General features: G+C 49.4%; 7 protein-coding genes and 1 pseudogene across 22 annotated transcripts; 5 read left to right on the top strand and 3 right to left on the bottom strand.

Moving 5' to 3' along the window:
- Positions 1-56,602: 56,602 nt before the first annotated feature.
- Positions 56,603-58,064, bottom strand: LOC138383652 (splicing factor 3A subunit 2 pseudogene; annotated as a pseudogene).
- Positions 58,065-104,877: 46,813 nt separating this feature from the next.
- RPUSD4 (RNA pseudouridine synthase D4) lies at positions 104,878-114,798 on the bottom strand. The gene is made up of 7 exons (XM_069468653.1): positions 114,610-114,798; positions 114,113-114,278; positions 112,836-113,037; positions 108,431-108,524; positions 108,211-108,355; positions 106,608-106,705; positions 104,878-106,055 (listed from the first exon to the last, which is right to left on the bottom strand). Exons 1-7 carry the CDS (start codon positions 114,796-114,798, stop codon positions 105,816-105,818), a joined length of 1,134 nt encoding a protein of 377 aa, XP_069324754.1. The 3' UTR covers positions 104,878-105,815.
- Positions 114,799-114,959: 161 nt separating this feature from the next.
- On the top strand, positions 114,960-159,933 carry FAM118B (family with sequence similarity 118 member B). The gene is made up of 8 exons (XM_069468652.1): positions 114,960-114,982; positions 136,356-136,448; positions 139,809-140,061; positions 150,334-150,561; positions 152,933-153,061; positions 154,377-154,662; positions 159,092-159,151; positions 159,411-159,933. The coding sequence occupies exons 2-8, from the start codon at positions 136,363-136,365 to the stop codon at positions 159,422-159,424; spliced, it is 1,056 nt and encodes a 351-aa protein (XP_069324753.1). The 5' UTR covers positions 114,960-114,982; positions 136,356-136,362; the 3' UTR covers positions 159,425-159,933.
- Positions 159,934-160,477: 544 nt separating this feature from the next.
- On the bottom strand, positions 160,478-166,354 carry SRPRA (SRP receptor subunit alpha). Of its 2 annotated transcripts, XM_069470703.1 has the most exons (14): positions 166,109-166,354; positions 165,437-165,520; positions 164,982-165,145; positions 164,627-164,787; positions 164,225-164,384; positions 163,943-164,096; positions 163,625-163,716; positions 163,400-163,518; positions 163,174-163,260; positions 162,699-162,871; positions 162,382-162,595; positions 161,789-161,952; positions 161,612-161,710; positions 160,478-161,443 (listed from the first exon to the last, which is right to left on the bottom strand). In XM_069470703.1, the coding sequence occupies exons 1-14, from the start codon at positions 166,223-166,225 to the stop codon at positions 161,315-161,317; spliced, it is 1,917 nt and encodes a 638-aa protein (XP_069326804.1). In that variant the 5' UTR covers positions 166,226-166,354; the 3' UTR covers positions 160,478-161,314. The 2 variants fall into 2 exon arrangements, with proteins under 2 accessions (XP_069326804.1, XP_069326805.1); XM_069470704.1 differs by lacking the exon at positions 165,437-165,520.
- Positions 166,355-166,570: 216 nt separating this feature from the next.
- FOXRED1 (FAD dependent oxidoreductase domain containing 1) lies at positions 166,571-174,040 on the top strand. Of its 7 annotated transcripts, none has more exons than XM_069470701.1 (11): positions 166,571-166,669; positions 168,577-168,797; positions 169,605-169,715; positions 169,914-170,032; positions 171,171-171,265; positions 171,539-171,640; positions 172,020-172,096; positions 172,268-172,428; positions 172,574-172,703; positions 172,941-173,021; positions 173,301-174,040. In XM_069470701.1, exons 1-11 carry the CDS (start codon positions 166,585-166,587, stop codon positions 173,553-173,555), a joined length of 1,437 nt encoding a protein of 478 aa, XP_069326802.1. In that variant the 5' UTR covers positions 166,571-166,584; the 3' UTR covers positions 173,556-174,040. The 7 variants fall into 7 exon arrangements, with proteins under 7 accessions (XP_069326802.1, XP_069326797.1, XP_069326801.1 ...); XM_069470696.1 differs by having other exon boundaries at positions 169,605-169,719; positions 169,873-170,032; positions 172,941-173,045; XM_069470700.1 differs by having other exon boundaries at positions 169,917-170,032; positions 172,941-173,045; positions 173,301-174,038.
- Positions 174,041-177,736: 3,696 nt separating this feature from the next.
- Positions 177,737-191,697, top strand: TIRAP (TIR domain containing adaptor protein). Of its 3 annotated transcripts, XM_069470694.1 has the most exons (6): positions 177,737-177,777; positions 184,623-184,857; positions 185,185-185,235; positions 186,057-186,216; positions 187,349-187,927; positions 188,457-191,697. In XM_069470694.1, the coding sequence occupies exons 4-6, from the start codon at positions 186,150-186,152 to the stop codon at positions 188,474-188,476; spliced, it is 666 nt and encodes a 221-aa protein (XP_069326795.1). In that variant the 5' UTR covers positions 177,737-177,777; positions 184,623-184,857; positions 185,185-185,235; positions 186,057-186,149; the 3' UTR covers positions 188,477-191,697. The 3 variants fall into 3 exon arrangements, with proteins under 3 accessions (XP_069326795.1, XP_069326793.1, XP_069326794.1); XM_069470692.1 differs by having other exon boundaries at positions 187,349-191,697; XM_069470693.1 differs by lacking the exons at positions 184,623-184,857; positions 185,185-185,235 and adding an exon at positions 185,761-185,883 and having other exon boundaries at positions 177,743-177,777; positions 187,349-191,697.
- A 1,842-nt stretch (positions 191,698-193,539) lies between these two features.
- DCPS (decapping enzyme, scavenger) lies at positions 193,540-235,132 on the top strand. Of its 2 annotated transcripts, none has more exons than XM_069470706.1 (6): positions 193,540-193,746; positions 195,000-195,174; positions 221,634-221,779; positions 227,457-227,570; positions 232,401-232,511; positions 234,268-235,132. In XM_069470706.1, exons 1-6 carry the CDS (start codon positions 193,540-193,542, stop codon positions 234,532-234,534), a joined length of 1,020 nt encoding a protein of 339 aa, XP_069326807.1. In that variant the 3' UTR covers positions 234,535-235,132. The 2 variants fall into 2 exon arrangements, with proteins under 2 accessions (XP_069326807.1, XP_069326806.1); XM_069470705.1 differs by having other exon boundaries at positions 193,540-193,760; positions 194,993-195,174.
- An 8,343-nt stretch (positions 235,133-243,475) lies between these two features.
- ST3GAL4 (ST3 beta-galactoside alpha-2,3-sialyltransferase 4) lies at positions 243,476-274,968 on the top strand. Of its 6 annotated transcripts, none has more exons than XM_069468650.1 (11): positions 243,476-243,609; positions 267,485-267,560; positions 267,858-267,930; positions 268,321-268,401; positions 268,599-268,696; positions 268,897-268,957; positions 269,343-269,438; positions 269,540-269,729; positions 270,474-270,617; positions 273,856-273,999; positions 274,303-274,968. In XM_069468650.1, exons 2-11 carry the CDS (start codon positions 267,545-267,547, stop codon positions 274,387-274,389), a joined length of 990 nt encoding a protein of 329 aa, XP_069324751.1. In that variant the 5' UTR covers positions 243,476-243,609; positions 267,485-267,544; the 3' UTR covers positions 274,390-274,968. The 6 variants fall into 6 exon arrangements, with proteins under 6 accessions (XP_069324751.1, XP_069324749.1, XP_069324746.1 ...); XM_069468648.1 differs by having other exon boundaries at positions 267,858-267,942; XM_069468645.1 differs by having other exon boundaries at positions 267,858-267,942; positions 273,680-273,999.
- The last annotated feature ends 7,752 nt before the right edge of the window (positions 274,969-282,720 follow it).

The raw sequence follows: 282,720 nt of genomic DNA, 5'->3' as shown, positions 1-282,720 counted from the left end.
AATTAGGCTGTTTCGGGGCCAAGAGAAGACACTGCTCACGTGCAGAGTGGGCAGGACAACGGCCAACCTGGAGATCCAAAGGGAAGCTCAGGGATGGGTGGGAGCTCGGCCTGACTCAAGAATACGGAAACTAGGAAAATTCCCCTCTGCAAAATGACAGGAACAGTGATACCTACCTCATAGTTGTGATTAGAACATGTCTTGCATGTAGTAAGCTCAGTGTCGGTGTTGGCAATGCTGTTACTATTTTTGTTCTTAGATGAACTGTTTTACTTCAGGACTGGCTAGAGCTGGGGAGAGGGGAGCCTCGCTTGTGTTATGGTGTCTTAGCTTAGTGACCGAAACACACTGACAATCTTTGTTCCTGGCAAAGCAACACTATGCTCTCATTTCAATCCCACTTATAAATTCTGCAATGGAAAACATGGGCTGGCCCTTGGGAACTCGCTGTAAGGGCCTGAGACTCGGGCCACACTCTCACTAAACCCTCTGGCAGGAGACCTTCGGGCCGCCCAGCCCCACCTGGAGGGGAAGGCGATTAAATGGATGATCTCACCCAGTCCCTTTCCAGAGGGCCTGAGTCTGTAATCCTGTAAACAGACTCCCATGCGCTGCAAACTATGGGCGTTTTTGTGGATTGTTCTTTCTTCAGAAAAAGCCAGAGCAGTTCTGAGAAGTCTGCAGAATGTTAGAGCTGTCACTTCCAAAGTAATGTAACTCCGTCTGTTACCCCACCAATCAGCAAGGCAAAGCAAGGTGTATGTCTTCATGAGTCAGGGTTTATTTAATATCCACAACCCCAGCAGTTTTTTGACTGATGAAAATGTTTCGCGAACAGAACCCGGTCCTGTCTTTCTCCACACGCTTCCCCGCCAAACGCAGGGTGCGAGGCTGGCGGAGGCGGTGCTAAGCGAGCAGGGCTGAGGAGATGCGATCTCCATCTCCTCATAGCACAAAACATTCATTTTGCAGTGAGTGAGCAAAATATTGAAAAGGGTCCAAGATTTCTGGGAGCAAGAGGCATGGTTTCCCCTTAGTTGGACTGCCTGGTTTGTTGGCTTTTTGCCTTTGCCACCCCATGAGCAGTGCACCAGCCTCACCTGAGACATGTGCCATTATGAAGGCAGTTCTAGAAGAACCAACACTCCCCACCTCGGCTCCAGAAGTTAACAAAACTGCCAAGGCAGTGGGGAGGGTGAGCCAACACTCAGCAAATGGGATCAGCTCCGAATGGCAACACCAGACTTGGTGACTCCCTTTCTCACGTGCTGCCTTTGCCCTTTAGCTCTCTGTCCAGCGACCCAAAGCTAAGTGACAGGCGTCCAAAGTGCAGATGTGGCTCACGCAGCCGCTAGGCAGACACAGGGGCACTTTGCTGCGGGCCTGGCTCCCATGCTGCAAGACAACGTACATCAAGATGTGACCACGGAGAAAGTCACAGTTTCCCAAACTTCGTTCCCAGCTAGACCACGTGCAGATACTGCCTCGGTTGAAATCCTGGCTCTTACTACGTGCGTGGCCGTGGGCAAATTTTTTTAACTTTCCTATGCCTCAATTTCCTTATCTGCAAAATGGGGATAATAATAGCACCTTCCTCCTGGGCTGCTGGAACAATCAGAGGAGTGAGCTCAATGGACGTGTTAGCTATGCAGACACTGTCATTGTGGAAAGTAAGGCACAGTTTCCTCCTAGCCTGTCAGCTGTGCAGTCCTGGAGCCACCGAACCTGCTCTCGACTGCCTCGCTGTGTCCACAGGCTGGGCCCTGCTGCCTCGGCCGGGGCCCTCCTATGACGCCAGGGCTGGCTTTGTGCTGTCTCTGAAGCTCCCTGGGCTCACAACCAGTTTAGACCTTCCCAGCGTGTTCTCTGGTCCTACTTCTTGCAGGGGGCTCCCAGTACCCGCCTGAACCACTGTCTGTTCAGTTATTTAAAACACAGTTACTGTCCAAACTCTTTCTTTTGGGAAAAGAGAAGTACCTTAAAGAGCTGGTCCCAAAGGGGATTTAGAGCCACACCACTATGGTCCTGCAACAAAAAATGTACTATCTCTTTACGTATTTTTTCATCTAACTTGTTCGTCGTGCAATGTTTAGGTCAGAGTTTTCCACTCTGCAGTATTGGTATCTTGGGCCAGGTGATTCTGTGTTGGGAGGGGCTGCTGATGTTAGCAGCATCCCTGGCTCCACCCACCGGATGCCAGTAGCACCCACTCCCCTAGTTGTGACAAAATATCTCTAGAAATTGCTAATGTCCCCTGGAATAAGGCTGTGAGATTTAGCAAATATATTTTATCTGTCAGCCCTTCTTTTGGGGCAAAATCACCCCAGATTGAGAACCACTGCTTTAAGGGCCTGACACATTCACAGACATTACTCACATGGTGACTGTGCCAGGGAGCAGCAACCCATCCTAGTGATGAGGACACTGGGTCCGGCCCACGTCACCTAGGTGGATGACTAATTTCAGTGCTCTTTCCATGATATTACAGAGGCACATTGGAGCTCAGCCTCTTGCCATATTCTCCGTGTTTATGAACATTCAGGAGGCTCTGTTCCAACCTTTCTGTGCTGATGCTCTGATAATTGGGACATAGATTGTATGAAGGGCCAAACTAGACATTGTCCTACAAACCTCTCCACCCCACATGGCTCTGAAAGCGTCCCTTGGAGAGGAGGGGAAAGGAGCGGCAGGGGTGCAGGGTGCCTGCCTCCCCCAGCTCTGCAGCCAAAGCCCGGAGAGACAAAGGGCAGCCCTGTGCATGGTGATTATTTCCCTTGCTCTATCACCCAGCTCAATGGGGCATTCTGGATCCCTGCCCTCCAATGCTCAGGGGCCTTATTAACAGACCTCAGCTGTTGCCCAAAGCCCTTACCTCACCCAAGAGGGCTTTATTTGCATGATAATGCCCTCTTTGGGGGAATTATTGCTTAATTAAAGAACAGCAATCACTTTAATTAGCATGTCTCCTTGCTCCCTGGTACTTTGCATGGATTCAAATGAGCTCCTCATTAGGTATTGGCACTTGGACAAACCTGGGGCCTCTGGCTGGGAAGGGAGGCTCCCAGGGCAGGGGGCCCTGCCAAGAGCACAACCCAGGCTTTCTGAGGGGAATGTCGGACAGGGCCTGGGCCAGTGCTCTTTGGGGCCCATGACCTGGCCCACAGGGGGCGGGGGGGGGGGGGGGGGGCGGAGCAGGCCCTGCAGGGTGCGCCAGCAGGCACCAGCCAAGGACTTCCCCTTTGCTTCTGTCTAGCCACTTGAGCTAGCATTTAGACACCCGATGCCATCAGCTTCCTCCCCTAAAAACGTTCTGAGCTTCTTTCTATCATCCCAACTCCCGCCACCCCTGAGTCTGGTATAATCTCCGTGCACCTCGGACTCTTCACTCTCAGTTTGAGGGTACGATTTTCTAAGTGGTAGTGTGTGAGCATGGCACATAAAACTAGCAAAAACAAAACAAACAAACAAGAGAAAACACCTGTGTGACCCAGAGATGGTGTCTCTCTCTCCCACCTCTCTTTAGCTTCTCTTCCCTGAGACCTAGAAAGTGTCGAGGAACCACTCTGTGCCCACAGGCCTCTGAGTAGGATTTCCAGCAATACGGGCTGCTGTGGACTCGCACTCACCACTCACCCTCCCCTAACTGTTAATAAAACATCAGCTATTTCACTCTCTGTACACTGGGTGTAACGTCAGACTGATTATGCTTTGATGTTTCTCTTGATCTCTCCTAGAGTAGGGCCACAGCCTCCCCTCCAGAACAATCTTCTCTCTTCTGCCTGGATGGCCATGGCCCTAAAATTGCCCGACCCTCATCCTCCTTCCTGCATCACATTGACACACGCAGACAAACACATACACGTGCACATACAGCATACAACCCAGGCCTCTGTCTATAATTCTGTTACAGATAAAGGTAAAAGCACATATTTAAAAAGTGGCAAGGCAGAAATGGCCCTAGATTTGCACTCAAGAGATCTGGCTTCCAGTCTAAGTTTAGCATCTGGGGCAAAAATATCTCTTCGCCATTTTCTGGAGTTTTCTGGGAGAAAGTGTGACTAGCTCCAGGGCTCCCCCTTCCCTAAGAGACTCAGTAGCCCCACACTCCCCCAGTGCCCTGGCGGGTGCACGACCAGTCTTGAGGTGTCCGCAGCTCCCCCAGAGTGAGCCAGCACGGGGCTCCCCTATCCTTGGAGTCCCTGCTTCTGTCTGTGTGGGAGAAGAGTCCAGCCGGGGAGGCGGTAGCTGGGAGCTACTTTGGGGCTGGAGAGAGATGGAGGGGAGGGCAGGGGAGAGCGAGGCGGTGTCTGGGAGGAAGGGACCACTCCTCCCTTTGCACCGTCCTACAGAGCAAGTAACAACAAATCAGAGGTAAATCCACTTCCTGGCAGGAAGCTGAGCCTGAAACCAGATGAAGCCACAGCAGTTCAAAGGCAGAGTGACACCCAGACAAGAGAGCAGCTCTTAATCCTCCATAGAAAGATGAGAATGGGGCGCTTGGGCCCAGGAGGGAGACCGCTAGGCTTTGTTTGACCAGGGTTGAAAACACAGTCCTATTGAGAGGCTGGGACTTTGAGACACAGACCCGGAGGGACAGTTGCCAAGTTGAAGGCAGACCACGGCTGCCAGCTTTCGCTTCTTTAGTTCTGGGCTTGGCAGCAATGAGGCGAAGGGCCAGGACTTTTAACTACTCAGGTCGAAAAGGTTTCCTTGTTAGACAAACAGTGTGGGCTGGTGTGGGGGTGCATTTGTGTCTAAGCTTGGAGCTGGGGGCTTCCAGAAAAGAGGCAGAGCCGGAGGTCTGTGTCTCCTGACACACTCAGCCCCCACTGCCCAGCCCCGGAGCCCTTCTCCTCTGTCCCAACCTGCACCTGCCCATCCTTACGACAGCTTGGAGGGGGCTTGGGGAAGTGTCAAGTGGGCCAGAAGAGGCCCAGACAGATACTGAGTGACAAAGAGCCGGCTTCAAGGAGCCTGCCCCAGGCTGCTTCTTGACGTGCTGGCTGGCGCCTGGGACGGGCAAGCTCAGGGAAGGCTGGCGGGCTGCAGCGGTGAGGGGTCCTCCTTCCCGGTGCTGGCAGAATGGTCCCTGTGCAGCTGCTGTGGCCCGGCAGTGCCCTCGGGGCCAAGGCCCACCCTGCTGGCTGTCCCTAATGCTGTTGGTCAACCTGTGCTCCACAGAGACCTCAGGTTTAAAAGCTGGTTCCCGGGAGCCAGGGAGAGGGGAAGGGGATGCTCCAGTTGAGTGAAGGGGACCCTTGTTTTCCTTTTTCTGAATTTTTTAAAAAAGACTAGTCAAGTGCAGTGTGAGAATGGGGGACAGAGTGGAACAGGGAGTTCGAGCTGTAGCTGACCGTGAAGAATGGATTGAGACGACTCACACCTTCGCATCGGCCGGAGAAGGTGCCCGGTCCCCTCACCACACAGGGCAACCAGAGCAGCTCCTTTTCTATTTATCTGCCGTGTCTTCCACGGAAGATTTCGTGCAAGGAAGCAACTGCAGGACTCAGCTGGGAAGGCCCGGCCCTGCGGGACGAGAGGATGCTGTGAGGCAGACTGGCGCGGCTCCGGCTGCACAAGGTCACGGCCGCACGGCCGCGGCCGGGGAGCCGTGAAGTAGACGCTCGTTAAACCTTATTTATATGCCCACGGTTCCCACAGAAGACTTGAGACGGCTTACAGAGATGCACACAAGAAACAGGGATAAACAGGAAAACACACATGAAACGAAATTGTTGGGACCAAGGGAAAACTTCCTCCTCGCACTCTGAAGTTTAGCTGAAAATCACCTTCAACAGGCAGATTGTAGGAGAAAAGGCATAGAAATGGATCTGATCAAGTTTTACGTGGCACGGGGCCTTCGGAATGAAGACCCTGAGATACGGGGGAACCGTCCGTTTCCACGCCAGGCTCAGCAGCGCCGGCCGCCGTGTGGCAACGCGGAGGGACAGGAGGGCACCGTCCAGTGCTAATGGGCTGAGCGACACCCGGCGAGGCCTGTCTGTCTGGGCTCTCCGTGGCCTCTCTGAGCAGCATCCTTCCCTCTGGGTGGGACAGGACCCTTGCTAGAATAAGAATCTCATGACCTACAGTCAAACAAGGTAGGTCAGATAATTTCTTTATGGCCAATTTTTACAAAGAAAGGTGGACGGAAAGTTAGAGTAATATCTTTAGGTTTTATGGCTGGCTTTGAGGAAAAGGGGCTCTGCTTTCTATGACCCACCTTGGGGTAGAGGGAGTCCAGTTTCTATGGCCAGCCTCAGGGGAGGAAGGGACTGAGGCACAGGGGGACAGGAGAAGTTCAGAGAAAAACTTTGGCTTTTCAGGCTGCTTCTGAGGCCTCCATTTTGGGGTATTGTTTTCTGAGTCCCAACAAAATTAAGACTAGGGAAGAGAAGCACACATATGCAGAGGATAAAGTTCTCTATAGATTTACTGTTATTGGACTCCAAATTGGCTTCTGAGCTTCCCTGAAGGCAAATCTGGGAAGGAAAGAGAGAGAGAGAAAGAGAGAGACAGAGAGCCAGGCATCTAGTGTCTAATTCTCCTTACAGAATGGAGGAATTATACCAGCTTCTTGGGCTAAGCAAAATTTTTTCCAGCTGTAAATTTTAGAAAAAATTTCTCACAATGAACATCACGTAGGAAGTGCTGAGTAACAGGACGGACCACATCTTCAGCTGCCTCCCTACCGCAGTGAGACTCTGGTGGCTGATTCTAGGGTTGGTTAAAAAAACTAAAGGCGTTAACGCTAGAAACAGGTTGATGAGGGTACAAGGCACATGGCCCAAGAGTGGTCTGTGTTGCTTTAGTCTGATCCAAGCAAGCCCACCTAGCTCAGTTTGGGTCCCCCCAGAAGCAGACCTTGGGAAAGGGATTCAAATGCAAGCCATTTGATTCATTCCAGTAAACACTGGTAGGAGAGTGGGCAAGTGAGACAAAAAAGGAAGAGAAGCTTCCAAAAAAGTGCGTTATTAAGCTAGTTACTGCTAAGGGAAGTTAGAGCTCACCCCCACTGGGGAATTCTGGGAGTGAGAACACCCTCGCAGAGGCATCCCACCTGAGGCGGGAGGGAGCTGCGGTGTTCACACACAAACTCCTATCGGTCATTGGTTGAGGGCTGCTTCTGGGAAGCGTGAATTCCCGGGCACTTCTGGCCTGCCACTATGTGGGCAGAGCAGGCTCCAGCAGGCAGAGGTGGCCCTCAGGCAGCGAGACACAGGTGCTGGCAGTTGAGATGTCACTCAGCAAGCCCTGGAATGGTACAGGCAAGGGAGGTACGGGCAGGATGCTGACAGCATCTGCCAGGCCAGCCTGCCCTGGCCACATCAGCCTGGGGAACAGTCCACACTCTCCTGGCTCTTGCCCGGACCTGCTGAGGCAGGACTACTAGTTCTCTGCAAAGCCTCCCCACAATTACACCTAGGAGACTGCAGGGTAGCTGCGCTCACAAACCAGTCCACTCAGCTCTCTTGTGGCCTCCACGGGGCATTCCACTTCTGCTGGGAACAGCTCATGCCAACTCCAGGGCAGCTGCCTGTTCTGCTGGGCAGTGACAACATGCCAGGGCAGCGCCAGGTCTCTTCAGTGTCGCCGACGCCCTTTCCTTCAGTTCAGAAGCCCTCAGAACCTCACGCTGTGTTCTCAACTGAGAAAAAGAAAATGCCTTCCTCTCCGCTTACATTGTGTTCTATCAGAGGTTCACCAAAGCAAGACAGTCCTGATAGTGATCGAGATTTTAGTGGAAACAACTCTTTTGATTTCTACATGAAGCTCCACTCTTCCTTCTTTAGGCCCAACCAAGGCGGGGGACAGATTCAAAGGATGCTGTACACAGACTTTTCTTCCCTCCAGCAAGCTGCATTCAGAAACACTCTCTCCTCCCCTTCGACACCAGGCTTTCTTACTGGATCAAACTTGTCTCCGCCTCTTCTCTTGGGATTATTTCCCGGGAGGATACTTGGTCCTTCATGCAAATAGACATCTAGGGTGCTTGGCCCACCAGTGTGTCAAATTTTCTTTGACATGTCTCAGATTGCAATGGTAGATGCAGCTTGGACCAGAAGTGGGAGTCCTGCTGCAAAAAGATTGAAATTTTTAAATTTGGAGAAGTGGATAAATTCCACAATCTTCAGATAATTTTTCATAAATGTCATTTTTGATAGGTGCTGGGTGGCAGACAAATCAATATTACAGGTCTCTATGAAAAGACTCTGGAACACCGATGTTCTTTGTTGATAAAAGAGGATAGATCCTTATGTTTGGAAACCAGTTAAGCAGGTGGTATTGTTTTTAAGGTGTCTAACCAGGACTTCTCTCACTTGTGTGCAGGGTCATACCACCTCAGCACAGAGAAGGCTGGGTGGGTACCCACAGGTAAAGACAGAATTTTTCCTAAGAAATTGATTTTTTTTGTATATTCTAAAGTAAGAGTGTCCATCTATAGATAACTAGAACAGGTTATTAGGGTATGCTTTTTTTTAATTTAAAATTTAAAAGAGCAAGGGCAGAACACATGAGAAAAAAGAAGTTACCAGAATATCATTCTGGTTTAGAATGTCCAAAATTGTCATTTTTATAATACATTTATGATAAAAACATTTTTTAGTGTTTATAATGACACCCCTGTTAGGTGTTAGTCCCTGAGGACTTTGATTCTCCTGGATCTATACTGTTCTCATATGGTCCATTTCCTGTCCACTGAGTCAAGGACAATGAAAGGCCAGTAAAAACCTCCAACAGTCTGATAGTGCCTGGGCAGCTTCCTTCCCAGCCACAGAGAGGAAATCGGGAGTCAGTGGCAGAGTGGCTGTGATTAAAACCTCCAGTTGCTCTCCACGTGAAAACACTGGCCTAGGAAAACACAAGACTACAGTGTGTCAAAAGAAAGTGTGCACAATTTTACTAAATACAATTTACTTCATTTTATTTCTTTAATGGAAATGATATTCTATATCATCAAATGCTACCACCCCCCAAAAAGTTGATCAAGATGAAAGCTTAGAAGCCACAGGCTCTTTCTTCAGTTAAAGGAGAGTTTCCGAGCCCCAGGCACTCAAGTGGGAGCTGAACCTTGACCCACCCACCTGCTGTCCAGCTCCTCTCCAAAGCCTGGCTGGGACCGCTGGTATGGGAAGAAGATGGGCCAAGGGGCATGCTAGTCACTCACGTTGTAAGGCATGGACTCTAAGCTAGTCTAGTGTAATGGAAAGGGTCTGAGCTGTGTGGTGGTCCCACTCCCTTCTCGCTGCAGCAAAATCATTGAAACTTTCTGTCCTCTCTTTTGTAAAAAGAAGATAACAGCACCTACCTTGCAGGCCGTTGTGAGGGTCAGAGATAATGCATGCAGAAATGCTGGACCTGTTTCTGATACGTAGTAAAAGCACAGTAAAGAAACTACGACTTTCTTTTCCAAATGAGAAATTCTTTAAATGAAGATGGGCTACGTCTTCTGTTTGACGTGGCCCTACGGAAGTATACTCAGAGACCTTGGGTCCTGGTATCTAACCATGCTCAGAAAGACTTAAAGTTATTAATTAATCCAGCAATTTAAGAGTATATTTACAATTAATTTTCCTTGTAGAGTCATCAGAGCATTGCTCTAAGCTAGATATTCTAAGAGAGCATTTTTGAGATTTTTCTATGGCTGTGTACGGTAGTTGACTGGCAACATTCCCCTCTAGACACTGTCAGGGCCCACGTAATTTTCATCATCTTTATGGCCAAGATTTCCAAATGGAGTTCATATATCCTGAGGGAAACATGCAGCGTGCCACACGGGTATATAAAAAAGGCTCATTTTCTAAAAGGATCCTTTTTACTAAAAATGTTTAGGGAAAAGTGTGAGTAACTTAACAGATATATAACTTACCAGAGGTATTTTATAGAGTATATTCTCATGAAATTTTAAGATAAATGTGAGACTTTGAAGGAATTCCATGCTAATGGCAAGCTACATTAGGCACGAGTCTCAGACTCCTCGGGATACACAAAGGTTCTCGTTATTGGAGGATAATTGATCTTGGAGAATGGTCATTTAAAAGTGAATGCACTCAAAATGGAGACCAAGTATTTCATGGTAAATAGTTGGGGGGGAAGTGTGGATTAGAATTTCATATTGCAAGTTAAACCTCCAAAATAGGTAAAATAAGTTACTTAGTGCAAGAAACACTCTTCCCCAAATGATTTAAATAAGACTCACGAATGTCCTTGTTCACCTACGACAAGGCCAGTCGTACACCCTCCAAGGCCCCTTGCTTTGCCTTTCCATAATGCTTTGTCTCAGAAACGATCAGCTGAGCTTGCTGTCCCTGATCAACTGGGACAAAACACTTGCTAACCAGACTTTGGTTAAGAGTTTCTTTTCCAAGGCCCCTGAACCTGGCCACTGTCAGGCTGAGCCCTTCCTGAGACCGGGCCGGCCCCTGGGCAAGACGGTCTCTGACCTACTGTCTGAGGCCGCCACCCTTCCATCTAGTCTCTTCCCCACACCTGCTTCTTTTTGCCTTGTGTCTTCTCGATAAAGGAAAACCCTTTGTTGCCTAACTCTTGAAGTGCTCACAGATCTTATTGTCAGAGCCTTCTCCCTGTGGCAATAGTTCCTTTCCCTCTCCCAACCTTTCAACAATCCTCTTTGAATAAAGTCTGTCCTTACCAAGTCTGGAATTATTTTTTGACTATAGTAGTTCACCATACAAAGAGTAGTTTTATATATAAGATACATCTAAAACTACTCCTTTATATAGCAGTTATATATATTATATGTATATATATTTCAATATGTAAAGCTACTCTTTATTTGGTAAATTTTATGTGTGTTTGTATATAGTGAGTCAAGTTTCATTATAACAATATAATAAAGTCAATATTCTTTTTTCAGCTTCACTTACCAGTAAGGAAACAGAGTTTCAAGAAATTATTTGCCCAATAGGTGAAGAAGTGATCTGAAGCCAGATTTTCTGTCTCTAAATCCTGGGTTACTCTCGCTACGCCAACAGTATTCTTTTTTGAAAGTGGACGAGATATAAATAATAAATGCTTTGCATAGTGTAAGAGAGAAAGTGTTCCTCTGTCGTGGTCTTTTACACCCTGCCCAGACGTGATTACTCAGATGCATCGTGCTGGGCGGCTTTGCTTGTTTCTTTCCCCGGTACCAGGAGCTGTCCTGGTGGTAAGAACAGTGTGCCGGGTCTGACGGAAGACGACCCCGTGCATTTAGCACAGAGACCTGCATCGAGTGAACTCCCTGTACATATGAACAGCACCACCGGGCACTCTGTCGGGCATATTACTGAAGTCACATTCTGCCTAGTTCCACGTGGATTTGCGGTTTCACTTAGTTACTTCACTGAATCTCCCAACCGCTTCACGAGGCAGGTGGAAATGAGGAAAGTAGATCCTTCAATAGATTGGTCTATGGTTCAATAACCAATAGTGATACATGGTTACTGCGTATCAGAGACAAAAAGAACTCTGTGAGCTATACACCATTATCCCAATTTTTGCAGAAGTAAATCAGAGACATTAAGTAATTTAAATAATTTGCCCAACATACAGCAGAATCTACTGGATTCTTCTAAGTTCTTCCCCTTCTTTTTTTCCTCCCCCCACCCCCGCTTCTCCTTCTGTCCTTTATCACATTTTTTTAAACCAGAAACTTTTGTGCACACAGTTTAAAGACATCAAGAGTTCTGTAGGCTTGATAAGAAACACAGCAGCCTCCTACCCCTCCACCACACCCCTGCCAGTTCCTAATTTTCAGGTCCAACCTTCTCAATATTTTTTAACAGATTCTTTGCCTTCATTGCTAAATAGCAAGCTTACATTACTGCTCCCTAATTTTCCAATGCTAGCCATTTCTTAAATTTTCTTAATTTAGGCATATTTTCCATCATCGAAGAAAAGGATTTATTTCTCTCCCACCAGAACTCTGGCCCTTGCCACACACCTACACACATCTCCCACCCCAACTCCACCCACCGTTTCCCCAGTATAATTAGATTACAATTTCATTAGACCAACTTTCAATATTTACCTTATCATGAATATATAAACACTACTCACAGCCAAGTCATGAGTATAGGACGACTGTTTTCCTTTTTCTGCTAAATTTTCCCTCTAGAGTTAAAAACCATTTTGGTTTTATTTGTTTAGTTTTCTATGTATTTGTCACTAACTTACTCCCAAACTCTCCCCAAACTGAATAATCTCCTCAATCCTCTCTCGTGCTGAGATGCGACAGGCATGCCATCCATCTCATCTTCTTTCTGGATCTGCCTGCTGGGCCAGGCTGCGCCGGTTGTTCCCTGGGCCTGCTGCAAAGGGTTGGCTCCGATCTCCCTTTGCCGCCCGACTGGAGCTTCCCGTCCCTCCCGCAGTGGTCCTCCGCTTCCTGGGTGCATGTCCTTCAGGGTCGCTTGCTGAGACAGAGTGCATGGGAGACAAAATTTGGAGACTTTGCACATCTGAACATGGCTCCATTCCACCCTCACACTTGATTGCGAGTTTGGGTGAGTAGAAAATTCTACGTTGGAAGCAGTTGGCCTTTCTCACTGTCTTCCAGCTCCCAGCGTTGTTGGAAAGTCTACTATTCTGACTCCTTTGTATAGAACGTGCTTGTTTTCTCTAGAACCTTGTAGGATCTTCTCTGTTGCTAATATGCTGAAATGTCATGATGATTTACTTTCTTTGGGTTTGTTTTTCTTCATTGATTATTCTGGACATTCAGTGAGCTCTTTCAGTGTTGGAAACTCTTGTTTTTAAAACTGGGGAAATTTTCTTGAATTATACCTTTGATCTATTTTTTTAATCTTTGTTTTCTCTATTTTCTCTATTCTCTGTTTTTGGAATTCCTGTAATTTGAATGCTTTCTTGAATGCATCTTCTAATTTTCTTGTTCTGTTTTTCCTTCTCTCCTAACTCTTCCCTCTGCTTTCTGAGTAATTTCCTCAACTTATTTTTCAATCATCTATTGATTTTTACAAATTCATCCTGTCACATTTAATTGCTAAGAGCTCTTTTTTCCCCTGAGAATTCCTCTTTAATACTATCTCATTCTTGATTTTTAGATGCAATACCATATCTTTCTAAGTATGTAAGAGTTTTCTTCTCCATGCATAGTCTCTGTTTCCTCCAAGATTTTTTTTGTCTTCTGTTTGTTTGTTTGAACATGCTTTTTCTGTTAGAAGCTTTTTTCAAAGGCCTGGTGCTTCTTAGCTGACTGCGTATGAACAGGGCACCAAAGAGCTGTGTGTTGGTACTTGTCAGTCCATGGGCAGGGCTTGTCAAATACAGGTTTCACTGTAGGGTGAAAGCTATGTACACTGTTGGGGTCATTGTGAAAATCTGGCAGTCCCCTGTGCAGCCTTCTCCTGCCTCAGGGAAGCCAGAATGAGGACTTGTAGACCTGTTTGGTGGTGACAATACTGGGTGCTGGAGGGACCTGGGTTCAAATTTTGGCTTCACTCCCACAAGCTGTGTAACTAATTTTTCTCTGTCGCAGTGTCTGCATCTGTAAATGTAGTTAATAAATCATACCTGTCTGCCTTTCAGGGCTATTGTGCAGCTTATGTAATATAATGTGTGTAAAGCTCTCAGCACAGTGCTTAGCAAATAGTAAGCATTCAGAAAAACAAGAAAATGCACTAGGAGAGAGGGAACAGAAGGACCTTCCCCACAGGAAGTCATGTGTGTGTCCTGGGGTAAGCGTGACTTTGGCAACACTGTCCTGGAGACAGAGCTGGGATGAGGGGGAGCCCCAGAGATGACCGAGCCTGCACATGTATCCGCTTGCCCCAGGCCTTAACATTTCTCCGTGTTTCTCTCTGATCTGCCTTTCTTCCCGACTATACTTTTCTGGGTCCCAACCCCTCTGTTAATCTCTTAGGGTCTCTGTCTCTAGGTGCATTTGCTAATTTAACCCACATGGAGCCCAATAAGCACAGCATTTTTATCTCTCTTTGCAAATGAGGAAACTGAGGCATAGAGTGGGACCATCCAAAGTCACATGGTTGCAACCAGGACTCAAGTTAGATCTGACCCAGAGCCTGTGCTCTTTGCCCAGCTCTGCCTGGTTTTCCTCCAGCGTCTTGGTCATCTGTCTTTTGGGTCATTCTGTCTTTTGGGTCATTCTCTCTTCCACCTCCAAAGGACTATTTTGTTTTCATTCTCACTAGACGTTTTTTCTTCTCCTTGAGCGCCTCTCACGCACAAACGTCATGTCACATCACTTGGCCTTGTTCCTTGCTTCCAATGGGGTTTTCAAGCATATTTTGGGCTCAGAAGCCTAACACGTAGAAACGAAGCCCTGACTGGGTTTCAGGACGAGCTCCTCGGAGTCCAGTTCCAGACCGTTGCCCTGGAGCATGCGTCTCCTGCCACCTTCCAGAGCGGAAAACTGGACCGTTCTTGCTCCGGGCCGCACAGTGGCTGCTGGCAGAGCCCTGGCCGCCTGCTGCTCCCCCAGCCTGGGTCCACCGTGGGCAAAGCTTCACAACTTCACATTTCAGCTCTGTCCTAACCACAGAGCTCATGACTCAGTCACGTCAGCTACAATCAGGTTCAACGAACGCTCGCCTTGCTCGTATCTTAGGGAACTCACACGCGCCTGTTCTCCCTGTGACCTTGCGTCCCACCACCCAGCAGGCAGTGTAGATCACACACATCTGCAGGAGAGCACTTGCCCCAACCTGCCCCCTCCCTTCTGATAACCAGTCTGGGGGCATTGTAAGCGAAACTCCTGCCTTGTCTCTCTCTCTCTCTCTCTCTCTATTTCTCTGAAATGCAGCGGGCTCCTCTCCCCAGCCCCTCCCTTGCCCTTCAGCAGGTTCTGGATCCCAGGCGGGGAGGGGCCAGCTGGACGGGCAGAGCTTTGCCCACGCCTGTGTCAGCCACCCTCGCTCTAACCCCATCTTGTGAGAAACTGACGCCATACAGGATTATTAATGAATATATGCAATTGTTATTTATCAATTAAACATAAAATTAAAAAATAAACTTGCCATAAGTGCTATAAGGTCACAGAGCCAGAACATGCTGGGAGTGAAATTACCTCCACTTCAGATTTCAGAGCGAGGGGGACTGGACGGGGAGCTGGGAGCCCAGGGACTAATCAGGACGGAAGCTTATGACAAGGAGACCCAGAGCGTACCCAGAAAAAGTGGAATCGTGGAGAAAGTAGCAGAGTCAAAACCGCATGAGGCTGGATGGTCAATCTGAGTACCCGGAACCGTGGAAGCATGGCCGGGGTGAGGCATCTTAGGCACCGGGATTGGCGCTGGCGGCTTCTCCTACCATAATGACTGCCACCAGAGCTCCGCGCTCTGCCCGCCTCGCCCCAGGGTGCTGGCGGAGGCTGTGCAGCCAGGAGTTAGCATGGCCATCAGGCTGCTGAGGGGCCAGGCAAGTGGAACCCAAGAATGAGGAAGAGGCCTGGCTGAGCTGCCAGCACTGGCCGGGTGACGCAGGGCCCCCACAGAGCCAATGGCTGTGGCCTCCAAGGGGCAGAGCCCCAAAGGTGGAATCACTCTCCCTTTCTTCCTCTGAGACTCCAGGACCGGGATGAAGGGGAGGGGGCATTCGGTCAGGAACCTGCTTTACATTTCAGCTGGACTCGGACTGGTTCAGACCCGAGCCCCTTCACATCCTCATTACGCCAGGAGAGACCAGCCACTCCCTTTCCAGCAGGGGCTCTGGCTGAACCCAGCCCTGGCCTCGGACGTCACATGTCTGTGTCCTCTGGCCTGTCTTTGGTTTCCGAGAGGAGAGTGGCAGGAAGAGTACTTGGCATCAGCAAGAGACAGAAAGAATTAACTGAATCTTTTTGATTGAGCCGAATAGGATTCCCTAAGAGGTACCTTAACTTACTCACCTTTCTCCCTATTGATAAACGCCTGTGGTTTGCTTCTAAAATTTCTTTTTTTTTTTCTCTTTGAGACAAGGTCTTGCTCTGTTGCTTGGGCTAGAGTGCAGTGACCTCATCATAGCTCACTGCAACTTCCAATTCCTGGGCTCAAGTGATCCTCCTGCCTCAGCCTGTCCAGTAGCCGGAACTGCAGGTGCCACCACCACGCCCAGCTATTTAATAATTTTTCTATTTTTTATAGAGATGGGGCCTCACTATGTTGCTCAGGCTAGTGTCGAACTCCTGGACTCAAGCGATCCTTATGACTTGGCCTTCCAAAAGTGCTAGGATTACAGGCTAAAATTTCCTTATTACAAACAATGCAGAAATGAACTTGCAATGCCTGTGATATTCCCTTCTCTTGGGGAACTCTTTCCTCCTTCAGGATCCTTTAGCCTGTGGTTCAAATGTCCACTGGATCATCCTGTTTCCAGGGCTACCATGATTGGTCCTGGGGTGGTGGACACCCCTCAAGCTGGGCCAGTACAGAATCCTTTCCTAGGGACTGCCCTGCTGGATGCAGAGGAGAGAGGCCCTATTCTCCTTCTGGCTAAGAAGCAGGGGTAACAAAGACCCTGGAGCTGCCAGAGGGCCAGAGAGAATGAAGCACATACAAAAAGCTGCAGAGACAAAGGAGAATCTCTGTTTTGAATCAACGGTCTAGATCATGTCTAAGGTGCCTCTGCTGCTAATGTTCTAAGACTCTGAGAAAGGAGACCAGAGAGTGACCCCAGGGCTTTCTACGCAGCATGGTCCCCTCCCTGTGAATCCTGGCCAGGACCAGGGACCTCTCTGGGAAGCCCTTTCCTCTCCTGCTGACTTGGCTCTTCCAATGGTAGAGATTCTCCAGCATCTCCTCACTGGGATTGCATCTGTAACACAAGAACTGACTTCCTTGGGAGGCGTCATTTGAAAGCTGTTCCCGTTCGTTTATATTTCAGTATGGTTTTCAGGTCTTTTCTGGAGAGCAAACTTTCCTAAGGGTGAAGCATAAAGCAGGCAAACACAGGACACAGTCACGTCGTCAGCAAGCGTCTGTGAAATACCTCTGCTTTTCCAGGCACCACGTGTGCCCAGGAGTCTGAGGGTAGAAAATGAGCAAAGCATCCTCCAAGCTCCTGGCCCCCATGCCATGGACAGCTCCAGCCCCTGGATCACTGATGTTCTCCCCACCCCCACTCCTGCCAGCACCCGTGGGAGTGTGCCACCCACACCCCCCTGCCCTTCCTGCATGCAGCTCCTGCAAGGATCAAATGAGTTGTTGTATATGACTGTTCTCTGTAAACTGTAAAGCGCTGTCATTATTAACACCCAGGAGGAGAGGGAGTGCAGGGAGCACGAGGAGCAGCGCGGAGGGAGAGGCGGATAATCGGGAAGGCAGCCGAGGGCAGGCCTGAGGGCCCCACACTGAGTGAACCGGCCAGTGGGAAGAGAGGGATGGGGCTGGGCAGGGGAGTCAGGAGTTCTGGAATGCAGAAAGCATTCAGCTGTCCAAGCCAGGGTCAGAGCCCCCATCCCCAACATTATTCACCTCCCTGGAGGGGGTGGCCCCAAGACGTTTCTGTGACCTGCTCGGAGCAGTGGCCGCCTGCAGCCTGGCTGCCTCTCCCATGGCACAGCTGTCTGTCTGTCCATCTATCTCTCCCAGCCCCAAGAAGCAGGGGGAGCAGCAGCAGCCCTCCTCCTTCCTCCTGCCTGTTTCTCAGACTTCCCGAGATGCAGAGAGATGGCCAAGGAGACGCTGGCGCCTAGGAACCTTGGTGAGGTTAGGGGGGTACGGACTTGAGCTCTGCCCCCAACACCACCTCAAGGGCCACAGCAGGACCCTCTGGGTCAGACGGCTTGGGGATGCGCAGCTCCCCCAGGGTGGGGCCAGGATATCAAAGTTGGAAGTGCGGGGGCATGTCAGCATGGCTTTGTGAGCTCAGCGCCCATCAATGCATGAAAGCCTTGCTCTACAAACTGCATTCGCTGCGCCCCCAACCTGCATTCCCGATTGGTCACGGCCTGGCCCCCAGCTGCATTCCTGGGCTAGAGGAGGCAGAGGGGCCTGGCTGCTTTGTTCTTCCCAAATCAGGGCTCAGAACCATGACAGGCCGATCACATTACGCAGCTGAGGTCAGCTTGGCAGGAGCGGCCCCTCCTCTCCTCCCCATCTCACCAAGACAGAGCCACCACCCCACCCCTTGCTCTCCTTACCTGTGCTGGTCCTTCATAACAGGCTGCAGTGGGTCCTCGTCCAGGAAGGACAATCTCCCAACCGCAGCTCTGCAGCCTCCTTCCAAAGGCGGATGCTGGGAGCAGCGCCCAGCCTCTCATTCCAGAGCTTGTCCAATTCGGGCCGTATCCAAGGGCGTGTAGCTGCCCTGGAGCGGGCCCAGCCGCCCTGCTTGCTGCTGGACCCCTCAGAACGCACATAACATGTACCTACATGGCATCTCAGACCCGAGTTCAGTGTCAGAGCAAGGCTGGCTTTCAGCGTTACCAGACATAAGATGCTTTTCTGCCCCGAGTCCCATTTAAACCACTGCCCACTTGGCCTGGGAGTAACATCTTTCCACTCCCCTTCCTTTCCTATGCTTGGCGATGGCAATGCAAGCTGGACATCTGACCTGCCTGGGTGGACTCTTGGCTCTGCCACTGACTTGCTGTGTGACCTTGGATGACTCACTTTACTTCTCTGGGCCCCAGATGCCTCATTTGTAAAACTACAATAACTATGAAGATGAAATAGGATATCGTATCTTAGGTTTCTGGCCTGTTGTAGATACATGGCAAAGGTGACCTTTCCTGCCCCTCCCGTTCCCCCAGGAAGGAGGGCCCCAAGCAGATCTGCATTAGATTGTTGATGCCCTCTCCTCCATTCTCTGATTTCCTAAAGTTCCAAGAAGAGGCCCACGATACTCGGAGACAGCTACACACAAACCATCCTGTGTTGTTCTGAATAGTTCTGTGTGTCAGTCTTTGCCTCTCCAGTAAGCTTGTTGGCATTCCAGGAAAGACCTTTCACTTTGTTTTTCACTCAGCAAATACGCGTTGAAGGGAGCCGTGCGGGCCACCGGGGAGGGCGGTCAGGGGACCTGCGCTCACAAAGCTCCCAGCAGAGTGCACAGACGGCCCGATGTCATCGCACGCGTTGTGATGGGTTTTTCCCAGTTGCGATGAGTGCTGTGATAAAACACAAGACCATCGTGAGAACGCAGCAGGGGCTCTGGGAAGGCTCTTCTGAGTAAATGACATTTAAGCTGAGACCCTAAGTAGGGAAACAGGCGTGGCTGAGCCTCAGTGCCGCTGTGAGGGGTGGGGGCCGCGTACCCTGACAAGCAGCCAGGGCTGCGTTCTCTGTGAGGCTGTGAGCAGAAGCATGGTATGAACCAGTGTCACTGGGTGGGGACAAAAAGAGGGTGGAGGTGGTCAGGAACAGATGGTGGTGATTCTTGTCACGCTTCTCGGGCAGAGTCCGGTCTGGAGGTGCCAACCAGTGGCTTGGGCTTTGTGGGGCAGCAGAGACGGAGAGAGGCCGGCAGGCCCGCGGTGTTCCATGAATAGCTGGGGGCTCGGCTGGCCCAGGAAGGCCGTGCACTGGCCTGCTTGGAGCCATGCAGGAAACGTGGACACGCCCAGCATGGCCCACCCCGCACCCCCGAGAGGGTGTTTTCAGAGATTTCCAGCATGGAGGACTCGTTCTACTGTCCCCACTCTCACCCTGTGAGTTGTGTTGAAGGATTTTTATCCACTAAACAAACTGAATTCATTAAATTGCTAGTTAACTTTGTTGACTCGTGTTTTACTAGTCAGGCTACAGAACCGGCCACCAGAGCTGCTGACGGCAGACGGTGCCAGCTGTTCCCACGTGGAGATGGTTCAACTCCAGCCCAAGCAAACCAATATGACGTCGCAGTTAATCTGAGTGGCCTTGGTGCTCGTCTTGCCCAGGGGAGTCCACTGAGCAGGCATGAACAGACCACGGCCCCTGCCCGCGGGGAGACCTGCCTCTTGTAGGAGACACAGACCAGGAAGCAGCCGTCTGCCGTCCAGTGTGGCAGCGTCAGGCTCTAGGCAAGCACAGGGTCGGCCGGGCGCACCAGGAGGCCCCCAGCACAGCCTTGGGAGGGTGCTGGATGTTCTTCCTCCCTTCCAGACGCACCCCGCCCTGCACTGAAGGCCACAGGGCCCCGGGCAGGCCCTGCGCACCACGGTAGGGCTCGTGGGTTTCTGGTCATGCCCCGTTCCCTTGCCCCTCTAGGCGGAAGGTGGATACGGACTGAGCTATGGTTGCTGTTCCACTGATTCTGCCAATGGCGGTGTCAACAGTCCCTTCCCAAACCCTCCTCGGTGACCTTGCTTAAGGGACGGTCTGCTCCTGCTGGGAGCCCGACCTATGCGAGGGTCTAGCAGAGCTTCCCCCAGGGCCGGTGTGGAAGTTGCTATCTGAGGGACCAGTAGGAGTCAGCCCTATTGCAGAAAAGATATTTTCTATGATATTTTTTAATATACACTAAAATAGCTCCCTGACCTCATTGCCACCTCCAGGGACATTTAGGGGCTGAGAATCACTGGCCTAGAGCCTGAAGGGGCTACACGGACCCGAATGTGGGGGCCTAGGCTCTCTCCTCTCCGCCACACCCTAAGGGGAGAAGGGAGAAAGTCAGGGCCTGTCATTTCCCCTCAGTGGCTCTCCTGGGACAGGAGTGGAGGCCTTGCCCTTTCCACCCCCGTCCCCAGCCCCTCTGCTGTGCTCTCCCAGGGCCAGCCTGGCAGGAGGCTACTGAGAATGATGCCCTGGGAGGAATGTGCTGGGTCCTCGGGCTGAGGGGGACAGCTGCCTGGAAGATCCGGTTTCAGGGAAAACAGGCCGACCTCCTGGCACCGCTGTCCTGCGCTCCTGGGTGCCTGGATGCCTGCCGAGGCCTGAGCCGGGCTGTGGGTTGTGGGTCTGTCCCGCTCTTCCCACCCACAGTCCCTCCCGGCTCCCTGTCACCTCCAGTTAGACAATTCACATCCACGCTTTTCAGACTCTGGCCTTCCCAGCAGCCACGCCCTGCCCTGCCCCCGGCTCCTGGGGGCTTCTGTCTGAGATCCCACGCTGACCTCGTGTCTTTGCGGAGAGCACACTGCGCTTCCTCCTGCTCCCCTTCCCCGCTCCCTGAGCCTGCGGCCTCCTCCAGCTCCCAGCTCTGCTTAGCCTGTCCCCCTCCACCACCGCCGTGGCCGCCTGCACCCTACGAGCCGTTCCATGCCACGCACATGACGGTCTAAACCACAGCTCCAGCTACTGTTTCGGTTTTCTCGGTGCCTATCTGTGCCGGGCACTTTGGGCAGGGGCAGAGTGCACATGTGGTGGGCGCCCCGCCGGAACCCCCCAGGTGAGTGCTGCCATTACCGTGTGACTGTTGAGGTCACTGAGAACTTAAGGAACTTTCTAGGCTGGGAAGCAGTAGCGGGAAACTCGAGCCCAGGTTGGTCTGTCTTGAAAGCCCTGGCCCCTCACTGCCGCTCCACGCTGCCGTGTCTTTTCTCCGGACACGCTGCGAGTCCTTGCAGGGTGGGGACCTTCCGGCGCAGTTCTCTCATATTCCTCGTGCCCTGCCTGGCGGCAGCGGCACAAACCCTACCCCCGAAGTCTGTTCTCCTCTCCCAGCAGTTACAGTTATCCGTTTAGTGCTTAAATCAGAGCATATCGAGGCTCTGCTCAAATGACAAACCAGGATACAAGCCGGAGTCCTGCCAGGGGCCCACGAGGCCCCGTGTGACCTGCTCCACACTCTCTGCTCCAGCCATGCTGGCTCCTGGCTGTTCCTCACATGTGCCAAGCGTGGCCCAGAGTCCCGCCGTGAGTAACTGGCAAAGCCACCCGGGACTCCTGTGTCTGGCCAGAGCTCTGTCCACCTTGCGAGGCTGCCTTCCAACTGCCGGCCGCAGCCCTTTGTCCTCCCCAAGCTGAGGCAGTGGTGTCCTTGCCGTGGCGGCTCCGTCCCCACCTACACACCTGGTGGCCGGCGGAGTCTGCCACACTCCTGCTCATGGAGCTGCCAAGGCCTCCAAGCTGACCTCTGCCTCTCTCTCATGCCACGTGCCCCTTGTCCCTGTCTCGGCACAGCCCCAAGCCCCAGTGCCCTGCCCTCCAGCTGGGGTGAACCAGGACCCCTCCCCACAGGGCCTGGCTCCTGCTGTCCCCTGCACCCGGGAGGTCCTCCCGGTGTTTGCCTCTCCACGTCCTTGAGGTCCTGCCCTAGTAGCACCCGCTGTGCGCCCTCCTGTCTTCCTCTGCCCCTGCTCCCTGCAGCAGCCTGCCGAGTGCCTGTGCCCACTCCCGCCCCTCCTCTGCCATTTTGCCACCTTTCTTAGCATTTTACTTTTGTATATTTCAGCCTCCACCTTTAGACTACGAGACCCGACAGGCAGCAAGAGGGTCTTGTCCACGCTGTGCCCCAAGGTGGCCGTGCCCAGTTCACACACGTGGATTTTAAAGAATTAAACTGACTTCTCTCAGGCGGAAACTGAGGTCGAGAAGAGAAAGAGCTGGCCCTGGTCACGGCCATAGCCGGCCTCCCCCAGGAGGGCTGCCAGGTGGCATCAGGGACTCCCAGGCAATTTTCCTTTTGGAGAAACAACACATAGTTTTCCAGTCTGACGAGAGGCCCGTGTGCTTCACCAGACACGTCCCCGGCACAGGAGACGCGGAGCTAGGCCAGGGGCGATGTGGCATAACGCAGAAGTCACAAATGTCTTGGCGTGAATGCTTAACTGCTGTGAAGTGAGGTCATTCGTTTACCCTTTCTGAGCCTCAGTTTCCTTGTCTGTAATATAGAGTTATTGGGAAAATTAAAGAAATAATATATACAAACTACCTAGCACAGGCTGGTCCTCAATAAATGGATGCTAGTTACCATTAATAATAACCACAATTATTACCAACAATCACAACCACAATGTCATCGGTTCCTCCATTCCCTTTTCCTCAAGTCTTAGCATAGCTGCTCTTGGGCTCTAGCAGGGACAGTGGTGTCCTACAGCACCCAAGCGACTTTGCCCCTGATAGCCATACAGCCCTGCCCCAGGTCCCACAAGGCCCTGGCCAACTCTTCTGACCTCCTCTGGCCTGTCCCTGGCTCAGCCCACATGCCCCACACTGTCTGCCCACTGTCCCACCAAAATGCATGTCCACCCTGTGGTGGGGACGTCCCACAGTTTGCTAATGAGAAACAAGGACCTGCCATGCTCGGTGCAGAGGGAGGAGGACAGATCCGCACCACAGCCCAAACCTACACTCCGGAGGCGGCACAGGGCGACACGGCCAGGCGGGTGCAGAGGGTTCTGCCCCTAAACCACTCCTCGGACACAGAGGCCGCTCCACACCCCCACACCCCTTCCTGTTGTGGGCACTGGACAGGCCTGGGTGCGGGCAGGAGGCCAGCCAGAGCCTGAGTCACCGGGAGGGACAGTTGGGGCTTGGGTTGTGGTCTCCATGGGGAGGACTGAGCGGGTGGCAAGGCCCCTCCCTTCCAGAATCCCGTGTGGCCCTGCCGTGGGGGAGCAGGAGGCCCATCTCCACGGGAGCTGCAGAGGCAGCTGTCTGCAGCCACTGCCCGCCCGGTACAGCCCTCCCCTCTCTCGCCCCAGCCTCATTAGTCACACAGGCAAGCAGGGGCCCACGGAGGGCCGCCCATTCACCCCAGGGAGCAGAGCGGCATGAGGACTAAAGTCTGCTGCCTCTCTTTTGAGCTGAGCTGGTGACTCTGGCTGCACCCTTCGCACTGGAGAGAGGGGCTGTCCCTGGGGCTGGGACGATCTGGCCTGAGCCTGCCCGGCCTGGCCCCTGGGCTGCTCCACACCCAGATCTGGAGATGCAAGGAGGAAAAGCGAAACCCCCTCAGCAAGGCCTGCCTGGCACTGCCCAAAGCTCCTGCTGCCTCTCTCAGCTATCTGTCCCATGTGCAGGCCACGGTCACACCGCCCTGGCTTCACACCCGGCTCTCGCTGCCTGCCTCCTATGTCTGCCCCTCCACATGCTGGGCCCCGTGATCCTTCGGGACTCTCTTTCTCTGACACAACAGTCTCAGGTTGTCTCTTGCCTGGACTTCAGTATCTTCCAGAGCTTCAGCGGAGGGAGCTCCCTTTCTGCTGTCAGCCCAGGTGGGGCTTGTGCAGCCCCCGGGAAGGGCTGGTTTCCAGCGCAGGCAGGACCCCACCGAACCACTTCCGCTGACAGCTGCCCTCCTGTGTGGCCACGCGGGGCCAGCCCTCCCGCCACTGACTTCCAGGGCTCACAGTCCCCAGCACCAGCCCCTCCCACTGCAGTCCCACGGCAGGTGTGGACCAATCCTGAGCAAAACAAGAAGCAGAAGGTCTGGGTACCCTCCTTCCCCAGGAAAGGAGACCTGTGATCTTGGATACTGTTCTGGAAACTTCCCATAGAACATCTTATTTATTCCTTTCAAGAACTCTGCAAAATCAGGACTGTCTCCATTTTACAAGTAAGTACACAATGTTCAGAGAGTTTTCTAGCCTGTTCAAGGCTGAGCAGTGGAGCTGGAATTAGAGCCGTGTCTGTCTGGCTCTCATAGACCTGCCAACACGCTGTCTTCCCCGAGCCTCTGTCCTTGTGGTCCCGCCTGTTTCCCACTTGGCCTTTCAGTTCTGCACAGAAACTGGAGTCTTCCTGATCTCTTCTGTCTTAGTTCATTTGGGCTGTTGTAACAAAATGCCGTAACCTAGGTGGCTTATAAACAACAGAAATTTAATCTCACAGTTCTAGAGGCTGTGGACGTCCGCGATCAAGGGCTGGCAGACTCAGTGTCCCGTGAGGCCACTTCCCGGTCCCTAGACAGCACCTTCTTGCTGCCTCACAGGGTGAAGGGCAAGGTCGCTCTGAGGCCCGTTTCATAAGGGCACTGGTCCCATTCATGAGGGCTCCACCTTTACCTCCTAAGAACATCACATTGGGGATGAGGGTTTTAATATGTGAATTTAGGTGGACACAAACATTCAGACTATAGCACTTCCAATATGACTGGGCTGCCCCCAGCCCACCCAGAGCCCACAGGACCCCTGCACACACCAGACTGGCCTCAGAACCAGGCTGCTGCGGCCCTTTCTCGCTGCTTCCCAATGCCCTGTCCCATCCATGGGCTTGGACCTCCTGGGACTGACACTGGCCCCAAAGAAGGCTGATTTGCTGCATCCTTTGGGTGCTGCCATGGGGTCATAGAACATGGCTCCAGAACCCGCCCTGCCCATGGCAGCCTGGCCCTGGCCGCTCCCCCCTCACTCCAGACTCCATGGTGCCTTGGAGCCGAGCCTACAGGAGCTATGGAGAGGGCAGTTTCTGACTCCGTCCAGGCTCCTGGCCCTGTCCTGCTTCTCTAGCTCCTCCTCTCTCCTCCGTGGGTACCCGGCCTTCCTGGGGATCTGGGGCCATTACAATCTCTAGGCCTACCTTGCTCAGGGAGTGGGGGTCAGGCATGAAAAGAACAGCTGAAGGATGAGTGTGGAGGTTGGGAAGGGGGCCTGGAAAGGCCTTTCTGAAAGGGTGTGGATGCAGGAAACTTGGCTGAGAGCAGACGGCAAGAGCTGTCCTGTTTGGGGCTCCCCGGCATGAAGGGAAGCAGAGCTGGGGTACAGAGGGCCAGGAGACACCCTCCCCTGCCGTGGAGCTGCATTTACATTCCCCCGACCACGATGCCTTCTCCAGCATGCTGGCCCCTCTGCTCCCACACTGTAATTGTCAACACCCTCGCTGTTGCCTGCCGTCCCCAGGGAGGGACACTGCTGTCTGCCACGTCTTTGCCACATCTTTGAGAAAAGACTGGGAATGGTGTGGCTCTGGCAGGTACCTACAGACCTCACAGCACATTCGCTGCCAAGCCTCTCTCTCCCCAGCCCCTCTCCTGTGAGTCTGAGCCCCTCTCCGCCATTCTACCTCTGTCTTCTCCAAATCCAGGAAGCGAAGGCTCTGAGAGGTGGAGACCCCTCCTTCCCCCACACAGGGAAGGTCAGGATCTGAAGCCCACCCTTCCTGGGGGGCCTTTAGCCCTCAACCTAGCAGGTAGGTAGCACAGGCCTATTTCAAACAATGAGCCCAGAGCCAAGATGAGCCAAACTTCACCAAAGGCCAAACTCGTGCTTTTTCTTTTTCTTTTTTCTTTTTGAGACAGAGTCTCGCTTTGTTGCCCGGGCTAGAGTGCCGTGGCGTCAGTCTAGCTCACAGCAACCTCAAACTCCTTGGCTCAAGCGATCCTCCGGCCTCAGCCTCCCAAGTAGCTGGGACTACAGGCATGCGCCACCATGCCTGGCTAATTTTTTTTTTAATATATATATTTGTAGCTGTCCAGATCATTTCTTTCTATTTTTAGTAGAAATGGGGGTCTCGCTCTTGCTCAGGCTGGTTTCGAACTCCTGACTCTGAGTGATCAGCCTGCCTCGGCCTCCCAGAGTGCTAGGATTACAGGCGTGAGCCACCGCACCGCGCCAACTCTTGCATTTTCTTTGGCATGCAGCTCTCCCATCCATTGTGGAACACCTTTAGGGAGGGACACCAAAAGGGGCTGAGAGGAGCCTTGGGATGGGCCATGCAGGGCCCTGTCCATACCTATGTCACCCAGGGATGCAAGAGCCACTATATCCTGGAAGAAGAAAACAGAGGCCCAGAGAAACAGGCTGAGGAGAGATGGAGACCGAAAGCAGCATGCAGAGAGATGCAGGCTTGGGGAGACAGAGAGGCCCAAATTGACACCACATGGCTGCTATGCCGGACCCCAGGGCCCAGCAAATAGGCTGCGTGCTGAGTCAGTTGCCATGGTGACAAACATGCAGGAAATATCCAAGATAACTAGAATAGTGGCAATAACATGTGTTTTGGATAAAACATTCCCCCGCACCACCCCCCGAATGCATGACTTAGGATACACTTGGCTTCTGCACAGCTGCCTTCCCTGGGAGGCGGGGGCTGGGGTTCCAGTGTGTCAGCTCGGGTGAAAGACACAGCTGCCCTAGGGAGCTGGATGGACCTGGGGCAGATTTATGCTCAGAAGAAAAGGGTACATTTCATGCCTCTTACTTCCCTGCTGCCCCGACCCCATCCTGAGGCTGGATTCAGGTACTGTATCCTTCTGTTCCAGAACACAAGGGCTGGCAAGAGTCTGAGTTCCCATTCACGGCCACAGGGCAGGGCTGGGGGCAAGGGAGCGGGCCGGGAGGCTCTCTAGGAGCTCACAGAGTCTCCCAGGGCTGTTCAGGATCCGCAGTGAAGCCAAAGCTGAGAGACAGCACATGAGCCACGGGCCCCCGGAGCACTGGCATCCCTGCTAGGCGACCCCTGCCCCAGCTCCAAAGCAAAGGTAAGAGTATCCAGGGGCAGAGGTAGAGAAGGAAGAGAGGAACAGGGGCTCTTTGGGGCCAGTGACCCTAAGAGAAAGAAGCAAAGGGCAAGTTTTGGCCTGGCATTTGCCCAGGAAGGTGACTCCTACACCTGGGGAGAGGAAGGAAGGAAGGGGAGTCTCAGGAGGGAGCAGAGTCCCCCAGAAAGCCCCCATCAGCACTCTCAGCTCCTAAGGATCTGGGAGGACCAAGGCCACCACAAAAGCCCCAGCTGGAAACCAGTCAAATCAGTCCCTTCCTGCCAGCCAGGCTATGGGGATGCTTGGATTCCCCCCTGCACATCTCCGGGTTGCTGGCAGAAAAGATTCCGTGGAAAGAACACAAGATTCCAAGGCAGAGGTCCTGCCACCTACTGCTTGCGCAGCCTTGGTCAGCCCCCACGGCCTCGCAGGGCCTCTGTGTGGCCTCCGCTGGGTGGAGCTAACAGTAACTCCTCTCTCAGGGCTGCACGTGGGAGCGCTTGGCACGTTGTACAGCTCCGTGCAAGCTGCCGATCGCTGTTGTGACTCAGGCGGAGCGGGGGGCACAGGCCAAGGGGCAGGGAGAGGTTTCAGGCAAAGGTTCATGCGAGGAGACTCTGGTTTTTCTAATGACATTACACCCAGATTTTCTGATCTGCACAACCACCTTCAGTTGTGATTTCCATCTTGGAAGGTTTCTGGAAAATCATCCATGACAGAAATGGGTTTGGGAATGGTCCACTTGGACACAGAGGACCTTGTTGGTTTGTGGCCTGGGGGGGCCACGGGAGCCGTTCCACTTGCTGACCCTTGTACCTGACCCTCTTCAGTGGCTGTAACACCAGCCCTCCTGCATCAGGAGCATGAGCCAGGCCTGGAAGTGGCCCTTAAATGACTTTCTAGGCCAAGCGGGGCTCATGGTTCCAAGCTCCCTTGGGAATGCAGAGATCTCACAAACTGAGACCAGATTTGCTTCATCTTTTGCTGTTGGGAAGAGTGAAATTCATCCCACTCGTCCCAAGTTCAAAGCCACATTTTGGTACCATGCTGCGAGGGATATGGGTGGAGGTGAGGCAAGGACAAGTAGGGGAGCGTGAGAATGGCTCAGCCTGGGTGCCTAACTCACCTGTGCAGCCGAGCCTCGGGAGGGGCTGGCTTGGGGAGTCTGTTTCCTGACCGCGACTAGGGCAGGGCCGCTGGAGGAGCAGGGAGCTGTCGGCCCCTGGCAGGTGGCAGGCCAGCGGGGCATGCAGGGAAAGAGGCTGTGCTCAGGCCCCCAGCCAGCCCTGGTTCCAGGGGAGGACCACAGGAGGTCTCCGGGCAGAACACCACCCGCCACCTCCCCAGCTGGCTGCCTTCTCTACATCTGCGCTCACTCTCTCCCCCCGATTTTTCCACACTGACTCTTTTTGGCCCTGGGGTGATTTTTCCAATGCTTCATTCATCTGGCTCCATGGGGCAGCAACGGAACAGCAGCCTCGGTGGCAGAAGGCTGCCGTGTGTGAGTGTGTGTGTGTGAGAGAGTGTGTGTGTGAATGTGTGCGAGTGTGTGTATGAGTGTGTGAATGTGTCTGTGTGAGTGTGTATGTAAATGTGTGTGTGTGTGACTCTGTGAGAGTGTGTGTGTGTGAGAGTGTGAGTGTGTATGTCTGTGTATGAATGTGTGAATGTGTGTGTGAGTGTGTCTGTGTGTATGAGTGTGAATGTGCATGTATGTGACTGTGTGTGTGAGAGTGTGTATGAATGTGTGAGTGTGAGTGTGTGAGTGTGAGTGTGTGACTCTGTGAGAGTGTGTGTGTGAGTGAGTGTGTGTATGTCTGTGTATGAATGTGTGAATGTGTGTGTGAGTGTGTGAATGTGCATGTATGTGACTGTGTGTGTGTGAGAGTGTATGAATGTGTGAATGTGTGTCAGTGTGTGAGCATGTGTGTATGAATGTGTGTGTGTGAATGTGTGTGTAATGTGTGTGTGAATATGTCTGTGTGTGTGAGTGTGTGAATGTGTCTGTGTGTGTGTGAGAGTATGTGAATATGTGTGTGAGTGTGTGAATGTGTCTGTGTGTGTGTGAGAGTATGTGAATGTGTGTGTGAGTGTGTGAATGTGCATGTATGTGACTGTGTGTGTGTGAGAGTGTGTGTATGAATGTGTGAATGTGTGTCAGTGTGTGAGCATGTGTGTGTATGAATGTGTGTGTGTGTGAATGTGTGTGTAATGTGTGTGTGAATATGTCTGTGTGTGTGAGTGTGTGAATGTGTCTGTGTGTGTGTGAGTGTGTGAGAGTATGTGAATGTGTGTGTGAGTGTGTGAGTGTGTGCGTGTGTGGTGGGGGCAGAGGTGGGGGCAGGGCAGGCCCCAGGCCATCCTGGTTGCTTCTCCAAACACTGTCGGGAAAGCTCGAGAGCTCCTAAGAGCTAGAGGTCGCCGTGCAGAGAAGGGCGAAGCGCCTTCCGATTCCCTCTCTCCATAACCCCCCAGGGTTTTGAGCGAAGCAGGGGTAAACTACACCTCACGTAAGAGCCTTCACCTGAGAAGGAGGAACACAGTCCCCCTTCTCTGTCCCACAGGCCTGTCTGGGACTCCAGCCCAGGCACCCTGAGCAGTGTGGACAGAATACAAAGGTGCAAAATCTGCCGCCGGGACTTTGGGTCTGGTGTTCCGGGGCCCCAGGGCAGGGGCATAGCGCCGGCAGCCACTTTTTTCTATTTGCCAAGGAGCTTTCTCCCTGGGATGGACAGGGCCTTCCCGCCACCCCATCTAGCTGGCGCAGGAGCCAGAACGCCACCCCTGGCTGCCAGCCAGCCCGTGTCTCTGCTCTCTCAGAGACTCCCAGACGCGTTGCTGGGGCTCAGGGCAGGAGGAGGGAGGTGGAGGCCTCTGGGGAGTCCCTGGGCCACCCAGCCGGGAAGTCCTGACCCTGAAGTTCAGCCAGTCCCCAGCTCTGGCCTGTGGTTGAGGGTGGGTGGAATCGGGAGGGTCTCTCGTTGGTTTGTCTGCTCTCTGTCTCCTCAGAAGACAGGGAATATACAACCAATCTATGAGGGAAGACAGAGGACGGGGGTCCAGGAGGCAGTGGACTTCAGTGGGCAATGTGATTGCCCACTGGGAAGGCCGAGCCTGAGCTCAGGGGTGGACATGCTCTTTGGTAGGAGACCCACTGGGGTGGGAAGTCACACATCTCCAAGTCTTCTCCAAAGAAGGGTTTGTGCAGCTGCCAGTCAATCTCATTCTCCAGAGGAGGAATGTGAGGCCCAGTGAGGTTAAGTGACTTGTCAAAGGCCATGCCCTTATTGGTCAGTGGAACCCAGGCTGGAATCCACTTGTCCTCACGCCGCTGCCCTCCTTCTCCTCTACTTTCTCTCGGGGCCCAGAGACTCAGCACCCAGGAAGGCCCCCAGCATGAAGGGAAGATGGGCCAGCTGCCCTGGTGGGGATTAGCAATCACACCCTGCTTAGGAGGAGGGCCAGGGATGGAGCGGCTGGTGCATCAGACAACCAGAGCCTGTGTCCCCAACAGGAGCTCTCTAGAGCCAGCAGCGCCCATCGAACGGGGCATCCAAAATGGCCCCCGAGACGCCAAAGCCTGCACTTGTCTCTCCCCTCGTCCTTCCCTGCACTCTGCTAGGTAAACAAACACCGCACTCAGGCAGCTCTCTGCTGGCAAACGCCTCAGACTTAGCAACTGCTGCTAGAATAAACAAACACTTGCACACTGCACACTTACACACACACTCAAACACACTCGCCTGTGCTCCTTCCCAGAACCACGGACTGCGCCCTGCCCCCATGCAGCCCCCACCGGGCCCCAGCCTCAAACACACAAGCTGCATTCAAAGTCACGACTGAGACTGCCACCTTCCACCCGGGTGCCGGTGCACAGACCCGCACCCAGGCTGCAGGCAGGCTTGCTCTGGCAGCCCGCGAGCCCTGGGGCAGGTGCTCTTCTAAGAACACTCGCCCTGCGGGGGCCCCCTGGAACAAGACTCCACCTTGGGAACATTGCAGAAACAAGGGGACCTTCAAATGAAGGTCCACCAACAGAAGCCCTGGGAAAGAAGGGGACTTGCCCGAAATCTCCTGACCAGAACTCTACCACTCCCCCGCAGTGGCCTGTCCCCTGCCGGCCCTTTGGATTATTTTCCCTAGTTGTGTTCCTTTATGGTCAGGATAGTTCAAAGGGGACGGGTACCATCCACATGGCAGAGTCTCCAGAGCTGACGGCCAGGTAGTCAAGTCTCCTGCTTAGCTCCAGAACTGACAAGGCCCCGTTGGCCTTTGCCCCTACCTGGGAGCTCCCTGGGCGCCACCATGCGTGGTCTCTCCTTGGGAAGGGTGGCTTCCTGAGACTCCCAGTCCTGCCACTAAGCGAAAGGTACCATCCTATCCAGAAGTCGGATGAGAACATCAGCTACCCAGAGTCTGCATTAGAACTGGGGGAACAATAAGGGCAAAATCATCTCAGTCCAAAGAGGCCGAAGGTTAACACCAGGAAGTCGTGTTTAATATGTAGGAAAATGCAGAACCACCGAGGCAGGGGTGGTGGTGGCATTCATTCCTGCAACGAAGCCAGGCCACCGTGGGAGACAACTGGCGACAACCATAGACCAGGACAGGCCTGGCACCGGCAGCGCACAGCAGCGGCACCTGGGCCTTGGGTTCAGAGCTATCTGGTTTCAGATCTTAGCTCTTCTCTTATTAGCTGTGGGGCACTGGACAATTGACCTAATCTCCTCTGTCTCTAAATAGGGAAAATTCCCAAATTTTGTGGTTGTTGTAAAGATTAATACAATGCGACATATCGAGGCTCTAGCATGAGCACTATTGCCTTCAGCCCTGACTGATGGGGACGGCGTAATTTAAAATCCCAGCTCTGCCCTTCCCTTTGTTGTTGGGGAAAAACCCATATTAACTGAGTTGAAATGAGATGATATGTGTGAAGGTGCATTACAATAAAAATGACTGACCTACAAAATGGAGGCATTATTGTTTAAAATAGTTTCGCTTTTCAGACGAATCTGGCCTTTGTATATTTCTAACGTTAAAGTCTTATTCATCAATGACTGTGTATTGTTCATATAATAATTGTAGTCAGGTACAAGAGATCATTCACATAGCAATAAAAGCTGAATATAAAATATTCATCTAGTTAGTCAGAAACATATTCTTTTACTTGCATTATGACTTTGCCACAGTGAGAAACTCACGATGACCAAGAGGAAAGCAGGCAAAGCAGGCAAAGCAGGCCTGGGATTCCAGGGACTCGGGGGTGTGCTCGCAAATGCAGGTGTGGGGAGTGAGGACGTGAGGAGGGAGACCAGCCGATGCTCAGCTGCGGAACCTCCCTCCCGGACAGACCCTTTTCCACGTGTTCCCTGTCCTCTCTGGCTGCCTGGTCCCTGAGCGGCTGGCTGCCGGCAGGAGCAGACAGCAGGGTCTGAACTCAGGAGGCAGACTGGGCACAGCCAGGGAGGGCTGGGGCGGGGCCGCTGTGCAGAGAGTGCTGTGGGCTCAGAGCCGAAGGCGCGGACCAGGCCTGCTCCCCAGGGCTGTCGGCCCCAGACCAGCGACGGGCTGGACACGTCTGAGAAGGCGAGCACTGCGGAGTACAGCTGATTATAGGTCTGCATGGTCAGATGGGCAGGATGCAGAACTCACAGGCATCAGGTCTAGGCAGCAACTGTGGGTCCCTAGCAGCAAAAAAAAAAAAAAAAAAAAGGTTTTGAAATGGGATCTAAGACTGGGTGAATTGAGGATGCCTAAATTTTTGTTTGCCAAGTGCAGGCTTCGAGGCCTGAGTTAGTGGGTAGAGGCCCGTGGAAGCCCTGAATGGATTGGGAGGTGACAGTGTGTAAGGCAGTTCCCGGAAGCCACACCCAGCCCCCTGCACAGCCTCTTTACTGGCACCGTGCTGCGCACAGCGGCCGGCGGCACCCACCGTTAGGAGCACGGCTCAAGGCTCTTCTGTGCCACTTACTGGCTTGGAAGAGTTACCTAACCTCTGAGTCTCAGTTTCCTCGTCTTTAAAATAGGGATCATGGGCGGTGTCTCACGCCAGTAATCCCAGAACTTTGAGATGCTCAGGCGGGAGGATCGCTTGAGTTCAGGAGTTCAAGACCAGCCTGAGCAAGAGCGAGACCTGGTCTCTACTAAAAATAGAAAAATTAGCCGGCCACAGTGGCATGCAGCCTGTACTCCCAGCTACTGGGGAGGCTGAGGCAGGAGGCTCACTTGAATTTGAGGTTGCAGTGAGCTATGATGATGCCACTGCACTCCTGGAGCAATAGAGTGAGACTCTGTCTCAAAAAAAAAAAAATAGTGATCAGGACACCACACAGGGGAGCTGCAATTGTGTGAACTCAGTGACAGCAAGTGTAAAGTGCTTAGCACTTGGCCTGGCCTTATTGAAAATGCTCAATGAAAGCTAGGCTTTATTGCTAATTAAACATTCATTGAGCACCTACTACGCGCCAGGCCCTGTACTTTGTATAGCAGATACAAAGATGAAAAGATACAGACACTGCTCACAAATGGTTTAGATTTATGAAGAAACGCTTGGTTGCTTTAAAAAAAAAAGTTAGATTTCAAGGGGTGTGCGGAAGCTTCTACTTTAAATGAGCAATTATAGTGCTACCTGACCATTACCGCAGCAGAGAGGGGTGCGAAGTGCAGTGGAGGAAAAGCACACTCACGTTTGCTGTGAGGAATCAGGGGAGGCCTCCAGGAGGAGGCAGGACATGACTTGAGCTGGGAAAGGTGAGTAGGAGTGTTTCTGGTGGGCGTCAAGGAAGGGCAGCCTAGGCCGAGGGAGGGGCAAGCGAAAAGACACGAGGCCAGGAGCAAACCTGCCGTGCTCTGGGAGCTGGCACAGGGAACTGCCGTGCTGCCGTGGCACACAGAGGAGGAGCGGGGAGGAGAGAGACAGCCGGATTGACAGACAGGGGCCAGATCATAAAGGATTTTTTATGCCATGTTAAAGAATTTAGATTTTATCCTGAGAGTGATGAGAAGCCACTGAAGAATTTTAAGGAAGGGAGTGATGGGCAAAATTTGTTTCATAAAACCAGCACCCTTGCTGCTCCGTGCGGTGTGGCCTGGGATGGGCAGGAACGGCTGTAAGGCAGCCGCCGGCGGGGCCACCACAGCAGTGGCAGGAGGCGGACGTGGGGCTGGAGTGCAGCTTCAGGGCAGAGCTGGCAGGACACGGTGACTGATCGGATGTCGGGGACGGGGCAGAGGGCCTGGGGAAACGCCGACACCCTTCTGCAGATGGGGTCCTCGGAAACGTGAGCAAACCCGGAGGGCAGCAGGCGTCCTGCATGTGCGTCCAGCTTTGGCCGCAGAGAACTCAAGGCGGAGTCAGAACTAAGTCCTTGGCTGGAAACACAGCTCTGGGGCCGTGGGCACGCGGGTGCCGCTTAGCCAGAGTGGGGGGCGTTTGGCGTGAGAAGGGAAGACCGCGTTCGGCAGCCACGGCAGCCCCAGCTGTCCTGCGTGAGGCTAGTGGAGAAGGGAGGGCCCGGGAAAGAGACTGAAGGGCTCTTCCAAAGCAGCAGAAAGAGATCTCGGAAAGAGCAGGGTCACACGGACCCAAGGAGCAAAGCAAGTCACGACTGAGCGGCAGGCCAGTGTGGTCAAATACTGCTGACAAGTCAAGGAGGGAAAGGATGGCAGAGTGACTGCGGGTGGCCCCTGGTGACCTCGCAGAGCAGTATGTCCCTGTTGACGGTGCCTGCCAGACCACGGTGGGCTGAGGAATGAGTGTGAAATAAAGGGTCTGAGCAGCCGGGTAGTGGAGACCCCAGGTGGAAGGAAGGTTTAGTGTGTGTTTCAGCATGGGGAAGACTGGAGTAAGTACGTATGCTGAGGCGAGGTGGAGCTGGAAGACTGAGGAGAAATTTAGGGAAAAGGAGGGGTTAGGGCGTGAGGTCCCAGAGCTCACGGGAAGAAATGGCATCCTGGTGACTGTCCCTCTGCCCGAAGCGCTTTCCTATCCCAGGTCAGGTTCCCCAGGAAACAGACTGAGATTTCGACACAGGAGGACGACTGGGGGACGAACCGGCGAGCGCACACAGAAGGCTGAAGACGGTGCCCCCGATGGCAGGGGACAGACGGCGGGGGGTCTGCGGCTGGGCGGGCCCTTCCCAGACGGGGCACTGAGGAGGAGGGCTGCTGAGACAGACGGCTTTGTAGCCAGTGACAGGCACCTGAGGGGATTCTTTCCTGAGGGACTCCTTTTTCTCTTCACGTGGCTCTCGAGAAGAAAGGAGTGGTGGAGGCCTGGGGTGACCTTGGATGCCGGGGGACTTTGGCGAGGGGATCGCTGCGTGCCCTCGAGGGTGCGGCGAAGATCAGCAGCCGCCAGTCTGTGGTGTCACCATCTTCTGGCCCAGTGGTTTTCTTCAGGAGGGCTCCGCATGCCGCGGCAGGGGCGGAAGAGGAGCCTGCAGGTCAGGCCTCTACTTGAAGCTTCCTTCTGTCTCCCGGGGTTGCTGTTTATTGTGCCTTGGCCAACTTACCAATCCAAAAGTTGGGGAAAAAGCAGAGTGTGTATCAACCCATGCCCAGAATCAAACTTGAGGATGATTTGGAGATCAGTGAGTCAGACACATGTGGATTGAATTTTCCTCTAACTACATACTTGGTTAGAAAATCCTTGCCTGGGCCGTGGGAGTGAGGGTCCTGCTAGGGACACCCACGTTGACATGGAGGGGTAAAACGTGTGTTCACGTCCCAGTCCCTGGATCACTGGGCAAGGCCTGAAAGCCTCTGTTGTTCGAGACTCCACAAATTCCCAAGCTGACCGGACTGCTAGGAGGCAGGATTGTACATCCTGGTAATGACCCAAGCCAACCTCCTAACAGGGCAAGGCCGGGGCAAAACTGGCCCTGTGTGGCTGGGTTCCGCTGCCTCAGGCATCCTTTCTGTTTAAGGGTGGGCGGCCTTGCGGGCACAAGGCACAGGCCAAAATGGCCTCAGGGACAGTAAGCTCAAAGCAAGTCCAGATCACTTCTTTAGTGTGAAGAATCCCAAAAAGGAGGAACCTCAGGTTAGATGACGGGTGCTTTTCCGGAACAGATGAGTTTGGGGTGAATGTGGAGAAGCGGAGACCAACATTTCGCCAGAGACAAAATAAAGAGTCAAGAGACCCCATCACTCCGGCTCTGTGATCTTAAGGAAGTCAGTATGCCCTCAAGGTGCTGGCATCCTCCACTGAAAAATTAAAGGTTTGGATTAGATGATGACTAATCTTATATTTTTTCAGCCTTGCTTATAGAGTTCTCTGTCCTTTGTGCCTCAATTTAAACTCCTTCCATATTCATCTTTCTTCTTCCCAGGGGAATAAAGGGACTTGGTGAGCTAAAAGGTGTTGGCCTTCTCTTCCGGTTCTCTAAGCTGTCAGTCATCCATCCATCCGTCCATTCACTCTTTCAGTCCCCCCCAGCACTCTGGCTAGAGCTGGGCTTAGACACATGGCAACTTCCTGCAGAAAGAGACAAGGAGTCTACCAGGAGCCCCTGGAGGCAAAGAACTGGGCAAGGTGGTGGCCCACTCAGACCCCAAACTTCCTCCTAATCAGCCAGTGAAGGCAGAAGCTTCTTTTTGCAGCCCTGTCTTCCCCTGCCTTTGCCTTGGATAAAAGGAAGGAAAAACCCAGAGCGTGACCCCACGGGGAGGATGGAGAAGGGAGAGGGAGAGGCAGGGGTGATGAGGCTTGTGTCAGGTGGCAGTAGCTGGCAGCTGCCTTGATCTCAGGCCATATTCTCCGAAGGAATAATGGTGGGAGGGCAGCCAGCAAAGATCCCGGAGACGGAATGCTGGAGCGTGCGGATGGATGGGCGCCGCAGCAGCTGTCCTGCAGATGGGGAAGAGCATTTGAATCTTGAGTTTATATTTCTAGAAAAACTGCCCTTTCTCCTCTCCCTTGCTGTCTTATGGGGTTTTTGTGAGGTTTAGAAAAATAAACAGAATCTAACCATAACTGTCTGCAAGTGCTAACTTACCAAGAAAGACATAACAGATTAGTGGTGTAAACTGAGCCTAGGTGGGAGGTGGCCAGCACACTGGGGAGCCGAGAAGGACCCAGGAGGCGGTCCCAGTTCCCACTGCTCCTGCCGCGGAGCTGCCTTTGCCCGCTGCAGCCTCTCCGGGCCCTGAAGGCTGAGGGCATTGCCTAGAGAGACGAGGTTTAAGAATGGGGGGCTACATCCACTTTCCCATGAGCGACCCCCCCAGGCTTGAAAAGACCTGGCTCATGTCACACAGTCCCTCCCTGGCTTTCAGGGGGGATGGCCCCTGCTCACCCCGGCGGGAGGTGGCACTCCTCTGTTTCTAGAGACAGCCTTCCTGCGTGAACCCGGAGGACGGTATGTTGAGTGAAGCAGGCCGAGCACAGAAAGACGGACGCTGCACGATCTCACTCGAATGCGGAGTGTGAAAAAGTCCCCCCCAGAGAAACAGAATAAAATGGGGGTTACCAGAGGCTGAGGGGTTGACAGTTGGGGGAGATGTTGGTCAGAGGACACAAAATTTCAGTTGGATGGGAGGGTTAAGTTGAGGAGACCTGCTGTACCTGACGGTGTCTACAGTTCATAACAACATGTTGTATATTTGGAAGTTGCTCTGAGAGTAGATTCTAAATGTTCTCACCACCATAAAAGAAGCACATGAGCTAATGCATGTGTTAGATAGCTTGATTTAGCCATTCTACAACTCATACATATATTAAGACATCATGTTACATACCATGAATATGTACAATTTTTACTTATTCCTTAAAAACATATACTTTTTAAAAAGGGGATAACCTCTTTATTTCCCCTGCCCAGAACCTGTTAGGAAGGGGTGTCAGTGAACTCACAGAATGTTAGGAGTGAGCAGCATCTCAGAGTGTAGAGATCTCTCCTTCACAGATGAATGGACTGAGGCTCAGGGAGGAAGCCACTTGCTCAAGCTCCCTCAGCGGGTGAGGGACAGGGACAGGGACAGGACCGGCACAGCACCGCGGAGTCACAACTTCTGTGACGGTTCTCTCCAGCCCACCCGCCCAATTCCCCCTCCTCATTGTTCTTCACTGGGTTGTGCTCAAAAACTTTGTGTACTTTTGGCCAGTCTGAAACGGTAGCTTTTATAATTCTGAAGTTCCCGGATCTTAACCTTAAGGTCTCCTCGGGCCCAGTCAGCAGGTCCCATTCACGGAGCCCTCACGACGCTGTGTCCGACGGAGCCGAGCACCAGGAACTCAGAGGCGAATGGGGCACAGTGCCCGTCCCCGCAGACTGGCACACTGCCACAGGGGAACTTCTGGGGCTCTTCCCGACAAGCAGCCCGGACCGCCTGCTGACCGTGGCAACTGGCCCACGGAGCCTTCAGGATGTCTGCAGGTGGGTGAGGAGGCAGAAGCGCCAAAGCAAGCCACAGTCTGGAAGGTGCTGTTTTGGGTCTGAAAGAGACGCCACCCACTCCTCACACTTCGGGCACATGTGCAAGAGAGGGTTCTAGTTCACTGACAGCCTTGGGGTCAGCTGACCTGGAATCGAACTACAGTTCTACAGTCTACCAGCAATGAGACCAGAGGCAAATTATCTCATCTTTCTGAGCCTCAACTTCTGAAATACAGCGAAACCACCTTATAAGACTGTTATGAAAATCAGATAAAATAAGTGAACTCCCTAGTTCCATGCCGGCACACAGGAGACCTTGATAAATGCTACTTGTCTTCCTTTCTCTGGAGCTCTGGTCTGTGTGACCCTGTCGCCTACAGCATGACACATACCCCAGGGTTCCAATGCGCCTCTGTGGAGAGACTGTTTCACTGCTGATTCCTTCCAGGCACGGAGAAGGGGGCTGACTGGCCGCCGCCTCCCTGCTGGGCGTGACCCCCGCCTCCAGCCTGCTGAGTATAGACACTCAGACCTTGGCTCAACGCAACCCCCCCTCCCCCCGCCCCGTGGGCTAAAGGACCCTCTATTTGGGTCCACCCTTGAGGAAGTGTGGGCCGCCCTAATCTAAACCACACTATCTGTTTTGAAGAAAGAAAAGTGCAGGGAAGTCATGGGGTGACTTAATGTGCCATGAGAGATGCCCAGGATTATTTGTTGGACACCCAAGTCTTCACTCAGCATCTGTGTGACCCGAGCCCCACTGAGCCTGTTCCTTTGTCTGTGAGAAGGGAACACAAAAGCTGTTTCATGTAGCTGCTGTGAAGATGAAATTTGAAAAGACACATGAATTGATACTATAGTACTATTAATTTTTCTTCTCCTACCCCCTGACACATCCCAAGTAAGGGCAGGCCCGTGCGAGTCTGGGGAAGGACATGCTATCCTTGCTAAGCAGCAGTGCCCGTCTCGGTCTCTCCAATCCCTAAGAGCAGGGTCCTCCTCTCTCCACGTGAGCTGGGGGAGGCAGGAGGTGAAGGGCTGATCCAAGAGCGGGGAGCACAGTGCTGTCTCCCTCGAGATCTGTCCCTGGGGGAGTGCTCTTGGCAAGCAGCAGCTCCAAATGCAAATGCCGAGGGTGAAATCCATCACGGGGCCCTGGGCTGAGATAAGATAGAGGAAAGTAAATCAATGCTCCCAGAGATAAGAAGACACAGCCCGGGGCCTAAAAAATGCAACTCTCCTGCCAGCTGCCTACTTCTGCAGAGTTGCAAAGCAGAAGGCTGCCGCTGGGGGTGGGGGTGGGGGAAGGAACCCAGACCCCAGGCCCCCCTCTTTAAAAAGTGGGAGGGACTTCCACTCCAAGCTTCTCTCTCCCTCTTACCACAAGGCCCAGCCTGAGAGAAGCCAAAGGCGTTTTTAATGGATCCTCCCAGCAAAACAAGCAAATAGAAAGTATGAGGCCATCCACCGGCCAAAGAGCAGGGACAAAGGTTTTAGGGCAGGCAGTCTGGGTTCAAATCCTGACTCAATTCCGTGTGTTATCTTGAACAATCTACTTAATCTCTATGAACCTCAGTTTCCAACAGGGATACTATTAATGCTACTTTATAGAATTGTTTTGAAGATGAAATATGATAACTTTTTTAGAGAATTTAGTAAAGTGTCTGGCACATAGAAAGTGCTTAATCAATAGTGCTATAGTTATTCATAAGATCAGTAGAGATTGGGGAAGCCAACACCTCTCTAACTTCCTTTTTATTCCATTTGTATTGTCATTTCTTTATAATTCTGTGAATGATACTCCCTAGAAACAATCCTGGTCACATCAGTCCCATTTGTTGAACGTTATTGAATAATGGTCCTTTTCCTTGCTGTGGCTTCCCCAGTCCCTAACGTGGCTATGACCGCATGCCAAGAACTCCTCTCGCACCCCTACCCTCCCAAAATGTGTATGTTTAAGTGCATGTCGAATTGGCTGCGGGGAGTAATCTCAAAGAGAATTGTTTGCAGACACCTGGAGGCCAAAAGTGGGGTTCCAGAGAGGACGTGGCAGAGAGAAGGCAAGCGAATAATGAGTCAGGCAGGAGGTCTCTCAGCTGCAGGCAGGGCTCCTTTCTGCACCTGAAAGAGGACCTCCCCACCTTACTTTCATCTGTCCCCCTCATCATTGTCAATCAAGCCACACATATTTCCTGTGCGCCTGGGCTTGGGGTGTGATGGGAGAAGTTTACACCTTGGTCCCTCTTCTAAAGGTATCTGCAGTCTGGTTAGAGAGGGAACCAACAAACCTGGATGTCTCGGGGGTTCAGGGGGCCTGGCCTCATTTCCACAGACCCCATGAGAGCGCTGAGATGGGGCTGCGGCAGGGAGTGGGGAGCAGGCACCGAAGGGCCCTGGAAGGAGGCAGAAGCATGTGGACACACTGGCCCAGCCAGGGAAGGGAGCCCTGTGGCTTCTTGAGCAAGGAAATTGCACGATGATGAACATGGCGTGTGGGGTGGGTGGGCCAGACCAACACACATGACGCAAGAGAGTGACAGAGTGCTGGACCCAAGCTCAGTTCCTGGCTCAGCCACTTACTAGCTGTGTACGTGACACTGGGCAAGTTCTGAGCTTCTGGCTTGGGTTTCTCCAGGGAATAATAAAGCCCAGCTTGCAGGTGTCTCATGAAGCTATGCGGTAAGGCCACTTTGTGCACATGCGTGTGTTCTCGTGACTGGGACAGGCGTGCTAGGGAGACGGCCCTGCAGGCACGGGGCCACCTGGGGCTGAGGGGGCCGTTATGGCAAAGCAGGTGGGCAGGGATGGGGGCGAGCGGGCACTGGGGCCGTGTCACTTTGCTCCTGCGGCCCACTGGTGCTGGGGCTGCGCAGAAAGTCACAGACTTAAACCCTCTTTTGGCCTAGAACCCACAGTAAGAGGCAGACGGCTGGAAGCTCAGGGAGTGACAGAACATGAGTGGATATACAAATAGACAAGATTAACTATTCTCACTGTATACACAAGAGGTTTGCTAACACTCAGCCAATTAGAAAACTAATCTAAACAGCCACTGGCTCGCTCTCGGTCTCGGTGCTCTCTCCAGCAGCTGGTCAGTCTGCACTTGCCGCTGCTCCCAGCAAGTGCCCGAGACGCCTCCTCGGTCTGTCAGAGCTCAGGCCTGTGCCGCTGCCGTTCCCTGACGCCCTCGGGCCCCGCTGCTGTGACGTGCAGGGCGCTTCCCTGGCACCCCAAACAGAGGGACCACGACGGCACTTGCCGTGTTGTGCTGCCATTTATCTGGGAGGCAAGTACAGTAAGAGCAAAGGCTTCGAAGTCTGACAAATTAGAATTAAACACTCCTAGATCTTTTACTACTATGATCTACCCAAAACTGTTTCTTCATCTAAAAAGAGGATAATAATTGTACCTACTTAATAGGAAAAAAGCAAATATACATATTACATATGTAAAATATTTGTATGCATATGTAAAAGAAACCAGTCCAGTCCCTGGCACACTATGAGCACGCAACGCGGCGAGTTGGCCGTTGTTATCAGCATGTTACTACTTACAGCTGTGCTGCCGCTGCTGTTCCAACTGTCCTTATTTCTGACTCTGAGTTACCTGAGGGCAGGAAACAGCTTTGACTTCGGGGGCAGGTGGACTCCAGCTTGGTCCCTGGTAATCCCTGTCTCCTGGTATTCACACCCTTGAGTAACCCTGTCCCCTTGAGTGTGGGTGGAACCTGTGACTTGCTACTAATCAGCAGAATATGGCCAAGGCCATGGGATGTCACTTCCATCACCAGGGTACAGAAGACTGTGACTTCGTCTGCGGGCTGACCCTCTCTCTGGCCTTCTCAGCGTGCATGTCATGATGAAGCAAGTTGGGAGAGGCCCACGTGGTAAGGAATTGAGAGTCGCTCTGGCCACCAGCATGCTCGGAACTGCCACCCTCAGTCCAACGACCCTTGAGGGACTGAATTTTTCCCGCACCCACATGAACTTGGAAGTGATCCTCCTCCCCCAAGTGAGCCTTCAGATAAGACCCCAACCCTGGCCAAAACTTTGATTACAGCCTTGTGAGAGATTCTAAAAGCAGAGAACCTGGCTACGTTGTACCCAGACTCCTGGGCCACAGAAACTGTGAGATAATAAAAGTGTATTGTTTTAAGCCACTGCATGTTCTATAGCTTGTTACATAGATAGAGATGGCCAATGCGACTTCGGTGTTTTCTCAGTGCAGCACAGGGTGTGTGCAGTGGGTTAAGTGGATGAACGAAGGGATGATGGTGACAGGTAAACTCGTCAGGACCTACTAAGGGCCTGGTTGGGCTGGATCCCCAGAGACGTTCTTTCCCAGCACCCACTGCCTGAATCTTTTGTCCCTCTTTCCCTCACTTAAGACCCCAGGTCCCTCCTCCCTTCCCCAACCCCCAGGACCTTGCTTTGTTCCTGGTTCCTGCATTTAGTCTTTCTTCTGAATTTTTATTTTCCTCCTTAAAAAAAAAATCCAGCTCTCTCTAAAATATCTGACCCTGGTGAATTGGAATAATTTTTGATGGAAAGCAGTCTCGTCCAGAAAGGCTGTTACCCACCCTGCTCAGGAATGTGGTTGCTGCAGATATTAAAGCAGACCTGCAGGCGTCTGCAGCGAGTGGGGAGCTCGTGCCAGCAATGACCTCAGCCTGCACAGCAGGGCTCTTACCTAGGAAAGCTGCGAGGGGCTGGGCCACAACAGGGCTCTCCCTTCTCCAGACCATCCCCTTCCAGGTCCCTCATGCTGCACCCCCTGGTTTAATGCCTGAGTCACGCCTACCACCCAACCCTGGTACCAAAAGCCAAGGGGGCCATGCCAGCAGGCCTGTGAGAGGAGGCCATGCGTCCCTAATGTGGGCCTCATGGCCGGCAGGCTTCCTTTTCTCTTCTCTTGTCTGCTCCTGACTGCACCTCCATCCTGCAGATAGCTCTGAGGGATCCTGTTCAGGTTGACAGGCATCAGGCTTCATTTCTTCTGCAAGGGGCACCCCCATCCCCCAGGGGAGGCCAGGACTCTTGGGGCAGAACCAGACACTGGGAATCCTCTTTGTGAAGGCTCCACACTGTGCAGCTGAACTTCCATCTGGGCCTCGGACTTCACCCTACTTAATTCAGCTCCTGTTGTTGAATCTGAACATGTCTAAGATGAAGTAGAAACTCTTGGCAATTATTGGGTTTCCCTCTTCTGCGAAGCTCAGAGAACTAAGAGAATCCCAACTATAATCTATTCCAGCCTCCAACCTCAGCAACCTATTCTGATATTCCCAATAATTTTAACAACAGGTAACATTTGCCTAGCACCGCTTTGTATGCAAAATACTTTTACTCCTGCTATTTCTCACAAGACTCCTACGGTATTTTTAGGCCCACTTAACAGATGACTACACTGTGGCTAGGGGTATTAGGTCAAGTTTTCCCAGCTGCAGAGTGAGCAAGTGGTGGAACAGGAACCTAAACAAGGCCGATTGACTCATCCCCCATCCGCTTTCCACTGCTGCTCACTCCCCCAAGTCTGTAAGGCTCATCCGCCTCTAATTTTGCATTTCATTGTACGCTGATAATTTTATGCTGAAATGTACCACTGTATTGTCCAATCCCTGCTCCTTTTGCCTTAGCCTTCCCCCACGCCGGCGTCTGGAGAGCTGGCTGAGTGCCTGATGCAGATCAGCAATGGACTGACCACCGGACTTCGATATGGAGACCTGGGTGTTCAGCTCTGGCTCTGCCAATAATGAGGGATGTGACTTGAGTAGGTTACCTCCCTCTTGTAGGCACTACAACGTGAAGGTGATAAATTGGATGATCTTTGGAGTCACTTCTAACTCTAAATCTGTGATTATTTGATTCAGTTCCTAGTTGGGCTCCCTCTTGGGGGGACGATTCCCTAGTAAGTCAGTGGGAAATGATCAGGCTGCACTTTTAATGCCACCTGGAGCTTGGGCTGGAATGGGGAGCACTTAGCTAGCTGCTCCAAAGATGAAGAAGGACCCTGCCCTCCAACTCTGTTCTCCTGGCTCCTTTTACCCAGCCTTCTACAACATATTGTTGTGGCCTTGGTCCTTGATCTGCGTGGACCAGTGCTGACTGCCCAGCCTGAGACCACACCAGGCTGGCTGGCACTTCACTGATCTCATCAGGATGTCTGTGATCCTTGGCTGAAGGCTATTCACAGTCCCCAATGCCCAGGGAGACCCCGGGGCCCTGCAGCTGCTCCCAGCTGTCTGGCTGAACAATGCAGATTCTGTCAGGGCTCCAGCCAAGCCTTCTTCCCGGGGGTGTTCAGGTTGCAGTATTAACTGGAGGCATCTCAGCTGCTTCCTGTTCCTGGGGTCTCAGCACAGATTTCCAAGTAAAGAAAATCCGCCCGCTCTCATCTGACCAGAGGCCCCAGCAGTCGGAGAGTGGGGCACGGAAGGGTCTCACCATCGTCTCAGAGCCAGGAAGGGACCCCAAGCACCAAGTGCCCCACAGACAAGCCAACCAGGAACAGAGACAGAAGTGTGGCTCCGTTTTCAAGCTTTGGGAGGGTGATTTCATGGCTTCCTAGGTCATCTCTTTCAGTATTTAATGACTCCTACTGGAATCTTCTAAACTCTCCTCTCCACAGTCAAACCACTTATACTACTTGTACTAGTATGAACTCTACACTTCAGCAGGGCAGGCACATCCTGCTGTCTTCGGAGCTCAGCTGTCCCCTCCACTACCAAGCATGGCAAATGCTGTCATCCAAGCGCAGATGTCCTCCCTCATTTCCACGGCAACCCCAGTCCTTTTCTTGGCTTCAAATCTCTGCTATAAGATTTATTATCTCCCTAAGATTCCTGTGAGTGATACCATGAGACTCTAGCTAGTCTAGTCATTCTCATTTGTCTTTTCTCTCAGATTTCTGGTCGTGAATTTCTGGCCTCAAGTGATCCTCCTGCCTTGGCCTCCCAAACGGCTGGGATTATAATCATGAGCCACTGTACCCAGCCCCAGATTTCTAAATACTAAGTGCTTATTTGACAATTTTTGCTAATGTACTTTCCTTTGTAGACATTTTCTCTCACTTTTTTTTCCCGGCTCATATTAGAGTCTCTTTGCCCTATTTACTCCATAAACTAGGAGCTCCTCCAGTGTACAGACCAAGTCCCCTCCCTCCCTCTGAACTGCTGTTGGTGGCTGCATTCTGATTACTGACTGTCAGGAAGTCCCACCTGAGAACTAACCCTCTGGCTACAGTTGGAGCCCATTTCCTGTTGGGTTGGTGCCTGGAAATGTGATAAGGCTTTGGCCAGCTGCCACCATACTGGCTAGTCCCCAAGGCCAATTTGGGGATAATAAGGGGAAAATGACTCTTATTACATAAATCGTGTTTCAGAATGCCCCAGAGTGGGAACAATGGTCCTTGCTGTACCCAGATCCACCCTTGCCCTCTTCTCTGGCATCCAGCATCCTGGCCTGCCAAGCGTGCGGCACTAGTAAGACCCACCATGCAGTGAGGAACATTCCTCAAGGGCAGTGGCTGGGCAGGGGACACAGATGCTCAGCAGAGGTGAGACGGGAGCCAGGTGGCCAGCTCCGTCCTCTGCAGTCTCCATGAGCAGGCTGGTTTCTCTAAGGGCTTTCCTTGAGTCTTAATGGAAAACAAGGTGAGGCCACGATGGCAGGGCGGGGGTGGGGGCTGCTGAGCAGGGTTTATAGGCACTTGCGTTTTCTTAACGGCTCCCTCACACATTCCTCTGCATTTTTCCCTTTTATTAACGTGGCATCTTTCCCAGGCCACTTTATGGGACCGTGTGTTTTCACTTACGGCCTGATTGGGCTTCATGATGTCTCCCCCTGTGAAGAACCCTCAGATCTTGCTCAAGGCCTCCCCGTCCCCACCCCCTGCCAGGGGTGCCGGTGACTCAGTGGCGCAGGGACTCCCTGGCTCACCTTTCGGCCCATCTCCAAGGGCTGCGCTGCACCGCCCGCCACACCAAGCGCTTTTCTGCATTAAGGTCTCGCCTTGTTTGGACCCCAAATAAGTAAGACAACCCAGTTGGATTACTAACCCAAACCTGAACTGACTCCTGGCACTTGCCCAAAAATCAGATCTGCCCCAGAGGAGGAAGAGGAAGATTTGCCACAACTAAAGATTTTCAAAGGAATGTGCCGCAAGCCCGGAAGGCCGTTTGCCCGAGAGGAGCTCTGACATGCTCGGAGCGATGGCGGCTCTGATGGAACACAGCTTTTCCGGGGGGCCACTTTCAAAGCCAGGCGTGAGTTTTTGGAGAGTCAAGCTTTGGCGTGTTTATTGAAAAAGACACTTGGGTTGATTTCAGGACCTCTGTGCTCTCAGCTCTTCTTTCTCCTTTAGCTCAGTTCCAAGAGGGCCAGGACCGAGGTTGGAAGCTCACTTGCTCTCGGGGCCGGTTGCACAGATGTTTCTACCTACTTGTCTCCTGTTACCTGGGAGATTGCTCCGGTTCGCTCAGATGCGAAGTGGCAGGCTTGGTGGTGGCCCTGGGATCTTTGAAAACGTATCCTCTGGGAGCTGCATTTCTGCAAAATGAGGAAAGCAACACATATTCTGCAGGGCTGTGAGAATTAAATAAAGTAACATTTGTAAGAGACCTGATACTAAAGGCCTTCAGTAAACAGTAGGGATTATTGTTACTATTAATATTACTAATATTAAGCAGTTAGTCAATGTTTATTGACCTCTTTGAGAATCTACTTTTATTTTCTGGTCCCTCCCCTTGTTTGTCCTGGCCTTATCCCACAGCAACTCATCTTTCTGGGATGGCTGTGGCCAACATCAGACTCCCCACTCCCTGCTCGGGGCAAGGATCTCTGAGTCCTTGGGGAAGTGCAGTTCTGGGATCACTTTCCTGTTGTCGGCAGGCTCTGGAAGAGACATTAGCTCCACAAGGCTTGACGTGGGAAGTTTCTACAGGTACTGCTCATCTGGCAGGCAGATGTAGCTTTGCTGCGAGATGCAGCTCTGTCTTCCAGATGGGAGGGTGCCTGGGAGTCCCGAGGTGGGACTGGTTTCTCTTTGCTTGGAGGCAGTGTGGTCATACACGTGGGTCTATCTCCTCCTTCCAAAACCCTGGGATCCTTAAGCCACGTAGGTGGAGTGCCTTTGGCCCCCGGAACCCACATCCTGGCAATCAGCTGACGGTCCCTCTATCGTCTCCACTACCCTCCCATCCCCACTCTGCCATCCCCCAACACACACACACACACACACACACACACACACAGGTATCTCTGGGGAAGAGGAGAATAACACTGGCTAACAGCAGTGGACACTCGGGACGTTTCCCCACCAGGTAAGACTTTCATTCATTCCAACACTCTAGAGGTGGCAAAACAGGATACAGAGGGCTTTCAAGTTAGGATTACCCCAAAACATTTGAGCATCCCCTCTAAAGGAGGATGGAGGGAGATCAAAGAGGCCAATGGCTGAATTCTCCTCCCACAGCACATCACACTGGACAGCACCAGTCCCCAGTTCTCCACCCTAGAAGTCCTATCTCTGCCTTGACAGAGTGGGAATGTGCCTGGCTCACTAGCAGCTGTTGTCCAACCTTTTATGAGTTAGGCTTATTTGGGGACTAAAATGCTCCCCATCTCATCACTTTTCATCCGGGTGCTTTTGGTCGAACCCCATTCACATCAATCAGCACACACAAAAAGTGGACGCAGAGACAGCTATGGGAGGATAAAGAGATTTCCACTAAATGAAGTACCAGGCCTCTCAGTTCTTGCTCCTCTTGGGCTACAGAGTCTCTTGCTCAACTTTTCCCTGTGTATGCTTTTGGTTTGCCTATGGCTTCATAAAATGGCCCTGACTCCAATCCTCATTGGTCATGAAATTTTAGTTGAGCTCCCTACAAGTAAATGGCCAGAGTCTATGCATTTTTTTTTTTTTTTAGCATAACTCAAGAAGCATTTTATTGGACGTATTTACAAAGGTTTGTGCACAGAGTCTATGCTTTTTTATTTCAAACTCGTAAGAGAGAAAAACTGAATGGCTATTTCTAGCCAATACACTGGCTGGCCTTGGTTCCTATTCCCTGTCAAATTATCCATGGCTGGGGAGCAGAGCAAGTGACACAAAATACGTTTAAGGCAGCAGGGGCTGAAAGTGGGGAAACAAATTCTCTGAGAAGCAGCCCAAAGTGGCATGCCCCCGAAGTATGTCTAATTCTCCCCCATTGTGGTCTTGGGGTTCCTCTGAGGGACGGCTAACATTCACCCCCAGTGAATCATCCCTCGTGGCAGAGACGGGAGACGGCAGCTCCACTGAAGCAGCTGACACCTCCATGGCACTCTGGGGTCATGGTGACATTTCTCCAAAGAGTGCTTAAGAAGACAGTCCTGTGAAAACAGCACTGGACAGGAGTCAGGGCTCCTGCCTTCTGATCCAGCTCAGCCGCCAACCCACACAACCTCAGGAAAGCCATCTTTCTCCTCTGGGTCGCAGATTCTCCAGAAGTAAAAAAATAAATTAGAAAAATAAATAAATAATAAACATTGTTGAATTAAATAATCTCTAAGATCCTTTTCAACTCCTAAGATTTTCCTAAGCCTCTGCCCCTGCCTCCCCAGCCCCTGCTCAGCAATTTCCCAGAAATGCATTCAAACAGAGCCCTTTGACCTGTGATTTTGGTGGAGTCCCCGCCAGCTGCCTCTCTCCCGTGACAATCCACCAGCCCCGGTAGCCAGTCCCTGCCAGGAGCTTTCCAGCCTAGCTCTGTAGCCACCCAAGAAAGCCCAGGCAGGGTCTTCTTAGTGGGCAGGGGCAGAAATCCTGATTTCAAGGGACAAATTTATTTCTGAGCTTCTTAGAAGCTGAGGACAGGGTCTCCGCATTTGCTCTCTGGCCACCCCAGAGAGGGCAGGCTGGCCCGAGGATGCATCCAGCTGAGGGGTTTCCAGGTGGGCTATCAGGGCCTGTGAGGATAGGAGCTCTAGGACAGGAGCCAGCCAAACCTCAGAAAGGCAAGGACAACACGTCAAACAGATCTGGGGAGGAAGAGCAGAAAATGTTGTGGTTTCCCCGGGGAGGATGGCAAGGGCAGGGTAAACGGCTTGTGTCTTTTGGCAAGAAATGAATAACATTCAAAGAACATGCAAAATGCCATCCTAATCGCCACCTGTTCCCTTTGGAGCCAGCCACTTGGGGCCATGGCATCTGAGGTTGACCCTGACTGTGGATGTCCCCAGGGGAGGAAGTACAGCACACTGAAAGTCACTGAAGTGTTGAAAGAGGCACTGGTCCTAAGTCAGGTGGAGAGAGGGACGGTGACCTCAGCCTCCATTGCTCCTTCCTGGCCCCAAGTGCTCTGCCACACACCCCCAGCTTACCCCCAGGCAGATGGCTGCAAATTCTGCAAGGGCCTCTGAGCATTCCCTTGGCTAACAGCCACATTCCAGAACAGCATATGTTTCATCTCAAGCCTACAAGGTTTGCACTTTCGAAGTGGAGCCAAAAAGAAAACCTTGGCCCAGGCTGCAAATTTCTTAGGAGAGGTGGGGGTCAGGGGAGGCCCTCAGGGAGGCTGAAGCTGTCATGCGAAGAACATCTGAGCTCTGCAAAGCTAAGTCCAAACTGTGTGACACCCTCGGCCCTAATTCACAACTCCTCAAAGCACCCACCTGGAAGCCGAGTGAGCGGAGCAGCTTCCTCTTGCTCTCATCCCGATGCTTCTGATGCTGCCCACATGTTCCTCAGGCCCTGACGCCAGTTCTGCGCCTCCGCCTAAACTCTCAGCAGCTCCTGATCAATGGATCATAGCCCAGGGCTGCATGGGGTCCTTGCAGGGAAGAAAAGGGATCACTCCGGATCTCTCTGTGCCTCTCAAAGAACGCCTGAACCTTGCCTGCGCCTGCTCCCATCTCCCTGCTCTGAGGAGGGCTCCTCCGGCCTTCGGCTGCCGAAAGACACGGAGTCTGGAGAAGGATTTAGGAAGGACAGGGCAGAGTCAGATGGAAGGAGACGAGAAGTCAAGTGTGCAGGGGAGAAATGCGAGGGGCAGGAGCTGGAGGCCGGGCGGGGCAGGAGTGCAGAAAGGGCCGTGAGAGGGTGTGGGCTGGGACGAGGGAGAGCGGGGTCTCTCCCAGTGGGCTGGGGGGAGTCCTGGTCCTCCGTGGGGTTCTGCTCTATGGTAAGCTAAGGGATTTCTGACAGAAAAGTAAACTGTGGTGGACTGAGTTTACCCAGCTCCAATAAGCAATGTTTGGAGTGTTTAATGTTACCTTCCCACTGAACTGGCTGACAGGCGCTGAGCCGCAGCCAGCCCCTTGCTGTGTTTGGGGGGGGGGGTGGGGTGTGGGGAGGTAAGTAGAGGGCTGTCAGTTGCCGGCATCACTGACCCCAACCCAGGACATGGCGATTTGGAAGGGAATTGGAAAGTTCCCCTCACACAGGCCCAAAGTTCCTATCAACGAGGAAGCCCTGAAATCGAGTCCCCTCCGCGTCCCATCTGTCCCAGCCTGGCACTCCTGCCCTCGCAGAGCACAGCCGTTTATTCTTCTCATTGTGCTCAGCCCGCCGTGCTGCAGTCTCGAACAGCCGTGCTTATGCGGATGGATGCAAAGGACAGACACACAGACCACAAAACAAACCAGGAGGACACCAGAGCTCAGCGCCCAACTGCAAGATCCACTAAGGCCGGGAGGACGCCCATCACGACGTGCTGGCGGGTTTTGTGCCTACTGAGGATGAATGGGTGGACGGATGGGGAAAAGTAACTTTCCTTTCCTTCAATCCGGGAGACTCCTGGGAACAAACTGGTGTGTGCAAAGCTCTCAGATGGGAGGGGGAGAAAGTCTGGAGAGAAGGGCATCTCAGGGAGCGCAGTGGACACAGCACGGGGAGGGTAGAGAACCAGGTGGCGGTGCATCCAGACGTGAGTATGCGTACAAGGCAGGGAACAGCTCGAGAGGAGGAGGAGGCGGGGAAGGACTGAGTGGGCTTTGGGCATAGAGCCAGAGCCATCTGGGAACTGAGCAGAGAGCCCTGGGTGGCCATCGTGCCCTCCCCATCCCACTCTGGACCCACCGAGCAAGGAGAGGTGGCCAGGTGGTGGGGGAAGAGAGCCACAGTGACACCAAGGAGCGGCCCAGGCCGTGGGGTCCCCATTAAGCGGGACGCATGAAGGGGGCAGGGAGATGTGGCGGGATTACAGGGTGTTTCAGCAAGGTCTGGAGCAGCAGGATGAAGATAGCTTTCAAAATAGATAAATAAGCAGAGGTCATTTACTGCTTGGGAGTGAGGGAGCCAGAGAAAGAGCTTGGGATACTGCTCAGGGCAGTGGTGGGGTGTGTAGGCGTGTAAAGGTGGCATGCTGCTAAGAAATCTGTGCAACTAACTCAGCCATATTTTCCTAGGTCTCCAGTCCTTCATTCCTACAAAAGTATTTAAAAATAAGCCCCTTTTGGAAGTAGAATAGACCAGTAGCTTTCAAATGGACTCCAAGGAACACTAGGGGCCCTCCGAGGCCAGCACAGAGCAGGGGGAGGCAGCAAGTAGGGAGGTGGGAGGGAGAAAGCTCACAGCAGGTGGGACCCTTATGCCCAGGCCCGTGTCAACCAGAGCAGCTCAACTTGAGTAAGCTCAACCTGTACTTGTGTAAGGTTTCCTTGAAAGAAAGGCTTGCCATTGTGACTTTGAAAACCATTAAGGTATAATTTCTCTTGGAAGTCCCCACCAGCTTTGGGAACAACCATTCTAAAAAGGAACCTGCAGTGAACACATGGAAGAACTTTTGAGCACAGTTCCCAAATTCAAATAATCTGGTCTTGGTCGGATCATTTGTTTTCATTTTTTTGTTGTTGTCCAAAGAAAAAAATAGGATCAACATGAGTATCTGTAACTCTCCCCTCTTTTTCTTTGGTTCAGGAATGGGAGAAACATAGCACAGATTCCACCATTCCTCCAGCGTGTGCCCACAGCAGGCACGAGAGTCAATAACAGTCTCAAACAGTAACAAAAACACAGCCTTGGGGCTTCCCAGATCAGCCTCAGGCAGCTACGCCCCATCGGGAAGAATCGTACACGAGCTGGGACCTCTCGACCGCCCAGATGTGGTTGGCTGTCTGACTCCAAGAATGCCGGGCTAAAGGATCACCACCATCACTACCCATCCCAATGTCCTTCCCGGCTCCTGGCTCTGCAGGACAGGTGCTGGCCACGTTTTCAACAGGGGACTAGGCCTGGCCTAACTAGCGGGTGAGGCCTTCGAACTTCTCGTTAGCTGCCTGGGCCCCAGAGAAAGAGTCTTGCAACCTAGGGAAGGGGCCGTGTCTCACACCTTGCAGGCCAGTCAAGGTTCAGGGACTGTCACCTCATATGACTCTGAGCTCCCCCTTTACATCTTCAGACTGTCCCCATCTGTTTATTCTCTGCAGTTGCTGAGAAGAAGACTCTTAGGAAAAACTTGAAAGGACTTTGAACTTGTTTAAAGGATGAGTATAAAAAGAGGCTGAGACAGAACTGAGAGGCTGAGATGCCAAACCCAAAGCCAGATTGGGAAAGAGGAGTCTGCTTCTGGAGGCGCCCAGTGCGGGGTGCAGGGAGTGCGAGGCAGGCAGCCTGGAGCGGTGCGAGGTGGACACAGTGCGTGAGACAAGACCAGAAAGATTAAAAAGGGGGATGGGGTGAATTCAGTGGATGGTTTCCAACTTTTTAAGCAAGCAGAATTATCTTTTCAAAAGCAATCTTACCCAGATGCCCAGGACACAGACTGGCAAAAGGAGCTGCCCTGGCTAAACGTGGAGGACTGGACTCCCCACGCTCTGCTCCTTCCTCCTCGGGTCTTCGAAGAGGTGCAGTTACTGCCTGGCCCCCTGCTAGCAAGTGGCTCGTGGCCTTAGAACTCACACGCGTTGGCGACGGAGCAGTTGCTCCTAGGGTCCCGGCCCTGTCACTAACAAGGTGCATCCCCTGCGTGCTCGCGTGTGCCCAGTGTCTAGCGCGGCCACAGCGCTGAATGCGTGGAAGCCTGGGTCTCCCCAACCACCGGTCACGTGGACTCGGAGCCTCACGGCTCACGGAGCACTGGCGTGGAAGTGTGCTGTGCTGGACATCTCCTCCAGCAGGGTGTTGTCTCTGTGCAGACCCGTCCCTCTGGGATGCGCGTTGGGGCCTGGGGAGGGTGGGAGAGTGGAGTGGCAAATGGCAGCAGCAGGTGCGATCATCTACCTCTCCTGCTCTGAGGGACTTCCAGACCTCAAGGAACTTGAGGCCTCCTCTGAGCAGAGTCATCCCTGCCCTTACTCGGTCACGGGGTTGTTATCCAGCCCAGAGACCCTCTGGTTCTTCCCTCCTCCTGCTCTCCTCTCTGTGTACCCTGAGCACACACACTGGGAGAGACGGGTTCCCGCGGGAAGCAGAGGGTGCCCCGTGGGTCCCGGGAGAGAAGGCCCCTGTCATGTGTGGGGGTGGCAGGTCTCTACCTCCAGGCCCCCACACACAGTCTCCTCCATCCTCCAGAAGATGAGCATATCCACCCCAGGTCCTCAGGACCCCACTGCCCGGCCCCCCTGTCACTCTGCACAGGCCTGCCAAGTCTGGGACATGAGAACGGGCCAGGTCCCTCTGGGGAGCCCGGGGGGTGGAGCCAGGCCTGGCTGGGCCTCCAGGTTGGCCTGCCCTGGTCCCTGGGTTTAATAAACTCCGAGAGAGGTTTTCAAAGGCCACTTGATCTTCCCCATCAGGCAGCCCTTGTCTCCCTTTCAGAGCCAGGGGACTGGAAAGAAAAAACCGCTCAATGAACAAGGCAGCCAGAGAAAGCCAAGCTGCGGGGCACCTTCTATGAATTTCTGATGAGCACACGGCCCTGACTCCTGGGTCCCAGCCCAGTGCAGTCAGGGATGTTAGTTTAAGTCATTTCACACGGTTCACTGGCTCTCTGAGAGCAGCTTGTCTCCAGCCTAGGCCTCTCTAACAAGCTCTTTTCACTCCGGGCTTCTCTGAGCAGAGACCTCAAACAATAGCAGCTTTCAAGGGGCTCAGCCCTCCTCTGGCGGCTTCCCTCTGCCAAGCCAGCCTCTCTGCCCGCTCCCCACCTGAACGCCCAGCCTGCAGTGACCATAGAGGTGCTCGGGGAAGATCTGCTCGCTGCTCCGTCCCTTCCTTCCTTCCTCCTTCTCCACTCTCCTTGCCCTTTCTCCCCTAAGCAGGCAGAGTGAGTGACCCTGCTGTCAAGAGCAAGCCACTGTCACACACTCTAGCATACCGCATCGATGGCACCCCTGGGGTTGTGCAGTGAAGAGGCCCCGCCAAGAGCAGCTCAGCCTGACGCTCTAACCCTATTAGGCTCCCCAGCCCTCTTGAAACTTCGAGCAATTTCCTCCTCCCTTTAATCTGAGGGGACTGGCTTCCTCCACACAGGTGGCCGCTGGCCTGCCCCCAGGGCCCAGGCCTCCCGGGGGAGGGAGCAAGCCCCACATGGAGTATCCAGAAAGCAGTTGCCCAGACACAGGAGGTGGCCACCACGCCCACCAGGCAGGGGCACTGTCTTCCCCATTCCCACTTCTGCTCTCCATTGTCCCCTCTGTCCCTCAGGGCAGTAAGGGGACAACTTCCAGTCCTCCCTCCCTACCTCTGGCCTTCTCATGGCACCTGCGCTAACGGGTCGTAGGAAGAGACTCTGGGAAGAGGAGGTTAATTAATCAGCAGACGAGAGTCATTTACAGGTTTAGACTAGACCTTTAGCCAAAACAAACAAAGAAAGTTCATATTGAGACAAGTCAATATTTCGACTTAATGACTGTTGGATCCTGTAATGGTGACATTTGACCTAAGGCGTTCCAGAAGTCTGAGCTGTGGTTGCATGGACATTGCACTCCGGGAGAGGTTCCAGCCCCGCTCCTAAAGCACCTGCCGGCAATGAAGGCCTCTCCTCGCCTTTAGCCACCTGGGCCCTGCCTCTGTGGCCATGGGTGTTCCCACTTTCCAGGAGTGGAGCTGCTGCAAGAAAGCCCAGTTTTACACCCCTCATGGACCCCGTGTTAATAACCTGCCTTCTCTTGGTCAGAGACAGCACGGCCAGATGAAAGAGGAGGAAACTGGGGACAGGACACAGACCCCAACTCTGCCTCAAACGCCATTTGCTCTGTGCCCTTGGCAAAGCACTCCTGTTCTCCAGTGTCGCTTCCTTGTGACAGTGCCGGGCTGATCGGGGTTCCCTAAGGGTTTTGTCCCCAGCTGTCCAGTGTCAGAATCCTCTGGAAGATGCAGTGGAAATGCAGGTTCCAAGTGCCTTCTCCAGGCCCACCAAAGCAGAATTTCTGAGGGTATGGCTTTGCCATGTGCTCAGTCTGAGGTTGCTTCAGCCCTCTTCAGGGGTGGATTTTCCAGGAAGCTAATGGCCTTTGAACAGGCTTCTTGCAAGGCCCTGGGTAACTGTGTTCATATTTATGAATCCTTTTACCTAAAGAGAGTTCCCACCACCACCACATCGTAACAGCCCAGGTCCTGCAAAACCTGGCCTGGTCCCTGGTGAACAGTTGACTGGAAATTTTTTACTGGGTCTGAGGTGTTGTCACAAGCTGCCCCTCACCCCCCACCGCTTTAAACATAAGCTCATCTCCAGTTTCTCTTGCATTCCCCATCCCTTAGAGTTCAATATTCTCTGTACCGTGAGAGCGAAAATATCACCTCTAACAATCATGAGTAATCCCAGAGGTCGAGTTTCAATGAGCCATTGTGGCCAGAGGTAGAAATAATTCCAGAAACAGAGAGATGTGTCCCAGGCTGGCTGATGCTCCCAGACCCAGACTCTATTCTTCAAAAGACGTTCATTCCCAGGTGTTGGAACAGGTCAGACTGGGCCAGGATGAGATAGTTGGGCCCAGTTTTTAAGCTACTTGGCCATTCTTCATATAGAACCAGATCTGGGTTCAGATTTTTTTTTTTTTTTTTTTACAGGAGAGTCTGTTTAATGAGCTCGGGACAGTACAAAAGACGGAACTTCTGTCCTGGGAAAACGCAGGAACACAGAACACCAAGGGTGCTGGGCCAGGGGGCGGCTCTTCAGTTGGTTGGGGGAGGAGGAGGTATGTTCCCTGGGCCTTCGGAGGGGAGTGGGGGCCTCAGCATGGGAGGAAGGGAGTTGGGGGTGCACCCTGGAATTTGAGGGGTGGACCCTAGGAGCTGAGGGGTGGACCGCAGGAGCTGGAGGATGCACCCCAGGAGCTGAGGGGTAGACCCCAGGAGGCTGGGGGTGGATCCCTAGGGCTGGTGGGTGCACCCCCGGGGCCTGGGGGTGAACTGCAGTAGCTGAGGGGTGCACTTCAGGGGCCTGGGGGTGAACCCCAGATGATGGGAGAAGGTGGACCCCTGGAGCTGGTGGGTGGACCCCTGGAGCTGAGGGGTGGACCCCAGATGCTGGTGGGTGGACTGCTGGTGCTGGGGGGTGGACCCCAGAGGTGGGGGGATGGACCACTGGTGTTGGGGGGTGGACCCCAGGGGCTGGCGGGGGCAGGTGGGGCGGTCCTGGGGTCCCTGAGGGTGCAGGCCCCGTGGGAGGCATAGGTGGCAGAGGCAGGCCTCCTGGTGGGGGTGGTGGCAAGGACTCGGGCAGCGGTGGTCTCGGGGGCAACCTGTTCATCAGCGGGGGTGGGGGCCGCTTCATCTTGGGAGCCCCAGCCGGGAGGCTGGGCGGAGCCGGCGGCTTCTCCATTTTACAGTGGAACTGAAGGAAAAACTGCTTGGTTTCCCTGTTCCAGTGAGTCCAAAACTTGCCTTCGGCCTTGTCAATCTCTCTGCTGGGCACCTTGAAGGCGATGGTTTCATAGGGCTCCGCGGCCATCAGCAGGTACTGCCAGCTCTGGTCTAGGGGCTCGATCCTCTCTGCTCACAGGCGGACATGAAGCGGTGGCGCGGCATGATGCCCTCAGGGATCTTGGAGTAGTCAATCTGGAAGAGGAGACTTTGCTGGCCCATCTCCAAGTCCCTCTGCTTGGTCACTTTGTAGCCCGGGGGGCTGATCTTCAGAAACTTCTTCACCCCCACTTTGACCTTCTCGGGCGCGGGCTGGGCAGGGGCCTCCTTTGCCTCCTTGGCTGCTCACCGGGCCAAGTTGGTCTGGTGCTTCTTTCCTTGGGTGTGTGCGAGGTAGCTCCCCTCGTTGTGCAGCGTCAGGCAGAGTTTGCATTCGTACGAACTCAGGTGGTTTTTCATAAAACAGGGGTCCTTGCTGATGTCGATGGTCTCCAGGGCCAGCTGCCAGAGGCGCTCTGTCAGTCACAGTTGCTCTCGGAGGAGGCCACGCCCCCGCTCCCGGGCTTCCCCCGGGCGGATGCTGGAAGTCCATGGTGCCGGCCTTGGGGCTTCAGCAGACTGGGGTGAAGCCCGCGCCTGAGGCCTTGCTGTCCCGGCCTTATCCTGGGTTCAGATCTTTACTTGGCCTTTCATCAGCTCCTCGAGGCTGGAGCCTAGACTGCTCCGTCTCAAGGAGGCGGTAACTCTGCATCCTAGGGCTGTGGGGAAGGTGTCTGGATGGTGGACGTAAAGGCGCAGTTGTAAGATACTGCTGATCAGGCAATATGTGGGCATGGGGGCCTTGTTACAGGGGGCCAGAGAGTTCGGGATGCCTAACATCATGGCTGGTACCCAAACTCTTCCAGCACAGCTCTGCTGCAGAGAGAGGACCAAGGCCCCTGCTGACCAAGTTGCCAGGGGGAGGACTCCTGTCTAGCATCACCCACTGCCCCTCATGGTTGGCACTGAACAGAGCCCTGGCACATGCTCCTCTCTCTCCCCTCCAGGGTGTGGGCAGCAGAGCTGGGCAGGGAAGCAGAAAGAGGAGAACAGGATGTGGGTGGAGAGCCTCTCCTCTCCTGACCCCCCGCAGCCCTGGGCAACTCGGAAGGGGGAGGAGGAGGGGAGGAGGAGGGGAGGAGGAGAGGGAAGAGGAGGGGTGGAGATGAGGGAGGAGGAGGGGAGGAGGAAGCCACATCTGGTTTGAGTGAGGCGCCCAGCAGGGAGAGCAGGGGCCCAAGCTGGGGACGGAGGAAGAAGGACGGCTGGCCTGGGCCCTGGCCGGTCCAGGAGAGCAGAGGGAAAGTGGCCGGCGTTTGCGGAAGGCAAATAGACAGAGGGGTTGAGATGACAATAATAAAGAGGAGAGTCATTAAAGTGAAGAATGGAGAGTGTGTCACACCCAAGACAAACAGAAAATAAATGGCCAGTAGATCACTCTACAGATGTTTGGCACTGAGTGAGGACAGATTAAAGATGCATAGAAGATGCCGGAGTCAACCAAGCCTCCACCAGCAGCAGCTGGAGAGCAGGTGGACAGGAGCCCCAGCCAGAGGGGCCTTCGTAGCTGAAGGGGAGCCAACCCCAGAGACCACTGCCGCCTCCTGATGCCGGCAACTGCCTGGATGGAATGGGAGGAGCAGCAAGAGGGTGCGGCCCTCCCTCGACGAGGCTGGTCCCTCTGTCTGTACGGTCTCCTTGGTCTCTGCAAGAGGGACCTGGAGTCTCCCAGCACTCAGATGGAGTAAGTTCTCCCAGTAACGCACACATACTGCCTCCTTACTGGTCTCCACCATGCTCATTTCAGTGACTCTTTAAGGACTCCATCTTTTTCCTTCTTGGCATCTGGGCTCCTGTCCCAGTGGGGGGTGGGGGAGCTCAGTGTGCAGAGCGCTGCTCCCTCACAGGCTCCGCAGTCTATTCTGTGTTCCCAGCACACACCAGGCACCTTGGGTTACAAAGACTAGCAGGACACCATTCCTTCCCTAAAGGTATTACAATTCAGGATAAAGGAAACTCGTATTTTTTGAGTGTACATTGAATAATAAGTGCTCTGCCAGGTGCCTTCAAATGTATTTATTTACCATATGTATTCTTCACAGCAAGCCTGTTCAGTAGGAATTATTCCCTCCCCATTCTTATGGATGAGGCTGAGGACCAGAGAGGGTCCACGCTGTCTACATGCTAGGAAAGGGATGAGCTGGTGTTCAACCCCAGGTCCATGCGATCCCAAAGCCTGGTGCTCTTTCCCCAACACCATAAACAACCATAAGGTAAAGCAGAATTTGACGACTGCCAGAGAAAACCACGTGCCCTTAAAAGACACAAGAAAGGGCTCTCCTGTCTCACATCCACCCTGTTCTCTGCCCCCATAATTGGAACCAAACTTCATCTCTCTGTTCTGGGCCCCAGCAGGGAAGAGCCAGTGCATCCCACGTCCAGCCGGGCAGAGTGCCCACAGGTGTCTGAGGAGTGCTAGTGGCCACGAATTAGGGAGGGGTGCACAGGGTTTTCCATAGCATTTGCTTCTCATTAAGCCCTCTCCCCTTCCTTCCTAGACCCTCCCGCCCTGCAGCAACACGTAGCTTTCATGAGCCAATTACCACGCTCAGGTCTTTCTGTTCCTCCGAAGCCACTGACACTGCTAACAAGGCACAGATGTGGCAGGGCATGCCCCTGCTGTCCACCTCAGAGCAGGGGCTTTCTTTGCCCCGAAGGACCATAGGTAGAGGGAGGAAGGCTGGATGGTCCAATTTCAACTCAGCCCCCCAAAAGACGGGGAGGCCTCCAAGGGCAATCTGGTGATTCTGAGTGGATTTACGAGTGGTCTTGGTAAGGTCAGCTGGGCGGCTTGTACCTTGCCAGGGCTGGAGAGTCATGGACAGGGCAGGGGACCCAAAGAGGATGAACAAAGACTAGGTTTGAAGGGAAGGCACAGGCCAAGAGAGCTTCCCTCCAATTTTTTAGTTTACAGACAGATATCCAAAGTCTAGGTAACTTAATTTAAAACAAATTGCGTTAAAAACCTGTTCAGAAACTAATCAAATAGGCTGAAACCTCATATCTTCCTCCTACTTCTTAGATCTCCCCATCAGCCTTACCATATTTTCTCCTCAAAATTTTGGTTGACCTTCAAATCTCAGTTTTCCATGAACTTTTCCAGATATTCCTGGACAAAATTAATCTCTCCTTTCTCTTTAATCCCTCAACACACTGGTTGTATTTCATTGAATCCAGTTTCACTATAACATATTTCATTGTGGATTTATTCTTATTGTCTTCCTTAGAACTCTCAGTATTTAATCTGAGGATAAATGTCTTCCATCACTTCTGGAAAACTGAATATTACCATCCCCGATCCTCCATATTCTTCTCCTGCAACCCTCTACAGAGGCAATTTAGGACCCTTGTTTCATCCTCTATTCCTCTTGGCTACTACCTCTTGCCTCCTCTTTCTGTGCTGCGTTGGGGTAATTTCCTCTGGTCTATCTTTCAGTTCACTAATTTCCTGCTCAGCTTTGTTTAATCTGTTGTCTGAGACATTCATTGAGCTTTTATGTCAATGACTATCCTTTTCATTTCCAGAAAGTTCTATCTTGTTCTTTTTACTAATTTGCCTGTGTTCTTTCAAAATATCCTACATTTTCTTTATGGTTTTTATTCTTTTTTTCATCTTTTTAATTGTTTTAAACATAGAGACTCTAAAGTCTCTTTCAGATTGTTATATATGTTATATATTGCTTTATGTTATTGGAATGCCAAACTAGTTTGATATGTTTCCTGACTTTTCCTAATGGCATATCATTTCCTCATGTGGTTTGTAATTTTTTTATTGTTAGGGCAACATCAAAGGGGATTATATTTTGCTGTGAGAATGCTGTTCCTCCGGGGTGCATTCCTCCAGAATAGTTTTGCATTTCCTTCTCTTGATACTTCATGAGTTTTACTAGTCTGGGACCCATTTTTAATTTCTCTGCTTGGGAATTCCAACAGTGGAAATTCAGACACTATAGTCACATATGTTCAGGCCTGGAGCTTCTATTTCTCAGAGAAGAGTTTTTTTCCTATTCAGAGCCCTAGTAGGGACAAGCTTAACTGTCATTCCCCTAAGGCTATGAGTGATATTTTTCTAGTCCTGGTTTCTCTGAGAGTGTATTCCTTCCAGGGTCTTAGTTTTTGCAAAGGTCTCAATTTTAGCTGTCTGCCCCTTATGGACTAGAGATCATGTCACCTGCCCCCATGGAAGCATCAAAACCATAGTCCCTAGCACCTAGGGCTACATCCAATCGAGTATCCCCCCTGGAACCATCACCATGGCTTTAGCTGGAGGGGCTTACCACTCAGACTTTAAGTTACCTACTAAAAGTTACCTGGTAACTTTTCCACTGTGCTTTGCATTCTAGTTCATGAGTTTTTGCAAATAGATCAAGTACTTCTCGGAAAGCCTAATTCATCTGTTTCTCCTACAGTGCCTAGCATGGTGCTCTGTCATAAGCCTCCTTATTTCCCCAAACACTCAGCATCTTCAGATGCACACATGACTCCTTCACATATGTAGAACCCATCAGCCAGCGAGGCATGAAGGTGATGCGCGGGGTGCAGGGAGCGTGAGGGAAGAGGAGGAATGGCACAGGTGAGCGTGCTGGCGCAGGAGGCTTCCCTGCTCTCTTCCAAGTTACCTTTTCTTGGACGTGCAGGTCATAAGGAGAGATTTGGACCCAGAGCTGGACCTCCTTCTAGTCTGATCTCAGGCACATATGAGCTAGGTGAACCTAGAAGTCACTTCACCTTTCTTGGGCATCAAATTCTCCATCTGTAAAATGGATGGGGCTGGCCTAGATATCCAGGATCCCTTCCAGGTCTGACAGCCTTTGGAGCTGCAAGTTCAGAACCCAAACTGGACATAGCAGGTCAGGCTGTCACTCAGGTGTCCGCCATCTTTTCCCACCCAAGACACACGTGGGAGCTTCCAGCTCTCCCCTGCCCCTCCTTCCTCTGGCACCAAAGCCCTCCTTCCCACCCAGCTTGCTTTCACCATTCCTGCTGTTCTTCCACATCTGCCCCCTGCTGAGGCCTTGGTCCTGTGTTTGTCTTAGAAAAGGGGTTGGGGGCTGTGGTGGCAGTGGGGTGATGCAGTGGGGTGATGAGTCTCATGGGGGTCGGAAGGGAAAGCAGATGACACAGTGACCCAGCAGAAGCTGCGTGTGCAGAAGCCCATCTGCCTCTAGCTTTAAGGCTTTCCTGAGCCTTAGACTGGAGACCCTGCATCTTAGTGAGCCTCTTGAGCCAGTTCAGAAACAATGAATCAAAACCAGCTGGAAGCTGCCCTCCGACCCAGCTAATGACTTGTTTATTATCAGAGCAGCAGTGCATCATATAAGGGAATTTCTAAGTGTCACTAATTGGCAGAGGGCCAGTAAATAGCACCACATAAATCTGAAGGCACTTCCACTAGGGCTGAGGATTGTGGAAGAGATACCGATGAGGCAAAGGGAAGTGGGGATTGCCAGGGTGTGGCGGCGGGTACAGACAGCAGCACCCTTACCAGCTGCTGCCACCTCTGCCCTGGATCTCCTCTGGCCCATGGAGATTGGAGTATTTGTTCTGGAATTGGGGAAGGAAGGCAGAGCTCCATAAAGGCCCCAATCCCACCCCTGGTGACACTGGACTGCACACCTCCAACCCAAGATGCTCATGTCCTACTGTACTGTGGGAGAAGTGACCTATGGCACTGTATTATGGGAGAAGGTGTCCTCTTTCCAAGGAAAGAACTCGGGATCCCATTTGAGTAGGATTAATGGATTCTGTAGACATAAAGTCCCTTGCATGCATTACATGGAAATGTTCTGCTTACAGAAGAACTTTGGTGAGACCCTTACTGCAGTGGGCCACTTAGGGACAGAGCTGGAAGGACCAGGAAGGAATGGCATAGGATAAAAGGAGCCCCTTCTCTCCCAGCACGAGCTCCTACGGGAGCAGGACCACGAGGCAGGCCAGCAGTGCAGGACAGTGGAATAAATGGATGCTCCCTCCTTGCCCACGGCAACGCCTCTCACACAGACAGGCCTGCTGCCTGCCCTCACCCACCTGCAGTTTCAAACTAACAATTTGGAGAAGAGGAAAGCCAAGTATGAATGAGAAAGGAGCAAAAGCCTAAAGTGAGAGATGAAAGACAGCACAGTGGGAGGACGTGAGGTCAGCATTTCAAGTGGCATCAACTGGCTCAGAAGCGGGCACTCCCCAGAGGCCTCCAGACCATCCCTGCCGCGCCACACCTCCCAGCACCTCTCCCCAGGTGCCTGGCAGGTAGGGGCAGGCCCAGGAAGCTTTTGCCTTGAGGCCCTGCTGGAAGGGGCGTTTCCGCTCTGCAGGTCTGTGGAGAGCACAGTGATGGGGAAGACGGCCAAAGGCTCACAGCTTGGGGTGGACCACTCTGTGCCTAGGGAGTGGGGGTTCTCGGGTTAGGCCCAGCATACTGCAGGCTAAGCTTGAGACACACGACATCAAGGAGCCAGGTGGGGAACAGTAAGAAGGTAAGCTCTGTATGCAGTAGACCTGACAGGAAGTCCAGGCACACCTGGGGTCTCAAAAGGAGAGCAAGCACTGCCCAAATTTAGGGGGCACCATCAGGGCCAATGGTGCAGCAGAAAACTCCTAGCACAGCCTAGCCCATCTCTCACGAGTGGGTTCCATGACTGCAGTCCCTATTTTACAGATGGGAAACTGAGGTTCAAAGAATTAGGACATGTCAGGGCCTGTCTAGGCAGTTCTGAGGCCTAAAAGCTACACAAGCATTGCTAGAGACTTACTATGTTCTAGGCCCTGGGCTAGGTACTCCAGAACTTAACCAATGTGAGTGAGCTGTGGCCTGTGTCCTCAAGGGGCAGATGGCATCCATATAAAGCATGATGGTGGAAAGAATTAGAATAGAAGAATGAGCAAGAAGCATGTGAAAAGATGGTGGGGTGAATTTCGATCAGGTGGGAGCAGGGAGGACTTCATGGAGGGTGGGGTCTGAGTTTAGCCTCGAAGAAAGGAGACCTAACGAGCGAGGAAGGCCAGCGGGGAAAAGCGGAGCAGGCTCCCTGGAGGTGGCCTCCAGAGAGCCGTGCTGTCGGCGCGTGGATGTTGAGGGCCGAGTCCCGCTCACAGAAGAGTGGCTGAGGCAAGGCAGCTGGGGCAGAGTACCCAGCTGAGGAAATTCCTCCAGACAGAGACACATGACCTCCTCATGGCCTTGGGCCCACAGGCCCCCCAGACCTCCATGCCCTTTTCTCCCCCCAGGAATCCCCTCAGTTAGCGCCTTGCCTAATGCTGGTAGCCTAACACCTTGAGGTCTCAAGTATTAAGAAAGCCTGAGGAGTTTTCTCTCCCAATATGTCTACTTTTTTCTTTCTCTAACATTTAAATTTTTCATTTTATTAATTTTTAAAATTGGTTTTATATGATGTAGACATAGAGCAAAAGAGTCAAAAGGACACACAAGGAAAAGCATTCCTCCTACCCTTGCAACTGGCCCTCGGTTCCTCTTCCTGTTCCAGTATCTCAACGTTGCCCGGGCCTCGGGTACCTGTTCCAAGACTTTCAACCTGCATGTCTTCTTTAAAAAGAGAAATACCTTAATCTGCTGAAACAAATGTTCTGGACTGTTTCAGAACTTCCCTGGCTTGGGGGCAAAAGAGAAAGAACATAATTCCTGGCCTATGTATCCCCTGGTCCAAAATCCTCCTTACGATGCTCCCTATAAATGCAGAACGTTCGTCTTCAGGATAGTAATAGCTAATACCGTGTGTCACGGGAATCCTCCCTTGTTATGCTCACAGTAGCCTTACAGCAGCATTACTTGTGTCACTCCCCGCTTCCCAGGTATGGAGACTGAGGCTCAGAGAGGTTCAGAAACTTTGCCCTGTCACCCAGCTAGTGGGCAGCAGCACTGGGATTTGAACTGGGAAAGATGTGTCTGACTGCACATCTTTGACTCTTAACCACTATACAACTATTTCTAGAAGGAGAAGTGCTTTTCTGGAAAGTCCTTTGGATTTTGCAGACTGAAGTCTACACAGGAGGAGACCTACATAGAGCAGAGCCTACAGTCCAGTCTCCCACTCAGAAATCCACCTGTCAAGGGCATCCCAAGTGCCCTCATGAGATTCTTCTCACCCAGCTCTGGGTTTGCTCTGTGTGGCAGGGAACAACTGCTGCACACCGAGAAATACCTTTTGGGCAACCTGAGTCAACAGGTCTCCTGTGGGCAAATGCCACAAGGAAAGGTATCTCTTCACAAAGACCAGAGCTGGCTTTCAGGGCGGAGGTCCTGAGAGACCACCACTCCTGGATCTGAGCCATCAGCAGCTGCCTTGGAGTGGGCCCTGGACACACCTGCAGAACCTCCCACACCCACAGCCACTTTGCCATAACGACCTCAGGGGAGAAATGCCCTGGTCACTCTGAGGCCCCAGGGCTGTGTCTTCCAGCAGCCTCTGTGCAGACCCGCTTCTCGGAGGGGCTTGGCCATCATGCCAGACAGGGATGATTGCGCTAACAAGGACAGAGGTGGCCAGCCAGAGCCCTGCCTAGGCCCCAAGCCTCCAGTTAATGAGACTTCACAGGGAGAAAGGCCTCTTGAGTTGAGGGGGTGGGGCCGCAGAGCAGCTGGAGGCCGGCAATTGCTGAGGCTGTCTATTAGGAGACAAAGCAAGAACTTTGCTCCCTGCACTGAGGTCAAACTCTCGGTATTCCGGGAAATGGCAGGGGAATTTATGAAGTGAGGAGGCAGCTGGTTTGACAACCTATTGGCTGGCCCGTGCCCCAACAAAGTCCTGGAAAGTTTTCGCCTTGGTGGGGCAAGATTCTCGCCAGGAAGGGGTGCAAGTCCCTGGACTCCAGGCCACTCAAGGGGCTTCTGGGAGACACATGATGCACACATGCCCACAGGCAGCTCCCAGAACTGGTTGCAAAGGGAGAAGACGGTGGCAGCTTCTTCCTGGGCTCCCATGAAGTCCCAAACCACCTGCCTTGTACCTCCCAACTCCCCTCCAACTCAGACCCGTGCAGATCCCACCCAGGCTGGGACTCCCCAGGTGAGTGGACACCTCTCGCGGTGACGGTGGAAGTCTCTGCCTCTGAGGTCAGTTTGGTCCCAGTTCTGAATGAGCAGGACTGCCCCCAACACCATCCCCGCCCCCAAACTCCTAGATGTCTAAGAAGGGACAGATGTGGAGCCTGTATAAGATACAGTGAACTTTCTGGGACTCTGAGCAGGAGGGAACTCGAGCACTGCATGCTGGGACACAGTGGCAGGAGAGACAGGTGGCAGGAGAGACACTGTTTACATTCACAGGATTTACAGAATGTAAGTTCAGACATTTCAGTCACATACATGGCCAGGTTTCCATGGAAATTAGGTTCCTGTTTTTTGTAATAAGAGGAAGGTGTGTGTGGATGTGTGTGTCAGAGTGTGAGTGTGTGGTGCCTAGTGTGTGAGTGTGAGTGTGACTGTGTGGTGTCTAGTGTGTGTGAGAGTGTGAGTGTGTGACAGTGTAAGTGTGTGATGTCTAGAGTGAGTGTATGTGACAGTGTGCGTGCTATCTAGTGTGAGTTTGTGTGACAGTGCGTGGTGTCCAGTGTGTGACGGTGTGTGTAATGTCCAGTGTGAGTGTGCGTGACGGTGTGCGTGGTGTCTACCGTGAGGGTGTGTGACAGTGTGCGTGGTGTCTACTGTGAGGGTGCGTGACAGTGTGCGTGGTGTCTACTGTGAGTGTGCGTGACAGTGTGCGTGGTGTCTACTGTGAGGGTGCGTGACAGTGTGCGTGGTGTCTACTGTGAGGGTGCGTGACAGTGTGCGTGGTGTCTACTGTGAGGGTGCGTGACAGTGTGCGTGGTGTCTACTGTGAGGGTGCGTGACAGTGTGCGTGGTGTCTACTGTGAGTGTGCGTGACAGTGTGCGTGGTGTCTAGTGTGAGTGTGCGCGACAGTGTACCTGGTGTCTACCGCGAGTGTGCGCGACGGTGTGCGTGGTGTCTACCTCGGGGGTGCGCGACGGTGTGCGTGGTGTCTACCGCGAGGGTGCGCGACGGTGTGCGTGGTGTCTAGTGCGAGGGTGCGCGACGGTGTGCGTGGTGTCTAGTGTGTGACAGTGTGCGTGATGTCCAGTGTGAGTGTGTGTGACAGTGTGCGTGGTGTCTACTGTGAGGGTGCGTGACAGTGTGCGTGGTGTCTACTGTGAGTGTGTGTGACAGTGTGCGTGATGTCCAGTGTGAGTGTGTGTGACAGTGTGCGTGGTGTCTACTGTGAGGGTGTGTGACTGTGTGGGGGGGCAGAGGACAGAGGGTGGTGACAGGAACAGCAGTGCCTGCTTTGCCTGCACACCACATTCAGACTCCCTCCCTCTGGGACACCAGCACCCTTACACGCGCGCACACACACAGGATTGGTAGCTCTTCAGGACAAAGGCAGCTCAGGAGAGTGTCACTTCTCTTCCACTTGGGACCCCTTCCTTCTCCCTCCCCCCAGCTTCTGGCTGGGCAATGCCCTGAGACCTCCCAGCACCAGCCCCTCCTAAGCTACCAGGAGCTCCCTGCCCCGCCAGCAGACCTGTGCATGGCAGAGGCCCATGGGAGGGACCCCCAGGGTCTGTCTGCCACCATTCCCCCTCAAGATAGCTACTGGGCAGAGGAAAGTGAGGATCTCTCCTCCTCCTACCTGGTGACCTCCTGGGATCTGCTGAGAGCAAAGCTTGGGGTCAAAGATAATAAATGACTGGCTATTGACTAAGACACAATAAAGGGCCAATTTGCATGTTATTTACATAAGCAGTTGCTGCCAAAATGGAATAGGCCCCCATCCCACTGCAGCAGCCTCCTGGCCCTGAGCCCTAACCTTTCCCCCAGGCCCAGCTGCAGCACCTGCGGGCAGCCCAGAGAGCACCCCTGCCCCGAGTCCTGGGCTCCGCAGAACCCTGACAAAGGCCAAGTCGCAGCTGTGGATCCTCACCCCTGCCCGCCTCCCAGCCTGCTGTGTTTGTGCAGGAGTTTCCATGTTCCTGCAGCTGGGCTGTGTCTGGGCCCCGGCAGGGGTGAGGGGAGGGCTGCGGGACAGGTCTAGAGCATGGAAAGGGTGAAGCGGGCCCAGCAGTAACAGCTCACACATGATTTTTCTCCCCACAATGTGCTCTGCTCCAGGCCTGTGGGCCCCCAAGTTGGAAGCTTCTAGGACTATAACAAGCTTTAGTTTATACACAAACAGCTGCATTTTCCTACTACTGTTTACTGCAAAGGAAGCCAGCCCAGCATCCTCCCAGCTCCGCTTGGCTGGGCCGGCCTGGAAGAGCCAGGACCGCATAGCCCAGGGATGGGTCTCATCACGGGCCGGCCCTGAACTCCCGTATCCGTGTCTGTTATTCAGTCTCCTTGGTTCCCCCATCCCTCTAGACTTCAGGTCCTACACTCTCCAACTACCCTCATCTCTTCCAATTACAAACACACAGAGGGAGAAAGAGTTTAAGAACGGAAGCCAGGTGCTTTGGATTCAGGTGGGTCATTCGCCAGGCAAAGGACCCACACATGATGTGCTCTATGCCTCTGTGTGGCGCCCACCACCCCCGTGTGAGGGCACGTTCAGGAACTGCACCTATCCTGTCCTCCGCCACAGCCTGCCAAGGCCACCACCAAAGCCCTGCTCCCAGGGAGCCTCCCCCAGAGTGGCCAGGACAGATCCCTGCACAGAAGAGCAGCCCACGAGGGAGGGACATGTGGAGAGGAGGGGATCCCAGGACAGGAGCTGCGCCCTGACAACTGAAAGAAAGGGACCCGCACCAGACCACCCTGGCCACAGCACTCAGTCCGACCAAAATGCTAAATCCCAGCCCTGGGGCTGCTGCAGGATGGGCCAGACTCAGGCCCTGTGTGACGTGCAAAGGGGTCCCCAGCACCCAGTCACCCTGCTGCTACCAGGCCCAGATGGCAGCGTGGAGGAGGAAGGTGCCTCCTGGCCAAAGTGGGGTTAAGCTCGCCTTTTCTGGCCCGTGGACCAGAGTGGTGTCCCTACCCCTCCCTGGCCCCCCTCGAGGCAGTGGGCTGGGGGTCTAGAAGGGCTGGCGGCACTCCCTCAGGGCTGCACTCGGGGTGGTAAGCGCCGGCTGAGGAAGACGCCTGACTCTCTAAGGAGTCAACAAGTCACTCTACCTATCCCTGTTCCAGTTTCCTCGGTCAGAGCCAAGATAAAGAATCTTCCTACAGCTGTAGCAAGAATGAAATGTGTTAACCCACGTGAAGCACTTAGAATGGGCCCGGCACACATTAGGAGCTCAATAATGGCAGCTGTCGGATGTCAGCCAAGGCTGGATGGGGGCCATGAGAGGGTGGTTGGGGGAAGGGGACTCGCAGGGGGCTCTGCTGCTGCAGGCCACACCCGCCTGGTGACAGCCCAGTGCAAAAATAAGGCTGCGATCACCCCAGGCATCTCACGGCCCTCTTCTCAATCTTGCTTTAGAGAAAAAGCCAGAGGAATCAAATCTCCTCTCCTTGGGGTCCTCCAGCCCCTGCCCCTCACCACCTTGGTTCTGCTCCCCAGCTCCTAAGGAGAAAGCATGGGCTTTGGAGGCAAACAAACCTGGGTAGAAATCCCAGTTCTGCCCAGTTCTGTGTGGCTTTGAGCAAGTGACTCACATGACCAAATTATCCTGCACTGTAAAATCATGACCAGTAGCACCTACTGTGCCAGCAGGCCCTTGGGGCAATGGGAGTGCCCTCCCCCACACCGTGTGACCCAGGACCCAGGACAGGTCGGGCAGCCTCACACATGAACGTGATCACGTTCACCGGGCCTCGGGGCGTGGGGCGGCAGGACTGCTACAGCTTTCTCTCTGAGAGGTGGCCCCGCTCGCGGGCAGCTCTGCCAAGGGCGGGCCACGCTGAGAAACTGCAGGCCCTTGCCGCGAGGAGGGCGGTGGTGCAGAGTGGCTTCTGGGAATGGCATCTTATGGCTTCCAGGGACAGAGAGATTGATGGCACTTTTCAGGCCTCAGTAAATCACATACCCACGTGGGCAGCTTAGCCACCCAGCAGCAGGTGGGCTCAGCGATCACTGATGTGCTGACTGACAGCGCCTCTCTCACGTGTCCAGAGGCACGCTTTGGCCATGGCCCGCCACACGGGCACCCGCAGCCTGAGGTGCACGTCCACACACCTGCACCCCACGGCCACCGGCGGGCTGGCTGCAGGCCCTTCCCAGCTCCCAAGGCCCAGGGTGAGGAATGCCCAGTGCACTGCGGCTGGGACGGCCTCCGGCCCACCTACCCTAACCCCTTCCCTGTGGGGAGAGTGGGCAGAGGGAGGGGCAGTTTGAAGAAGAAAGCAAACTTCACACTCATAGCCCCAGCACAATTAAAGGTTTCTAATCTGGAATGAAAAGCAGACACAGCTCTCCTGTCCCCCTGCTTCTTCTCATCGGGGCCGTGGGCCCTGGCTCCTGTTTTCAACACTGGTATTCAATTAAACTCCCCTGAGGCTCCCACGGAGAGCTTGGTACCCGGGCACAGTGAGCCCCGTGTGTGAGGTGCAGACACACCTTGCCCGGGGAGCGGCGGGCAGGCAGGGAGACGGCACTTTCCTAGAGCGCTGTGCCCACAGACTCTGGCTCCCTCGGAGTCAGCCTGAGAAAGGAAATGAATCTCCAAAGACAGACCAGTCACAGCCACCCCAGCACAGTTCTCGTCCCATCAGCCAGTAGCCTCCCAGGGCCAACATACTTTCCCAGGATTTGCCGAGTTTATATCAAAACACTGCAGCGGCACCAAATCAGACCCCTCCACCCTCGATGTGAATCGCTACTAGTAATAATCACTCCTCTTCCTGCAGTGCTTATCCGGAATGGCCTCGAAAGCAGAAGTATTCTCCTATTCCAAGGTCACCCTGCAAGTTAGGGCCCAAGCATGACCAGGCGCCAGGGCTCCTGGCACCCTCCAGGTTATTTCTACCTGGTCACCTCCAATCGAGGCTGGAGAGGGGATGTCTGAGTTCCAGCCCAGCCTGATGGCTGACCCTGCACTGACACAAGGGAAAGAAACTCCCTTCCTCTAACAAGCTCCAGGGATCAGTTTGCTCCATCAGAAACTTTTTCTTGCAAATCTTGAGAATCTTTAAAGACCCAAACACAGGACTCAAGAAGAAAGAAGACTTGATGCAAGGCGATTTTTAGGATGCAGGGAGGAGATGGGAGTTAGTGGTTCACTCACACCCCTTCTTCTTTCTCTTGGTTCCATCTTAAGAAATCAAGTTATAAGCCAGGCTGCGGGGTGGAGTGGGGACTAAAGAAGCCACCCAGCTGGCCTTCCTAATTAAAAACCCTAAAGCTCTCTTGACAGATCTGCCTGACAGTGTGGTTTGACTTCTCTAGCCCAGAACAGGCTGCACCTGGAAGTCTCTGCTCAAGACCTCTAGACATAGGACAAGGTTGACTGGAAAAGGAAGACTTGAGAGGAGGGGCCGGGAGTCCCCTCCTCAGGGCAGGAGAGCGACACACTCCTGCACAGCTGGCGGGAGCTGGTGGGGTTCAGCACCCTGGGATGGGGCTGCAGGAGGGATGGATGGCCCGGGGGCCCCCAGTAAGGAAAGGTACTGTGGGTAGACTGGACAAGACTTTCCTGGTTTTCCTCTCTTGGGACCCTCACTGATTGGACTGATGGCTGTCTGGGACCTCTCCAAAACCTAGTCTATCAGACAGTCCCCAAAATGCGAGGTCAGCATCTCTGGACCCAGCAACCCCAAGTTTCAGAAAAAATTGAGGGCTGCAAGATGCTCGTTCATAGTGACCCAAGTAGGCCTCAGGCCTCAGGCCAAGCAGGGCACAGGCTGTCCCACTAGAGCCAAAAGTCAGCGTGTGAAGTCTGCTGGGAGACAGGGAGAGCAGTTTGGGAGACACTCCTCATGGCAGGGAGCCCAGGAGGAGAGAGCTGAGCCAGGAGCTTCCAAGGGAGTCTGGCTTGGGGATTTATGAGTCTCTTGTTCCCATTAAAAAAGACTCTAGTGCTCTGCAAAGGATTGTCCTATGGGGCCAAGACACAGGTGGGAGAGAAGCTGGCTTCCTCAAGAGGCACCATCCTCTCCTCTCCGAGGCCAGATTCAGGGCTCCCCGACTCCCTTGTTGCAGGCCAGAGCTTGGAACGCCTCTTTCTATGATTTCGGACAAAGGACATGCAGAAGATAGGGAAACGGCCATGAGCCCAAGAAGGAGCTTCAAGTCCTTGAAAAGTGGCCGTGAAGACCAGAGCACCGTGATTCTCATGCCGTGACTCGGGACTGGCAAAGTCACTAGTGCAACCTAATGTCTTTCCAAGATGGCTTTTCTCAGTTGTTCTAGAAGTATTTCCACTGTGATCCAAATCGTGTTGGCAATTCCCCTCCTTCTACAAGTCCTATGCTAGAATTTGAGTATCATGTAAGTTTTTGGTTTAGATCCCATATAAATCCCGCTTTTGGCACTGGATTGTCAGACAGAAGGGGGCACTGAACTGTGTGTGTGTCCGTCACAGGCTGTGTGTCTACGGACACTGGTGGCTGCTGCTGCTGCTTTTATCTTGCATTTATTGGAGAAATCGTTCATCTATGGATCCTGCATAGGGACAGTCCCAAGATGTCTGGGACCATAAAAGAAGAGGTGAGAGAAGCCCCAGTGATCCATTCCATCAGGAAGTGAGCTATGTTAGTGAAGGCAAAAGAGTATCCTAGGATGCTCTAGACTAACAGTAAGAACACTACTGGGGTCATTTATGGGAGCAGAGAAAGGAGCAAGGAAGAGGGAAATGGTGACAATGAGGGTCGGGGGTTAACAGGTTCCCAGCCATGGTCCTAAGGTACAAATCCACCAAGAGACCAGAACTGTAGCTGGAGATTGTTTTCAATGAAATACAAATGCCCTGGAGATGTTTGAAATCCACCTTCTAGTCAACAGGCATTACCAAGTGCAAGACATTTACAGGATTCTTTTCCCCCTGGACAGAGAAACACAACTGCAGACGGAAGTGTGCAACTCCACTTGCACACGGCGCTGCCACACCTTGGCGCACACCTCTCTGCCTGCCTAGAATGCCCTCCCTTCCCTGATGTGCCTGTTTTTTGCTTCTCCCCATTAAATTAGGTGGTTCTTCTCTATGCTTATGGGGTTAGTGTGAGAATTGAGTTAAGTCACATAAAGTCCTTAGAGCCTGGGACTTAAACATCAATAAAGACTCGTTGCTGTTGTTGCTGTCCTGCCACAGTGGCCTTCGCATACGTCCACGCAGATCACGTGTGCTTGTCTACCACACCCACCTGCCTGTAAGTTCTTGGCCAGCAGGAACCATTCATGAAATGCTTTTGTGTCCCTACAACCTGGAATATAGTAAGTGGGACATGAGATGGTTCAGAGCCTGGTATATGCTAAGTGACCGTTAAATGTTGAAGGAATGCATAAAAGAATGCCTATGCACTTTCGAGATGTGTTATGAGCAAGACGTGTGCCTGCCACCAGAGGTGGTCACACTCCCTTGGACATGTGTTCCTTTACCCCTCACCCACTGCTTCAGGCACTTGGCCAGCAGCCTGTGGTCCAATCTCTTAGGAGGGAGTTCATTTTGCTTTTCTCCAAGGCAGCCAACATCAACAGCAATGTGGAGATGGAAAACAGACCAGAACCAATGAAAGTTGTTCCTTCTCCAGCTGAGGTTCCAAACGTTTTAAATCTGCTAATGAGACCCAGCTAAGAGTAATCAGGAAGTGTCTAAAATTAGATGTTTTAATTTGAGCAAGAGAGAAAAGGATTGACTCAGGAGGGAGCTCAGCTTCTAGTGGAGACAGTAGGATCCCAGGAGCCTCCAGAAAGCCCACACCAATACCTGCTGCTCCTGCACCCAAGACCATGCCCAGGGTGGACCCAGGGTCCCTGTGGCTCAGCACCTGGTCACAAATTAAAGCAATTCATTGGCCATTTGTTCCAGAATCCATTGTGTTTCAAGTTAGAGAACAGAGGCCATGGGCTACCACCTGGAAAACATTAGCTGGAGTTTGATTATGAGAGGCCTTTCTCCTACCCAACTTCCCACTTTCTAACCTCATTATTTTGGTTCTCATTTCTCACCACTAAAAGTTAAGCATATAGTAGATGCTTCACTGCTTTTGTCAAACTTTTCCTGACCACGCTGGCCACAGGGATCCCTATATCCTCTGAACTTCTAAGAGAAACTTATTATCTTTACAATTCATTTATTAATCTACTGCACATTTATTGAGCACCTGTTACAGACTAGAAAATGAGGCAGAAATCAGAGCTTCACACAAAGGAAAAAGACACAGTGCTACTTTAAGGAGCTCCCACATGACACAGACAGCTGCACCACCAGGCAACGACTGCCCTCTGGGAGGCCAGGCAGCTACCGGCAACAACGGGAGCACAGCCAAAGAAAAATCAAGGCAGATTTTACTTGATACTTACTATAAATTCGAATATATTGTCTTGTGTTACCACTTTTCTTTCTTATCTCCTTATGCCCATATATAATCAACTTGCAGCCAAAGAATGGATCTTCTAATTCTTTATATGCCAACCCTCAGAGACCCTATCACACAGTAGGAGTCCAATAAATGTTTTTCTTTGGCGATTGCCTAAGAATGTGGGGATCTTTCATTATAACAAAGGAAGACTGTTTCCATCCCTTTGAGAATCTACAAAAATAAGCTGAAACTGCAGAAGAAAATAATTAGGATGAGGACTCCTGGACCAAGCAAGGTAGACCCAGTGAAGCTGTAGGATTTTCTTCCTTAATATGCTTCAAACACAGGAAAGTTTCTCTTATGACAAAAACAATGTAGACCAAGTACTCCCTAAGGACAAGGGAATGGATGAGATGAACTCCCAAGGGCCTGCTGGCTCCAAGGATTCTTTTATGTTCAGAGGTCCCCAACAAAAGGCAAGAGACCAAGTCCTGTGAGGAGGGAAGTTTGTAAGCTGGAGGGTGAAGTTACCAAGTCCTGCGCTTGGCTTCCACAGCTCTTCCCAGTGGGTCCCCGCGCTCTGGCCAGCCATGTCCCCACTGTCTTCCCTGACACGCCTAGTCGTGCCACTCTGAACCTCCCACTGTTTCCCAGACCCAACGGGCCCTTCACCACCCAACACCCTGGCACATGCTTGGGACACCCTTCTTTTTTCATCCAAGAACTTCTGCTTATCCTTTAAGTACCAACTCAAACAGCACCTCCTCAGTAGAGCGCTCCCTGACATTCCCCGGCAGAATTCGTCACTCAGTTCTCTCAGCAACTCTAACGTTGTATTCATATCTATACTGTGACACTTGCCATGTTGGGCTGTGAACACATTAATTAGGCCATTTTGGTTACCAGGACAAAAGTGATCTGGACTTCAAAGCCTGTAAAAGCTTCAGGGTACACCTGAGCTCACATACAGACAGAAGCTTGGGCGCTTAACAAGAGTGCCGGCTTAGCCGTTATCTCCTAAAAACAGAGGTCCCTGGATCCCTCCTCTGGGACTCTCCATTAACGTCACTTGCTATTCCCTCTCTCATTCTCAGTGCCTCGCCTTTCCCTCCCTACCACACAATCAATCACGCCAAATCCTATAAACTGAAGTCTGGGTGCTTCTCAAGTCCATCCACTTTCCTGCTCAGCTGCCCCCACCATTGTCCCACTGGTTCTCAACCTGGAATCCATATTAGAATCCCCTGGAGAGTTTTGAAGACCTTCCAGTAGCTTCCCTCCACTCAGGTTCAAGACCACATCCTTACCTTGGTGCCATGGTCCTCGCCAGCCTCCCCAGCCTCACCTTGGCCCATCTCCTGTCCTCCACCACACTGACTTTTCTATCCCTTACATGTACCATGCCCGTCCCTTCTTGGGACCTTCTCAGGAGTCATATCCTCTGCCTGGAAGGTTCTTCCTTTTCCTCCCAGGCCAGGGACCACCTCCACCTCCTCCTAGACGCAATAAAAGTTAAGAGCATGAAATCTAGAGCAAGACAGCCTAGATTCAAATCTCAGCTGCAGGACTGTACCTGCTGTATAGGTGACCTTGAGCACATTAACCTCTCTAAGCCAGAGTTTCTTAATCACGGTGTTGCTGCTTACGGTTACAGCTTCAGAAAGTGACTGCAGGCACTGAAGTCACCTACAGACGCATGGCCCAGTAATTTATTTAGATGTATGTCTCCTCCACCCTCTGATGCTACTCACAGAAGAGGATCATGAGTCCTCTACCTGGTATCTATTCTCTGCCTGTCACTTAGCACTCAATGTACATTTTGTTGAATGAGAACAAATGTCCCAGTATATGTTCCTAAAGCAGACCCCTGCCTGGAAACTTCCTCCAGTCTTCCAGTACTGGGGTACTCTATCTGTCTACAGCTTTCCTAAAACTGGGTAATTTACAGTTGGAGAATCGTGACTTCCTCTCTCTTTCCCCCGCATAAAAAAGCAGAAAGCAAGTTGGACATCAAAAGCCTCTTTAAAATCAACATTTTGATGACTTAAGAGTAAATGAATGAGAAACATACGGCTTCAATTTTCTTTATGACACACAAGGGCTCTTTCTGGACTCACTCCCCACTGCTGCCAAGCTAACGATGAGGGTGGAGGCTGCCCGATTCTCACACCATCAGCAGATGGCTCCCCACGTTGGAGAATTCTCACACGGCAGAGGAAGGAAACTGCCAGTTCCTCAAAAGAGCTATGTGCCCAGTGGCCCTTCTGCCTCCTTCCATAGCCCATCTGGGTCACAAAGGAAATCCACACCCAGGGGCCTGCGGCCTGGGGCAGCAGGCACTGCCTTCCTGGAGCTGGCAGCAGCGTGGCAGAAACAGCACAGACCAAAATCAGAAGCCAAGACACCAGTCCGGGATTTGCCACCAGCAAAGACACACACCCTCCCTGGGCTTAGTTTTCGCATTGTTAGGATGGGAACCGTGGTCCCGTCCTATCTCAGATGGAGCTGTAATGATAAATGAGATGCCATATGGAGCCATGTCTGGCACTGGCTCTAAGACCAATGCAAAGGTAAATCACCCCAGGAGCCCTGTGAGTGTATAAATCAGGAGCTGGCTTCTTGCTCCCTTCCGTAGGGGGACTTGAGGTGCTTCAACGGGACGAAGGAGAACCCAGGAGATGTGGCTCTTGGCTTGGCTGCTGTGACCTTATGGGAGGAGCTCCCATGGTGAGGCTAGTTCAGGTGGTCACTCCCAGCACCTTCGTGTCCCCAAAGCCCATTCTCGCTTTCAAAGTCTTTGGCAAATGGCCACGATTTGGGTGACACTTAAAAAAATCTTTCCAACACCAACTTGCTGTGACAGACAAAAAAGATCTCAGAGTCACGGCAGGACCAAGCTGGCAGGGCTTGAGGCACAAAGCACCCATTACCCCCAAGCAGAAGGAAGGCCCGGCGGCATTTCCAAGGGCAAGGCCACACCCAGGTGGGTGCTGACCTGAGCACTTCCACCTTCCCGTCGGCATCTGTAGAGGTGAAAACCAGTCCTTATGGACATCAGGCAAAGCCTGGGCAAGGGTGTGGGGTGGGGCGGGGGAGGGGAGGGCAGATGGCATAGAGAGGGTGGCTGGCAGCTCCTTGTCTTTCTTAGAAAAGATGTGGGAGTTTCCTCCCTCCTGCCTCCACCTTCTATTTTCAAAATCTATCCATTGATTATCTTTTAAGAGCCCACTCTGGGCCAGGCCAGGGGCTAGGTCAGGGTGGAGAACAGGACGGACGAGGTCCCTGCCCCCATGGAACTTACAGTCTAACAGATGCCAGACAAGAAACTGGGTCACTACAAGTGTGCTGAGCACTTAGAAGGAGGTGGGAAGGAACATACAGTGACTGGGCCTAACTGGTCTGGGTAACCAGAGAAGGCTTCCTGGAGAGAGTGATATTTAAGCTAAGACTGAAGGATCAATAGGCGTTTGCTAGGCAAAGTGATATGAGGGTAGGGGCTGGGAGGAGTGTTAAGAGCTGTCAGGTAAAGGGAAGCCCATTGCATGGGCCCTGGCTGAAACATTTTTGCTTTTAGCAATTTTTTTCAGATGTTCCATTCTGCCTTTCATCATCTACAGATTTACAGCTGGATACACACACATATGTAAATACATGAGTTCTTTTCCATGGGGATTCTGGGCCCCTTGCAAATTGGAGTTATGTGGCAAGATACAGTTGGGATAGATGATGTCACCTCACTTTACATGCTCGCATATTGGGATTTTCACTCTGACACATGCTTTTTCATGTTTACCTCCCCAACAGTATTGTCCCTGGGTCTCTCCTTTCCACCATTCTAGTAAGTGATTTGGACAAAATCATAGGGATTATATTATATACTGTAGTAGTTAGCACGTGCTAGGATCAGAAAGACGTGGATTCAAATCCCTGCCCCACAACTTACCTCTTGTAACCCTGGGAAAATTAATTAATCTGTCGAATCCTCAGGTTCTTCATCTGTAAAATGGGCCTAATAAGAATGCCTACCTCAGATTGTGGTGAGGATTAAAGGGGGAAAAATCCACGCGAAGTGATTAGATTAAGACCATTAAGACCCGCACGTGCTGAGCTCACAGTACACGTCGACTTTTCCAGTGAGAGAGAATCAGAGACGGCGTGAGGCTCAGAGTCCACAGCTCCTTGGTTAAGAAAATGCAGGTCTCAGTGGGTTGGACCTATGGGCCAGATCAGTCTAGATAAAACTGAATAAGAATAAATGTAAGGTCCTGCACTTAGCTATCACTTTTCCCCTCCTCTCTCTCTCTCTCTCTCTCTCTCTCTCACACACACTCACAGCTTCAGGAAAGTGGGATGGGGAAGCCAGAACACATCTACAGGAAAACCTCTGGACTTAAGCCAGAGGCACAGTAGGAGTCCAGGTTTTCTGCAGCTGCTGAAAATCTCAGGTTGCTTTATAGAAAAGCAGTATCTAGACTAAGGAATGATCCTGAGTGATAACACAGCTCTGTTCTGTGCATCAAACCACATAGGAGCATTATTACAATAAGTTCTGGTGTCACACTTTAAGGGGGATAAATGGTCATGCATCCCTTAATGATAGAGATATGTTCTGAGAAATGCACTGTGAGGCCGTTTCGTCATTGTGTGGACATCACAGAGTGTCCTTACACAAACCTAGATAGCACAGCCTGCTACACACCTGGGCTACACGGTATAGCCTATGGCTCCTGGGCTCCAAACCCGGACAGGACAGCATGTTACAGTGCTGAATACTGCAGGCAACTGTAACATAATGACAAGTATTTGTGTATCTAAACATAGAAAAGGCACAGTAAAAATACGGTATTAAAGGTACACTTGTGTAGGGCACTTACCACGAATGGAACTTGCAGTGTTAGGTAGATGGCAAGGGATTACAAGTCTTCCAGGGAAAAAGTGGAGGCTGTGGCTCCCATTTTGGTCCTGCTCCACCCTAACCTCCTGAGCCACTGGGGGAGGAGGGACTACTCTACGAATCTGCCAATCATCATTTAGTGCGCCAACTGCAAAAGAATGCAGAGGACTCTCTAGTCCATGGGCCAAGTGGCATAGTTACGATAGAGTCCGGAAACTGACCTAGAACAATCTGTCTGCGTAGTTAAGACTCAGGTCATGTGACTCCCAACTGTCCAATCAAAGTGGTTCTATGGTGACGTCTGAGCCACTAGAGAGGTCCCTATTTGGGCACTATAAAACAAGACGCAGACCACAACCAAGTCCCTTTTTTTGCGCCCTTCCTTTTGCTCTCCCTTTGCTGTGACAGTGGGCCCAGTTGTCTGTATCATGCTCTGTAAGCCTGTGTCTTGGTCTTGCCCTCTAATCCCACCTTTCTCTCCTCAATGAACCTCACTGTTGCGCTTGCCTAACTTTGACGTGTCTGGTCACTCTCAGCCATGAGCGCCCCAAGAACCGACATTTCAGACAAACCTGACAGCAGGCCCGGAAGCTGCTCTGTCAGTGAGTGAGAGGCGGGTGAGTGTGAAGGCCCAGGACACTACTGTGCACTACTGTAGACTTTACAATCCCTGTACACTTAGGCTACCCTAAACTTACTAAAAAATTTCTTTAATAATTATCTTAGCTTATTGTAACTTTTTACTTCAACAATTTTTAAATTTTTAAAACTCTTTGACTCTTTTGTAATAATACTTAAAACACAAACACCGTTGCACAGCTATGCAAAAATATTTTCTTCTTTTATGTCTTTATGCTATAAGTTTTTGTATTTTTAAAAATTTTTATTATTTTTTTACTTTTTAAACTTTTCTGCTAGAAGCTAAGATGCATACACAATAGCCTAGGCCTGCACAAGGTCGGGATCATCAGCACCACTGTCTTCCACCTCCACGTCTTGTCCCACTGGAAGGTCTTCAGGGGCAGTGACAAGCATGGAGCTGTCGTCTCCTGGGACAACAGTTCCTTCTTCTGGGTAACTACTGAAGCACCTGCCTGAGGCTATTTTACACTTAACTTTTTTTTAGTAAGTAGAAGGAGCACTCTAAAATAATGACAAAAAGCATAGTGTAATAAATACGTAAACCAACGTGATTATTTATTTTCATTATCAAGTGTTATGTACTGTACATAATCGAGTGTGCTGGACTTTCATACGACTGGCGCCAGGGCATGTTTGTCTGCACGGCACCACACAACACACGAGTACCGCTAACGCACGGCAGCACACCGTTACGACGGCTGCGACGTCACTGGGCAGTGGGAACTTTTCAGCTCTACGATCACTGTCTACATGAGGTCCATCGGTGGCCGCAACGTCATCATGTGGCAGGTGACTGTGCTCGAAGTAGACAGAGGCCAAGATGAGGCAAACACTGAAAATCATGTTCCCTTCAGAGTGACTGAAGAATCTGGCATTTTTAGCCCAGAGAAGAAAAGGCCCTCAAAATGCTCTCTTTCATTTACACATTCAAATATTTACGGGATACCTATGAAGTGTAAGGTAGTGTGCTCCGTGTTACCTCGGCAATCAAAATGTCTCTGTCTTCAAGGTGTTTGTGGCGGACGCTGCGGTCCTCTGCCCCGGTTCCCTGTTCGGGAGACAGACCCACCTCCCAGCTACCAGGACTGGACGTCAGCTGCTGGTGCTGGCACCCCCCTCACTGGGCACAGCCTCCCCGAGGTCCTGCTTTCTCCCAGGGTGTGGCCTGGCCTTGTTGGCACCATGTGGGACAGCTCCGAAAGGCCACCCCAGCTCCTGGGCACCTCATGGGACCAGACGAGGCCTCGGCTGCAACCACAGGGGTCGGCTTCTCCCTCTGCCCAGCCCCACCATTCTCCTTTCTCACAGGGGGGTCTCCTGCCAGAGTCTGGCTGGTGGGGGACGCACACGAGGCAGCAGGTACCCGCTGACAGGGTAGGGACAGGGCAGCACAGGGCGCTGCCGTGCTCTCAGGAGCGCGCTGGGTCCAGACTTGGGGCTCAAGACTTGGGGCTCAAAGGGGTGCCCAGGAGAGGCAGTGTGGGGCATGGGGACGGGGGAGCACAGACGTGATTTTTCACCTCCAGCTGGCCCTAAATGGAAGAAGACAGACCCGCGCTCTTTATTGTGTGCCCAGGGCTGTGCAGACGGGGCCTGTGAGGGGTGGTCCTGCTCTGTCCCCACTCTGCTGGCCTCCTGGCTCTCTACCCAGAGCCTGCATGGACAGGACCCCTCGCTCTCAACTGCTGGACACTGCTAGCCCTTTGGAGGGACCCAGGACAGAGAAAAGGGGATCTGTTTTTGGGGATTCAGTTTTCCTGCCCCCAACCTCCACCCCATCCAGAGGGAGGGTGAGCTCCGAGATTAAAAACTCATTCCCTTACAGGAAATGAAGAGCTGTTGCCAGGACCTCCCAGCCGAGAAAATGTGAACAAGATGCCTCGTGCTGCTGAACTCCCCACTCCTGGAGCCTGGAGGGAGGGCGGAAGGATGGGCCACTGCCCCAGGCACTCCCAGTCTGTTCTCAGCTGCACTTCACCCCGGTGTGGGAAGTCCCTGGCTGCTGTGGCACACAAGCCATAAGACGCCCTGGCTCCCAGGGTCATAAATCACCCATTCGAGTGGCAGAAAGGCGTGGGAGTGACATGGCGAGGGCACTGGGTTCTAGCCCCGCTGTGCAACCAACTGACCGTGTGACCTGGGGTGGGTCTTGGTTTCTTTATCTATGCAATGGAATTGCTGGGTTTGGGGGCTTCTGGAGTTTCTTCCATCTAATCCTAGTTTCTGAGAAAGGAAATGTAAAAGATTACCAGATTCGCATAGCCTAACAACTGAGATCTTTAATCCAATGACATCTCTTCCTCCAGGAGAGTGGGGGACCCAGAAAAATCAGCAAGATGTCTCCTCTTCAAAGCTGTTCTGGTGTTTCCCTCGGGCGCCGGGTCAAGGTGCAGGTTGATTAAAGGCTTAGACAGAGAAGGCAGGTTTCTTCCTCGCAAGTTCCGATGCCAAGTCTGGCCATGGCCCACCTGGGTTCTTGGGCCTCCCTTTACGTCCTCAGCGCCACAGCTCTCTTTAAATGTAAAATGTCACCTCCACACTTCACACCACACAAACTATCCTGAGATTTAGATAATTGATGACTCGATGGAGTCTGGAATGCCTTCATCAACCCCGATCTGAACTCCAGGAATGATTAAATCAAATGAATCAGCAAGCATTTATTAAGTGACTACTAACTGCCAATCTACCTGCCAGTGACTACAGGGCCAGCAAAGAATGAAACCGTCCCTGCTGTGCACAGGGGCACAGGGAACGAAGGGCTGCGGTTTTACTCTTGCCCTTTACCGTATCCCCACTGCCAAACTGTCAGCTCCTAAGTGTTGCCCCGCTCGAGGGCTGCCCAGGCTGCCACACTGTCCAGGATGGCTGGGTGGCCCAGCTAGGACAGACCCCTCAGAAAGATGCTTGCAGGCCACGCTGCATACATCTGCATATGGTGACCGACAGCCATCATTACTGCCATTGGCACGAGGGCACGTGCTCATCATCTGGGAAGGACATCCTTTCTGATAGAGTGAGCCAGCATCAGAAAGGAATAATGTTATCCACTGCTGTGTAACAAATTACTATTATTATCTCATGGTTTCTCTGGGCCAGGAATTTAGGCACACCCTCATTGGGTCCTCTGGTTCAGAGTTTCTCACAAGGCTCCAATCAAGTTGCTGGCCAAGGTCGAGGTCTCATCTGAGGCTCAAATGGGGAAGGATTTTCTTCCACAAAGGAATTATTGGCAGGAACAAGGAACCCCTGTTCCCTAAGGGCTGTCAGACTGAGGGGACCTCAGTTCCTTGCCACGTGGGCCTCCCTACATGGCCACTTGCTTTGTCAAAGTGTGCAAACCACGAAGGCAGCAGAGAGTCTGCTAGTATGAGGAAAGTCACAATCCTCCAGATGTAATGGAAGCAAAGAGTGACATCCTCATCACCTTTTCATATTCTATTTGTTAGGCCACAAGTTCCTGCTCACACTCGAGGGGGGATTACACTAGGCTGTGGATACCAGGAGGTGGGGGCTGGGGGAGTCATCTTAGAGGCTGTCTGCCACAAGAGAGGACCAGAAAGAGGCCACCCACTGAGCCTGGTGCAGAATCTGCCCTGGCAAGCAGTGTGGGGACAAGTAAGCCAGATGGAGCAGCCTGCACCAAAATGGGTGTGTGCCAGAGGTGAGAACCAGAGGGCGGCACCTCTGGATGAGCTGAACCCCTCTGTACACACTGACAGTCAGGGAGAATCAGTGTCAGAAGAGACACAACCAGCTGCTAGGTGTGTGACAGGTGACCGTGTGCTGATGGAGTGCTTTCTCAAAAGAAGTGGCAGGCTTCAGTCACCATTTGGAGCAAATTATGTAAGGAGCCTAGATACAAAAACTGAGGAAGGGACGATGCAGCCCACCCCTCACCAGGTCATTCAGTGTCCTTTTCAGGCAAGACCCACCCTGCCATTCCTGAGTCGGGACTCAGCCCCACTGACATCTGCTATAGTGCTGAGATATGAAACTCCCCTATGGGGCAGGGCGAGAAACTCTCGGCATAGCTGACCTGCAAGTTTTAAGGCTGGCATCCCACTGCCCACTAAGTAGGGCACCCACTGGTGCTGTGCAGGCTGTGCCCTGCACAGAGACCCTGCTTGAGGGGGGAATGCAGAGCAGGGCCACAGGGGACCAAGGAGGGTTGCACTTTGGGAACTCACAGGGAGACACCACATGGGCTACCTGTAGCTCTGCTCCCAAGTCTCATGATGACCTGGAGACCACCGCAGAGGCCAAGTTCAGCTACAACCACCACCATCACCAGCCTTTCATCTTGGGAAGGATCTTGAAGGGGTATCGTTTCCACTTTTGATAGATGACTAAGGGACAAAGCAAGCCAGGAGATAGGGTCAGCTCTCTACTTTGAAAGGAGATCCTTTCCAAAGAATGAGTCTTCCCTCCTCCTCCAAGTCCTCCAAGTTCTCCAAGGTGAACCGAGGGATCCTAGCCCAAGGAATCTCTGAGACTCACCTCCACACTACACAGAGTAGGTGTTTCTGCCTGTACTACTTACATCTCGCCTCCGAATAAAGTGTAATCCATTTACTCACAGAAGGTCTTCTAACTCATAGAAAAGATGTTTCAATCCACTGAATGTGTCCCTGAGCGTAGAACAGTTCAGACACACTGGAGATACTAAAGAAACAAAAGCAAAAAGCTGCCTGCCCTCATTCCTGAATGACTCAAGGCAAAGAAAGTTCTATTATGGAGGAAGGAAGGGTGCAAAGGAGTTGGAAGTGGAAGAGGCCATATTTCAAGGGTGTACACGCCAAATTCTAAGGAGCAGAAATGACAGAGAAAGCAGAGGTCCTGCAATTTCATCAAGCAAAAGGTGCTGTGCCTAACAAGAAGTGCTCACAAAATTCTGGCCACAGCCTCCTCTGTCATCTGGTGCACTCCTCACAGCCTATCTATTGGGACAGGAGTTGTGGAAACACTCATTTTACAGATTTTTAGAAATGAGAAGACTAGGACTCTGAGACCAGGGTGACTTGGCCAAGTCATATGGCTAATCAATAAATCCACATTTCATGCATTGAGGTGGTGATATGGGCAAGAGGAGAGAAGGAAGGAAGGTATAAAGACAAAAAGAACTTTTCAACAAATGGTGCCAGAAGAATTGGATATTCACAATGCAAACAAATAAAGTTGGATCCCTATCTCACACCATATACAGAAATTAACTCAAAATGGATCAAAGACCTAAATGTAACAACTAAAACTATAAAACTCTTAGAAGAAAACATAAACACAAATCTTTGTGATATTAGGTTAAACAACATTTTTTTAAGATATGACACTGAAAGCACAAGAAATGAAAGCAAAAACAGATAAACTGAATATCATCAAAATTAAAAATCTTTTGGGCTTCAAACAACACCATCAAGAAAGTGAAAATACAACCCACAGAATGGGGGGAAATTTTTGCAAATCACATATCTGATAAAGAACTTGCATCTAAAGATCTCACAACTCAATAATAAAAAGACAAATAATCAAATTTTAAAATGAGCAAAGGATCTGAATAGACATTTCTTCAAAGAGGACATACAAAAGACCAATAAACACATGAAAAGATTCTCAACATCATTGGCAATCATGAAAATTCCAATCAAAACCACAATGAGATACCACTTCACACCCACTAGGATGTCTACAAGCTTAAAAAGACAAATAATAACAGGTGTTGGCAAGGATGTGGAGAAATTGGAAAACCATGTGGCAATTTCTCAAAAGCAAAACAGAGTCACTGTATGACCCAGTAATTCTACTCCTAGACATATACCGGAGAGAATGACCCAGTAATTCTACTCCTAGACATATACCGGAGACATATACCGGACACATGAAAACATGTGTCCACACAAAAACTTGTACATGAATGTTCAAAGCAGCATTATTTGTAAAAGCCAAAAAGTAGAAACAACTCAAATGTCCACCAACTAATGAATGAACTAAATCTAGCATACCCATTCAATGGAATATTATTCAGCATTAAAGAGAAATGAGGTACTGATAATGCCACAACACGGATGAACCTTGAAAACATTACGCTAAGTGAAGGAAGCCAGTGGAAAAGGGCCACATACTGTGGGATCCCATCTAGATGAAATATCCAGAATAGGCTAATCTTTGGAGATAAAAAGTAGATTAGTGGTTTCCTAGGGCTGGAGAGAATGGGGAATTGGGGGTGATAGCTGAGGGCTGTAGGGTTTCTTTTGGGGATATTGAAAATGTTCTAAAATTGATTGTGGTAATGGTTGCAACATTCTGTGAATATACTAAAAACCACTGAACTGCACACTTTAAAAGGGTGAATTGAATGTTATTGTGAGTTCTCAATAAAGCTATTAAAAAGAGAGAGAAAGGGATAACTTCATTTCCCAGGCTAGAGATTCCCAACTTGGGGCCCATGAACCCCTGAAATTGCAAAATAGTATTGTAAGAGCATTTGTGCATTTTCTAAGAAGGCCTGTAGCTTTCCTAGGAGTCTCCAAAAGACCCAGGCCACAGGAAAGAATCCCTGCCCTCGGACTGACCTGGGGCTGGGACTGGAAGGTCGGGAGAGCATCCCCTGGGGTTCCATCTACCTCACCTTCAGGGCTAGATTCCATCTCCTCTGTATTTCTTTGTTTGTTTATTTATTTATCTTTAAGAGACAGGGTCTTGCTCTGTCCCCCGGGCTAGAGTGCAGCATCATCATAGCTAACTACAGCCAAGCCACTAACTCCTACCCTTAGGCTATCCTCCTGCCAAGGCCTAGTAAAGTGATGGGATTATAGGCGTGAGCCACTGCACCTGGCCCCCGTGTGTTTATTTAATATTCACTAAGCTGTGTGGAGTTGGGTTAGCTGCAGCTCACCCAGGCAGCAGCTCTGACCCCAGGCTGGAGCCTCCAGGCTCCAGCTCTTCCCAGCCCCTTCCCCTAATTTCCCCCTCCCAGACCAGTCCCTGCCAGGCTTCCCCAGAGGGCAGCTGCTCCACTTCTTGCTGTTGCTGCTTGCTCAAGGAGTTAACTGGGAGTGGAGACCCCTGGCTCCTATGGCCCTGAACTCCAATGTTAGAGGGACCAAAAAAATTAGGGGGCCACAGTTCTGGCTGCCTGAGGACAGCCTTGGTTTAAGACTGTTGTCTCGTGTGATTACTGAGTGCCGCCTTTCATTCTCAAAAGCATCCTGGTTTGTACCATACTGTACATTTAATAATTAACCCCTTTCCCAAAGAGGGAATGGCTACAGCCTGCTGGGGGTGAAGAGCACTCCAGTGGTCCCTGAGGCCATCGTCCTGCCTGTAGGAAGGCTTCGCATCCACCCCTCAGCCACAGGCTTCCTTCTGTCCTGCCGGTGTCTCAGCAGGAAGGGAGGCCGCAGCCCTCACAGCTCAGGCAGCCTCCCTGGAGGCGCCTGGCCTCATCTCCTATCCTATCCACCCTCAGCGGAGGGATGCCTGAGCCTCTCCCCCACACAGTATGACTGACTAAGGCAAAGGTGACATTCCTCTGTAGCCCCCGCCACCCTCAGCTTTCCCCTCCCAGGCTGAAAAGTCCTGACCTTTAGACAGTATACTCCTCCAGCCCTCCTTTACCGCCCAGGCCTCTTGTCCCTTAAGATCACACACTGTGTCTTTTCCACTTTATATTGCTGGTGCCTGCCAGAGCAGGTGCTTGATAAATCATTCTTTTCATAAGTAAGTTTTTGAATGAATGAAGCACTAGCATAGTTAAGCTAAAGTTGCTAACACATTGCCCAGGCCTCTGGGCATAGGCAGCTCCTGAGACCAGAAGAGTGGGCTCAAGGGGCAGAGCCCACTGAAACCCACTCCTGTGGATGCAACGGGAGGTTGGCAGGGCAGAGGGAAGGGTCCCAGAGCTGCACCTCTCACGGCTTGTGTGCCCAGAACCATACCCACTTGCAGCCAAACCCACTTCCTCTGCTCAAGAGAGAAAGGAAAAGCTCTTTTGTTGTATACAGACCTGTACAATGAAGATGGGGTCGCCTTAGACCTTGTATCTGGGGTCCTTTTTATTTTGTTCTTTCCAACAGTATTTACTACCCATTTGACAAGCATTTATTAAGCACTTCCTGTATGGTGCACCAGGCCTGTGCTGGGGAAGCAATCTTAAACCAGACAGACAGGTGTCTCTGGCCCGGGAGGGCTGTCTTTAATCATGATGCCCAAAGCTGGCCCCCAGACTAGAATGAAATGACACTTGATTTCTCGGTTCCTATACAATGGATACCTTTACATAAAGTTCATAAAGCCAGTGCCATAGTATCTGCTTGACAATAGAACTTTTGGAGTTAGATGGAACCACTGTCAAGTCTGAGTGGGAGTTACTGAACCTCGGCTCACTTGTGAAACGTAGATAAGGCATCCACCTTGCGGGATTGTGGGGAGGGCGGGGTGATGCCTCAGGGAGACGTCCAGCGCGCGGGTCGCTCAGTGACAGAGCGATGATACCTCTGAGAACCGGAGTTTGCGCCCCCAGCTAGCGATGACTGCTGCCAGCTGGCATCACCTTGTGCTCCAAGACAGCATTTCCTAAACTTGACCGATTTTAAGAATCACCTTGGGAGCTTTTTAAAATTACAAATATTCAAGCCCCAACCCAGACCTATTGAACCAGAAACACCAGGGATGGGCCTGGGAATGTGCCTCTCTAGAGCCTCCAAGCCTGCACTCCACAGCAGGAAGCAATGCCTCCAAGCCTGCACTCCAAGCAGGAAGCAATGCCTCCAAGCCTGCACTCCAAGCAGGAAGCAATGCCTCCAAGCCTGCACTCCACAGCAGGAAGCAATGCCTCTCAAATCCAGCGCCACCCATTTACTTTCCAAAACTCCTGTGAAGGACAACGGAGATGAGGGCTCTGAGGAACCCTGGCTGGCACCCCCTCTAGGCCTCCTCCTCCCCACTCTGGGCCCAAGCACCCAGGCCCAGCCTCCCCCTGGCTGCGGTGGGTCCCTTAGGAGCCGGGAGGCTGTTCATAAAGCTCCTGATGAAAGACAAGTTGGACAGCAGGGGTCAAAGGTCACACAGGCTGCTCCGCCTTCTGTTTCATTTACAAGTGGCCGTCACCTCATTAAACCCGGTCTCCCTCCACCCCACCCTACCCTCACCCACAGCCTGCCCTCAGCTCGGAGTCTGGGAGGGAGAACAAGTGGTCCCACGGCAGACAGGTGGGCTCCTGGACACACCCACCCACACTCCCCTTGTACTTGGAAATCAGTGCTGACCCCTTCAGACAGTCCTGGAGAGGAAGGCAGGCAGCGATTTGCTGTGTCCTGGGCTGGCTTTTCACCTCTCTGGTCCTGTTCCCTCCTCTGTGAAGGAGGGTTACCAAGATGCTCAAACGAAGTGGGCCACACGAAACAGGTGGTGGTGCAGACACCACAGTGGAGGCCTCGCCTGGGGAAGGAACCTGCCCCCCTGGAGGACAAGGGAGAAAGCAAAGTGGGGACGTGGGTGAGGGACAAGAGAGTGAAGGGACTCACCAGCCTTCCAGGGCAGGCTGCCAGGCCCTCGCAGGGGAGAGGAGCGCGGAGTGTTTATGCGGGTGACCCGTGTCTGCACTCACCCTTCCTTTTTTCAGTCTTTCTGTCAATCTAAAGGCGACCACAGGGTCCCAACCCTAAAGTCACACCTTAGTCATACCCCAGGGCACCCCACCCCTCCATCCCTCATCCCACTCCCCCACGACAGAAGGGCACTGTCTCGTTGCCTTGGGGCTCAGGAGAGGGCCCGTGCCAATGTGTGACGCCAACCCTTGAGCGCTGGGGCTAGAGTTTCTCTGTGGGAGGCAAAGCTGCTAGAAGGGAGGCTGGGGGACTGGCCGCAAACCATTTGCAGAGCTGGCTTGGCTTGTTTAAGTGGTGGGGGAGTGGGTGGAGACCATCAGTGGCTACAGCACAGTGTGCCCCCTCAGAGCCCCCGCCGTGGGATGCCTGAGGAAAGACCACCATCCCTGCCGCGGCTTCCGAGAAGGGTGTCCCCGGGCTGGGACTAGGTGAGCCAGGCAAGGCCCCTCACTTCCCTGGTGGCCCGGGCCACTCCTCACCTGCCATCTGTCCTCTCCTCCCACACAGGTCTTGTGGGGGCTCAGGGATTTGCTACTGCGCCTCACCTTAGATGGGCTCTCCCATGACAGGGAGGCTGGGGACGGGCCGGGGCGGAGCTGACACCCAGAGGGGAGAAGGGAGATGAACAGGAAGGAGACTGGAGATGGCTGCCCAGGGCCAGGGAAAAAGCAAGGAGGAGGGGAGAGGACGAGAACAACCTCAGAAGGGGGGACAAGAGTAAAATCTAAACAGAAAGCAAAGGCACTAACTAGGGAACAGTAGTGGGGTGACAGAAGGACGAACACCTAGGAATGCTGAGAGAGAGGCAGAGACCGAGGCAGGTGGAGAGGCCAGGGCAGAAACCACGACAGAGGCAGACAACAGGGATGCCGGGCAGCCTGTCGTACTTTGGAGCTGGGCTCCATTAGGAGAATTCTTGACCTCAGTCGATGCCGGGTCGGGACTGAGGAGTGTGCCTTCCCCTCTCATCTTTCCAGCTGGAACCCTGGAAGCAGCTCCCAGCCCTCCCATCCTCCCTTCCAGGCCAGAAGACCCTGGGCCTGGGAGCGGTCCATCCCGCACCGGCCTTGGGCAAGTGGGGAAGCTGTCTGTGGGTGCCAGGAACAAGGAGCCCCTGAGAACAAGAAGGACCCTGAGACCTACCAGCCAAACAGGCCCTCCCAGGCTCCTTCCAGGCCTGCATGGCACACAGCTGGGCTGAGTGGGGGCCTCGGAACCAAGAAGATAGAAAATGGGAATATCTGGGTGTTCTGACAGAGGTAATGCGCCTGCTGCTTGGAGACTGGGCCTTTAGCCACCAGCTGAGAGCATTATCAAGACGACTCAGGCCTCCAGCGTCCCACAGCTCTGACCCCCACAACCGTCTGCTCTGGTCCCTCCCCCTCCCTGACCTTTGCCCTCTTGTGCTCCCTCCCCTGCAGGTCAGAGTCCAAGCTCCCCAGCCTGGCCTGCCAGGCCCTTCCTGCCTGTCCAGCCGTGGCCCTGCCCGGACTCCACACTGCAGGAACACCAATCTCCTTGCAGACCCATCTGTAGGCCATGGTGCTCTTTCTTCTGGGGCGCCCTTCCCTTCTCTCCGCCCGGACACTGCTACACTTCCCTTAAGCAGCCCCCCCCCCACCCCCAGCCTGCACCTGCATTTCCTTAGTGGTCTCCTAACCCCCGAGCGTGCCTCTCCTATGATGTGATGCGGATGGAGCAAGGACTCGCTTGTCAGGTGCTGCAGGAAGGGCTGTGGCTCCATCTTGGCATCCACCCCGCCCGGCAGGGAGCCTGAGCCCACAGGGGTAGGCTGACAGGACAGCAGGTGACAAATGGGACGCAGCCAGCATTGTTGGCCACACCCCCCTGATCGGTTCTCACTTTTTTGTCTTTCCAACTAGTCTGCAGGCCCCTGGGTGCAGGAACTGTATTTTCTGCTCCGTTTGAGTTCCCCTAGTTTCAGACCATGTTGGGCACTGAGAGGAGGACGTGTCAGCGTCTTGCCGAATCCCAAGGGACACTCTGAGTTCTCCAAGGCACTCACAGGACCCGGAGCTCCAGGCGCCAGGTCCACACAGAGCTTCACCCTTTTCAAGAGATGCCCCTTCCACAGCATCCCAAGCCTGGCCTGGAGCCCAGTCGACTGATTTCAGGGCAGGCCAGAGAGAAGGGGCCGGAGTGGAGAGCTGGTGATGGGGGCTTTTCTTTAGAAAATAATGAGGCAATTAGAGGAAGTAGAGAACAGTTCCAGACGTGGTGTTTTACTGCTGAGATAGTGCCCATGTACTGCTCCTAAGTCAGCACGCCTGGGAGAGATGCAGCCTGCAGCTGCCACAGCTGTCACCGGGCCTAGAACCCTGGTCTCCAGGACTTCCTTGCCAGACAGAAACTCAACCCCAGTAAGGGCCCCTTGGTTAGGGTTTCCAGGCCATATGGCCCAGGAGGACTTGGGGGCCAGGGAAGGCCAGGTCCAAGGTGTTTTCTGCTCCTCTCCAGGGCCCAGTAGTGGAAGACAGGAGGGCAGGCAGGAGACCAATGCCAAGATATTTGTGTCACCTGCTTTACCTTGAAGCTCCACCCCCTCCAGGATGAGCTTTCTGGGTCACCTCAGCACCTGGCCCTGAGCAGGTGCTGGGGGCAACACACACTGCAGTCCAGTGTGGCCCTGGCCCCCGAGCTGCACCACATCTGGGCCAGGGAAGCAGCACAGGGACAGGGGCCCTCCGACAGGTGGCAGTGTGACCAGCACTACTCAGGTGCACACAAAGGTGTCTGTGTTCCCATCTGCCGCCCTCCCCACAGTGGCCCTGGACTCTGCTCTCTCGTCCAGTCTTTCCCAGGCATCTGGAGCTGCCTGGCCTTTTCAGAGGTTGCTGGGAGAGGATACCGGCACTGACAGCTCTTGTCACAGCTCCCTAGGCCTCATTCATGTTGGGGAGGTGAGGACAACTTAATCCCCTGCCTTGGACACAGGGCTGCCTGCCAGATAGGGTGTGGGGCCCCTGCTGCCTCTGCCCCTCCCTCCCCAGGAGGTGGGCACCGGGGAACAAAGCCCGTGGTGTCCCCTCCGCTCTCCTTCCTACTCTGACCTCCCCTTCCCCTCGCTCTGCACCAAACAGCAGGTGCCGATGGCAGCTAAATAGCCCAGGATGAGTGATGCTGGTGCTCAGGAGGGTGAGTAGAAAAGAACTTTGGACATGACAATCCCATCCTCCCCTACCCCAGACCCCCATTTTAGGGATCTAGGGGTTCCCTGAGCCCCAGGATCCTGGGCTTCTGGCCCCCAAACAAAGAACCAAAGAGCCCTGGCTTGATGCCAGCACCTTCAAACCACCCCACACTCCTCAAGAATTGAAGGCCCTTCAGGAGCTGTCGCTGGGCCCTGAGAAGCTGCTGACGATGCTGTGCCTTCCCGGGCACCTTCCAGGGCCTTGGCTGGGGGCGTCTGCCAGGCCCTTCACTCCCTGAATCCTGGTCTTCAGCTTCACCTTTGGTGGACAGCCCAGTTTGGGGAACACCTGCGTCCACCTTCCCCCATCCTCGGGGCAAGCTCCTAAGCCAGCCTGGGGAACGCCCACATTCACGCACTGGGCACCGGCAACTCCCAAGTCAAGGCCACTACATGTCTAGCTTGCAACGCAGTCTTTGCATGTAATGGGGACAATCGGACCCCGTTTCTTTGCTTTTCCTTTCCTATGTCCCCCCCAAACTGTAGTCCCAATAGCATAGCAAGGGCTGTTCCTCATGCCTGTCAGGACTCCGGAAAAACACACTAATGGCCCCAGAGAGCCTAACCTTGAGCCCTGCCTCCTCTCTACTTGGGCGGCACCACAGCGCGGTGGGTACGACTGTGCACATCTGCTCCTCGCTTGCCAGGCAATTGGCGCAGCTCGACTTCCTCATCCCTAAAAGGAACTAGCGCAGGGGCTTCCTGAGGTCGCACAGGTAGAGCACACGGCGCCGTGCCTGGCGCACTGAAGCGCTCGACAGAAGCTGCTCTTTGTGGTGGTAAGTATCCGCCTCAGCAATGGCTGCTGTGCTGCGTGCTGAGCCGGCTCCCCAAACTCATCTACAAGCCAAGCAGAGAGGCGTCGGGAGAAGCCACCCTGCCAACACCTTTACTGCACACTTCTACCACGCACAGGCGCTGGGCAGAAGGGTAAGGGCCCCACAGCCAGGTCTCTTCTAGAGGCTTCACCTCCAAGGGCAGTCAGGATTCCTAAGTTGAATCCAAATATTGAGTTATGACACTGCCCTTCTCTGCGATGCTGAATTTGTGGGTTCCAAGCAAGGGGCCAAATATGTTATTTCTCCCAAATAAGTAATCTCAGCATACTCAGATCCATGGTCGTGGAACTAGAAAGGGTCTCAGAGACGATCTCATCTAGAGACTGAGAACGTAGACTATCTCATCCACTCACGTCACAGGCAAGGACACAGAGGCCCAGAGAGATTGCAACACAGCTGACCAGCGGCACAATGAAAACAGAGCCCAGCTGACTCGTCCTTCCATGACGAGATGCTGCTTTCTGTTCCCAGCACACACCCCGCTTTACAGGCTGGGGTCCATCTACAGCTGGGACCTGGGAAGGACGGGGAGAGGAAAACCGGGACCTCTTTGTTGGCCTGTAAGACACCTGGATCACTGGGGAAACACAGGTTAAGAGCAAGGGCTCCAAAGTTAGACAAACTTGGGTCAAAACCTACTTCTGCTGTGTACAGATATGACCTCACCTGACCACTCCGGGCTATAAAATGAAAATGAAAATTAGAAAGAATGGTATGTTGCCCACAAGGCCGTCACTGGGAGCTTTACATAAGCTCATCCATTTAAGAGGCTCTGCATGGGCAATAAAGGTTGAATATTGAAATCACTGTTACTATTGGTTCCTGGGTCTCATGTGGGAAGGAAAGGCAGGAGCAAGTCTTGGCTGGGATCACAAGCCCTCTAAGCCATCTTGCTTTCTTACTCTCGTGGGCTTTTCTTCCCTAGGCTGGAGAAGTAGGGGGACATCGGAAATCTGGTTTATAACTCCAGAAAAAAAGCCCAGGGAAACTTCTGGAAAATTCTATAATTTTATACAGGAAAAGGCCAGACTCCCCGGCCAGGCCCGGATGAGCCGGCGCCTTTCAGGCCTGGCACTGGAGCGGCCCCTGTGTGTGCAGGTGAGAGACGTGGGGGACCGCAAGGAGCTCAGGAGAGCCGTGGCCCCTTCTGTCTTCCCTGTCTGCTCCTCTCATCTCTTCCCCACCAGTGAAGGCAGGAACTCTCAGTAGCTGGTCAGTTCTTTGCAGCTGCGAGTGTGTAAGACCAGGCTTGGCAGCTGCCTGTCAGAGCAGAGCTGAAGGACCCTGGCACCCAGGTGGGCGGCACTCCACCACTCCTCCACGACCTCTGGGGCCCCTCCCAGTACTGGGTTCCTCTGATCCCAAGAGGGAAATTTTTGTCTCAGACCCTCAGAATTGGATGTTTCATGCACGAAGTGATTACCACATGCCCGTTAAAACCAACTACAGGCTGGGTGCAGTGGCTCACGCCTGTAATCCCAGCACTTTGGGAGGCTGAGGTAGGATGATCACTTGAAACTAGTTTGAGACCAGCCCAAGCAACACAGCAAAACCCTGTCTCTACAAAAAGTCTTAAAATTAGCCAGACATGATGGTGCACACCTGTAGTCCCAGCTACTCGGGAGGCTGACGCAGGAGGATCACTTGAGCCCAGGAGCTCCGAGGCTGCAATGAGCTATGTTGTGCCACTATACTCCAGCCTCGGAGACAGAGCGACAACCCATCTCAAAAATAAAACAAAACAAACTCCAACTACAAATGAAGCGGGTGGAGGGCTCTGGTCACCGTGAACCACTAAGGACACAGGCTGGAGGTTCGGGACGAGGCACCCCAGGCCGTCCACCTGGCACAGCCCAGAGGCTGGGCCAGACAAGACCTGGCCCTGGAGAACAGAGATGAAAGGGGTGACGAAGACCAGCCTGCGATGGGAGGGGAGATTGTGTCCACAGCTTTCCCCCGGGCCTCACCTCCTGCTCCCTCCCTGACCTTCTTGTGCACATCAAAGCGGGGACCCCTCCCCCTGGCTGGCCCCGGGAAGCTGCTGATGGACAGATGGGAGCAGCCCCTGGTCAGAGCTGGCCCTTGCCTGGCTCTCTGCACAGGAAGGCTGCTGTCTTGGCTGCCCCCTTTCCCAGGTCACCCTAGCCTCCCGGCACAGCCTCTGGACAGCTTGCCTTGGGGAAGGGAGGGAGCAGGCAGCTCTGATGCAGGGGATCAGAGGCCCACAGGTATAGGGGCAGGGGAGGAGTCAGAGACCTGAGGGGTCTGTGGACCCCTCAGTCCATGTCGGACAGGCCATGGGAGCCACAGAGGATCCTGCAGGGAGACAGGGAATGAGGCCTGGAAGAGCTTCTCACCTAGAGCAACGGAGGAGGAAGGGAGCGGCCTCAGCAGACACGCCCGTGCTTTATGTAGTAAGACACCGCATTGCAGCAGCGGCGCCCAACCCACCACCCTTACTTTCCCTCCATTATTTAGCAAATAACAATTTTCTTTTTATTTAGTCAAAATCGCACATAACTATCAGTATGCCTGATTAACAAAAAGATGGCAAATTTTTACTACCTTAAGCCAAAATTAAATCAGCAAAGAGCAAAGAACGTTATGCAATCATGCACATTCCTTTTTGATAGTTGAGAACACCCTGTTATACTTTCCACATTTCTATAATGAACGTGTAGTACTTTTATAACTGAGTGTGTATAAATCAACTTCTATTTCAAATGTATTAGAGGAGCCCGAAACATGACTTCCCCCTCTACCAGCAACAGAAAATCCAGGCTCAAGCTAGCTAAAAAACTAGAGGACAGAGACTTACAACGCTGGAGTAACATGCGGGGTTATCGGGAGGTCAGAGAAAGACAGCAAAAGACTCTTGTGGAGGATACTTGACAGGTGATTAAAACCTGGTCCCGCTTCTAGAAACAGCTTAGCCTGAAGAGGGATAAAATCTGGGGTACTGCTGCCATCTGGTGGCAAAATCAGAAAATGCATCTTACTTCATTCACATTAATACTGTAATAAAACTAAATTGCACCTATGAAATTGTCTATATTTGACCCAGTGTGACCTTCAAAAATTGAAAATTTTACCAAAAAAATTCTATGGAGGAAGGAACAGTCTTTTGCACAAATGGCGCTCAGACAACTGGCTACACAGTCGAAGTTGGACACCTTCCTTACACCATACAAAGAAATTAACTCAAAATGGATTATGGATCTAAATTTAAGAGCTGAAACTGGAAAACTCTTAGAAGAAAATATAGGAGGAAATCTCCAGGACTTTGTATTAGTCAATAGTTTCTTAGATATGATACCAAAAGGACAAGAAATAAAGGAAAAAGAAATTGGACTACATCAAAATTAAAAATTTTGGGGAGTAAATGACATAACAAAGAAAGTGAAAATGCAACCCAAAGAAAGGGAGAAAATATTTTCAAATGATATATTTGATAAGAGACTGGTATCTAGAATGTATAAAGAATTCCTACAATAATAAAAGTATAAGTAACTCAAAAATGGGCAAAAGATTTGAATAGACACTTCTTAAAAATAAGAAATATAAGTGGTTAATAAAGACATGAAAATATGCTCAGTATCACTAGCCACTAGTGAAATGCAAATCAAAACCCCAGTGAGAAACCGCTTCCACCCACCAGGACGGCTGCGATCAGTAAGACAGGGAGTGACCGGTGTTGGTGAGAAACCGTAACCCTCACACACACACACACACACACACACACACACACACACGGCTGCTCGGGATGTGAAATGCTGCCACCGCTTTGGAGAACAGTCTGGCAGTTGCAGGAAGTGTTAAACAGAGTTGCCATGTGTCTTAGTCTGTGCTGCTATGCAGGAATATCTGAGACTGGGTAGTTTATAAAGAAAAGTGGTTTATTTGGCTCACAGTTCTGTAGGCTGTGTAAGAAGCATCACACCAGCATATGCTTCCAGTGAGGGGTGAGGAAGCCTGCACTCGTGGTAGAAAGGGAAGGGGAGAGGGCTTACGCAGAGCTCACATGGCATGAGGAAGCAACAGAAAGGGAAGGGAGGTGGCAGGCTCTTTTTAACAACCAGCTCTAGGGGAACCAGCAGAGTGAGAACTCAATCACTCCCTCCCTCCCAGGGAGGGCACTAATCTATTCATGAGGAATCAGTTCTCATTACCCAAACACCTCCCAATTTCACCATGAAGTTTGGAGAGGGTCAAACATTAAAACTACAGCACCATATCCAGCAATTCCACCCCTAGGTATGTACCCAAGAGAAATTAAACACACATCCATATAAAAGCTTATACATGAATGTTCATGGCAGTGTGACTTGTAATAGCCAAAAAGTAGAAACAGCCATCAGCTGATGAATGGATAAATAAAATTTGGCATATCAATATAATGGAATATTATTCAGCAATAAAATGAAATACTGATACATTAATATGTTACAACATGAAGGAACCTTGAAAACATTGTGTAAGCAAAACAAGCCAGTCACAAAAGACTACATAGTGTATCATTCTATTTATATGAAATATCCAAAATAGGCAAATCTATAGAGACAGAAAATAGATTAGTGGTTCTCTACAGCTGGGAGTGAAAGTGGGGAGTGACACCCTAGTGCAAGCCACTGTCACATGTCCACAGAGGACTGTGTCAGTCTCCTCACTGGTTTCCCCTCTCCCACGTTTACCCCCCGAAGTATTCTGCATGCCTCTACTGGAGAGTCCCACAGAGTGAGCTGTGAGCAGGCAAACAGCCCAACAGGTGTGGAGGGCGGAACGGGGGGTTCTTGTGTGTGCAGACACATCTAGGATGCAGGTGCATGTGTATGAACAGACTAATGTGGCCTAGAAGGAATAGACCAGCTGTGCACTTCTTCTTCTTTTTTTTTTTTTTTTTTGAGACAGAGTCTCACTTTGTTGCCCAGGCTAGAGTGAGTGCCGTGGCGTCAGCCTAGCTCACAGCAACCTCAAACTCCTGGGCTCAAGCGATCCTCCTGCCTCAGCCTCCCGAGTAGCTGGGACTACAGGCATGCGCCACTATGCCCGGCTAATTTTTATTTAGTCTATGTATATATTTTTAGTTGTCCATATAATTTCTTTCTATTTTTAGTAGAGACGGGGTCTCGCTCTTGCTCAGGCTGGTCTCGAACTCCTGACCTTGAGTGATCCGCCCGCCTCGGCCTCCCAGAGTGCTAGGATTACAGGCGTGAGCCACCGCGCCCGGCCTGCACTTCTTCTTTTTTCTCTCTTCTTTCTTTCTTTCTTTTTGAGACAAAGTCTCACTTTGTCTCCCAGGCTAGAGTGCAGCAGCAGCATCATCATTGCTCACTGCAGCCTCAAACTCCTGGGCTCAAGTGATCCTCCAGCCTCAGCCTCAACCTCCCGAGTGAGTGAGATTACAGGTGCCACCACACCTAGCTAATTTTTCTATACTTTGTAGAGATGGGGTCTTGCTGTTGCTCAGGCCTATGGTCCTATTCCTAACCCACGATGCTCCTCCACCTTCCAGATCTATCCCATCATGGTTGAAGGGTGGGGACAGTGATGTTGGTGCTCAGGAAAGGTTGCAAAATTAAAAAGGGAAATGCATTTTAAGAGAAGGGTTTAGAATGAACCGGCAAGGACTTAGTGACTAACTGGATTTGGGGACTCATGCAGGGGAAGAGTCAAGGGTGATTCCCAGGACTCTGCTGATACCATTTAACAGAGGCAGGTAACAGGAGAGGAGTAACAGCCTGGAGAGAGAAGGCAATGAGCAGCCTGGTATGATGCAAGGGAGCCAACAGCGAGAGCCCACGGGGAGACGACCCCATGCAGGTGGACATGAAGATCGAGAGCTCAAGGGAGACCAAGGTCAGACTTACATGTCTTCAGCACACAGGCAGAGGTTTCCAAGGTTGACCCGGGTCCCTCTGGGCAAGGGGCACAGTGCAAAGAGAGAGCTCTGGGGGGACTGTGCGGTAGCCACTCAAGGAGCCTGGAAGGAGATCAAATGAGAAGACGCAGGAGGAGTCCCTGGAATGAAAGCGAGTGAGGGGCCCAGAGCGGGAGAGATCTGTTATCCAATGTAAAGACAGGTGTGGCAGGAGGGTTGAGAATGTGTTTTGTGGGTTTGACTTGGGCGTACCCAGGCTGGAGGTGCTTCCTGGAGCACAAGAACCAGGCACTGCCACCGGAGGGGAGTGCTGGGTGAGCAGCCTCCAGCCTCCTGTGCCAACAAGCGCTTCCCAGAGGCACTGGCAGATGTTTCAGGGAGAGCTAAAAACAAAAGCCCCACATGGACAATGAACTAGTATTTTTCATCATAAACCTTTAGTTTTATTTTTTAATCACTTGCATGTAGAACTTTGATAAAAAGAATAAAAACCATTTGCTTATACTAACTGCTGTATATGACTTAATACTGAATCAAATCTTTTAACTGTCTCTAATCAACATTTCAAAACAGGTGAAGTTCACTTGAGGCATGTTCCGCACTGCTTTACTGTATAATCCCTGCTTCCCAGCCACACTAACGTGGGGTAAAATTCCTCCTGTTCTCAATGATTAAAGATAATCACTGTACCTAGCAAGACCCACTGCTCAGGTAGTCCAGAGCCCATCAAAGATCAGAGAAATGTTTAATTCTTTTTTTAGGCCTAAGAAAACACAGAAAAAGAAGAACTTCATCACGCCTCGGCCCTGCCTGCCCAACCCCGGCAGCAATGTGGAATGCGCTGAGGTTTCTAGGGCCGCGCCGCCTCCTCCCCAGACAACACCTGCCATGTCTCTTAACACGGTCCCTCTCAGCGCTCAGACAGCAACTAATTACAAGTAGACTATATCATCTAAAATTTTGTGTTCCTTACGGCGGTGCTCATTTTGCTAATTTTTAAAAGGACATTTTGTATTTATAAATAAAACTTATTTTAAACACACTTATTTTTAAAAATCATTATTTTTAGGCCTGGCAAAACAATACACCAGAATATTTCAGCTTATTCTGGCTAACTAAAATCACGTGGCCTGCCCTGTTTCCCCCACCCCAAAGTTGCAGATCTCCAACTAGGTTGCTTAGAGTTGCTGTCCCAGTCGTCAGGCACCCCCATGATTCAGTCAACACTGAAGAACGGGCCCTCTTAGGAGGCATGGAGATGCTGACATTGGCTTCAGAAAGGTCTGGAGAGGCTCAGCAGAGCAGACACCTGCCCCGTTCTCCAACGTGGAAACCCTGTATTCCAGGGCAGTTTAGGAATTCTCAAAAAGCGAACTGTCACTAGCTTGGTAGCTCCCAGCTTAGTAACCAACACGAAACCCAGCAGTGAAGATCTAGAAAGATTACAAAGAACAGCAGAGCAGCATTCGTGGTGAAGCCAAGACAGGGAGTTCTCAGTCCAGCCCCAGTGTGCTGGCCGAGGGAACAACAGTCCTGCCTCACACTTAGCTGATCAAATTTTCCCAGCTAATGAGAAGCTCCTTGACACAAACGAACGCCCCTAGATCATTTCAACCTAGTAAATATTCACTGTTTGCCCAATTAAAGACTGTAGATTCATATCAGAGGGGAGACCAAACAGGATACATGAGAATACAAATCATATTTTTAACTTTCAAATGTACCCTGACTAGCTTCCTCTTTTTACAATTTCCAATTCCAACTTTTATTTCCACCACTGGCTCTTCTAAGGCAGTTCTCCATTCTTTTGGGCATTCCTGTTCATCTGTCTCCCAGAATCAAAATCAAATTATCCGTATTTCCTAAGTGTTGTATTCTTGCTCCTTTATCTTGAGAAGCATAGTTTACTAGAAATAGAAACAACAGCCAAAATATTTAGGCCTGATATAAACAAATACAATCATCTCATCTGTGCTTTTACAGTTAAATTCATTATGCACGGTAATCAGTACCATGGAAACAGGGAAGGGGGTTTAGAAAGCTGCACCATCAACACAGAGGAAACATATAAAGGCTGTTCTGGGACTATCCCCAACTGTGAAACCATGGCCCAGAGGGTTAAAGAGACCAGTGAGTAACAGGACTTCTTGAACTTGTCTTATAGGATGGCAGATAAGGAAACAGCCTGTTGAAATTCCCTCCCCTTTATAAGACAACAAAACTGGCTAAAACCAGGCTGGAACCAACATGGCTGACTGGACTCTGTGCAGAATGAACTTGCTCATGTCATGGCCCAAATTTCCACCCCGTGTTTCATACTAACTTCCCCAAATTTGCACATGCGAGCCATGAAGAGACAATTGCACATGCCCAAGAACTTTTCAGACTTTCTCTTTTGTCACCCACCAACCCTGAAACCCTCCCTCCAAAATCTCTCCCTTAAATATGGTGCTTTAAGGCTGATGAGAGGAGACAAATTTGAGCCCATCTCCTTCCTCAACCACCTGCAATAAACCTTTTTTTCTACAAAAATCTGGTGCTTGAGTGTTTGCCCTTTTCACTGAGCGAGGGCAAAAAGGATAATATCGGCTTATATCCAGGAGGCTAGGAAAACACCAAGGAATATTGGTGGATAACCCAAACATACTAAAAGCAGTCTCCACCTTGAATCTCGCTATCTTGCTCCCGAGTAGCATGGAGGCATCTACATATGATTGTATTCAGATTATTGACCAAGTTTATTCTAGTCAGCCTGACTTGGTGATCAACCCCTGGAGGATCTGGACCCAAAGATGCTCACCAATGGATTAAGGTGTTTCATGGGCTAGACATGCTGCAGTAACTCATCTGGAGACCTCGGAAGCAGAAGCTGTCCCACCAGGTACCTCAGCTCAAAAGGCAAAATGAATCACTCTCACATGGGCCCTGCAACTTGTAAGCGCAAAAAGGTAATGATATATACTAACCCAAATATGCCTTCTCTGTAGTACATGCATATGGAGCTATTTGGAAGGAAAGAGGGCTCCTGACTACCAGGAAGAAAGAAATTAAACATGCTAAAGAAATTCTGAGCCTGCTAGAGGCAGTAATGGGACCCAAGGAATTGGCCACAGTACATTGCCCTGGACATTGGAGGACTGATGGGATAATAGCCAAAGGAAATAATAAAGCTGACCAAGCTGCTAAGCAGGCTGCTAGGAAAAAAACTCCGAAGGCCCAGGCCCAAGCCTTGCTACCAGGTATAGACTCATCAAAAAGCAAGCCCAACTTCTTTTTGTCTGGGAATGCATTTGAGAGTTCTTTGGAGACACCACCTCGATGAAGATGTCTAATTATGATTCCTTTAATGAGGCTGAAATTCTTTCTCTGGCTGTCACTTGAGTCAGCACTCAGCATCTGCACCAGGGGTACCCCTCTGCACCAGGGGTACTCCTTCTGCGGGCAGTGCGTGCTTCCAAATGGGGTCACCATGGCAACACCCCTCAAGCTGGCTGCTTCTCCATGGCTTACATCTGTTCTTCTAGGTCCCAGTGTAGCTATGGCCTTTCGCTAGGACTGCCTACGTAATTTGCAAGACCCAGTGCCAAATAAAAATGCAGAGACTCTTGTTCAAAAACTGTTAAAACTTTTTGAGATGGCAACAACGGAGCATTAAACTGAGTGTGGGTCCTTCTGAGTATGGAGCCCTGAGCGACCACACAGGTCTCGGGTCTCAGCTCCTGCTCTTCCCTCTGTGACTGGCAGCTGAGGCCTCTCACCATCTGGATCTCTCGGGTCCACAATGTTTCTTTTGAGATCCTGCTCAGTAGGCAGAAAGCCAAGGGAATCACCCGTGCCCCTCTGTTTAGAATAAAGGAGACAAATGACGAGTACTAATGTTCTCTAAGGAAAGTTTCTTGATCTCATCAGCATCATTCTTTACTCTTGTAAGGGAGAAAAAAGCAGTATTTTTTTCTCACCCATCTCAAGGTTCATGGCTGAGGCACCTTTAATAAAATACAGATTAATAAGAGAGAAGCACAAAAAATTTATTTAATATAAGTTTTACATGAAACGAGAGCCTTCAGAAATGAAGACGCCTAAAAAACAAGGAACTCTGTGTATGTTTCTGCTTAGGTTTGAGGAAGAGTGGAGAGTCGTGTAGAAACATAATTGGACAAAGACTGTACGATCTAATAGTAACAAACTGTGGGCAACTTAGCAAAGCCTCTTTGCTCATATTCTGCTTGGCATTTCCATGTCTTCATTCCTTACCCCCAGGTATAGGGAAGATCCCTCTGCAATGAGGGTCTTACGACCTACTCTAGAAGAAGATCAGAGAATCCTTTTATGGCTTGCTTCAGGAAAGATCGGCAAAGAGAAGGAGAGCTTCCTGCTTCTGCTGTTTCCTCAAATGCCAAGGCGCCATATTTCAGGACAGCTTGTCCTAAACCCTGTCACTACCCACAAGTTGACCCCTGAAGCAGAGGTTGTCAAAAATATTCTTTCTAAGTATAATACATACTAGAGTATGAACAACAGAGGTTCATACCAGAACTGTCAAAGTCTTCCAGTAACTGCACTCAGATTCTCTCCAGGAACCCATCCCCTCCACGGCCCTTGGATGTCCACCTGGGGCATGATTGGGCGTGTGCCCCAGCCCTCACCGGCCAGCCCGTTGCCTTCCTCTCAACAGGGCATTGACAGGCAACGTGAGTTTAGGGGGAGAGTACTGGGAAGGAGAATCTCATTCTTCCCCTTTGATAAGAAAAAGAAATTATTTAATCTGATTTAGAATCTGGTGGTCACCATTTTGTGACCACAGAAGTAAAATCAAGGGACGGAAGTAGAAAAAAGTCTGAAACCTGATGACTTCTTTTGAGACCCTGCATCCAGCCAATACAGCTGATAGTTAGATGGGCCAGTTTGAATTGGGTATTCTTTAATTTACAACCAAAGGAGTCTTAATTATTAAATTTACTAATACAAAAAAAAAAAAAAAAAAAAGCAAGCCCATATACTTCCTGAGGACTTAGAAAAAGCCAAGAATGCCAACCATTGGTCCAGAACTTTCAAGATGGCACCTTTCCCCAAATGTCTCTACCGTTCTTTAAACATAGATTGCAAACTGATAGCCTGCAGACCAAATTCAACCTGCAAATACTGTTTGCTTGGCTGCCTAAGTGTTTCTTTAAAATTTGATTTAGTTGGCAATACATTGAAGTGAGATTTCACATAAATATCTAGGTTTCCTGATCATCTGAAAAAAATTAGAAAATCTGTTCCCACATGACAACAACCAGCTAGGGCTCATGATTGTTGGACAGCGTATGTGCTCCCTGGTTTGTTGTCCCCACCACTGCCTTACGCCCTGCCAGCTTCACTCATTTATGGTATCTGCCCACCATTCACATCTGCTTTCTTTGCCTATCAGATACCCCACCTGAACCTCACCCTACACACCCCTCACAGGTACCATAATCAGAGTGCAGCAAGGCACCCATGTCATAGCTGAACAGCACCCCCAATTCCATGATGTGTGTTTAACCATCATGTCCTTTCCAACCATGGGAACCTTCCTGATAGCGCCAGGCCTTTAGTATTGGATAAAAACAGTTCCTGACCCTAGATTCTGTCCTTTAGTTCTCCTTTTTCACTCATTGCTCCAATCTGCCTGGCCCTGGGCTCTCTTCCACCGTGGCAAGGAGACTTCCAGCAGACTTTTCCACAGCATAGCCAAATTATCAGTAAATAGACTTTATCTCTCCATGAAAAGCCCCGAAGCAGCTGTGTTGCTTCAACTTATCCTACCTGGCTCTTATGGAGTGTGTTCCCAGTGAGAAGTTAGCAGAGTCCAGTAAACAAAGCAATAAGTTCAGTGGCCAACCTGTGCTCCTGGATGTCAGGGAGCTCCCAGAGTCTTTACTGTGCTCCCAGATGCCTGGCTTCATTGTCCCCATTTTCATCCTGATTTGGCATCTCTAAACCCAGACGGCGCAGCGAACGTACAAAGAAGCGAGGGAGCTTGCAGACTAAGTTGAGTTCCTCCTTCCTGGACCCCAGAGCAGGCAGGATCAGCTGCCGGGCATGCAGATGAAGCGGGATGTGGCGAGCCTTCGACTGCTCCAGCCCCAGCTTCTTCAGGGTGCCAACGGGTAGTTTCTACACAAAGAAAAGACAGACCTTTTAGAGCAAGGCCAACATGTGTGCAGGGTCAGAAGACTTCCACTTAAAGGGAACCAACACTAACCTCCCTGGAAGACACAGTAATGGAGAGTATTTCAGGGGCATGTCTAGGAAGGGCTCAGAACCCAGGTAAGAGAAAAATGAACACATCAAAAAAGTTCTTATTGTCCTATACTGTGGCCTACTAAGAGAATGGGCTGTAGCATCAAAGCTGAAAAGGATTCCCCCATGGTTCTTTAGCAGTAGCAAGAAAGTCTGCTTTTAGAAATACTCCTCCCTTGCCCACAACCTCCCAACAAAATCAGAGACTAAACAAATGAAAGAGTAAGGTTTTGCTAAAAGATCCTGTAACTCCATGATGACAGTAACTAACTGCTTCTAAATTTCTCTAAAAGCTAAATAATTAGTATGGTACCACGTTTAAATACAATCAGTACATCTTTGTTATGACTTATTTCAGGGTTTAACAAAGGCAAAGCCTAAGTTCTCTCCCTCATTCTGTTGCACATTGGGTCAAACCAATATTACCTGGGGGGCCAACTTATTCCAGTCTGAGTACTTGTGATCACCAAGGATTGGACAATCCAATCCAAAAGACAAGTGAACTCGAAGCTGATGTTTTATTCCTTAAGAAAGAGAGAGATAAAACTTATGAAGAGCTACAGAAATAATGCCAGTACTGGCATCTGCTTCAATTTATATTAAATCAGAGCATAGTAAACCGGCCAAGTCCCAATACAATAAGGTATAAAGAATAATATAACAAGACTGGGTACAGCGGCTCATGCCTATAATCCTAGCACTGTTGTAGGCCAAGGTGGGAGGATCACTTGAGCTTAGGAGTTTGAGACCAGCCTGAGCAAAAGTGAGACACCTCATCTCTACTAAAAAGAGAAAAATTAGCCAGGTGTGGTGATGAATGCCTGTAGTCCCAGCTATTCGGGAGGCTGAGGCAGGAGGATCGCTTGAGCCCAAGAGTTTGAGGTTGCTGTGAGCTAAGCTGATGCCACGGCACCCTAGCCCTGGCAACAGAGCAAGACTCTGTCTCAAAAAAAAAAAAAAAAAAAAAAAAAGAAAGAATAATAATAACAAACTATAAGCTATATACTACCAGCCAGCTTAGGAAATAAACATTGTAAATACTCTAAGTATTAATATAATACTTACCCCTTCTCATCACAGTTCTCTCTTTCCACCATAGAAAACCATTATCATGAACTTGGTGTATTCCATTACCCCAACTTTTAAAAAAATTTTACTACATAATTAGTATTGCTTTGCACATTATTTTAATTATAATAATTAAATTTAATTATGGTAAAATATACATAAAATTTCCCATTTTAACTATTTTTAAGTATATAATTCAGTGGCATTAAGTACATTCACATTGTCTTGCAATCATCACCACCATCCATCTCTAGAACTTTCTCATCTTCCCAAACTGAAACTCTGCCTCCATTAAACACTAACTCCCCATTCCTCCCCACTCTCTCACCCTCCCCCAAGCTCTTGGCAACCACTTCTACTGTCCGTCTGTATGAATCTGACTACTCTAGGTATCTCACATAAGTGGGATCACACAAGTATTTGCCCTTTTGTCTGGCTTATTTCACTTAACATAATGTCCTCAAGGTTCATCCCTATTGCAGCATGTGTCAAGATTTCCTTTCTTTTGATTCTTTTAAGGCTGAAAATAATATTCTATTGTATGTTTATTTCACATTTTGTTTCTTCATCCGTCCATCAATGGTCATTTGGATTGTCTTCACTTTGGGCTATTGTGAACAAGACTGCTATGAATATGGGTGTGCAGATATCTATTTGAGTCCCTCTTTCAATTCTCTTGGGTATATACCCAGAAGTAGAATTTCTGGATCTTATCGTAATTCTATGTTTAATTTTTTGAGGAGCCACTCTGCACATTTTAAAATAAACCCCCAATAATCCCAATGGGAGCTCCCTGCCTCAGATTAGCACCAGAAGCATACGCTCACACAAGTCTGCCACAACCTCAGCCCACCCTCAGTTACCAGCTGCTCAGAACAAAGGCAGGGCCCAGCACGAGGCCCTGCACAAAGTTTGGCAGTATAGGGTTTTGCAACCCCACTACAGAAGGTGACACCCTCACCAGTAATGGGCTGGAGCTCCATGAAGGCAGAGGAGAGAGTGCTGCTTAGCACCCGGTACTGAGTCACAGCAACATGTGCGATCCGGCTGCTCCGCACTTTCACCATCTTCCCCTTGTCCATGCGGTAGCTTGGAGACAGTGTCATCTGAAGCCAAAGAAATCAAGATATGATTTCCTAGAAAGAGCAGAAACCCATGCCTCAGGGAGGCAGCTCACCCACCTTGTGGTGTTGCTGCTGGCCTTGCACCTCCTTCTCTACGATGGGGATATCCACAACTCCTGCTGAGGGCACGGGGACACGTACAGTGATGGCCCTGGGGGTGACATACAGATCACTGCTTTAGCCACATTAACAAGGGAGGAGAGTCTTGAATTCATCCGCTTAAGAGGACTTCACACTGGACCTCCTGCACTAACATGGCCATTTCTAATGATGAGAGGGTCCCATGTGATTCTCTTGGTATAGTGCTTACTTAGGCTGAGAGGTGGATACTCCTTACAAGCACATCTTTTTTACTACTAAAGTCATATGTGCTAACTGTAGAATATTTGGGGGAAAAGAGGGGAAAAAATTACATTAATAACATGGTCTTTTATTCCAGCCTTTAAAAATGGGTATGTGTTTAGCAAAAGCAATTTTAGGCAATAAGAACAAAATGTGAGGTATTAATTTACCAGACTTCAAACTATACTACAAGACTGTGGCTATTAAATCAGCTTGGTACTGGCACAAGAACAGAGACACAGACCAGTGAAACAGGACTGAGAATCCAGATATAAAACCATCCTCATATAGCCATCTAATCTTTGACAAAGCAGACAAAAACATACACTGGGGAAAAGAATCCTTATTCAATAAATGGTGCTGGGAAAACTGGATAGCCACATGTAGAAGACTGAAACAAGACCCACACCTTTCACCTCTCGCAAAAATCAAATCACAGTGGATAACCGACTTAAATCTAGGTCTGAAACTATTAGAATTCTAGAAGAAGATGTGGGAAAAACTCTTACAGACATTGGCCTAGGCAAAGAATTTATGAAGAAGACCCCAAAAGCTATCACAGCAACAACAAAAATAAATAAACAGGACCTGATTAAATTAAAAAGCTTCTGCACAGCCAAAGAAACTGTCAGGAGAGCAAACAGACAACCTACACAATGGGAAAAAATTTTTGCATGCTACACATCCAATAAAGGACTGATAACTAAAATCTATTCAGAACTCAGGAAAATCAGCAAGAAAAAAAATCAAACAACCCTATCAAAAAGTGGGCAAAGGACAGGAATAGAAATTTTTCAAAAGAAGACAGAAGAATGGCCAAAAAACATATGAAAACATGCTCAACATCTCTAATCATCAGGGAAATGCAAATCAAAACCACAATGAGATATCACTTAACCCCAGTGAGAATGGCCTTTAGTTGGCGTGGATGTGGAGAGACAGGAACACTCATACACTGCTGGTGGGACTGCAAACTAGTGAAACCTCTGCGGAAAGCAATATGGAGATACCTTAAACAGACACAAGTAGACCTACCATTTGATCCAGCAATCCCATTATTGGGCATCTACCCAAAGAACAAAAGACATTCTATGAAAAAGACATCTGCACTTGAATGTTTATAGCAGCCAATTCACAATTGCAAAGATGTGGAAACAACCCAAGTGCCCATCAATACATGAATGGATTAATAAAATGTGGTATACCAATGTATACCATGGAGTTCTACTCAGCTATAAGAAACAATGGTGATATAGCACCTCTCGTATTTTCCTGGATAGAGCTGGAACCCATTCTACTAAGTGAAGTATCCCAAGAATGGAAAAATAAGCACCACATGTACTCAACATCAACTTGGTTTCACTGATCACCACTTAAGAGCACACTTAGGAATAACATTAATCGGGTGTTGGGCAGATGTGGGGGGGGAGGGGATGGGTGTATACATACATAATGAGTGCAATGCGTACAGTCTAGGGGATGGACACACTTAAAGCTCTGATTTGTTGGGTGGGGGGCATGGGCAATATACGTAACGTAAACTTTTGTACCCCCATAATATGCTCAAATAAAAAAATTAAAATAAAAAAATAAAAATGGGTATGTACAGTTAATATAAAATTAGGATAATATGGTTTTGATTCCTGTTTTTGTTTTTTAAATAATAAAAGATAGCAGGTTTTGACCACATCTAAATGAACAATCAAATGAATAAATGAATGAACCTACTGAAAAATTTCCAGGACTGCTCCTGCCCTATTTGCCAAGTAGGTACAACAGGAAGGAACTGTGCCCAAAGAAGTCATAGGAACCACAACCACAACTCAGTAACTCATTCTGAATCACTTTTTTTGGTGTTCTCCCTCTCATCACATCACAGACAGGTAGAAGACTGTGTTTAATGTGTCCTTAAATTTATGCCTCTTTCAAGTCAGTCATGGAAGGAGTCCTGGGAACCTGGTGGCCTACTGTAGAACCACTGACTAAGGGGCCAAAAGTCCACTCGGACATACTGCTTCACACCCTGGACACCCAGCTTCAGGTTGGTGGCAGTTTGGGCTGCTAGCTGATACATTTTATCATATTTAACCTGACTTGTTACTAGATTACCTGTCCTAATGATATAACACTACCACTCGAAAAAGTTTAATCAGTAAATTTTCATTGGATGGATAAGGCAATGATTTAGGTAGGCATTAGCTCCATAAAGATGAACAAGACAAAACTCCCTACTCAAGGAATTCAAAGTGTAGTAAGAAGATTCAAACAAATAACTTTAATAAAATAAGCCTGCTATCATAGTAAGGCAGCAAACGCTAATCAATCAGTTGCCTACTATGTTCTACTTCCAACTTCTACTTGCTACACCCACTTGCTAAAGACCCTCACTAACTGGGTTCTGCCCTACCTTTCCAGCATTATCTCCCACCATCCAAACTGGACTGCTAGTCCTACTCCTTTGAGCACATCACCCTCACAATGTAGAACACATTTCTCCATCTCCCCTATCAAATCCTATCCATTCATCGAGACTCAACTAACTGACTTTAACTCCTCCACAAAGCCTGATACTGAGAATCGTTACCAATTTTGAACCTTCATGGATAATTTTCACAAATAATATAACATGTATATTATAGTCTTACATTTTGATTACTTGTCTACATAATATCTTTTTGAGGTCTTAGCTCTCCCATTATCCACAATCTCTTATTACGGTGGTTCTTAAATTTGATTTTACACCAAATTTTAACATATAGGTGCCAATCCCCACAATCACCAGACTTTTATAAATGGGAACCTTTGTGGGTGGGTCTCAAGCATATAGATTTTTACAGGGCTTCCCAGATCACAAAGTATCTGCAAAATCTATAATACCAAAAAGACTAACATCCAAAATATAAAATGAATACTTACAAATCAAACAGAAATTAATAAACCCACTAGAAAAATAGGCAAAAGAAATAAAGTCTGTCCCTAGAAAGGGAAACTCAAACAGCCAATAAACACATTAAAAGATAGCCAATATCACTAGTGCACAAAAAAATAGAAGATACCATTTATTGTACCCACCAGAGTGCCAAACCCTTTAAAAGTGCTATGGCTGGCATAAGGGAAGGTAGGAACTCACCACTGCTGGTTGGAGTATAAACTGCCATAACCTTTGTGGAGAGCAATGTGGGTACTGTTAAAATTTTAAATATGCATACCCTTCAATGTAGCAATTCCATTTCTAGGAATTTATCCAAAAGATATATTCACATATTCTTTGCAATAAGCTCTGAAAAATGAGAAATTACCTAAAAGTCCATCTGTACAGTAAAATACCACAGAACCATTAAAATGGATCCAATTTTAAATGTACAGCACAAAATGCTCTCCAAGATATATGATCCAAGTGAAAACAGCAGCGTAAAAAGCAGTGTGTAAAATATACTGCCATATAACCTGCTTATATATGCCCAGTATAAATCTGGAAGTTTACACTGGTAACAGTGATTGCCTCTGGGGAAGGAAATTACACAGATGGGGAGGGTTTCTTTTTTGCTCATATATCCTTTTTCTACTAAAAAAAATGAGATAAATCTATATGTACTAACAAACATAGAAAGATCTCCAAGATAGAGAGTTAAGTGGGGGAAAAAAGTACAATGTAAATTGTACAATGTGATATACGTGCATAAGGGTGTGTAGGTACACAGACGTACTAAAAATCTAGACATGTATGTAAATGCATTCAGAAAGGACCAGAGGATTAAAAACCAAATTGATTACAGTGGTTGCTACCTCAAGGGAAGAGACTACAACAGCAGAGTGGGTGGATTCTCCAGGGGGTTTTAGCTTTATCTTTGTTGTTTGACTATTTTAGCAAAGGAATAAAATCGTATATTTTACTTGTATAATTAATTTTTGATAATTTTGATGTGTAGCCAGAATTAAGAACCATTATTCTATCAGGCTCTTAATATTCTAAGCACCAAAGCTGTTTCATATACTTTTTATATCACGGGTCCTATTACAGTGCTTTCTATTAATAGGAGTTCCTGCTCTATGATGGATAAATAGATGAAAGTGATGCCTCTACTTATACCACCTCTACTACCATCACTGGGCCTCATACCAGTACTTCTTTGTCACCTGACGGGTTCTAAACAACTCTTGAACTTGATGTGCCACTTCCTTCTCCCAAGCCAACACCATCACGCCTGTGGTTTCCTTGTCCAGCCGGTGGCACAGATGCAAGGGCTCTGCCTTGTGGCCACGAAGTATCTTTGCCAGGATAGGCAGTACATCACTGATGCAGAGCTGGACACCAGGGCCACCTAAGAAGGGAGAAGCCAGAGGTTTGAGTGGCCAGGAAAAGATTTCACCAAAGAACTCTTCTTGGGAGAAAATCCCTTATTGGATAAACTGTCAATGTTTTCTAGAGCCTAACTAATAAAGTGTGGTCCAGGGACTAGCAACACTGGTATGCCCAGACAGCTTATGAGAAATGAATCTGAGGCCCCCAATCCAGCCTACCAAATCAGAAACTGCATTTGTTAACAGGCTTCCCAAGTGCCTTTTCTCTCTGCAAAACTCTTTCACAATGCATTTTTTTTTTTTGAGACAGAGTCTCGCTTTGTTGTCCAGGCTAGAGTGAGTGCCGTGGCATCAGCCTAGCTCACAGCAACCTCAAATTCCTGGGCTTAAGCGATCCTACCGCCTCAGCCTCCCGAGTAGCTGGGACTACAGGCATGCACCACCATGCCCGGCTAATTTTTTCTATATATATTTTAGTTGGCCAGATAATTTCTTTCTATTTTTAGTAGAGACAGGGTCTCGCTCTTGCTCAGGCTGGTCTCAAACTCCTGACCTTGAGCTATCCACCCACCTCGGCCTCCCAGAGTGCTAGGATTACAGGCGTGAGCCACCGCGCCCGGCCCATGGTGCATTTTTTCTATCAATCTTTCCTGACACACCCCTCAGCTGTCTCTGACAACTACATTCCACTAAGTTCCAGGCACTCTGGAGTTTTATGTTAGGTATACTCCATAACACACACAGACACACACCCCCTTTTTTTTTTTTATGTATTTTTTCCCATTTTCAGTTTTGATTAAAAAAATAATAATCTGAAGACTAGAACCACACAGCCTTGTATTTCTCTATAGCAATCCCTGTGGGAGTGTGCACACAGCGCGTTCCATGAATCACTGCTGACTGGCAGATGTTTGGAAGGTAGGGATTGTCTCATCTACCTCTGTGTCCTCAGTAGTGCATTATTTAGGGTAACAGTCTACAAAGGTTTAATCAATTTGAATGCAAAGCTTCAGAATGCGCCAGCAGTAACGTGTCACGGTTTCCTCTAATTGTAGCAGAAAGCAGTAGCAGGGTTCTTTCCCACATGGTCCTTACCATGCACAGGTAGGCCATAGGGCTTATTGATGACCACAAGGTCTTTGTCCTGGTGGAGAATCCCTCGGCTCAGTGCCTTCGCAAGCACATTGGGGTGGACTCGCTGCAGCTGCTGTGTGAAGCGCACTAATTCTCGCACCCTCAGCTGAACAGGGTGTGTGGGCACCTAGAGAGAGAGAAAGAACAATGGGGAATGCCCGGTGAGGAAGGCCTTCTGTTGTAAGGTCTGGGTGACAATTTGGGTAGGGAATGACTGTATTTTGCTATCAGACTGGCGCACGCAGCGGTTAGGACTGAGCACGGCAGGAGCAAAGACGCACCCCACAGGAAGATACCGTACTCCTACTGACCGCTCTCCTCCGCTTTCTCTCGATTCTCCCTTATGTCCTAGACGTTTACTTACTTGCTGTCAGTCAGAGGACTCTCCCGCCTCACTCCCCGCCTGGGAAACCAGTGAGCGCATTGCGTCTTGGGAGTTGTGGTCCCTCTGGACTCACCGGTTCCTTTTTCGTCTTCTGTTCCTGTTTTTGGGCTCGAAGCCTTTCAGCTAATCGCTGGGCGTCCAGAGACTTAGAGGAAACGGCGGCGGAGCAAAATAGCTTTGAAACGAGAGTGACGAGACTCCCCAAAGACTGGCCAGCACCCCGGATCCGGAGGCTCAGCGCACCACAGCCGGGCGCCGCCATCTTGCCAGGAAGGGAGGGGCGCAAAGACCACGTGGAAAAGAGCGGCGAGAGGGAGGGAACTAACGCGCCCCGAGGGTCACGTGGGGAGGCCGTGGCCCGGGGCGAGTCACGTGGACGGGCGCCCTGAGTGCGGCTGCGCCGGCCGGTAGCTGCAGCTGGAGCGGTGGCGTTTGGAAGCGACGCGGTGAGTGTGCAGGGACGCCGGTCTGGGGCTGGGCTATGCCGGTGCCTCAACGCTCTCACGTTTTCCGCATCCCCGAGGTTTCCGTTCTCGGAGAGCATGCCCTGGGCAACGTTTTCCCCTCTGGCACGCGATCCCACTCAAAAGCTCCTCCCGCCCCCGCGCCCCTCGCTTGATGCCCGCGGACGCCCGCCCCGGAGCCCTCCTCGGCGCCTCGTACCCCCGGGCCACCGCGTCCGGCGCTCGGCCGGTGCTCTGAGGGCGCGCCGTGCCCTCGTTCCCTTGCCCCTCGGCCCTCGGCCCTCGCCTTCCGACGCCCAGCTTCTTTGTTTCGCGGCGCAGCTGGCCGTCTCCGCCTAGGGGCACACGGGTGTTTTCTGTCCTTCCTCAGAATTCGTTTCTTGGGGTCTCCTCCCCTCCCTTCTTTCCCTTCCCTTCCCAAAGAAAGGACTGAGAGTACGGAGCACAGACTTTTCCCTTTCCTTTCTCCTTCGTTTTTTTCTTCTCCGTGGTTTGCAGCTGCCCGAAGCCCTGTCTCCCTCTTACAAGGTGCGATGCTGGGACTCCCTCTGATTTCGCTAAGGGGTGGCTGGGAATATGAACATCTGTTCGGGATGGTAGTGTTAAAAATGCCTTGGGTTGTCCCGGCCATTTGTTGAGAAAGCTTATGCCGACTTCCTAAAGAATGTCCTGAAAACGAATGGTCTGTACTGACGGCAGAGGGAACAATTTTTTAAGACTGCTTAGAATGAAGACTGTCCGAGGAGTTAGCAGGAAGTTGAATTAGGGTTTGGGTCCTTCCCACTCCAAAAAGAATTGGCAGGAGGGAGCCATATTGATCACGAAACGAAGTTGAACAGGTGGAGCTAGCCTATGGAAACTTTAAAGTTGAAGAAGAGTTTGAACTAGATGTGGTTAAGTAGCAGGGAGTCTTTTGAAGTTTCTTGAGTAGAGCAGAGACTCCCTGAAAGTGAAATTCTAGAAATGAATCTGGCAGTTGAATGTAGGACAGATCGAAAAGGCTGCCAACCAGGGAAACCAGCTGGGATGCTGCAGTCTTCCGTGGTCAGTCATGAGGGCACACCCCATTCAGTTATCTTTTTTCTCCTGCCCTGTACTGTCCTTTGAGTTTGAGTTGATTGTGAGTTATGTACATCAGGGTGTACCATTGGCAGCTGCTATTGATCTGTGATACCCAGGAGGACTCTTTTTTTTTTTTTAAATCCAGGCAACTGGCGCATGGTAAACTCAGAAACATCTATTAGATGGCTGAAGTGTATCATGGATGTATGTCTGAACATTTTGAATTATCTTATTTCTGCTAGTTTGAAGGTACGGGCAAATATATTTATAAAGTGGGAAGAGACTTGTGTGTGTTTCCGTTATAAGGCAGATATTCCAGATATAAATGCAAAGAATTCCAAGGGAGATTGGGAAACAACCTCTGTATCTCTTTCTGCTTTTTTTTTTTCCCCTTGCACATTCACCAGTAGGGCATAGATCTATAAAAGGTGAGAAATTTAACCTTAGAAGAATTATTGCCTTTTATGCTCCAGACTTAGGTTCTAATTTTGCTGAACAGTTGCACATCATGTTACGTACATGGAGCCCCCTTTTCCACGGACCCTGAAATTTGGACATCAGGACTTAAATTCACATCATTACTTTAATTATAAACCTCTTTTGAGTACAGGACATTCATGGTTTTGTGTGGAGTCTGGGAGATCCTGTTTTTACCTTAACCTTTCCCTATGGCGTTGAAGAAACTACATCTGTTCTTGCAGAATTGGCATTCTGTGGCAGGAAACAAAATGAACAACTATCTCAGATGTCTTTGCTCTAGTGACACAGAGCTTGTGTTCTTGGGTTTCCGGTTAACCCAAGACACATGCTATGGTGCCTAAGAATAAAAACACTAATCACTTTTTTCTGGAAAAGGAACTTTTAGGTTTTTCCTGTTAACTTTGTAGAGAAATTTAAAGAATTCAAAGTGTTTGGTATGACAGTGCAGTTTAGCCAATATGGGTATTGAAGTTACAACTTCCATAATGTTTCTCCTGAGAATGGGCATTTGGTAATTTAAAGTAGAGTTGCTCTCTAAGTATAAAGAACTTACGCAAACATCATGTCTTTTGTTTTTTTAATCTCTATATTGTCATCTCTCTCTTCCTCATTCAACTGATTGGGTTTTTTTTAGGCAGTTCATTTTTCCACTAATATACCAATCTCACATTCTATTTTTGTTGGAAACTCCTCTTGCCTGAACTGTTTTTCCAGTACAAGGAAGGAAATCCTATTAGTGGTGTCTTCATTCTTACAGAGTACTGCTCTGTTCAAACATGGCTTATTTACATAGATTTTGATATATCTCAATACGTGCCCCCAAAATAACCATCTAAAGAAGAACTTGGTGGTGTTTTCTGAAAGATATTTCCTAATGTATGTAAGAAAAGGCTGCCTTAGTACTTCATAAATATAAACAAGAACTGACTAATAAACTTGTGTTTAAATATCACAAATTTAAGGTTAATTAGTGGCATAAAGTTAAATTGCTTCTCCTCAAGCTGTGATTTGCTAGCTGCAGATTAAACAGAGATTCCCTTTCCTTGTAGAGCAGGAAGTACTTGGGTATTGTTTTATGGATCTAGAGAGTTTAAAGGAAGCAATTAGCAGGAACTCAGGAGATCTGGGGCTAGTCCCTGTTCAGTCACTGTGAACTTGAACAAATAATTTGGGCTTCAGTTTTTTGTCATTTAAAAGAAGATCTTTATAGCTCTAAGCTTCTAGGAAGATTTTCCACTGATACTTAAGTACTTTTCTTTTAACCTTAATAAGTGGGATTATTTCAGATTTACCTTAATACATTTAGCATTGGCACAGATTATCCAGATTCTACTCTTGTTCCCCAGATTTACCTTTATGCCACTGAGCTAACATTTATACTTGGAGATTACTTCATTGAATGATGTTGGAATATATTTTAAGATTTCCTAAGTGGAGTTTGGGGAGCAGATTAAAAAAATTAGAAAACAATAGTGTAGACCTATAACATGATTCGGATTCTTTTTTCTATACCAGCATTTTAAAGAGATTCCCTTGTACTATTACTATACTTTTATTTAGTTTTTGAGTGATGATCAAGGCAGGTCTAGCTTAACACATTAACTGCCAGGAGAGTTGTATTTAACTCACTCTAGTTTTGACTGCAGGGCTGCGTGAAGCATATATAAAATCTTGTTGATGTTCTTTTTGTTACGGTTAATATTGACAATTCTAAAAATGTGGATTCAGTGAATAGAAGTCAGTAAATTTTGTTTTTCTATTTATGTTTACCTTTAAATTACACTTGAAGTTTTTATTATATTTTCGTAATAAAACACTGTAGCCCCAAGGAAAAGTTCCTGGTTTTTTTGTGTGGCAGTCAGTGTGTTAAACTCCCCAAACTTTTTTCGTATCATGGCACATGTGGAAATAATTGTTGTATCACTGGGGAGAACTGGAGGTAGTCACAGAACTCTTGGCGTAGGAGCTCGGGCAGCCTGCAACACCCCCACTCCCAGTACTGGCTGGCAGCATCAAAGCCTAAGGAGATAGGCCCATATATTGGGGCCTGTCTGACCATTGGCAAGGTCAGCTTTGCACATTTAAGGTCCTTGACTCAGACTCTGCCAACTACAAAGAGGAACTGTATCATTGGTTATTTTTGTTAAAGCAGTTTCGCACTTATGTGCCTTTATGCCCTTGGCTAGTTTATATTTAAAGACCATACTTGTTCTTACAAAGGGGCTTTTCTAAAAGTATGTGAACAGTAGAGAACTGATAAAAAAGACAGCAAATGCTTTTGTCATGATGTTTTGACCCCATTAGATTATGCGCCCATTAGATTATATGCAGTCTTGGTTTGCTTATTAAAGTTGAAAAATACCCAGAGTTCAGGAGCAATGTGCAAGGAGTATGTGCATTTCTTTAAATATTTATTTTATGTTTTATATGATAAAAGTAATACAGAAAATGTGAACAATACAAAAAGTAGAATGGGAAAAATAACTCAAAGTTCTGTTTCCCCAATATGTTAATATCATGGTTTTCCCCCATTTTTTATTGTACTTTTTTTTCATTGTGGAAAATTCGAAACATGTACAAAAGCAGAGAAAATGCTCTAATGAACCCCCGTGTACCCATCAGCTAGCTCCTCCAATTAACTAACACAGGGCCAATCTTGCTCTACATCCCACACCCCCCCCCCCTTTGCCTCCTGGATGGTTTTGAATCAAATCCTAGACCTACTGTTTCGTCTGTAAACACTTCAGTATCTATAAAAGATAAGGACTTGTTTTTAACATAACCACAATGCCGTTATCACACCTAAAAAAAAAGATTCCTTAATATAACCAAGCAACCAGTCAGTGCACAGATTTTCCTGTTTGGTGTTTTTTAAATTTTTTTAAGCAAGTCTATTAGTTTGAATTAGGGTACAAGAAGTATCCACACGTCATGCATACACTTTTAATTAGAAGAGTAATCCTGAAGAGACATGTGGACTGTGAACCTTGAAGATGATGGAGCACAGTGGCTAAGAGCTTTCACTTTGGAGTCAGACTGAGTTTCAGATACTGGCTTTGCCACTTGCTAGCTGTGTAACCTTGTGCAGGTTACTTAGCCTCTCTCACTGTAGTTTTTGTATCCTGTAAAATGTGGATGATACCTAGTTTAGGACTGCTTGAGGACTGAATGAGTTAATGCATGTTAAAGCACTCTTGTAGAGCCTAGCACATAGTTAATATTCAATAAACTATGTTCAATTAACTATTCCCAGCACATAGTATAGCCCATAAATATTTGTTGAATAAATTGTAATGGAGTAAGAGTCGAGAGATGGGGAATTCAATCTAATTCTGCCATTTAGGTAATTTACTTCAAAGTTTTGGTCCTTAAATTTCTCACCTAAAAAAAGGAGGTAGGGTAAGCAACTGGATGATCTCTGAAATTCCAGTGCTTGCTGGAAGTGATGCAGCTTGGTATTTAGAAAGAACTTGTGCTCTGAAAACACACTGAGGTTGCATTGGTGTTTTTGCAAGCATTTATGTTCCCCAGCCTCAGTTTCTGCATCTGTAAAATAGAATAAATAATACCTACCTAGTAAGATTGTTGTTGTGAGCAACAAGATAAACATATGGTACCTAGCATGTGGTAGGTACTCAGATTATTAGTAGCATGGCATGATTGCAGGTTAAAATATCATTACATTAGAGCATTTTTCAAAACTGTAAAGAGCTATATATTGATACTTTAAGGCAATATACAAATAAAGGTAACCAAGGTAACCATGTGGGAAAATGAATATACATTAGAAGAGTGCACATCGTTTCCAGAACACGAATGATGGAAAATTGAGGGAATGTTAAACCATCTGGTTGGATAAAAGCCAGAGGCTGTCAGGTCCCTAGAGAAATTTGAGAAGGTATTTTGTAACAGTCATGTAAGTAGAATAAAACTATTTTCTACATTATTTGAAAACTTAGACAAGAATAAGTTAAAGATGTGGATCGGGGGGTGTGTTAATTACTAATAATTGGCACATGCTGTTAAGTGTTTGTGCTAATGATATTGTTCAATGAAAATAACTTTTGCTAGGTTGTGCTAGGAGAGCTGAGCTGTTAAGCGTCTTATAAAACCGGATCCAGAGAGTTTCCTGATCTCAATGGGCAAGTCAACATCCGCCCCCCCCCCCCCCCCCCCCCGCCCCCGTGTGCTCCATGGATGTTTCGCCTGAAGTGCTTTTAAATACACAGATTAGCAGATCACTGCTCTAGAAATTTTGTAAATGCTGAGTTGGGGCCCAGGAATTAATTTCCTTCCCTTCCACCTGTCAAACAAGTACTCTAGGGGCCTGGACTAAAAGTTCTTTCGTTTATGGATATACAAGACAGTAAGGTTACTAAAAAATGTAGAGAGAAAAATGGCCAATTTTAAATGTTGGTACTTTTCCCCTTCTTATTTTTTATCAAAGTAATTTGTGTATATGGTTTAAAAGTCAAATAATGCTAAAAGACTTATAATGGGGGGAAAAAAACCAGTTCCTTTGCCCTCCGTACGTCATAGTCTTATTCTTTAGAGGCATCCACTTACTTTCCTCTTTCCTCCGGCATCACAGTAAATTCTCACTTAACATCATCAAGGGGTTTTTGGAAACTGCACCTTTAAGTGAAACGCCATATAACGAAGTCAGTAGGCTGAATTGACATGAACAAGAGTTCTTACAGCACCGTTCTGCTCACAGAAAACATCACCAAACTTCTAAATAAAGACCAAAATACTTCTAACATTAAACATTGGAACAAATGGGACTGTGCATACTTTTAAGAAAGATTAATAAAAAGAAGATAATTATTTACCCCCTTTTTGGTGAGTCAGTGAATGATAGCAGCCATAGCGGTGGTGGGTTAAGCCAAGGAGTAAATGTTTACAAAGTGAAAATTGTCAGGAGCACCTCCTACCACCAATGCCCAGTTCAAAAACAGTCATTTACACCAGTAGGGCTGCTCACTGAATGCGTTTGTACCCCAAGCATCATTTATTGTCGTTCATTTGGATGGTTATAGTACACTACAAATTTTTATTTGATAATCATTTGTATTCATTCATTTTCCCACCCGCCTTTTCCAGTTCAGAGGTCACAGTTGGCCTGTTCTGGCAATTCCCGGTGCAAGGCAGGAGCCAGCCCTGGACAGGATGCCATCTCATCGCAGGGCACACCAACACTCACACTGGGACCACATAGATACGCCCCTGCACCAAACGTGCACATCTTTGGGTTATGGGGGAAACCAGAGGACGCAGAGAAAACCCACATAGACGTAGGGGGAATGTGCCAGGTCCACACAGTACACAGGTAGGGGATTGATTTTTTTTTCTTTTTTCTTTTCAACTTTGTAACAAAAAGTCCTTACTCGAGGACCTACTATGTCTTCATATTAGTAAATCATTTGATAAATTATTCTTTCTTTTCTCCCCTCATGTTGAGCCTGTTGATTTCCTGCTGTGACAGGTTAGGATTTAACTTTTGCACCCCACCACTTCCCTACCTTTCCACGCCCCCTACTTTCTAGCATAGTTATACTGTAATTTTTGGCTAAGACACGTAGCTTTTATGTATTTACCCCTCTGCCAAATATTGTTCACTGTTGAGCTAGGTGATCTGTTACAGCTGTGAGCCTCCTGGTGTTTAGGTTGGCCTTCACCTGTGTTTTTTTTATATACCTCTGTTAATTTTTTCCCAAGTGCTCCAACATATTGGCCATGTTCTTATCAGTAACATTTTCTGCAGCTCCAATGTATCACTTCCATCTGTTTGTTGGAGCTCTGCTTCTTCCTCCTCGTGCCTTACTGTTCCTCTCAAGAACTGCTGCCCAGGTATTGTCCTGGAGTTCACTCATCTCCTTCTTGTGCTGGAACCATGCCTTCCTCTTTCTGGGAGTACATCTATTTTCTTGACTCACATACCGTAATCATTTCCTAAGAAGTATTTGAATGACTTTGTTTTGCCCACATACTAGTTTGGTAGTTTGGTAGTTATAAAATTCTAGGTTGGAAATAATTTTCCTTCAGAATTGTAAAGACATTGCTATACTATCTAGTGGTATCTGTAATTGCTATAGAGGCATAGTTCTCCAGATCCTTTTTATGAGACCTTACTTTGTTTTCTTTTCTCTCTCTCTGGAATCTTTGAGGATATTCTCTGATCTGGTGTTCTGTAGTTTCATGAGGGTGCGCCATGGTGTGGGTCTTGTCTCATCTTTTGTGCTGGGTTCCCATTGGGCCCTTTCAGTTCTGGAAATTCATGTCCTTCAGTTCTGAGACTTTTTTTTGTACTATTTCTCTGATTTTTCTTTTTCTTTGATTCTTTATTATATTCATTTTTCTTATACAGATACGATAGGCTCAAAGAGTCAATCTTTTTAGTTTTCTTCTGCTCTATGCATTGGTTCTGTTCCCTCCAGGTGATTTGGGCCTTTGCCCCTGTACTTACTTCTGCCTGGATATATTTTCCCTCAGGTATCCAATTACTTGCTCCCTCACCTCCTTTAAGTCATTGCTTAAATGTCACCTCAGTGAGGAAACCTCTTTATTTAAAAGTGCAGACCCCCATCTCACTTCTCTGCTTTGTTTTTCCTAAAAACATTTGTCACTATCTAGCATCCCACATATTTTATCGACTTGTCTGCCTTCCATGGGGGCAGGGATTTTTGCTTTGTTTTCTTCGCTTTTATAACTCCAGCCTTTAAAACTGTGCCTGGCACTTGATAGATTTCTTTAAGAAATGAGTGAACTCTTTATCTTGGGATTTTGTTAAATGTCTAATGGTCCTGGCAGGATTTTTTTTGCTTCTATTTTGTTATTTTAAGATTTCATTATGGATCTTGTTGGGTGATGGGCATTGCTATAGGGTGGTTGGTATGTATGGATTTTGTGTATATGTTTGAACAAATGTTTGTGTGTGCTTGCATTTCATCTGACAGTTGTTTGGGTTGCTGGGACCAGAATGGGAGCTTGCACACCTTTCAGTGTGCACCTTTTGACATAATCTCTGTTTCCAATTCTTCTTTGCCCCTGTTAATGTATTTGACTCTAGAGCCAATTCAGATGTCAGTTCATTGTTTTCTAAATCCCTGGCTTTGGAGGTGGAGAAAATAAATGAGATAGTTCTCTGGCTTAGCAGGGGCTCTGAGGAGGAGAATTTGTACAAGTAGTTAAATGGACTTTATGCCAGTCCACATTTTCAGGTCTACATCTAAAGCTTGCTTTCCATCGCCAAAAATTCATTGAAAAAATCCCTCATCTACTGAAGTCTTCTCTCCCATATCTCTCATTGTTGGTTTTGTACCTTTAAAAAAAAATTCCTCTATTGTCATTTTAGTAGAGTACTTGGAAAGAGAGTAAGAGGTAAACACTTAAGGACAAAAATTACCAAGTTTTATATTCTAGGTATCATGAATGCAGCACTATTAATACCTAGACATCAAACAAGGAAAACACAGATTACTCATAAATTTCCTCATTTACTTTCAGAAGCTTCAGCTCTTATTCATTTATCTTCAGAGCCTTCAGGGTCACCTTAAGAGACTGCCTAATCCACTTTTAACTCTGGCTAAGGAGCAGGTTTGAAGTCTGTTGCCAGAGCAGCGTTTCCCTGCAGTTGCACAGATTCCAAGGACTCGTGTCCATGGGGAAGGGATGAGGGGCAGCTAGCTCTGCCCTGACTCCCTCTCGGTTTCCACTCCTCCTGGGTCTCTCCCTGCTCTCAGCCACTGCAAATGGACTGCTGCTTTCTTCGTTCTACTGTAGAAACATGCACTACTGCACTTTTGATGAATTTCACTAAGACACTAAGGCAAAAGAAGGAAGAAGAATTTAAAAAAAAAAAGAAAGAAGACTGAGATGTAAGAAGGTTTATGGTGTAAAGCAGGAACAAATGCTAATGAATGGTGTTTTGGGAATTGGTATATAAACATGAACCCAGCATGCTCTCACTTATTCTGAGAGTTCCTCTCACAAACTACTTCTCTCCCCATGAACCAAAATGTCCACAATACTTATCTCCACGTAGGATGGATGACGGGGGTTTTCATTTTGTCCTTTCTACTTAACTGTACTTTACATATTTCCTGCCATGCCTAAATGTGATCGCTTACTCTTCACATCTGGGAGGAAAGGTGCATTCTTTTTCTGGATGAAGTGTCTACCCTTCCTTGGGCCCAGGCCACACACAGCCCTCTCTCTCTGTTTGCTCTGTGGGTGTCCTCCCTAAGTCTTCCACCAACCTCCTTTGCTGCTTATGAAAGTATGTTTTTAGTACCCCAGCTTGTTTTCTCTTATCTTTTTTTTTTCATCAATTATTTTCACTGGCCACTTTTTAAAGACTTTTAGAGCTATTTCTTCTAAGTTAGCCTAGTGTTTCTAGTTGTTCTGGTGGCTTCTGTGGCATGTAATGTCTTTTTTTTGGAGCTTTCAGATCTTTTTTCAGGTCTAAACAGTGCTTTCAGTGCTCAGCTTATTTACATATTAAAGAGAATATTAATTTTTCAGTTAATTTGTATTAGGAAAAAAAGGAATATCATCCTAGTTTAAGGTTACAAATTTAACCACTTTCCTAGGTATCCTTTGGTTCATCATTCTCTTGTTTGAAACATGTATGGCAGTCTTTTCAAAATCAGTAAATACTTACGCTGCTGCTTAAAACAGAAAGAAAGACATAATGGCCTGTTACCTTATCACTCATGGAGTGGGTCTCCCATTCAGAGATCTGTTTAACTTACCGTAAGGAGCAGGTCGTTGAACTATTTCTTGACCTTTAAGTTTGAAGTGAAGCCTTAAGGTACCTGTAACTGAAACTTCTAAGCAGGAATCTCGGAGGCCTGAGGCATAGCTGAGATCTGAGCTGCAGCAGTAGGAGCCAGTGGGGTGGGGCGGGGAGGAGGGAGGATGTACAGTGAAGACACAGGGCACCCCGAGAACCTCCAACTTCTAGGAAATGGACAGAGGAGAATCTTCTACCAGAGGGATGGGAGGGAAACCAAGAAAAGGACAGAATGGAATTAGGTGCTTTTAGGTGGTAAAGGAGGATAAATGCTAATGATTTCATTGAATTTTCCATAAGGGCGTTTATCTCCAGTAAAGCTTTCCTTGATCTTCCTCAAGCACAAGTGTTATTCTCCTTGGTACCTCATACATGCATATTCAACTTGGCACAAACCTTAGGTTTACCGTTACGTTTCTCCTAAAAGTATAGACTTTTTAAGGGTATGGCTCATGTTGTAATCCTCTTTGGGGAGACTGTATTGGGACGTGTCTTGACAACAGGAACACCGACTCTGTGTCTGTTGTTTAGTAGCCCTGTGCTTTTAGCAGCTGTTTAACATCTGTATGCTTCAGTTTCATTATCTAAGATATTTGTGTTACAGGATGATAATAGTATTTACCTCACAGAAGAATGAACGTTTGTGAAGCATAGAAAACAGTGCCTGGCTTACTGTAAATCCAATGTAGTGTTTGGTGGAGGTGAGTTGGATGTGGGAATATTAAATAGTAATATTCTTAACACAGTTTGCATTCAGCAAACATTTGAACATGAAAATTCAACAACTGTGACTAATGACACTTCCTATCATTTTAAACTCTACAAGCATATACAGAATATAATCATGGCCAGGCCACAGGAAAACAACAAAGTGGAAGTGGACTGAGAGTTAAGTACATGTAGCTTTGTTTTATAAAACAAATCCATAGACTTTCAACAAAAGTATTATGTAGCCTCAATTTCTTCTCATGTCATTGGGAAGGAGAAAACTGAAAGATAAAGAAGGCTCCTCCAACGCAGGTGAGAATTATGTGTAGAGATGAGCGTTAGCCTTAAACAGGTGAGTGACGGTTGTCGGCCACAGACAGGAGTGTTTGGCATAAAAGAAAATACCATTATACAGCTTTACCCACACGGCCTGGTTTTTCTAGCTCAGAAAATTGGAAGTATCAGTTGATCTCTTAGGCTTTAAATTAACTCATGGTAGGTAACACTCACTTGATCAACTATTTGAACATTTATTACACTGTATAAACACTTACTATAATATATAACAGGAACTGTGCTGGGTCTGGGGATGGGCTGATAAATAAGGCAGACACTGTACCTGTCATGGAGGAGCTTTCATTCTTGTGGGAGAGGCTAATGATTGCAAGTGTTAAGAGATGCAGATAAGCAGCTGAAGGGTAAATGAAGCACTTGGGGTGAGGGGGATGGAAAACCAGACTGCAAAGGGTCACGTTTAAGCTGAGACTTCAAAATGGGGAGGTATTGTACTTGCAGAATATCGCTCTGGGTGAAGGCAGCGAGCCAGGAATGTGTAGGGTGTGTTGAAGTAACTGAAAGAGCCCTGCATGGCCCTGGAGTCCAGCGAGTGAGGGAGAGGGCCAGGTGGGTGTTGTGTGGACAGCAGATGCCAGATCATGCCAGGTCTTGTAGCTACGATGAGGAGTTTGATTTTATTAAACACTGAGAAGCCATGGAATGGTTTTAAACCATGACTTAACCCAATTTGTGTTTTTAAATCTCTTTCACTGCTACATAAGCTTTTCTTTTTCTCTAATTGTAAAGTTCATTGGATAGATTTAATACATAAAATAAGAGAAACTGGCCGGGCACAGTGGCTCATGACTGTAATCCCAGCACATTGGGAGGCTAGGGCAGGAGGATCACTTGAGGCCAGGAGTTCAAGACCAGCCTGGGCAACATAGCGAGACCCTGTCTCTACAAAAAAATAGAAAGATTAGCCAGGCTTGGTGGTGCATGCCTATATTCCCATCTACTAAGGAGGCTAAGGTGGGAGGATTGCTTGAGCCCAGAAGTTTGAGGCTGCAGTGAGCTATGATCACACCACTGTGCTTCAGCCTGGGCAACAGAGTAAAGCCTTGTCTCTAAAATATATATTAATGATAACAATAAAAAATAAGAGAAACTGATTTCTTAACTCTAAATACTCATGTCCTTGAGTCATTTGCCAGAAAGAGTTCTTCCCTTAAGAATCTATGTTTAAAACTCTGTTTTCATCTTAGATATCAGAAACTTGAGTTATAATATAAAAATAAAGTGATTTATATATAAAATGTTCCAGTGTGAGACAATGGTGTTGAAACCTTAAGTCTGAAATCCTTCATTTGCTTGCTAGAATCAGATTACCTTCACTCACTGTTACGACCGTTGGCATATCTGAAAAAGGACAGTCTGAATCTTGATTTACTCGTGTACACAGTTTTCCTATTTGTCTCATTTAAAAACTAAAATGGCTTTTTGTGGTCCTTGCAGTATTAAAAGCAGTGACAGGGTGTTCTTTCATTTGATTTAGTTCATTAAATAAATATCTGAATACCTACCATGTGCTGGGCACTGTTCTGCAATCTTGGGATACATCTGTGAACTAAATAGACAGAAGATCCCTGTCTTTGAGGAGCTCACATTCTAGTGGAAGAGGTAGATGACAAACATAATTAATATAGTCATTATACTACTAATGAGTATAATTGGTATGTTAGAGGGTGATATGTACTATGAAATAAAAAGTAGAATAGTTGCATGAGGGAATGCAGTTTTAAATAGGATGATCAGGGTAGCATCATTAAGAAGGTATGATTTGAGCAAAGGCACAAAAACCTGTGCAGATACATGGGCAAAGAGTGTTCCAGGCAGAAGGAACAATCCCTACAAAGAAAGCCCGTAAGGCTACGAGTGTACCTGCCCTGTTTGAGGAAGAGTCTAGAGGCCAGTGTGGCTGAAAGGAGAGACAGAAGGAATGTCTAGGCTTTCTAGGAATTTCTCCTCAGTCAATTTCAAAAAGTTCATAAGCCAAAACAAATGAATACTTAGGCAGAGAACTTCCATCCCACAAATGTTCTGTAGATAGTAATCTGTAAACACCCAGAGCCAGGTCTTGTGTTAGGTAATTCCGAACTAATGCAAAAGCTTCTTAAAATCAGTTCATAGGGCAGCTGAACAAAGATCTTTTTCTGTGAATAAGAAAGTGAAGTTGTAGCACGTACTTATAGGCCTAGCATTTAGTAAAAACTGAGGTTTTAAAAAACTGCCATTCCAGTTCATAGATCTCCAGGTCAGAAGCCAAAAGATTCTGCTTTGCAGGAGAAGATGGTAAAGGTGCCAAGTGCACTTGTCTCTAAGAGAGGCAGTGGTGGGGTAAAGACAGGGGTTAGGTGGGGGAAACTGCTCTTTAAAGGAGGTTTTTATCAAGTCCCTTGTTTCTTTCAAGCTAAGCACCAAATCCTTTTAAATTTTTATTTGGCAGGCGAGCCACGTTTTCTGTTCCTTGACTCAGTGACATTTTCCATGTATTCCTTAAATTGGACACACTACTTTCATAAGGTCCTAATCAATGACCAATAAGTAGAATATTGCTGGAGTTGTGTGCCTATCAAATGTATTCTATGGATATAGATAGCTAGCATCTTTGTTTCACATGGCACAGTACTCTTTAAAGAGCCAAGCTCAGTTTGTCCTGTGAGTTTGCTAAAGCTGTTCCAGCCATACTGCCCACAGCTAGTCTTTTCTCTTTTCCCATATTGTTTCTGAATTTCATTTTATTTTTTATACGTAGAGTAACCTTCTTAAACTTCTGATTGATTCCCTTTCAATTTATCATGGTTGTTTTATATTTGAATCCTATTCTTTAAGTTGCTGTTCATCGTTTCAAGCTTAGTTTCCCGTAAGGTTGAAGCTGGAGTAAGATTACTAAAGAAAATGTCCGGAAGCACAGGTCTTTGACTTTCTGAGGCGTGATATTCTACTTTCTTCTCCCAGTAAAAAAAGGAAAATGGTGCGAGTTCATGTAAGTGCAAGTTAGAAAGTACCATGAGAAATTCAACAGGCGTTTTCTCTCCTTCCTTAAGGAGACTGCATATAAATCGCCCCCAAATCTAGTCGTCTACCCTCTTTTTTGTTAAAAGAAAATGGGACAACCCGTTTGGGCCTCCAGTTCTGTTGCCATTCTCAGTGGGAAGGTCAAGAGCCTAACATTTAGTGGACTTAAATTTAATAGCTGTTGAATGATAAAATTAAAAGAGAAGTTGAATGCACTCAAAACAGGCTTATTCTTAAATACCTCTTCATTGCGTAGTCTGATAACTGGGTTTTAAATATAACGAAGAACCTATGATAAGTGTTTGATTATTTTTTATCCGTTATATCTGTTTAAAATATTGTGTACTTGAACATGAACTCAAAAGTAATTTTGTAATGATGAATAAATTGGACTTGAGTAATTTTTTTCTTTATCTCAGTGTTGTAGAACATTTGACTAATTTTCCTTTTAATTAATTCTAAGACTAATTGTGAAACAGATCTACTTTGTATTTTTCTTACACTTATGTCCTTGATTTTACTATTAATAGGTTTTGGGTTCTATGCCCACAATGTGAGAATCTCCAAGATGTTTCACCTGGTGTAGCCAGTGAATTCACTTAATCATTGTGGACATTCAGCTACACTTGAGGGGTTTTAATCATAAACTTTTCTCAGCTTCATTTTGTCAAAATAGTATTTATTTTTTATTGCTTTTGATTTTTTTTTTAATTTTCAGTACTTTTTAAATGAGAAATCCTCAGGGAAGTGAAAAGGGGTGAAAATTAGGTGAGGTGTACACTTACTCAATTTTTTTTTTTTTATTGAGTCAGGGATTCACTCACTCTGCCACCCAGGCTGGAGTGCAGTGGTGTGATCATAGCTCACTGGAACCTCGAACTCGTGGGCTCAAGGGAGTTCCTACCTCTGCCTCCTGAGTAGCTAGGACTGCAGGTGAGCACCACCATGCCCTGCTAATTTTTCCTATTTTTAGTAGAGACAGGGTCTTGCTCTTGCTCAGGCTGGTCTTGAACTCCTGCCTCAGCCTCCCAGAGTGCTGAGATTACAGGCATGAGCTACCATGCCCAGCCATTATATTTTCATTTTTATTATGACAGAAAAATCTTCCCTTCATTAAGACTTGAGAAACTTTAACTCATAGAGATATCCTCTGTAATTAATCATGGCACCTTCTGGGATCCCCCAGACTCGGAGGAGTCTCGTTTGTACTTAGCATATCACGTGTACTTTGTTGGCATGAAAAGTAAGCAGTGAGAGTATCCCCATGTGTAACTCACATTATTTTAGTAGTAGGAATTTAATTTTTAAGGACTCACTAGAACATAAAATCTTGCCCTTAAAGATTTATTTAATTTCATTTTTAATGAAATGCCATTTGTAATAGAATTGTTTATATGAGCATAATACTTGGTACGTGAAAGATATTTTTATTAAATTTAATATTTTTAAAATGTCCTTCCTTAGCAACATTTTCATTGTTTTTAGGCTACACCTTCTCAGAAGCTTCACAGGAGGAAAAGCAGTGACAAAGAAGTTGTCATTCTTTGCATGGTAAAATCATCACTTCCAGTCACCAACTTCTAATTCAAATCAGATTTTGAGTGTTCCATTATTCCTTCTGGAAACAATTTTGTTCTCTATACATGGTGTGTTACTTTGACTTTATAGTTTAAAATAACTGATAAAAACATCTGAGCTCTTGAGCCTGTAATACCAGTATGTTTTATTTGGGGACTTAAGTTAAAGGTCATTCTAGAATTTGGGGTTATATCTCTCAATCCTTAAGGTCTTTCAGAAACCCTATCTCTGATGAGGTCATTCTCGAGTTGTTCAGGTATGGGTCATTGTTTGCTGGTAAAATGGCAAGGATAAATGGCATCAGTCTGGCATTTTATCAGTGACTATGTTAAAGCATATTTTCAGGAAATGAGTGATACAGATCTTATCTGACAGAAGGTAGAGGGTGTCAGGCACACTTAGGCATAAAAGTAGGAACCGACTAAGCCGTAGATAGAGGAAATACTTGGAGACTGGGGCACACAGAGAGCTCATGCAGGCACAGGTCGATGTAATTTCTCTGTGCATTGGAGGATGACAACTTTGCTTTACATACTGTTAGGAAAGGCTACAATCTACACTGTGGAACTGAATTCATCAGCTACCCAAGCAGGGTATTTAATTTGTTCATTGGTGACAAGCTTGTTGAGTGCTCTTTTGTATACCTTATTCTGGGTGTCCTTTCCTTCCTCCCTCCTCCCACAGTTGCTGAGAGCCAGATGTGTTGGAATTAGTCCAAAAGCCACAATTAGAGGGATTTGGTTTCTTCTCAAGTCTGATGATGACTATCTTTTTCCCTTAAAAAATGACATGAAGTTAACGATTTTCTATGTTTATGCTAGAGAAATAAGCCATTACTTTATTCTAGTCACTGCTTTATTTTTTTAAAATGGGGGGGGGGGAAGCCTAGCTATAAATAAAACTGATCCTTTCAAAGTAAGAAATATACTACTTTCTCAAGTGGTCAATTGGTAGATCTTTTATTTCTAGGCAAAAATGCGTTAAAAAATTGGAATTTTTCTTTTGTTTGGTTTATTCCATCTGCTAATATACCCCCCAAGTGTATTATTCTGAGTTCAATCTGTCTTGCCCCTTGTTTTGAGCTGCAGATTATGTACTGGAAGCACAGGAGAGACGCAGCTCAGAATGAGGAAAGCCAGGGGGAGACCTCACTCAGATTCTTGAATGGAGAGAAGGGCCAGAGTTGGCTGTCTTTGCTAGCACCAAGATACTGTTAGAGCAAGAGCTGCTGGGGTTCTTTGATGTTTTCAAATGCACAGGTCCTTTGCTATGTACAAACTTAATTTCATTCAGATAACCAGTCCATTTTCTCTTGCCCTTTTCCATGTTTCTTACTGTTCTTTTTTCCTTGAACACTTGCTTTGATTTTGCCCTTTTTCACCCACCAGATATAAGCATTCTGTTTCCTGCAAAGCTGACAAATTTCAAAGTATAAGTGTTCTATCTCATGTGAAGACACCAGCCTTAAAAATTTTGTTAATGAGGTTGCTGTTACTTTTCTCAGCTTTTACCAAGTATCTGAATTTATTTTGCTGTACTCTCTTGGCCTTGAAGGATTTCTCAGAGGCTTAGCGGTAATTGGAGTAATGAAGACACTGCCACAGGTAATTGCCTTTGTTTTCTTGTGGCAGAAAAACAATTTCCACTTTTGCTATACATGACAAGTCCTGCTAAAATGAAAACTCAAATAGTGATCATGTGAAGAAATCAGTGTGTGAACGAGTTGACGCATGTTGATGCATGTTAGGAATTCTGTTTTAGATTTTCATGGTTAGCTTTGAAGCTCTTTGGTAATAACTGCACATTGTTTTGAGTAAGTACTAAAATGAATTTTTTTTCTGAAGACAGTACTCTAGAAGAAATAAAATATGGTTATGCTTATGTGCCATTGGGGAGTCCATGTGGGATTTTATCATGTGAGGCATCCTTTAGACTGAAGAAAAGATGTTATTCTGTTAGAAAACAAGATGAGTATGTGATCAAATGTAATATGGGCATAAAGTACTTCTCATTCAGTTCTTAAATAAGAGGATCCTAAACATTCTAGTCAGAAGCTACTGGCTACATTTAATTTTTTAAAATTATAGTAGATGGGCTGGGCGCGGTGGCTCACGCCTGTCATCCCAGCACTCTGGGAGGCCGAGGCGGAGGATCGCTTGAGGTCAGGAGTTTGAAACCAGCCTGAACAAGAGCGAGATACCGTCTCTACTAAAAATAGAAAGAAATTAGCTGGACAACTAAAAATATATAGAAAAAAATTAGCTGGGCATGGTGGCGCATGCCTGTAGTCCCAGCTACTGGGGAGACTGAGGCAGGAGGATTGCTTGAGCCCAGGAGTTTGAGGTTGCCGTGAGCTAGGCTGACGCCACGGCACCCTAAGCCAGGGTTACAGAGCGGGACTCTGCCTCAAAAAAAAAAAAAAAATTATAGTAGATGGAAGGGACCTTCAGAACTGTTGACTCTGTAAAGAAACAGAAGCCAGAAAGCTTAGTATTCAGGTGTAGACAACAAGAATTGACCGTCTGTCAGAAATACAATCTAGCAAAAATGATCTTACATATTTTCCAGGAAAACATGATAGGACTAAGCCAGGGTTCTGGTAGATTAGTGGTGATGAGAAGTATACAACAAACAGTGCTTGTCATCAGAGAAAGTAGTTTTATCCAGCTTCTGAATTTAGTTGACTGCCAAGATTGCATCTGTGGAGCACTTGGTTACGAAGAAGCTATTAAGGGTTACACAGAATTATTTCAGGTAAATCTGCTTTCTATTAAACAGAATGTAGGCTCTTCCTTTGTTGATAGTTTAGACTTCACGTTAAAAAAAAATACTGAAAAGCTAAAAAAGTTTGAAAATTCCTTATCTAAAATGATTTGGATTTCAGGTTTTTTTTTTTTATTTTGGAATATTTGCATTATATTTACCATTTGAACATCCCTAATCCAGAAATCCAAAATCTGAGATATTCCAATGAGCATTTCCCTTGAGTGTCATGTCTGTGCTCAAAAAGTTTCAGATTTTGGATTTGGGTTGTTCAACCTGTGCTTGGAGAATATTTTTACTTAGTAATAGCATAGTTAAGAGAATGGACTTGGGAGGCAGAATTGCCATGGTGTGAGTTCTGGTACTACCAGATACCCAGTATTTTTGTGCCTTCAGTTTTTTCACCTATAAAATAGGGCAATAATAGTGCCTCTTAAGGTTATAGGGATTAAATGAGTTAATATTTATAAATAGTGCATGGTATTTAAGAACCGTAAGAGAATTTATTAAATAAAACTGGTTTAGTAGCCAAATTCAGCATTGAATTCTGAAGATGTCTGTCTTCAAAACATTAACTTCCCTCTACATTTTACTTTCATCTCTCTCAGTACACAGTGTTTATACTTGAGAGTTATTTGCTTAGATGATGGGTTTATAGAACCATATTTAAGGAAAGAGCATAAACATGTAAGCTTTTCTTTGTGTACTTTTAAAAAATATCCCCAAACTGATGGGTTGTCCTGTATGTGGTAGAAGTTACCACTCTTCTATTGATAGCACTAGTTCTACAGTGCAGAGCATAGACTTGAGAATAGGAAATGACTTCACATAAATTAAAACTTCATGAAAATATTTTAAGGATGGTTAAAACCTGGCTATTGGTATTAGTAAACTGGGAAGCTATTAGACTATAATGCATACATTTAAAGGAGAGGAGGATGGCATAATGGTGTGCCTCGTGTGCATCCTACATTTTAACAAAATAGTTTTATTTTTCTGGAAAAATAAAGCTTGCGTTTTATTTAGGTGTTCCCTATTTGACATATTGTAACAATCCCCTGGGAATTCTGGTTTTGTAATTTTGGATTAGAGCCTGGAAACATACTTTTTAAAAAAAAATTTAATTGAGTTTATTTTTAAGAATATATACTTTTGGTTGGGTGTGGTGGCTCACGCCTGTAATCCTAGCACGCTGGGAGGCCGAGGCGGGTGGATTGCTTGAGGTCAGGAGTTCGAGACCAGCCTGAGCAAGAGCGAGACCCCATCTCTACTAAAAAAATAGAAAGAAATTATCTGGACAACTAAAAATATATAGAAAAAATTAGCCGGGCATGGTGGCGCTTGCCTGTAGTCCCAGCTACTGGGGAGGCTGAGGCAGGAGAATTGCCTGAGTCCAGGAGCGTGAGGTTGCTGTGAGCTAGGCTGATGCCATGGCACTCTAGCCTGGGCAACAGAGTGAGACTCTATCTCAAAAAAAAAAAAAAGAAGAAGAAGAAGAATATATACTATTAACAAGCATTCCAGATGATTGAGTTAAGGCAGGATTTACTGAGTTAAGTGATTCATCTGTCTTCTCCCAAGTCCCAGCTTTCTTACCCAACCAAATGAAAGAATTGACTGGAAAGATGATCTACTTCCTAACTCACTTCTGTGATTTTTATGATTTCTATTTTCCTAATGATTATGATACTAAAGAAGAATTCCACTATGTGTGATGGAATACGAGGTTAAGAACTGAGTCTTCTGTTTATCAGAAAAATTAATTCAGAAAACCTAAAAAAGTTTAATAAAAAAGCTTTCTAATTAAACAGTAGGCTTTCAATAATTAGTAGTAGTTCAATTGTAAATAGTGACAGTGGAATGTAATAAAACACCCAAAACTGGTAGTATGTATTGTCTTCTATACTGTATGTTTACAGTGTTACTGCTATTTTTAAATTAACAGTTCTTTGATGTAGCAGATTTACTAAAGTTTTGAGCAGTTAAAACTTCTTTACAGTTCTCACTATAATCATGGTAATTCTTTTACTTTTGCTAGTTATCCAAGTACCTGAACATAATTGGCCATTTTTCATACATATTTGCTTGATAATGTCTTTACTATTTATCACAGTGGCTTGATTTAAAAGTCCAGTGCATATTTAGAGAGACACGCCCCACTACTGTGAGCACATAGGAAATGTCTGTCAGTCAGCAAATTAGTATTGGTTATCATATCTTGACCCAGTGATTTCTTCAGTTGAGAGTAAATGGATAATTGGGGGATATTAACACACTTATCCATGGGTTATTTTTATCCCCTAAGTCTTTTCCAAACCCATCTCATGTGGAGAATAACAGGTATTTCTTAAGCTCCACAGAGTGATGGCCAGTGATTAACATGAGTTGACATTGTTGTTTTGCAGGGGAGGCCTTCAGGAACAGAAGCAAGATGATGTTAGACTAATTTAATTCCTTAAGTTTGTAATGCTCATTAATTAATTTCTGTTAAGCAGGGGATACCTCCCAAATACCTTGAAGGGTATACATATTATTAAAACTGTTTAAATGTAATGTTATTTTGAATGGTATGCTTCACATATCTAATTGTGGTCCATGGTGTTTAATCTATTTTAGAAACTGGATGGCTTCTACAGGGAGCCAGGCCTCTGATATAGACGAGATTTTTGGATTCTTCAGTGATGGCGCACCCCCCACCAAAAAGCCCAGGTAAACAAGAGAAAGGAATCAGAGGAACAGAGTAAATTACCGTTAGTGGGAGATAAAGAAAAATAAAGAACTTACCCTGTAATTCAGTTGTTTTCACTAATCAGTGTTGACCTTCATAAAAGACATTACATTGTTTTTATTTTAGATTTAATTTTTATTTTTTATCAAGGTAAATCCATGTACATAGTTTTAAAAGTCAGTGCTTGAAGGCCTACCCCTTTTCAGAGATAATCACTTTCAACTTTTTCATGTTTCTTCTAATATTGACATCCATATTTTTAAATACCGTATGTGTACTGCTACTTTGTACTTTTTTGGTTTCATTTATTTTCCAATGTGGAAGATAAGGATTAGGTTTGCTCTGGTGGCTCCTCCCCCCGTGCTGCTGCTCCACTGTCCCTGTTCTCCCTGGGTGTTTATATTATAGTGTTTGGTTCAGTCGATTTTTAATATTTACATTATTATGACTGTATAAGTAGTATTCATAGATGAGCCTAATAATGTGTTGTGCTTTTATTTCCTTTGTTGCCCATTTTTTCTCTGTTATTAAGTATTGTCTAATGTTTTTGTTTGCTTTGTTTTCTGTGTACCTTTCAGTTTATCCTCAAACACTCTGACAGAAGAATAAATTTCTCTTAGGTATATTGAAACACACATTAGTAACTTGCTAGTTTACTTTGTTTCACGGATTCCTGTTCTAGACTCTAGTCCCCTCTGGACAGTTGTTCTCCAGGCCTGCTGCATTGCTGATACTTGCTATTTCCCTTTCCCATGATCCTGAGAATTCCCTTTACCTCTCTCCTATATTGGATCGTCTGTTTCCTGTGTCTCATGTCTTCTTTTTTGGTATGCTCCTTTGTTTTGCTGAAGCATATCCTTGTGTAGCTTCCTTAGTAAGGGTCCATAGGAGAAAAATTTTTGGAGATATTTGAAAATGTTTTTAGCATACATGTACATTTATTTGATAGTTTGGCTGAGTGTAGAATTTTTGGTAGAAAATTTTTCTTAGAATTTTTGAAGGTATCACTTATTCTCTGCTAATAGCCACTCTATTCTGATTCCCAGTCCTCTGTATCATGTGACCTCTTTTTCCTTTCTCATTAGAAACCTGTAAGGGTCGTCGTTTTATTCTTGGTAACCTGAACTTTCACAATGATGTATCTGTGAATCTAGACACTGGGTAGTTCTCTCAAGCTGGCTGCTAGTAACTTCACTTTGGAGAAATTATCTTGTGTTATTTGTTTGATACTTTCCATTACATTTTTTTATTGGTTTCCAAAAAGTCTTCTTGTTTGCCTTTTCCATTTTTACAGCACTCTGTTCATGTTTCATAGATGCATTTTTTAACCTATGCAAGGATATCATTGTTTTAACTTTTTCTTTTCTTTTCCTGTATTCTCTCGTTTCCTCCAAATTCTTTTCTACTGCTAGTTTGTTTTGGTGTAATTGTCGTGTCGGGGGCTTTCCTCAAATGTAAGGTGACCCTTGTTTGCTTGCTCATATCTAGGAGAAAACACTAAAAAGCCAGTTGGAGAATCTGTGTGTCTATAAGGGGTTTGATGGGCTTCCCTGCAGGTATCAAGCGTGGGCCAGACTCTACAGTTGAGCCACTCACACCTCTCAGGATCTGTGGGTCTTTTCTCTCACACTGGCCATTTTCCCCAAAGAGGAATCCTCCCATCTCCTGACAGGATGTGGAATAGAAGTGCAGATATAAGGTTGACCCCTAGTGTCTGGGTAGCTTCCCCTGAGGAAAGAGGGTTGGGAGAAGTCTTATATTTCATATACAGACTTCTTCCTAATCCCCGTCCCCCAGTTGTACACAGTGTTCTCAAATACAGAGTCCTCTGCTTCAGCCTCTCTAAAAGGCAAGCCTCCAGCCTGCCACTCTCAACTGCTTCTAAGGCAGACTTGCAGCTGATTCTCCCGTCGTAGCCCCACCTGCCCTTCCACCTTCAGATGTCCCAGAACATTCCCAAGGGTCTACAAAGGGAATCGGCTTGTATGTTACAACTTTTAAAATTCTCTTGCCCTCTGACCTCTGTTGTCTGCTGTCGTCTTTTCCTACCCTACTTTTTAATGCATGTATGCCTTCTTAAAAAAATGACTATTAGTGGCTTTAGGAAAGACCAAAAATAAAACACAACTGTTAAATTTTTTGTTTTTAACTGGAAGTATTAATTAGGAAAAATTATAACTCACATCTATATGTGTGTGGTAAAAAATTAAACTAGTACAACAATATAAAGTGAAAAGTAAAAGCCCTTATTCTTACCAATCCCCAGTTAACCAATCCCCAGTTAAGTCTGGTATTTACAGGTGTTTTCATTATTTGTCGAATGACTGAATACAGGAGCTGGGCATAGGGAAGGCAATTCTAGAGGTTGTTTCCCCAAAACCAGGTTTCCCAAGGCTTAAAAATTCTATTTCTCTCTGAGTTTTGCCAAAATGTGGATCTTCTTTCTCTTCATTTTATTATTTGGACAGAAGGTTGGGAAAGACAATTTCTTGGGGGGGAAAAAATCAAGCCATCAGCAAAAATTAAAGTGAAGGAATATTTTAAGCAGGGGCTTTTAATATAGTCTTTTAGAATGAGGGAGAGGGGACAAAAACAAAAATTTGTACCCATGCTATCTCACATATCGGCCTGAGAACAGTAATCTGTGCTTATCATAAAAAAAGGAGCGTTTTTCACTTTTTGTCATGCCATTGAATAGTTACTTCTTTGTTTATTTAGGTATTTGAGGCTCCTGTGTTTTTAGAATTATGTCGCTATTTTTTTTTTTTTTGCCTGAAGATATCTAGAACAAAACTGAGGACAGATTTGGTCTCGTGTTTCACTACCTCCTGCTCAATTTTAGCTTAATAATGTTTATAAATTTGGAGTTAAATTTTTTTATTGACTTTATTTCGTCTCCTGTTTTACATTTCTCAACAGTAGGAACTTAATTTGTATGGGATTGTTTCCTTTCTTTCTGGAATACAAATCAAACATGTTCTTTTGAAACTTAACATTGGTTTAAAATATAATTTAGGTGGCAGAACTCAGCTGAGCTGTAATGTATTTGGACCCTTTCCTAATATTAGTGGGATTTCTTAGGTTGAGAGGACTAAGAAGGAGAACACTGATTTTAAGATTGGTCTTTAGGATTCCTGAAGTAGATTTATTACTTTGTTTTTCAGTAAGCACTACAATATTCTGATCTTTTTGTTTAAACTGCTTTGGGAAAAGTATCAAAAACTGTTATTTGTCATCTTTAAAACTATAAAATTATAGCTGAAAACTATGGCTTTAGTCAATCTTTCCGTGTACCTCATATCTATTGGATATTCCAATCCTCTCATGTTTTTCTTTTTCAGGAAGCTGCTTCCAAGCTTAAAAACTAAGAAGCCTCGGGAGCTCGTACTGGTGATTGGAACAGGCATCAGCGCTGCAGTTGCACCGCAGGTTCCAGCCCTGAAATCCTGGAAGGGGTTAATTCAGGCCTTACTAGATGCTGCCATTGATTTTGATCTTCTAGAGGATGAGGAGAGCAAAAAATTCCAGAAATGTCTCCATGAAGACAAGAACCTTGTCCATGTTGCCCATGACCTTATCCAGAAACTCTCTCCTGTGAGTATCCTACTGTGTGCCGTGCATTTGAAAGTTTCTAAAACCATGACTAGCATGCTGAATGTAACAGGGATATTCATTTGTAGCTCGTAGATTCGTGTAACATTTGGCTCTTCTGCAGAATGTCTATTTATGAACCCTATTATAAACCCTATTATCTTAACCCCATTTCACTCTGAGAAAGAGAGTTGATGTTAGGTCCTTTATATGTACAAAAATGAGACTACTGTCCCATTATCACTGTTTTGAATTTATTTTTTCTACACTCACTACTATAAAAGCTGTGTTCTGTGGCATCTGTGCTTTTAGGGAGCCTCAGATTGAAGATAATCTTTATCATTTTATGGATGAAGCAAAAGCAGTTTTATTTTAATTTTTTTTATTATTTATTTATTTATTTATTTGAGACAGAGTCTCACTCTGATGCCCAGGCTAGAGTGCTGTGGCGTCAAGCTCACAGCAACCTCCAACTCCTGGGCTCGAGCAATCCTTCTGCCTCAGCCTCCAGATTAGCTGGAACTACAGGCATGTGCCACCATGCCCGGCTAATTTTTTCTCTATATATATTTTTAGCTGTCCGTATAATTTCTTTCTATTTTTAGTAGAGATGGGGTCTCGCACTTGCTCAGGCTGGTCTCGAACTCCTGAGCTCAAACAATCTGCCCGCCTTGGCTTCCCAGAGTGCTAGGATTACAGGCGTGAGCCACCGCGCCCGGCCAAAAAGCAGTTTTTAATATTAATATTGTAATATTTTTACAGGCAACAACTCAAAATATTTATAAGGAATTTTACCTTGTTTTATCAAACTGAGTTAAATAACAGGCTGTCTTGTCTTGCTTTGTCTTAAAAATTTTTTAAAAATCAGGATTCTAATTGATCACAACCAGTTACAGATTTCTTTGTTCCCTCTCCACTCCCATTGCTTCACTTGATTGACCTTAAAAAAAAAAAATCAGGATTCACTTGAGCTATATGTAGAAATAATAGAGTAGCCAAAACATATTCTAAATTTTAATGTCAGGTGTACCTTGAAAAAAAAAAATGTAACTCTTACTACTTAAAAAGTTAGCTATCAGTGATAATTTTTCCCCCAGAACCTAAAGGTGTAGAAAGAACTGTCATTAAAGAGTTAGTCTAGGCCAGGCATGGTGGCTCACACGTGTAATCTTAGCAGTTTGGGAGGCAGAGGCGGGAGGATCGCTTGAGGCCTGGAGTTCAAAACCAACCTCGGCTAGGCACGGTGGCTCACGCCTGTAATCCTAGCACTCTGGGAGCCCAAGGCGGGTGGATCGTTTGAGCTCAGGAGTTCGAGACCAGCCTGAGCAAGAGTGAGACTCCATCTCTACTAAAAATAGAAAGAAATTATACGGACAGCTAAAAAATATATATGTATATAGAAAAAATTAGCCGGGCATGGTGGCGCATGCCTGTAGTTCCAGCTAATCAGGAGGCTGAGGCAGAAGGTTTGCTTAAGCCCAGGAGTTTGAGGTTGCTGTGAGCTTGACACCACAGCACTCTAGCCCGGGCAACACAGCGAGACTCTGTCTCAAAAAAAAAAACAAAAAAAAAAAAACCAGCCTTAGCAACATAGTGAGACCCTATCTCACAAAATTTTTTTAAAAATTAGTTGAGCATGGTGGCGCATGTCTTTAGTCCCAGCTACGCGTGACACTGGCACTGGCGCAGGAGGATTGGCTTAAGCCCAGGGATTTGAGGTTGCAGTGAGCTATGATGATGCCACTACATTCTAACCTGGGCAACAGAGTTAACCTACTTAATAAAAGACAGCCATTTAAAAGTAAATTCCTATTGGTTCACTACTCACTGTAGAACAGTGGAGCGTTTTATTTCCTCTTTTCATTTCCTTATCCTTAATTGGGATAAATTCTTATTAACCTAGAACCATGTATATTATTAATGGGTTTTAAAGAGCTCATGGGATCTCCACATCAGATACAAAAATTAACTCAAAATGGATCAAAGACCTATATATCAGAACTAAAACTGTAAAATTCTTAGAAAAAAATATAGGTGTAAAATTTCATGACCTTGGATCTGACAGTGGTTTCTTAGACATGACACCAAAAGCACAAAAAACAAAAGAAAAAAATAAATAAACTGTTAAAAACTGTTAGTCTCAAAGTACTCGATCAAGAAAGTGAAAAGAAAGCCCCTAGAATGAGAGAAAATACTAGCAAATCACATATCTGTTCAGGGTATAATATCCAGGATATGTAAAGAACTGTTACAACTTAATAAAAAGGCAAATAATCCAACTTTACAATAACAACGGATTTGAATAAATACTTCTTAGTAGATATACAAGTGGCCAATAAGCACATGAAAAAAATGTTCAACATCATTAATCATTAGGAAAATGCAAATCAGAACTACAAGGGACCATTTCACACCCACTAGGATGGCTAGAGTCAAGAACACAATAACAATTGTTGAGAATATGGAGAAATTGGAGCCCTCATATTTGGTGGGAATGTAAAGTGGTAGATCTGCTTTGTAGAACAGTCTGGCAGTTCTTTAAAAAGCTAACAGTTATTATATGCCCCAGCATTTCCACTCTTAGGTATATATCTAAGAGAATTGAAAGCCTATTCATGGAAGAACTGTACATGAATTTTTATAGCAACATTATTCATAATAGCCAAAAAAGTGGAAACAACCCAAATGTCCAACTCATGAATGGATAGAGTATAGTTTATCCATACAATGATATTCAACTATAAAAATAAATGAAGTACTGATCCATGCTGCAACATGGATGAACCTTCAAAACATTATGCTTAGTATAGGCTGGGTGTGGTGGCTCACATTTGTAATCCCTGCACTTTGGGAGGCTGAGGTGGGAGGATCACTTGAGGGCCCAAATTCAAGAACAGCCTGGGCAATATGGCGAGACCCCACCTCTATAAAACATTTAGCTGGTGCAGTAGCACATGCCTATAGTCCTGGCTACTCAGGGTGAGGTGGGCAGAGGATCACTTGAGCCCAGGAGCTTGAGGCTGTAGGGAAGCTATGATCACGCTATTGTACTCCAGTCTGGGTGACAGAACGAGACTTTGTCTCTTAAAAAAAAAAAAAAAATTATGCCAAGTAAAAGAAGCCAGACACAAAAGGACATATTTTGTGTGATTCCATTCATATGAAATGTCCAGAACAGGCAAATCCACACAGATAGGAAGTAGACTGTATTTGCCAGGGCTGAGGGAGAAGAGAATGGAGAGTGACTGCTAATGTACACAGATTTGTTTTTTGGGCAGTGAAAATGTTCTGGAATTAGATAGTGGTGGTGGTTCCACCTTGTGTATATACTAAAAACCACTGAATTGTACACTTTAAAAGAGCAAGTTTTATGGTAACATGAACTGTATCTCAATTTTTAAAAGTCAGAATGTATGCAAACATTTTAATTGAAGGTGCTAATAAAATTTTAAATTTCTTTTTAAATTTAAAAATTCTTCCCAGACTACTCCAACAAATACAAGGGAACACTTCAACTCATTTTATGAGGCCAGTATTATCCTGATAACAAAAAGCAGACAAAAGACATTGGTAAGAAAAGAAAATTACATACTAACCAATTATCTCTTAAGAATATGGACGCAAAAATCCTCATCAAAATACAACTAAACTGAATGCAGCACAACATAAAAAGAATTATCACCATGAGCATGTGAGAATTTTCCAGGGACTGTAAGGTTTAACATCTGAATATCAATATATCATATCAAAAGAATAAAGGAGGAGACCACATGATTTTCTCAATAGATGCAGAAAAAGTATTTTAACAAAATCTAACACTCTTTCATGATTTAAAAAACCCACTCTATAGACTAGTTGAAAGAAGGAAACTAGTGTCTACAGACTAGTAAATAGAAGGAAGCTACCTCAACATGATAAAAAACGATATAGGAAGAACTCAGCATATTTAATGATGAAAGACTAGCACTAGATGCGTTCCCCTAAGATCAGGAACAAGACAAGGCTGTCTGTCTCTTCAAATTCTATCCAATGTTGTCTTGGAGGTTCTAGCCAGGACAGTTAGGCAAGAAAAAGAAAGAAAAGACATCTTTATTGGATTGAAAGAAGTAAACTGTCTGTTTGCAGACATGACCTTGTCTATAGAAAATCCTAAGGAATACACTATTAAAACTAACAAGAGTTCAGCAAGAGAGGAGGATACAGGATCAATATATAAAAATCAGTAGTATTTCTTTACTTTTGCAGTGAACCAATGCTAAAATGAAATTTTAAAATTCTTCTTACAGCAGCATCAAAAAGAATAAAAGAAGTATGAATAAATTTAACAAAAGAAGTGCAAAGCTTATATTATGAAAACTATAAAACATTGAAAGAAGTGAGAGATCTAAATGGAAAAACATCCCATGTTCATGGATCAGAAAACTTAATGCCATTAAGATGTAATACCCCCCAAATTGATCTGCAATTAAGTACAATCCCTGTTAGAATCCCAGCCAGTGCGTTTGTAGAAATTGACAAACTGATTCTAAAATTCATACAGAATTATAAGAATAGCCGAAACAATCTTGAAAAAGAACAAGGTAGGAGGACTCATACTTCCTGATTTCAAAAGTTAATACAAACCTGTAGTAGTCAAGACAGCATGGCAAAGAATTCTTAGATCTGACACCATAAGAACAAGGAACAAAAGAAAAACAGAAATTAGACATGATCAGAATTTGAAACTTAATGTGCTTTAATGTTTGCCATTAAGAAAGTGAGAAGACACCCCACAGAATGGAAAAAATATTTGCAGGTGATATATCTGACAAGGATCTAGTATCTGGACTATATAAAGAACTATTATAACTCAGTAATAAAAATGAGATATTAGGTTATTAAGTGTGAAATGTCCGATTTCCTTAAGCACTCAGTTTGACAGTTGATATCTCTGACATTTCACTTTGACACTTTTTGTTTTATTTTTATTGCAAAGGGATGTCCACAGTCTTTCAAATGCATGTTTTGGTTTGTGATTAGCTTTCAAATTTTTTTTTTAAGAGCAATTTTTATGAAACCATGGATAAGTCAAAAATTCGTGTCATTTTCTAATATGAGTTCCATTGTGAAACTAATGCAGCGTAGACAGCTCGCAATACCCACAAAGTGTTTGGGAAGGATGTGGCTAATGAACATACATAGTTTGAGAAGTTCCATTCTGGTGATTTTAATCTTAAAAATGACATGTGGGTGACCTGAGACCAAGGTGGATAATGATGAGCTGAAAGCTATAGTGGAAGCGAATCCCTCTCATCCTATGTGTGAATTAGCAGCAAGGTTTGACATTACTATTCCAACAATATTGGACCATTTGAAACAAATAAGCAAGGTAAAGAAGCTGGATAGATGGGTTTGGCATGAATTAAACGAGTGTCAGAAGAGAAATCATCTCAAAGCTTGCTTTTCTTTGCTGTCACAACATAAAGGCGAACCATTTGTACACCATGTTGTTACATGTGATGAAAAATGGATTCTTTTTGACAATTAAAAGCATTTGGCACAATGGTTGGATAAAGATGAAGTGCCGAAACACAGTCCAAAACTGAATATTTATCAAAAAAAGTTAACAGTGTCTGGTGGTCCAGTGCTGGTATTATCCACTACAGACAGCTTCATGAAACCTGCTCTGTCGATTACACTGAATGTCTACTGCAACCAACTGGACAAAATAATGAAGATGCTTGTGATTGAGCAGCCAAGATTGGTCAACAGAGACAGGCCAATCCTCTTGCAAGACAGCACTTAACCACATGTCTCACAACGCTGCTCAAACTACAGAGGCTGGACTTGGAACTCTGTCATCCGCCATATTCACCAGACCTTGCACCAACTGACTACCACTTCCAGGCTTTGGACCACTTCTTGCAAGGAAAAATATTCAGTACCCAACAAGCTTTGAAAAATGCCTTTTGCTATTTCATTGCCACTGATCTCCAGGCTTCTTCGCTGCTGGCATAAACAACCTGCCATTAAGATGGCAAAACTGTGTCGATAGTTTGGGTGCATACTTTGATTAATTGTACTGCTTCTTGTTTGAGATATAATAAACTACACTTTGGATTCGAAATCGGACATTTCAATATTTAGTGACCTAATTAGAGGAAATTTAAACACTAAGTATTTGGTATTAAGGAACTAATGTTACTACATTTTTAGGTGTGATAGAAGTATTGTAGTTATGTTTTGTTTTATATGTTATACTTTTATGTTTGTTTGGAAATGTCTGTATTAAAAAAAGAATCAAGTCTTAACAATGAACAAGAATATGACGGGGTTAATAGGCCCATCTAGTGAGCCAGTTTCATATGCTGTGTATTCAGTGCAGAGTGTGGGTTTCAGAATCAGACTTTACCATTTAAATGCACTGGGACCCTGGGCAAATACCTTAACTTCTCAGCATCTGTTTTTGCACCTGTAAAACTGGGATATTATGTACCTCATGGGGTTTTGTGAAGGATAAGTGAGATAATGTATATAAAGTATCTGGCAACATAGTAAATGCGCTAGAAACGTTAACATTGCAGAAGTTAGGTGTTTATTGTTTTTTGTTTTTACTGTATCTGGGACTAGAAAGAGAAGAATTAATTACAGAGTAGAAGGAAATGAAGTAGCATTGGATTCAGTTCACTGTTTTAAATGAATGGGAAAAGGCCCTTAGAAGTTGTGTGGGAGTTTGGCATTTCCTTTTGACTACTGAATCTCTCTGTTTATGTTTTCATTCCATTGTCTTTACTGATAGAGTCCACTGGTGGGAAATTTAGTTCTAGGGTCATCTGCCTCCCCCCCCCCCGCCGCCCCGAGACAGAGTCTCACTCTGTTGCCTGGGTTAGAGTGCCGTGGAGTCAGCCTAGCTCACAGCAACCTCCAACTCCTGGGCTCAAGCAATCCTTCTGCCTCAGCCTCCCGAGTAGCTGGGACTACAGGCATGCGCCACCATGCCCGGCTAATTTTTTCTATATATTTTTAGTTGTCCAGCTAATTTCTTTCTATTTTTAGTAGAGACGGGGTCTCGCTCTTGCTCAGGCTGGTCCCAAACTCCTGAGCTCAAATGATCCACCCGCCTGGGCCTCTCAGAGTGCTAGGATTACAGGCATGAGCCACCGCGCCCAGCCGGGTCATGTGCTTTAAGAGAGAAAACTTAAAATGAGGAAATCAGTGCAGTTATAAAAGCTTCTTTCCTTTCTATGTTGATATGCAGGATTTAATAACTTAAAGAAATAGGACTGAAAGATATTTAGCTAAAAAATAAGTGACTTGGGGAATTATTTCCGGGTTTAAACCTTCTGTATTTCTTTTATTAGAAGCAAGAAAATATATTCCACACCCACGATTACCTTATCACATATTTAGGCCTTTTCATCTGTGTTGGAATATAGTGTGTATGATTGTGTGTATGTGTGGGTCAGAGTACAAATGAAGTTGTAAAACACAAGGAGTTCTTAATAGGAAGAACAAGGAAGTCACGTATTCTTTATTTAATTTAAAACATAATTTTGCTTTTTTGTGTAGGTATTGTGTACACACTGCAGAAATCAAGATGATATAAAAAGGTTTTTGTATATCAAAACATCTCACTTCCACCTGTGTCTTCATCTTTCTCCTCTCCCCAAACCCACCTCCCATGGGTTACTACTGTTATTAGTTTTTTGTGTATCCTTTCAGTGTTTCTTTTTGCAAATACAAGAAAGGAGGCCTATATTTATTCTTATCTCACTACCTCCACCTCCAGCACAAAAGTTAGCATTCCAGACATACTGTTCTGTAACTTGTTTGTTTTACTTAGTAGTCTATCCTGGAAAACTTGCCATACCATTCTTCTATATGTGAGTACTTGGCCACACTAGTGGCCTGTATACGGATACTTGGCTTTTTTCCAGTCTTTTGCTATTACAAATAATGTAGCAGTGATAACCTTGTATGTGTCATTTCATTTCTTTGCATTGTATTTGTGGATACAGTCCCAGAAATGGGATCACTAGATCATACGGTAAATGGGTTTGTGATTTTGATATCGTTAACGGGGCATCATATTTTTTTTTATAACAGATACCTGACATTCAATAGTAGCTGACTCATATGTGTAGTGAAATGCAATAACTACAGTTACAAATGCATCACTGTTTGTTTCTGATCAGATTATTCATCTGATTACATTGTGTTTAGAGTCCCTAGTTGGTTGCCTGTATGTGGTTAATATGTGATATAATTATTTATGCCATTATGTCATGAGAATGGAGGAAAGTTAAAAACCACGGCCCACATTCTTAGCTACACAAATTATAGGTCATTCCATCTATTTAGCACCAGACAAGGATCTTTGAACCTGCTGACGACAGGGTACAGTGAGAAGCCTGTCTAGTGGTGGATGCAGCATGGAAAGAGCCCAGATGAACGTGTGTCCCCATCAGTCAGAGGCACTGTTTCACCTCTGTGTTCTGTTTCCATTGTGAAAGCATTTACCGCTTATTTACTTGTTTGACAGGTGTAATTAAAGAACGGGCAATTTTATAAAATACTTTGGCAAATTGAAATGTGTTTTATGAATCTGCTTAGATGGCTCCATGGAAACAGATCTTTATCTGATCATTTCACTATTAGAAAGATACAGAAAGGAAACCAGGAAGGGAGGGGAACTACTGTGAGGAAAAGCAGAAGGGGCTAAAACTATCTACTCCCTGGCAGCCAAGTGCAATTACTTATAGTTTTGAATGGGAAATACTGGGCCTTTCACAACTAATTCTTGATCTGATACTATCTAACGGAATGGTGTCCTTGTTTTGTGTTGCTATAGCAGAATACCACAGATTGGGTAATTTATAAGCAATAGAGGTTTATTTGGCTGGTGGTTCTGGAAGGTGAGAAGTCCAAGATTGAGGGGCCACATCTGTTGAGGGCCCTCTTGCTAGGTCACAGTGGAAGGCACCACATGGTGAGAGAGAGACAGCAAGAGAGGACCAAACTCAGCTTTATAACTGTGACCCCCGTGAACAATAACAACATTAATCATTTCACGAGGGGGGAGCCCTCAGGACTTAATCACTTCTTTTTTTTTTTTTTTTTGAGACAGAGTCTTACTCTGTTGCCCGGGCTAGAGTGCCGTGGCGTCAGCCTAGCTCACAGCAACCTCAAACTCCTGGGCTCAAGCAATCCTTCTGCCCCAGCCTCCCAAGTAGCTGGGACTACAGGCATGTGCCACCATGCCCGGCTAATTTTTTCTATATATATATGTTTTTAGTTGGCCAACTAATTTCTTTCTGTTTTTAGTAGAAACAGGGTCTCGCTCTTGCTCAGGCTGGTCTCGAACTCCTGACCTCAAGCGATCCACCTGCCTCGGCCTCCCAGAGTGCTAGGATTACAGGCGTGAGCCACCTCGCCCGGCCTTAATCACTTGTTAATAGGCCCCACCTCCCAACAGTGTGCTTTGGAGATTAAATTTCCAACACATGAACTTTGGGGGTCCCACTCTTAAACCATAGCAAATGGTATTTCAGGGATAGGCTAGGGATCAGATGTTTGTCACAGCACATTACATAGTCACTTTCCCATTTCAAATTCCTTTTGTCCCAGGGGCCACTTTTGTCTTTTCAGTTATAAAGTCAACTTCCCATCTGAGGTAGGTCTTCTGTTTCCTCACTAAGCCTCAGAGATACTTACATGTATGCAGAATGAATCTGGGAAAGCAGTTAAGTCAACCGTGTGTTAAGAAACAGGGAGTCTGTTTAGAGCTGATTGGTGTTAAAGGGTTTTTCCTAAATCTGTAAATAGCTGTACAGAACGCCTAGGATTAGAAAAAGATGGTAAGCTACATTTAAAGCTGTATTTCAGTGGTTATTCCCAGATAAGGAAAGTTTAGCAGAAAATGTTGCTTTGTTACTTGAGGCCTAATTAGAGGGTAGTGGTGCTGTGTTTTCTACTCCAGCTCTCCTTTAATACTGATAGTAAATTCACATCTCTTGGCCATGCTTATTTTTCTTCATTTTATAAAATGCGTATTAAGAGAGGTTATGCTTGATTGCATAAGATGTAATAGTATTGATCACTTGCTTTGTGTTATACACATTGTGCTAAGCACTTTGCATGTATCACCCCATTTTCCTGATTACATACCTATGAGATAGATATTTTATTCCTATTTTGAATAAAAATATTCTTTAAAAAATTTGTCATTACTGTCCTTTAAACAATTGACCTACCAAACCCCTTGGATTAATTTTCCTTTTTCACATCCCTTCCCAGCGTACCAGTAATGTTCGATCCACATTTTTCAAGGACTGTTTATATGAAGTATTTGATGACTTGGAGTCAAAGATGGAAGATTCTGGAAAACAGCTCCTTCAGTCAGTTCTCCACCTGATGGAAAACGGAGCCCTTGTATTAACTACAAATTTTGATAATCTCCTGGAACTGTATGCAGCAGATCAGGGAAAACAACTTGAATCCCTGGATCTTACTGATGAGAAAAAGGTAAAAAGGAAAGCATCAGTCTCTTCGTCAGGCTAGTGGATTATATCTTCATCAGAAAAGCTGTTTTCTAGTTGGTATATTGGTATTTATATAGAGCTAGAAAGGAAGATTCTTTTCCGTGATTGGATTTTTGGATTTTTTTGTTTTTTAGATAAATCAATATATAGCAAAATGCATAGATCTTAAAAATGTTCATTTCTATGACTTTTGATGATTTTACCCAGTTTTAAAGCAAGATTAGAGGAAGTCATTTGAACTGTAAGATCTCCTTAGCACTTGATAATGTCAAGTGATGTGATATTGGTAATATTGATTTAGAGTTTTAGGATACATTCTTTATGGCATCTATTGAAAATGTGTGAAACTACTTTATGCTGATTGGAAGAGCAATTTCCAGGCCAAGTGATAGCTGGGTTGAGGTTAATGTTTAGTGGAAACCTCAGCAGACTTTTTTTTTTTTTTTAACATAGCTGTACTGTACCTACCATAATATACTCATCTACCATAATGTTGAATTATAGATGTTGATCTGTGTCAGCTAACAAGATGAGTCCTTAAGGTCTCATTGGACCTGCTCTGTGGTTTTTGTAATTTTCATTCTACACTTTGTTTCCTCAGGAACCTGCCTTTACGTCCAGTTGAGAGCCCAGCTAAACAGAATTGAATAGATAAGTGATCTGTCCACTGGCATTCATTGCCACAGCACTCCTCCTGCCAGAGCACTAGCTATAATACCGCGCTTGTGGTTTTGCTGACCTTGAGGCCAGACTTTAAAAGAAAATTGGATTTAGAGAAATGGTGCCATAAAGACTGATTTTCTCTGGCTGGAATATGTCCCACCCACTCCCTCATGCTTTGTACGGTCAGCTCCTCCTTCACCTTAAGGGGCATTGCCTCTGACAGACCACCGCTGACCATCCTGTTTACATTGGACACTTATTTTTTACTCCATTCCCTTGTCTATTTCCCTCATAGCACTTACTATAACTTGCAGTTTTTATCTTGGCTATTCATCTTGTTTTCTGACTGTTTACCCCACAGGAATAGTGAGTAACTCCATTGGACAGGTACTATGCCAGCCTTTTTTATTCATAGCTCAGATACTACCTGGCACACAGTAGGTGCTCTGCAAATAGTTTTAGAATTAATAAATGACTGAGTGAAATTTTTAAATGAGTGGCTAGAATAGCTGCTGTGCTGTTTCTGATAAAATCGCCAAAGATTATGACCAAGACTAAGTGTTTGTGGGCATCAGAAACGTAAGGGTCTTTTCAAAGCTAAGGATATCTACCAGACTTGATGTTTTTCCCTCATGTCATCCTTGAGCCTTAATATTTGCTTTGTATTTTTAGCCTGCATTAGGGGAAATGTTCAAGTCTAATGGTTAAAGCAGTTGACTTGTAGTGAGAATGGGGCCTAGTAATATTCAAATTCTAAATCTCTGTGCCTCTTTCTCCCAGTCCACACCCTATATCTTCAAAATGCAATTAAGAATAAATGTATACTGTCTCAAGTCTTGGGAAAATGGAACCATGGAATGAGGTGGCTATGGCAGTCACTGTTACCTAAATGGTTGTTCTTCAACTGGCAGCCTTTTAGGTTCCTCAGAGGTGACTGAAGTGATTGTTACATCATTTATCTATTACTGCAAAAGAAACCACCCTGAAAATTTGTGGCTTAAAACAACAGGCATGTTATTTGCCCACGATAAAGTGAATTACCAATCTGAGCTGGGCTCAGTAGCTCAACTGGGTAGTTTTGGTTTTGCAGCCTGCTCACGTGGCGGCTGTCCTCTGGCGGTCAGACTTGGGCTGGTGCTGTAAAAGGACCTCACTTCCACATCAGTAGATGCAGGCAGTTGGCTGGGCCATAGTCTCTAGCAGGTTAGTCCAGCCTTCTGCACATGGCAGCTGGGTTTCAAAAGCAACAAAAGAGAAAAAAGATTTGTGTGCTGGCAGTTTTCAAGCTGCTGCTTAGGCTGCGTTCGCTAATGCCCCATTGGCTAAAAGCAAGCCTGTGGCTGTCCTGGAATCACCGTGAAAGGGCCTGGATGCAGGGAGGCTTGATTTCTTGGGACAGTTTTCCATAGCTCTCACCTATGTCACCAGTGCAAAGGGCCCCTATTGTTTCTGCAGATGAGGACAAATTCTAATTTTTGATTGTTACTTTCAAAGAGAAATCACCAGGCTTGCCGCCATCATTCTTGAAATGGAAACTCAGACCACATCAGGTTTTGCATTCTTGTCCTGTGATACCATGAAGCTGGGAGTTAGGTCAGAAGTCAGTCCTCAAAGCAGCCTCTTGCCCACTGTGACCTTTAAGCAGGTGCCTGGCCCTGCCAACCTGGCTGGGCTATGTGTGTATTGTGCAGGTCCTAGAGTGGGCTCAGGAGAAGAGGAAGTTGAGTGTGTTGCACATCCATGGGGTCTACACCAACCCTAGTGGCATTGTCCTTCATCCAGCGGGATATCAGAACGTGCTCAGGAACACCGAAGTTATGGTGAGTGCTGCTGATCTTGCTGCCTCAGGAACTCCTTCCTGGGAAGCCTCTCCAAACATGCCATAGGTCTTAAAGGGGGAACATTTTCTTTTCATTAATCAGAAATAGGAAGGTCAGACATTCTTTCTGTGCTTCTTAGCTTGTGGGTGTGCATGCCGTCTTAGGAAATGCAGAACTTCTCTTAAGGTATCAAACCCTAGGGTCCTTATGTGCACTTGATTGACAGCCAGCAAATGGCGCACCGTCCTTGGCATCATCTTCACACACACAGAGTGCCCTTCTTCATCATTTGGCTTATTAGTAACCCTCTCTGTGCCAAAAATAATTTACATTATTTTACAGACCAACCACTAATAGGGCATACATTCTAAAGAGATTTTGTGTAAGTGGCAATGGGCGCGTATTGAATTAACACTTACAGAAAAAAAACGAAAAAAATTTGGCTAGGGTGATAAAATGGAGGTTTTCTTCTTCCTTGTGAAAAAGCTTATTGATCCTTTATGATGCAAGGTTTAGACTTATTTACACATACATGCTCAAACCAGAAGCACTCCCTGGCCAGCGGTATGTGGGGAAATTCACTGGCCCCCAGCTCTGAGATTGTATGTGCTGGCTGTTCTCAGGACTGGGTCACATAGAATGGTGGCGTCTTTATATGATGTGGCACAAGAAGGACCAAGAAAATACGATGTTTTCTGAAGTATAAGGCACTTTTTTTCACCTATTCTCTCCCTGACATCTGCTGTAACTGCGTCCATCACTAATACTGAGTGATCCCCTGCACAAAATATTTCTAATGTTTTTATGTGTGTGTATATACATACTTGCACATACACACGACATATGTACACACATACATACATATTGATGTTCTAAGTATCAGACTTCCTTTGAGCAAATCTGGTGATGGAATTACCTTCTCTGGTGATCCATAGTTCAGTTCTTAAGGCAGAAAAAGGCAAATGTGGTCCAGAAAATGGAAAGAGTAAGATACGTTGAAGAGACCTACTCATTGCCCAGTGGCCTCTGGGCACAAAAATCTAGAAAATAAACCATAAAACCAGTAGATCAGTGCCAACCCTGCGAAACCCTGATTAGGGAGCCTACAGAAGAATAAGTAAGGGTAAAATTTTACCACAATCATCACGTTATTGTAATAAGCAGGTCAGCCTCTCTCATGGGCCGTATCAACCCTCTTAAATCTTGGTTCATTGGTCATCACACACTGCTAAATGTTATGAACCTGTTGACTTTGTTTCAGACCTGCTTTGTGTGTGTCTTCACTATGTCATTAATATGTTTCTGTTCCTTCAAGAGAGAGATTCAAAAACTCTACGAAAACAAGTCATTTCTTTTCCTGGGCTGTGGCTGGACTGTGGACGACACCACTTTCCAGGCCCTCTTCCTGGAGGCCGTCAAGCACAAATCCGACTTAGAACATTTCATGCTGGTTCGGAGAGGAGATGTAGATGAGTTCAAGAAGCTTCGAGAAAACATGCTGGACAAGGGGATTAAGGTCATCTCCTATGGAAATGACTATGCTGATCTTCCAGAATATTTTAAGCGACTGACATGTGAGATCTCCACAAGGGGTAGATCTGGTAAGATGCGTTTTTGAGACTGAGGGAGATCAGAGAGCAATAGCTCTTGAGCCTTTTGTGTATTTGTGGTGGGTAAAATCATTGCCAAGAAGGGGAATGTAATAACAGACCAAATTGTGGAGAAGGTCACAGTCTTCAGGTTAGACTAAAATGCCATTTGGATAGTAGGAAAATGGACAAAAGGCATATTACAACCAGCCTGAGCAAGAGCAAGACCCCGTCTCTACTAAAAATAGAAAGAAATTATCTGGACAACTAAAATATATATAGAAAAAATTAGCTGGGCATGGTGGCGCATGCCTGTAGTCCCAGCTACTCGGGAGGCTGAGGCGGTAGGATCGCTTAAGCCCAGGAGTTTGAGGTTGCCGTGAGCTAGGCTGACGCCACGGCACTCACTCTAGCCCGGGCAACAAAGCAAGACTCTGTCTCAAAAAAAAAAAAGGCATATTACAGTAGTTAAGTGTAGAAGTGGGAAGAATGAAGAAAATATATGTAAAGGTGTTCAGCCTCAGTAGTTATCAATGAAGTGCAGTTAGAATTTAGATTTCAAAATGATCACTCAGTTTTGGCTAAGGCTGTGATGAAAGAAATTTATTCATGCAGTATCGGTGGGAAGGTAAAATTAGTACAGCTTTTATGAAAATAAATTTAGAGTATGTGTCAAAAATTTAAAAGCCTTTGACCTAGAAATCCCATCAATACAATTTATCTTAGAAGAAATTTCTCCTAAGGAGATGATTGGGTGATTGCACAATCACAAGAGTTGTACAAAGATGCGTGTGTGAGGATGTAATCTCTTTTGTATATATAATGGCAAAAAATTGGAAGGAACCTAAGATGTCCCGATCAGTAGAGGATTCTGTAGATAAACTATTTATTAAACTGATGCAATAAAATGAAGCCATAAAAGGGAAAATGTTTTCACTGCCACAGAAGGATGTCAGACACCTGCAAACGTGGCACCTCTAGTGGCTCAGACCATGTGAGCCATGGCCTGTACCTCACCCCGCCCGCCACAGCTCTGCCCACAGAGGGCAGGCACCGTCCAGATGCTGCACAGGACCTGCTCTGCTCTCACTGGGTAAACGCACAGAGAAACCAGAATATAACAGAAAATGGTACCGGAACGGTGGGAATTTTGCAGGTTTGTTTTGGGAGATATTTACTGTAGTCTGCCTGAAGTTAGGACAAAATTAAACAAGATGTGGTCAGTGCTTTGAAAAGTGTGAAAGCCGCTTGTGAACTCTGTTCTCCTTTATCAGGAGAAGTAACTAAAATTAATGAAGTTCTTGCAGAAAATCCAGGACTTGTCGACAAATCTTATTATGAAGATGGTTGGCTGATCAAGAGGACACTGAGCAACTTTTTTTTTTTAACTTTTTAAAATTTCTTTTATATTTTTAATTATATCTTTTTTTTTTTCATTCATCATGCTTTTGTTGCTCTAGACACTGAGTAACTCTTCAGAACTAGATAAACTAATGAATGAAGAAGCGTATGAGAAATATATAAAATCTATTGAGGAGTGAAAGTTGAAATGCTAAATAAACTAATATAAAATAACTTTAAAAGGATGTCAGACATAGGAGTGAAGGGAAAAAAATATCTGGAATGATTACTAAAATAACTGGTTATCTTTAGGCAGTAGGATTTAAAGTGTTGGGTTTTTTTGTTTCTATGTGAGCATTTTCTACAATGATTATGCATTATTTTTATAAACAGAAGACAAACTTTACAAATGCTATTTGGGAACTGTTGTGGTGGTGGTAAAGTCAGAGGTTGGGGTACCACTCACTTGATATTTTACCTCCACATTCTAACAATAAAAAGCAAAATAGTTACTGAAGTCTTGGTTTATTGCTGTAGGCAAATTCCCAGTAACCCTACAAAATGCAAAGAGTTTTGGTGTCAGCTATACTGAAGGATGCTTTTTAAAACCTCACACCGAGTAAAGCCAGGCTCCAGGGTATGGACATTCTGACTTACCCATCTAGTTCCAGAGACACTTTGCTATTGTACATACATTCTATGTTCCAGAAAAGTTATATAATAATATTTTCATTGACAATCTGATTGCATCTTTGGGGGCCTATTAAAGTACGGGTAATTTAATATACAGAAGTGTTCATAAATCTAATAATTCCTAGATTTCTTTTTTGAATCAGATGGCTTCAGGTGGAATTTTCCTGTAATGAAAAATTTCACAAGCTCTTCTATGGCTATGCGTTGACAAAACAAGACTTTAAAAAACCATCAGCATGTGAACACTGCAAACTCTGCCTGCCCTTTCTCCAGAAGGTTTAGAAAACCCTTAGAAAAACAAACCTTTTGGTTTGTCTCTTTTGTGAAAACTATTTGCTATTCCTTGGGGATGTTTTTCTGGTGTCCTGTAGTGTTCCAGACTCTTCTGCTATTCTTTGCCCACACTCGAGACTTTGAGTAGGCTTTTCTATCCCATGTGTTCTGTTTTCATTAACAAGAGATACACACCCAAGCCCCACATACTTCATTTGATCTATATTTTGAGATCTTCTACCCAGGAAAGATAGTAAAATTTAAAACAACAAAATCTCTCTGGGCTGGGCACAGTGGCTCACACCTGTAATCTTAGCACTCTGGGAGGCCGAGGTGGGAGGATTGTTTGAGGCCAGGAATGTGAGACCAGCCTGAGCAAGAGCGAGACTCCATCTCTACTAAAAACAGAAAAAATTACCGAGGTGTAGTGGCTAATGCCAATAGTCCCAACTACCCAGGAGGCTGAGGCAGGAGGATCATTTGAGCCCAGGAGTTTGAGGTTGCTGTGAGCTATGATGACGCCACTGCACTCTAGCCTTCTAGCCTGGGTGACAGAGTGAGACTCTGTCTCAAAAAAAAAAAAAAAAAAATCCCACTGGGCAACTATTTCTATTGCACTGAATGTCTTCTTAACAGAAAACATCAGAAATGTTGTGGAATGGCACAAATTCTGTTATTAGCTACGTAGGTTACCTACCCAGAGTGGCTTTCCCCAATGTTATGTCATTAAGGTATTGTGTATTTTTAAAAATCAAGGACTTTCAGTATGGACAGGGGCTTTTTAGAATGGTCAGCTAAGTTTGTAGTTTGAAATCCTACAGAGCAGTTTTAGGTTAAAACTTTATTTTGGGATGGATGAGTCAAGCTTATCCTCCATCCTTGGTTATGTTTTGAGTCTCTGTAGATAGAGACTGGTGAGAGGTTTCAGGTGTTTTGCTGTTTTGTTTTTTGACACTGAGCATTTGTTATGTGCATTTGTTATATGGCACTGTGCTGTGTACTCACTTTTGCATAGTGAAAATTGTCTTCAAACGATTTTGTAGCATCTAATACATGTGTTTCAGAAAAATCAAGTAATGGGGAAAAGAAAAATAATTCTTATAATTTGTTACCACACACAGTTATTTTGGTATATTTCTGATTAACAGTTTTCTCTATGCATTTTTTTCATAGTTATAAACAAAGTGTACATAGTTTTAGTATGTTTTAAATTCAGTAGTACCTCATACATTTTCCCACATTGCTATATAGTCTATAAACACTATTTTTAATTGACTGATGTTATAGTCCTTTGTGGATGTTACAGTTTACCTAATTATTCCCTTATGTTAGGCAATTTGATTTTTTTTATTTCCGGTTTTCTGTATTGTAAGTAATGTTGCAAGGGTGTGCATATTTTAGTGGGTGATTGCCAAATTGTATTCCGAGAAGGGAATGCCGGTTTGTATGTTTGAGTGCCGTGTCTGTTTATACTCTAATTGACCATATTTCTGATGATTAGTTTCTTCTGTGTTTAGTTTTATACTTTCTTATACTATTATCTATCCCAGTGTTGTCCAGTAGAATTTCTTGCAACCATAAGCATATTTTATACTCTGCACTGTCCAGTCTGTATACACAAGCCACACTGGCTATTAAGCACTTGAAATGAGGCGAGTGTGACTGAGGAATGCAATTTTTACTGTAATTTGGAACCAAGTAGCCATATAAACCTAGTGGTACCATATTGGATGGCACAGATATAGCCATTTTATACTGTGGGAGTATCTGCTAATTTTCATTTTGCTTGAATTTGCTCACTCACGTTGCTCCCCATCCTTAGATTGAATTTTTTTTTACCTCAACTTACTCTTCTATAGAAGGACTTTGCTTCTATGTGTAATGTTTTGCTTACGAGCAGTCTTAGTGCACTGAGGACCTTTTACTGCTTCCCCGTTGTTAACACAAGTCTCAAAACTACTCTAGTTTGTTCTTCCCACCTCCTTTTCTTCTCTATAATGTGTTTCATTTCTAAACGCCATCCTTTCCAGTCATACCATATGCCCTCGTCTCTCTGTAGTTGGCTGGTTTTTTTTGCTGTTGATAGTTTCAGCTTTTCTGTCTAATGTCTGACGCTGATGTCCTCTGTATTTAGCAGGGATGGTGAGAGAAGGTCAGCTAAATGGCTCGTCTGCAGCGCACAGTGAAATAAGAGGTATACTGTTTCCTATTCTCTGTATCAATCTGTCAGCAGAAAGCTTTCCTAGGACTTAGTTAAGACTAGGGAGAATGACTCTTCTCTCTTACCTGTTAAGGATTGTCTTTTCCTATCAAGTCTCTTATAAGATTCTTAGACTTTCTTATGTCTTCCTTTCTGAAAGGTTAGGATTGACTTAAATTATCTGCAGTTTTAGATGCATAAACCTGTTCTGTGAAACTTCATTTCATTCTCTACCTTCTCTTTCTCTCCACAGGCTGTAGTACATGAGTGAGCTACAGAAATCACCACCATTAGACCGAGCTGTAAAGGCCCTACCGTGGACAGTGTTTAACAAGTAAACTTACAAGAACGCAACAGCTCCCTAGAAGTACCAATACGCAGAGGTTGAAGGCTGGGGATAGAGTAGGGGGATGTGTTCCAGCTGAATCCTTCATGCCAGCTGGTTCTTGATGTTCTGCCTGTTCCAGTTCAAGAATACCCAAGTGACAACAGGACCTGAATGCAGCCCCCCTCGCTCCCCAGGCTGGACATGCTTGTGTCCACACAGCAGACCAGTGTGACACCTCCACTGAGTGTGGCTGCAGCTCTGCATGGACTTGGGGACACAGACACATGGAATCACCATGGCTGCTGTTGCACTTTTGTACTCTATACTTGGTTTTTCAATTAAGCGTAATGGCTTTTTTAAAACATGAGTTGAAGCTCTAGTTTTCTAGATCTTTTACAGTGTACAGTATTTTACATAACTGAGCTGTATTAAAAGCCTGTTCATTTACATGCCAGAGCCCTGGCTCTACTTTTAGCGTCACTGTAGAAAACGTGACTTGTATCATGAGCCTGATTTTTATAACTCAAATTTTAAATCTAAGGTTCTGTTCTTTCACCTTGGAGGGGGACGCTCTCACTCTGGGAACGGTCACTGCCCCACCCCTCAGCAGTATCAGTGCCTGCCTCGTTGCCCTTCTCCCCGTGTAGGGGTGGCGAACCTGCAGCCTTCTGATTGCAGGATTGCTCTGTCACCTTTGCTGCGCCCCTTTTAACAAAAGGATTTGTTCTGTAAAATTTGGATCCAGTCAAAACGCCACAGGTTCCCCACTCCTCTAAGAACTGTGGTTAGTGTGATGTGGGATTTTAGTTTTGAATCCTATATAAAAGAACTCCAAGAGCTAAGAGGCAATTTATTTATGAAATTTATTTTCTTATATAAATTATGTATTTCTCTGGGCAGACAGCCTTCACCTTATTGCACTAATAGCATATCTGTAATGCCAAGCTACAGGACAAGTCTTAATGAGAAGTTTGTATTCTTCAGTGTAGCTCTTGTCTACAGGCACTGTAGAGGAGAAGGCTGAGGAAGAGCCAGGACCACTCAGGAAGTGGAAGGGGGAGGGGCAACACATACCCTTCTGACAGTTGGTTTTCTCCCAAGAAGGGGAACATGCAAAGCTTGGATCCGGATCTGGGAGTGGGGAAGAGTTGGAAGGCTCAAAAGCCCACTGCAACACTGCAGCTCAGCTCCCTTATTTCTGAGGGAAGCAGGGACTCATCTTTTGTCATTTGTAACAGATCACTCTGGCCTGGCTGATACTTTGGGGAAACAATGGGGTAGGGGTCATCGTCAGAATTAGAGTTAGCAGCAATTAACAACAGGCCACACACTGCCACAGTGAGGTGGGTGTCATCCTGCCTCTGGGGACCTGCGAGCTTGTATATCTTAGAGGTGCCATTCAAGACCCAGAGCTGGGTCTGGAACTGGAAGAGTCTCGGAACCTAATGGAGCTGGGACTTCAAAATGCACATTAGGCTCAGACAGCTCCGTGACCACACTAGCGAGCAAAGCTGGTGCTGGGTCTCCCGACTACTGGTCAAAGCTGTAATGAGACTGAGTTTGTCGGCAGAGTGAAGGGGGTGCCTGTGTAGGAAGGGGGAGGCCCATGGGGAGCGGGGTGGGGGGGGCAATGATTGTAACATGATTAGGCCCCCCTGCAGGTCGAGGCTAGGCTGAACGCGGACTGGGGTTAAAGGAGCCGCAGTCCCCTCACTCTGCCTTTGTACTACACTGAAGACGAGTTGCTCACATACTCGAAAGCACATTCTTGATACAGGAATAGCGGCTTGTGGGTGAAAGCGGCGATTTGGTATTGGGCAAGAGCCACATTAAGCCTTCATGAGGGCAGCCACCACGGCCTTGGCATTGAGACTGCGTAGGTCACAGTAGGTCTGGCCAGTGCCCACAAAGACGATGGGTTTGCTCGTAATATACGTCATAGAAATAGCAGCTCCCACCTGAAGTGGAGAAGGGGGATAGTCAGTCTACTCAAGCCCACTTTTCACTCATTCCCTCAGCAACAGGAAGCTTTGGAGCCAAGGTGTCCTTATACCTTCTGCTCCCTTGTGACAAATGCCCATTCCACCCTCCAGTCTCACAGTCTTGTGTCATCAACCTTGATTTACCTTGTCATCAATGGTATCAAATTTGGTAAGGACAATGCCATCAATGAGCCGAGGTGTTTGAGCCATAGAATGGTCAGCCAAGGCTCTATTGAACTTGACCTGGAAAGAAAAGGCAACATAAGAACCATCTAACTGGCAAAGCTTAGGCTGCAAAGGTAAGCGGGCCCTAGCCCTCACCAGCTGGTCCACAGCTTCATTGCCTACTAAGGCCTCTCCCACAAACAGCACCAAGTCGGGTGTATTGACAGTGATGAGTTTGGCCAGGGCAGTCATCAGGGGGGCATTGTCTTGCATGCGGCCTGCCGTGTCCACCAGCACCACATCAAAGCCTTGGTTACGTGCTAGAGAGAGAAAAAACTGTCAATTCAACATAACTAGACTGTCACTCTTGCTCAAATCCAGCGTCCTCTCAAAAAGTCCTAGCCTCGCTGTATTAAAAACCTATTTACTTTCTTGGGCTCTGATTTGGTTAAAAGGCAATATGAGAAAAAACTTATTCTATGCTTGGCCATCACCAAACGTGGGAAAAAGATAACAATAGGATAAAAGTGACCAAATTCAGGTTGCTTTGAGTAAGATATATTAGCTTTACATGCAACTACTCATTAATATTACCCAAAAGCAGAGTGTGGCAAGTAGTGAATCCTGACTTCTTCCTGGTATCGAACATCACATTTGTAGTAGGGTAAGCTGATCCTATGCAAGTTCCCAGGGAACCCAAAAAGGAAAAGGGGCCCCAGCAAGCCGTTACACTTCCCCATGCACTGTACCAAAGGCAATGGCTTCCATGGCAATGCCAGCAGCATCCTTGCCGTATCCCTTCTCGAACAGCTGCACCATAGTACGGCCACCATGGTTCTCTGGGGGGTGTAGGGCACTCAAACGTCTGGTGTGTGTACGCAGCTGCTCCACTGCCCCGGCACGAAATGTGTCACAGGCAGCAATGAGGACACTGAAGCCATTCTCTAACAGCCAGAAGGAAATCTGTGCAAAAGAGGTAAGAAAACTGTCACCTAGAACCAAGGTCCTAAGTATTAGACTTGGAGAGAAAAGAAGCATCAGTGGCAGGATGGGGCACTGCACCGACCTTGGCAAGATTAGTGGACTTCCCCACTCCATTGACACCACAGAAGGTGACAACGTAAGGGCGCTGGCGACGCTGGGCATCCATGATATCCCGGAGCATGTCCACACGACGCTGTGGCTGCAGAATCTGCACCAGGGACTCTTGCAGAGCTTGCTTTACTGTGGAAGTCACCGCTGAAAGGGGAGGCAGAGGGGTTGCAGCCACGGAATACCAGGAATGCATTCGGAAATGCCTAACACCTTTCTGAGCTAAGGACACCAGGACAATACTAGGACCTTGTCCCAGGAATCCAAAGCATAAGCACTAAACGGTTACTAAGTTAATCTTTGCAATAACTCTTAAAAGTCTAGGTTATACAGTAGAGATTTAGAGGTTAAGGAATTTGCCAAGAGTCACCTACCTAGTAAGAATAGAGATCTATGTGCTTAGCCTGTTGGTATGCGTAAACACTTTCTGACTCAAGGGAGATACTCACTGCTGAATGTCCCCATCACCTTCCCTTCCAACTTGTTGGCAACAGAGTCACAGAGCTGGATGGCAATGTCTGCAGCCACGTTCTTAGCTGAGGAGAGGGGGACAGGTATGTGAGTTCCCTGTCAACAGTGACCAACATTTATAGTACAGCTGAGAAATTCTAGGTGTTCCGCTCTGAACTATACCAACCCCCAAGAACATGAGTCAGCCCGGTCCTCAGAACTTACCGATGAGATGATCACGCATCTTGTCCAGCACAGATTCCATGTCTTCACGACTCAAGCTCTTGGACCCCACAAGGCCCTTCAGCATCCCAAACATGCCACCCAGCGTCCCCCTGGTAGCACTGCAGGCAAGAACATCACAAATAACATAGAAAGCCAGTAGGCAGGCGTTCTATATTAACAAATTCTGTAGCCATACATACCACCCCCCACCTGAAATCCCCCTACCTAGGTTTGGTAGAATTTGGAGCAGCCCCTTCATCATCTGAGCTGCTGCAGTCCAGATCCTGAAGCTGCCCCCGGGGCCCAGTCCCTCGAATCTGGAGGATATGGGGAAAGGAAGGAGATGAGGTCAGGAATACTAAGGCCTCTGAATGAGGAAAAAGCCCAGGATTTACCCTGTCCACATTGCTCTGTCTCTCTGACTTGGGGAAGCTCCAAATATAAAACCCCTCAAGGAAATCCAGGTATCACCCTCTTAGTCTCTACTTCCTCCCTAATTTCTTACTAAAGGTGACCTTCACTCTGGCCTCAGTTGCCTCTTACCAAGTTGATATCCTCAGACAAGGCAGCCTCAGGGGTTCCATTGGTGGTCGGAGTACTGTAATCCAGGACTTCCTTGTTAGCACAGCCACCCAGTTCCCACACCCGGGGTGCTTTTTTGCCCTTCTCCTTTGGAGTATCTGACTTCGTGGACTTGCTGCAATGCATCATGGTACAAAGGGTTATGGGGAAGTAGGAAAGGAATTGTGAGCCTGAAACGAGCTCCCTTGCCCCCAGCGTGGCTAGATAACAGTATTTTGAGAGTACTGGAGAAAGACAGTTCACCTGGACTTCTCCGCACCCCTCCCATGCTTCTGAATGAACTCTTCTCGCTTCCTGCGTATCAGTTCCTCTTTAGAAAGTTCTACTCCATTCTCAGGCCCTGCTGGGAGACCTGATTTTTCTGCAGGGACTGCTTTGCTGGTAGCCAAAGAGCCATCAGAACCTGTTAGAAGAAACCTCACTGGAGAAAAAAGACCAAATCCCAACCAACTACACAATGGCTAAAAGTCTTATAAATCTTTAAGAGCAAACATCTTGGGATCACAAGGCCTGGGGATGACAGTGAGGGTGGGAAGCATGTGAATGAGGAAGGGGCAAGCAACGACAAAAGGAAGGACCACCTCAATCTTCAGCACCACCTTAATACCTTTCATGTCCCAGTATGTCTCCGGAACTCAAACTCACCTTCCTTCTTGGCCCCTTTTTTTTTGCTGTTCTTCGCTTTTTCCTTGGGCTTTTCACCCCGTGTCTCAATCATGGACCTCACAGGTTTCTTGGCCTTATCAGAATCTTCAAATTTCTTCATGGTAGTGGGAGCGCGGATCTTGCTGCTCTCCTCTGCTTCACTAAAGAGAAAAGAGAATGGTTGATCTTTCTATTCCACACAGGAGGAAAACTCAAAAGTCCAGAGAAAGGACCTTCACACCAAGGGGACAATCAGAAACGGGCAGCAAATTAGGAGTGTCTTTGAACACACAATTTACCACCCTTGAACTATGTTCAGGAAGGGAAATTTATTTTGAGAAGGGAGGCCTCTCACCGAAGGAGCCGCATAAAGTCATTTTGGAAATCAAAAGTGCCATTCAATAGACTTAAAGCACTTTGTTGTTGGATCTCTGTGCGGTACTTGTCCCGAAACAGCCGGTGCACGTCATCTATCAATTTGTCCACATAGGTCAGTGTTAGGATCTTCTGAAAACCAACCTGTTTAGGGAAAGAAACAGAGCCAACACATTTGCTTACATGCCAGCCCAGAACGGAGGGGAGCCAACTCAACCCAGGCTTCCAGAGATAGGCTCAGCCACCTGGCAGGTTTCCCTGTCCTGAGAGACAGCCAAGCTCTCTGCCTGGGCCCAGAAGCTGCTGCTAACGCCGTCCCCCCCCCGCCCCCCACCTTCCTAGCTTTCTCAGTTACTTCATCATATACACTGGGTGCGATTAACCAGGACAATGTTGAGAATGTAATCATTGTCCTGCTAAAATACCCCTACTTACCACAAACACCAGCTCAAACTGGTTGTCCAGTTTATACTTGAGTGTGAGTGCCTCATGGGTGAAGGAGTTGTTACCTCCCCGCTCCTAGAGAAAGAGTATGTCTCAGAATTCAGCCTATCCTCAGAAAACCCAGACTTAGGCCCCTTGGGGATTACCTTTGGAAAAGACCCAGATATTTTCCCCAAAGTCAAACCTGCCCCCAGGACAAGAGGATGCTGGGGCATTTCTCTCCAGCATTCCACCAGAAAAAAAAGGAGTTGGGGAAAGGAGAAAAGGGGAGAGAGGGAAGGCAAGACACATGGGAGCCAGAAGGGAAGTAGTCATGTAAACAAGCAGGTCTACTAGCAGATTTGTCAAAAGCGTTTTCCATCCATTATCTCATCCAGCCTCGAAATAACAGAAAACCAAGCTGCTGGGGGCGAATGAAAGGAGTGGAGGCAAGTCCCAAATGGAGCTGGAATCCGGCTAGAGTCCCAGACACCGGAGGTCGGGGGCGTCGCAAAGTTGCGGAGTAGACTGATGCGGGCGGGAGAAAGAAGTGGAGTCCGGGTTACGGGTGAGTGGCCAGTGTGAGGTGGGCAGGGAGGGTGGCAGGGAGGCGCAGGATGATCAGTCGAAGGGGACCATGGACAGGGTCAGGGAGGAAGAGTTCCGATCCCGCGGGGGCGGTACCTGTAGCAGCACCGAACGAATCAACGCGTTAACCGGCCCGGTGCATGAGTCGCTCACGCCCTGGAAGCACCAGAGCACGAGCCCACCCTTGGAGAAAATGGTGAAGAAGTCGAGCATGGCGGCAGCGGGAGAGCAGCTGGGCCGGCGCCGGGAGCTCAGGCCGCGATCGCCGCTGCTTCCTGCTGCGCCAGGCGCGGGACACGTCACACCAGCAGCCCCGGAAACCGGCTCAGACGCACTTCCGTTCCGAGCCGCAGGCTTCCCTCCCGCTTCCGCCCGCGGGCGCTCAGGACCGACGTGGACGCCGGGCCCGCCAGGGGCGGGCGGGAGCGGCCGGGCGGGGCTGCGCCAAGGTCGCGGGGAGGCGGCGCCTACGGCGTGGGGGCGGGGCCCGGGGCGCCGCCAATGGGCGCTCGTCCGCGCGCCGCGGGGCGCGGAGCCAGGCGTGGCCCAGAGGCCCCGCGCTCAGAAGGGCCATGCTCCGGAGGGTGCTGCAGCTCGGCTTGGGCCGGGGCCTCCCGACCCGGGGGCTCAGCACACGCAGAGAAGGCTCCACGCTGGGCAAAGGTGCGGCAGCGGAGCGTGTCGGGGTTCTGGGGTGTCCCTAACCTCCAGCCGTATGACCTCTGACAGGACAGTGGGGCGGCTGGAGGGGTGAGCTTGACAGCTAGAGTATGTCCTATGGTTGGCAAGTGCATAGGCGGCCCTTCTCAGATGACAGATTCCACGTCGTTCTGTGCCCCAGCTTACCACCAGGACGACAGGGAGCCAGGCTGACTTATGGGTGGCACAGATGTGCACTAACCTGCCCGCGTTCAGGGCGCCGTGGCCAGGAAAGAGTGAAGAAGAGAGAGGGTCCAGTGTATGTCCTGGAAGATGCCTGGAGCGTGGCTAGCGGAGGAAATTTCAAGGGACAGTAGACCAGTTCCAAGACTGGGTAGAACTCAGCTAGAAGAATGCCCTGCGCGCTGCACTGGAAGCTAGGACAACGGTAGAAGTACACAGAGCAGGTGGGCACTGAGATCAGCCTTGAAGGATAATGTTTACTGGTTCAAGAAAGGTGTGTGTTCCAGGCTATGAGGAACTGAGCACGGATTAGGAGAACAGTATTGTTCTTGTGCAAGGATCTAGCAGCAGTCGTCTAGAGGGACGATTTGAGTGGTTACATGAAATGTAGTGTTGATGTGTGAGGTAAGCCGGATCAAAGAAAGGTTCTAGTGCTACTGAAGAGTGAGGTATGAAATGGCAAAAGGACTCAGTTACTCAGAATACTTACCTGAGCACCGAGAACGGGCCAGCTGTTGTGCTGGGCTGCAGAGTCGCGGTGGAGGTGGATGCAGTCTCCCCTAAGGCATGTCACAGTGTGCAGCCATCACACACTCAAAGCTGGCGATGTGTCCATGCTGCAAAAGGGTTCACAGAGCCAAGAGATCGTGTGATATGAGAATTAGTCTAGGGGGTCAGGAAAGGCTTTCCTGAGAAAGTGGTACTTGAGCTGAAATCTAAGGGAAGCAAGGAATTAACTAGGCAAAGAAGTGGACAGGGTTTCAAAGCAGAGAGAACATGTGTGAATTTCCTGAGGTGAGTGGAAATATGGTTCAGTCCAGGAATGAAGGGGCTGGAGTGTGGGGGAGGACAAGGTTGAACAGAAGCCATATTATATTGTGCAGTACCTTACAGGCCATGGTAAAGCTTTTAAACTTTTGTCTTTAGAGTAATGGGAAGCCATCGAAGGGGTTTAAGCAAAAGGATGTGTGATTAAATTACTGTTTCAGTAAGATTATTCTATCTATGATGTAGAAAAGTTAGCAGGAGATGGGGTAGACAAGAGAGGAAGTAGTGGGAAGAGTCATTTGCATTTATCCAGATGAGAGATTATAGTGGCTTGGCCTGGCATGGTGGTGGCAGAGATGGAAGGAAAGAGGACAGATTTGGGAGTTATTTGGGAGGCAATGTCATCAGGTCTTGCTTATAGGTAGAGATAAATGTTCTCTGGTGGTGATGGATATCAAGGGTAAGGCGCCACTGAGAGGTACCACGCTTCACAGGGCACTGCAGCTCAGAGTGTGCCAGGACCTCTTATCTTAGTCCAGGGGCTTGGAATACCCAAGTGGTGATGACAATGTGGTTGAATATATAAGTCTGCAGCTCGGGGGAGAGAGAGGTCTGTGCAGGGGGTAAACATGTGAGTTACCTAGCTTAGGGAGAGAGTAGGAAATGTTAATTTTAGGAAGTTGAATCTTGCTGTGCTGGGCATGAGGCATGAAAAGGGAGATTGAGGGCATGTGGGTCATCCAGCAAAGCCATGGCAACACTGCTGGGTGCAAGGTGACCTCATGAGAACGGAGGACAGTGGGGACTGCCAACTCCAGAGTCTATTTAGCCCACCTTTTCCTGTGCCCATCCTCCAGCCCCCCACAACGTGGGAAGGACATGTATGGCTCTCTGACTATAACTGTGTCCCACAGACTGGGATGGAAAAGTGTCTGAGATTAAGAAGAAGTTCCAGTCGATCCTGCCTGGAGGGGCCTGGAATCCACTTTATGACACCAGCCACCTGCCCCCCGAACACTCAGATGTGGTGATCGTGGGAGGTGGGGTGCTTGGCCTGTCTGTGGCCTATTGGCTGAAGAAACTGGAGAAGCGACGAGGGGCCATTCGGGTGCTGGTGGTGGAACGAGACCACACGGTGAGGCTTGGGATAGGGCAAGGAAGATGACTCATATTTTATTGAGGACTTCAGGGCCAAGGGAAGGGGAGGAGAGGAAGGACCTCAATCCCTGGGGTCCAAAGGACAGAGACTGTGCTTTGGTCCTGTTGAGAAATAGTCCCAGGTTCTTCTTTGCTCAAACCAGGAACCTTGGCAATAGGGTTTGCTTTTGAAAGCAGATTTCACAACATTGGATCTTTCGAGATCTCACAGGTCTGGCCCAGAGAGCCTGCATTCAAGCTATAATTAATGCAAAGAGCTGCCTCAACTTTCTTCTTTTAGGTCTCATTACTTCTGACATTTTTGCATTTAGTTGCTATTTGCCATTGTCAGCTAGCCATGCATTCAAGCTATAATTAATGCAAAGAGCTGCCTCAACTTTCTTCTTTTAGGTCTCATTACTTCTGACATTTTTGCATTTAGTTGCTATTTGCCATTGTCAGCTAGCCATGAGCCTTGCTACTGTGCTTTGGTTATATCTTTTCATTTTCTAATTAGTAGATCAGATGTTAATCTCCTGCCCTTGGACTTCGAGACCATTCCCATTTTGTATAACTGTGCCCAGCCGTTTTTAGATGACTGACTCTCTGCTCTGCACATCTGCTAATAAGGATTGTAAACAGTGCCGTCTTCAGGCTACTGGCTGACTTGCATACAGGCTTATGCACCTCAACTCCTCTTAGGGCTCCTCTTTAACTTTAGGGGCTAACTCAGTTTCCAATGCAGTACTCTTAGTCATGTGTGACAGGGTATGGGTGTGTCTCAACTTTTCTTGTCTTTCCACAGTATTTACAAGCCTCCACAGCACTTTCTATCGGCGGCATTCGTCAGCAGTTCTCATTGCCTGAGAACATACAGCTCTCCCTCTTTTCAGCCAACTTCCTACGGAACATCAATGTATGTGCAATGATATTTGGGGAATTGGGGTGATGACCCCTCCTTTAGCTGAGAGAGGGGAGCAGCCCAGCTGGCAAGGGGATGTAGGGAGCCAGGAGTGCCTTAGGCAACTGGGAGTGGGGACCCTGGCTTTTCTTCCCAGTGCAGGTGCCCTGAGGCTTGGGGCTGTGGGTGAGGAAGGCTTCTCTTTGCACGCAGGAGTACCTGGCCGTAGTCGATGCCCCTCCCCTGGACCTGCAGTTCAACCCCTTGGGCTATCTCTTGCTAGCTTCGGAAAAGGGCGCTGCAACCATGGAGAGCAACGTGAAGGTGCAGAGGTGCGTGCCCGGCACGGCTCTCAGCTGCTTCAAGGCCTCACATTCAGCGACTCCTGCACCAAGTTAGGAACTGGAGAGATGGAATTAATAAAACTGGTCCTTACTCTAGGAGCCCCGTCTGCCGGGAAAACAGACACAGGCCTTCGGACCCCTGGGGAGGCTGTGCCACAGGACAGAATGCTGCCGCAGCGGTTCCAAAATTTGCCAGATCATAAGAACCACCTGGGACACATCTCTAGCCCTAATAAACCAGAATCTCGAGGGCACGAGCCAGGAATCTGGGTTTTTAAAAGCAAGAACCTTAAGTCAAGCCAGCATACAGTTTCTGTAAAGGGCCCGCTGGGCTTTGCTGGCCATACTGTTTCTGTCGCAGCCACTCAGCCCTGCTGTTGGAGCACAAAGGCAGCCACAGACACGAGTATAAATGACTATGGCTCATTCACAAAAACAGGCCGCAGGTCGGACTTGGCAACCCCTGCCCTACGTGATTGTTGTGATCAGCCAGGGTGGGCATTTTTGTGATACACTAGGGCTGGAGGCTTTATTTTTACATTTATTTAACAAACATTCAAGTCTCACAGTGACATCAGGTAACATCCAAAATACTTTACAGATATTAACTCATTGAATCGTTAGAACATCCCTACTTCATGTGTGGAGAAACTCAGGCACAAGGCACTCAGGAATGCTGCCCCTGGGATTTCATTCAAACCGGGCAGTCTGGCCTGTGAGAGTGTTCTTTTAGCACCCACTTTATGCTGCCTTTGGGGGACAGTGTCCCAGAGGAGAGATTTGTGCTGAAGGACAAGACTGTATGAGGAGGGGGAGAGCAAGGCTGCTCTGGGCAGGAATGGAGAGCACAAGGCCACCCTGTTGTGAAAGGACACAGAACAGGGATGACAAGGAGTGCGCTGGCTGAAGGGAGGTGACAGTGTAGGCAAGGATAGAGGGTCAGATGCTGAAGAGCCTTGACTGGGAGGCTTGGTCTTCACCCACTCAGCAGTGAGGAAAAATTGGGGAGTTTGGGACAGAAAAGTGACGTGAGTGAGCTGGACCCTGACTTGTGGAGTTGGGGTCCATACTTGGCCTCCTGCACGCTCACCTTCCCTAACACATACACAATCCAATGTTCTCGCAGGCAGGAAGGAGCCAAAGTCTGTCTGATGTCTCCTGAGCAGCTTCAGAACAAATTTCCCTGGATAAACACAGAGGGAGTGGCTTTGGCATCTTACGGTGAGGCTTGCTTGCACAGGGGGCAGCTTTTTTCCTGAAGATAGGGATTGAGGGGTGCCTCAGGTGGGAAGTCTCGGTACCCCACAGCCAAGCTGAAGGAGGAAGGCCTCCTTCCTGCCCTCTGTCCCTCAGCAGGGCTTGACTCCGGTCCAGCTGGTCAAGACAACCTTCTCTGCCCGACAGGCCCTAGGGAGCAGTCGGGAGGGCGCAGAAGACGCAATAGGAGAGGATGGTCCTAGTCCCGCTTCGTCAATTCTCATGTTCTCATCACAGGGATGGAGAATGAAGGTTGGTTTGATCCCTGGTGTCTGCTCCAGGGGCTACGGCGAAAGGTCCAGTCCATGGGAGTCCTTTTCTGCCAGGGAGAGGTGACACGTGAGTCTGCGACCCCATGCCCACTGCTCGTTTCCTGTAGCAACCAGGGCATAGGCCCGGAGAACAAAGAGGGTCTTACCTTCTCACTCTCGAGCTAAGAAAGGGCCAGTGGGGAAGGGACCCTTCCCTCAGGGCCAGTCCTCGGCATTCTGAGTCGAACTCCTCACTGGGCTGCCTTGTGACTTGTGATCTGCCTGACAGTCTCAGGCCTGTCCTGTTAGAATGTGGCAGTCCCTCCTGGTTACCTGATCTCTGTTTGCTTAGTGTCTGTGGGAAAGCTCCCATCCTTACAGCTTTCTTTCTTTATGAAATCAGTGGAATCCCCATTTCCTTCCTCTTCAAAGCCTCCAAATCTTATTTTTTAGTTTCTTCCCTGCAGGTTTCATCTCTTCATCTAACCGCATGAAGACCTCAAGTGGGAAAGAGGTGACCTTGAAAAGGATCTATGAAGTCCATGTAAGTTCCTAGTCTGAGGCTGTCCCTTACCAAATTAAAGGGACAGGAAAGGTAATGAATCCCCTTAACTTGGTCTTCTACCCACTTTCCAGCATGGGTAAACTAAGACTCAGGAAGGAGTGTACCTCTCATGGTGCTAGGCCCTCCCTCCCCACCCTCTGGTGCCTACAGGTGAAGATGGACCACAGCCTGGAGTACCAGCCTGTGGAGTGTGCCATAGTGATCAATGCAGCAGGAGCCTGGTCTGGGCACGTCGCAGAGCTGGCTGGTATTGGGAAGGGGCCACCTGGCACCCTCCAGGGCACCAGGCTACCTGTGGAGCCGAGGAAGAGGTAACTTCCCTCAGGATGGCCGAGGAGGTTGGTGAGAGAAGGGAAGAAATGATAACAAAGGTGGTTAAGCGTGTATGCGCTGGGGGTGAGGAGGGTTGTTGGCCATGCTCTTCCTGCAGTTTCCTCACCCCACTGGTCATGACAGGTATGTGTATGTATGGCACTGCCCCCAGGGACCAGGCCTGGAGGCTCCACTGGTTACAGACATGAGTGGAACCTATTTCCGCCGGGAAGGATTAGGCAACAACTACCTAGGTGGCCTTAGCCCCACTGAGGTAAGCCGAGTGGGGTCAGGGATGCTGGGAAAGAGACAGACCAGTTGTCATGGAAGAATCGGGCTTCTGTGGAGGGTCGCATGCTGTGTTGTCGATGTTGCAGCCCCTCCACGTTTGAACTGAGACCATTTCTCCCCATCCCCTACCTATCCAGGGCAGTGGTTAAAGGGGTCAGTGAGGTCTGGGTCTGCCCTGTGTTCCAGACAATATAAGCCTTGTCCCTGCTTCTCACCTCAGGAGGAGGAACCAGATCCAGGGAACCTGGAAGTGGACTATGATTTCTTCCAAGACAAGATGTGGCCTTCTTTGGCCCAGAGAGTGCCAGCTTTCGAGACTCTGAAGGTAACTAGCAGGGGCTGGGTTTGCCTGTTCACTTTTGGATATTGGACAGAACAGATGACAGTGGAGCATCTCGGTCCCCTTGGACCTGTCCCCTGCCACATTCCCTTCACCTCATAACTGCTGAGGAATCTGCTGGACCCATCCCATCCCAAGGACCTCTCGGCAGCTGGTAGAGGGTACTTGGTGCTGACCTCTGAGCAGGAGGACCGAGCGTCTGCAGCCTTCTCGATAACCCCGGCGTCTGTGCGCCCGCAGGTTCGGAGTGCCTGGGCCGGCTACTATGACTACAACACCTTTGACCAGAATGGCGTGGTGGGCCCCCACCCGCTGGTTGCCAACATGTACTTTGCTACGGGCTTCAGTGGTCACGGGCTGCAGCAGGCCCCTGGCGTGGGGCGTGCCGTGGCAGAGATGGTGCTGGAGGGCCACTTCCAGACCATCGACCTGAGCCCCTTCCTCTTCAGCCGCTTTTACTTGGGAGAGAAGGTCCAGGAGAACGTCATCATCTGAGCTGTGAGCTCCTCCCTGGGCCTGACTGGCTCACAGTCTGGCCATGTTCACGGTCCTCTGCTGCTCGAGCCTCCCCAGCGCTGTGCCAGGCCCTCCTCCCTCAGGCATGCCCAGGGCCTCATGCCCCTTGCCCACCGTCCTCTCCTCTAGGCCGTTCCGCCTCATGTGGCAGGGCAGGCACAGTGCCGAGGCCCAGCCCAACAGGAAATGGTGGGGTGGGACCCTGTGACTGATCTGTAGCCCAGGCTGATGCCACCCACCACGGCAGTCCAGCTGGAGTCCTGAGCACCCTGGCCCAGGACTGGCTCCTTCCTGGTACAGACCAGGAAAAACTACCTCTGACCCTCTTGGGAGACCCAGCCAGGGGAACTTTCTGGGACAGCTTGGCCCAGATTTATTGACTTGTCTATTTACCCAGTCATCAATCAATAAATGTGGTTAACTCCTTCCCTCCAGTCTTCCATCCCATCTACTTTTCATCTTGTAGCACAAGCTTTTGATACCAGGAGTGGGAAAACACAGCCTCGCCTCCTCCCAGGAGCTTTCTTACATCCTAGGTGGTAGGCATGTTGTTCGTAAGCTAATGCCTCCCGATCCTGAGTTCCTGCCAGGAGTTTGGCTGTGGAGGGAAAGGATGGGTTCATGCATCTACGCTACCAGCATCTATTCAGCCCTAACTCTTGGCCAGGCTCACGGCCACATACTGGGGGTAAACCAGCAAGAAAAGCGTCGTACATGTCTTTGCTGGAGCTTTCATAGCTACGTCCTGCCCTCCCTCCCCCTTGCCCTAGGTCAGATGCAGTGTGGACCCTGCAGTGCTGGGCTAAGCACAGGACACCTTCCCCTCATCCAGGTGGAGGGTAGGGTGTGGGAAGGGGGTTTTTCCATGAAGCTTCCCAGGGAAGTCGACCTCTGAGTTGAACCTTAAGGATGGGTAGTTTAATAAAGTGAATGCAAGGTGGCCAAGGAAGGATCCAGGCAGAGGGCAAACCATATACAAAGGCCTAGAGGCAAGAATTAACAAGATTCAGGGGATTTGTCCTAGTCTATTCCAGGTGCCAAAACCAAGTATCTTAGACTGGGTAATTTATAAACAACAGAAATTTATTGCTCACAGTTCTAGAGGCTGGGGAGTCCAAGATCAAGGCATCAGCAGATCTGATGTCTGGGGAGGGCTGCTCTCTGTTGCAAGGATGGTGCTTTCTCACTGTCCTGACATGGTGGAAGGGGTAAGGCAGCTCCCTTCAACCTCTTGTATAAGGGCACTTGTCCCTTATATGAGGGCAGAGCTGTCATGACTTCATCACTTCCCCAAAGGCCCCATCTCTGTACACTGTCACACTGGGTATTAGGTTCCACCATAAGAATTTGCAGGGGTTGGGGGACCAACATTCAGACCATAGCATGATTCAAAATGACTTTTTCTGGCTCGATCATGGAGTGAAGAGGAATCCGATTGGAAAGCCACACTAAGGAATGTGGATTTTATCCTGTGGGCAGAGGCCATTGAGGGGTTTTAAATAGAGAAGCAACATGATCAGATTTTCCTTTTAGAAAAATCATCATGACTCCCTTGGGGAGAACAGATGAGGATGTCAAAGCAGCAGGCAAGGGGGCCAGATGGAGGCTGTCGCTGCCATCCATGTCGTCCAGACAGCAGGTGCCTGAGCCGCCATAGCAGGAAGTAGATAGGTCCAAGAGGTGGCAGTAGCAACAAGAAATGGGGTCAAATCAGAGGGCCAGGTTTCCGGCTTAGACAACTGGATGGATGTAACGCCTCTAGTGGAGATGAACACCAAGGAGGAGCAGTGTGAGGAATGAACGAGTGGTAGAGTTAGGCCAGTGGATGAAGGGTGCCTGTAGGGCACCCAACTGGAGCCCTCAAACAGAGGGTTGGGGTCATTGCTGTGGCCCTCAGGTGACGATGTCATGAACAGGATGGCATCACCCTGGAAGATAGACGAGTACGGGCCAAGGAGGGAAGCTGGAGGGACTCCACCAACATTGAAGGGACAAGCCAAAGAAAAGGATGCTGAAGAGGGCCCAGAGAAGCAAGAGAAAAGCCAGGAGGGTGTGATGTCACGGAAGCTAAGGAGGAAGTGGTCCCAAGTATGTCAGTGGTGACTTTAGGGAGAGCAGTTTCGGCGAAGTTTGCAGAGAAGGAGAAGTGACTGGGAATAGAGACAGCTGGTAAAATGCCCACCCCCCTCAAAAGTGGCCTTTGGGGAGAAGAATGAAAGGGAAAAGATGGAGGTGGTCTTCCCAGACGGGAGGGAGGGAGAGGGGCAGAGTGCTGCCAGGGGATGACAGCAGAAGCCCCTGGGGGAAGAGGAGCAGGACCACGGTGGTGAGCTGCAGAAAAAGGGCCCAGCGTGCAGTGCTGAAAGACAGGAAGGAACTTGCCAGGGGCGCAGGAAGGACAAGCCAACATCCTGTGTTGGCCCCGCAGGTGGCTCCCTAGCTAACCGGCAGCCGCTCCTCCTTCCTTAGGCACAGACAGCCCAATCTAAGGGTCAAAAGGGAAAAGGTGCCCACCGAGAAGCTACTCCCTTCAAGACAACAAATGCTGTACTTAAGAAGCTTAAGGACGCCTCTGTACTCCCACAGGGCTTTATGCAAGCTCGGCTTCCCCAGTGAACCGTGCAGAGCGCAACCAAGCCTTCATTCATCTCTGCCCCAGCACCTGGCTGTCCCAGTGTGTGGTCTGTGCTTGGCTGTCAGTCAAGGCTTATCTGAGTGCCCCTCTGCTCCTCCTGGAGCCTGAAGAGCCATCGCTTGTCCTCAGGGAATTTTCAGTCTGATGAGAGAGCTAAGCAGCGAGGGCATGAGCTCCTTATACCAGAAGGTACTATAGACATTTGGGGAAAGGCTGGGTTTAACAAAGATTTCCCTGAATGAGCTACAAAAATGAAACTTGCCAGAAGAGAGGGACATTTTGCAGAGCAGAATAGGGCAAAGGGGGGCCTGCTTGGTGGGGGAAGAGAATAGGGTACCTGAGAGAGAGTAGAAGCAAACCTTCCCTGACCGCTGGGGCTCGGGGCTAAGGTGAGGACACCTGCTTTACGTAGAACTCATCTAAATCTTGCAAGAACACCAGCAACCAGGTACCACAGTTTTGGTGAGGAAAGCGAGTCTAGAAATGTCACACGACTTCACCAAAGTCGCACAGCTAGTAAGTGATGAGCCCTGATTGTGAACCCAGGCACATGACTCCAGGGTCCTCCCAGGATGGGCAGCTCATCCGTTTTGGCTGGCTAGTGAGAAAAGGAGGAACTCAGATTGGAGGGGGAGATAGTGAATCTTAGATGGCCCAATTAAACTCCCTCTATCCTCCAGCACTTCATGTACATAGTTTTAGGAGAGTGTTTCCCAAACTGGATGCCGAGGAATACGCTCAGGAAGATATTTATATTTCTTCTATGGTGAAACAAGTTTGAGAAATGCTACATGTTATATTCTCCCCTATTCTCCCCGTGGTGCTTCACAATGCTCATCAACATCTCAACAGCTCTAAGAAATAGGAGACAAAGGAATGATTTAACTTTGTTTCACCCAGGACTTCCCAACATCTTGCCTGCCTCATTCACACTTTTGCAGCACCTCTGTTAGGGTCCCCAGGACTTTCGTAACGCTGATTCTAGAATCACTGCCCAGAGGAGCGGGACTTGGGCGTCAGACACCGGTTCCACCGTCCTCTGTCCCCAGGGACCGGCCTTCCAGCCTCTCCTGCATGCCACCCGTGCGGCCTCTCGCTGCGTGTGACCTTCGCACAACTTCTTTAATCTCTCTAAGCTTCATTTGCCTCAGTTGTATAAAAATAAAACATATGAAGACCTCCCTTGCAGAGTGTGAGGAGGAAAGAAATCGGGGTTTCTTTCTTTGTCCCCCACCAGGAACGAAACCAAGGTTTCGGGTGTTCCTGGTGAGCTGTGTACAGGCTCCTCCCCAAGTTGCCGCCGCCACCCGCGGGCCCGGCTGCGCGGCGGGAGGACGGGCGCCCGAGGGGCGCGGCGGCCGGGCCGGCCTGGGGTCCCGGTGCGGGCGCACGCACGCCCGGCCCGCACGCGCCGCTCCCGCCCGCGCCCGAGCGCCAGGCCGGGTCGGGCTGGGCGGGCGCAGCGGAGGAGGGCGGCGCCCGCGGCGCTTCCGGGGAGCCGGCCCTGCGCGCCGCACTTCCCGGGCGGGAGCGCGCAGCCCGCGCCGCGGCGGGGCCGGCGAGCAGGTGAGCGGGGGAGGCGGGCGGCGGCGGGGTCCGCGGGGCGGGCGCGGCGGGGGCGGCCGCGCGGGCGCCGGGGGCGGGCGGGCCCCTGCGTGCGGGCCCGGCCTTGCCCCAGCTGTGCGGCACATCTGCCCCTGAGTGACCGCCTTCCCCTCCCCTGCACCTTTTACCTGGCTGCCGCTAGCGCCCACGACACGTAAGCAGCAGGGAAAGACCCTCGGAGAAAAAGGTCACCTTTTCTGTCGCACAGAAGCTTGCTGCGGGAGACTCTCCTTTAGCTTCGGAAAGAGCCTGGCTCTGTCAGTTTGTTTGGGTCTTTGTCTAACTGAGGACCCTGTTTCCGCCACAGTCTCCTCACATTCTTCTCTGCTGTGGCCAGACTCTCCCTCTGTTCTTGGGATTGTCCCGACAGTGACTCAGCAAGTAGCTGGCTTTATCTGGGGTTAAGGACCTCTCCAGGCATTACACCACACTCACGAATGAGCGTCTGCCACGGGCTGGGCGGGCACTGTGCCGAGCACTAGGGTGACAGCGATGGACAGGACGGACTTGGCCCTGTCGTCCCCAGGGAGACAGGTATTAGAGTCACAGGTAGCACACCCCAGAAGTGCAACTGAGAGGGGGCAGTGTTTACTCCAGCTGAGACACCTAACCCAGGGACAAAGGGTCGGGAATGACTCAGGAAGCCACATCTAGTTATTTTTTAGACTTAAAAAAATTGATATACAATTGCACAAATCATAAGTGTATAGCTTAATCATTTTTCACAACGTGAACATTTCCAGTGCAGCCTGATCCAGAACGATGCATAAAACATTACTACACTCCTGGCTTCTAACACCATAAAATGGTTTTGCCCATTTTTGGACTTTCAATCCCTAGAATCTTATGTACTCTTGTGTATGTGACATCTTATACTCAATATATTTTGTGAGATTTGCCCATGTTGTGTTTAGCAGTAATTCATTCATTCTCATTGATGTGTAATATTTCACTGTATGGCTAGACCACAATTTATTTATCTGTTCTACTGGACACTTGGATTGATGGACATATTTGTTTCCACTTTGGGGTTATTTTGAATCCTGCTGTCACAGACATTCATGTGTTTGTCTTTTGGTGAACATATATAAGCACATAAAAGAACAAAAGTTGGGTATATTACTAGGAATAGAATTGCTGCTGTATGTTCAGCTTTAGTATACAGTGCCAAACAGTTTGTAGTAGCTGTACACACTGGGAGCGTGTGAGTTCCTTTTCCTTCACATTCTTACCAGTACTTGATGCGCTTTTTTTCACTGTAGCCATTCTGCTGAGCACGTAGCAGTGATGCATTGAGGTTTTAATTTGTATTTCTCTGATGACTAATGAGCTGTCTTTTTCTATGTCTATTGGTCATTTGACTATCCTTTTTGGAAGTGCCTAGTCAATTATTGTGCCCATTTGTCTAATAGGCTGTCTCTCTTTTTCTTACTAGTGCCTAATAGTTCTTGAAATATTTGGGATATGAGACATTTACTGGACATGTATTTTTTGAGCATTTTCTCTCAGTAGATTGCCTTTCACTCTTCTAATGGTGTCTTTTGATGAACAGAAGTTCTTCATTTTAATGTTTTCCAATTTATAATTTTTCTCCTAATGGTTGTACTATTTGTATCTGGTTTTAGAAATCGTTGCCTACCCCAAAGTCAGGAAGATAATTTTCCATGTTTCCTCTAAAAGCATTGTCTCACCATTCACATTTATATCTGCTATCCATTTGAAATTAATTGTTTATATGGTGTGAGATGTGGGTCAAGGTTTACTTTTTCCCACAGGGCTATTGAAATAACCTAACGCCACTTATTGAAAAGACGGTCCTTCCCCACTGCACTTCCGTGTCGCCACTGACATCAATCAGTAGGTTATGCTGAAGTGGGTCTGTTCCTGGATAGCCTGTTTTCTCTGTCCTTGCACACCAACATCATGCTGCCTTCATTACTGTTGCTTTATAGTAAATCCTTATTATTCTGGTAGTGAAAGTCCTTAGCACTGTTCTTCAAAAGCAGGGCACAATGGCGCACACCTGTAGTCCCAGCTACTTGGAAGGCTGCGTGATGCTCCCTGGAGCCCGGGAGTGGGGGCTGCGGTGTGCAGAGACCCAGCCTGTGAAGAGCTACTCACTCCAGCCTGAGCAACACAGCAAGATCCTGGCACCAAAAAAAGAAAAGAAAAAACAAAAGAAAGAAAGATCTTAAGTATTTTTCTCCAACCCTCTACAAAGCCTTTTAGAAAATATATATAAAAAGTGACCATTTGTAAGCTCAAAAGGGGACAAATGTATTAAGGTATATAATCAGCATAATTTATAAACTGTATCCAATCATAAACTTGCTGATACAATCTATATCACATTTAATTCCTGCATATTTACACGAGGCCTACAGAAAGGTAAGTATAAAAAATTCTCATCATTTTAGTTAAAAATGACCTTTAGAACATATGTGATATAGTTCCAAAGCAAAGATAATTTTTAAAACTCAGAAACTGAACTTTTCCAAAGACCAATTTGCTATTTTTAAATAAAATACAACATTAATTATAATGTTTCTCACGGATGTTTGCTCAGTAAGATATGTTTCAGTGTGACTGAAATACAGCTAAGGTTTTAGATTTTAAGGACCAAAGTAACAATACTTTTGATTTATAATTAAATTAAAAATAGTGAGTGCTTTTAATTATATACATGCACATACTTTTTCAGATTTTTAAGTCTTCAAAATTTACAAAATGTAGTGCTGGAAGCAGATATGCCTTGCCATATATTCATTAAATATAATTTATTTTAATACAGGCCATAAGGCTTCATTTAATTAAGCAGAATTCTATGACTATTTCCTGCCTATTCAATCTTTTTTTTTTTTTTTTTTTGGAGACAGAGTCTCATTCTGTCACCCAGGCTTGAGTGCGTGGCGTCAGCTTAGCTCACAGCAACCTCAAACTCCTGGGCTCAAGCGATCCTCCTGCCTCAGCCTCCCGAGTAGCTGGGACTACAGGCGTGCACCACCATGCCCGGCTAATTTTTACTATTTTTAGCAGAGACGGGGTCTTGCTCTTGCTCAGGCTGCTCTCCAACTCCTGAGCTCAAGCCATCCTCCCACCTCAGCCTCCCAGAGTGCTAGGATTACAGGCATGAGCCACAGCACCCAGCCTAGAGTTCATCTTAAATTTGACTTTATAGCAAAATTAGAAGTTTGGAATTTATTTCACAAAATCAATCCCAAGATTTTCTGGGCACTGTTAAATTATTTCACTCTTTATAAATATAAGTAACAATATAATATAGATTAGTAGTTCCTTGTACCTGAATTACCTGGAGCACTCTTGAAAAATACAGATTCTTGGGCCCCACTTCTAAACCATTGAATAAGAATCCCCAGGGATATCTGTATTTTTTAAAGCTCCCTAGGTGCTAAGGATATGCAGCTTGGTTTGGGAATCACTGATGTAGCCCACTAGACCAATCTTTAGGTACTTTAGAATCTTGGGGTACTAGCTGAAATCTAGTTCCCAAACCTCGTGCCTAGAGATTTGATTCAGTAGATTTGAGATGGGGCACAGAAACCAGCCTTTTAAGCCATCATTGCAGTTGGACCCTGTGTTAGATTTCTATGCTACATAACAAATTACCACAAATGTAGCAGCTTAAATCACCACCTATTTATTACCTCAAAGTTTCTGTGGATCAAGGGCTGGGACAAGGTTTGCCTGGGTCAGGGGCTCATCTGGCTGCAGTCCAGGTATCAGTGGGGCTGCCATTCACCAGAGGCTCGAAGGGGGAAAGAACCACTGACAAGCTCCCATAGGTTGTTGGCTGAATTCATCTCTTTGCAGTTGTGGGACTGAGGTCCTTTTCTTGTTGGCTGTCAGCTGGGGACCACTCTCAGCTCCTGGAGGCTGCCCACAGTTCCTTGACATGTGGCCCTCTCACAACATGGCAACTTCTTCAAAATAGGCAAAGGAGTCTCTCTCCCTCCCATCAGCTAAGATAGAGTTACATGCATGCACACAGTATTCATATATATGGTATATGTACATCTATATATATAGTGTATGTATGTGTATAGACACACATATGCCTATATCATATACAGTAATGTAATTATGTGAATAACATCCCATCACCTTTTGCCTTATTCTGTTGGTTAAAAGTAAGCCATGGGTCCTTCCCACACTCACAAGTGTGAACATGGGGGCCACCCTAGGATCTGTCCCCCACAGTCTGCAATCTACGCTTTGAGAAACACCCTATTGTGTGTATCAGCACTTTGAGTGACATTGTCCTGAAAGTCCCAATAAATCCTGCACAGACAAATGTTTTAGCAAGTGTTTGAGAAGAAGACTTAGGCTTTTGAAACCAAAATTCTTTTTTTTTTTTTTTTTTTTTGACACGGGGTCTTGCTCTGTTACCCAGGCTAGAGTGCAATGTGGCCATCATCGCTCACTGTACCCTCAAACTGCTGGGCTCAAGTGATCCTCCTGTCTCAGCCTCCTGAGTAGCTGGGACTACAGGCATGCACCAGGATGCCCAGCTAATTTTTAAATTTTTGTAGAGATAGAGCTTCACTATGTTACTCAGACTGGTCTTGAACTCCAGGCTACAAGCAATCCTCCCACCTTAGCCTCCCAAATTACTAGGATTACAAGGCATGAGCCACCGTGCCCAGCCTCTCCAAAATTCTTAAATATAAAGTCAAAGTCAGGTGAAGTGTAGATTAATTTATTCATTTAAAGATGTAAAAACTCTTTCAAAAAATTTACACTTTAAACAGATCAGTTTTTAGCACTCAACTTAAATCCGGTGCTTTCTCTATTCATTGGACCGATATGATCAGAGATAGCATGTTAGTTTCCTATTGCTGCTGTAGCAAAGTACCACAGCTTAGTGCTTCATGCAGCACACATTTGTTTGTTTATTTATTACAATTCTGGAGGTCAGAAGTCTTAAATGAGCAGGGCTGTGTTCCATGAACTGGCTTTTTCCAGCATCTAGAAGCTGCCCACATCCCCCTGCTTGTGGCCCCACATCCCACCAACCTCTGCTTCTGTCATCCTATCTCCTGCATCTGACTCTGACCTTCCTGCCTTCCTCTGGAAAGCATCCTTGTGATTACATTTGGTCCACCTGGATAACCCTGTAAAGGTCTTTAACTTATCTGCAAAATCCCCTTTTGCCATGTAAGGTAACATATTCACAGTTCCAGGGATTAGGATGTGGGCATCCTTGGGGGCCATTATTCTGTCTACCACAGATAGTAATTTCCACTTCACAGAAATCTAATAGGAATTTTAAAAAGACACGTATTCTTGTCATATGCCTTCACAGGCTTTAGAACATTTCCTATATAATAGAAATTAGAGACCAGTTTGAGATGAGATACTACTTAATACACTTTGGATTTTATACAGTAAAACATTATATTTCCTTTACATAAATTCTTACATATACTATTGGAAAAGCATTCTAGAAAGTACTACAGGTAATATACTGCCTCTTTTTTTGAAGAAACTCTTTACTAATTTTCTACCAAGTCTTTGTTACTGTCTTACAAAGTGAGTATTTTAGGTATATATCATTATACTTCATGAATTTTTTAAAAGCACAGGAAAAAGTGACTACATATAAGGCCACACAGCAAATCAGAGATTAGACACAGCTAGTGGTTAGAGCGTCTGGTTGGAGATTTGGGTTCATTATCTCTTCTGCTTGACAATTGTATCTCGATATATGATGACTATTACCAAGTCTTGGAAAGATTAAAGCATGTTTGAGTATGTAATAGCTCCACAGCCCCAGCCTCACAAAAACTAAAAAGTAACAAAGAAGTTCCATCAGGTTTTAGTCTATAGGAGGTGGGCAGCTTATATGGTTACTGGAACTTATCTGGTATCTTGCTCAATTATCCTGTCAAAGGTGCTATTATATCCTGTATTTAAACTTTTCCCTGTTATTCAGAGGCCTTATACCGCCCGCTCCCAGTGGCACATGCGGTTGCACAATTGGAGTTCTTCTTAACCAAACAATGAGAATGGCAATTACCCAAAATCAACATGTACTGCCAAAAGGGCAAGTCATTTCATAAAATCAGAAACTGAAACTTTTAAATCTGCATATATTAAGTAGCTTAATGTATTATATTAATTTTTAATCTTTAGAATATCATTAAAAGAAATTATTCTCCAGGTTATAAGTATACCAAGTCCACAAAATGACTTTTAAAATAAAAAAATTGAAAAAACATTTAAATAATATAAAAACGAAGTGACTGCTGTGGCGGGAGGGTGGGGAGGAGCGGCCTCTTGAATGACTGAAATGAGATGTAGAGAGAGAGCAACTCCTGACCAGGAAAAGGATTTCAAAACGCAGCGATGGTCTAAAGCACTGACGTAGCTGTAGCCTACAACTTAGTTTGTCTGAACTCCAAAAAGAAACGCATATACACACTAATCGCCAACGTTTGGTGTCCTTTTAGTGGCTTGACATTTAGCTGCTTTGCTCTTTCAAATGTCTTCTCTGATTCCTGTACCCATTCCAGCTCTTTTCATGCCCCCTTTGCTGCTGCAGTTAAGTTTTTTTTCTTCTTCTTCCTTCTTTCTTCTTTCTTCTTCTTCGTCCTTTTTTTCCTGTTTGAACTCTGATACATGTCTATGAATCCTCAGCATCTCTCATCTTCTGTTCATCAGCTTCGTATAATACTGTTTAGCATCAGAACAAAGCATTAATATCCAGCATAGAATGACGTTATTTAAACTTTGAAACCTCTTATTTCAGTGTGTCTAATACAACTTGCTTCTGTGTGAGTTCCTAGGTTTGTTTCAACCTGTGACGATCCAGCCAAGAGTGAGAGAGCAGCCTCTGCCAGCGGCTCCCCAGCGCGAGGGTCCTGTTCTCCACCAGCCCTTCATCTGGAGGAGTGTCACTAGCATAATACTACAGCCCTCTCGAGTGGGGGCAGGCTCTGTCCCACCGAAACCTGGGCTGAGCCTCCACCATCAGGGACATTCCCCGTCATTGTGGTGGGAAGAGAACATCGCCCATCTAAGGTATTCTTGGGCCTTTGCATTTCCATATAAATTTATAAGCAGTGCAACAACCTCACCACCAAAAAAAACTAAAAAACCAAAACCTACTATTTGAGATATCATTGAACTAAAGATCAATTTATGGGAAATTAACATTATAATACTGAGTCTTATAACCATGAACATGATATATCCCTCCAATATCTAGATTATTTTAAATACATACAAAACCACATTTTCTGAACATTTACTGTATGCCAGGCACCATTAATGCTTTACGTAAATTATCTCATTTAGTTGTCACAATAATGCTGAGAAGTAGGTACTAGTATTATTTCCATTTCACAGATGGAGAAACTGAAGCTTAGCAAGATTGCCAAAGGCCACGGTTAAGAAGAGGTGAGAATGCTGGCACTCTGCCTGCAGAGTCTACAGTTTTCACATTTTGTGACACAAACTCCCTGAGCTGATGGCTGAGGGATGGAGGGGTGGATGGGTCATTCAGGGGAAGGTGGACTTGGAGGGAAAGCCTCCCAAGGCTTCCTGCATGTGTTCTCTCTCTACCACTCAGCATCTGTCTACCTGAATAGAAAATTATTTATCCAAATAGTAACTGTCTAGCACTCTTGGAGGAGGATGCGGGAGGATCCCTCGAGCTCAGGAGTTTGAGACCAGTCTGAGCAAGAGCAAGACCCCATCTCTACTAAAAATAGAAAAATTAGCTGGGTGTCGTGGCACATGCCTGTAGTCCCAGCTACTCGGGAGGCTGAGGCAGAAGGATCACTTGAGCCCAGGAGTCTGAGGTTGCTGTGAGCTATACTGACGCCATGGCACTCTAGCCTGGGCAACAGAGTGAGACTCTGTCTCAAAAAAAAAAAAACACCCCAAAACCAAATAGCAACTGTTTTTCTTCTCCCATTTCAGCCTTTATACATGAAGACCCTCTAAAGAGCTGCCTGCCAGCTGCCAGCCCCAGATCCCAAATATATTCCCAGCCAGGTAGAGCAGAGAACAGTCACTCAGCTGGTGATGCTGAGCTCATACCCTGTAAGTGTGACCACACTGCACAGATCTGGATTTAGCTAGAAACCAGCCCCAATCACAATCATGTCTGTCCCTAATCCCATGAGAGATGGAGGGGCCATTCTGGGAGTCTACCTACTAGGACTGAGAGTAGGTTAAGTACAGCTTTTGTGATTCTCTCTCTCTGCCCCTTGTAGGATTGCTATCCCTGGAGGTCAAGACTGGGTCTCCTTTCTTCTCCCGCTTTAACCAATGCCTGATCTCACAGGATTAGTTCTGAGCCCAACACCATGGCATCATCGACCTCCCTCCCACCTCCTCGCTCCCGGTCCAAGAAGCCTCTGGGCAAGATGACCGGTGAGTGGATCCAGACTCCTAGTTCTGCTCTTGTTCCTGGGAGTGTTGTCCTCATCTCTGCCTGTGCATGCGCGGGGTGGACGTCAGGAGGCTGATGAGGGGTGAAGCTCCTGACTTGACTGCAGAGCCCCATGCTTCGTGGAGCAGGAGGCGGGAGGCCTGCATCAGCCCCGTCCTCATCCTTGTGGCCCCAAGGTTTTCCAGGCCTGCTCAACTAATTTTCCTAGCCTGGAAACCACTGTGCTGAGTGCTTATTTAGATCTTTGTTCCAGAACCATTCTGAGGAAGGAGCCAAGCAGAGAGAGAAACTATCAATTCTCACAACACTTAACTGTCTGTCAAAAGCTGGGGAAGCTGAGTTTTGATATCATTATGGAGCACTCACAGTATCCCAACACTGCATTATCTCAGTTAACCCTCAAAAACAACTAAAGTGAACCATTTTGCAGATGAGGAGATGGAGTCATAGACTAACTTGCTTACGGACATAGGGAAGGCTACCACAAATCCACAGTCAAATATGGTGCCTGCCTCCAAAGTGCGGGCTCTGAACGCCTAAGCTCTGTGCTCATCGGGAGCTCTGAGCTACTTTCTTGTAGCCATGTAGTGACTGACAATCTAGGGCTTCTCAGGCCCAAGCCGATGCCAATCCTCCCACCCTTCCCTTTCCATAAGGGGTGTGTCTTCCTAATTTAAATTCACCTCCCCTCAGTGCTGGAAGTGGGCTCTGGGACTAATGGATCCTTCCTAGCATAGCAAAGCTCTGCTTGCAGACTCACAGCTCTAGTGGAAAGTTCTGCTTAAGGTGGGCTGGGGGTGCCAGATATCAAAGGGCCTGGAGCAGGGCAGGGCCTTCTCTTAATCAGGATGGTAAAACACTCCCACATTAGGATCCCAGAGTTCTTATATACCTCCCAAACCTTCAAAGATAGAGGGAAATTTTACTCAGGTCCTTGAGAATGAAAAAAATAGCAGAGCCATAGATCACTGAGAATAAGAAGGTGTTGTTTCCCAGCGCAAGGAGACAGGCGGAGTCCTGCCGGCCCTCCCTGCACGGCAGGGCTCCTCCCCAGCGGCCAGGGGGAAGGCGCCGGGTAAGACTCGGGCCTGAGCAGTGTGTTCTCCCCTGCAGACTGGCTCAGGCAGGCCCTGTTGAAGAAGCAAAGGAAGATGCCTGACTCCCCCGAAAGCTCCCCCAGTGACACTTCGCACCCCACCTCACAGGACAGCCCCCCACCCCTGGGCCTCAGTTCGGTCAGATCTCCCAGCACGCCACTGACACTTGTGGGTGACAGCAGCAGTGGCCGCTGGAGCAAAGACTATGATGTTTGCGTGTGCCACAGTGAGGAGGACCTGGTGGCTGCCCAGGAACTGGTCTCCTACCTGGAGGGCAGCACTGCCAGCCTGCGCTGCTTCCTGCAGCTTCGGGACGCAACGCCAGGCAGTGCCATCGCGTCCGAGCTGTGCCAGGCACTGAGCAGTAGTCACTGTCGTGTGCTGCTCATCACGCCAGGCTTCCTTCAGGACCCCTGGTGCAAGTACCAGATGCTACAGGCCCTGACTGAGGCCCCTGGGGCAGAGGGCTGCACCATCCCCCTGCTGTCGGGCCTGAGCAGAGCCGCCTACCCGCCTGAGCTCCGATTCATGTACTACGTGGATGGCAGGGGCCCCGACGGTGGCTTTCACCAAGTCAAGGAAGCTGTCATGCGTTGTAAGCTATGGGAGGGAGGGAGAAGAGGAAGGGGATTCGTATGAACAGTCACTTGGCAAATTACTGAACCCCTCTGTGCTTTGGTTTCCTCATTGCCCATTGGGCTTCCATTACTATACAATGAAAATGGTATATGCACTAGATAAGTGCTCAGAACATGGCCTGGCGCACAGTTAGTATGTGTACCAGGCAGGGCCTAGATGCATATCAAGTTCTCAATAATAATTACTAGCTAGTAGTAGCAGTAGCAGTAATAGCATTAGGTTTTTCTCACTGAGATCAGGCTGGAGATGTCCACCAAGAGCTGGGAAGATGCCAGGAGGGACATTGGTTTAGTAAGGAAAAATGGTGTGAAATAATGGGAAAGAAGTGCCTATGATCAGCATTTCTGGGGAGGGGCATCATATGACAGTGGGTTTGGAAGTAAGGTAACAGATAAAAAGGTAGCAGAGGCAGGACCTGTTGGGGGCAAACAGATGCTGGGTTTGGGGAGGGTGACAGCCCTGTGATTCTGTTTGGGCTCTTTCAGATCTGCAGACACTCAGTTGACACTTCTTATGTCATCACGGGACCCAGAAAGTTCGAGGAAAGCTGGAAATAGAGGGCCCATGCAGGCCCTGGGATTCCGGCAGATGAGACAGAGGGCGTAAGGAGCCAGAGTCTGCACGTGCCTGTCAGGCTCCCATCACTGTGAGCTCCCCAGGAAGGCTGTGGGGAGGTCAGGGACTCCCCCAAGAAAGCCATGAAGAAGCTGAGGACTCCCCAGGAAGGCCATGAAGAAGCTGGGGACTCCCCAGGAAGGCCATGAAGAAGCTGGGGACTCCCCAGGAAGCCCAAGAGGAAGCCAGAGTTTGGAGGTGGTGTTGACACCAGGATGGTCAGCAGCGTTTTGCCTCCTGCCCAATTGGACAGGGAGACTGGCACGCACCTACGTTTTCTTGCCCTGGAATTGGGCACTGGTATGGACAGGTGTCCCTTCTACCTAGGTGACTCACCTGACTGATGAACACGCAGCCTAGACTGTAGGCCTGAACATGGATGGTTTTCCCGGCTGCCTGGGGAAGCCCCTGAACAGGCGTCCGGAGAAAGCAACAGGTATCAAGTCCTTCACGCTCATACTACTGCTGTTCCCTTTCCCGGAGGCATCCATCTGCTTCACACCACTGCATGAAAGATGCGCTCGGCACTGCACGGTGCCTTATTTATTGCATAAGTGTCACCAAAGACACAACCTAGAAGCCATTCTGTCTATACAAGGATGGGGAGGGAGCAGGTGGGGCAAAGACAAGGGAAGCCAGGGCACAGGGCTCAGCCCTTCACTGCAGACCCAAAGCCCACTGCTGCTGTGACACCTGGGGGACCACCCGGGTCTGGCTAGAGCTGATGCTTCCACAGTGGCGCAGTATTCGCCTTTAGACAAGAGCAGGCAGCAGGAATCGGCAGATGACTGCGTTCCTTGTAGGACAGGCGAGGTCTCATCTGTCCTCAGTGAGTTTGCTGTTGAACTGAAATGAATTTCACTACCTCCCCCAAGGTGTATTTTTATGCCTCTTCTCTCAGTTCCCCCTATCATGTCCTCCTTCACTGAAAAAAAAATATCTTTTAAGTTATGAGTTATTTTATTACAGACAAAAGGACTAAAGAATAATATAATGTATACTCATGTGCCCACACCCAGATTAGGAAGCAAAACCTTATCCCTGTGGTGCTCCCTTTGTGCCCTGAACTGCAGTCCCCTCACTTGCCCTACCAGAAATAACCACTATTCTGCATTTTGGACTTACCCCTCTCAGCTTTCCTCTCTACATTTACTACGGACGTATGCGTCCCTCCCAGCACATTGTTTGGTGTGGCTGGTGTCACTTTATATAAATGGCATTGTAACATTTGTACTCTGCAGATTCCTTTCTTTGTTCACCTTGTTTGTGAGATTTATCCAGGTTGGTGCATTACACTCCAGTTAATTTACTTTCATTTCATTATGTAAATATGCCACTATTTAGTCACACATTCTTCTACAAATGGTTATTTGGTTGTTTCTAGTTTTTTGCTATTAAAAGCAGTGTGCCTATGACCATTTTTGTGCATATTTCCATGACCAAAATTTTCCAAGATTTAGTCTAGATGGGGAACAGCTGGGTAGTAAAGAATATACGTCTTCAGTTTTACTAGAAGATGCCAAAGTTTCCTCCAAATTAGTTGTGTCAATTTATGTTCCTACCATGTGTGTTTAAGAGTTCCCACTTTTTCATTTTCTTGCAATCACTTAGAATTTTGAGATTTTAAAATGTTCACTAACCAAGTGGGTGAAACTACTATCTTATGGTCATATTTTTTCATCATTTTATGAAAAACTATGTGTGTGTGTGTGTGTGTGTGTGTGTGTGTATTCATATTCTAAAAGGAAAAAGTTTGATAAATCTCTGGTATACCCATCACCCAGCTTCAAGAATTACCAACTCATAGCTAATCTTTTATCAATAGTAACCCTACCCATTCCTCACTCCTAGATCATTTTGAAGCAAATCCCAGGCATTATTTTATTCCTATTTAAGTATGTAATTCTAAATTATTAGAAGTTTCTAAAAAATATGACAATGTTATCTTTTTCTTTTTTTTTTGAAGGGGTGGGGGGCTGTGAGGACGGGTGTTCAGTTGCCTTATTTGTTTTTGTTGAGAGCGTCTCACTCTGTCGCCCTGGGTAGAGGGTAGTGGCATCATTAGCTCACTGCCACCTCCAAGTCCTGGGCTCTCAGTGATCCTTCTGCCTCAGCCTCCTGGGTAGCTGGGATTACCAGCGTGCACCACAATGCCCGGCTGGGTTTTTTTTTTTCCTTTCTTTTTGGTAGAGATGGCATCTCACTCTTGTTCAGGCTAGTCTGGAACTCCTGAGCTCAAGCAACCCTCCCAGAGTGCTGGGATTACAGGCATGAGCCACCATGCCCAGCTGACGATGTTATCTTTTAAAGAATTTTTTTTTTTTTTTTAGAAATAGGGTCTTGCTCTGTTGCCCAGGCTAGAGTGCATTGGCATCATCATAGCTCACTTGAATTCCTGGGCTCAAGCCATCCACCTGCCTCAGCCTCCTGAGTAGCTGGGACTACAGGCATGCGCCACCATGCCTGGCTAATTTTTTTATTTTATTTTTTTATAGATGGGGTCTCGCTATGTTGCTCAGGCTGCTCTTGAACTCTGGACCTCAAGCTGTCCTCCCACCTTGGCCTCCCAAAGTACTAGGATTACAGGCGTGAGCCACCATGTCTGGCCAGTTTTTCATTTTAATATAAAACATTTTACCTATCACTTTGTGTCTGTGCTTTCTGTATCTTACTCAGGAAGTCCTTTCCCTATTCCTATATTTTCTTCTGTAGGCACTTCTTTTCATATTTAAGTCTTTAATTACCTGGACTTTTTGTTTGGGCTTGGTTTTATTCTTAGTTTTTATGTCAGAGATCCAATTTTTTTTTCCATTTGAATAACTGTCATTTGCTGACTACTCTATCCTTTCCCCACTGATAGTGTTGTCACCGCTGCTGTCGTATACTGCTATATTTGGGGACTACTACTGGGTTCTTTATTCTTCTCCCTTTATCTGTTTGTGTGTCCCTGTGTTGGTGCCACACTGGGTTACTCACTGCCGTTTTTAATGCACCTTGACAGCTTGTAGGTCAATTCCTCCCACTCTTCTTATTTACCAAAATCACTTTAACTTCTTGTTCCTTTACTTTTCCATATAAATTGTTTATTCAGTTTGTCAGGTTCCAGGGAAAAGCCTGTATTTTTATTGGCCTTAGGTTGAATTTATAGATTTCGTTGGAATACATGTTTTTATGATAGTCTTCCTATTCATAAAAATAATATGTCTCCATTTGTTTATATCTTTAAATGTATTTCAATAAAGCTTTGTATATTTTCCACATTGGTTATTCTCATCTTTTACTAGATTCATTCCTTTGCATTTCATCTTTTCGGTTGCTACAGTAAAAGTTTTTTGTTTTTTATTTTTGAGATAAGGTCTTGCTCTGTTGCCTGGGCTAGAGTGCTGTGGCGTCAGCCTAGCTCACAGCAACCTCCAACTCCTGAGCTCAAGCAATTCTCCTGCCTCAGCCACCTACAGGCGCACACCACCACGCCTAGCTAATTTTTTCTACTTTTAGTAGAGACAAGGTCTCGCTTTTGCTGAGGCTGGTCTCGAACTTCTGAGCTCAAGTGATCCTCCCGCCTTGGCCTCGCAGAGTGTTAGGATTACAGGCTTGAGCCACCCACTGCGCCTGGTCTGTTCCACACTTTTATTTGCACTGCACTCATTGCACCGTCCCCGAAAGCCTTCTGAATCATCTGAATAGTTTCTTTGGAGGAATGTTCAAGCTTAATGCAAAACTTAATGCAGATTCAGTTGCTCTACTCAGTCATTTTGAGTGTGACAGCCACACAGCACACATGCTCACTCAGTGGTGTCTAGCGCCCCACTGACTAGTACAGTGAAGGTGTCATTGTTCACACAGGTGCATTCCAGTTCACTTTCCTTGGCTGCCAGGTTACAATGATGTCACGCAAACGGCTGTTATATTAACAACGGCTGGATACTTTCTGGACAGACCTTATATGTTTCTGGTAGAAATAGTCCAAAAATCAAACTGTCATTAACACATAATACCCTTTGTTATTGACAAAAAAACTGACAAAACTCCATCTTGTTGCTAATATTGAAAATTGCAAAAAATGTCCCGAACCTATTAGATCTGTCTGAAAAAATAAAACACTGGCAAAAATAATGTATGGCTGACTAAAACTTGATGTAAGTATCAAATCTTGACAAAATTTAGATCTGTCAATACCAAGGAAAACCCAGCTACCCAGAAACAATGGCAACAACAAAAAAAAACTTAACAAAAGCAGAAATCACAAGTAAAAATTTTATATGGCCAAAAAAAGAAAAGAAACCCTGACAGATGAATCATATTGCAAATCACACCACCCACAGCACGCAGGGTGGAAATACAGGCAAGTCGGATACGGAGGAGGTGGAAGCTTCCAGCCGGGAAGAAAAGTAGTAGGTGATGGAAATGTTATCTCTGGCTCTGTTCGCTTACCTTTCTTTTCAGCAAAAAGTGTTTATAATGAAAAAAATTGATCACAGTGAAAATTTCTGTAAAATAACGAAAACAGGAGTACAATGGAAAAGGTTTAAGTGCTCGCTATAAAAAAAAGATCGCCCAAAGAATAAAATGGGCTCACAAATTAGTTTCAGAAACACTCCTTCCAGGATAACTAGTCAACGCTGGTGTAACCGTGATTAAAACGTCAGTATTCAAACGAGGCGTCCAGCACCCACACACCCGGCGGGGCTGGCGGCCCCTCTGCGCTGCGCACCCGCCTCTCGCCCGCCGCTTCAGGGACTCGCCGCCTTCTTTCGTCCCCTCTGGCGGGCCAGCGCCTCGGGGCCCGGGCGGTAACCCGGACGACAAGCGCCCCCTGCAGGTCAGCGGCCCCGGGTCCCGAGGAGCGCTCACAGCCGGCAGGAGCGGGCGCGCGAAGCACGCCGGGAGGCAGCGCGGCGGCCGGGGGCGGGGCGCCGGCCTGGCGCGCAGGCGCTCTCCTGCTCGGACAGAATGGCGGATGTGGCGCCTCAACCCAGCAAGAGGAAGCGCGAGCAGCAAGAGGACGCGGAGGCGGCGGAGACCCCCGGCACAGAGGAGAGAGGAACTGGCGTTGGGAATGGTACCTCTGCCCGTGTCCGCCTACCGTTCTCCGGCTTTAGAGTGCAAAAAGTGCTGAGGGAGTCTGCGCGGGACAAAGTCATCTTCCTGCACGGGAAGGTACCACTAGGTGACACCGGGGGGGGACGCGGGGAGGAGTGAACCAGTCATCTCCTTGAGGGCGAATTTCTGCGGATCTCACCTGGAAAATACCAGTCACATTACTCGAGGGAGGCGGGGTGCACCACTAGAACGCATGGGGAGGGGTAAGAGGCGACAAGATTGCCCATGGTATTAAGGGAATAAACATCTAAGTCTAATTTTTCTAATTTTTCCTTCACTAGAAATGTCTGCTAATAATTGTAGAATGTATTGCAGATCACAAACCACGTGTTAAATTCTCCAAGCCATTCATCGTCATTCATTCAACACGTAAAGGGGCTAGAACCTGGTAAATGTTGTTGGATTCCCTGCTTGTCCCTGTCCCTGGAAACGACATAGAGACTGCAGAAATTATGATCCCCGCTTTACACGACTTTAGCCCTAGCAGGAGACAGTGTATTAAGTTGTTAATTCAGTTCCACACATGCGCTTTCATGTATGCCAGGCTCTGATCTAGGTGTGGGGATGTGGAGATGAGAGTTACCATCCCCAATCTTCAAGACTGCAAAATATCTCTGGGGGAGACAGACTGGCTCTAATACCATGCGCTCAGCTCTCTGGCAGGGGCCGAGGAGAGATGAAGACCATCCCAGGCACTAGTGGGGGGGCCTAACCAGGGCCGGTCTGGAGCTTTCCCAGGCTAGGAGCAGGAACTCTCACCTTTGGGAAGGTAGGGGGGGACCTGGGCCTAGGCCTCCATGTTTCTCTTTGTGTCTCTTGTTTTTTACAAGATTCTGTCTGGTTTTCTCAGCCCCACCTGTCTTCAGTGTGCAGCATCTGCTGAGGTTGTTAGCCATGAGAGCCTTCCAACAGGAGTTAGTTGGGAGTCTCAGATTCTAGTTTCTGTTTCAGCACTGAACATGTGACCTTGGGCAAGTCACTTAATATCTCAAGACCTCAGGTTTTTCATCTTTTCTTCTAAAATGGGGAGAATTTGATGGAAATCTTGTAAACCTAAAATAAAAGACAGCTGAGAAGCTTAGGATCTTTTGGAAGAAAAGTGTGAGAAAGGCCACAAGGATTTGGGTTGACGTGCCTTCTCTAAGAGAAGAAACATGAGTGCCATTAGCTAGACTTCCCCAGAGGGAAGACTGCAGTGGAGGAGATCCCAAGTGCTGAGATTTCAGAAGCACTGGGAGCCTCTGCCTTTGCTCTCTGGGCCTCACCTGTGGCTCTGCCCGTGAGCACACTGATGATGTCTCTGCCCACAGGTGAATGAGGCCTTGAGGGATGGGGATGGAGAGGATGCCATTGTCATCCTGGAGAAGACACCATTTCAGGTAGAGCAGGTGGCCCAGCTCCTGACTGGCAACCCTGAGCTCCATTTGCAGTTCTCCAATGATATCTACAGCACCTATCACCTGTTCCCTCCAAGACAACTGAATGGTGAGCAAATGGTGGCCATGGCGGCTGCATGTGGGGAGAATGGGACGGTAGGGGATTAGGGGGTGTAGTGACCAGACTCTCCATACAATAGTTCTCAATGAAGATGGGGGGATTTTTCCCGCAGGGGACATTTGGCAATCTCTGAAAACATTTTTGGTTAGAACTGGGGGTGGGGGTTGGGGAGAGGGCCCATGGGTGCTCCTGGCATCTAGTGGGTAGAGGCCAGGGATTCTGCTAAACTTCCTACGATGCACAGGACAGGCTTCCACAACAAAGACAGAGTGTCAAGGTTGAGAAACCTTGTTCTGGTGTAGTATGTTTTGGGAAGAGAGTGTGATTCATGGGATAGAATAATAGATTCATCTACTAATTGAATGAAAATAATTTTCAACACTTACTAAACTCTTACTGTTGTGCTAGCCACCATTCCAAGTACATATATTAACACATTTAATCCTCAAAACAGCCCTATTGTCAGGGACTTTACAGGTGAGGAAACACTGGCTAATTTTTTAAAAAAATGTAGGATTAGAGTCTTGCTGTGTTGCTAAGGCTGGTCTCATATTCCTGGCCTCAAGCAATCTCCCTGCCTGGGCCTCCCAAAGTGCTGGGATTATAGGCAGTGAATAGGAAATAGGTTTTGAAAGGTTAAGTAACGTGTCCAAAACCGCATAGCCAGTAGGTGACAGGAAAACTAAGGTCTTTCAGTAGACTGGGATCTTGCCCACCACTCTTATAGAGTATGGGCCAACCAGTGTGCTGGGTGCTGCAAAGATCAGTCACTTCCCTGAAGTTGCCTACTTTCTGGTGTTGGAGACCAATAGTGTGATCCAGGAAGGGGGACTTGAGAAGGGTAGGAACTCCTGGGTTAAAAGGCAGAGATTTATCTTTGATCCCAAGTATTTTCTAATTTATTAAAAAGAAGGAGAATATTCCATGCCAAAAACCAGGCATGGCATGTGTGTGTTTTCTCTGGATGGTTAGATTTTGTAGGCAGCTTTGCTGGAAACATGAGGGAGACTGATTGATCTTAAAGGTTCCTTGCAACCAGGAAATTCTGGGCTCTGTCACATCCTTTTGTCTTCTTGTTTGCCCTCCAGCATTTAAGAACAATTTAGCTTTACAGATATCCTGCTGCATGGTCTTTTGATAGATAGTCTTCCCTAAACCCCATGAAAGGGTGCTATTGTCCTTCAGAAATACATGTGAACACTTACTTGATGATGAGGCAAGCAAACCTTTCACAACTTAAAGCAAAACAGCCTGGCCCTCCATTGAAAGAGAGCCAGATTAATTGGTTCAAGTTGATGGAAATGGACAGCTGTATTTACTTTCTCAGGCGCTGACATTTAAGCAGATGTATTCCTCAACACAGGGTGGCAGAAGCGTGACAGAAGGCACTATAGCCAGACTCAGCTTGGGGTGGTCCCCAGACTGCAGGCTCTGGGGCTGTTTTTTTTTGCTGCCACACTCTTTCCCACACCTCCCCCAATCCCTCTATCCACCCTCCTCACCCTTGGCCAAAATTCAGAAGGTTCTGCTCTATAGGACACCCCTGTGGAATTCCCAGGCTTTCCTGTTTATTTTATGTCCCCAATACTTCTGTAGCACTACACACCAGTGCTGGTGGTCCCTGCCCTCTCTTTCTGTTTATGTTGTTTTGTTCAACAACTGAAAGAGACAGTCAGTTATTGGTTCACCACTGGTCCTTTTTCCCACTCAGAACCCCAAATGTCTCCAGAACCCCTTCCCCAGGACCAGCCCCAGTCACCCGGAAGCCTCAGAGGTTAGCTTATCTTTTCCTGCCTTCCTAGCCTGTGGTTGTCCCATGGCATCCGTCGGGGGTTGGTTCCAGGACCCCCTGCTGATACCAAAATCCACGGATGCTCGAGTTCCCTATATAAAATGTTGTGGTATTTGATATAACCTACACACATCCTCCTCCTGTATACAATAAATCATCTCTAGATTTACTACCTAAGTACAATGCAAGTGCTATGTTAATAGTTGTTATACTATATTGTTTGGGGAATAATGACAAGGAAAAAAATACCTGTACATGTTGCAGTATAGATGCAACCTCTGTCTTTTTCCCGAATATTTTTGGTCCATGGTTGGTTAAATCCACAGTTGCAGAACCCACAGATACAGAGGGCCAACTGTACATGCAGTGCCTTGCATTCTTACTTTCCCTACCCAAACCAGGCATGGCGATTTGGAAGTCACAACAGTTTGCTTAAGGGCCTGGTTCTTGTCTCTCCCTTTTTTAGCTAAACACCTGTCCCTGGATCATATTTTAAATCAGGGGTTGGCAAATTTTTTCTGTAAAGAACCAAAGAGTAAATATTGTAGGCTCTGTGAGGCACAAATGGTCTCTGTCTCCTTTTCTTCTCCATCTTCTCCCTTCTTCCTTCCTTCCCTGCTTCCTTATCCTCCTCTTCCTTCCTTCTCTCTCTTTTTTTTTTTTTTTTTTTAAGACAGAGTCTCGGCCGGGCGCGGTGGCTCACGCCTGTAATCCTAGCACTCTGGGAGGCCGAGGCGGGTGGATTGCTCAAGGTCAGGAGTTCGAGACCAGCCTGAGCGAGACCCCGTCTCTACTAAAAATAGAAAGACATTATATGGACACCTAAAAATCTATATAGAAAAAATTAGCCGGGCATAGTGGCGCATGCCTGTAGTCCCAGCTACTCGGGAGGCTGAGGCAGTAGGATCGCTTGAGCCCAGGAGTTTGAGGTTGCTGTGAGCTAAGCTGATGCCACGGCACTCACTCTAGCCTGGGCAACAAAGTGAGACTCTGTCTCAACAAAAAAAAAAAAAAAAAAAAAAGACAGAGTCTCACTCTGTTGCCCGGGCTAGAGTGAGTGCCGTGGCATCAGCCTAGCTCACAGCAACCTCCAACTCCTGGGCTCAAGCGATCCTCCTCCCTCAGCCTCCCGAATAGCTGGGACTACAGGCATGCGCCACCATGCCTGGCTAATTTTTTCTATATATATTTTTAGCTGTCCATATTAATTTCTTTATATTTTTAGTAGAGACGGGGCCTCGCTCTTGCTCAGGCTGGTCTCGAACTCCTGACCTCAAGCGATCCTCCTGCCTCGGCCTCCCAGAGTGCTAGGGTTACAGGTGTGAGCCACCGCGCCCGGCCTTTCATTCTCTTTTGTTTTCTTTCTCTCAGCCCCTGTGAAAATGAAAATATCACTCTTAGCTTGCTGGTTATACACACACAGGACATAAGCCACATTTGACCTGCTGGCCATAGTTTGTTAACCCCTGTTCCAGATTTTTTTTGCCATTCAAAGTGGGATCTGTGGGCCAGCAACATGGACACCAGCTGGAAGCTTGTGAGAAACAATCTCATGCCCCACTCCAGACTGCAGAATCAGAGCCTGCATTTTGGCAAAATATCCTGGTGAGCCATATGCACTGGGCTTCTAGAGGTACTGGACTTTAAAAATATACCATCTGTTTGCTGGTGACACCACCTTTATTTCTCCATCCTTGACCTCTCCAAGAACTCCAGGCTTGTACTGAAATAAACTTCTACTCCACATCTCCATTTGGAGGTCTCACTCAAAGGTGAAATTTGAGAATGTATTGAAAAGCACAAGGCTGGGCAGGGTGGTTCACACCCATAATCGCAGGACTTTGGAAGGCTAGTATGGAAGGATCACTGGAGGCTGGAGTTCGAGACCAGCTTGAGTAACGTATTGAGACACCATCTCTACCAAGAAACAAAATTAGCCAAATCTGGTAGTGTGCACCTGTAGTTCCAACTACTCAGGAGGCCCAGGAGTTCAAGACTATAATGAGTTATGATTGTGCCACTGACTCAAGCCTGGGTGTCAGAGCAAGACCCTGTCTCTAAAATAAAATAAAAACACTTAGCACATATTAAATAGTAGCTGCTTTATTATTCTGGTGTGCTGGGCACTATTCTAGGTACTATAACTTCAGAGATGAATAAGATGACATCCTTGCCCTCAGTCTTGTTTGGGGTAGGGGCACAAGTTATTATGAAAAGAGGGAGGTAAAAAGAGAAGGTTTGGCCAGTGCCTGGTTATAAGGGGCAGAGTTCCCTGAAGGTCGGAGCCATGTCGGACCCGTATTAGGTGCTCAATAAGTGAGTGCTGAAGAAGGAACCCACAGACTGACCCATCTGTAGATTGTGTTTCCTGTGGGCCGGGCTTTCCACAGCCACAGGGTGGCAGCGTTGCCAAAGTGTCCCTGTGGCCGCTCCGTGTCCTCTGCCGGCCGACCCAGCCAGGGCCTTCTCAGGACTCTTCTTTCTCACAATCACCAGCTCAACGCTGCCCCCCCCCCCCCCCCCCGCAAGGGGCCTTAAAGTGCAGGCCCTACAGCCTCAGCCCTCCATGCCCCTTGCACGGCTGCCCCTTGCGTGCTTCTGCTGTCCCTGGCTGTTTCTCCAGACCCCCTTCTCAGAATACTGCTTGCCTAGGGAGCTCCCACCTCGTTTCTGGGCTGGCTGCTCTCTAGGACACAGCAGAAGTCATGTGGTCATGTGATTTCTTCTGGTATTTCTTCAGCCACTGGCAAATTTCTTCTTTTCCAGTCTGAAGGTTTTGTAGCCTCCTCATTCATTTATCCCCTCCACATTCTCAGTTGACCACAAGAGGCTGCTCCTGTGAGCCACTCACGGTTCCTCACCCACGTGACATAATGGCGAGAGCATGAGCCTTGGGAGTCAGACGTGCCGGATTCTGTCCTGGTGCTAGCACTTTCCAGTGGTGTGCACGGGGGCAGTGTTGTACTGTCCTGAGTTTGAAGGCCGTGCAGGGGTTAAGAGCAGGCCTGGGTTGGAATCCTGGCTTTGCCATTTACTAACCGTGAGGACTTGGGATGTTTCTTTATCCATTTAACACATGTGAAGTGCCTGCTATGTGCCAGCTACTCTAGTGGACGCCGGGAACATGTTGGTGAATATAACAGATGCTGTCCCTGTCTTTGGAGCTCTAGTGGGGAAGGCAGACAGCAAACAGATGTCTGAGTGCCCACAAGTGGGAGAGGGGCTGCTCAGACCAGGGCTCCAGGCGGGCTCTCTGCAGCAGAGATGGCACCCACGCTGAGACCTGAAGGCTGGGAAGGAACCAGCCATGCTGAGAGCTGGTGACGGGTGTGGGGAGAATGTTCTGGGCTGAGGAAACAGCACATGTTCTAGGGGAGGGAAGAGGAACAGAAAGGAGGCCATTATGTTGGAGCATGGGGTAAGGTGGTGGCCAGGGTATGTGGCACAGGTAAGTTGAGGAAATAGCTTCAGCTATTTTCTCTGTTAGGTTAGTAACTGAACGTACCTCAATGGGACAGTTGTGAAATAGGTAAGGAAGTATTTTCTTTATTTATCTTTTTTTGAGACAGAGTCTTACTCTGTTGCCTGGGCTAGAGTGCTATGGCGTCAGTCTAGCTCACAGCAACCTCCAACTCCTGGTCTCAAGCGATCCTCCTGCCTCAGCCTCCCAAGTAGCTGGTACTACAGGCATGCGCCACCATGCCCGGCTAATTTTTTTTTCTATATATTTTTAGTTGTCCAGTTAATTTCTTTCTATTTTTTAGTAGAGATGGGGTCTCGCTCTTGCTCAGGCTGGTCTCGAACTCCTGACCTCAAGCGATCCTCATGCGTCGGCCTCCCAGAGTGCTAGGATTATAGGGGTGAGCCACCACGCCCGGCCAGGAAGTGTTTTACAACATTTTTTTTAGCCTCTGCCCACAGTGAGAGATACATTTCATATTATGATCCAATATGCATAAATGAATATACATGCATATGAGTGAAACAAAAGTTTCACAAAACAATGCTTACCCTTACGTTATGGGGTACTCTCTAGTATTTTCTATCTAATTCTAGTCTTACCTGTTTCCTTTTTTAAATGCTGGTCTTAACCCCCTAAATTGACTTCGTGGCCACGGTAACAGGTTAGGACCCATTGAGAGAAGGTATATAAATCAGTTAACACTGCAGCCAGCGTATAGTCTGTATCCAAAGTGTTACTGTTGTGTTGCCTATTATTGTTTTTCTACCTTTCAAATTATATGATCCTTAAATGGAACAATATATGTAACATGGAAAAGTGACTGGCCCTGCCCATGGGTAGATTTCCTTTCTTATTTCTGTTGCTGTGTGGCACATGTGAGGAACTAGTGGCCGGGCAGCTGGCACCTGAGCGCTTCCTTTGGCCTTCCAGGCCTGGCGGAGTCTGTGTCTCCTCCCTGTGGCCTATCAATGGAGCTCTTTCATTGAAGTCTGTTCCCTCTTACCTGGGGAAGAAGTGGGGAGACAGTAGGGAGAGGGGTGTGACTCAGAAATCCAGGCTGCCTCTAAAAAGGCCAATTGTTTTCTCCAATGTAAAGCAGGAGGTAGAATCTCAGGTTCTGAAGAGGAGATGGCATCTGCGTGTGAGTGAGGCCAAGGTGGGGAGCAGAGGGGTGGGATCCTGGGAATCACATCTGGTTGCAGAGAACTCCTAGTACTTTAGCTACAGGCCAGGGTTTTCTGCCCTGTGTTCCTTGCAGAGACAAAATCCAGACCTCCTGATGGAGGTGTGAGGACTAGTTTGGAAGGAGCATTTTAAAAAACTAGCCATTCCCTGAAGAGTTTTCCTGGCAGCATTGTTAAAGATAGAACAAACTAGAAACAGTCAACAGCAGAATAGATAGATAAACTGAAGTGTATTTCTGCTACCTCTCTTAAGATGGCAGTGAAAATTAACTACAGTTGCATGCATCGATGAACGATGAATCTCACCATGTCTAGCAAGAAAAGCAAGACACAGAGTACACAGTGTGATTCCAGTGATACAGAGTTGAAACACAAGCAGAACTAAACAATATACTGCGTAGGGATGCATACATACACCATAAGACTATGAAGATAAACAAGAAATGATTAACTCTCAAATCAGGAAGGTGATTATCCCTCATGAGGGCAGGGCAGAGAAATTCTAGTTTTGTTCTGTTTCTTGAACTATGTGTTCTGTGCATGTATATTCTTTTTATTTTATTTTAGGTCTTTTTTTTTTTTTTTTTTTTTTTTTTTTGAGATAGAGTCTCATCCTATTGCCCAGGCTAGAGTACACTGGCCCAATCATAGCTCACTGTAGCCTTGAACTCCTGGGCTCACGCGATCCTCCCTCTTTGGCCTCCTAAAGTGCTAGGATTACAGGCGTGACCATGTCTGGCCTGATTTTAGGTTCTTTAAGTGGTACATATTTTATATACACACCACCTTGTCTTATATGTACAGTGTGTTTCCTAATTGAAAGTTAAGACAAACTGGCAAGTCCTTAGGTGGACTTAGAATATTCTCTCATGAATTTGCAGGGCTTCGTCCTCATTCTCAAGTTTGGTTTTTAGTTACTGTTGCTGAAAGTGAAGGTGTTCAGTTTCAGCCTCCTACTTCTGGGTTTTGGGGATTATCAGACTTTCATTTTTAAGTGCATCCTCTTCTCTGGGGTGGGGGCATGGCTGAGCCAGACCCTTTTCTCCCCAGCATTTGGTGGGGGTGTCAACTCCAGGATGATGCCAGCCGTGGCAGAATAGGGCAGTGTAGGCAGGACCTGCAGCAACTGGAAGAGAACCAGGCAGTCGGGTACCAGGCTCTGTACCCGACTCTGTACCCAACTAGTCTCTGTCACAGACTGGCACAGGCCCCTGACCCATTCCCCGAGGGGCAGCCTTCCCGTTGCAGCTGAGCTGAGGGACAAGAGTTCTCTGGACAGTGAACAACAGGGAATGCCTTGCCAGCTAGGTCTCAGCCAGGACACCGCCAGAATGACATGGCTGTCTAACATGAGAAATACTGCAGGCTTGTGGCCAGCAGGCAATACCAGAGAAAGTCACTGAATTGCTGAGACTCAGTTTCCCTGAATGGAAAATGAGGAGTCGGGCTGGGCGCGGTGGCTTACGCCTGTAATCCTAGCACTCTGGGAGGCCAAGGCAGGAGGATCTCTTGAGGTCAGGAGTTTGAAACCAGCCTGAGCAAGAGCGAGACCCTGTCTCTACTAAAAGCAGAAAAAATGAGCCAGGCATGGTGGCATGGCCCTGTAGTCCCAGCTACTAGGGAGGCTGAGGCAGGATTGCTTAAGCCCAGGAGTTTGAGGTTGCTGTGAGCTAGGCTGACGCCACGGCACTCTAGCCCAGTCAACAGAGTAAGACTCTGTCTCAAAGAAAAAAAGAAAGAAAGAAAAATGAGGAATCAAATAGCTGGCTAGCCTACCTCAGGAGGTTTCTTTATCTTATGAGATCATGGGATCATTTATCTCAGGTTAGAATGGAGATATAATAAAATCTCAGGTTTTATTAGTAAATGGCTCTTAACTAGAACTGTTCATCAGAATTCCTTAATGAGCTTTGTCAAATACAGAATCTGGACCTACAGAATTAGAGTCCCTGAGGTCAGGCCAGGGCATTTATCAAGGTCATACAATCACGTGGTCAAATAGTCAAATAGCAACGAAAGGCTTATAATGGACAGGAACAGGCTCCTGTACCCCTCTGTGCTACTCTGGCCCTGCTTCCCAGAATAGCCGTTATTAGGCACATTTCTGGGATTAGTGCTTCTGGTGGTTTCCTCCAGACGCTTAAGTGAATAACATGCTTATACAACTCTTTCTTAATTTACCAAATTTCAATATTATCAATTCTCTACAGTGAAAGTATACTTCCATCTCCCTCACTCTCCTCTCCTCCCAATTTTTAATGTTTATATATCTTTTTATTGCCTTGAGAATCCTAAATACGGGACATTGTCAGTGCCTCCAGCCTTTCCCCTGACCTCTTCTGTTCTTCACCGTCTCCCAACTACTGTCAGCTGTGCTTTTGTTGCGCATTGTCACAGTCTGTGCTGTGCATAAGTATAATGAAGTCTTTTATGCTTTGTAAGTCAATTCTAAGTTAAACCAGTAAGCGGTGTTTACATGATGGAGGCCATATTAATATTTGCAGCATGCTCAAGCAGAGTACTAGGATTTTAGTTCCTTTTCCACCTGCCCAGCGTATAATCTCCTTGCCTCCCAAAAGAGTGCTTCTGCTGTCTCGGTCAAGTGGATTTTCTTTGCTTACATTCTAGCAATCCCTCCAAATCATGCTGCGTTTTAGTTTGTTTCATATCTGAATCATTATTTTATCAGCTTTTACTTTTTCGTGGAGATTTTGGGTGCCTCGTTTTTTATTGTGGTTAAAAGAATAGTGTACCTTTACTCTTTGTTCTTGAAATTATCCAGCCACTTAGTTTGATAATTCATTATGTGACATCTCCTTCCTTGTGGATAACATTGTTTCCAGAAAGCTCTTTCTTGCTTCTCCAGTCTGGATAAGTGATTGTTTAGGCATGCTGTGTGTAGCTTTCAACCTGAGACTTCATTTCACAACTTTTCTGGGTTAAATCCACTGTTTTCTGAATTCTATGTCTTTTTTTTTTTTTCCTCCGTGTTTTACTCTCTTGATTAGCTAAAGCACATTCTTAAGCACTTTCTCAGAATAGTGGAAGGAAACTTTGAATCCTTTTTTTTTTTTTTTTGTCTCTCACTTTTGATTGATAGTTTAACTGAATGTAGAATTTAAATTTATTTACCTTCAAACATTAAAAGCATTGATCTGTTGATGTAAAGCATCTGTCGTTGCTAGTAAGTTATCTGATGTCAGTTTGATTCTCATTTCCTTGTAGGTAACTTGGGATTTTTTTGTTTTTGCTTTATTTTCTTCTTTGGAGGCGTACAGTATGTTCTCTTCATCTTTGGTGTTCTGTAACTTTGTGGGGCTGTGTCTAGGCTGGGTTTTTTTCCCCTTATTCAGTGCTCTGGATACTCTTGGGCCCTTTCAATTTAAAGTCTTGTGGCATTCTTCTGTTCTAAACATTTTTTTCCCGTTATCTCTTTGGTAAGTTCCTTCCCTCTATTTCCTTTATTTCCTCTTGCTGGAAATCCTATTAGTTGTTAGATTTCCTAGGTTGATCCTATGTGCCTCTCTGTTCTCTCACTTTTTCCATCTGTGTCTTTTCTTCTACAGTCTGGAAGATTGTCTTCACTTTGTCTTCCACACCTCCTAGTGATAGTGTTCATTTGGCAGTCATATTTTTAATTCTTCTCTCTCTGGTTCTCTGATGATTTCATCCTCATAGCATTTTGCTCTTGTTTTACAGAACCCAAATGGGGTTGACTCTCTCTGACACACTAGTTGAAATTGTTAAAATTATCTCCTAGCTGCCAAATTATTCCATTTCCTCTGGGATCTGGTTCCAGTTCTTTATCTTGGTCATTCTTTTTCAGGCTCTGGTTTTGGCTCAATGTCTAGGGATTCATGTTAGCTCATTCATATTTAAAAATGAGGCACCAGGCCAATATTCCAGGGAGCTGATGTAGGTTTTGTCCCCTGTCGCATTGGTAGGTCTGTTTCCACCATGGGCCTCTCTGGAATGGGTAGCTGCTACGGTGCCGTATGGATGGAGTGTGGCTTTGACTGGCAAGTTTTGTGTAAGGTGTGCGGTTTGGCGGCCGGGGGGCACCACACCTACCCTCCCTCCCAAACAAGGAATAACATTCGATATAGAGACCCTGTGTGGCCTGCAAAGCCTAACATAGTCAGTGTCTGGCTTTTCACAGAAAACTTTGCCAACCCTGCTCTAGTCCGTTGGCTTAATGCTTTGGGAGGCTGCCATTAAGTGCCTGCCGCTGGGTTGAAGGTATGACAGTGGCTGGAGCCAACCAGTGCAGCTGTTCTGTAGACACCCCTTAAGTTGATCCCAGTTTTCAGCCTCATTTCCCCTCCTGTCCTCTGCAACCTGTTAGCTGGAGCAAGCGTCCCTCCTGGGTCCCTGTGGCAAGCCTGGCGATGCCCTCCATGGGAGCCATTGTGTGCTCGAGGCTGCAGCCTCCTCCAACATCGTCTCATCCTCTTACACACTGCCTTCTGCTTCCTAACTTTGAGGAATGAATTGTTGTCTCTCATTCGCTGCTTCCTCCCCCTCCTGTTCTCAGCACTGTCATGGCTTTATTTCTTTTTGTACTTCATTACTGCCATTGCTGTAGTTTTGCAATGGTCTGGGAGCCTCCGCTAAATAGAAGAAGGGCACCTTCCACATGTCTCGATGTGCTGGGGGAGGCCTCTATGGGTGTCGGGAGCTAAGACCACAGAGGAGTTGCCCCATTGCAGCTATGCCAGATAGAGCTGGTGTTTGAGACAGAGACTTTAGTTCCTGCCAAACTCTTGTGCATAGAGAGCTTCCTGGATGCTCATGCACAGTGGGTGCAGGTGTGAATCAGACATGGCCAGGTCCACCAGGTTGTCCCATGAGGCATCCCTTTGACCTAGCATTTCCACCTCTAGGCATTTGACTTAGTGCTCATACATGTGCGTAAAATGTTCATTGCAGCAACCCTATGTGGGGAGTGGTTAGTAAGGCATGGTGTGTGCACACCATGGGCTGCTGCAGTTGTTTCAGAGGGGGAGGAAGAAGATGTGTGGACTGTCACGGGAGAGCTCAGATCATCCATAAAGGATCAGCCCACTGTGCTTAAAGAAAAGACCTTCCTTAAAAAATACCTTTATATGCTTATGTTCATATTTATGTAGACTCGTTAACAAAAAGACTGGGATGAAGAACACCCAACTATTATCAGCGTTTACTTCAATAAAAAGGGTTGGCAGGTTAGAGTTTTGAATTATTTGAGAACATATTCATGTGTTGCTTGGATAGATAGACTTTTTAGGATGTTAACTCCTCACCACACAGAAAATAAAAAAGCAAGTCAAAAGACTAGCCTGGCTGGCCCTGGGTGGAGCCCCTCAGTTCATCAGTACTACAAAGCCCCAAGCCATGTGTACCCCAACTCTGATTCATGCCCACGAGATGCTAATGAAGAGCAGGTGGCCAGGCACAGTGGCTTGTGCCTGCAACCCCAGCTACTCAGGAGGCTGAGGCGGGAGGATTGCTTGAGCCTAGAAGTTCGAGGCTGCAGTACACTAGGATTGAGCCTCTGAATAGCCACTGCATGCCAGCCTGGGCAACATAGCAAGACCCCCATCTACCTTTTAATAGCATTTAAGAAAATAAAGACTATGCACATGGGGAACTGGCAGGCTGGTGTGGGGGAAGCAGCTGATACCAGGAGAGGTACGAGGCCCCCTGGGTGGGCGATGAGGAGGATGAGAAATGGAAAAGGGTGGTCCAGGTGAGGGTGATGTGCAGAGAAAGCCTTGGACAAAACCAGAGAGTGAGCAGACAGTGGCCAGGCTTGGCAATGAGGCTTTGTTAACAGCACAGGGGAAAGGTGAGTGAGCCCACAAGGGTCTCTCTTCACTCCTTTGGCATCATCAATTGAGGCCACCTAAAGATGGCAAGTTTCTCTTCTCCTTTCCACCCCTGGGGGCTTCCCAACTCCCGACACCAGCAAGCTAGAGCCCCCTCTGGGGCTTGGAATGACAGTGGGCTAACAGCAAATGGGAAAATTTCAAGATGGAAAGGTCCCTGCCACCTGAATCAAATTCTTGCCCCAGAATCTCTGCTCTGTACTTCTCTTGGCTGTCTGATTGGCCCACGTCCCCTTCCCCCACTGCCTCAGCGTAAGAGCCCTTGGGTGCTGCTGTCCCCATGTCCCCATCTCCTCCCTTCAGCCAGCCGAGAGCAAAGACCCCCTTACTTGGCTCTCCGTTTAGACCCATGGCTTCCATGAGGCTGGGAGAAGCCGTTGCATTCAGAGCCTATTTGGAAATGAGTGGATCCTGGGCTACTGAGATGTGGCCACCACCACAAGACTAGTGTTCTCTTTCTCCCTCTGTCTCTCTCCAGTGGGGCGAGGTCCCAAGACCGTGGCAATCTTAAGGCTCGAGTCAGCAGAAAAGTCAGCTTACTCAGGACTGGTGGACAAAGGCACGTTACCCATGGGTGGCTGGTCCCAGTTCATTGCTTGGCCCTGGATGCTGATGGTAGCCTGAGGCAGCCTGGCTCTGCTGTCTGCTCCTGATCCATGCTTCTCAGTGAGGCCTGGGCTTCTCTCAGTGGGGGATTTATCCTGAGCCTTTGGCTTCCTCCTTTCCTACCACACATGCAGTATGGCCGTGTCCCATGAACTTGCATTGAGACTAGGTACCCATGCTCTTTTCAGAGCAAACTAAGGAAGCATTACACTTTCAGGCAGTGAGTTGAGAGAGGGAATATTTTGGGGTGTTCAGCCTAACAGCTCTTGTGGTCTTGCCTACTCAATCCCAGCATAGTTTCTTCGTGAGTGGGGATGTGGGGGGTCACAGCTCTAAGGCCAGGACTGTCACGTAGCAGCTCCCTAATCTCATTGCATATCAGCTCTCGATCCTTCTGCCCAGGTAGAAGTTGGCATAGTGCCATCAGCCCCACAGCCGTACTGTGGCAGCGTTCCCTCTTCCTAAAGGACCACTCTCTGTGCGTTATAACCCAGGTCTCTCCAGCCACCCCTGGGGCTGCATTCTGAGTTACCAAATCTGCTGGGGGCCAGGAGACACTGGTATTGCCATCAGACCCTGCCGCCTCCCTCCATCCCTCCCTCCTAGACTTCAGAGGATGCAGGGGAGGGAGGCAAGGAGCTGAGGACTGGTACAAGGAGCCTGTCAGATCTAGGGTCTTGCTAAAGTCAGCGTCTGCCTCTCCTCTGTCTCTAATAGCAGCTCTGTGCTTTCACAGAGACAGATAATTGGTGGTTAGAGGCTTGCTGTGGAGTGGTCAAAACTTCCGACAGGATCCTGACCACACCCTGCAGCCGTGTTTATCCTGGACGTGGAAGTCTCTCCGGGCCTCCTGGGCACTCGCAGCACGGCTGTAGTGTGGATGGTGAATGCCTCCCTCTGCCCCTGGCCTGGTCTCCCAGTTACCACGTGGCCAGGGCTGAGGGGAGCCTCGCCTAGCCAGGGGACATCCCATAGAGGAGGGAGGAAAATGCAGATCCATGAGGCCCTCCCGCTGGCCACTGTCCCTTGCAGGTCTCCTCTAGCAGTGGTTTGACGGTGCGCCTCACCAGTGCTGGCTATCGGACCCTTCCCTGACTGGCTCTGCGTGACTCTTATGAAGGGGTGTGAAGGTGGGCTTCACGCTCGGATCATGCTTTGCTGTTGCTTCTCCCCTGCTCTCTGGGGCCTGCACATCTGGGTCAAATAAGTTAAACTGGCTCATGTTAATGAAGGGAGAGCAAAGCCACAGGCTGAGCCATGGAAATGACCTCATTGAGTAGAAGCCCTCGGCAGCGGCTGGAAAGCAGTCTTGTTTGAACATGTGTATGGGAAGGAGAGCAGACTGTCTGTGGTTTGCATTTTCATGTTTCATGTGTAGCAGCATTTTCCTGGGGATTTGGCTAAGCTAGCTTTGGCAGGGAGCAGAGAGGCAGCTACTCTTAACTTTCTCCTAGATAGCCCTGCCTCCCACCTCTGAGAGCGTTTGGGCTTTTGTGTCCAGGCAGGGGACAAGGGGTAGCTTTACTCACTGGAGGAGACCTTGCAGGAGATCATCAGGGTGTTGACGGACAAGGCAGAGCTGTCCTAGCCAGGGGCACGGCAGCCTGCTTGTCTGAACTGCAGAGAGAAGGAACGTGTGTACGGGGCCACTGTTCAGCTGGGAGGCAGCAGTAGGACCACTGCTGCTGTTAGAACATTCCTGTAGATAAGGAGCTGCTACCCGAGCTCCATGAGGGCTTGAAACACCACCACCAGCCCTCTCTTCTGGGACCCCGCCCCCACGCCTCCCTCCCCATGATCTAACACTGTCATACTTGGTGGGGAGGCGGGGATGGTACCACAAACGGAAGTCAAAACGGCCATTGTTTCCTGTTGTGGACCAGTCAGCTGGGGGCAGGGTCCTCTCCAGTCCCTCTGTTCCCCCCAAACCTGTTCTCCCACAGCATCTGCCCTCCAGCGCTGAGGGGAGCAGGCTCTCCTTCCCTGCCCTTCCAGGGAGGCATCACAGAGAGCACAGGCAGAGCATCTTCTCTGTACACTCTGACCTACTTCCAGCACCCCCGGTCTGTGGCCTCAATCGCTCTACCATCTCATCATGCCCTCTGGTTTTGCTGATGGCTGTTTATGTGTCTCCAGGAAGGGTTGGAACTATTCGTGTTTCCCCTATCTGATAGGGCTGCTTTTGATAAACATGGTTGCAGCACAGATTTCTGAGGAAAAGGCCCCAAAGAGGATGGCCCTTTGGAATAGGAAAGGGAGTTTTGCATAAAGGAGCCAGACTGCCTAGGTTCAAATCCCAGCTCTACCACTTAATAGCTGTGTGACCTTGGGCAAATTACTTAACCTCTCTGGGGCTCAGTTTTAAGGGGTGGCTTAGTTTTCCGTTTTCAATATGTTTGTTACACAAGTGATCCCTACTTGTTTTAGAAAACATACAAAAATTTTAAAATTATAATTACAAATAACTCTACCACCCGGAGATAATCTCTTCTAACACCTCAGAATATGTCCTTTCAGACTCTTCTGTGTGGGCTTCTGTGTGTGCAGTTGCGTGCGTATGCACTCCCTTTTAAATGGCTTTGCTATGGATCCTGTTCTCCAGACTGTACTGGGAGGGCCGCGTCTGTGTCGGGTGCTGTTTAGGCACTGCACACACTGTGCAAAACAAAGCGGCTCCTCCGTAAGCTCAAGGAGGAGACAAACCTCCTTAAAGAATAAGCAAATAAATATGTCAAATGGCAACGAACAGCTAAGAAGGAAAGTGGAGCATTGTAAGGGAGACAGGACAGGAACATGGCTTCTGGTTCAAAGGGGCAACTTGAATGCCTGCCTGCGTCCTTGACAGCCTGCTCTGATGATGACACTAACGGAATAGCCTTGAAAAAATTAAACCATAAAGATTATAAGGGAGGGAGAGGTGACAACATTTCCAAACCTAGGATGCAAAGGGAGGAGGGGTGACTGGCTTAACAGATCTGAGAGGGGCAAGCTGAGACAGCAGTCCCTGAAGTCTTCTTTCCCACTTCCCGGGGAAGCTGCTCCTCCCTCACCCAACAGGTGAGCAGAGGGTAAAACAGGGTCTGCAGGAGATTCTAGGTGAGGCCAGGGCACCGAGGTGTGGAGAGGTGAGAGGATGTTTATATCTGTTTTCTCTGTTAATATGACCCCCGCCCAGCTGCCACCCGTCCCTGTCCCCGTCCCCGGGAATACTGTCAGCCAAGCTTATATCTCCACATGGGAAACTGGATGTCATCCATGGGGATCTGACCTGCCCAAGAGAAGACCTGAACTCTTGGGGGTTCTGTAGTGCAGAGGAAGAGCCTGACCACCCAAATGCTTTGCTCCAGGTGATTACACCTGTGTCCACAGAACTGCCCATTAGGCTTGTAGTATTATTTATTTATTTTTATTTATTTTTATTTATTTATTTTTTTTTGAGACAGGGTCTCGCCCTGGCTAGAGCGCAGTGGTGTGGTCATAGCTCACTGAAACCTTGAACTCCTGGGCTCAAGTGATCCTCCTGCCTTGGCCTCTGGAATATGTGGGACTACAGGTGCACTGAGCTACTACTGTGAGCTAATTTTGTACAGATGGGGGTCTCACTATGTTACCTAGGCTGCTCTTAAAACTCCAGGCCTCAAGTGATCTTCCCAACCTGGCCTCCCAAAGTGCTGGGATTACAGGCATGAGCCACCATACCCAACCCCTACTCTTAGATATGAAGGAATGGACAGGCAAGGGTGACCAGACTTCTGAGTAAAGCCTCGGTTGACAAAGAAAAGACAAAAAGGAAGGAAAAGAAAGAAACTTGGAGGAGCCAGAAATTATGTGGGGAAAAGAAATTTCAAGAACTATCTTTAATCTCAGAAATTATGATATATAGAATGCATAAGAACAAGATACTATCCAAAAGGAATTTTTTAAAAGTTCTTAGAAATGAAAAAAATATAGCAGAATGAAAAATTAAAAAATAGAAGAGGAGAAGATGAAGTTGGAGAAAACTTTAAAAGTAGAGCAAAGGCTGGGTGTGGTGGCTCATGCCTGTAATCCCAGCATTTTGGGAGGTCAGGGTAGGAGGATCACTTGGCCCCAGGAGTTCGACCACTCTGGGCAACATAGTGAGACCCCATGTCTACAAAAAATAAAAAAAAAATTGGCCAGGCATGGTAGTGTACACTTGTAGTCCCAGCTACTCAGGAAGCTGAGGCAGGAGGATTGGTTGAGCCCAGGAGTGTGAGGCTGCAGTGAGCTGTGATCATGCCACTGTACTCCAGCTGGGGCAACAGAGTGAGACCCTGTGTCTTTAATTAAATTAAAAAAAAAAAAAAGACAAAAAGATGGAAAATGGGAGAGAAAAGGTAAGAAAACTGGACAATGAATCCAAGAAAGTAAATATCCAAATGGGTGTTCCAGAAAGAAAAGGCAGAGAAAATGGAGAAGAAAATCATAAAAGAAATAATTCAAGACAATTTCACAGGACTGAAGAATATGACTTTTGAGATTAAAAGGCCCCAGCAATTACCTAGCAGAATGGATGGAAATAAACCCACTCTAAGACCCATCAACACCATCAGGACACTGGGGACACATACAGAGCTTTGGGCCTTAGCATGACCTCAGCCTCTACAACAGCAGCTTTCAGATTTTGAGGATCATTGCTTTCCAATCTAGAATTCTTTAGCCAAATTCTTAATTAAGTATGATAGAATAAAGACATTTTCAGATGTTCCAAGCCTCAAAATTTACCTCCCTTGTACCACATCTCTGGAAGCGACTTGAGTTTGTGCTTTTAGCTCAGTGGTTCTTGATGTGTGGTCCTGAGACCAGCAGCGTCAGCATCACCCAGAACTTGTTAGAAATGCAAATTTTCTGGTACTATCCCAGCCAGACTTCCTCAATCAGGTGGTTCTGATGCACATCAAAGTTTTATGGGTTTTTTGTTTGTTTGCTGATTATTGTTCTTTATTTACATTTAACGTATTGAGTAAAATGTACAACTTTTACATACATCATTTAGAAATGTAAGTTAAGATTCACAATTTACGAATTTGATAATTCTCTGCTGTTACCAATAGTTACAAGAGACTTTTTAATCCTTTTACCTGGGAAACTCTATTTTCAAAATACAATCTTTCTTTTACCTTGGCTGATAGAAAGTTCAGCTTTAAAAACATTGCATTCATTTCCATTTTAATGTTATATATGCAAGCTGATGCATATATTTTTCAAAGCTTGTACACTTTAATGATAAATAAAACATACACATGCCCCCAAGGCAATCACAGCAGCAACAAAAATAAATGAATGGGACATGATTAAATTAAAAAGCTTCTGCACAGCCAAAGAAACAGTCACGAGAATAAACAGACCACCTACAGAATGGGAAAACATTTTTGCATACTACACATCAGATAAAGGACTGATAACAAGAATCTATTTAGAACTCAGGAAAATCAGCAAGAAAAAATCAAACAACCCTATCAAAAAGTGGGCAAATGACATGAATGGAAACTTCTCGAAAGAAGATATAAGAATGGCAAACAAACATATGAAAAAATGCTCAACATCCCTAATCATCAGAGAAATGCAAATCAAAACCACAATGAGATATCACTTAACCCCAGTGAGAATGGCCTTTATCAAAAAAACCCAAAACAACACATGTTGGCGTGGATGTGGAGAGACAGGAACACTCATACACTGCTGGTGGGACTGCAAACTAGTGCAACCCTTGTGGAAAGCATTATGGAGGTATCTTAAACAGATTCAAGTAGACCTGCCATTCGATCCAGCAATCCCATTATTGGGCATATACCCAAAGGAAAAAAGGTCATTCTGTAACAAAGACACATGTACCCGAATGTTTATAGCAGCACAATTCACAATAGCAAAGATGTGGAAACAACCCAAATGCCCATCAATACATGATTGGATTAGTAAGCTGTGGTATATGTATACCATGGAATATTACTCAGCTGTAAGAAATAATGAAGATACGACATCTCTATGGTTCTCCTGGAGAGAGTTGGAACCCATTATATTAAGTGAAGTATCCCAAGAATGGAAAAACAAGCATCACATGTACTCACCAGAAAATTGGTTTCCCTGATCATCACCTAAATACACATCTGGGAATGACACCAATCGGATATCAGACTGAGGTGGGGGGTGGGGGAGGGGATGGGTGTATGCCTACATAATGAGTGCATTGCACACCGTTTGGGGAATGGTAACACTTGAAGGTGCTGACTCGGGAAGGGGAGGTGGGGGGGGAGGGATATATACCTACATGTTGGGTGCAACGCGCACGACCTGGGGAACGGACACGCCTGGAGCTCTGACTTGGGGGGAAAGGCGGTACATGGGCAACGTATGTAACCTGCAATTCTGTATCCCCCATAACAATAAGATGAAATAAAAAAAAAAAACCATACACATGATGCAAAATAGTTCTTTGCCTGAGCAAAGCATTCAAACAATGCTAAATGTATTAAAGTTGCATTTCTACAGTCATTTGTCACATTCACATAGCAGATTACAGAGGCAAAATTTGTTTTAGTGTAAATGTTTTAATTTACTTTTAATTGACAAAATAGTAATTGTGTACAAATAGTAATTACAGAGTATAGGGAAAATTATTTCTGTTCTCTGCTGTGGCAGAACTTTGAATGCCTTTTTACCGATCTACCTGATAAATTATTTTAGAGAATTGGAAATATTGACATGGTTTTCCTAATGAAAATTCTAAGAATTAAATGTTAATAATAATGCCAGACTGAAGTTTGAGAACCACTACTTCAGCAAAATAAGGACATAAACATGAAAGAGGAAGACCATAGATCCAGGAAACAGGGTACCCAGCCCAACAGAGAGGGAAAGGGAACCCCCAAGACTGTAGTACCTGGAGATCCCAGCACAGCTTGGGGGTGTGCGGCAGAGGTTCTGGAATGACACATTGGTCATTGCTCATATGCCTGATGAGTTTTAACACATCAAGAGATTTGTATAAACAGGTTTGGGAATGAGTTTATGACAAATTTATAGAAAAGCAAGCAAAAAAGTAATTACTAATTCCATATGCCAAAAATTGGCTGAAAAGAAAAAACAATCACAGTGTACTATTCAGCAGTGAACAGCATTTAAATAATCACAGTAGTGTTAGCGTTGAATACTGACTTATCCAAAATTGTGATAGGGTTGTACTGTGAGGTGGAGGGTTAGCAAGTGTCTGTGTACATGTTTGTTGTACATGTGTGCATCTGATGGAGGGCTGGTGAAAGAGGCAAATCCTTTTCTTCTATAATAGGTGGCCAACAAGTAAAACTGAAATGTCAAGGAAGAACACGACATAAAAGTATGATTTAGAACTATGGAAGTACAGAACCAAAGAAGTGCCCAGAAAAGTTGAAAGTGGTGCCCTTGAGGAACTGGAAATGGGAGCAAGGAGGAGAGGAAGTTTTTAAAACAAGCTTCCTTTGAGTCTTTAATAACCTATATGCAAATATGACTTGAATTAAAACTATAAACTTTTAAAAAGCATGACAGGTAGGGGGGCTTTGTAAGGAGTATCCGGGAAGTCCTCTTAATGCATTGTGAACATTTTCTAGGGATGGGTTTTTGAGGAGGGGTTTAAGATTGTCCCGAGCTGGCTTTTTTTTTTTTTTTTTTTTTTGAGATAAAACTCTGTCACCTGGGCCAGAATGCAGTGGCATCATCACAGCTCACTGCAATCTCAAACTCCGAGGCTCAAGTGATTGTTCTGCCTCAGCCTCCTGAGTACCTGGGACTACAGGTGCATACCATGATGTCCGGCTAATTTTTCTATTTTTTGTAGAGACGGGGTCTTGCTCTTGCTCAGGTTGGTGTTGACCTCCTGAGCTCAAGCCATCCTCCTGCCTTGGCCTCCTAGCATGCTAGGAATAAAGCTGTGAGCCACCACACCCAGCCCTGAGCTGGCTTTTTGAGAATGCTGGGAGGCGGGCAGGGTTGGGCAGAGGGGTTGCTAGGTGCTACTCATCCTGAGCAGGCGGTGCCCACAAGTCAACTTGCCCGGCAGTGCTTGGCAGGAGAACCTGGGTGGGGTGTTGGGCCTCATCCACTGACCTGCAGTGGGCAGGGACGGGCTGCCCCATGCAGCTGCAGGTGGAGCCCAGCCCTGGGCACCACATGGTACTGTGGGACCTCAGGGGCCACTCCAGGCACTGTGCCTCAGTTTCCTAGTGTGTAATATGGGACCATAAAAATACCCACCTCACATTGGTCATGAGGAGTAAATGATACTTTTTTTGAAACTTTCTTTTGAAAAAAAAATTTTAATCCTTCAAAAAAGTTGTGAGACCAGTTCAAAGAACTTCCTTATAAAAGCGCTTCACCTAATGATAACATTTTGCCACATTTGCTTTTTCTCTCTCCACATAAACATAACAATAATAATGGATATAAAAAAGGGAAAAATGATCAATTTCAGGAAATTTCACCTTTATGTGAGACATGATGTGTCCGTGACTGTGCCAGTTGTTTGGAAGCCGTCTTCAGAGCAGGGCTCACCTCCCCAGCCCAGCACCCAGTCCCTTCAGTCACGTCTCTTAAGTGTCCTCGAATCTGAGGCAGTTCCTCAGCCTTCTTTGTCTTTCTTAACTTTGACAGTTTTGAAGCATTATAAAGCTGCTTGTTTTGTTGAATGCCCCTGGATTTTGGTTCGCTGATATTTCCTGGTGATTAGATTCTGGCTATGCGTTTTTGGCCAGAATACCACATCCCATAAGGACGCGCATGATGTCAGTGTGCCCATTAGGAGTGGTGTGAACTCCTGCTGCGTGGTGGCAGTGGCAGCCTTTTGCTGCTGGAGAGCTACTTGTTTTCCCTTTTTAATTAATAACTAATCTGTAGGGAGGTATTTTTGAGACTATGCTTGTGTATCCTGTTCCTCAACATATTTTTACCTGATAGTTCAATTGTACATTGAACATTGATGCTTGATGAAACTCCTGAAGTTCAGCTGCAAGTGAACATCATGATTGGCCCTACATCAGAGTTCATTTTTTGGCTGCCAATGTGAAACTTAGCATTGAGAAATATATTGGTTTTTATTAAAGAGTTTTATTTCATTTGGAACAAAAATGCTCTTCCTGGGTTTAAAGTCTGAAAAGGGCGGCTTCATTTATTCATTTGTTCAGTAAGAATTTGTTGAGTGCTTACCAGAGGCCAGGCACTATTCCAGGTGCTGGGGATAAATGGTAAAAAAAACAAAAACACCAGCAAACTTGGACCACATCCCTGTCTTCCTGGAGGTTACATTCTAATGGGGCAGTGAGTCAGGCAGCCGGTCGGCAGGTCGGCATGCCAGTGTCGGGTAGAGAGAAGTGGAGCAAAGCGAGTGGTCAAGGAGGTTGAGGCCAGGAGGTCGGGGCTGCTGTTTGACCAGGCCCGTCTGAGCCTGAGGTGCTGACCTCAGACCTGAACGAGGTGAGGACCGGCGTGGGCTCCGGGGCAGGAGGGTCTTCCAGCAGCTGGAGCAGCTAGTGCGTGGCGCAGGCGGGGCTTGTGCCTGGTGTGGGCTCCTGGGACAGCAAGGAGTCTGTGGCTGGGGCAGAGGCTGCAGGGGAGTGGTGGCACACCACGGGGAGAGGGGCCTAGCAGACCATGGGCAGGAAGCTGGTGAAGGGGTGGACAGTGAGGGGCAGCCCCCACCCTCATGGCAGCCGGCGAGGGCCAGCCTGGCCTGGCTGGGGCTTCTGGTGGTCATCTGAGAGAAACTGGGCCCCTGAGGCATGATTGGATCTCGAGGGTGGGGAGTGGGCCCTGAGAGTGCCATAGGGGGCTCCCCATGTCCAGGTAGGAGCTTCTCAGGAAAGGAAGAAGCACGGCAGGAAGTGAGCAGTTGGAAAATAAATGTCTTTGGACATTCTCCTTGCTGTGGAGCAGGGCAGGCGGGAGGGGCTGGCTTGGTGAGATGCCTGCTGTCCTGCAGCCCGGGTGGCCGGGGCAGGTCTTGGACAAGCCTCAGCAGACAAGGGCATGCTTGCAGGCCCAGAGGCTTCAGATCTGGAGCAGCCAGGGAGCCCCAGGCTGTGAGCTGGCCTGTGTGTCCGTTGCTGGCAGACTTAGCCGTGCTCCGACATCAGCTCTGCCTTTGTTCCCAGGCCGTCTCACCCTGCTCCCAGGGAACTGCACCGCTACAGCTTTCTCCCCACTGCCCAAACCAGGCAACTGAGACAACAGTGAAAACGAGAGAAAACCTAGCATGAATCCTTCCATCTGCCAACTCGTTTAATTCTCTCACTAGCCCTTGTAAGATACGTACTGTTGTTATCATCCCCAAGTTATATAGGTCAGGTGACTGAAGCAACAGAGAGGGTCACTTGGCCAAGGTTACACAGCTAGTAAGTGCAGAGCTGGGATTTGCACCCAGGCTGATGGGCTCCAATATTTGTTCTCATCCACCAGGCTGCACTGCAGATACCATGGGATTTTCCTCGAATCCACTGCTTGGGCCAACGTGGCACCATTTGATCTATTTGAGGCAGTCTCCTGCCTCTTGAGGTCTTGGAGTACCTGATCTCTGACCTCTGTCCTATGACCCTGGGCTGTTTCAAAGCTGTCTTCAGAGCAGGGCTCCCCTGCTCAGCCCAGGATCCAGTCCACTCCCTTCAGTCACGTCTCTTAAGTCCTTTCATCTGAAGCAGTTCCTCACCTTTTCTTTGTCTTTCCTAACTTTGACATTTTTGAAGCATTATAAAGCTGTTTGTTTTGTTGAATGCCCCTGGATTTTGGTTCGCTGATATTTCCTCGTGATAAGATTCCGGTTATGCGTTTTTGGCCAGAATACCACATCCAGTGAGGAGTGAGAAATAAGGAACTGTGTTTTTTGCCTGCTGCCCAGAGGGGTGTGAGGGAGCCTTGTGCTTCCCTTTCAGGGTCAGATTCAGGGAGTCTGAGGAGTGGGGTGACGTTTAGCACCTCCAATAATCCAGATGACATGTTTTGTTTAATGTTAACAACAACTTTGTTGTGAGTCAGATTGATGACCACCCTTTAACAAGTGAGGAAACTGAGACTTCAAGAAGTTAAGCCTCGGCTGGGCACGGTGGCTTAGGCCTGTAATCCTAGCACTCTGGGAGGCGAGGCGGGTGGATCGTTTGATCTGAGGAGTTCGAGACTAGCCTGAGCAAGAGTGAGACCTCGTCTCTACTAAAAACAGTAAGAAATTATATGGACAACTAAAAATATATAGAAAAAATTAGCCGGGCATGGTGACACATGCCTGTAGTCCCAGCTACTTGGGATGCTGAGGCAGGAGGATCGCTTGAGCCCAGGAGTGTGAGGTTGCTGTGAGCTAGGCTGACGCCACGGCACTCTAGCCCGGGCAACGGAGTGAGACTCTGTCTCCAAAAAAAAGAAGTTAAGCCTCTCAACACTCGGGAAGCTGAGGCAAGAGAATCACTTGAGCCCAGGAGTTTGAGGCTACAGTGAGCTGTGATGGTGCCGCTGCACCCTAACCGGGATGGCAGAGCCGCTGTTTCTAAAGGAAAAGAAGTCACATGCTCAAGAGGGCACAGCCAGTAAGGGGAGTCATACGGCCAACTCAGGGCCAGTGTCTGTGTCTCCTCACTGTGTGCATGGCCTCCCAGAGGTGACGGACTGGGACATTTGATGCTCACCAAAGTCATGCACTTGGGATGTCAGCTTTGTACATCCCCACTGGGCTTTGGAAGAAGGCTTCGGGCCATAGGGCAGACTGCAGTGTTGCAAGAGCACCGACTTTGGGGCGAGAAGTCCTTATTCCAGTCTTGCCTTGGCCACATCTCACACATGTGCCCGGATAAGTCCTTAAATCCTGCCAGCCCTTTTCACTTACCCATGAAAGGGGGATTGAAACCTCCTATGTCCTCAGACCAAACACGAAAGTGTAGGTGAGTGGTTCTTAGCTGGGTCTTGAAGTATGTAGGTGCGTATGAGAGTTTCCTGAGGTATTAAAATGTACTTGCTGGGCTTCTGCTCTCTCTTGGGCTTCCCTGGGAGAGTTTGTGTGAGTCTTGGGTAAGGGAGTCAGAGGGGGAACCATAGGTCTTCTGAGAACATTCCAACTGATTGTTTTTTATGTGTGTGTGTGTGTTGTTTTTTTTTTTTTTTTTTTTTTTTTTTTTTTTTGAGACAGAGTCTCACTCTGTTGCCCGGGCTGGAGTGCTGTGGCGTCTGCCTAGCTCACAGCAACTTCAAACTCCTGGGCTCAAGCAATCCACCTGCCTCAGCCTCCTGAGTAGCTGGGACTGTAGGCATGCCCGGCTAATTTTTTCTCTATATATTTTTAGTTGTCTGGATCATTTCTTTCTATTTTTTAGAGACGGGGGTCTCGCTCTTGCTCAGGCTGGTCTGAACTCCTGACCTTGAGTGATAGTCCCACCTCGGCCTCCCAGAGTGCTAGGATTACAGGCGTGGGCCACTGCTCCCGGCCAATTTCCAACTGATTTTGAAACACCATTTTCCTATCCTACCCTTAAGATCTATCTTGAAGCACTGTATATAAATGTTAGAGTAATAATAGTGGTACCAGATGTCATTAAAAATAAGAGAAAGGACTTAACCAAAGCCAGGTGGTATTGGACCAGGACACTAGCCTAGAGTCTGTTTAGGAAAACTACAAGATGTCCTTCTGATTAAAACTGTGGTTCTCAACTGGGAACAATTTTATCCCCCAGGGGACATTTGGCAATGTCTGGAGACATTTTTGGTTGTCACAACAGAGGGGAAGGTACTACAACCATCCAGGCAGAGCCCAGAGATGCTGCTAAACCCCCTGCAATGCACAGGATAGCCCTACAACACAGAGTTGTCCAGGCCAAATGTCGATGGTGCTGCGGTTGATGAACCCTGGATTGGAGTAGCTAGTACTTAGGTACGTTGTTATGTGCTCATTGTTCCGAGTGCTCCACAGGTAACCAACCTGCTTAATCCTGCCAGCCCTACGACACAGGAGCTATTACCATCCATTTGGCAGATGGAGAAGGAGAGGCATGGGGAGGTTAAATAGTGGACCAAGGGGTCCCACTCTGAGTAAGGAGCAGGCAGAGCCAGGACTTGAACTCAGATGTCCCGGCTCCATAGTCCATGCCTTGAACCTGTGTGCTATGCTGCAAAGCCCCTCATTAAAGGGGCTACTTGACTTTAAACCACATTTTTAGGTTTGAATCCAGAAAGCCACATACCTAGAAATTTGGCATGTGAAAAGAGTGAGAGACTTTTCATTCCTATGCCTGGAAAATGGACAGGGAACGGCTGGGGTTCACGTGATGAAGGGCCCAGAGACCCACTGGTGAAAACCTGTGTTTTCCAGCTTCTAAGTGTGGCTCAGCTCAGCTCATAAATGAAATGGCACGAGGCACCTCATGGGAGTGGATCCTGGGTGCATGGACCCTCTTGGCCTTTGGCTCCCCTCAGGGATCAAAGCTGGGCAGGGATCATCTCCGTGCCGTGGTGCCCGTGGCGTGGAGAGTGGGTGTTGCTTCCCAGTCCCAGGCTGTGCTGTGTCTTTGCAGATGTGAAGACGACCGTGGTCTACCCTGCAACAGAGAAACACCTGCAGAAGTACTTGCGCCAGGACCTCCGCCTGATCCAAGAGACAGGAGAGGACTACCGGAATGTTACCTTGCCCCACCTGGAGTCCCAGAGCCTCAGCATCCAGGTGACTGGCGGCATGTCTCAGATGCTGCTGTGGCCAGTGTCTCTTCCCGCAAGCATGCTTTGGGGTCTCACCAGAGGCCAGGTGCTATACTAGGAGTGGGGGCACAGCAGACACTCCCTGCCTCATGGAGCCCATCCCATGCACAGTCAGATGGGACACAGGTATATGAGGGACTGTGTGGTCTGTGAGATTGTGTGTGCGGTGACAGGACTGATAGGATAAGTGGGAGGCCTGGGTGGGCGGTCAGAGAAAGCTTCATAGACAAGAGAATTGACCCTAGTCTCCCTCCCCGTCCCCGAGGTGCCTGGGCATGCCATGGAGGCTCTCTAGAATCTCAGAGCAGTCCAGTCCATTGGAGGGATTTGTATCTGCTCCTGATACAGCCTCAGAATGACTGTGCCCTTGCTCAGGAACTGTGAATGGGTGAAAAACTGATACTGACTTAGGCTACCGAGTCCAGACTCCTGTGCCTGGTTTCACCTGTCTCAAACCAGCTGAGTCTCAGAGTAAAAAATCTCCCCTCACTCGCTCCCCTTGCATTCATTCCACAGAAGGCGGGCCCCTCCTGTCCCTGGGGGTGTGGTGCAGGGCTTCCATTCACAGTTGGCAGAGGCTTCTGACTGGGCCAGATGCAAGGCCATTTAGCACAGAGATCCTGACTCCTCCTTGGGCTTATGCCCAGCGCCAGCCAGAGCCTCTGCCTGGAATTGGCCCCCTGTGAATACTCACAGTTAAATATGATTGATGCTTATTAATGAGTCATTTTCTTGCCCACTGATTCCCACTGGTTCCTTTGTATCACTCACTCATTCTCTTTGAGCGTTTCTTTCTTGCTCTCCCCAAGATTCAGGTCACTGTGGAGGAGAGTATCCTGCGTGGGAAACTCACAGCCATGCCTCCCTGGCCCAGGAGGGAGGGGGCTGGGTGTGCAGGTGCTGCAAGGTGAACTGTACTTAGGAAAGGAGGTTGGCAGGCCCAGGGAATGACACTTCTGTGGGAGGCCCGTGTGCCATCAGCCCTTCCCCCACCCGGTTAGCAGCCATTGCACAGGGTGCCTCTGGCGCAAGCTGGAAAGGAAGTATGTCTCCATCTTCTTAGACAGCTTCTGCTGTTCTCCTGGAACGTGTGTTCTGTTGTGCTGGTTGTATGTATCTGGAATTCAAGAGAGGAAGCCCTAATATTGTTGGTGTGAGTCATGTAGGTTCCTTATTATACACCATTATACGATTCCACTTGGAGAAGAATGCAACAAAAACTCTACTACTCTTCCAACTCCTGATTGACAGGAGCATTCATAGGTTCTTTCTTGACTGTTTCTAGCAGGTTAACAAGCTGTCAGCATAACTGGCAGTAGTCGCTGTATTTATTGAGCATCTGTGGTGTCCCAGGCCCTGTGATAATGGGATAAGCACTCGGGTGGTTTATACAAGCTGCAGTGGTGATGCAGAGGGACAGTGACCAGCTCAGATGGTGGGGGCTTCACAGGGAAGGGACCTTCCTTTTGGGCCTGAAGGGAAAACAGAAGTTTAGCAGGTGGTTGAGGCAGAGGGAGGAGCAAGTCCAGAGGCACCGAGAGCTGGACTCATGTGATGCAGGACTGGGGGAGCTGCAGGAGTATGGTGTGACTGGGACTTGGGGTGCTGGAGGTCAGAGACGGCACTGAGAGGGCAGGCAGAGGCTGGGAGGAGGAGTGTGGGCCTTATCTAGGAGGCCAGGACTTCCTGAACCTTGCTGATACATCAGGACTGCCTGGGGAGATTCTTACAAATACAGAGCATGGGGCTCTATTCCCTGTCTGCTGACTCTGACCCTTCGGAGAGGGGAGCTGGGAAATGCGCATTTTTAAAAAAATCTCTTGGGCCAGGGACAGTGGCTCACACCTGTAATCCCAGAACTTTGGGAGGCCATGGTGGGAGGATCACTTGAGGCCAGGAGTTTGAGACCATCTGGTCAACATAGTGAAACCCCTTCTCTACAAAAAAATTTTTAAAAATTATGTAGGCGTGGTGGCACACACCTGTAATCCCAGCTACTTGGGATGCTGAGGCAGGAGGATCACTTGAGTCCAGGAGTCCGAGGCTGCAGTGAGCTATGATCGTGCTACTGCACTCCAGGCTGGGCAACAGAGTGAGACCTTGTCTCTTAAAAAAAACAAAAACAAACAAAAAAAACTTTCATATTTCTAATGATCATTGGATCTGAGACCAACTGCCAAAGGCAGTGAGGGCCCCCCCCCTCCCCGAACAGTTTTGAGCACGTGAACAGCATGGTCAGAGTTAAAGAATCAGCTGAGGCAGGGTTAAAGTAGAAGCAGGAAGACTGAGAACCAGCGTGGGTCTGAACCAGAGAAGGGACATGAGGAAGGGGCAGGAGCAATTTGAGAGGTGGGTCTTCCCTGGGCCGGTGGGGCTCAAAGGCTGGTTGATACGGAGAGGTGAGGGAAGGGCTTGGGTGGTCAGTGTGTGGTAGGGTCATTCATGCACCAGCACAGGGGATGTGGACACAGGAGTGGGTGTATGTGGAAGACGGTTCAGTTTGGGATTTATTGAGCACTTAGTAGGTGCCAAGAACTGCTCTAAGCATTTTACATGCATCATTTATTCTTCACAGCAGCCCTTTGAAGATGGGACTCAGAGCCAGGCAGTCTGGCCCCGGCATCTGTGCTCTTAGCTGGCAACACTGTTTGGCTTCTCAAATTTGAGGTACTTGTAACTGCCCGGTGAAAGTGCCCAGTAAAATGCAGTAGGCTGTCTGGCCCTGGAGCCTTCAGTACCATACAGTCAGAAATGTCCACCTGGGAGCCATCCAGTCAGGGTCAGCCTCGGCTGGCATTCAGCTTCTCAGTGTGACATTGTCCTTAACTTCTGAGCTCTGGCTTCACTGTCTGGAGAATGTGCCCAACGGCTCCTGCCTGCTAGGGCATTGTTGAAACTAAGAGGTGCCGTGATCACGTGCCTGCAGTTTTCCCAGCACAGAGTGGTACCACTGTCCTCCTCGCCCAGTAACCATCCAGGGAGCAGGCGCAGAGCTGAGACGGGCCACGCCTGGCTGGGGGAGAGGGGCAAGGCAGGGAGCTGCGCAGAGCAGGGGAGGCGAGGAGGGAGGGGCGGGATGTCGCATGGGAAGGCACGACAGGTGGGGGTGCCAAGGGAGCTGCTAGGGTCACCTACTGCAAAGAGGTCCAGCCAGCTGTGTTCCAGAAAGCGGCTGGTGTCACCTGGGCTTCCTTTAAGATAGCGGCGCTCTGCATTACCCAGCCCTCCATGATTTATGTGGATTTTGTGCCCTTGTTCTCCTCCCTTTCTTGTCTGGGCTTCTGGCCTTCAGACTTCCTGCGGATGCTGGTCCCTGCCCTCTCCCAGAGGCCTGTCCCAGGAGCAGGACACGCCATGGCTTGGGACCCAGACTCCCGAGTGGGCGGGAGCTGCGTGAACTGGTGTGACCTTCCTCAGCCCTGCTTTCTCCTCACCTGCCAAGTGGGGACAGTGGGAGTGGCTGCCCCACAGGGCTGCCATGGCACTTTGAGCAGCGGGCACAGAGTGAGACCACCCTGGCGGTCAGCACACCTTCCTGCGCTCACTCATCCTCCAGCTGCGCTCTCGTTTCTCCTCATGCCACCTCCTTTGCCCGTCTGTTCCTGTCCCCAGCCAGTCTTGTCATAGCTCCAGCAAACCATCCCGTTGTCTTCGTCACCTCGAGTTGGAGCTTTTCAAGTGCTACACCGCTTGTGGGGTGCCTCCGCCACGCCGGGCTGTGCCAGGCAGGCACTTCTGCCGCGTGTTCTCACTGAAACTTCACCACAGCCCTCGAGCGGGTGTCATCAGCCCGTTTTACAGAGGAGGAGGCAGTCGCTTGCCAAGGTGACAGCTAGTCAGCTGTGGAGCGGGGAGCTGGTCCAGCCTCTTGATCCCAGTCGGAGGAGGGTGCGCCCTCCATGCGGGCAAGGGCCAGGCCCGCGAGGCCTGCTTGTGCAGGACAGCAGGGCTCTCCCTGGGCAGTGCCATCTCCCCCACTCCTCTTTATTTCTGGGTTCCTTCAGGTCAGCTTCCAGCTGGCCTTTCCCTCCAGCAACGCATTCCCAGAGATTTCAGATCAGAGAGGAGATACCTGCTGGTTTTGCTGGATCATGTGTTGCTCTGGCCCCCGGCGCCGTATGAGGAAGCAACTGCTGGGTGTATTCCAGACCCCTCCCAGGAAGTGGCCCCGCCACACTTCTTAGGAAGGGCCTCTTTTGTGTTGGGTGGAGCACATTGTGACCAGCCTGTGGGTCTCGTCGGGGTCTGGAGGCCCTCTGCGCTGAAATGCCTCCTCCGGTTGGGTGGTTGCAGAACACCTAGAGACTCAGACAGTCCTGGGCAGATGCCCCCTGCTCCTTCTCCCTCTGTCCCAGCTGAGAGCCAAGGATGCAGTGCGGTGCACTCAGCCCTCCAGGCTCGGGGTATGGGGTGTGTAGACCCCCGGCCCCCCAGCACCTGGCCGTTGGTGATGCTGCCTGTGCCAGCCCTTCTGGGAGTGGGAGCAGGACGATGGCAGCCTGCTTGTGTTGGTTCCATGGCCTCCCTCTCTGTGGCTCCCCCTCCCCCATCAGTGAGCCTGAAGGCCTTTCTGACTGTGAGGAGGAAAGGGCAGAAGTGTGACCCAGGCCACTCCGCACTTTCTGGTTTTCCAGTAGGTTTCTCTCTCGGATATAGGGCAGAGAGTTCCTTGTCCTGGAAGGGATCTGTGTTTCCAAAGGGTTCTCATAGCCGGGGTAAGTAGAGAAGAGCTGGAGGTACCAGGGTATATGAGCCCTCTGAGTCCAGGGGCCTTCTCAGCCTCACCTGTGACCTCCTAACCTCAGACAGGCTGTCCGGGACTGTCACTGTAAAGGGATGTCCCTGGGGTCCATGCAAGGCCTGGGAAGGGTCCTCTGAAGACTGTCAACAGCAGCTGATCAAAGGGTGACACAACCCGGAAGCCCTGGGTTGCCGTGAAAGGTCTCAGTGAGGTCACTGTCGCCGCATCTCCACGTGGCTGTCGATTCTGCTTTGTGACGCGGGGCCTGGGTCGCCTGCGAGCGCTGATACTCTGGCATCTGCAGCCGGTCCAGGGGGGCAGAGGTGCTGAGCCCCGCACTGCTGAATCCCAGGGGGGCAGGAAACCCACACACATTAACTTCTAGAACCATAGGCTTTTGCTGCCCTGGCAAAGGAGGTGGCTCCCTTTGCAGAAGGAAACCTTGGTGTCCTCGGACTCCTGACCTTTCTTTGCTGCATCATCCTAAATATGGTGAAATAAGATCCATGGAGACAGCTTCCCCCGAGTCCTGTGGGCAGTGGAGGAGGTCACTGCTGTAAGAGTGGAGGCAGACAGGGCCCGTGAGGCCACCACAAAGTGTGTACACTCTGCTGACCAGGAAAAGCCTAAAGATCCTGGCCCCATCTGACCTACAGAGGCCGGTGCGTGACTGTAGTGACTGAGTGTCAGCTGTGGTAGGAGAGGGAAAGTCTCTTCTGGATGCCTAAGAGCAGATGCTTGGGGACAGGACAGCCTGAGTATAGATTCCCTGAGCTTAGTGACCTTTTTTGGCTTGGTCATCCTTCCTGGAGAGGCCAGAGAGCTTACCTAGCCTGGTTTGGGGTGTCTCCCTAGGGGTGGCAAGTGGGTTTGTAAACCATCTCTCTCCCCCTCCTTCCAGTGGGTGTATAACATTCTTGACAAGAAGGCTGAAGCAGACCGGATTGTTTTTGAGAACCCGGATCCCTCTGACGGCTTTGTCCTCATCCCCGACCTCAAGTGGAACCAGCAGCAGGTAAAGATGTGCTGGCGCACTCTGCTCTCTGACCACCCGCTCCAAGTTGCTGGCCCTCCTTTGGCTGGTCCTTTTTCTCACGTTGGCCTCTGTCTCTGAGCAGATTATAATTAACCAACAAGGGGTGGCCCGAGCTCTCCGCAGTGACAGAGTGCATACCTGTCATACACAAGTGCTTTTGCTTTATTGAGTCAGCTTAAAGCCCTTTCTAGCTCTCTTCCTACCAAGAGGTGAAATGGGGTGATGTTTGCGTCCACTACTCCAGGGGCCGTTCCTTAACCAGCCAGGTGGCATGGGCTGCCTGCTTTGCTTCCACCAGCACCTGCAGCCCTCAGATGGGGTGTTTCCATTCTCTCCGTTCCCCTGGACACAGCAGATCTGGGCAGGCCTGTGTCCTGAAGCACTGGGCAGGAACCATGGTGACCAACCCACGGAGTCCCCTGCACAGGCCGAGCAGCAGAGCAGGTTGCCGGCAGTCCAGACGTCCACTCGAGCCTCGTGGCTCCCTGTTCCCTGGCTTCCAAGCACCCTGCCTCTCCCCACCTTCCAAGGGGGCAGGTCTTAGACACTCACAAGTACCTTTCTCCAGTTCTCTGTAGCCGCTACCCCCTCTCCACTTTCCTCTCTCTCCTGGACCAACTCACCACCAAAGTTACAACTTACCATCACCTCTTTTACACCCTGATGGTATCAGAAATGTCTATACCCTGACAGGCTCAGAACCAGGCAGAGCTGGTTGCAGGATGCTGTTCACACCATACTCTGCAACAGGAGAGGGGCCAGGATGAGGTGGCAGCAGGCCGACGTGGGAGTGTTGGGAGCAGATAAATGTCCTCTCCGCCAGGTTCACTCTTGGAGTAACCTAGGCTCCGAATTGCTCCTCTGCTCTAGGTGGGCCCGTCTGGTTTCCATGCCCCTCACGTGGACTCTCACATAGAGAGAAGGTGACTGTATCTCCATGGACACCCTCCTTCTTGCTTTCTCAGTTGTGGCCTGCCCTTTAGGCCTTTAGTTTTTTTTGTTTTTTTTTTTTTGAGACAGAGCCTCACTCTGTTGACCGGGCTAGAGTGAGTGCGGTGGCGTCAGCCTAGCTCACAGCAACCTCAAACTCCTGGGCGTAAGCAATCCTGCCTCAGCCTCCCAAGTCGCTGGGACTACAGGCATGCGCCACCATGCCCGGCTGATTTTTTCTACATATTTTTAGTTGTCCAGCTAATTTTTCCATTTTTTAGTAGAGATGGGGGTCTCGCTCTTGCTCAGGCTGGTCTCAAACTCCTGACCTCAAGCGATCCTCCCACCTCGGCCTCCCAGAGTGCTAGGATTACAGGCATGAGCCACCGCGCCCAGCGTAGGCTTTTAGTTTTGATTTGGTGATTTTAGGATGTGCCATGCCATTTCTCCACTGCCAAGAAAGGGACGGCTGAGGGCCTGTGGTTGGGGTGAAGGGACAGGATTTTGGCTCAGAGTCACACAAGTGAGCAAGCATTGTTGGTCTCTTGACAAGCAGCTCATGGCAGTTCCCAAACATGGCCCAAGGGGTGGCAGGGAATTTGAAGGGAGTTTCCAGAAGTTGCAGCATTAGGGGATGATTTCTTAGAGCCAAGTAAGAATAAAGAGGATGGCTTCCCACGTGTGGGATGCTACAGTGAGAGAGGCTAAGAGGACACCTGGTCCGCTCTCCCCTTCCCTGCAGCTCGTCCCTGCCTGTGCCACCTCCAGGCCGTGAGGGAGGGAGCCAGGACTGGCTCTGGAGGCATTTGAAGAGCTGGACAAGGCCCCAGAGGGAGGACTGAATGGTGGCTCTGCAAATTTCCCTGTGTCCCCTCGGCCAGCCCTGCGTCTGGAGAGCCTGAGGTGACGCCAAGGCCGAAGCCTGGGTTGTAGAAGGTGGGGCCCACCATTCATGAGAGTCCCAGCAGGGCGGTGGGGGGCGGGGTGGGAGGAGCGCCTGCCTTGCAAGACTCTTGAAGGCAGAAGAGCAGTCTGAAGGCCATGGAGAGACAAACAAAAGATGGCCTTGTCCATCTCCATTCCAGAAGCTCTGAATGCATGTGAGCCCACAGCACTGAAAACAGAAATCTGTCGTCCTTGTGACCCAGTGCTGGCAGGCTCTGCCTCCCCAGCCAGTGGAACTGCCCTCTCTCTGTCCTCTTTAAGACAGGAAAGGCTTCAGGAACTGCTCTGGGCTCCTGGCCACATGGCTGGAATTCCTTGCCCCTGGGGCTGTGAATGGGCCAGCTCAAATGTCAGACTTTGCTTAACAGCGATAAGGTGTGGTTCTTCTTAACCTTTGCTTAATTCTTACTTGGCTTTTGGTCGTGCCATGTTCCAGTGTCTCGAATCCTCGACTACTGACAGCACTGAACTTGATAGCTCCCTTAGAATTAGGCTATGTATCCAGCAGGAAGACAGGCCAGCCTGGGCATCTGTTCTTTGTCTTTGGGCTAGAGAAGGACTGAGGAGAGGAAGATGCCCTGGCATTTGCTTTGAGAAGCTTTCCTAGCCACCATGAATCTCCTGCTTCTTGTCCTAGAAGTTACTGTCCCAAACTGATGGCCCTGAATTAAAGAGACTCTTTATTCTTTTGTTCATCCCTCTGTCTATTCAGCAAATGTTGATCCCTGTTAGCTAAACATTATGCCTCCCCAGAAGTTATAACATCCCCTTTTCAGTTCTCTTAAGAGATCACCTGTATGTTCCTTGTTTTTTTATTTCTTATAGGTCCAGTTTATTCACGCACACGGCAGAAGTGCACCCGGTACGGAGGACACACAGGGAGCGTTCCCTCACCTCCACATTCCTCCATCTCCCTTCCCCAGAAACAGCTATCTCTTTGCCCCTCCTTCCAGGGGTGCTTTTGTATATTTCGTATATAAGCACATATGTTCATGTGTATATAGACACACACGTTTTCAGTTCACATGGCTTAAGTTCTTTGGTCTAAAGTTGTCAGACCAGGGAACTTTTCCTTGAACTACTCCAGAGGTCAAGAGATAGCCCTCCAGCGCTCCAGCCATTCTGTGTTGCTGCTTTCCAGAAAACTGTTACTTTGATTTTACTGTCCTGCCACAAAAAGAAACTGATGGTGTCTGTCTCCCCAGAGTGACTGATGGGCTACCTTCTGGGGTACCAGTCTGAGACCCTCACCTGCCCCTGGTCTAGCTTTTTTCACATTATTTCTCTGGGCCAGGAGGCCCTTTGGCTGCCTGCAGAAAATCTTGGGTCACGTCTGATATCAAAGAATGGATTCTTTTCTCTGCCTCACCCAGCCTGTGAGCTGACACCCAACACCATGGGCTGCCACCCAGCACCAGGCTCCATGCCTCATTCCATGCCAGTGGAGCGGAGAGTCGGATTTAGTGTCATGTTTGGAGTGTGTCAGCAGACATCATCTAAAGTAAATGCTACTGTAATTTGGGAGTCCTGTGTCAGTGACACATTAAACAGCTGAAAATGTACACACTTGCACATTCACACATTCTCACACACACCCCAAGTTCAGGCTTCTCCTTAGACTCCTAGCTAGTGACAGAGTAAAGGCCCTGTGCACAGGATATGAGAAGGAAGAGCCCAGAAGGGACCCGTGGGCAAAACTGAGGCCCGGGAGGCTCAGCCCAGCCACATGCTAGAAGCTTCCCCATGGGCTCCTCTGCAGCAGGCCTGGGGCAGAGATCCCAGATTGTTAGAACGCTGGCGGGAAAGATGCTTATGACTTGAAGAGACTGTGACACAGCTGGGCATCAGGCAGTCATAGGGAACATCCCTTTCTCAGGTTTTAAGTGGGGGGCCCCTGGGAATTTGGTTGGGTGACTCATGGTCTCCAAATTATCTCCATGAGGATTTCCAGCAGCTCGGACTGCAGGGCTGGGCACTGTTGGATTCCCGTGTCTTGTCCCTTGGAGCCCTAGAGTCGGGCCTGCCTGGCACATGGGTGTGACGACCGGGCAAGGCCAGGTCTGGGTGGGCAGGGAGGGTTTGCTGGGTGAGAGGAGGTGTGCAATTGCTCTCTGGCACAAGGTCTTGTTGACTTTGGTTCTTTGCACTGTTGTGGCCTCCAGATTTTCAGCCTGGTGCTGTTCAGGAAGGAAGGACAGCAGGAGGGGCTTTCCATGAACTTGAGACGCTGGAGGAGAGAAACACGTCAGCCACTCTGGTGTGGATGGACGTTGTGAGCTGGCCTAGGTTCCCTTTTCGTCCTTTGTACCCCTGTGCCCCTTCACATGCCTTTGACTCCAGGCAGATCGTGTTGCTTACAGCGCTCGCCTCACGTCCGCTACACGTTCTTGCCTGGAGCCTCTGCACTCACTGTTCTTTCTTCCTGGATGTCCCTTCTCCAAACTCTGCCTCTTTTTCCAGACCCACATCCTTTACCTTTTCCTCCAGGAGGCCTTCCTGGGCTGCCCACCTAGCCAGAGTCTTTGCCCTCCCTCCTGTTCTGTGATCACTTCTGGTCTTACAGTGGAGTTACTTATGTCCATGCGATCAGACTGTAAACTCTTGGAGGGAAAGATCTGTCCTTGTCTCTCTCTCTTGAGCCTCCCCCAACCCTGTCAGCTCTGCAGGGTGAGTAGACAGATACTTCCACATGATGTTCTTTAGCAGGAAGAATATGTAGAAGCCCTGTCCCCTAGACTGTCCCACTTGCCCTGGGCACATGGACGCCCACGTTGCCTGGGGATCAGTTCTGCTGTGAGGTCTCTTGGACTGGCTCTGGTGGGCTCTGCAGGTCTGGGGGCAGGCGCTTCCTGGCTTATGTGAGAATTTTCAGGGTTGGCAGCCTCCCTGGCCCTGGCCCCTGCTGAGCCTGGTTTCCCTTTGGTCTCCGCACAGCTTGATGACCTGTACTTGATCGCCATCTGCCATCGCCGGGGCATCAGATCCCTGCGGGACCTAACTCCAGAGCACCTGCCGCTGCTCAGGAACATCCTCCGCCAGGGGCAGGTGAGTCGCTTCAGCAAACCACGTCGAAGCCCAGAGAAGTTAGACTCCAGCGTGTTCCCTGGGCTCCTTTCCTTACCCTTCCCAGAGTCTGTCTTGGAAAGGGCTGCTTCTCTCTGGATGCCAGCATCGGGGACCCTGTTCAGGCTCTGTAGGTTGATTCACAAGGCCCCGTGTCCCCTGCCCTGCCCTGCTCCCCAGCGCTACTTCCCGCCACCTGTCGGCACCTTCAGGCTCCCCGTCCCAGCCTTTATCTGCAGGTCCCATCTGGGCTGGGCTTCTGGCCTTCACCCCACAATCTCTTATCTTCCACATCCCAGCCCCTCCCTCCAGGGCGTCCTGCCTCTCTCACGACAACCACATCAGGCCAGGCCAGGCCAGTTTCTTGGCTGTGCGGGCACATGACTTGACATGTGTGTCCACATGTGCTTCCTCGTGTAGATTGAGAGCAGACTAAACTCTGTAGCACCTAGTGTTCTGGGACACTTTCTATCTGCGATACTTGTTGAATCAAATGAAATTATAGGGGGCTGAAGGGAGCCCTGGCAGCAGGGGAAGTTGGGGGAAGTGTCTGGAATCTTGGCTTGTGGTCCTGGCCTGACATTTTGACCCTATCCAGCTGAGTGGCCTGGGGCCAGTCACTCTATCTCTCTGGACCGCAGTATCTGGATGGGATCCCTTCTGAATCCACCATTCTGTGTGACTGGGTCTCAGCCTTTTTCCCCACTCTGAAGTGTGAAGCTCTGGCTGCTGTGCCAGAGGCGACAGTCACAAGGATGCCCAGCCAGGAGCGAGGTCTGCCCGCTTGGACTGTTGCCGCTCTGAGGCGCCAGTGCAGACCCGGAGGAAGGGCTCTCCCCGAGCCCCAGCGTCCCCTGCCACTGCACCGCAACCGTCTCCTCCCCTCCTCCCGTCTCGCCTGCCCATGTCACGCCCCTCTGGCTGCCATTATCTTTTTGAGGTGACTCATTTCTGTTATGGAGCAGCCCCTGAAGCCACAGATGGCAGAGAATGATGTCTTCCTCTCGGGGAGATGACCTGCCCTAGCGGCCTGGGCAGCCTCACCTGCGGGCCACTCCTGCTTGTGTCTTACCCTGTTGCAGAGGTCCCTGAGTGAGCGCTGAGGCAGAAGACAGTTCTGGGGCATGTGAGCCCACAGTGGAGATCAGCGTCTCCTCTTAACTCCAAGCCCTAGGGGCTCCTGAAGCTGGAGGCTGGTAGGCAAGACCTACCCCTGAGCAAGACAGAGGTGGGCAAAGGGAGCCAGGGCCAAAGTAGATGCTTTCCCCTTCCGAAAGGAGCTGAGACTTCCCTGGTCTGTTTGGCAGCAGCCCTCCCCCATCCCTTCTCCTTGACCCGAGTTCTTAGCACAGCCCCACCCCATCGCCGCCCTGATTTATTACATGTGTGTCAGTCATCCAGAGGGAGGGTGGTCCCCACAGTCTTGGGAATCTGGGCCTGCCCCTAGCACTCGGCTTTCCTGGATTCCCAGTGTCGTGGTCAGATGGGGTGGGGAACCCTGATCCAGGCCACTGCCCTTCCTTTGGGGAAAAAAGTGTTGACTTTGGTGCTGCCACCTGCCTTGGTGGACTTCCTAGAATGGAAGACAGAGGATCCCAAGCAAACAGTGGGCAGAGAGCTGTCTGGAGGGTTCTTACTAGCTGGCCCGGGATGAAGAGGGGGAGGCTCTAGGTGGGGCATGGCCTTGGCTGTGGGGCAGTGTGATGACCCCTTGACTGCCGTCCCCTCTCCTCTCCAGGAGGCCATCCAGCAGCGCTACCAGGTGCAGGGAGACCGCCTGCGAGTGTACCTGCACTACCTGCCCTCCTACTACCACCTGCACGTGCACTTCACCGCCCTGGGCTTCGAGGCCCCCGGCTCAGGGGTGGAACGGGCCCACCTGCTGGCCCAGGTGATCGAGAACCTGGAGTGTGACCCCAGGCACTACGAGCGGCGCACGCTCACCTTCACCCTCCGGGCCGACGACCCCCTGCTCCAGCTCTTGCAGGAGGCGCAGCAAAGCTGAGTCAGCGTGGGGAGAAGAGCACAGATTGGTGGAATTTGGGGAGGGGTGGGGGTGGGATTTTTTTTATCTCCAAGTGAGTTTTCTAAGAACATATTTGGTACTGGCTTATTCCCAGTATGTGAATAAAGTGCCAGGCTCACTTGGTGTGGCTGGCGTGGCCTGGGCAGGCGGGGGTGAGGGCGCAGGGGTGGACAGAACCAGTGGGAAGGCCTTGAGGAGGGTGGAAAGTCTCGGGGGGCGGCCTCAGCCGCCGAGTGGAGCAGCCCTGGAAGGTGCCGAGGGCTTTGTCCAGACCCCTGTGCTCACTACCCATGTCGGCTTCCCTGCCCTGGCTCTGCCTCCGTTTGCCTCCTTCCTGTCCTGCCACAGCCTCCCTTCCCCCACCTCTCCTTTGAGGAGTTTCCCCAAAAAACCAAACTCAGAACCTTTCAGGAAATTATCTGTAGAGCTTTTTGATGGCACTTCCTCCTCCCCTCCCCAACACTGAGGTCACGCCTCCCGCCCTGAGTCACCCTTGTTGATCAACTTCTTGTTGACGGGGAGAGGGGACTGGTGCCTGGAAGTGGGAGGGTTTTAATAAGAATCACATGATGCAAGCCTGAAAAGCCTTTGCCTCCGTTATCTGGTCTGGTCCGCTGGTCCGTGAGTCCTGTCCTTGAGTTCTTTATCTGGGCAGGAAGACAAAACAGACTCGCTGGAGCAGCCAGAAGATCAAGTACAGAACAGCGTATCAGCAAGGCAGAGTGCACGGCGGCAGTCGATGGAGCTCTGAGGGGCTCGGGCTCCAGGTGTGATCAGCACCACAGGCTCACAGGGGCTTGAGACCAGGAAGGGACCTCAGAGTGCCAGAGGCTGATGACCAGGCAGGGACCCATCAGGGGCCCATCTGGGAGGGATGGCATCTGCCACTGCTCCAGCAGAGCTGGGACGTGGCACGTGTGGAAGGGCACACAGGTAAACACAAGGCACTCTCCACACAGGAACAGTGCAGAATCGCTCAGGGAAGGCAGGATGCTGGGCTCCTCAGTACAGCAGAAGGAAGCCCTGAGGCAGAGGGGCGGCTCTTACTCTGCATCCCCTGGCCCGAGAACCAGCGGGTCTGGATTCAGAGTCCAGCCCCTTTACTTGGAGGTGAGGCCCTCAGGTGGTGGCCCAGGTGCTGCCACCTGCTCCAGGCCCACACTGGCTGTTGTGTGTTGTGGAGAGCCACACCTGCCCTCTGTGGCCCTGGGAAGGAGACTCTAGAAATGGCAGGGGAGTGGAGTGTGTAGTCAGAAAGCCTTAGGGACCTGTTCCAGGCTTCAGGGAGCTCAGACAAGGCACAGCAAAGTGACTGGCCTCTGCAATCTTCGAGAGCCCCCGGATTCAGGCAGGATGGAGTCGCAGCATAAGCACTGGTTCTGGTGGTGACCAAGGTGGGAAGGCACATCTCAGATGGCGTCAACAGGATCCATCTCGTGGCCACCACACGTCTGACTGTTTCCTGGACTAAAAGCCAGTACTCTTGTGGGCAGTGACACTGGCCATTGCTGAGGTCTTGGGGCAGAGGGCTGGACAGAAGTCTACAGAACAGCTTCCAGCTCGCAGGCCTGCTCCCTGCGTCTCAGTTGTGCCCATTCCAGGTGCCAGGGGAAGAAGTGCCGCTCTTCCTCTCTGAAAGCAGACGTGGTCCTGACAAGCAAGCGCTGTCTTGGTCTCCAGCACTACAAGGAGTGAGGTGAAGCCCCCCAGAGCAGGCCTTCCCACTTCTGCCCCCCCGGTGCTTCTCACAGGCCTGGCTCCACAGGCTCTTGCTGCCGTCTGTTCCTTCCCGCCATGGAGGATGGCTGGCAGGAATTTGATGCTGGATGAATACATCTGCAAAGAGGGAGGAGAGATGGGACAGACCGGGCTGGGGAGTCACAGAGGGCAGAGAGTGCCCGCCCAGGGCACAGTTCCCGGGGGACAGCCCTGCACCCTGAAAGGTGTCTTTGCTTTCCCACAGGCTGGCCCACTCTTCAGGAAGAGGCCCCTCTGGGATAGTGTCGCCTGCATTCCTTCCCCGGCTTCATTTATCTTTAGAACAGATCAGAAGGGTCCCTCTGCAGACCTCACCCCTTATTTTTATACCTGGAAAGACAAGTCTCTGCCTGAGGCCTGGCAAGCCTGCCCCTTCAGAGCCAGCCAGCACTCTTCTGTGATCTCCACAGAGCATGTGGCCCCGGCCCCTCCCTAGGGCCCAGCTCCTGGTCTTCTCACCCTCTGTGCCTCATTCTATGCGGCTCGGCCAGGCCCTGTGCTGGAGGGGCGCTGGGTCAGCCACTATGCTGAGTACTGTTGAGACTGCAGAAGACATTCTCTGTGTCTTTATAGGGTAATCTCTTCTATCAGACGCTCCTGGGTAGCTTGTCAAGGTAGCTTCATGCACATTGCCTCTTTTTATTTCTACTTGTAACTTAGTTTGTCTACCTTCCACCTCCACCCCCCGGCCCCCGCCCGGCTAAATTGAGAGGGCTTGAGGCCAGGAGCTCTGTTTTAGTCATCTTTGTTTCCCCAACACCTAGGATACTGTCTGGCTCGAAGCAACATTATAGCACTTTATAATAGAGCAGATCATTCCATGGGACTCTCATCCCTGCCCCAGTTTACAAAGCAGCAGGCTCAGGGAGGCTTGTCCGGTGTTACGGAGTGGATGTCGGCTCCAGGAAGCAGAGTCTTCTGGCCGTTTGCTACCATCTGCCCACGACCTAGGGCAGTGCTTCCCCGCAGGAAGCGTTCGATGCACAGGTGCGAATGGAGGAATGGAGCCAGGCTTTGAGTCCAGGCCTCCTGGTTCTCAGGCCAGGGGATGCAGCGTAAGAGCCATGCTTTCCTCCTGCTATCACTCAAGAGCCTGACATCCCGCCTTCCCTGAGAGCTTCCTGAACAGGCACAATATCTGCAGCCCTACCTTGATGAAGTAGCACATGCCAACCCCTCCTTGGCAGTGTGAGGAGTTGGTCCTGTGTGCTTGTGTTTACTTGCATGCCCACACGTGCATGCCGTGTCCCTGCTCTGCGGGAGCTGTGGCAGATGTCACCCTTCCCGGATAAATGCTGGACCACTCCACGACTGGCTTCCAGCCAGCACTTGGCCTACTTTCTTTCTGGCCTGGTTGGGGAAGGAAAGCAGCAATCAGAAGCATGATGGCTGTCGTTCCTTGGCTTCTCTCCATTTGCCTCACAATAGCAAAGTTTCCTAATAGAGCAAAATTGCTGAGTGGTCTCTATTTGTCAACATGAAACTGAGAAAAATCACATTCAAGCTCCATTTTCCATGTCCTTTTTGAATACAGATCTCCAAACTGAGAAACAAATCAAGAAATTATTACATACAAAGTGATATTTAAAAATGTTTCTCTTGTAATACTTCCATATCCCAAACATTTGAATATTCTATTGATGTAGGTCTGCCAAGTCTTCCTTCTCAGAAGGGACTATCTTTATTCCAAACGTGTATATAATGTTAAAATGTCCTTTCTTTTATAAAAAGAAGGTGATAATTAACAGTAATTGTTTTAAAAATATCCTTAGCAAAATATTGACAACCCCTAAGTTTTACTGTTATTATTGAATACTGGATTCTGAAGTCCATGTCGACTTGAAGTCACCAAGTTTTAACCACTGTGACAAAAGAAGCAGGAACTGAATTTGTTTAAACTGTTTGAATTTGGCCGGGCGCGGAGGCTCACACCTGTAATCCTAGCACTCTGGGAGGCCAAGGTGGGCGGATCGTTTGAGCTCAGGAGTTTGAGACCAGCCTGAGCAAGAGCGAGACCCCATCTCTACTAAAAATAGAAAGAAATTATATGGACAGCTAAAAATATATATAGAAAAAATTAGCCGGGCATGGTGGTGCATGCCTGTAGTCCCAGCTACTCGGGAGGCTGAGACAGGAGGATCGCTTGAGCCCAGGAGTTTGAGGTTGCTGTGAGCTAGGCTGACGCCACGGCACTCACTCTAGCCTGGGCAACAGAGTGAGACTCTGTCTCAAAATAAAATAAAAAATAAACTGTTTGAATTTGTTTGATTTAATAAATAGGTTTTGAGCATCTACCTTTCTTTTTCTGTGGTAAGAACCAGAGGTGGAGCTCAGATGGGGGTTACGACTCCGTGAGGAACACGGGCATTAGCTCTGAAGTACTTGCAGAACTGATGAGTGCCTTGAAGTTGAGGGGGCTGTGAGGGCTTAGGCCAAAAGGAGCTAAACCTGTAGGCTAAAACTTTTTTGTTTTTTTAAAGAAGTAATTATTTGTTTTGGCAAATAAAAACCGAATATATTTATGATATAGAACATCATGTTTTGATGCATGTCTACATTGTGGAATTGCTAAAGCAAGCTGATTAACATGCATTACCTCACATACTTACCTTTTTTAAAATTGTGTGAACATTTAAAATCTGAGGTAGTATTCCACTGTGCATATATATAAAAAATTAAAATCTCTCTGAGTAATTTTCAACTACATACTTTGTTATTAACTATAGTCAACATGTTGCACAGTAGATCTGAACTTATTTTTCCTGTCAAACTGAAAGTTTGTATCCTCTCTCTCTGTTGCCCCCGCCCCCAGCCCCTGCTAACCATCATTCTCTCTGCTTCTATGAACTAGATGTTTTTAGGTTCCACATACAAGTGAGACCATGTTGTGTTTGTCTTTCTGTGTTCTAGGCTAAAACTTGATAATTGTCATCCACAGGCAAGCACAAGCAAAGGCCCAAAAGTTAGGAAGATCGGTGCTCAGTATGGCTGGGACTTAGAGCGAAGCTTCCAGCATGGGCATGCACACGCAGTTAGAACACCAGCCATTTTCCTTCAGAACTGTGTTGAAGAAATAAAAGCCAGGGCTAGGAGGGGATCTCATACGGTTCTGTTCTCCCCTGCTTGGGAAGCAGAGTGGTCTGATGGCTCGAGCATAGAGTATGTTCCGTAACCAAGTCTGTCCTTGGGCAAGTTACATAACTGCTCATGAAATAGGAGTGATAATAGCGCTTCCCCTAGAGGGTTTTGGTGAGGATTAAAAATAAGAGAATTTTGTGGGACATAGTATTCACTCAGTAAATGTTGGCTGCTATTTCTCTGCTCTGAGAGTGACCAAAAAGGATGGAATCAGAGATGTCTGGGCTGGATATTTGCTATGGCCTGAATGTTTGTGTCCCTCCCCAAATTCCTGTGTTGAATTCCTAACCCCCAAAGTGATGGTATTAGAGATGGGACCTTTGGGAGGTGATTAGGGAATGAGGGTAGAGCCCTCCTGAACGGTATGAGTGCCTCATAAAAGAGGACTCACCCTTCCTCCATGTGAGGTTAGAGTGAGAAGGTGACCGTCTATGAACCAGGAAGTGGGCTCCTGGCATCTTGATCCTAGACTTCCCAGCCCCCAGAACTGTGAGAAATAAATTTCTGTAGTTTATAAGCCACCCAAGTTTGTATTTTGTTATAGCCGACTGAATGGACTAAGGCAGTATTAAAAATAACTTCCTGATCAGAAGGGCTGTGAAGTCCTAGACTATACAGTGGAGGTATGGCAACCAAGAGACTTGAAGGGAAAAAGCAAGCCATAAACTTTCTCTGATAGATTTGGTCATAAACAAAGGCAGGGGCTGCATGCAATGACTTTTCAAGATCTCTTCAGCCTAAAGGTTCCTGGAATGCATCTCAGCTTTAGCCTTCTGGCAGGTTTCTAACACCACAGCAGTGACGTCCCTGCTACTGAGAACCCTGGGAACAGCGTGGCTCCATGCCCCAGCCATATAAATCTGATAAAAATAGGAACTGAAATACCATCCCAGAGTTGCTATTTTTAAAAGCATCTGAGATGCTGGATGGGTTTATTTCTTCCTCAAATGGCATCTTGCTGTTCCCTCTTAGGGAACAGGATGCTAACGTGGCACATGTGAGGGACAGGAGCCAGAGCCTGTGAGGCACATTTGTCAAGTGGCTCCGTGGCTGCTGCTCACACCTGCCAAGGAGGAGCCGCAGGGCCTGGGCTTCTCAGGTCTAGATGCACCTGCACCTCCCCCACATCCCTTCCTCCTGTCTCCTCCCTCTGCTCCTGAGGTTGCCCTAGCAGAGGTGTCCTGCTACTTCTTCCCAGGAGAAACACAGGAGAGGTAAAAGGGACGCAGAAGAAATGGGGACAGAAGTGGCACGGCTCGGGGGGGACTCAGACCTGTTATTCCTCAGGATGCCTTGGCCCCATCCCTGGCACAGCTAAGCTCAAAGAGGAATAGTCCCAGGAGCCCTGCTCGTCCCATCACATTCCACCTTTTTTTTTTTTTTTTTTTTTGAGACAGTCTCACTCTGTTGCCCAGGCTAGAGTGGCGTGGCGTCAGCCTCGCTCACAGCAACCTCAAACTCCTGGGCTCAAGCGATCCTACTGCCTCAGGCTCCCGAGTAGCTGGGACTACAGGCATGCGCCACCATGCCCGGCTAATTTTTTCTATATATTTTTGTCCGGTTAATTTCTTTATATTTTTTAGTAGAGACAGGGTCTCGCTTTTGCTCAGGCTGGTCTCAAACTCCTGACCTCGAGCGATCCTCCCGCCTCGGCCTCCCAGAGTGCTAGGATTACGGGCGTGAAGCACTGCGCCCGGCCCACATTGCCTCTTGCTGAGCAACTCATAATGTCTTATAGATGGGCCAAAGGAGTGCCATGGAGTCAAGAGGGGCTCCAGAATCCAGAGCCTGGGATCAAAAAAGCATGAGGAAATAAAAAGAAGAAGGCCGGGCACAGTGGCTCACGCCTGTAATCCTAGCATTCTGGGAGGCCGAGGCGGGAGGATCGCCCAAGGTCAGGAGTTCGAGAACAGCCTGAGCAAAGGTGAGACTCCCGTCTCTACTAAAAATAGAAAGAAATTATATGGACAGCTAAAAATATACATAGAAAAATTAGCCGGGCATGGTGGCGCATGCCTGTATTCCCAGCTACTCGGGAGGCTGAGGCAGGAGGATTGCTTGAGCCTAGGAGTTTGAGGTTGCTGTGAGCTAGGCTGACGCCACGGCACTCTAGCCCGGGCAACAGAGCGAGACTCTGTCTCAAAAAAAAAAAAAAAAAAAGAAGAAGAGAAAAAAAAAAAGCACCAGAATTGCATACCTCCTGCCCCGCAGATGATACGGCTTCTAGGCAGTGAGCTAAGCTTCTGGCTATGCTGTTAAGAAACTGGGGGGAGAGATCATGAGTAAGCACGTCGTGGCCTAAGGGAGGAGAACGGAATTACAGTTAGCTTCTGGGCACCCAGCAACCAAGCCTGGGATAAGCCGGGGGCGGAGAACCTGAATACAGCTTATAGGTTAGAAGAGGCATTCCATTTGCATTACACAGCACACACTTACATAGGAGGTTATACTTTCAGAGCAAATTCACATCGGTTGCCTAATTTAATTCCAACAATAGCCCTTTGAATAAGCATAGTTATTTCCTTTTTTTTTTTTTTTCTGTAAGAAAACTAAAGCTATTTAGTAGCAGAGGCAGAGTTGGAACTCAGGTCTTCAGGAGCAAAAGTTGGTTCTTAAGTTCACTTTTCTGGCAGAGTGAAGTTTACATGGTTCATAGCCAGAACTGCAAACTGTGTTTAGATCTAGTTCATCAAACAGCCAAGTTCAGAGGCTAGGCCGATTCTTGGATCAGCTCTGCCAGATGCAGCTTGTCACGGAGGGAAGTTGCTTATACTCTCTGGGCCAGTTTTCCTATCTGTAGTACAGGAAGGATCTTCCCTCTCTCTCATGGCTTGCCCAGGGCAGGGACTTAGTCATTGTGCTCTTCATACCCAGCTGAATTCCAGGTCAGGAGATGATATGCAACAAATGTTTGTTGAGTGAATGCTTGACTGATTAAGCCAAAGACACCATCCAAACAAAATTAAGTTAGACATTGGTGAAATGCCAGTGCAAGGCATGATTTAGGATGGAACACAGCCACCTGTGGAAGAACTTGGAGGCCTTCTCACTTCACTCACACAGAGCAGAGCTTCCTCAGTTACAGGTTCTCAACAGATAAGCCCTCTGGCTTCAGCTGTATCAGGCTTTGAGTTGCCACTTCTCAGCCCCTTGCACTTACTGTCGGTTACTCACATCTTGCACTCAGTCACATCCTGTCCTGCCTTATTCTTGATGAGAGTCCACTGTGAGCCTTCTCTCTGCAGCTGGATGGTAAGCTTCCTGGGGACAGGAACTGGGTGCCCAGCGCTGGGCCATTCACATTAGGGCTCGGTAAACACTGTGCTGACCTATGAAAGGGACTGTCTTGAGGGGCTGCGGATTGTCCTGCAGGGTGACTTCTGTTCTCCTTCAGCCTGGGCAGTTCCCAGGTTTATTGGGAAATGCCTGGGCCCGAGGACCCAGGGTCAGAGGCCTGTGGGGTTTCCCCCAGAGGCAGGATGCCTGGCACCTTCAGTAAGGAACGCAAGTTGAGAAGCCAAGAAGCGTCACAAGTGAGGGGTGCAGAGGAAGCAGTTTCGAGGCCACAGGCCCAGACCAGGGCAGAGGAAGGGCTCGAGTCTCTGTCCAGGGCGCCTGGCTGCCTTGCGTGCGTGTGGGATAGGAAGGAACAAGGCCCTGCAGGCACCGTGCCTCGGTTTCCCCAGCGAGGGAATGGCACGGATCCCGGCGCCGGACAGCAGAGAACCCTTCCTTGGATCTCGTCGTTCCGCAGCGTGCAGAGGCTGCGCTGGGCATGCATACCCATCCTGGCGCCGCTCACAGACAGCGCCTCCCCGGCTCTGCCCTCACCCCATCCGGCCTCCTCTTCCGCTGCTCGGCGCCCGGCACCATGCCTCCCTGGGCCTCGCAGACTTCCACGCCGACCCGAGCCGGCCACGGCGCGGCTCGCCCCCGCCCTCCCCCGCGCGGGCGCCGGCTCGGCGTGTGCGCAAGCGTGTCCGGCCCCTTCCCCGCCCCCGCGGGCCGGGCCCCCGCCCTCCCCGCAGGCGGACTCGCCCGCTCCCAGGCCGGCCCTGCGCCGGGACCCACCGGCCGGAGAGCCGTCGCGCCGCGCCGCCGGGGTGCGCCTAGCGGACCGGAGCCGCGCGGACCTGCCCCGCCCGCCCGCCCTCGAGGGTGAGTACGGGCCGGCTCCGGGCCGCGGGGCGCGCGGGGCGCACGGGGGTCCCGCGCGGCCGGGCCCCAGCCCCGCGCCGCGCCTTCGGGGTGGTCCGGCCCAGCACGTGGGCGCATCGCGGGTCCGGGTGGGGCGGCCACAGCCCTGGGGAGCTGCTTCCTGGGGTCCCTTTCCCTGGACCAGATTTTCGCGGGAAGCTCGATTCCCCGCTCCCTTGGAGTGAGCAGGAAGGACAGTCCTCTTTCCCAGAAAGTTTCTCCCCCCCCCCAACAACCCTGCGCCCGGGCTGAAGAGACTTCCCCCACCTCCAGCATCTTCTGAGTGATGGTTTCTCCTCCCACAACTACCCCTATCAAGCCCAGCACACGTGGGCTGGCCTTGCTGGAGGTGACGGGCTTTGCAGGGTCCATTTGTGTCCAGGAGTCGCAAGGTCGCTGAGCAGAGCCCAAAGGTGGGGTTGCCAGCTGGAGGCTGGCCCTGCCCAGGGCCCTAGGGCCACGGGGTGGGGGTCCTTGGGCCCAGGCCACTGTGCCTCAGAGCTGCCTGGGTGGTGGGCAGTGCGGAGGGTAGGGTTAGGGGAGGGTGGGCTAAAGCTGGGGGCAGAGCCCCTGGGCACAGCTGTCAGCTCTGGGTGCCTTCTTGGAGCACTTGCTGGCAGGGACCTCCTGGCCAGCCCAGAACTGCCAACACGTTGGCCAGCACTGCCCCCTCCATTCCCAGTCTGGGGGGAGGCTCAGGTCTGTGTGGTGTGAGGCCTGACCTACTGTGGGGGCTTCTTCTGTTCCCCAGACTGGTCCCAAGGGCCTGGCTTAGGGGGCCGCTGCCAGATGGCTGGGGGCGTAGGCGGTTTTGGGTGCTCAGCTGCACCCTGCCTGACCTCGCGGCCACCCACAGGCTGGCACCCCCACCCCAGACTTCTAGCGGAAGCCTGTACTTTTCACCGTGGGAGCAAGGCGCAGCGTGAAAGCCAAGTTCAGGCAGACTTATTCTTTGTGGAACCTTGGGAACGGGCCTGGTATGGGCTGGGTTCTCACAAAAGGCGCAAACCAGTGCCACTCTCGTGAGCTGTGCGGGACAGTGGCACAGACCCTGCCCTCCCTCCCACCTCCTCTGGGCCCTGGCCCTGCATCTGCCAGGGAGATTTTAAATGAGTTGGTATGTGTTATTGCTTTGAAAGGTGCCTGGTGGAGGAAAAACTATGTAAATGTTTGCTGTTAGTGATACTTCCCCCACACCCTACTCTCCAAAGCTGCCTTATAATTCTGGGGAGGGTGCCTGGGAGGTGCCAGCTGTCTTAGGCCTAGAAACCAACTTGTGGGTTTTTTGCTTGCTGGGGGCTGGTGTGGGGATGCCCTGCCCAAGCTGCGGTGGCCCAGGCTCCTGCGATGCATTTCCTGCTCTGCTCCTGCTCCCACTCCCAGAGTGCTCCTGGGCCCTGTCCCTCTGTGCTGGAGGCCCTGTCCCCTGTCCTAGGCTGCCCCATGGGCCCTGGGCTCCATCAAGAAGTGGAGGGAGATCCAGGAGTTGGGGCCAGCCTCCCAGACTCCAAGATGACACGAAGGTTAGGCAGTGGGTGGAGAAGTTAGAAAAGTAAGTTAGGAGTCACCTGCTTGGACTTTGGGCTGAGAGAGCATCTTTGGCTTGGGCGGGGGCTGCTGCTCAGAGACAGCAGGGCCTTCCCTGTGAGTTGAGGGCCCAGGCTGAGGAAGCCCGTGGCGCCTTCTGAGCTGCCTTCCCTCCCTCCCTCACCCCCTTCCCTACCCGAAGCAGTGACTCACTCCCCACTCCTCAGAAACAGTGCTGTGGCCTCTCCACCCCGCTGGCGCTTTTAGCCTCCTAGGATCCAGTTTTCTGGGCAGAACCAAGAATCTGCTCCTTCCTGGAATTGTAAGAAATCCTGGAAAAGCCTCCCTCCCTTCACCAGGTAGGAGCAGAGAGGCCAGGCCCCCTTTCTGTGCTCCATCTCGAGCTGTGGTCACTCTGTAGTCACCCTGCATTGGCCAGTGTCTCCGAGAGTCTCCTCAGAGGCTGCCACAGAGGTTGTTCCAGTAGAGTTGTGAATTCCTCCTCTCAGAGCGGCTCAAAAGTTTGCACCATCTGTTGCAGGGAAGGGGTCACCCTGCCACAGACTAACACGGCGAGCCTCTGGGCTCCCAGCGGGTGGAGGGTCCTCGGAGGTGGGCCCTGGACGCCGGACAGCAGGGCAGTGAGTGGTGAGGGGCACCCGCGCTCACGGCACCCGCTCAGCCGCGCGGGCGTGTTTGACCTCTCCCTGCAGCGAGCTGCTGCTGGCGGCCGGGCTCCCGTTGTTTGTTCCTCTCGCCCTCAGGACCCTCCTTACTTCTCAAAACCAGGCGCCTTGTCCCAAAGCTTTTGGTTTCCATGAGGAAATGGCAAGGGCAGGCAGACTGGGGGACTGTGGTCATTATTTGCCCTCTCTGCTTTGCTGCCCCCTTCCCAGAGGTATTCAATGCTTCTGTGTGAGTGTTCTGGGCGCCCCTGCATGGGCTCCTGGCTGTCCGTGGCCCCAGAGTCACCCCAACCCCTACCACGTCCCAGGGGCGTGTGTGTGTGAGTCGTCTTCATGCCACAGACGGAGGCCCAGGCGGGAGCAGCGGCGCGTGCTGCCCAGGCCCCGCCACGTGCACTGGGGCTTCCGATTGCAGACCCTGAGCCAGGGGGGGCTGCACTCTACCAAGGGGCTGCCTGAGCTGTTGCTTTTCAGGGTGAGGAGGGTGTGAGTGTCCGGAGCTGCGGCTTTTCTTTGGGTCCCTTGCCTGGGACGAGGAGACCCACATCCAGGCCACGGCCCCATCTCTGCCCGTGCCCCCAGACTGCCCTGCACAATGATGATGTGATGGTTCTAGACTCTGGAGCTCTGGGCTCTGCTCCTGGCCCGGCAGGGACGAAGGTGCTGCCGCTCGGGCTGAGGTGAGGTGTGGGCCTCACTGGGCCCCCAGTTTCCCATCTGGCCTTGAGTGCGAGGCGGGCCTGGCTGCAGAAGCCCAGTCGCAGCTGGGAGCGCAGGGTAGTCCCTTCTCGCCGCCTGAGCTCATTCAGGGATCTTGCTTTCCTGTTTAGAGGAGGCAGCTAGGAAGGGTCCAGGGACCAGTTTGGAAGGTGCTGGGCCAGCCTTGGGTCCAAACCTTCCTCCAGGTGCAGGTTCCAGGCACTGCAGTGATGCTCCTTGTGCCCTGGGTCTGCCCTGTGTCCTCTGCCAATTATAGCATGGGTGGACATCTGTCCTCATAACAACAAATTCTTAGCAAATAACAAAAATAGTTACCACTTATCAATCAAGCACTTATTAAAAGGCTGGCCCAATAAACTTAAAAAAAAAGATGTGCTAGACACTTTACCACACTTCATGTGAGCCTCACACCAATGGGCCTATTATTAAGCCCATGTGTAAATGAAGAAATGGAGGCTCAGAAAGATTAAACTACGTGGCCATGGTCACACAGCTGACCTTGGTCACATAGCTGAGCTAGGACTCAGATCCAGGCTGGCTTCCAAAACCTGCACTTTACTGCCCAGTTCTCAACTGCTTCCCAGAGCTTGCCCATCCCCTCCTGTGGCACATGAAGAGGGCCAGGTGCAAAGGGGTAAAGGTGTTTGCTCAAGGCCACAGTGTGTTACTGCCAAGGGTGGGACACAAACCCAGGCTTCTGCTGTCCTGAACCACACAGCCTCTCCTTGCCCGTGCCCTGGGCCCAGGCGATGGGTGAGGCAGTGTTCTCTGTTCTGCTCTCCTTCCTCCTTCCCTGCCAGCCCCTCCCGGACCACTCCTCTCCAGCTTTCCTCATAATTGCTTCCATCTGGTCCGCCTGCCGTTCCTATTCCTTGGAAATGCGGCTCCTAGCTGCCGCCCAGACAGCCGCAAGGCCTCTTCGGACAACCCCAGGGACAAGTGGGGAAAGAGAGGGGACTTGCTGGGGTCTGAGCATGGGGAACCCAGCCAGGGTGGCAGCTCCTGGTGTCTGGCATCCCCAGATTCCTGCCAGGCAGGAGCACCTTTGCAGCCTGGCTCTCTTTGACACCCCATCCTGGGCTCCCCAAAGACCCGATTCCCCATCCAATATGGCGAGCTCTTCTTCTGCCCTGCAGACAGATTCCAGCAACCACAGCCCTGCCTGTCCCCTAGAGGTTGCTCAGGTCAGAAGGAGGGATGCCCGGCAGGAGAGAAGTAGGGGATAGCGGGGGCACACCCTGGGTTCCCACTGCTGGGGAATCGCTGGGAGGGAAGCCTGTTGGTGACAGAGGCTGGGGAATCAGGGTGCTCTGGGCCTGAGAGAATGGAGCTGGCTTGTTTCATTTAGCCCCAAGCAATTAACTCAGAAACAGAGAGGTGAAGCCTCATATTTTGCCTTGATATAAAATAAAATGAGTACATCCTAATATTGCATCTAATACTCTATTGGCTCCCTTGCCTAAGACTGCACAGCTGGGTGGGGAGAGAGACCTGCAGAGTCCTCAGTGTGGCCATCTGGAGCTTTCAGGTACTCTGCCTTTGGAGGGGCAAGTTCCCCATCATTGGAAATATCTGAGCATCAACTGGTGACCTTGACCGGGGCAGTACAGAGGAAATACAGGCATTGGCTGAGGCACGTTTGCATGCTTTTAAGGCATTTTCCTTCCTGATATTTTAGGATTTTAATGTAAGCTCCAGGAACCTATCTGTCTTGTTCACCAGGCATTATATTCTTAATGCCTAGAATGATGTCTAGCAAATAATAAGTGCTCAATAAATATTTGCTTGATGAATGAATAGAAAATGTAGCTCCAGTATTCTAACTTTGTCTTTACTGTGTCTTTACTTTGCTTCCTCCTCCTCCTAGAGCAAAGGGAGAAGAGCATCCCTTTAGCCCGTGAGCTGTTTGCCAGAGAAGGGCTTGGCCTCAGCCATGTGCTGCCTCCTTGGGGCCCTCTGTTCAGATGCCAGGGAGGGAGGCAGGAGCCCAGGTGCGGCTGGGCAGGAGTCTGTCCCCTGAGGAGAGCATGCCCCTATTCCGCCAGCCCCAGGGTCAGAGGGTCTGTACCTGCCACCTCTCTCCAGTAACCTTCAGGTCCCTGTGCAGATTGGTCCTAACCTCACCCGCTGTCCCTCTGTCAGACCTCTCCTTCTTATTCGGGGCCCAAGGTGCACTTGGGGTGGAACCCTCATTTGGGTGTCATCTTAGGAGGAGGGCTTCACCCACCTTTGCTTCAACCTGGACAACTCCACTTTTATTCCTTCTACATATCGGGTTTCCACCTAAAATTTCCTTTGAAGCTGGGACAGAGGGTTTCTTGGCTTTAAATTTTTCTTTGAAAACCCTCGTCCAGCCCCAGTGAGACCGTCCTCGTTTTCCTGCTGGCATGCCATGTGTACTCCCACCGCCTCAGCTTTGCTGCCACTGTCCCCCAGGTGGCCTGGGCACTGTGAGTAATGACCCTGCTAAATGGCAGGTGTCCTCCGGGGTCACCTCGAGCCCCTGTTCTGTGGAACCTCCCTGACTGCCCAGCAGCCTCGCTTCCTCCTCCTGCGTTCCCTACCCCCCGCAGGTCCCACGCCTGTGGCAGGGAGGGGACCCTCCGTGGGATGAGCCCAGAGTGGACCTCAGTGGGGCACAAGCTGAACCAAAGGGCAGGGCCCCTGGGTGGTGGTGTGGCGCCCTGAGATTTGTATTCCTAGAGGCAGGGGGTAGGCTCGCAGCCCCGGGCCGCGGGTCGCCTTGGGCAGAGCCCGCCTTCGTCAGCCTCGTAGAAGTTAGCACTTCTCAGTGAGACAGGATTTCAGATATCGCCATGCCTGGAATCCAGGACTCTATAAATGCTGGCTGCCTTGGTCTTCCAGGGTGGGGCCCAGAGACTTCGGAGCTTCTACTTTCTGTCACTCTCCAGCAATGTGACCTTGGGCAGGTCTCTGGCCACCTCATGGGACTGTGACACACAAATGGGAGAGCCATTTTACAAGCTGGGAGAGGCCGCGCTAGGTGGTAGGGCAGGCCCTGGACTGCCTCACCCTGGCATCCGCTGGCACACAGCAGCTGCTCCGCAGAGACTTCTTTCTGCAAATGAGGGAGGGAGACTCAGAAAAGTGATTGACGTGTTCACGGTCACAAAGTGTGTCTCTCCGCAGGCAGGGAGGAGGCAGGGGACTGCCCAGCTGGACTAAGCCTGAGGCATGCCCTGGTTCTCTGTCCCTCCATCCCCCGCCTTCCCATCCAGCCTGGCTGTTCTCTGGCCCCCAAATCTGGGATTGTTGAGGCTGAAAGCCCCTGCGTCACGGTGGGCCCCTAGGACTGGGCGGGCTAAGAGGAGTGGTCTGCATGTCCCCCAGGCTGGGCTGGCTGGCTGGGAGGGCCGGGTCTGAGGGGCGGCAGAGGAGAGGTGTTGATGGAGCATGCGAGACTGTTCTTTCTCCAGCCTCCTGACCTTCCTTCATTCCTGTCCCCTCTTTGGTCCCATTCTCTGCTCTTTTTTCCACACCTTTCTGCTTTCCCTCTCTTTTCCCCTTGATTCTCTCCCCTTCCTCAGAGATCTTTTCTCCTTTGTTTAGCCTCCTGTCCTTTCTCTCCTTCCCCTGACTCTCTGACCCTCCCATCCCCAGGCCTCAGCATTCGGGTTGTCCTCATAGTGGCCACTGGACCCGGGGTGGCTGGGTTGGGCTCCCGGGAGCACTGGGCCTGTTCACGGGAGCCTTCACGGGGAGCCCAAGGGCAGGAGGCAGGGCTCTCCCGTCCGCAGCCCAGCACTGTAGAGTGAACTTGGCTCTTCCGGCAGTGGCGTTTGGGAAAGGGCCCAAGGTGTGCCACACTTTGATCTTCAGCTCAGCTCCCTGGGCCCTCACCCATCTCCTTGGCACCTTCCTGGACAGGAAGGCAGGATCTCGGCCTTCTGGAGCTCGCTGGCGGTTTCCCTGCCTCTGACCGGCCCCCTCCACCCTCCTCTCTGCAGACCTCGAGCTCTTTCCGGGAGAGGTTCCTGTTAGGATGGAGGGAGTTGGGCAGAGAAGAGAGGAGATTTCTGTTCACACCCCTTGCAGGTGAACACACAGCAGCTGCCTGTGCTTGGGCCGATGCGTGTCTGTGTGTGTACCCGCGTGCCTAGAAGTGTGCAGATGAAGCACGTGGGCACGCATCCTCGCATGGGCAGGAATGTGGGGTGCAGCTGTGCAGGCGCACCCTTGCAGGCCCAGTGCTGTGCTACCCACCCCTGGCCCAGAGCTCGCCTCTGTGGTGTTTGTGACCCTGGCTTTTCACTGTGGCTTTGTCCTGTCTTAGGGGGCAGCTGGTCCCCTGCTCTGGTCCCACCCAGTGGTGACTGATCCCTGGCCACCCAGTCAGCTGCCTGGGGACCCTGGGGCCAGTGTTTGTCCCCCAGCTCCCAAAATGGAAGGTTGTAGGGGCTCCCTGCCCGGAGTCTCACCCTTGCCAAGGCAGAGGGAATAGGGAACAGCTGCGTTGGCCAATTCCGGCTCCGTATGGATTTGGTTTGACAACAAAGCTCCCTCTGTGTGTTCTCGGGCCTGTTACATAACTGGGGAGGAAAGGAGGAGGAGGTGGAGATGGGGACCAGGAGACACCAGGATGGGATGGCTGGAAAGAAGACAGGGCCAGGAGGAGGGGAAGAGGGCAGAGACCATTGACAGGAAGAGAAATGTTGGTCTGGACCTCACGCTTACACTTCCTCCTCGTGGGGTGGGAAGGGGAGAGATCCCAGGTCCCCTGACCTGAGCTGTTGGTGCTCTGTCTTCGTCTCCTTTGCCCTTCCCGCCAGGCCTGGACCGGCTGTGGAGGGGCTGTGGGACCTGTCTGGAGTGAGGCCAGGTAGGGTTTGGGGCTGGGCCTGAGAGGCCAGTCCTTGGCCCCACTGTACCTGCACAAGTTCCAGGAGAGGAATCCCTCCCCTCCCTTGCCTTGGGCTCCTCTTCCCCTCCAGTTCCAGAGCCCCTCTGACCCTCCTTGGTAGCACTCAGGAGGGCGACCAACTGCAGCCTATGCTGTGCCTGGCCAGGCTGGTCCCAGGGTCCCTTCCCTGCTCCTTGGGCCAGCTCCCATCCAGGGCGCCCAGCCACGGGCCTTGGCCACCCCCTCGAGGCCCCGTGGCCCTCCCTGCTCCCTGCACTACCCCCCGATGAGCAGACATGCTCTTCTCACCGTCAGTGTCCCTGCCACTGTCCAAATGGAGTGAGAGCAAATGTTCTCTTTGTGGAGCAGCTGGACTGACAGCCCAGCAAGGCCAAGTGAGCTGGCCAGGCTTAGGTGTGTTCCTGGGTGGGGTTGGGTCTACCAAGTCCTGGGCCCTTGACCCCTTCAGCTCCTCCTGGGCTGGAGGAACAGGCAGTCAGATGCGGCCAGGAGAGTTGGGGCCTCTGGGCTAGCCCACCCTCAGATGGGGCCAGGGCCCCCATGCGGACTTGCTTTCCTGGGTTTTCTCAGTGTCTGCCCCATCTCTGTGCCTCAGTTTCTCTGAGTTCTTTCTGGCACCAGGCTTCCTTGGGAAGAGCATCTGGATTTATACTGGCCCTAGGGTGGTGCTTGTCCCCACGCTGCATTGGATTGAGGGGCCGTGCCCTCCCAGCTTGAGAACAAGAACAGTTCCTAAAAGGGCAGGGAGGAGGGGTGGCTGGCCAAGGCCTCAGCTAACCCAGGACATGGGACCTAATGGGTGAGGGAAAACTCAGGGTTCTGACACGATGGGGTGACCCCTGGCACAGCCCTCAGTGATGCAGGGTTTCTGCGTGGGGGTATTCTGTGGGACCCTGGGCTGCCCTGTGGAGAAGTGGGTGTGGGCGTAGCCCAGACCTGCTGAACCAGCCCCGGTCTCTGGAATCCTCTGTCCCCAGGCCCTGACCGGCCTGAGTCTTGCCTGCCCATCCCCTCACCCAGGTGTGGGTGCTGGATGATCCTGAAATTGCTGAGGCCTCAGGGCCTGAGCCCAGAAGGTCTGAGCAGACTGGCGGGGCAGCTGGGGGAGGGCCTCAGAGGTTCCGGGTTTGGGTGCTGGGTAGGCCAAGAGGCCAGTCCCTGTGACGCAGACTAGGACAGGTGCAGAGAGGCTGGGACAGGCCAGGAGGATGGTGAGTGTGTGCTGTGTGGGTGCGGGACAGGGAGTGCCCTCCCCTGGGCAGCAGCCTCGGCTGTGCAGTCAGCACAGGCCGCCCCAGGACACTTCCCCGCCTGGCTGGGACACCCGGTGGGGCTGTCCGTGGGGCTGGGGCTCCTGCTGAGGGCTCTGTCATGCATCTTCCTCCCTTCGCTCTCCAGGGGCTCTGCTTCTCCCTTACAACCCCTGCCCCGTACTCCTGAGCATGACAGCCCTGCGGGAGCCCAGTGGTCCTGGGAGCTGGGCTTGGCTGGCGGGGGGCAGAGGCTTCCCTGTCCCCAACTTCGGAGCTGAGGAGGCCCTGAGGGCTGGCATGGCCACTCCCTGCTCCTCTGAGGCCCAGGCTGCCTGGCTGATAGCTCCAGGGACCTGCGAGCTGACAAACAAACGCGGCAGGAGTGGAGCTGAAGTTGCAGGCGCAGTGGGCTGGCGGGGACACACGCAGCTGTCAGCCTGCTCCCGGGACGCAGAGGGATGGGGGAGCACAGTGCCCTGGCCGAGGGAGCCCCTCAGGCCCCAGGAGCTGTATGTGGGGCTGGGGTGGGGTGGGGTGGGGTGGGGTGGGGTGGGGTGGGGTGGGCAGGGAGGGAGTGCGAGTGTGTGCGTGTGTGTGGAGGGGCCCGGTGTGTTGGAGCACGGAGCAGCGTGTGCAGCTCAGAGAGCTGGGAGGCTCGGAGTGTGAGCATGGCCTACCGGGACAGGAGAGTTGGCGTGGGAGGGGCTGCGGCGCCTCCTGGCTCTGGGACGTGCGTGTGTCGGGCTGTGGGTGCCGAGACAGGTTCACCCTCTATATTCCCTCCTGGGGGCTGGGGGACCCCCAGGCCAGATGTGGCCCCGGGTCACCTCTGATCACCTGAGCCCCAGCCAGCGCCTGCCAGTGCCCTTCCTGCCCCCGCTAGGGGCCACCACTCAGAGACCCAGGGGCTGGTCTTCTGCCATCCCTCCCCGTCCCTCAGGCCTGCCCTTCCTTTGAGGGGAGCCACTGACCATGGGGACACTCCCCCAAGCGGGCCTCCCTCGCCGCTGCTCCGTTCCAGGGCACAGGCTGCTGCAGGGGGTGGAGGTGCTGGTTCTCCTCCCCGTCCCCACTGTCACACCCACATGTGCCGCCCCCCTCTGGTGAGCCCGTTTCGCTCCCACACTCAGCCCCTCAGCCCTGCTGGGCTCCTAATAGGAACTGGGGTGAGGACCCGCCCCTGCCGACATCCACAATCCTCCTTGTTCCTGAGCCACCAGCACGGGCCACGCTGTCTGTCTCAGTGCTGAGCAGGTGTTCTGGTGAGCCGAGGAGGGACTGGCTGTGGGTGGTACAGAGGGAGGGTCCCTGCCAGGACTGGGCACGGGGAGAGGCTTCCGTGTCCGAATCCCTGCGGCTGCCACACACTCAGATATAGACCTGAGAGCCGGCATTCCTGGGAATTCCATGCACCTCTGTGGACATCCCGGGACTGAACATTTCCCTGCACTCCCTGCCTGGGGACTTGGGAGCACCTGCCCTGGATAGGCACGTGAACTCTGCAGCGGGAGGCTGTTCCGGAAATAGGGGACCACTCAGGTGAGGGGTTGCTGCCTGTGGGCAGAGCACGGTGGTGCAGAGGTGGTGCCGCCCATGGGAGGGGCACGTCTCTGGCTCAGGCTGAGAGGGTCTGTGCCCTTTGGGGTGACCGGGTCAGGTGGAACTCTAGGAGTTGCTGCCTGGGGAAGTGAGGGAGGGGAGAGTGCCTTCCCCAGAGTGGCCACCTCCCTCTGTCCCCTCCCCGTGTGCTTCCCCAGCCCTGCAGTGAACCCTGGAGTCCTGGCTGGTAGGTGGATCTGCCTCAGGGCAGGGCAGAGTGTGGGTGGCAGTGCCCCCTCCCCGGGCAGCTGCGGGGCCCGTGTAGCATGGGGACTGGCCCCAGTGGGCAGGAGAGGTGAGCGGGGTTGCAGTCGTGCTGCGAGCAGTGGCTGAGGACCCCTCCTCTTGCTGGGCTGGGGCAGACCTTGAATGGAGGGTGGCTGGCAGGTGCCTGGGGAGGGCAGGGCCAGGGGTCACTGTCAGCTTCCAGATGTTGCGTGCTTGCCCTGTGCCCAGCCCACACTGAGGCTGTGGACTTAATTGCCAGGGTGTGGTAATTAAGCACCTTCTCAGTTACCTTGAGAACGTGCTACTGCTACCCATTTAACAGATGAGAGATTATGTACCTGATCAGGGTCACCTGGTCAGTGCCTGGGCGGTCCAGCTTGCCCTGGGACAGCTCGTCCCAAACTGCATGGGCGGCACAGAGTGTCGGGGTTAATAGCAGTTCAGATTCAGACTGCTCGAGTTTAAATCCTGCCTCTACCACTTCAGAGCTGTCTGAGCTTGGGACCCTTAATTTCCTCTCTTTATGCCTCAGTTTCCCTATCTGTAAGTACGAATAAAAGAGTGGTTCCAGATTTAATGGGATTATGCACAGTAGCTGCGGAAACCCCCAGGGATGTTCTAAAAAGGAACCCAGTGGTGTCCATCTGTGTTGAGACCCTGCAGTGTCTTTTCGTGCCACCTGGAATGAAATGCAAGCTCCTTGGGCTGCCCTGCAATGCCCCACTCACCTGGCCCCCGGCCTCCCTGCTACCACCTCTGGCCTGTCTTCACTGTCTGCTGTCACATCCGACTTTCTGTCCCTTACATTTGACAAGTGCAGGGTCTCTGCCCTTCTCTCAGTCTGGAACCTTCTGTCCCCCGCCCCCCACTTTCCCATGGCAGCCTTTCATGTGGGTCTTGGGCCAAGAGCCCTCTCCCCAGAGAGATGGTCTTAAGTGCCCAGTCGCAAGGGAGCTGCCTGATCACTCTGCTCCCCTGCCCTGTGTCCGTGACCTCGTAGCATGTCTCTGTCATTTCTTGTCTGTCTTGTGTCTGTCCCACCGAGGTGTAAACCCCCTGAACACAGCCTCGTCATCCTGTTCTCGCTCTGCTGCACAGCCGGAGACAGTGTCCTGCACGCAGCAGGCCCGCGGGCCCTGCGGCTGCCGTCCCTGCGGCTGCCGTCCCTGCGCCCGCACAGCCTTACTGTGTCCCGCAGGCCTCGGGTGGGGTGTGATTCCAGACTAGCCCTTCTGAGGAGCAAGTAGGGGAGGAGGGGCATGTCTTTCAGGGCTCTGCTGGGACCACACGTGGCTAGTCCTCTGGGTGAGCTCACTTTAGAGTGCTGGCCTGCTGCCCTAGAGTTAGGGAGTGGGTATAGCTGGACCAAAGGTGGCAGGAGCCAGTTCTGCAGAAGGCACACCTGTTTGTGACAAAGGTGTCCTTGTGAGCGCAGGGGAAATGACATATAGAAAGATAAACTCTGATGGGCTGGCTCTGCCAGCTTCTCCACGGGTGCTTCGGGCAAAGCTCTGGTCTGTGCATACCCAGATCTTTTTTCGCTGAACTGTTTTTGACTTGAAGTGAGGAGGGAGTAAACTGTTTTTTGTTTTTTTGTTTTTTTGTTTTTTTTTGAGACAGAGTTTAGCTCTGTCATCCAACATTACGTAGAGTGCAGTGCCGTGATCATAGCTCCCTGCAATGCCAAACTCCTGGGCTCAAGCAATCCTCCTGCTTCAGCCTCCCAAGTAGCTGGGACTGCAGGGGTGCGCCACCATACCTGGCTGATTTTTTTCCTATTTTTGGTAGAGACGGGGTCTGGCTCTTGTTCAGGCTGGTCTCAAACTCCTGACCTCAAATGATCCTTCCACCCTGAACTCCCAGAGTGCTAGGATTCCAGGCATGAGCCACTGCACTTGGCCCGGGAGTAAACTATTCTAAATGAGTAGTGGCTGCTGTCTATATAGAACTTTTGTGTAAATGAGGAATAGTAACCCCTCCAGTTGGACGAGCTTCCATCAAGGCTACAGGCGGGCAGAGGGAGGACTGGACTTCAGCCCTACCGGCCCTGCTGGCCAGGCTGTGATTGGGCAGTGCATTTCATTGCCCAGTGGCTCAGCCTCCACTGTTTTCTGTCCTCAGTGCAGGACACAAGGAGGGACAAGAAGGGCAGGTCTGTGAGAAGGGTGGGGGAAGCGTGTTCTGGGTCTCAGAGCAGCCACTTCCGTTTCTTTAATAATGATCCTTGGAGCTGAGTTCTCCTGCAGCTCCAACCACCCTTCAAGACAGTGCTGTGTTTGGATCCCTGTTTACCCAACAGAAAGCCTGAGACCTTGAGGGGTGGCTTGTCCACACTCACACTGATGATGTTTTAGCTAAAGTTCGAGTTCGGGTGTACGAGGTCCCAACGTTTATATTCCTTATTTGTTCTTCTTCCTCTCTTTTCTCTCAATCAAATTTTTAGTTGGTGTGTTATGATGCTCAGCAGTTTAAGAAAGTTAAACAGTACAAAAGGGAACGTGAGAAAAAGAAAATCTTTCCCTGGGTAGTCCTCAGGGCTGCCCTTTTGAGAGGCAACCACTTTGATTTTTTCTGCATCTTCCTGAGTAATCTGTTCATATACAGACTGACGCATGGGTGTAACTCTTTTGTTACAGCACATTTAGAGTCAGAGAGGTCACTGTTCTCAGCCTGCCTTTTACATGTTATCAGAATGTTCTGGAAGCCACTTGCTGGCATGCGTAGTTCACATCCTCTCTCACAGCTGCATGGTGCTTCATTCTCTGTGCCCCATCCCTCGAAACAGGTTGTTCATGCAGAGATTTCCAGTTGCTTCCATCTTGTGCAGTTAGAAAAACTGCTGTGGTAAAGATCTTGATAGACAGGTCTCTGCGCAAACACAGAAGACTTTTCTGCAGAATAAACTTCTGGCCATGGACCCAATCCCCTCCCTGAAGGTGGCCTTGGCTTTCTCTTCCCACGCGGGTCTGCCAGAGGCCCGTTCCCCTCCCGCCTGCCCCTGGCAGCTCAGGGCTCTTATGATTTGGTCTTCTGATTGGTGAGAAATAGCGTCTCAACACTGGAATTTTTAAATGTAGATGAGTGTCTTTTCCTATGTACCATTTTTATTTCTTATCTACAGTAAAGTGTATATTCATGGCCTTAGCCTGTTTTAAAAATTTCATCTCTTGCTTTTTTTCCTTTTAAATTTTCATGAGCATGTTGTAGGCCTAGGGAATTAACAGATATGTTCCATATATGTTGCAAATATATTTCTTAGTTTTTCTTTTGTCATTTCATTTTTCTCTCTCTCTGTCTCTCCTGTGGGCGCAGGAGTGTGTAAAATTTATGTAGATAACATGACCATCTCTCTTGTATGGCCTCTGAATTTATAGTTCTTCAAACTCTCTTCCTTCTTTTCGATATAAAAATATTTCAGATGTATAAAATTTCTTGTAACAGACCTACATGTGCTAATCAGCCAGATTTAACAAATGTGAACATTTTCCCACATTATCAATACATCAGATATTTTTCCTTTAAGAAATAAAATATTCCAGGTATAGAACTAAAGACTTGCCCCTGTGACATACTTTGTTCTTCTCCATCCCCCCCCAGAATATAATTCTCATTCAAAGCAGGGTGCACACCTGTTATTTTATTTTTCATCATACACTCAAGTACATGCCATTTACACACATGTACATACACACAAGCATAGTGTTGATTTTGGTCTCATACTTTATGTATCTTTCTGTAAGACTTTTAAAAGTTAACATTTTGTTTTTAAGTTTATTCCAGTTGATTCATATGTATAATTTTCTTCAGTTTAAATGGCCACGTAGTATTCCGTTGCGCACTGTAGCCTGTCCCTTACTGTTAAGTTACCGTTGATTGTTAAGTTGTTTCTGTCTTTTCCCATTGTAACAACTCGGATGGGGTGGACACATACAAGGGAGGGTTACTCTGGGCTATAGCTCCAAATGGAATTACCCGACTGTAACGTCTGCCTGTCTTCATCCTCACTAGGTCGTGTGAAGTGCTCTTCTAAGCCTTCATACAATTTGTACTCCCACCAGCAACGTGTGAGAAATAATATTTGGTTTTAATCTGCATTCCCTGGTTACTAGTGAACTTGAGCATCTTTTCATGTCTATTAGGTGTTCAGGTTTAACTATAAATTGTTTTTCTGTGTCCCTTGCTTTTTTATATTCCCTTGATTTTTTTGTTATGGTAAAATGCGCAAACATCAGGTTATATTGACCATCTTAAGCATTTTTATGTGCACACTTCAGTGCACTAAGTACATTCATAATGTGCTACCATCACCCGCCATCCATCTCCACAACTCTTTTCATCTTGCAAAACTGAAACCTGGTACCCATTAGTCAATAACTCCCCATTTCCCTGTCCCCCCAGCTCCTAGCAACCACCATTCTACTTTCTGTCTCTGGGATTTTGACTACTTTGAGTACCTCTATAAGTAGAATCATATAGTATTTGTCTTTTTATGGCTGATTTATTTCACTTAGCATAGTATCCTTAAGGTATATCCATGTTGTCAGAATTTCCTTTCTTTTTAAAGCTGAATAATATTCCACTGTATGTATGGACCACATTTTGTTTATTCATTCGTCTGTCCATGGACACTTGGGTTGCTTTCACCTTTTAGCTATTGTTAATAAAGCTGCTGTGGACATGGGTGTACCGATAATCTCCTCGAGATCCTGACTTCAATTGTTCTGGATATGTACATACTCAGAAGTAGTATCACTGGGCCACATTATGTCCTTTTGTTTTTCTCTTTGATTCATGGGTTTTCTTCTTTTTGTATGTGGGAGTACTGATGTCTTCAAGTATTTGTCATTTGTCAACTATGTGCATTGTGCCTGACTTGTTCCAAGCCTGAAGCCTTTTTTGTTTGTTTATTTTTAGAGATAGGGTCTTGCTCTGTCACCCAGGCTGTAGTGCAGTGGCATGATCATAGCTCACTGCAGCCTCGAACTCCTTGGTTCAAACAATCCTCCTATACCACCACCCCCAATTAGCTGGGGCAACAGGTGCATGCCACCGCACCAGGACTGAAGTCTTGAGCACTATGTGGCACTGTGCCTGCTGAGTGGTGGAGGAGCTTTTGAAAGGGTCTGTTCTGGAGAGGGGAAGCTGCTTAGGAGAGGGATTAATCAGGGGCTGCACGTTGGGTAGTGGGAAGTTCAACTTCTCCAATTTGGCCTTTAATTTCATATCCTTGGGGCGAGTACATTGCTTCTTTTGGGCAGGAATGATCAGCAAGGAGATGTGCGCCAGAACCGACCAGGACCCCGGGACAGGTCCAGGCAGGCACCAGCAGGACCCCGGGGCAGGTCCAGGCAGGCACTGGATTTCTCCTTCGTTTGGCCTGGGCCCGGGCCTGTCCTCTCCCATCCTGTCACACTGGCTTCAGCTTTCTCACGCTGAGAATGGAATTCAAAGCGTTTGACCCTTCCAGGCAGACACGGAGTATGATTTTCAAGTGGCTCCCTGGGGTGTCTTGTGACTGGCAGCTGATGAATGGGTGATACAGTGTTTCTACACAGGAGTTTGCAGTGCTGGGCTGTCCGGGTAGCTGGGGTTGCCTGTGCAGTCCAAGGGTGAGGAACAGAGAGCTTTCTTGTGCTGCAGGGGGAAGCCTGTCTGGCTCCTTTTCCTCTGAGTTTGGATGGCTTGAGAGATGCCCCCATCCTCCCACCTGTGGCCTTGGGGCTGACAGGTCCATTCTTCTGCTCTCTGCTGACTTTAGTGATCCTGGGAGCCTCCCCACGCCCAGGCATGCTGTGATCACAGTGTTCAGGGATGGGATGGGGCCGCAGTGTCTGGCCAGGGGCTGAGCCAGAGAGGCCAGAAGGGATCTGACCTACTGTTACTGCCTCTTCCACTCTTGTTCCACCTGCGTTTGGTGATGTCATCTCGATGAATAGATGCGTTTATTAATATTAACTCAGCAAATTTCCATTGAGAGCCTACTGTGTGCCAGGAACTATCCTGGACATTGGTGACACAGCAGCGAGCAAAGCAAAAAACTCTTTGCAAGCAGGGGAGGCTACCTGCAGTGTTGGGTGTATGTGGGCCCGTTGCCAGGAAGCGGAGCAGTGAATGCAGAGCTGGATGAATAGAGATCCCAGCCCGTGTCCAGGGGAAAAGCATTCCAAGTGCGAGAGCAGAAAGTGCAAAGGCCCAGAGGGGGGTTGTGCCTGGCCAGCCTCGTGAAGACCTGGCGTCAGTGTGGGTAGCGCAGAAGCAGCGGGCGAGAGTTAGGGATGGAGGGAGGAGGTGCTGGCCAGTGGACTACTTGGGTCTCTAAGGGACAGCGCAAGGCCTCGGGCTCTCCTTTAAGTGTGGTGAGGAGCCTATGGCAGGATTTGACTGAGGATAGGTGATATAGGTGACTGGCCCATCCTGGGGCATTGCAGTGAGTTGACCATCTGTACCCAGGACATTGAGGAAGGGGGATTATGACCCTGTGGGGGAGCGCCATGCCTGCATCCTCACCTCACCTTACCTAGCAGTTGTATCAATTACCATAAACTCGCCGTCCAGCTTGAGCCCCCTCTGGAATACTGGCAGTGGACACTGTGCTGCAAGGAAGGGCTGTGGGCTGGCTGACACCACTGAGGCCCGCGCTCCTGGGCAGTTGGTGACACGCGTGGCAGCTGGCACAGCAGCCCCGTGCTGAGGCCAGAGAGGCAGCCAGAGGAGTTCAGGGCCCAGAGACCGGGCTGACCAGCAGGGGATTCAGTCTGTGCCACAGCATTCGTGGCAGCCTGGCGTGCAGCTGTGTGCGTGGGACACACACTAGAGAGCTTCCAGAGGGCGCTGGGGCCGCGGGGTGGGGCCTGTGTCTCTGGAGGGCCTGCCTGAGAAGGGGCACGGCTTCATAGCTGTCTGAAGCCCGGGAAGGACTTGGACACGCTGGAGGCCCCAGTTGCTCTGCAGGGCAGGAGGTGGACACACAGGCACCAGGGGTCTCGGGGCCAGGCCCCACAGCTGCCTTCACTGGGGGCAGGAGGCGGGAGTAGCAGTGAAACGACCAGATCTCCAGTCCCAGCCGGACTCCTCACTTGCTACACAGCCTGGCCTGGTCACCTGCCCTTTTCGAGCCTGAGTTCCCTGTACTCCCAGTCAGTATTTAACTCATTGGGCGCAGATAATACTTGCTTAGCCCTTAAGTATCTGTGACCTTTTTTGTCACAACTGGGGTATGTGGGGAGGGTGCTACTGGCATCTTGTGGGTAGAGGCCAACGATGCTGCTAAATGTCCTGTGGTGCCCAAGACAGCCCCCCACAGCAGTGAGTCATTGTCCCCCAAAATCAGTGGTGCAGAGGTTGAGAGATCTTGGCTTTGCACACAGTAAGCACCCAGTACATTTCACTTGTTAATAAGAAATGTAATGCATCTTTATTCTCATGTTACTACTTGTTTGTCAAATATTTATGAAACATCTGCTGCACTCTAGACACTATAATAGAATCTGGAGATACAAAGAGGTTCCTGACCACAGAGTCATAGTCTCTGGGGCAAGATATGAAAGGAGATAATTGTATGATATAAAATCACATTATATGATAAAATACCTTCTCTAGATAGTCCAGTTACTCTGAAAGGTTCTTTGTATGAAAAAGTCTCCAGTTGCAGAAGTTACAGGATAATGGGCAAGACATGAAAACCAGGAATCATATAATATAAAATTTCGTTACTTGTAAGTGCTGAAATCAAGTGATAATACTTTGTGGAAACACAATCATCACGTGTTTAGAGGCACCATGAAAGGCTTCGCTGAGCGGCTGCTGCAGGCGTGGGCTGCCCGGCGGCGGAGTGGGAGGAGTGAGGGGTCGCCTCAGCCCGCTTTGGGCCGCAGACTCGGTAGTTTGCAATGAACCAAAGCTTATTTGGCTCTCAGTGCTGCAGGCTGGGCAGGCCAAGGTCGAGGGGTCCCATCTGGTGAGGGCCTTCTTGCCGCATCACCTCGTGGTGACAAGTAGAAGGACAAGAGGGAGGGAGAACAAGAGGGTGAATTGTCCTTTTCTGAGGAACCCACTCCTACAGTAACGGACATTGGAGATCAAGTTTCCAGCACATGAACTTTGGGGGACACATTCAAACTGTAGCATTCTGCCCCAGTCCCAAAAGTCATGTCCTTCTCAGGTGCAGAATACATTTACCCAGGGAGAGCGAGCGAGCGAGCGCGTGTGCCAAATGATGCTTTTCCACAGTAGTGGCGTGTGTGGTTCACGAGCGCAGAGCCCTCATGACATAAACACCTCTTATTGGGCACCACTTGCAACACGGCTGCACTGGGGCCGCGTTTCCAACACGTGAGCGTTGGGAGACACGTTTAGACCATAGCAGGCGTTTCAGTAAAGGAAAGCCTGGGCAGAGCAGGGCGTGGAAGCTGCCGGAGGGCAGGAAAGGCGACTCCTGGGGTGTGCCTGGGCAGAGAGGAGGAGATGTGTCTGCAAGGCCCTGGCGGGTGTGCGGGGCCCTGGCTGTCTGCTAAGGAGCTTTGGGGACGGGGAGCAGCTGAAGCAGAGGGTGGTTTACTCCGTGTGGTCTTTTAGGTACAGTGTTGGCAGCTTCCAGGAAGGGGCTTGAGGGCGGAAAGACGTGGTAAAGAGACTGCTGGGGGCCTTGCCATGGGGTGGGGCTGGAGCCAGGCTGTGGTCTCGGGGGGCAGGGAGGGCTGCACTCGGGGTACTTCCCAGGGTCTAGGCTACATGGCCATTACACTGGGGCTGAGTCTCACAAAGTGTCACATCCCACTGCCGCCTCCGATGCCAAGTGCGTGGTGGGAGCTCAGCATTTGCTGGGGCGAGCACCTGGGGTAGAACGGATAATACCAGCTGGGGGCATGTGAGGAAGAGGAAGGTTGGGAGGCTGAGTTGATGATGATATGGGGTTGGGGGACATGTCAGCTTTGGACATGTGCTTCCATTTGAAGAATTTAAGATCATCCAGGTAAAAAACTAGAAATACTAGGATGGAGTCTGGAAGAGAAATTAGGGCCGAAAATAGGTTGAATCATCAGTGTATGAATAGTAAACGTCTGAAAATGAATGAACTTGTCCTGCGAAAATGTGTGGTGGGGGGTGAGGGGGAGCAGAGGTTCGAGGGCAGATCTCCAGAGCATGTGGGCAGAGGCAGCAGAACCAGCTCGGAGATTGGGGGAAGAAAACCGGGTGGAGGTCTCGCCCTACAGGCCGGGCAGGAGGCGAGGCCAGCACTGCCAAAGCCTCAGGGTACGACGAAGACTGAAAATAGACCTGTCCCTGGTTTGGCAATTAGGAGACCACTGGTGGCCTCCGCCAGAGCAATTTCAGCCTGAGCTGGGGGGAGTGCTGAGGGGAGCAGGGGAGACGGGAGGGGAGGAGGAGGGAAGGAGAGAGAGGCAGGGCTGGCTTGCGGAGACAGGGGAGGCAGGTTTGCTGTTCTTTCAGGGAGAGGGAGATTTGAGTGTGTTTATGGGCCAAAGAGAGCAGAGGGGGAAGGGGATGGAAGACACAGGGCCGAGGGGGCATTGACGGAAGCGATTCTGGGAGGTGAGGACAGGTTTCCTGTGCGCAGCTGGAGGGCGAGAGGGAAGAGGCGTGGTAGGCGAGCCTAGAGCTGGCAGGCGGCGTGCGGGTAGCTCCAGGTGTTCCCTGCAGAACTGAGGGACGGTGCGACTGGACGTTTGTTTAAGATCCCAGAACCAGTAGGGAAACCTGGGCTTCTGCCCCCGACCCCCGGTCTTCCCAGGCCCCGTCTCTGGAGCATTAAGCCATATCCCTTTGATGGTTTCAGGGGCTCTGAGGCATCAGTCTCTGCCCCAGGGGGTTTCTAGTTCTCCTTTTAGTTCGGCAGGTGCCGTGTGCCTTTCTGCGCGTTAGGCTGTGAGTGCTGGGCCAGCACGAGGCATGGTTCCTGCCTCCACAGGGCCGTATTTCTTCCCCCTGTGCCCTGGGTTCTGCCCTTCGGTGAGTTCGGTGGCAGAGCTCACCAGCCCACTTTGGCCAGGGACATCTTGGTTCTTGGCAGAGCGCCAAGCGGGCAGCTATCTTCCTGCCTGGGTCAGCTTTGCCCTGCAGGTGAGCTGGTCTTCTTGGCAGCTGGTCCTAGGCAGAGGCTGGTACACCTTGGCCGTGAATGGATCAGATGCCTGCTTTCCCACCCAGGTACCCTACTGTGACCTTCCCTGCCTCTTCATACACGGGAGCGCCATCAGCAACGTGGGAGAGATCCCTGCCCGGAGAGGCGCCAAGTTGTCCCAAGGCCGTGGCCAGCCCGAGGACCCCTGGAATGCCAGGGCCTCTGAGCAATCCACTTGGCCCCACAAGGGGAGGGCTGGGCTCATTAAAGCCCTAGGACTGGCCAGTCTGTGCAGCGCAACACCGGCCAGTTCGGGAATAAAGACAAGACAATGCGGAACTTCACTGGGGAAGAGGTCAGAGAGGGGTCAGTTGTCTTGTTGTTCAGGACTGGTCAGAGCAGCTCACCTCTGACCCAGAGGTCTTCTCCCTCGCGGTGGGCCCAGGGGGTGGAACGTGCTCTGTGTGATGTTTCCATCCTGGCTGCGTGTTGGACACAGAGGAGGTGGGTCTTTTGGTTTGTTCTGCTTTTTACCATTAATGCCTGGGCCCCATCCCTGACCAGTTAAATAAAAATCTGGGAGAGTGGGTCCTACACATCTGTGTATTTATAAACTCCTCAGGTCATTCATTGCGTTGTGCAGCCAGTGCTGTGACCAACTGATGTGAAGGGAGCCGGAGGGAACTCTGTTCGTGGGAGGAAGACCGTGAGACAAAGGCGGGAGGGTGGGAGAGGGTCTACAGCTCTTGATCCAGAATGTCAGAGCTGCAGGATCCTAGTTCAGAGCTTTGCAACTCCAAGTGTGGTCCGGCCAAGCAGCAGGGCCCTGGGGGAGCTGGCTGGAATGCAGGTCCTCGGGGCCAGCACGCCGGTGAGTCACGGTGGACAGCGGAGTTTGGGAAGTCAGTGTCGGATCCTCCAGAGAGCCTCCAGGCCCTGGGACTCCTGGGGTGCTGGGTAGATCAGTTAACTCAGAATTCCTAGGTGTGGTACCCAGATACTCATTTTTAAGAAATGTTTTTTAAGTACTCCAGGTGATTCTCTTGCTCAACCACAGTCAAGAATACCCGCCTTGGCCAGTGCTTCCAGACAAGAACGCGAATCGCCGGGATCGTGTTCAAATGCAAAGTCTGACTTTACATGTCTGGAGGAGGCCAAAGATTCTGCCTTTCTAATAAGGGCCCTGTGATGCCCGCTGCTGATCTCATGTCTTCTGAGCAGCAGGGATCTATTAGACTGACGTCCCGGTTTGACAGCCGGGCCAACGGCAGGTCAGAGCAGGAGGCCTGGTCATCCGCAGTCACCCAGCGTGATGCTCGTTCGGCCCTTTCTGATATCCCCTCCCACGTGCTGGCAGCAGGCTGGGGACTGGGGCTAGAGTTGGGAGCCGGACAGACCCCAATCCAATGCTCACGGGCATCTGTCCCAAAGGGGGAGACAGACAAAAAGCAAACACATGGGCAACGAAGCTAAGCACAGATCGGAGAAGTGCTGTGAGGGAGACAAGAGGGCCACGTGGCAGGGCAGGCCTTGGAGGCTGCTGTGGGCGCAGGGAAGGCAGCTGCTCCCTGGACAGCTGTCAAGGGAGTTACCAGGACAGTGACTGTAACTGGGGACGTCTGATCACAAATCTTTCCTTACTGGACAGGGCCATTCTCCATCCCCTCTGGGGCTTGGGGACAGGTGCTACTGACCCTGCTGGGGAGTCTGACCTGGTCCCTGCCTGGCTCCTCCGGCTTGAGACTCTCATTCCGCAGTGTTTGTGGACTGGGGGTGGGGCCTGCGGGTGCAGCGGGGAGCAGAGCGTTGACTCGTAATGGGACGGTGTTTGGGACCATTGATCTACGATTTGCAATGCAGACAGGCCTCCATGCCGATGCTGTCCCTGCCCCTGAGAAATAACTGAAGGTTTTTTATTTATCCCCAGAGAGCGCAAACATCAGGGCTTCCTTCCCTTTCCTGATCAAATAAGAGTCACCTGGGCTGCTTGGGCACATGCCTGCCCCAGGCAATACCTGGGTTACCTGGGGCGGTGTCCAGGGAAGGGCCCAGGTGATTCTTTGGATCCAGATCATTAGGGAAACATGATATGGATGCTAGAAACTGGCCCTGGGCATCTTCTGCCTGTTCGCGTGGCTGTGAAGGCCCAGGAGTCTCCTCTGCAGTGACTCAGCAGCATGGTGCTGGCCAGGTTGGTGGCTGCCGGGAAGCCTCTGCCTCCATACATGGAGCAGCTCACCTTTCCCACTGTACGTCCTTCCCTCGCCACCTCCGGACTCCTCCCGGGCCAGCCAGACCCTCCTGGCTATCTGCGCCCCCAAACTCCTCCGCTGAGTTGCCGCGGGCTTGGGGGCGAGGCTCGGGCGCTGTCTGCATTGGATCCGGGTCGGGAGGGTTGGAGGAGCCTCGTGCGAGGACCTGGTAGGCGGAGTTGGGGGAGACTGAGGATGGAGAGGGATGCCTCAGATGGTGGAGAATCGGGAAGCTTCGGTTGGGTAAAATATGAATCAATCCCTCACCGTTAGCTTAACTTTCGTGTCAACAGTGGGTAGATGTAGCCATCTGCTACCCAGAGAGGGCCCCTCCTAGGTCAAAATGGGGAAGGGGACAGTGAGGAGCCCACACCAGAGAAGCTAGAGCCAGCCAGCCTGGCTCGAGACCTAGTCCGTGAGGACGCTGCCCTTTGCGGAGTCAGCAGAGTATCCGGGGTGAGGAAGGACACTCTGGAGGTGGCCCCTCAAGGGCATCCTTGTGCTCTCTGGAGGAGGGCGGGGTGGATGGTGGGTGTGTCTTGCTCAGTGTCTAGGCAGGAGTGTTTGTGGAGCCGCCCAGACAGACACCTGTGACTCCTACCTCGTAGGTGGCCCGAGGCAGCCGGGATGACAGCTCTCCCCAGGAACCCTGCTGCCTGCTGAGGAACATGATCAGCAAGTCCCGTGAGTGTTGTGCGAGAGCACCCCCACCCCGAAGGACAGGCCCCAGAAGCAGTCTTCACCAGCATCCTGGGATCCTGGGGGCTGTGGAGGGACAGACGGGGAGCCGGGGGCCCCTCTCTTCATCTTGAAGGACAGCGGACACTTAGGTCCACGCCCTGAGCCGGGGCCAGGAGGGGGCCAGGGATGGGTCTGCTTGAGCTGGGGGTTGGAGGGGCCCAGAACGGGGCAGGTGGGAGGGTGGGCGGGGCTGTACCTGCCTGTCTCTGCCTCCAGCTCCTCTGTGCATGTGCCCTGCAGGCTGGAAGCTGCTGGCCATGCTGGCTCTGGTGCTGGTCGTCATGGTGTGGTATTCCATCTCTCGAGAAGACAGGTACATGGAGCTGTGAGTCAACTTCCATGTCCTTCCACCGGTTCTTCTCAGGCTTAGGGATGAAGCGTTGTGTGTGGGGTGCGGGACCTAGTAGGGCAGCCAGGGCATGGCGAGAGCCTTCAGCAGCTAGCACCGATCCTTTTGTGGGGCTGGGCTGGGCTCTGGGATGACTCCCCTGGGCCCTCACAGGGCCTGCAGGGGCAGGAAGAGCTGGATCTCAGGGATTTGTTTCAAAGTGAAACTTGGGCTCAGATGATTTTACGCTACAAGTCCTTCTCCAGCACCATGGGGCCTTTGTGCCATGGGAGAAGGTTGAGGATGCCTGCAGCACTGCCCCTGGGCTCCTGGGTCTGACTGGGGCTCCTGCCCCCTCTCCTTTTCTGTCTCTAGTTTTTATTTTCCCATCCCAGAGAAGAGGGAGCCATGCCTCCAGGGCGAGGCAGAGAGGAAGGCCTCTAAGCTCTTTGGCAAGTAAGCACGTGAGGGTGCGGGGCAGGGCGTGCTGGGAGCTGGGGCTGAGGGGCCCACAGCGCGGCGGCCTCATGCCAGCTAGAGGGAGACCTGGCCTAGGTGAAGCCAAAGAGGGAAGGGGAGCCTTATAATATCCCCTGCTTCTGGCATCAGGATTAATTCCTTTCTCCTTCCCACCCTGCCCTCACCTCTTGCAGCTACTCCCGAGATCAGCCCATCTTCCTGCAGCTTAAGGATTATTTCTGGGTCAAGACGCCATCTGCCTATGAGCTGCCTTATGGGACCAAAGGGAGCGGTACGTTCCCGCCTGGCCCACGGGAATGGTGGGCTCACGTTGGCCACGCTGCTTCCTGTTCTTTGCCGTCCATGGCCCCAGTGCCCACATTCTCAGCCGGGCGGGAAACAGCAGCCAGGGCTCTGAGGACAGTGGAGGGAGGGCAGGCAGCCTGCAGAGCGCCAGCTGTCGGGTCAGCCCCTCCGTCGGTTCTTTTGTAGAAGACCTGCTCCTCCGAGTGCTAGCCATCACCAGCCACTCTGTGCCCGAGAGCATCCAGAGGTAAGGAGAGCTCCTTCGGCCTAGGCTAGGCGCCTTCTCCTCCTTCCGGCCCCAGGGTGAAACAGTCACGGCGTAGCACTGGCCCGGCCTGGCGTCAGGTGCCGAGCAGGCAGAGGCTGCCAAGGGTGTCAGAGCGAGCAGCCCTGCAGGGGCGCACCCCATGCGCCTTCTCTCCTCTCCGCCTCTCTCCCCTGCTCTGCTCAGGTTCCTCTTCCTTTAGGGCCCAGGGCTGCAGAGCCAGCACGGCCATGGGCTGGACCACTGGGGACCAGGGGCCAAGGGGGGCTGGGCACTGATCCTGAGACTGGCCCCGGGCAGAGGCAGGGAAGCGAGGATGAAGTGGAGCGGGTTCCTCCGGGTCTGATCGCTCCTCTTCCTGTGGCAGCCTCAAGTGCCGCCGCTGCGTGGTGGTGGGGAATGGGCACCGGCTGCGGAACAGCTCGCTGGGAGATGCCATCAACAAGTACGATGTGGTCATCAGGTGTGTGCCCATCTCCTCTTCTGCTGGGGAACTGGGTGTCCCAAACGGGGCTGTAGACGGGCCTGGGGGGCTGTGGTGACGGGCATCCTCCTCCCCTGTAGACTGAACAATGCCCCAGTGGCTGGCTATGAGGGCGACGTGGGCTCCAAGACCACCATGCGTCTCTTCTACCCTGAATCTGCCCACTTTGACCCCAAAGTGGAAAACAACCCGGACACACTTCTTGTCCTGGTAGCTTTCAAAGCAATGGACTTCCACTGGATCGAGACCATCCTGAGCGATAAGAAGCGGGTAAGTGGGCAGACAGGTAGGGACGGGGACCTGGGGATGAGGACACTGCCCGAGTCAGGACCTCACGCTCCACGACATCTGCCTTGCAGTCCTAAAGAGCCGGTGAGGGGACGGCGTGACCCGGGCTCCCAGCGGTCAGGCCTCCCACTGAGGGTGTTCTGCTGGGCTTCTGACCAGCCTCCCCAGCAGCTGGGCTACAGGCCCATAGGAGTCAGGTGGCGGCAGCCCAAGCACCCACGCTTGATGGATATCTGGGCCAGGAGAGCTGCCGCAGTGTGTGTCTGCCTGTGAGGAACCTGGGGCGAGGACCCTCCAGCAGCCATCTCCAGGCAGGGGCAGGTTGGCACAGTGAGGTCTGTGCCCTAACAGACAGACCCCAGAGACGGCGCACACATCACTCTGCCATCCACTCTAATGCTGGGCCATCTGATCTGGCCTTTTTGCTGTTTAGACAGCCTGAGACTCGAGCCTCTGCCTCCTGTTTGGATGTCCTTGGAGGGGGGCTGTGACTGGACCCTATGCTCTACTCACCTTGTCACCCAGCCTCCCCGAGGGGGTGCCCTTCCTGCTCTCTTCCCCTGGTCTCCCTCCTCGGGCGTACACTCCACCTCCTTTCCTCTCGCCCTGCATTCCCGAGGGCCTCTGCCACCTCTTGGACTCCATCCCCTGGCTGAAGGCCACGGGGTTGGACTTGGGAAACATGTCTTCACCTTCTCTCTCTCCCTTCTGACTCCATCTTCCTAGGTACAAAAGGGTTTTTGGAAACAGCCTCCCCTCATCTGGGAAGTCAACCCCAAACAGATTCGGATTCTCAACCCCTTCTTCATGGAGATCGCGGCTGACAAGCTGCTGAGCCTGCCAATGCAGCAGCCGCGAAAGATCAAGCAGGTGACGATGGCTGGGCACGGGGGTGCCAGGCCTGAAGGTCAGGGTCCGGGGCGGGAAGTAGGTGGGACGTTCCTGTAGGCTTAGGAAGCTGTAGAAGGACCCCATGAGAGGGGACAATAATAACAGAGACAGTAGCTTGCATTCGACCTCCAGGAACACACATCTAATCAAAGATAGGCTTGTTCGCTTGCTGCGGCCAGGGAGAGGACAACTGTGGGGCATCTTCGAAGTGGGGACAGGGGAAGGGTCTGTGTCCGGTTTGGGGGCTGCAGTGAGAGGATGGCTTTGGCCAGTGCTGGTCAGAATTTGTAAACCAGGGAGCTGCTCAAGCGGTCTAGTGGTGCCATCCATGGAACAACTTGAGCCCGTGCAGGCTTACTGTTAGGTACTTGGTCTGTGATCTTATCTTGGAACATACTGGTCTGAGTGAGTTAAAAGAGTTTGAGCTTCAACAGTTTGTCTTGCGTGTCGTTTGGTACAGTGTGTCAATTCTTGGGAGTCATGATGTGGCTTTGCAAGTTATGGTTTTGATTTCAGTGCCCTGGTGGTCTTCAGCTGGTGGGCTTTAACCCACTTTGTAGCTTCCCAGTTACTTCCACACGCATCTTGGAGCCCCTCAGGGAAAAGAGGTAAATCACATGGATGGCTGTGCCGCTGCCTGGTTTGGCTGGTGCCTGTTGGTTTGGCTGGTGAGCCACTTGGAGCCTTGATGTTCTTTTCTGTATGATGGGGATAATATCCATACTGACCTTTGAAGGCCATTGTAGGATTTCAAGAAACAATTATGTAAAATACCTATTAGGGAGATCAGCACACAGTGCCTGCCCCAGAAATATGTCACAAATTTTGAACAAACTATTTTATGCTTTACTGAACATCCATGTGTGAATTCAGTTTCGAGTGCTGAACGCCTGCTTTTGTGACCGCTCAGTGCCGGGCGCAGGTCTGCAGCTTGGGCAGCAGGAGCAGGAGCGCCCCTTGCCCTAAGGGAACTCAGGCCAGCAGAGTAAGCGTGCGGGTTGCACCGTGGAGTGGTAAAGTGCTGCCGTGGAGAGTAGTTCCAAATGCGGTGGGACTTCGGAGGAGGGGCAGACGTCTGCCCAGGGTTGTCTGGGCAGCTCCCCAGGGGAGGCCCTGCTGGGGCCAGGCCGCAAGGCTACTGCGCAGAGAACTGGGCAGGGTGTTCCACCTGGCGGGAGCCAACAGCTCCTCCGGTGCTGGGCTATGCTAGTGCAGTGCAGCTGGGGGGCGTCACGGAGGAGCTCCACGCCAGGGAGGGGCGTAGATGGAGAGGAGGTGGGGAGGGAGGTAAGAGAGGGCGAGGACCTGAACCCAGCTCCCGGTGGCAGGAAGGGAAAAGGAGGGGAGGGATGTGAGAGTGTATTAGTTTTCTACTGCTGCTCACTGATTCCACCAGCATGGTGGCCTACGATGGTCCTGCAGGTCCGAAGGCCGGCACAGCGCGGCTGGGTTCTCTGCATGTCACAAGGCTGAACTCAGTTTGTCAGCCAGACTGAGCTCTTGTCTGGAGGCTCAGGGGGAAATTTTGCTTCCATTCTCATTCAGTTCCAGTGGTTGTAGGACTGAGGTCCCCGTTGGGCTGTCAGCTGGAGAGGCCCCCTCAGCTCCTGGGGGCTGCCCACATTCCTTGCCACAGGGCCCCTCCTTCTTTAAGCCAGTGACGGCACGAGACATCCTTCTTGTGCTTCCAGTCTCTGACTTCCTCTGTTTCTGGTCTCAACACCCAGATTTAAAGGTTCCGGTAATTAGGTCAAGTCCAGCAGGATAGCCTCCTCTCTTGTGGTCAACTGTGCCATGTAAAGTAACATCACGTAACAAAATCTCACCATACTCTGCACACGCGCAAAGGAGCTCATACGGAGGGCTGGGGTCATTGGGGTCCTCTTACGATTCTGCCTGGAACAGCACATATTTGACGGGTGGAATCGAGGGATTTCTGACCAAGTCTAGGTCTCCAGCTTGGGCAACTGGGAGGTGGTAATATATTGAACCAACACATAGAGTGCATGGAGGGGAGGAGTTGGCGAGTTTGAGGGGCACGTTTCTAGGCAGAGCAGGCTGGAAGGCCATGGAAATGCGGTTCTGCCGGGCCCCGAACTGGCCGAGGAGACACAGTGGTGGTGAAAGCAGCAGGTGAAAAAGAAGACCGGGGCGGGGAGCGCAGGGTGAGGATGGGAGAGCTCAGGAGGGACCTTGGGAGAGACCCGCGGCAGAGGCCTGACAGGGCCCACGAGTGACCCCCAAATGGGTGTGGGCAGCTGAAGTGGTCTGCAGAGCCGGTTGCTAGAGCTGAAGAAGGCAAGACTCGTGAAGAGAACACCAGGTGCCCACCCTTGCGAAAGGATGGGGGACGGAGGAAGTGAGGTCCTCAGAGAAGCCCGCGTGGTGGGCAGGAAAGGTACAGCTGCCCTGCTTCAGAGAGGGGGAGCCCACCCCATAAAAGGTCACATGGCTAGTGAGTGTCAGAGCCCCCAGGTCTTCTGAATGAGGTGAGGTTCTCCAAGGAGGAAGGCAGAACCTTTCCCCTCCTTTGAGCCTCAGTTTTCTCATCTGTAAAAGGGAACTAGATAGTATCTACTGCCAAGTGTTTTTGTGAGGACTGGATGTGATGATGTATTATAATAGGTAAGATACTTAACACAGTGTCTGGTACACTAGTGCTCAAAAAGTAATAGGTTGTCATTATTGTCATTCTGATTGTCATCGTCATTCCTCCCCTAGATGTGTGGTGCTGTACGGTTCAGTGTGGTAGCCACTAGCCACGTGTGGCTATTTATTTATATTTTTAAAATTTAATTTATTTATATGAATTATTATTTTTCTAGAGATGGGATCTCTCTGTCACGCAGGCTGGAGTGCAGTGGCTATGCCTAGGTGTGATCACAGCTCACTGCAGCCTTGAACTCCTGGGCCCAAATGTTGTTCCCACCTCAGCCTCCTGAGCAGCTGGCACTGCAGGTGTGTGCCACCTCACCTGGCACATATGACCATTTAAATTTAAATTTTGATTAGTTAAAATTTCAATTAAATAAAACATTCAGTTTCTCAGTTGCACTGGCCCCATTCACACGCTCAGGCTCATGGCTGTTGCACGGGACGGGACGGCGCAGATGAAGAACATTTCCATGACGGCAGAACGTTCTACTGCAGAGTGCTGGCCCGGGAGGGGTGGGAGGAGCAGGTCTCCGTCTGATACCTCCCACTCCTTGTCGCTCAGAAGCCCACCACAGGCCTGCTTGCCATCACCCTGGCCCTCCACCTGTGTGACCTGGTGCACATCGCTGGCTTTGGCTACCCAGACGCCTACAACAAGAAGCAGACTATTCATTACTACGAGCAGATCACGCTCAAGTCCATGGTGGTGAGCAGCCCGCTCGTGAGAGCTGGTGGGGTGGATGGGCGTGGGGACCAGACAGTCAGGGACACTGGGTGAGTGAGTGGTGCCGGGGCCAGAGGCGGTTCACAGGGAGGTCACTCAGAGAGTCAGGACTGGAACACGGCCCTGGGCTCCGTAGCCAGCATCCTCTGTATGCAGCCAAGAGCCAGCACAGGGAAGGGAGTTCCCAAGAAGTGTGGGACCATGGGGAGTGGGGCAGGGAGACTTGCCTGGGGACAGAAAGATCGCTGGGGGTCCCTCAGTTCCCTTGCTTGGCTGTTCCCACAGGGGTCAGGCCACAATGTCTCCCAGGAGGCCCTGGCCATTAAGCGGATGCTGGAAATCGGAGCCGTCAAGAACCTCACGTCCTTCTGACTTGGGCGAGAGCTGCAGCCCATCAGTTGCCTGCTCTGCTGCCTGGGTGACCCCCATCCATGGCTGTGCCTGATGCCAGCATGACCACTTGGACTCACCGTCTGTGGACGGAGTCCCGGGACCGGCCAGGTCTGAGATGAGGCCGTGCACGGGCCGCTCCTGTGGAGCCCAGATCCAGTCAGGGTGGAGGCCCTGGGCCCCAGGCGCCTGGCCAAGGCAGGGGGCTTGTTGCTGCAGCACCTCCGCTCTGCCCGCACCGAGAGATTATTTAATGGGCTATTTAACTATAGGGTAGGAAGGTGCTGTGGGCTGGTCCCATGGCATCTAGGAAAGAGGCCAGTACAGTGTTCTGCCCACTTTTTATAAACTTACATGTGATGGGCCTACGAAGGCCTAGACACAGAGCCGGTCTCCCAGGAGGGTGAGGACATCAAGATTGGGTGGGTGCCCTCCAGAGAGGGGCTGCTACCTCCCAGCAGGCATGGGAAGAGCACTGGTATGGGGGTTCCACTGAGAAGGGGACCTCATTGAGAAAAGAGGTTAAAAACCCACCATTAAACTATTTTTCCTAAAACGGAAGCAGCTGTGATGCCCTGCATCCTTTTAGGTTGGGGAGGGGACAGATGGGGGGTGACAGCAGCATGGCCATTCAGGGAACAGTTGCTTCTTGAGTACAGAACAGCGCTGGGTGCCCGGCCGTGCGTCAGCCCCTGGCGTCACGGGCGAGCGAGCGGTGCCTACAGCGGGCCTGTGTGCAGACACCAGTCCTGGCTCCTGCATGCGGTTTACTTCCCAGAGGGAGGGAGGGAGGGCCGAGGGTGCCAGGTGGGGGTGGCAGGTCCTCTCCCATCTTCCTTCCTCTCTCCCTCGCCATTCTTCAGTTACCAGAATCTCATGCGTGTGTGTTTTAAGGACAGGGAGGGGTCAGACAAAGAAAGCCAAGTTTCCCTTCTCAGATTAAGGGGAACCAGAAAATGGAGTTTACGGGAGGTCCCGCCAGTGACCCAGGCTGCCAGGAGGGGTGGGCAGGGCTGGGGGGCAGTGTTGCAGGGATTTGGCAAGGCCTGCCAGTCAGTCGCCAGGCCAGGGGCCGAAACTGTTTCTTTCCTAGGTCTCTAGAATCCTAACAGCCGTGCCGTGTGCCTGTCTCTCCCGCCTTTGTTCTCCATCTTCTCAGGCCTCTGCTTAGCTGCCAGCTGGGCTTCCCGCCACCCCCACAGCTGTTCCTTCACATCTGGAGCCAGGAGAGAGAGTTGGAACTCCCTCATGGGGAATGAAACTCACAGCTGTGTTCCTGGCTAGCTTGGAAAGAGTTGCAGCCTTGAGGTTTTGAGACAAGCCAGGCTGGCCCAGGACAGATAAAGAGGGCAGTGATTTGGGAGGAACAGAGGAAGATGACACAGTTCTCGAGAGGGTGTTGGAACGGCCTTGAGAACACCCAACCTCATCTCACAGGACAGCCCTGCTCTCTCAGGCTTGGCTCCTTTGCCCACTGCTCTCCCCCTGGGGGAGGGGACTCTGAGAGCAAATAGGGCCCCAGCACCTGCACCCAAGCCCCCTTGCCTCCACAGGGGCTAGCGTTGCCTTCCAGGCTTTGTTCTGGGAGGGACCTGGCTGACTCCAACAGGGTTGTGTGAGTTGGGGTGGGGGGATGTCAGATCTGCTCACCCCCCGATGTATGCAAGGGAATGTCCACTGCCCCAGAAAGTAGCTGTCTGCACACATAATCCAGCTGTCCTGGACCGAGGCCACTGCCTGTACTGAACGTGCCCAAACTTGAGCCAGAATCCAACACGCGGGGATGGGTCAGACCATCCCCCCAAACTCCACACACACACACACACACACACACACACGAGCATGCTACATTCTCGTTGGGCTATGTTTGTGATACCGCGTGCAGACAGTCCCTGAGGATCACGTACAGAGAACACAGTGCGTGCGGGGTACACCCAGACAGACCCGCTCGCTTGGGGGCGCCCGCTGCCCCAGCAGACGGAGGCAGCGCCAAGACGAGGGCGGCTAGGCCGTCGCTGGCGCTGGCGGGGTCTTCGGCGGCGTGCTGGGGGGGGGCATGCGGGCTCTGCCGGCTGCGGGGGCGCGGCCCAGCGCCAGTCCTCACCCGGCTCGGCACTAACTCGCCGCCCCACAGCTGGGCCCCAATTCCTACGCTCTGTGACGCGGGGGCGGGTGGGTCGGCCAGTGGGGACCGCCGACCTCAGGACATCCAAGAATGGAGGTTCCCGGGTTTTACCTAGGCCGCTGGGGACGGGCCCGGGAATCTGGATTTTAACAAGCGCCCGGAACCGCTGCTCTAGTGGTCTAGGCTCTACGATCATCTCCGGGCCCCCTGTCAACCCTGCAGTCCGCTTGTGAACCCCACGCTAATCCCGGGTGCCCTTGAGCAGCGTTATGCAGGCGCACGCGCAGTGCCCTCCGGCGGGCGCGGGGGAATCGCTGTGCGCGAGTCGCTCCGCCCACGGCAGGGCGGGGCCGCGCGTGCGTGGTCCCCGCCGGCTCCGGGCTGGCCCTCGGGCCGTGGGAACGGGCGGCGGCTCTTGTAGTCCCTGTCGAGCTCTGGCCAGCTTGCCGGCCTCCGCCCGAGGCCTCTCGGGATGCTGACCTGGCGCCCGCCTCGTGCGACGCCGGCGCCTCCGTGGCAAACGGCTCAAGTTCTGGCTACGGCTGCGGAGGGATGCCTGCGGGCTGTCACGTGACTGCTTGGCTTCCCGCGGGGCGGGGCGCGCCAGCCTCGGACTGCGGGGAAGATGAGGGATCTGCCTCGATAGTTCCGACTCCGGAAGTCCAGCCCTCCTCCACACAGGGGAAACTGAGGCCCAAGGGGAGAAGGGACTCCCAGCTCGACCACCTTCCTGGGCAAGACTAGAGTTTAGGTCGTGCAGGAACCCACATTCAAATGATACTCTATATTCACATCACATGGTGTGCCATAATTTTGGACACTTCAGATTTTTATTTACACTTTCCAGGGGTATCAGTACACGCAATTTCTTTATTCCAGAGACTGTCTAGCCTACGAAAAGTTTGAGCTTGGAAGCAGTTCTGTCTGGGAGGCAGCAAGGTGTAGTGCACACAAAATACGGACGGTTCTGCTCCCTGCTCTGTCATTTAGTTAGCCCAGTAAAGCTCTGCTGCATCCGGAAAATGGTGATGATGCATGCCTATCTCACAACGAGGTGTGAAAGATCTAATGGGAATATGGTCGTGGAAACATTTCGTAGGTTGTAAAGTGTGATATCAGTGTTAGACTGGAAAGCTGCCTTGCATGATGGAAAATACTGGAGAGGGTATGAAGCAGGTGGAGTACATTTGTAGGGCCAAATAGTTGCCCAGGTAGTGAGTAACATGGCTGGTTACAAAAACCTCTTTGTCTTCAAATCACCCACGAGCTAAGTGGGGAAGGTAAGACATCATTGAAATGACTCAAACAATGAACAAACTGCTCTCTAGCAGTGGTTTTCAAGCTGAAGTCAGACATCTTTAGGGGTTTTTGAGAAAGGTTTCTTGGGAGACATCCATTTCAATGAAATGTAGCATACCACAGTAGGTTCCCAAAGGTTGAGTAGTACAACCTCAGAGTTGGTAAGCTCTCCTCTAAACCCTCTGACCTTTTTGAAATCTTGATTATAGTTTCAGAAAACTATTTGTTAGTTTTGAACATTCCCATGGTTCTGTACCAGACATGCTTCCAAGAAATCAGATCTTCTTTCCAATTTAAAAGTTTAAGGAGGGGTATGGTGTATGTCTGTGTGTCTGTAGTCACAGCCAGTTTTCCTACCCAGTTCTTTCTCAATGAGTTTACCTCTCTTGTTAGAGATCTTTGGGATCCGGCACCCAAGAAATAAGGGAGATCAACTTTGAGTCTTACTAGATGACAGATTTGGAAGAAGCCCAAATGTATTGGAAGAATAGCAGTTAGAGAGCTTCTTCACTTAAAGGGACCACAGAGAGTGGGAAGCAGGTGGGACAGACCATAGTGCTCAGAGAGTTAGTGCAAAAGGGTTTGACAGAAGTTTTTAGGGAAAAATCAACTTTGGGAAAGGCAGGTGCTGTTTCCCCATTTCAGGTTCCCAGGGAAGGCTAACAATTTAAACACTTAACCTCTGAACAGAGGCGTAGCTTCCTCTGGAGAGTCTTGGGAGGCTGGGACGGTGGTGTTGCGTGGGGAGAATGAGAGGAGGCTGGGATGTTGATGCAGCCCTAGGGGGTGGAAGTTGGAATCACTGCATTGAGCTCTTCCAGAACCATCCATCATTCTGAGGCTCCCCAACACTATGTACATACATCACCAACTTTAACACTTAGGGAGCGACTTCACTTGCTTAAAAATGTGTTTCTCTCCTTAGTAAGCATATAGCTCTCTACTTGAGGAAAAAACATACCAAGAGTACAAGTTGGAGTCTGGTAAGGAGATTCCTTCCAGTTCTGTGCTCACGTTTCCTCTGTGGATTTACGTTGCACTGATGTAGTGCTTGCATGGCAGGAGAGCTAGAGAGACTTTTTAATTAAAAGTCAAATAGGAAGTCCTTATCTGAAAATTCTGCTTTAGAAGTCCTGAATCCTTATCTATATCAAGTTATCTCTGCTTGCCTTCTTCTTTTAGTGTTTCTCTCAAATGCAATGCCCGTTAGTGTCGTGAATATGCTTTCTAGTCCTTACACAGCAGAGCCCTGGGCCTTTCATTTCCTTGCAGAGGTGAAGGTGATGTCTTTCACTTAGTCCACCTGAACTTGTCTTTGCCTAATTGTAGATGACCTTTAGGGCTGCGGTCCCCAACTGCCCCCCCACCCCATCCCCGTCTGTGGAAAAATTGTCTTCCATGAAACTGATCCCTGGTGCCAAAAAGGTTGGGGACCGCTGCTTTAGGGGATTTGAATCCTTTCCTATATTCAACTCCTATCCTGAGTAGTAGTTTTTCTCCTGCACAATTAGGAATAGATTTCAGAGAAACTCCATTTAAGATCCCAATTTTCCCAATGAAGATCTGGACTTCCTGAGACTTCACTTACCTCCTTTTCGAACGTTAATACTTTAGATCCACCATAAAGAAGACAATTATAAAGAAGCGTTCTTTGAATGTTCTCATAGCATTCCAAGATATTGCCAAGGGCCATAAGGTTAAGGAGCAGAGGAAGGAAATGCTTTTGCTTGTCTGGTATTCTCCAGTCCGGGAGCTCAAGGAAGCCTGCTGCCCAGGGGTTGAGGACGTCCCGGCCCTGTGGGTGGGCTGAGTGGACTGTCCCACAGAAGCACATTGGGAACATGGAGGGGCAGGCAGATTCTGGCAGAGGCATAAATATAACCAGGGAGGGAGACCACAATTCGACGACCTATCTTGTGAATGGTCTGTGTTCACACAAGGCCTTTTAAAGATGAGGGCTGTTGTGGCAGAAAAACTGCAGGGCTTGTGTTGTAGTAATGAGAGCTTTCGGTGTACGTCAGAGGCCTCGCCATTAGAGAGGGGGAAGTGGGCCAAGGAAGAACAGCAGTTAGAGAGGGAAAGAACCGATGGTCCTACGGCAAACATGGACTCATCCAGGAGAATAATTCCTTACTTTTGGAAAGAAGAGTAGCTTGGAATTTTCTCACTTTTCCCAGTTGGTGACCTGGTTAGGAAGATTGGAACACAGAGGGTTGGGGAAAGGATGATTGAGGCCTGCTGGAAGTGAGAAGCCACTGTCAGCAAGACGGCGCTTCTCAGCGACCCCTGAGTTTGCTGCAGTTTTGATGTGAAAGCTGCAAATAACTGGTATGTGGTTACAGCTCCTAAAAACAGCTCAGATAAGAGGCTTTTAAAAGACCTTTTTAAAGGGGAAGTAAAAGTCAAGATTTCGTTTAGATGTCGTTGGCTGAAATCTAAAGGTTTGTTTCTTTAGGCACACCAAGTGGTATTTTAAATAAACGTCTATGTGAATTAAGATAGTTGTTATTTAAATATTTATATTTTTATTTTAATAACGAGTGTTTTATAGGGAAAATTCCTAGGGAAGGTCGCAGCACTCCACTGCATCTTTTCCTTTCTGGGGCCATCACAGACCACGCACAGGAAACCTGGGAAGAGTGGGTCAAGCCTGCGGTGTGTGCCTTGCGGCTTCGGCTGGCAATGGTAATACCGTAAGCAGCTCACACTCCTCTCCAGCCAGGAAGTGAGAAATGGAATTCTCCTGTTCTCCTGCTCATATTGTTTTCATTTCCTGGGTCCTTTCTGTGCTGGAAACTTAAAGGTGGCTTCGTGGCCTGTTGCTTAAGAGGATTTGTTTAAATAGGCTTTGTCAGAAACGGATTTGATGTGACATTTTAGCTCTTCATATGAGAACACTTCCTATTCCAGGGAGGTTGGAGACGTGGTAGAAATAACCCTGGCCTTTGCAGACTGATAGTGGGCTGAGAATTAGAAACTGGGCTCCCATCCAGTGCCTCTGAGCCAATAATGAAGTTTAAAGCTATCAGAAAACTGGATCCTGGCCTTGCTAGGGGTGGGGGTGATTTGATACACAGCATAGCTTTGTTTCCCAGGGAGCTGTGGTCTTTCTAGGTCATTTGGGGACTTAAAGTGGAGGATGCCAGTCCTCCCTTCCCAGAGGAGCTGAGGCTTGTCCTTGCCCAGCCTGCCCCAGAGTGGGCACTGGCAGATGGCCACTTGCATCCAGATTCTAGGATGAGAGTAGCCTTGTGTTTGCACTGTAGGATGGAAACATCCTGTAGTGGAAATCACGTGCATTTAAATCTCATGTTTGCCACTTGTTAGGTCTTGATCTTGGGCAAGTCTTGTGCCGCCTTTAAGCCTAATTCCCACATCTGTAAAATGGTGATACTTTGTAGAATTGTGAAGATTAAGTAAGATTACAAATGTGGAGCACTCATTTTATTTAATGTGCGATCACCTACAGGGCAATTCAGGGCTTCCCACTGCCTTTTTCTTTTTCCAAAAAAAAAAAAAAAGCTCCCTTTATCAGCTTTTCTGCATCCTCACTCCTTTGTGAGAAGGAGCTAGGGCTGGAGACAGCTGAAGGATGCACATAGCTCAGTCTGGCTCCTTCTCAATGCTCCAGAGTCCCCAGTTCCCCCTGATTTTTTCCCTCCATGCTGTTCTGTCTCACAAAGACTGCACTTGTGCCCTCCTGTCCCTTTGGTGGTTCTTTGCTGTATGTGAGCACTGGAGAGAGCCCAGAGGGTTGGGCACTGTATAGCCCAGTCTTTGCCACTGTCCTGGTGCTCTCTGCTCAGCTTCCGTGCCAGTCCACATTCTTACCCTGGGAGTGATCAGGGCCCAGGAGGAAGCTCATTCTGTTCTACAGGAGAGCAGATTTCTTCCCTTTTCTTCTGGTTGTTCTGTTATAACCTTGCGTTCCAGGAAAGAATGGGCACCTTTATCCTATTAGCTCTGTGGGTGGAGGGACGGGGATAGGGACAAGGAGCAAGGCAGGCTGTGGTGAGGATTAAGGGGTAGACTGTCCCCTCTCCAAGGTGGGGAAGACCAGGAGAAATTAGTGGACAAATCCTCTTAAGTCATCTTCTTTCTTATTCTAGCATGCCAAGGCATTTTGCATATGGTCTCGGCTACTCTTCCCTGTTGGCAAAGGGAAAACATCTATGGGAAGAGGGAAACCTTGCTGTGATTAACCTAAAGAGGGCAGGGCCAACATCCTGGCATCTGTGCCAGGCCAGAATGGTTCCAAGAACAGGATGTGGGGTGGGGATGTACAATCTCATTTCTGACCAGTGTTTACTCCCCTGGGCTTCGGGGCCAGGAAGGAAGATATCCAGGGAACTGGGGAACTTTGAAGCACTGGGAAATGTGGTCAAAGCAAAAAATCCCTCTGAGTGGAGGAGCTATGAAGGCTATGCATACAATCTGGGGATTGGGCCCCTCAAGGAACCAGTGTCTGGAAAGAAGCACAAACGTGTGTGATAAAGGTTTCCGTGATGGGTAAGGGACTACCGGGAAAAAATTGGAGAAGAAAAGTCTAAAACTGATGGGGAAGCTCCAACCTTAGGGACAATTTGGGTTCTTCGAAGTTCCACTTGAATCCCTGAACTAGTGTTCTCACTTGGCCGTTTTTCTACCCGTCTGCCATGCCTACACCCAGCTGCCGCCCAGCAAAGCCATTCTCAGAACACCGAGTCTCATGTTAGAGCGTTAGGTGCTTTGTGGTCTGGACTCCTCCAAGAGGCACTCCTCCTCTGAGCCTCTAGTGGAGGGAACTTTCCCTGCAGAATATTGCTGAGAGAAAAGGCCCAGAAGGACCTGGCCAATGTCCAGTCTGACCACTTTGCCTCTGAGCTGTATTCGGCGTGAGTCAGGTGGTT

Source organism: Eulemur rufifrons, chromosome 6 (genome assembly GCF_041146395.1).
Source record: "Eulemur rufifrons isolate Redbay chromosome 6, OSU_ERuf_1, whole genome shotgun sequence".
Taxonomy (NCBI): Eukaryota; Metazoa; Chordata; class Mammalia; order Primates; family Lemuridae; genus Eulemur; species Eulemur rufifrons.
The sequence above is the reverse complement of the archived record's forward strand: the minus strand, read 5'-3'. Positions and strand labels throughout refer to the sequence as shown.

Bases quoted from the DNA above. Each gene is read 5' to 3' on its own strand.
- DCPS (XM_069470705.1), top strand. From the start codon at position 193,540: ATGGCGGATGTGGCGCCTCAACCCAGCAAGAGGAAGCGCGAGCAGCAA. The intron at 193,761-194,992 runs CACCGGGGGGGG...ATGATGTCTCTG, and splicing joins GGGAAGGTACCACTAGGTGA to CCCACAGGTGAATGAGGCCT. The intron at 227,571-232,400 runs GTAAAGATGTGC...GTCTCCGCACAG, and splicing joins TCAAGTGGAACCAGCAGCAG to CTTGATGACCTGTACTTGAT.
- SRPRA (XM_069470703.1), bottom strand. From the start codon at position 166,225: ATGCTCGACTTCTTCACCATTTTCTCCAAGGGTGGGCTCGTGCTCTGG. The intron at 164,385-164,626 runs GTGAGTTTGAGT...TTCTTCTAACAG, and splicing joins AAAAGGGGCCAAGAAGGAAG to GTTCTGATGGCTCTTTGGCT. The intron at 163,261-163,399 runs GTAAGTTCTGAG...CCCTCTCCTCAG, and splicing joins GATGCGTGATCATCTCATCG to CTAAGAACGTGGCTGCAGAC.
- FAM118B (XM_069468652.1), top strand. From the start codon at position 136,363: ATGGCTTCTACAGGGAGCCAGGCCTCTGATATAGACGAGATTTTTGGA. The intron at 153,062-154,376 runs GTGAGTGCTGCT...TGTTCCTTCAAG, and splicing joins TCAGGAACACCGAAGTTATG to AGAGAGATTCAAAAACTCTA. The intron at 154,663-159,091 runs GTAAGATGCGTT...CTCTGTATTTAG, and splicing joins CTCCACAAGGGGTAGATCTG to CAGGGATGGTGAGAGAAGGT.
- RPUSD4 (XM_069468653.1), bottom strand. From the start codon at position 114,798: ATGGCGGCGCCCGGCTGTGGTGCGCTGAGCCTCCGGATCCGGGGTGCT. The intron at 113,038-114,112 runs GTAAGGACCATG...CTCCCTTCTTAG, and splicing joins CTATGGCCTACCTGTGCATG to GTGGCCCTGGTGTCCAGCTC. The intron at 106,056-106,607 runs GTAATATTGGTT...TTCTTTGTGTAG, and splicing joins GGAATAAGTTGGCCCCCCAG to AAACTACCCGTTGGCACCCT.
- ST3GAL4 (XM_069468645.1), top strand. The intron at 268,958-269,342 runs GTAAGGAGAGCT...TTCCTGTGGCAG, and splicing joins GTGCCCGAGAGCATCCAGAG to CCTCAAGTGCCGCCGCTGCG. The intron at 269,730-270,473 runs GTAAGTGGGCAG...CCATCTTCCTAG, and splicing joins TCCTGAGCGATAAGAAGCGG to GTACAAAAGGGTTTTTGGAA.
- TIRAP (XM_069470692.1), top strand. From the start codon at position 186,150: ATGGCATCATCGACCTCCCTCCCACCTCCTCGCTCCCGGTCCAAGAAG. The intron at 186,217-187,348 runs GTGAGTGGATCC...TCTCCCCTGCAG, and splicing joins GCCTCTGGGCAAGATGACCG to ACTGGCTCAGGCAGGCCCTG.
- FOXRED1 (XM_069470696.1), top strand. From the start codon at position 166,585: ATGCTCCGGAGGGTGCTGCAGCTCGGCTTGGGCCGGGGCCTCCCGACC. The intron at 170,033-171,170 runs GTGCGTGCCCGG...ATGTTCTCGCAG, and splicing joins AGCAACGTGAAGGTGCAGAG to GCAGGAAGGAGCCAAAGTCT. The intron at 171,641-172,019 runs GTGAGTCTGCGA...TCTTCCCTGCAG, and splicing joins CTGCCAGGGAGAGGTGACAC to GTTTCATCTCTTCATCTAAC.